The sequence below is a fragment of the Carassius auratus genome, chromosome 40 (assembly GCF_003368295.1).
Source record: "Carassius auratus strain Wakin chromosome 40, ASM336829v1, whole genome shotgun sequence".
Classification (NCBI taxonomy): Eukaryota; Metazoa; Chordata; class Actinopteri; order Cypriniformes; family Cyprinidae; genus Carassius; species Carassius auratus.
In genome coordinates this window covers 8,869,980-9,125,206 of record NC_039282.1, presented here as the reverse complement: position 1 = coordinate 9,125,206, position 255,227 = coordinate 8,869,980, and the positions used below count along the sequence as shown (strand labels likewise).

At 36.5% G+C, this 255,227-nt stretch overlaps 2 protein-coding genes across 2 annotated transcripts; one reads left to right on the top strand and one right to left on the bottom strand.

Moving 5' to 3' along the window:
* Positions 1-30,444: 30,444 nt before the first annotated feature.
* Positions 30,445-179,458, bottom strand: rtn4rl1b (reticulon 4 receptor-like 1b). Its single transcript, XM_026226451.1, has 3 exons — positions 178,609-179,458; positions 32,604-33,055; positions 30,445-32,473 (listed from the first exon to the last, which is right to left on the bottom strand). Exons 1-3 carry the CDS (start codon positions 178,619-178,621, stop codon positions 31,502-31,504), a joined length of 1,437 nt encoding a protein of 478 aa, XP_026082236.1. The 5' UTR covers positions 178,622-179,458; the 3' UTR covers positions 30,445-31,501.
* Positions 179,459-182,523: 3,065 nt separating this feature from the next.
* LOC113058909 (2-(3-amino-3-carboxypropyl)histidine synthase subunit 1-like) lies at positions 182,524-227,871 on the top strand. The gene is made up of 9 exons (XM_026227170.1): positions 182,524-182,533; positions 184,135-184,284; positions 194,034-194,097; positions 217,791-217,905; positions 218,721-218,727; positions 223,089-223,243; positions 223,720-223,738; positions 225,115-225,214; positions 227,799-227,871. Exons 1-9 carry the CDS (start codon positions 182,524-182,526, stop codon positions 227,869-227,871), a joined length of 693 nt encoding a protein of 230 aa, XP_026082955.1.
* The last annotated feature ends 27,356 nt before the right edge of the window (positions 227,872-255,227 follow it).

Below are 255,227 nucleotides of genomic sequence, written 5' to 3'. Positions count from 1 at the left end.
AGACATCAGAGGGTCAGTTAGATGGAAGCATTGAAAATACATTTGTCTAAAAATAACAAAAATGATGACTTTATTCAACATTTGTCTTCTCTTCCGGGTCTGTTGTGAGTGCAACTGCTGTGACGGTTGACATACGACGCAGCTGAAGTGTCATCTTTGTTTTTGACAGACCTGGAAGAGAAGACAATGCTGAATAAAGTTGTTATTTTTGGAGGTCTTACGGGTTTGGAACGACATTGAAGGTGACTCATTAATGACATAATTTTAATATTTGGGTGAAATATCATTTTAAGTAGTACCTTTTTGTTGTAAAATGTTCACTTTAATTAGTAGTTACTATACTGTCATGCCCTTACTATATTGTCATGCCGTGTCCCGACGAGACAAAATTAATAAAACCCATTACCAATTAAGTTTTTTAGCATCCAGTGGGGACATAATCACTGGTGTATCGCGCTGTGTAGACACAAAATAATGTAAAATAAGCACTACTCTACACTGCTCAAAACGCACGTTTAAAACACAAGTGGCAAATTCTCACTTGCTGTGAGTCGGAAGTGCCAGACTGTCCCTGCAAAGTTGGAACTGCCCCACTATATACAAACAGCCTTTGAGCACAGACAGATTGAAGGGCGACTGCAGTTTCGGGCATTTTTAAACCGGGTGTTTTAGGAAGGCATGGCAGAGTCTTAACTTTTATAAAGAATACCTCTTTGGATTTGAGACTTTAGTCTTTGCAACTTTACAGATCTTCTTTATGAACCAAGAGCTTGTAACACTCAAAAGAGAAAGGAAAAACTTAAATCGCATCTATTGACCCCTTTACACTTAAGTGTTCTGCCAGTGTTCAGTACCATGTTTATAATGATTTCTACTACATTTATGATTATTATGATACATTATGATGTATGGGGTTAAATTAGAAAAATAACATTACCAAGTGTTTTTAAATGGATCAAGACTTTATTTAATTAGGATTATAAGGAATATTGAGAAGCCATTCTTCTAGCAGACCATAAAATAAGCTAAAATTTGCATAGGCACTTTCCACTAAAGAAGAGAACCAGGAGATCGGACTCGTAATTGGGCCAACCATTCACCCTACATTGCAAGTCCTGAGTAGTGGTCAAAAAAAAAAAAAAAAAAGTATTTTTCCCTCCCTGCGTACCACTGTTACATCTCAAATGTATCGTTTAAGATGCAGACCATCTATAACACAACTTATAAAGTGTTGCCTTCAGAGTTTGGCCATGCTCTATTAACCTGGACTGTTCTATTTGAAGATTGTGTGTCTTTTTCTCTCCCATTACGTCTAAAAAAAAACCTCAGTTTTTCCTATGATAATAGCATCCTCTGGTGAAATCCCCCAGCAGCAAACACACAACACGACATAAACACCGTTCTTGCACACTACTTGTGCTTTGTTGTACATGAAGGCCAAACAGCCTGTTTTCCTTTTATCCCTTTCTTCTTTCTTTGTCACCCCACCTTTGCACTTTCTTAATTTATTCCTAACGGGCTGCTGTGAATTGTAGTTTTAAGTGGTATTGTTCCTGTTCTCAAGGTCTACTTTTTGATGAATGTTTGTGAGTAAGGCCAGCTAGTATTCGCATAACCATGAGTAGCGATAGTCATGGCGATTCGTGCTCTAAATTTCATATTTGAGCAAAAAAAAAAAAAACCTTGGACTGACTGTGCTTCTATATCATCATTTGCTGATTCGTATGAATGTGCCTTTACCTTTGTGAGGAATAGTGACATAATGAGTGGCATGTATTTTATTTTATATTTTAAATTTTAAGCCTCAGGGCAAGTCCAGGCTTGGGATGGAGGCGGGTGCATGGTGCAAGTCTGTGCCTGTGCAAGTTTGTGCCTCTGGCTATTTTAAGAATGGTCTTAAAATATGGTTACGTTTTTATTTTTTCATGTGTGATATTGACCAAATGTTAGTCAATATTGTGTATATTTAGGTGCTGTGTATTCGGTTAAAATCCAATACTGGTACTAGTAATTATGCTTAAGTGTGTTTTACATTCCAATTTTTAATTAATGAATGAACATTAATTTATAAAAAAAAAAAATGAAATAACAGCAACAACAATAAAAACATTTATAATAAACTCTGCATTATATTAGAACATTTTTGGCTTCTTGTTCACTTTGCATCCCTAACCTTTCTGCACTATAGTGCGTCATTATATTGTTGTTATTTTTAGGTTCTTGTGTGACATCTCATGATGAAGCCAAACCGATAAAAGGGGTTGTCAGCTGCACTTACCAAAATATGAGCATCCTGAAAAGTGTTATAAATCCATTGAAGTGATAACAACTGAGAAGAGAGTGGCAGAGAAGTTTCTGCAGGAGGATTATCTCAGACGCCTTGGAGAGCGATGCACTTTGCTATTATCCAGACTGCGAAAGGGCTCTTGGCAGGCCTCAGAGTGGCAGATAAAGGCAGACGTGTGTGGTAATGAAGATGCCGGTTTGCCTGGTTGGTTCCCTGGAGTTTGTCCTGTGCAGGAGTTACGTTTTGCATTGTGCGGAGGCCTTCTGCCCTGATTAAGACCTCAAACGGTGATTTGGCTGAGGGGAGCGATGAAGATTATCTTGTAGGCTTGCACTGGTCTAGCCCTGTTTGCTGTGACAAGGCTGAGAAGTACAGAAAGTATACAAAGTGCACTCATTCTATCAACTGAAGTTAATGTATACACCTTCCGTTCCAAACGTTGACCTTAACTCTAAAGGATATTGTGAGAATTCAGCTAATGGCTTCTTTTCCACTTGCCTTCTTTTAATGGTGAATTTTGTGGGGGGTGGGTATGGTGGGGGTTCTGTTAAAAAAACTTTATCCCATCCCAGTTTAATGAGCAAACCTGTAAGTAATCCTGAAAGTAAGCCATTCATATGCCAACATACTGAGTTTAAACATCTATTTCAAATTAAAGCCAATTTTTGCATCAGAGTAAAAACATAAAAATGTATTAAACTTTGTGTCCTATAACTGCAACTTTATTTCTGACATTTTTTTTAAGTTTAACTGTGCTTCTCACAATGCAACTTTAAATGTCACAATACATTTATTTCTCACAGTTGTGACTATATCACATAGTGCGTCTGCTTCGTAAAACTGTGACTATTTCATGTAATTATTTTTTATCAATTAATTTACTTAATTTTATGTATTCATTTACTTTATTTTATTTAAAGTTCCCTTTTTAATTTTTAATTTTTTACTCTAGTTAGTCTCCACTAGTGGCTTTTTATTTTATTTATTTATTTATTATTTACTGTAAGGTGAATCCAGCTTCTATAGTTTTCCACTATAGTGGCATTTCTTATTTTTATTTGTAGTAATTAATATTTAATTTTATTTTTCACTCCAAGGCGTTCACTCTAGTGGCATTTGTAAAAATACATTATTTAGTTTTTTTTTTACTCATTTATTTATTTATTTTTAACCCAGATGCTGGGTTCATCCTGTTGGGTCATTTTATTGTTTTTAACCGAGGTGCTGGGTAGTTTTTCTGTAACTCAACTTCTGGGTCATTTTTACTGTCAATATAAATTATGAACCTTCTCACATACCTACCCAGCGCTGGATCAATGTTGGGTAATTAAACTACGGTCATTTGGTCAGCAGCCATTTTGTTCTGTCCTGAGAGGAAACTTTCTGAGAGGAAACTTACTAAATTAAATTAAGGTTGGTATTACCTCGTATTCATGTCAAATTATTACTGTACAAATAGGAAAACATCTGTAGTCTCACATTTTTCTTTTATGTTTAAATGTAAGACGCAGCTAACGCCTGGTTGTAATGCTATCCTTTATGGAAGGTACACCTTTTGCCAAACGAATGCACGACCAGGGCTGAAACATGAAGCGGCATCGCTGTTATATGTAACAAGATTTCCGTGTGCTTCAGGAGGAAATATCCCTAGATCAGCTTCCGCCAGATGTGACGATCATCTGTTCAGCCAAGGTTAGCTGTCTTTTGCGTCCTGAGTTCACCCATACAATGCATTATCTCACCAGATCCCCTTCCACTGCTGCCCACCATGGACTTCATTGAGTTTTTTGCCGATATATCGCTCCCTAAATCTGCAGCTCCTGCCAGTAACAGCTCATCACGGGCCTGCCTGGCTGTGTGTAGTGCCCTGATTGCTGCTGGAGACTCTCACCCATTCTGACTTGTCTGCTTGGGCCTCAAGCACGCAGAAGAGGCTTTTTGGAGAACCTAAAGAATTACAGCCATTGTCTTATGCTGCCTAAAAACTCCTGCAGTGCCATATTCAAGTTGCCATGACTTGCGTCATGGGGGACAAGGTGATGACGACATCTGATGATGGTGCAACATCCCTCAATTGGGCTGACCAGTTCTGATAATGACATGGCCCTTCTCGGGGTCTCAGAGGATGAGGAGGCCTTTCTGCCTCCTGTCGTTCCCCAGGCTAACGCCCCCATGGCCTTACTCTAGTTTGTTCTAGAGCAGCTGCTCGCCTCAACATTGAGTGGCTGGCTTCACAGAGCACCATCAACCAGGAAAGGGAAATTTATGGCGGGAAACTTCTGGGTCCAACTCCTGAAGAAACAACTCTATCCCATCCTTCCAGCATGCGCGAAGCACATGAAACGCAACTGGAGGGTCTTGAGGTGAAAGATATGGCAGCTCTCGGCATGGGTGATCCCCCAGCTATTGAGCCATCAATTACCAGGCACCTTCACTCTGTCCATGGCTGGCTGCTCACTTTCCCGAAGCTGGTCTTGCATAACAAATTGGACCGTTTTTCTGTGTCAGTTCACAAGTCCTCGGCCTTGGCTGTCAGGGCCCTTAATGTTTCCTCCCTTCGCTCTGCTTACCAGGCAGATATTTTGGACGATTTAGGGCAACAGATGGATAAGGGATCCCCCTCACCAACTTTGTGAAAGGAGATCCTCACAGTTAACGACCTCGTCCTCCGTAATGCTTGGCAGGCTGTCTAAGCCTTTGGGTACTCCATGGTGGTTTCTGTGGTGGGAGCAGGAAGATCTCTCCACTCGGTGTTTCAGATAACCAGGTTTATGACAGTAACCTATTGTTTTCTTTCCACAAATTCCCATTGGCTGCTCTTACTGCTCCTGTCACGTCTCACATATTTCACCAGTCCAGAAAAGGTTTTTTTTTTTTTTTTCTTTTTTTTTTTTTAACCCAGCAATTGTTTTAGAGTTAAGTGGAAACTGGCTTCCAAAAATGTGTGCCACTAGTGGCCTAGAAAATGATGCATGTAGTATCATGTGGGTGTTTTGTAAGTGGTTGTTCATTCGATCCTCGCTAGCGTTCGATCCTCGCTGGCTGTGCTGATTTAATCTAGCGGGTGTAGTGTCTCATGTCACAAGTTCAGTGATGCAGGTAGTGATGATTCTTTCCAGCCAATCCGTGATCAGCAGGGCTTACACGTCACATTTTGGTACCGGTATGGCTTACTTGGAACTTCTCTCAAAAGAGACAGAGAAAGCGGGTGGCAGTTAGATTTAACCAGTAGACTTTGTAGCCTTAGCAGGGCTTGAGATGTACATCAACGTGGCCTGCATAGGCAAAACACTCTGGTGTTAGAAAAAGTTAGGTATATTGTCCTGCCCTTTCAATTCGTTTTTAAACATTCAACAGACAGTTATGTGGTTGGCAGGTGCAAGGCAGATACTTTAAATAATTGTTGAGATAAAAGGAAACCAGGTTGTGTGTCCTTCGAAAAAGTGGTCGGGAATGAATTTGCAGATACAAATTACATTTTGACTCCTCTCCTGTTCTCCTCTGTAAGTGGATTAGGCTTTAGATAGTGTTATTTGTTTTCTATTGTCAGACGCCGGATTACTAAGACGTATTCCTTCATGCCAATAAATAATACATTTTGGCAGCAAAAGGGGCGAGTGTTGTCATTTCCCTGCGCAGCATCTATATCCGTCAGACAGGAGCTTTTTTACTCCGAATGTGGATCATACTTTTATATTCAGTCTGTAAATCCTTGTTCACGTGTCAATCCATGAAAACAAATAGAATTTTGGAGAGCCTCCTTCCCATCACGATGACCCTCGTGACAATAATTTAAAATAAATTATCAATTTAATCCATCCTTGCTGAAAAATGAAGATATATACTGTATATTGACCAGATAATAATTCAAGAACAGTCTTCAAGTAGATACTATGATGAAAAATGTTCATTGCATATATATTCATTCATACAGTTTCAGTTTTATTACAATTGTCCCTGACCTCACAGGCAAGATAAGTAACGTAATATAGTGCATTAAAAAAAAAATTAATCATAAATCTATATATATTTAATCACAATATGTTGTAAAAGTCTGTCTTCATTATCATATTTAGGATTATACAATTCAAACAAAAAGGCTTTGAGGACTTAACATATGTTCAGCAGCCTAAAGTCATTGCAGGACTATTAGCATGAATATATCACTGTAATATATGGATGAGCAGACTGCAGTGAGCAGTTTCAAGTGTGCCAATATAATGAATGAATATTTAATATCTGCTAAATGGTTACAGAATTATGTGACAGGACAGAGTGTGAGTTATGAGATGAGTCCAAGACTGATCATTTTTGTTCTGGTTCTCCAGCACTAGAATATGTGACTCAAATTGCAATTCAGTTAACTGAGCTAAATCGCAATGTCCTGAACAGAGATAAATAGACACAGGGAGCAGTTTATAAGATGGAGCCTAATAGAGCCATTATGATGAAACACCATATCTTGCTGTTTATTGTGACTGGAGAATGTTGACTGATCGTCTCAAAAATTAGTTTGTCAAGTGGTTTTGTTTCTTTTCACAAAGCAGATGGAGAGTTTGGGAAGTGAGACTGCAGATGCATAATAAATCATGAAAGGAACATAATAGAAATGCAGAATGTCTCACGTCACCAGCACATCTATTCTCCTTCAAATTTGAATACGCATAGCCCAACTTTTGATAATCTCAAAAATTCCTTTGCTAATTCAACATTTTTCTTCATATATGGAAATATTGTAGATGCTGTGAGTTTAACAGTGCTTTTTTTCATGGATGTTGAATGAAAGGTATCCTTATACAAAATCAACAGTGCTTCTAAAAAGTAAGAAGCAAAGTAAACTAAGGTGCAGGGATCACTGGTCCTGGAATAATAGGGTTTCAAATGCATTCAAAATGCATTTTTAATTTTTTTTTAAGTTTCGGGGTTGAAATTAATTTCTTATTACAATACATTTATTCAGTTTGATATTATTAGTTTCATTTAAACATTTCTTTAATAATGAAACTGTGACAACATTAAAATCTTAGAAAATAGCAATCGAAAAATATAACATAAAACATAACATAACATAACAACATATAATATAACATTTTGGTATTTGTACATGAAGATAGTTGACTTTATATTTTATTAAGGGGGTTGCATTAGTTTATTATATTTGTAGGTCCTTAGAAAAAGTTTGCAAATCCCTGACATAGGATAACATTGACACTACACACTGGCATAGCATGGCAGAATCGCTTAATTGTAGAGGTGTTTTGTTTTCACCAAACACCTTCATTTCTCTCTTTTTGTTTTTTTCTTGACTGTGTTTAACAGTGGTTACACCATCCATAAAAGCTCTTAACATCTATGGACTTCAATAAACAATGCTTCAAAACAGCTCTACAAGCTTCTCTACAGACATTTTGGTTATGTAACAGTCCCCTGCAACAGCAAATACAGTATAATTGCACATCAAAACTGCTCAGGCCTTAAGGAATAGTTCACCCAAAATATGGTTGAAGATTTTTTTTAGCCGCAAATATTCCTTTAAGTTGTGTCCTGGTGGGGGATGAGTCGACTGTGAGTGTGCAGGGTAGTGACAAGCAAAGATGCCTCTGTTCAGATCAATGCAGCCGCATTAGTTTGTCTAGTCTTGAGTACTGAGAATTCTGTCTTTCATTTACTGTATATATAGAGAGGGTTCAAGCAAAAAAAGGAGAAAACTTGCTGGGCGATTTGGTTTGAGGTTTTGTTTCTTTTGCATTTTTTTGATATACTGAAGATATCTGCATTGTCTTCCTGGAGTCATGTAATTCTGTAATAATTTATCTTGCTACATGATGTGGTAGAGTGTTGTAGCTTTTTTTTTTCCTCGAAAGTCTTTCAAAGTATGGTTCTTGAGCTAATAAAGATGGTACAGTCACAAAAGAGCATGCCTGAAGTGAAATTAGTTTTCATTTTCTGTACTTTGTGGACAGTTGTCTAATCTCAGTGTGATAAATTGTTTGATCAGTGCAATTTTTCTGCACTCTTTCCCCCCATCGTTTGTTCAGACCACCTCCTACACTTGAAAGAAATGGGCTCATTTACTCGCTGTCAGTTAAACTGTCTCAAGCTGAGTGGGAGAAATCTGTCTCTGTTAACATGAATGTTGTGTCTTACTGAATGCACACTCAGATAGCTTTACACCAGGTCAATGGGAGAGAATCTGACATATTATTTTAGATCTTAAAAGCAAAGGCAGATTTCAGAGGATCCCTCCAGTCACTCATGAGTTGATAGTGGGCCGGGGAAAAGACAGACAGCTGATGACTGAGTTGAAACGTAGAGTACTGCAATGAAAGAATCCTCTGCAGTGCTGTCAGACATTACCCTTATCTCTTCCATTTCCACTCCATCTGTCAGTGAATGTATGACGAAAGTTCATGATCCTCCTTTGGTCCCACCAAATCATATGTGGAAAAGAAAACATGGCATCAAAATGCACTTTCTATATAAATGTCAATCATCTTGTTGTGAAGAGTTCATAAGTAAATGCTATTCTAGTAAATGCTATCCTAAATCTCTATCCTTTGGTCTTTGATCCCTCTTCTGCTGTTTTCATTGACAGCCAAAGCTGGTTTTATATTAGCATGATGACTGCAAGTGCGATATACAGTAACAAGTAATATTGAGTAAAAGGTAAATAAATATTGAGTAACTTATAGATAGTATTGACAGTTACTTTTGCTCAGCCAAAAAATAAAATAAAAAATCTGATGTTCTGTGTCTTCTGTCATTGTATTTAAATGAATACATTAATTAAATAATTATTTCTCAATTTTGCCTAGCAGAAGAATCTTCCAATTGGTTCACCTGTTATGAATTGCACAAACATGAAAACCACAGGACCATGGAGTCCTGTTTGCCATTTTAGGTTTATTGCCCCAATTAACACTACCTGGGCAAATGTTGTCACCTAATTAATATTTATGAACCAAGCTGATTGTCCATCTTACATCATTTGCCACTGCATACTGTTTAATTTGGAAGTATGTCCATATGTTACACTGGTGTTAAATAGCATTTCATGATGTTTTCGCCATGGCTAGTGCCATATTTTCTCTCAGTTAGGACTCTACAAGGTGAACATTTCATTGCCTAATTAATAATAATTAATAACTATAGCTGATTGCTTTGATTGTAATCCCCCCCCCCCCCCCCCCCCGTTTATCAAATTCTTATAGTTAAATTGGTTGTAAATGTCATTTTGTGATGCTTTTGCCGTATTGAGTACTCAATTTGTCAAAAAAAGTTGTCGCCTAATTAGTATTCATGCCAATATTTTTGCCATATACACTCAGAATGTCAAGTTTCTAGAGTTAAATTGGTTGTAAATGCCATTTCATGATAGTTTTGGCCATGGTTTTCTCCACACTGAGAGACAAAAGGCTGTACCCCAACACATCCAGAAGTCTTTTTAATTAGCAATGTAAAAGCAGTTCGGCAAATTAGTTTAGGTTTGGCAGATACTTTGCTTGTTGTGAAATGTTGTTTACAGATCAGCTTGACTAAGTAAGCTTACTGCCAAATGAGCCAACAGACCCAGTCTGTGGTTCTGAGAGCAGTTGTTGAGCGTGTGTGTTTACTGAGGACGGGGTTTTGTCACAAGCATCAAAGAAGAAAAACCATGGTAATGACTTAGCATAACTTTGAGTGGATATAATCACTGGAAAGCAACCAGAACCTGAAATAACCATTGGAGGAGTTTTACGCTTGACAAAGAGTCCTGTAAAATGGGAAATAAGACACTGAGTAGGCAAGGCCTTCACAGCCAATGGTACCACATCTGTAGTAATACACTCCGATCTTATGCTGAAACATTGTGTCCTAAATTGGCCCACTGTTGACCCTCTGTTTCCTAGTGGGCAACTGATGTTGTTGGCAGACTGCTGTAAGATCAGCAGCACAGTCTGTCCTGCAGTCTGCTCTGGAACGTGATAGGACTACACAGACCTGTCAAGAAAGAGATATGTCTGTTCGGATGCTGCGACCATGTCTTGTTAGCAAAGGTTTGCTGTGAGCTCTGCCATGGTAAGTGATGCTGTGGGCAGTGTGACGAAGGCCCGACTCAAGGCTTCAAAGCCATTCTGAGCAGCAGGCGAGCAGCAAGCCCTGAACTAAATCCATCCTTTCAAGCCCACGGTGTTGGCTTTCTTTCCAGGTCCCATCCTCAGATTCTCTTGTGGCTCAGGGTGGGTCTGGCAGGACATAATGTGACAAACTATCAGCAGCTATCACTGAAACATGAATTACAAAGATAAAGAGAGGTGGGATATGTTAGGCTGTGGGGCAACATCTTTTGCAATTATTTATTACTGTGTTGCCCTTTTCTCTCTATATATACATACACACACACACACACACACACACACACACACACACACATATATATATATATATATATATACAATTATTGTAGTTTGCCTAAACAATTTATAATCAAATGCAACACCATTTGAATTAAGAGGCATTAAGAATTACTCTAATAAAAAATGCAGGTTATTTTAATATTTTTAACATGGTTATATGATGTAAATTTGAAGTCAAAATGGATATATTTATGCAAAGGAAAGATATATTTATTTTTTAATTTTCAATTCTCAAAGTCATTAACTTTGATCTTTAGCTACTGTGATTGTGGGCGACGGTAATCATGGCTAACACATTTGCTCTGCTCCCCACATGACGGGCTTTCCAAAAGAATCTTGATTAAGATTATATTAATTATAAAAATGTTAACCATTATTAAATTAATTATAGGAATTATTTATAAATGATATTTACAAATAATATAAATTATATTGTAATCTTAACATTATACAGATTATGTTTTTATAAATTATATATTTATAAACAAATCCAAATACCAGTTACTCAAAAAAAAGGTTATTTTAAGAACGGATCACTGAAAGGTTAAGGAACCCCAAAATTGAATGAATAAATAAATAAAAAACAATTTCTAGACTGGCACTCATAATCAATACCTACAGAACTCAGTGTGGCACACTTACTGCATTTTATAAATCCCTCCCTATATATATGTATATATTGTTATATTTTAGATAGGCTACAATATCGTCTGATTTGCTCAATTTTGCCAAAAGAAAATATTACCTGTAAAGCCACAGCTGAACTGTTGTGTCTCTTCGAGCAACACAGCGGTGATTTGTTTACAAATGAATCCACATTTTGAATGAAGTGAGCCATTTACTCCATTCCTGAATGAATCAGCAGATTGAACGAATTGAATGAATGAATGACTCAATGATTTATTCATAAAGACATTTAACACCACCTAATGGCAGTTTTAGTTTCTTATTTAGAGTATAATAAAATAAATAAATAAATATACATATAAATAATTCACCCAAAAAGTTACATTCTGTCATCAATTGCTCAACCTCATGTTATTTCAGACCTGTATCACTTACTTACTTTTATGGAAAATCATGAAGAATGTACACATACACAATAGATGTGATCTTCTCAACCGAATTAAGAGAAGATATATAACTACAATTTTCTGGGTCTGTTGTTGGTCCTTTAAAAGCCTTTTTTTTAAGACCAAGGCTAGCAGTCACACATTAGTCATCTGTGTCTGTATGTGGACCCCAGAAAAAGTTAGCTCTATCTCCCACCAGGCACCATGCTCTGCCTAGTGAAGAAAAAGTATCATGTCAGGTGAACAAATGCATTGCTGGCACTCTTTGTTTTGTTTTCCCTGTTTTAAAATATGTTATTTATGTTTTCCTCCATCATTTTCCAAAAATACTACAAACTTTGCACTACCTAGTAACCTTAAAATCACCAAGCAATTATCTTACCGGCAGCAGACATGTTTCACAAAAAAAACTTTCCCCAGTTAAACCACAGTCCTTTCCATCAAATTGCTTCAATCCCAAGTTGATAAACATACAGGCGGTAATAAAGATTACACTCCGACAGAACCGTTTTCGATTACTCTGCATTTGATGGCGTAGATTGAAGTGTTTTCATTACCCGTTTGGAATTTCAAACGTTGCACTAGGGACCTCAGCAGCTTTTTCTTCTTTCTGTGTTCACCCTGCCCACGGCTAGGAATGCTGTGGACTCTAAGATTGGAGCAAGTATTTGACTGACAGCTCAATGAGCACTGCCACCTCTTGCTCCTCCTAGCCAGTTGTTACTGATTCAGCTGGAATTGATTATGGCTTCAGATGGCTTTTCAATGGACTGTGGAAGTAAGACAGTAAGATTGGGAGGAGGTGGTGTGGAATGAAAGCGCTGCTGGACGGAGCAGAGATGGGAGGTTGGTCACAGATAAAAGGACTGTAAGGGGAAGATAGGATTAGGTCAGAAACTGCAAGTAACCGGTTGTTCATGGAAAATCACATGGCCAGTTGTAGCTTAGAGATTCTGCCCTGAGATCAAGGAATTCGCACAGAGTCTGATATGACATCAAATGAATCCCATGACACCACAACCCTTGTTTCCGGCGAAATTGGGTTCCTATATGACCTCATAAGTGTCTGGGATGAAATACAGTTAAAATTCCCTTAGCAGTGAGTAAGACAAGGCCAGGTTACTCCACAATTACAGTCATTCATTCTCGTTGTATAGTTAACCCGGTGTCTGGTCATCGTGAAGTGAATGCCGTATGGCTGGTTTAGCTGATTAGTGTGCTGGCACTGGCTATGTTTATTGGCCTTGTGTCAGGAAGCTACTGCTCTGCTCTGCTGTGTCCAGACTAGTGCTATAAATGCTCCCTCATTAAGCACAGTATTTATGACCACTTAAAAGAGGCTGTGTATTTCTGTTTATTCTGTTTATTGCAATTATCGATCAGTTGATTTAATTTTTTTCTGTGCAGGCAATTGAAAATAAGACTGTGTGTTTTTCTTGAGAGTTGAAGGTTGGGGATGGTTGAAAATTCTGTTATCATTTACTCACCCTTATGCCATTCCATACCTATATGACTTTCTTTTTTTTGAAAAATTTCTCTTTTTTTTCTCTGCCAATGGTAACCAAAACTGCGTCTTTCTAACAATTTTCTAGTCATTTAAACATTAAATATATAGTCAACGCATTAAACTCGAGGACAAACGGTTGGTTCTCTATTTCCTGTACAAAATCATGATGATTGTGTTGAGGTTTTAATGCTGCCCAACTACTGACCAACATAACATAAAGTGAAAATGATGGGAGAAAACCTGGTCCTTAAAGAGTTTACAATAGTTATGTCACATGATTCAGTGTCACATGATCCTTCAGAATAATTTCAATATGCTGATTTAGTGCTTGAGAAAGCTTTATTATTGAAAATATAAATAATATAAATATTTTGTAACAATATAAATGTCTTTAATTGAATGCATTCTTTAAAAATCTTACTGACCTTATTACTGAATTGATTAAATAATGGCATTTTAGGAAATTATGTGTTTTGTTGGCTTAAAACTCCTTTCAAATTCATTACTTCTGCATCCTGTTGACTAAATTAATTCAAATTCATGGTCCCATTTTGTAGAATGATCTATTGCAGATCCAATAATATAGCCAATGTGATAGCAGAACAATGCATTTCTTTTTCTCCGTTGTTAATTCTGTCCCCTGCTGCTGCATGGCGGGCTAATCCTTCTTCATTGTGAAGTGCATGAAACGCCCCTAATACTAGACCTACTTTACAGGAGGTCAAATGCGAAACATCCTCTAGATTTGGATGTAGGACATCTGACTGCCCTCACAGGCACATCCTGTCTGACAGCTGGTGGTATTGTTAAGCTCTCCCACTGTGTGACATTAAACCCTTTCACAGGTATCATCTTAAACTAGTCTTTGGCTTTGTCAGGGTGAAGATGATAATGCTCTTACTGTTTAATGTCAGAATCTGCTCCCCGCTGACACCTTTCTGAGCTCAGCGCTGCTCTCGTTTGGGCTGGATGGCAGTTATGGAATATGGCAGTTCATCAGATTATGTTTTGTCTCTATCTCGTCACAAGGTCTGCACGACCTTCTTGTGTCTGTGCTGATAGGCTCATTAGAGAATCATTGGTTTAGTGAGTGACGTCGACGTGACCTGTCTTCTCGTTGTGTGGCGGGGTCATTACTGTGCCTTGTATATGTCGACCCTCTGTCATGTTTAAAGTGCGCCTTGTTGACACGCTGACAAAATGTTAGGCTAAGTAAAAAGTGGGGAGAGCGGCAGACGTTTTACCTGATCTCTGCTGAAGCACTGGTGATTATTTCTCCAAAATGAGGCGTATCATATGTGCCATTACGTCATGGCTCTCTTGTCTTAGGTGACAAGATCAGATGAGACATGGGAACCTCTCCGTAAACTCTCACAGTCCTAATGCATGAAGACATCACTGACTTATTCAAAGTCTTTCTGCAAAGCATTATTTTTTTAAGTAATTCAGTCATTGTCAGTGCCGCATCTTCCTCTGTAAGTTCCTACAGGTCAGCATCATCTTTAATAATCATCATGGCTGCTCGAGTCTCGTAATAAAGGAGGTGCTGAAAGGAACCTGAATCCCCCTGTCATGTCAGTATAATGGGAGTCATTATGCATGCCCTTATCACTTATTATGCAAATTAGGGTTTTGTGTAATAAATGTTGTGACAGCATTAGAAGAACTTCAAATATTCAAGTTATAAAATTCCTAATGAGATTTTGCAGCGGAGCTCTGTTAAACTAATTGAAAGTATCTGTAACATAAGATCTGGATTCACAGAGAATTTGTCTCTTTTGTATGCTGCTCTTGAAATTAGGGAACAATATCAGATGAGTCTAGTGTCAAAAATGTGGGGTCAAAAATGAATCAAAAATGCCTCTGAAATTGTGGCGGGCTGGTAATGAATTCCTTAGCTTTTTTTTTTGTTTTGTTTTTTTGTTCAAGGAATAGTTCACCCAAAAAATAAAATTGTCATAATTTACTCACCCTCAAGTTGTTCCAAACCTGTACGAGTTTCTTTCTGTTGAACACGCACACACACACATACACACACAAAGACATTTTGAAGAATGTTTGTAACCAAATTGTTGCTGATAGCCATTGACTTCCATAAAATGGAGGGGAAAAAATTACTATGTTACTATAGATTTATGTTAATGAACTGATTACATCTAAGTATTTGACACAAGGATGACACATCTTTCATAGGGTTAGAAAGAAATATGCCCTCAAATATAAGAAAGCCCCTGAAAATCACATCCACGGGGCACATACTGTATCCCCCTGAAAAGTTAATTTCATACTTCAAAAACCATTTTTTGGCAGAGGGAATATCTATCTAGAAATGTTATAAATCAACAACAAAAAAAAAAAAAAAAAAAAGAAGAAGAAGGAAAAAAAAAGTATTGCCTCAGTACGTGTAGTACAAACTGCGAGTTAGACCAAAGGCCTTTGTCAGCAGTTTGCAGTGGCATATTTGTGCACAGCCGTTTCATTGTTTTCATTCTACTGGAAGCTGAGTGTGTTTAACATAATTGAATTGCATTGTGGCACAGTTTCATTAACTATAGAGGTATGCTAGATGTTCACTGAAATATGTCTAATCTCAGTGCTGTCTGATGTCCTGCGTTGACTTTGTCTTTCGTTCTAGTGTGAGCAGTGTAATAAAACGAGACCTTGTCATCTTTTTATATTAGATTGAAATTTGTTGTTGTCAAATATCTAATTCAATATCCTTCGTTTTTTGGACATTGAGCAGTTTATAACACTTTTTATGTTTAAAGCCATTATTTATTGTCAGAACATTTTGTCATGCTTACTATGTAATTAATTTTCCTCAAAGACTATAGAAATCTGCTTTCTGTTGAAAGTTTCTATAGACTGTATAATATAGCCATCATTTAAACACAAGTTTTGGTTGGTTATGCAATATTAACCGGTTATATAAAGTAGTCATTAAATCATTCAAAAAACTGAATCATTCATTCATGAATGAAGCAAGCCCATATGAGTGAATCATTCATTCCATCATTCAATTTGTTTAAAATCTGATTCAGCAATGAACAAGTGACTTGCTGTTTGAATGAGTCATTGAATTATTCACTCAACAAATCTGTTTCAAAACCCTGATTCACTGAGGAACCACAGGCACCAAAACTGAGTACTTTGCAGAAACTCTGCATTTACTCTGTGTGTCCACTGACCCGGAGTGAGCGGGACAGAGTGAGCATTTTCGATTAATTTCTTTGGGAGTTGAGTTCCATGCTGGCTCTGTGGTTTTTGGGATTGACACTGTGAGGTTCAGGTTCTAGGGGAATGTACAGTTAAAACCCAAGGACCATATATGTTGAATAAAGACCAGGAGTCAGACATGCGTTCAATTAAAGAAACATTTACTGAAGAACATGGTTTGCAGTTTCATCAGAAGTCAGCTTCAGTGCTCAACAACATTTATACCCTGACAGAGGATACTAATTGCGTCAATGCAGAAGTCAACAATATTCTGATTGGTTGCAAAACCTAGATAAACTCTCCAAAGACGTATATCTGATACGCTGGACATTGGCAGTTGAACGTTTGTCCTGAGACTGTCTGAGCTAGACAGATACTAACACACATACTCAGAAAACTTAGCAGAACTTCAAGGCCACCTAGCCCTAGCTAGAATTTTATCAGAATGGTTCGTTACACACACAATATGAAGTCATCATCCTAGAAAGTAGAAGTACAGCATAAGGTAGGATTCTTTAATATCTCATAAGCGCACATTCTCAAGGTTCCACATTTCACTCCTGCCGTAACTTGATTAATAGTCAAACAAGAAATAATGTAATAATATAATTAATATCAGTATGAAGGATATGGCAACTCAGCATCCACTCCTCAAGTTAGTGACCTCTGCCTTGAGCTTTTAACAATATGCAGATAATTCTGGAGTTTATGTTGGATTTAGTGTGTATAAAGCATATTGTTAACACATAGGATGTTTTGCACTTGTTATATAAAAATATTAAATATTGCAGTTTGGATGCTTCATTGTGATTATTCCTATTGGGTTTACAAAAGTTTATAAAATTGAAAGCATATTGTTACTTTAGGCATTCAGAAACAAAGCTTGCATCTTTCCAACTGTAATCCAGAGTATCTATGATGATTATATTGGCCATGCACTGAAGAAAACAAAGATTATACGCACTCGCTACAGAGACACCACAAAGCCGAGGCGTTCTAGTAAGTGGCCACTGTAGTGGACATTCACCTTTAGTTCCACAGTGGATTCAGACTGTTTTAGTAAGTGGGGTTAAATGCACAAGTAACTGGCAGTATTGTGTGTAAAATTTAAGTGATTCAATATTAACATTTTAATACACTGAACTTTTATAAAGGCAATATCACAATTTTGCTTGTGATAACAAGCATATCATCTAGCCACATAAAAAAGAATAGTTGATTTTAAATCATTTTAACTATAGTATGCAAAGAGATTGTGTGTGTGTGTGTGTGAGAGAGAGAGAGAGGGAAAGAGAATCATCCTGCATTCATGTGAAGATCGTAGCTTATTCACTGTCTCCTCAAGCAGATCAAAAGGACTCACACCCCACTTTCCTAATTGAACTGGAGCAGCTGTGAGGGACGTATCGAGCAGCGAATGCATCATGGGATCTCCTGGCTGAGCACTTGCCTGTCCTCGACCGTCAGCTTTCTTCTCCTGATCCTTCTCTAGTTGTGAATAAAAGGAATTGCTCTTCAGCCTCCCTGCATTCTTCAGGGGGTTGTTATGTGTGCAAAAGTAAATGGAAGTCTGTTTGATCTGACAAGTCTGATTTTAATTGACTTGGTTTAGGCTAAGGAGGGCAGATTGAGGAGAAGGACACAGTGAGGCACTGGAGAGCTGAGCTGTTTTAATAACTGTCCCTTCATTCACCTCCTCAAGATTTGAATGGAGGATCCACAGTCAGGTTAATGCGATGATGCCGTGAGCCACACAGGAAACGCATCAGAGCAATATGAACTTTGTTTAGTGATCCACAGATGCTTTGGTTGAGTTTAACTATATCCATTTCTTCTGGGCATTTTCTGGCCGACATTTCTAAAGGGAGACCTGTGGCCTAATGGTTAGAGAGTTGGACTTGTAACCCGAAGGTCACAGGAGTGAATGAACAGTGCTCTTCCACCCTCAATACCCTTAGCTGAAGTGTCAAAAAAAATCGCTCATACATTATATGTACGTGTATTTGCATTGCTTTAACCGTTCTCTGTATATCTCACCTTCTCGCACGCCATGATTGGTCGATTATGACCAATGCATGCACGCTATTGGTCAAGCAATCGACAAGGCATTACCTTTAGCAATCAAAACATTTGAAAGATAAAGCCAAACCTTGACATTTTAGGCTGTTTAGAAATATCAGCTGGATTGGTCCTTGGTAACATAATACTAGTTTTGGAAGCACGAGAGTCTCTCTCTTTCTCTTGCTCTCTCTGCATTACATACAAACAAAACTATGCTGAGAAATGTCCTTGGAGGAACGGAGCTCCTATTTTCACCAATAGTTTTTCCATCTGTATTTGGGCTGTGTGTGTGTGAAGAACACTGCAGTGTGCTCCCCAGTGATAGAATGCCACTCACAGGTCTGTGTTCCTCAGTGCTGTCAGCACCATGTGATGTGGGGCTCTGTGTCCCCCGGGCAGACCTTCAGAGTGAGATGCCTCCAGACTTAGTTTTTTACATGTCTATTGGAGCTATCTCTTCATGCCATTTCACCAGATGGGAGTAGTGCTCAAGCGGTTTTATTCCCGGATTAATATTAAGCCGATCTAGACATTCCTTACATCTGTCACACCTCTTGGTTCTCAAGGTCCTCATGTTTTCCCATTCCAAATGAAGTACAAAAAAATGCAAACAAATCTCTCTTTAATGTTTATCCTAGATGGTAAACAGATTACATGGAAAGCAAATGGAGACTGTTATTTAACTTTTCTGTATCTCAAACGTTTTTCTTGATATAAAACCACTAGTAAACGTGACTCCTTTAGAATTTCTGAAGAGATCCCAAGAACTTACACTGTGCTCAGAATTGGTAAGGAATCAATAGTATGAACAAACATTTTTCCTCAGATTCATCCAAGAACAAACTATTTGAGCAAATTAGAATAGGTTCTTATCACATGAGATGTCAACAGTTGTGTAATTTTGTATCTGGTCATTATCAAATATGGCAATAAACCATATGGTTTATCTTGACTCTTCACTCCAAAATGTTTTAAATAGTCAAGTTTATGAAAAATATAAAATGGTTTATATTTATATCGTTTTGCACATTTAAAAAAAGGTGTCTGAAAATACATTGTCCCCTTGGTAACATGGGATTTACCATTTTATTTGATTATTTGTTTATTAAATAATTTTTTTCTCAATGTTAAACTTGAGTCCAGCATCTAACAACTGTGCAAAAAGCAAGTCAAAATATGTAACTTATAATGCAAATAATAAAGAAAAATTGCTTGTCCCCTTTGGCGCTGGCATTATCAGTGTTTAAAACTTCAACTTCCAAGGTCAAAGTTGAGAGTTAGAAGCTGTTCAAATGTGCACATAAAATGACTTTCTTTTCATATGCTCAATTTATTTGTGTAACTGGTGTTACATTGTTTAATGTTCATGTTGGAAATCAAACAAAATTGGCACCATATTAGAAAATGTATTTTTATGAGAATTTATAACAAAGGTTAATACAACCCCTTTCTTCATTTGTGAAATAAATCAAACAAACAACAACAATAATATAAAACAAGTAAACCTATATATATGGCTATGGAACAAACTCAGATCAATAAAATGTTCCTATTTTTATTCTATTGTGTTTATGATCAATGTTTATAAAATTGCATTACATTGGAGAAAAGTGGAGGAAAATTGGGGGTCAGGGAGAAGCTATGCTATGAATTACAGTGATGTTGTATTGTGTCACGTGAGTGGTTTGCCTTTCCAAGCAGAGTTTATATGAATCAGTTTATATGTTTGTTTACATCTGGTTGCTTTATGATAACATTTCTGAAAACGGACAGCTGAGACCATAGATATTTCTGCCGTGAAGAGGGAAGCCATTACTTGAATTACCTTAGTGATATTTAGAAAGCCTTAGTTATTAGAACATTAATATCTAGCAGTTTATAAACAAAAAGCCAATTAAAGTGAGATTGGCAAAAGAAATTCACGAGGGAGGAAAGAAAGCTGCATGATCGAAACATTGATGAGACTGGTAAAATGTTTTCAAGGCCGGGCCGATTGATTGTTTCTCCGCTGGGAATATAACCACAACAACAAAAACAATAGCCAACCTCGGCCAAAACGGGGATATTTTTACTACAACAGCCACAAGGGAGATTGAAATAATTTCCAGACCAACGCACGCTACCTGGAAGGATGGAGATGGTAACTGCATTTTATTGATCTTGTTTGTCAAATTTTGTTGTTTGTGGCATTATTTTTATGATATCTTTTGATTAAGAGCAGTTTTGTAGTGCTTATTTGGGGTCACAGTAATAATTGCTTGAGAGATGAATAGATCCCTTTCCTGTTATCCAGGACTCATTAGGATAGATTGGTATTAACATTATAAATTAAATGTAAATGTCACTGGGACTGTTATTGTTTGTTACTCAATATGGTTGTACTAATATGATACATATGCATTCTGGGTTTTGATCTGATGTTTGAATGTGTGTTTGAATGTTTGAAATTAATAATGAAGAAAAATTCTTTCAAAACCCGTATTACATTTCCTTCCACAAAAGGAGAGAATGCCAGGTGTAAAAGGGATTGACTGCATTTACTTGATCACTGTCATCTACATCTGAAATGAGAGGATATAAACCTCTAATATCATTAGCTTGCATCAATATAAGACAGTTATGCAGTATAGAGTTGTCAGATATCACATCCCTTCCCACCAGGAAATTTTACACAGTGTTTCCCGCTTGCAACATCTCTCAGTATAGGCTCACATTCTCAAAGTGGAACAAATTGGTCCAAATGACACGTTCCGTCATGGGCTTCATGGATGTTTTAAAAAGTAGATCTGCATTCTGTTCAATCACAGATAAACAATTGGAAGAGAAAGGTGCATTTTCACAGTGTGTAAATGGGTCTGTCTCTCTTTTGTAGTATTCTGCTTGTCTCATGACATGTTGTAATTTTGTGTGTACTGAAGAAATGTATTTTGTGTGAGTGGCTCTGCAGGAAATAAGGACTCACCACTCCAATATAAATCATAATGAGCTGCCTTTTTCACTCTTCCAGAATGAATGTTGCACCTGGTTTAAAGACTATAATTTTACTGACTGATACATGCTTACTAGAGCAAAACTGACAAGACTGTTTGAGAGCTTGAGAATGAGTCTAGGCCAGGCAGACATATGTGCTTTAAAAATGTTTCTCTTAATTAGTGTTTTATAATAAAACAGGATATATTATCCCCCCAACCCCCTCCGATGTTCATGAATTACATATCTATATTTATTTATTTATTTATTTATTTGCCATAGCTATATATATATATATATATATATATATATATATATATATATATATATATATATATATATATATATATATATATATATATATATATATATATATATATATATATATTTCCTAATAATTTTGTGTGCTGGTTTATCTTTGCATGTGTTTGGCATCTTGCTAATACAATTGGTGTTTGTTTAAGTATGCAAAATAATGATTATAAATAAAACCCATGCATACATTAATATGTTAGTATGTTCGTTTAATCGTATGTTCGTACAGATAATTATTGGAAACTTAATCTTGCTTCTAAATCAACTTACTTTAATGATGTTTAGATACTTTATATATTAGTTACATTTACTTCTTGCAGTTCAGTTTTGGTTTACTAGTTGTCCTTGAACTTGCCCTCAGTCCATTTATACTTGGCTAGCCTAACTTTTTGTACCTGTCAAACACAGCACTTGTGTTTAGACATGTATGTGCTGGCATGAGTCATCTTATGCCTTGTGGATAGTATGGGCTTGTGTCTGTCTGAGAGAGATGCACAGTCATTTCTGTCAGTGTGAGTTCAGAGAGAGCATGTTGCTCCTGGCAAGAGAGAAAGAGAGAGAGAGAGAGAGGAGAAACCGAGTAAAATAAAAAGACAGAGAAAAAGTTTGAATTCCGTCTCATAAGCAGCGTAGCCTCCCACGGTGCAGAAGAGAAAGGAGGTGGAGAGAGTGACTCTTCCATCTCTCTTTTGCTTTAAAAGTTGATGCGGCACTGTAGTCGAGGAAGAGCTGCAGGGGGAGAGGCAGAGGCAGCTCCGCAGCTGACACCGATCCCCAAAATGACACCGATGTGAGGGAGAAGGCAAATCAAGAGATTATGTTTTATAATGCATTTTGGGGCGAGGAACTGTGTCTAAAGTCTCAGCCTTGATCTCTGCATTGAATCTCAAAGCCTTTGTCATCTGACAAAAGATGCAGTGTTTGTAGCGATTCTCACCAGTCAGGAAAGATATGTGATGACAGACAAGATGAACGTCCTCATGTTAATCAGCCTCATGTTAATCTTAAACCTTTTAATTAAAGGCCAAGCTTCACTGACACATCATATCCTTTTTTTTTCTCTTCTGGCTGCAAGTCTATGGAAGCAAATGCACTGAAAAAAAACCCCTCCAAAATTCAGATGAAAGAAATAAAAATTCTGTCATCAAACAGGTGGTGGTTACCATTGACTTCCATAGTATTTTTTTCCCTACTATGGAAGTCAGTGGCAACCACCAACTGTTTGATTACCAGTAATCTTCAAAATATATTATTTCATGTAACATAAGAAAGCAACTCAAACTGGTTTGGAATGGCATGAGGGTGAGTAAATGATGACAGAAGTTTCATTTTTTGATTAACTATACCTTTAAGACATTTGATGATGCTAGTTTTAATCCAAATACAAAAACAGTGTAAATATTAGTTAAATGTGTAATTTCGACCATTTTCAATCATTTAAAAATCTCTAATATTAGCCAATAACAGATATGGTGCATGCAATAATCATGTCCAAGTAATCAAGTTATGATTTTATTTTTATATTATATTGTAATTTATTTTTGAAATTAATTTGAAATTTGAGTTGATAGCAGTGATATTATCATAACATACTTTTACATGTTGGCAAACGGCACAGTTTCTCAGATTGTTGAGATCTTTTCTGAAACTCCCGAGTAGACAATACCAGAATCTCTTTCTCAGGAGAAAAACAGTAGCAGGAAAATTCCATTTGCTCTCCTTTTAATCCCATTGCTGTGTAGGAGCAATAATGCCACAATCTCATGTGTGATTCTCTTTTCTACGGTTTTGTTTCTCATACCAGGCCTCTGGACAGCAGTGAGGAAGAGAAACACTTGTTTACGAGAGCTTCCGTCTGTCACAGATTCTTCAAAACTCATTAGCGTAAGAGTCCTCAATTCAGTGCACAAGTGCGTCGCCCTCAGTGTGAACCTGCTTCTGTGTGGGATGTCCTCCAGCCTGTGATTAATTTGGCGGTTCATTATTGAGAATGTTTATTTGGCCCTGAGGACACGAGGGACTGAGGATTCAGTGACTCTGTACGGTTGAAACAAGGTGATTAAGCAGATGTTATTGGAGGATTATGATGTTCTCCCGTGTCATTTCTGTATAACAATAGTCAATGCAAATTGAAACAGATTATGGGCTAATATAACTATATAAATGACCGGAGGAAAATGTAGACCCGATGAGACATAATGTGGTAATTTAGACTGAAAGATAAAGGGATTGTTCATTTTTGCATTTTTTTGTTGCTCCAGACCCATGTGCTATTTATTTATTTTTCCTGTGAAAACAGGAAATAAATACTTTATTTTGAATCTACACTACTGTACCAAAAGTTTTGGATCAGTAAGGTTTAAAAAACTACATTGTGGTAAGTAATGACAAGGTATCCCAAAAATTGAGATTCAAGACACTTCCGAAAATTACAAAAATACAGGAGATAAAAATCAAAGGACAAATTGCACATTGGCTACAAGTTCTCCAAAGAGGAAAATAAAACCTTGGGATGTGGTTGGTTTTGCGTTTGGGAGTGTAGTGTGGTGTCAGGCCGGGGTGTGTGTGTGTGTGTGTGTGTGTGAGATTAATTGAAAGGCAGAAAGTGCTGTGTATGTCATTAGTCTCACTGCTCAGGGTCTCGTCTCAGCTTTGAATTTTTTCAGGACTGATGGGGCTACGGGCCGTGCAGTTTGAGCCCAACTTTTATTGGGTTGCCCCAGCTGAAATTGATCCGACCTTTTAATTACAGCCATTGATCAGCCTTTAGCTTGACAGAGACGGTTTCAGCACGCTGCTGCTCTGTGAGTGAGTACAGTTGTCTTTTACCAAACGGTAATAAACAGCTACAGTAAATCACGGTAAAGGTTGTGGATACACCAGACTGCACTTGACCGCTGGCGGCACTTTCTTAAGCGGAGGAGTTTGCAGCTATAACTCTGTCATGACAGGTTAAAAACCAAACCGGTAAAAAACTACTACAAGCTAAATCATCAAGGATTGAATAAGTCTCTTTTTATGCATACTGTATTTTATTCTTGCACTTTTGGCAGGTAAAGTTTGACTTCCAGAGTCAAATAGCGTCATGTTAGCTATAAAGCGCCTGCTGTTTTATATGCAGCTGAGATGAGTGAAGTTCAGCAGGGCCTAATGGGACTTTCAGGCTAAATAAATAAACAGTGGAGTGGAGAGAGGAAGGGCTTACATACAGGAAGATGATATTAGGTTTGTGATTGATTGGGGAAAGAGGGACTTGCATGTGGAGGGAGGGGAGGCAGTGAGAGGCAGGTGCTATGACGTTTGTGTCATTTCGTTTATTCTGTTAATTATCATGTCTCCCTCTCTCTGCATTTCCTGCTGGTTTTCCTCGCTCACTCTTCCTTTGTCTCTTACTCTTTTACTTTTTAATTTTCTAAAGGCTTGCTTTTAATTAAACTCATTCTGCAGTGAAAGGAAGTCAATTAAACCTGTGCATCTCGCTTGCATACTTGATTCCTCACTACAGTCTTTCACCCCTTTTGGTTTCATGTACAGCCTCGCAGTGGCACATTAACTCATAAAGCTTTGTATATATGGCACATTTAAAGGGTTAGTTCACCCCAGAAGGAAAATCACGTCATTAATTACCGAATCTCATGTTGTTTCAAACCCATAAACCTTCGTTCATCTTCGCAACACAAATGAAGATATTTTTTATGAAATCTGAGAGCTATCAGATCCTCCATAGACAGCAACGCAACAAAAATTTTCCCAGGTCCAGAAACGTAGTAAATACATTGGTAAAACAGTCCATGTGACATCAGTGGCTCAACTTAATTTTTTCAATGCTACGAGAATACTTTTTTTGCACAAAGAAAACAAAAATAACAATCTACTCAATCATTCTTCTCCCCTGAGTTACGTCTTCCGCCATTTTAGAGAGTATTACAATGCATATACGTTTTCCCCTAAGCGTAAACAATGCTTATTGCGCAGATTACATTCATGCGTGCACTTTCCCCCCGGACGTAAACAATGCTGATTACGTCAAATACTGTACGTTCTTGGGTTGTCTTCAAAATGGTGGTAGACGTAACTCGGGTGAGTAAATTGTTGAGTAAATTGTTATTTTTGTTTTCTTTGCGCAAAGATTGTGCAAAAATTCTCGTAGCTTTAAAAAATTTAAGTTGAGTCACTGATGTCACATGGACTGTTTAACCGATGTCCTTACTACGTTTCTGGACCTGGGAATATTACAGTTGCTCTCTATGGAGGGTCAGAGAGCTTCACATTTCTTCAAAAATATCTTAACTTGTGTTCTGAAGATGAACGAAGAACATTTTTACATTTAAGGTGCTGTCAGTGTGTCCATATACTGTAGCATGTTTCCAAGTATATCCAAATGTACAAAATGAGTCTTAATGTTGTAAACACCTATGATCAGCAATTGTTTGCAATTTTCTTCTTAGAAATAAAGTTAACAAAAAATCAGTTACAATAAGAATAGCAATATCCATAATAGATTTAAAAAGGGTCAGTTTTGATTTCATTTTACTTTCAAGTGTGGCTTAAGTGTCCAAATACTACTTAGGGCTGCTGATGAGAGCAATGCTGATGAGAGCCATACTGTGTTCAGTACTGTAGTATCATCCACCCCTTCTTTCGTGCCCTCATTATCTCTCTCCCTCAGCTCCGGTGGTCCTCATCAGCTCTCATTTCCCTTGACTGCTGTAACTCTCATACTCCAGTTCTGTCAGTGGCCTGGTGAGCCTCTTCCACTCTTCCCCTCGTTCCACCATCTGTTCTGCATCTGTCTCTTTTATCACCCTTTTCCCCATTGGGTCCTTCCTAACCTCTTTCCCTGGCCCACAGCTCTCCTCTTTGCCTTTAACCCCATTCCCCTCTCTGCCCTTGCTCCCTCTCACATCCTCTTTTCCTTCATTCAGGCTTTTTTTGGGGGGGAACTTGTGAGAGGACTGAACTCAGGCTATTTTTAGAAGCTTTGAAGCAGCTCCTCCAGTGCAAATAAATGGCAGTAAAACAGAGAGCTGGGAATAGAAATACCACAGGTCTTTTTTGTGTTTCTGACTGTGACCCTCATGACTGCCAGGGTTTAGCTGAATCAGTAATGTTCAGCTTTTATTCCTTTAGCAAGTGCTTAAAATATTTAATGTTTTGAATTCAAGCAGGGATTATCATCAAGGCAAAATGCATCTGCATCACATACTTTTGCATAACTACTCTAATGTCAACTTTGTGTGTGTGTGTGTGTCAAAACAAAACATTTTCATAATACATTATTTGCCGCTGTGCCTTTAAGAAGCACCTTCTTTTCATGTGAAATTGTGGGTTTACTGTGTCTTTACCATCTGTCAATAACAACCTTGTTTGCAAAACTTGCATTACAGTAGCTATGTTTAAATGCATCCTAATAATCCATTAGTAATTCGATTCCAACAGATAGCTCAATTTAAACCTTTGTAGGATTAAAAATAATCAGACTGAGTTTGATCCACATTTAATTTCTTTCTGACTGAAATTGGGGGTGCATGTAAGTATGAGCATGTAATTTATATTTTATTGTGAATTTTTATTGCACAGATTTGTGTCACAGCAGTAAACTTGTGATACACATACAAATGGATATTTTCACTGGATTGCAGCTCTAGTTGGACTGATGAGAATCTGTGCATGTAACCATAGCTTCATCATCTTGTGGCGATTGTTGAGATATGATTTGCAGAGCAGCGAGTGTCATGCACATGCAACTTGAAATGGCACAATGTTTGAAAGAGTTAGCCTTATTTAAATTTTATATCATGATTTGTGGAATTTAGGAATAATATTATCTGACTTTCTCTACACTACCTGACCATAACAATGCATATTTTTCACGTCAATCCTTGAACGCACACTTAGAGGGAAAAACAAAGCTTCTTCTGCTGCCCACCAGTTATTTTTCCAGTTTTCTACTAAGTAGTGTGCTAAGACTGTGATATAAAAACATATTGAAATTATTGTTAATGCATACTATATACAGGCAAGCAGCTGTGCCCAGAATATGAACACAATGCTATAAATTGTATGTTAAGCATTTTACCATCAGAAATAAAACGCTTAACATGCAATAGTAGTTTGCGTTCATATGGGCTCATCTGTTCGCCTTGTTTGCCTGTATATAGTATGCATTTTTTAAATATCTCAGTCTTAGTAAGTAAAATGGATCGCAAGTGCCTAGAACTTGCAGTTTGTTCACATATCTTTGTTTTTTTTCTTTTAAGAGGTGATCTAAATATTTATGGCTTTCAAAAAATTGAGAAGCCATGCTGCATTTCTATGGTTGTTTTGCCCTTCAATGGATGAAGTTTAAGCTATAGTAGCTATAGTATCTTCATTGGACATCAAGTAGTGTATTTCAGAAGCTCAAGTATAGTTGTTTGCATACTGTATATTTTGCCTTTTAAATATTGTGTTTTCTTCCGTAGTGCCGGTTTTACTGAATATGACTGAGGCTGCTGTGAAAACCTACTTTATGCACTGGATGTTGTAAATCTACAGGATGGAGGTGAGGATGGGGAACAGAGTAAGAGTAAGAGAGAGGGAGATGGAGGGGTGAAGCGAGCTATTGCACGTCAGAGAGAATGAGCCGAGACCTACCATGTTATCACTTTAGAGATGCTCATCAATTCAAATGTATTTCTGCTTCCGTCCTCTGCCATGCAGAAAACTAACTTTTCCCCTCTTTTCATTGATCAGAATTAAAGAGAGAAAAAAAAGTAATTTACACTCTAACGTGGGAATCGATTTCCATCACGGTGGGTGGATAGGATAGAGGGAGAGGAAATGGGATTTATGCTGTAAAGTCCGATTAAAAATCATTACGATAACCTTGAATATCTCCGGATTTGCAGTGACATTCATAAATATGCAATGCATCAGAGATGATTTATAGAGGGTTAGTTATATGAGTTTTCGCATGTTCCACTGATTAAATAGGCTTCTTCACACTTGAGCCTGTGCAGCACTTGTAAAGTGAAATTGCTTTAATCGGTTTAATTAATAGTGTTTGTGGGTGGTGATGTTCTTGAGCTCTCCATGTAATCAAGCACATATATTAATGTATGATGACTCATGATATTCTGGTTGTGTGTGTGTAAACATGGATACATAGAGGTAAATTCAATTCAGATGCAGAGGAGCTGTGGCGTGTACTCAGAGTGAGATCCAGAGAGACAGATTGAAAGGTACACAGCCAACTTTGATGTTTTGGACAAAACTTGCCGACGTGGTTGAATTGCACTGCAAAAATGTAACTTAATCAGTTTTAATGTCTTATTGTTTTCCAGTAAAAACATCTAAATGTCCTAAAAACAAGATCAATATAATTCAGATTTTAATATATTTTTTTAGAAATTCAATTCAAACTGAACTTTAGAATGGTTTAGTGGTAACAGTAGTTGTTAATTAAGTTAACTTAGTAAAAAAATTAACTTTGATATATTTTCTAAAAATGCCTTTAGTTACAGAATATCTATTTTAATTAGATGTTTTATGTAATAATAATTATTTTAAAAAAAAAGTATGTATCAAATAATCAAATTTTAAATTAATAATTAAAGCAAGGAGAGGTGGAAATGTGTAAATAAGCATCTTCTGTCAGGCTTTATCGACATCTATAAACACACAAGCAAAGTAAATGCAAACAAACACATTTAACATAAGAAGATATAGATTTTAATATCTTTATAAACGTTTTTTCTGTTTTTCTTTTCTTTTTTTTTTCTTTTTTTGAGAACAACTCGTTAAACCATCATATCACTTGGATGGAGATACACAGAAGAGAGAAAGGGATGGGAGGGAGGGATGAGGGGAGACCGGATTGTGCAGTTTAGTCTGAAAATTGGGCCCTTCGGACATAACAAACAAATGTGTAAACAAAAGAAAATCTTGAAAAAAGATCTAATCATAATAATAAAAATAATAATTGCATTCTGAAGAGAGGTTCTTCAGTGATTCAGGAATCCTGTTTTGATTAAAAATGTCATAATGATATCAGTGTCAGTACTGATAAATATTTCCATTGCAGATTGTGATGATCCAGTTCTCTCTCTCTCTCTCTCTTTTTTTTTTTTTTTTTACAAAGTGTGTCTTAGAACAGGAGCAGACTGTAATCCATAGTGTCCCGAGTGTTCATGGGATTGTCCCTCTCCTGGACTCCTATTTGCATTTACAGACACTGTAGAGGAAATCAATCAGGCCCATGACTCCAAAAGGTCTTCTTTTTTTATTTGAAATGTGCTTTTTGTCATCAAGTCTCTTAAAGATACATTTTGTTTTTGTGTGTGTATTTTTCTAATAGTTGTTTTCTTTTCTTCTTGTCTGTCTTGTTAAAACTTGTTGATTTCACACCACTCTAAGAAAGAAAGGTGTCTATGTTTTCAATGGCGGGCTTAAGCTGAAGGTGCTTTTCAAAATATAGTTCACTTCAATTAGACCTGTGTCCCCTCCGGTGTCGGCCCCCGATCAGCAGTCCATTTGTGAGTCACAGCCAAAAAAAAACAAACAACACTGAGGACATGAAACAAACACAACTCTATTTTTTTCACAGCTTTTTTATACTGAACACACACACGCACGCACGCACACACACACACAAACACACACACACACACACACACACACACACACACACACACACACATACACAAATAGTGTTTTTTTGGAAGCAGATGAGGTAAAATGGGTCTCATTTGCTTCTATGAACAATATAGCAGCTAGTTTAACCATTGGCTTTTTTGTGCTGTTATAAAACAATACAATCCAAAAACAAGAATGATTCACCTGAAGTCACTTTTTAGAGGAAGTTATTGAAAGGTGTGAGGGGGAACAAATAAGTAATATAAAAAAAAGAGAAAATAATGTTATATTTAGGCTATAACTTTTCTGAGGTAAGGAGAATGTATCTGCTCATGTTCTGGCTATTCAGTTTAGGAGGACTTTTTATAACACTTTTTCATTTCGTACATTTGTTGATTCACATCACTCTGTGAGGTTAAATAATATCCCCACAGTGAAGAAAGCAAGTCCTACCAGTTGTTGAAACTCCTGAACATAGGAGAATATACACAGATATATTTGTGCATCTATTTGGCAATAATATGATATATTTAACAACGGGCGAAGTACATATACAATTAGGAGCATCCGTTCCATTTGATAGTCTAATGTATGTTTGTTTTGTTGTTAGAAATGTTGAAGAAAAATTAAGCAGTAGGATATGCTTCCTATACACAGTCTCCATTTATGTTGCTAACTTGTGCCTCCTATTACGTGTTCTTTCTACACCTTTATTTGGTCATCTCTGTGCTTTCTTTCATTAAAACTGTTTTACATTTAGAAATTGTAATTGTTCTTTTTTTTAAAAACAGAACAATGAAAAAAATAAAAACAACAACAACAACAACAGTGGCAGTGCAAGCATGTTCGGTTTGCTTCACTATTCTTCTTATTGCCCAACCCAAATTTGGAATTTATATCATCTGGTGTTCAGTTTTCATCAATTTCAGTCTAAATGGCAAAGCTCCTCATAAAATGTAGCACACATTATCATTCACTCACTCACTCACACACACACACACGCACACACACACTTAGTAGGCCTGGGAATGCTGGAGCATTGATGGTCCAGCATCAGAGTTCAGTGCAGAATGAGCACAAGCGGTCCCAGAATACTAGAAAGAAAGAAATGTGTATGATGAGAGTGTCCCCAGTTGGTGGCTTGCTGGACCCCACTAGGGGGATGCACAGAGGTCCGGGGGGTACATTTGTGCTTTCTGCGTGTGTTTGAACCATCAGCAGATGTTTCATCATATTTCCCTGTGAAATCGGGAGAGGAGTACTCCTTATCCGCCATCTCCTTTAAGATGTGGACCTCGTTAGGTCCTTTTCCCTTGCTGCCCCTGACACGCTGTCGTGTGCAGTTCCGAGACCGGCCGGGCCTCTGAGCAGGGACCATTTCCGGAGACCCTCCCGGTCCTGCTTGTACACCATTTATGGCAGGGGGTGGCTGGGGCAGGGGAGAGGGAGGGGAAGGGTATTGTTCATTCAGTTGGGGGTGGTGTGGGTGTGTTTGTGGAGGCTGAGCAGGATGGGGCTCCTGCTTCAGTGAGACTTTCTCTGTTCCTGGCCAAGTCTTAGTCTTACTCTGGTGCAGGGACTCAGATCCGGAACAATTTGGGAAGTCCTCGTTCTTCAGTTGCTTCAGATCTTTGCCTGCCAGTTCTGCCGGTGCCACGCAACCAACTGATGACGTGGACCCCCGAAACTTTTTGAGCCAGTCCCACAGTGATAAAGCCTTACAGTCACACTCCCAAGGGTTGTCATTTAGGCGAAGGTATTCCAGTGCAGGCAGCTTGGTGAGACACTCTCCAGCTAGCTCCGTCAAGGAGTTGTTAAACAAATATAGGGTAGTGAGCCGCTGCAGGTCATGGAATGCCAGGCGGTCCACCCACTTAAGTTGGTTGTGGTGCAGTAGCAGCCGGTCCAAAGCCCCCAGTCCTCTAAACGTATTTTGGTACAGGCTCCACAGACGGTTCCCATGAAGAAACAGGTGGCTCAAGTTGTGTAAGTCCACAAAAAGATCATCCTGCAGATACTCCAAATGGTTGTCCTTTAGACACAGAAATAAAATATTGGTTATATTTATATATTGGTTATATATTTATATACTACTGCAGTAGTACAAGATGCAACCAGTGCCATTTTATTTTGTTACACAAGCAGTTATGTGAGTGTCTCACCTGCAAGTACAGATACTGGAGATTGCGGAGACCCTGGAAGATGTTATTCGGCAATGCACTGAGGCCACAGCGGTATAGATGGAGGGCATGGAGCCGGCCCAGCCCATGAAATGTTTCTGCAGATAGTGAACGTAGGTGGCGATTGTCTCCCAGGTCCAATTCCTCCAGCAAGGTGAACCCTTGGAAAGTAGTTGGTTCGATATATGTGATATTGTTGGAGTAAATCCACAGAGTGACTGTGGTAGGGCTAAAGTGGCCCCGCAGTAGTCGATGGATCTTGTTGTTTTGGAGGAAGATGCGCTCACTGTGTGGAGGAATGCCTTCCGGGACGGACAGGAAGTTGTGGGCTTGGCAGCTGACGGTGCTGGGAGCCATGTAGCAAATGCAGTGACGTGGGCAGGACCAGGAGAGCTCCAGCCCACAGAGTACCAGCAGGAACTCCAGGCCACAGCCTGGAAAGATATGGAGAGAGATAGAGACAGACTTAGTGCTTGCTATGTTAAATCTAAAATTGTATCCAAGTCATAAATTCAGTATTGTAAAGAAATTAGCTGTTTGTTATTCAAGAAAGTTTCTCCATAAATGCCTCCTGAACTGTTAAAACCTGTGAAAGACAAATAAGTTCAAACAAGACAGATGTCATCATCATCGTCATCATGTTGTTGACACAAGCTCAGTGACAGTAGTATCTGCAAGCTGTTGCATCAATCAGTAATGATGTGGAGGCCTCAAGGTAAATTTCACTGATGTGTCCTCTCACGTCTGGCACATTGTTTTCTGTAGATGCTCAGTGCTGTATACTCATGGTGGTAATCAAGACAAGGTTTGCATGTGTTTTGTTCGTCTCCCTCAGGCTCTTTAAAAGGCATAGTACAGCCAAAGATTTTCATGATTTACAAATTCTCATGTTGTTCCAAACCTGTATAATCTGTACAAATTCTTTCAGTGAATGTGGAACATAAAATAAGATATTCTGAAGAATGTTGGTGTCCGAACAAAAATGGGCCATACTGAGTTTCATTGCATGAAAAAAGACATTTAGACATAATTCAGAATATTTGTCTTTTGTTTTCCACAGAAGAAGGGTTTATAAAGACATGTGGTTGACTACACGACAGCATTTTTGTTTTTGGGAAAACTATTTCATTTACTCATGTAACTTTCAATGAAATAAGGATGGCCCAAGGAGACCCCTTTGTAAAGGAAATAAACAGTGACAAGAAAACAGAATCACTTCTGAGCCCTTCAGGGAAGCTGCAAAATCTGGTATTTTATGAGTATTTATTCTGTCCATGTGTGCATAAGTCGGGCTCACCCTGCTTCTGCTGAGACTGATCCCAGGGCCTACCAACAACCTCTTGAGTGCTTCGTTAAACCTGTGTTAAGCCTCTGAGAGGCATAAAATACCCCTGCTGCTTTCTGACATGCTTCCTCTGAGCCATTTTATGTAACTTATCCACAAATTCATCTACACACAGAATGGAACGGAAGGAGAAAATTTTCCACTATTATAAGACTTTTACTTTTATAAGAGTCCCATTTGCTCATGAACGGCGGCTTCCCCCCGCCCTTCTTTTAAAAGAATGCATCATTCATAGCATCATTCCTGTCATTCACTCAAAATTGATTCCCGCTGTCTCTTATCATCCACCATAACCCTTCAAAATAGAGAGGCAAGAATTATGCTTTTACAGTGGATGAGCGGATATTTTTTGGAATTGCTTTCGACTCCAAATGTGTCTAAGCTTTGGCATTCAGATGCAGACTCCGTTGACCTTTAGCAATGATTCCCTGGGTGTCTGATGACAGCGCCTGAGCAGCTTGCCTCACCTGCGCGTGAGCCTCGCGCACAAAGTAGCCATGTAATCCCATTTGTCCTAATGGCATGCCAAAATGAAATATGTCCTCACCAACATACTAAATAAGCAGCCAGAACCCTCTGCAAGCTCCCCCCATTGGCCTTGCACGTGTGTGTTTGATTATTATTATTTAAAAAAATCGTTGTTGTTCTTGTAATGTCGGTCAGCTACTGTAAACGGTAACCAGGGGGCAGAAATACATATTACTCTACCATTGCACATATGCTAATCTGTTTTAGCAAAAACTTGCAGGATATAAGCCTGGATATTGTAAAAACAAAAAAACTAAGAAAAACTGTATTTTAGCAAAGATGGCAAACATTTCAAAACATGACACTCTTTACACAAACTGTCCAATGAGGATGGCAAAGGTCTGGGGTCTTTTCAGGGTTTGGAGCATGAGGGATTACAGCGCCCATACACTATCTCCACTCTAAATCAGACAACAACTGATGATGTCTGGTTCACAAGCCTTAAACAACCTCAGTGCTGTTTGTTGTGAGCTGTGGGTTTGAAAATTATAGCCAAGATGAACAGCTCAAAAGATGAATCGTATTAACTTCCCAAATGTTTAAAAGATCAAAAAAAATGTGATGTCTAGTAATGCAATATTACTTCAGTTGTTATCCAATCAGTACTGGGTATTGTTTTATTCTTTCCCTATGTGTTTTTTTGTGTGATACCTGTCCTTTGAGTAAATAAGCAAGAGTGTGTTGTGTTGCTCATGGAAAGTTAAGCTTCTGGGATTTCAGCCAGATAAATCGGGAAAGACAAGGCAAACAACTCGGCTTTGGCTGGCGAAGCTGCTGAGCCTTTTCCTTTTATTTTCCTTACTCGCTGGCTGTTTACGTCTGTTTGCAAACCTCCTCGCATTAAACTTTGCATATCACATATAATGAAATTCTTCCTCAGCACTTTACATAATAGACTTATTCCTTTGGTGTAGCATTGGCTTTTGTGGAGGCGTATCGCCTAATCACACATACAATGCTTCCCACTGTTTGTCTCCGCTTTTGTCACACTGCAGGTGTAATTATTTTCCTCAAATTCCTGCTTTTTCTTCCATTTTTATATATAAAACTTAAACAGAACTGGGTATCACCTGGTAGATAACCGTACAAGTTGAGATAAGGCTTCTTTTTTTTATCAACCTTTTTTATGGGCCAATTATCACTACTGGCTGCCATCATTTACCATCATGTTGGCTGTTTATTAATACTTATAAAGGTTATATTACTTCTTTATTCTGCAGAACCATATTTTATATCCCACCACATACCTAAACATAACTACCTTACTACCTTGATCCCTATAGTCTAAATTGTTAACAAGAAACTAGTTATCTGTGACCCACAAGCTAATCATGAATGGCACACCCCTTCCCTTTTAGCGTCATACTTTCGAGTTGTTAGATTTCTGAGTGTTTTCTGTCTTAGTGTGTAGGTGTTTTAGTGTGCTAGTATGCAGTCGGTAGGGTGTTTTTAGTGTGCTAATATGCAGTCGTTAGGGTGTTCTGAGTGTTTTTTAAATTTATGACTTTGAAGTTGCTCGGTTTTCTTGGGGGGATTAGTGTCCTACATGCAGTTGTTTGGGAGTTCTGAGTGTTTTAGAATGCTAGTCTGTAGGTGCTAGGCTGTACATATTAGTCTGTAGATGCTACGCTAGAGTGTTTTTCAGCATCTTTGTTGCTAGGTTTGCTGAGTGTGCTTTGTCTTCATAGTGGTTGCATGCTTACTGGCCCTAAACAGCCTACCACTCTTTTATATTCTCATCTCTAGATTTGACTCGGGTCCTTCCTTCAATATAACTTTGAAGGATTATATATATATATATATGTCCTCTTCTATTTTACTGTTTGAATATATTCATCTCCATATCACACCAGCCCTGAGATGCCAGGCATGCATTAGCTTAGTGTTATTTTGGTGAGCCTTTTTTTTTCTTCTTTTCTCCACCTTGCAGTACTAAACTAACTCCAGTGAGATGTGCTGCCTCACACTTGTCACCTCCCTGATCCCGGTTGTCTGTGAGCCCTTTTGGATCCCTTATACACAGCAATTTACACCCTCCTCAACCAGAGGCAAGTTGAGAGAGAGAATAGGAGAGACGGGATATTTTTAGTGCTGTGGAGAATGGCAAAGGGCAATAGCAGGATGAGAGGTAATAATGAGAAGGAGGGATGGCACATGGCTTGAAAGGTTGTCATTTACTGAACACAGAGGATGTGGATGAGTATTGTCATATTTTTATTTTTGCTTGCAATGGGCCTGTGTCACCAAATCTAGTTAATAAGATTGTTTTGGCCACTCCATAGCGCTTCGTTATTCAAAATTACACCAATCCCAGCTCCCGAGACTCGGAGTGGGATTATCACTGTGGAACAATGGATGTCATGTTATTGTGTCTGTCATTTTCCATGGTTTCATGTTATTGTAAGCTGGCAGTGTCACCCAGAACACTTTCTCAGTTTTTTCTCTGATTCTTTCTTTCACTATCTGTCAGTCTTTTCCGAACCCTTCTATAACTGCTAAAAGCTTGTTAAGCCGAAACTGATTAAATGGCCTGCAACCAGGCTCGATGTTTGACCCCATGACCCCACGGTCCCTGTGCCTTTTGATGCCATGGACAATTTAAGTGTGGAAATAAATAAATAAAGGCATAAAACAGAATGGCATTGGCCCCCAGACAGTCAGCGCAAAGTAAGTGCACGGAATATCAATGAAACATAGTTCACACTAAATTCGCCCTCATGAATAACACATGGTTGCTAATAGGAGAGAAATGGTCCGTCTGTTTCCCTGGGTGACTCTGTCCACCATTACACTGGATAAACTCAATTTCCTGTTTCTCTCTAAGGACCCTGATAAGCACTTGGCTGTTTGTTGCCTTGCTCGCACAAGTCCGCAAATGACATGCTTTCACATAATAGGTGTTCATGCTGATGTTCGCATATACACACAATGTTTGACAATCAAGCTAATGGCAAAGCAGTAAAGCTCCGCATTGATTGGTTTGAGCCTGGTTTTCATAGCCAAAGGGAAATCAAGTGAGTTTTTAGTCATTGCAGACATTATTTTTAAGTTAAACTGTGGTTATGGTTTGACAGACATTAGATGAATTAATCATAGACTGGGAGGTTAAAAAATGATCCCATGCTGTTCCTGAACAATACTGTAGCATTGTTTGCTGTGTCACAAGCAAAAGCAACATTAATTACTGCTGACATAATGGGCAATTTCATCTTTGTTCTTCTGACACATTTAGATTTAACCAGGAGTCATCAATAGGGTCTGCCAATTACTGTTATGAAAATATGCATTAAACGCAAGCACACATTTAGAAGTTCAGCTTATTAAACGAATATATAATCTACAAGTATATGACTCATTTATGACGTTTAAAGGCTTTGAAATAATAATTTTAGATGTACAAAGCACATTATGGGAATACATTAATAGCATGTTTCTACAGTTTAAAATTCAACACCCACAGAGGTCTGAAAAAGGTTGAAGGCCGCTGGTCTTTATGTGTCAGGTAATTTGTTAAGGATATAAAGGTCAGGATGAGCTGTTTTAGGGAAAGAAAAGTACCACAATGTCATCATGTGGCAAGGTCGCTTTGGTGGTGTGAAAACCAATTATTGGGAAAGTGAGGCTGATCTCGGCAGACCTTTATCGGAGAAGTGATTGAGGCTTTAGTGTGTGAATAACCAACCACTGTGCATTGAATAATCAGATTTCATTACGATCTACATTAATTTATGTGACATTTGTTTGAAGTGGCTATTAGTTCCGAGCAATGATTAATTGCGCCAATTAGAGTACACATTGACTTTATTATATTTGTGTGATCCACTGCCTTAATGTGACATAGTGGTTCTTTTTCCCCAAAACAGCCCACCCTATGCTTGCTAGTTAGCGCTGAGCTTATGCTAGCTAATGTATCAACTATTTATCTCAATATGAAATGACAAGCTGTTTATTTACTTTTCATCACAGCAGCATGCTAGCCTAAGCTAAATTCCTTCATATGAGAGAGAGCGAGAGAGAGAGAGAGAGAGAGAGAGAGCTGGTTATTATTTATTGAATAAAATGTTGCTGTGTCAACATTCTGTTGTGGTTAATTAATGACAACAATAATGAAGCTGAGATGTCTAATAATTAATAACTGTGTATTTCACTATTTGAGTGTTCTGCTTTTTTTGTCAGTGTCAGTTTTTTTTTGATTGTTCACATTAATACATGGCTGTATTTCCTTCTTATAAATAGATTAAACCCCTCGAAACTAGCTTATGTTGTCCTAACCATGAAGGCATGATGCAATATATGAGAAAATATGACACACACACACAAACACACACACACACACAAACAAACTCTTACGTAAATAAATAAATTAATACATAAATTGTATACTCTAGAGTTAGCCTCAATATAATGTTTTTGAATAAAGTATATTATACTTAAGGTTGAATTGAAATGATCAAAAATAGATCATATTTTGTAAATAAAATATATATATATTACCTTAATTTGTTATTTATATATATATTGTAACACTGTAAATCTTTACTATCACTTTTAATTTAATGGTACCTTGCAGAAGAAGTATTAATAAATAACAATCTTTTGAACAATGAAACTGGGTTTTTGTTCTCAACCATAACCATTAAAAGTCTTTGTGTGCATTTCTATCAGAATAATGGCTTTTAGGATTACAGTTAGTCTATTGTAATTATTAGCAATTAGGTAATTATAGCAATTGTGCCAATGGGAAATAATAATTTGGATGACAAGCTAGGCAAGTGAGTGCATGTGCTGGGGGACAGGAACAATTGTCCCCAAAAGGATAGTAAAACACATAAATCACTTAGACGAGACGAGTTTGTTCATATATGTAGCACATTATACACAGTGGTAATTTAGTGCTTTGCACATAATTAAACAGAGATCAAGTCAGTTTAAAATTAACTTAAAGTACAAACAACATTAATTAAAATAAATGTGTGTGCAGGCTGTTATGGTACAAGTGTTTTTCCGACTATAGCATTCATAAGGTATCACTCACCTTATATTTTTCCTCAGTCAATCACTCCACACTTTGCCTCTTAAGAAAGCAAGTCAGCTATTATACTGTCTTGGCTCTCTTTATTCAAACAGATATTTTAGAGCTAAGGTAAGTCCCTGTTACCATATTAACCATCCTCCACCAGACTGACGAATACGCCAGAGGTGCTGCTGGCTCCGATCATCACCCATGAGGGAAACCCTGTGCTTTGCCAACTGCTGTCTGAGTTAAGTGGACAAGATTGGATTTTTTTCAGTGCTTGCTTTTTACACTTCTGTTGTGTTGTTGCGATAAAAAAATCGGTGCATTCAGCAAGTTAATTAGTTTGAGATGCCAATAGATCTGTCTGAGATTAGAGATAGCCTACTAAATAAATATCTAAGAGCAAAAGAATGACTTAGGATAGATGTATATAAGTCAACATGAAATTTGCATGTTGCTTCCCAATCAAATGACTTTCTTTTTTGACTGTTGTGATGTAGTTCATGCTAGCTATTAGTTAAAAATTGCAATTTAGGCATGTTTTAGGCTAATGCAAATGTATACAAGCTTTTTCATTTGTTTATATTTAAAAGGATAGTACACTTAATAGTTAGTAAATGTCAGAAATATAGTTTCAAACCTGTATCACAATGTTTCTTGTGTACTACAAACAGATCTTAAAAAATAAATAATAATAAAAATATTCTGCACTTAAAATGGAAAAAAAAAAAATGATTAATTTTTTGCCATTATAATGAAATGTTGTACATTCTATTAAATACTTGGTCACACTTTATTTTAGGGTCCAATTCTCACTATTAACAAACCATTAACTATGACTTTTGCCTCAATTAACTTCTTATTTGCTGCTTATTAATAGTTTATAAGGTAGTTGTTAAGTTTAGGGTATTGGGTAGGATTATGGATGTCATGCATTATATGTACTTTATAAGCATTAATAAACAGCCAATATGTTAATAATAGACATGCTAGTTAGCAACTAGTTATTAGTGTGAATTGGACCTAAAGTGTTACCGTTAAAAATAATGCAATAAAATTATTGAAAATAATAGCAAATTATGATTAAGTTTTAATAAAAAAGATTTAAAAAATGGTTTATCAATATGTCACCTATGACTCAGATTACATCACAACCAAACATATGCAAGCACAAACCCAAACACAGAAGGCGGGAGGGGTAGGGAAAAGAAGCAAAGAGAAAAGCTGCTCTGGTGACAGCAGCAGTTTGAATTTGAGGAGCTAAAAATAATTGGTCTAAACAAACAGACGCCATATGGGGCATGTAAATAATAAAGAGAGGGATTTGAGCAGTGCGTGCAGATGAATATACCATGTTGTCAAATGAGGATTTAGGAGGTTACAAAAATGCAGAGGCGGACAGCTGAGGAATCCGCAGATGTTTAATACCTGGATTTCAATTATGGGAATTTAATAGATGTCATGGTGATGTTAATTCTATTTACTTCTATTGAGAGAAGAGGGAGGGTTATTGTTTAATGCTTTGTTTAGTTTACAGGGTCTTGAAGTCATTAGAAAGACAGTGACAGGGGCTCCAAAATATCCCATTGGTCTTGCGCAGCAATCAAACCCTGGACTGCATCGTCATGGCCTAATGGTTAGAGAGTCAGACTCGCAATCGAAGGGTTGTGAGTTCGAGTCTAGGGCTGGCAGGAATTGTAGGTGAGGGGAGTGCATGTTCAGTTCTCTCTCCACCTTCAATACCATGACTTGGGTGCCCTTGAGCAAGGCACCGAACCCCCAACTGCTCCGGGTTTGTGTTCACAGTGTGTGTGTGTGTGTGTGTTCACTGCTCTGTGTGTGTGCACTTCGGATGGGTTAAATGCAGAGCATGTATTCTGAGTATGGGTCACCATACTTGGCTGAATGTCACGTCACTTTCACTTTCACTTTCATCAGAGAGATGCACTGTGAATGATGATTCTGTGATTTGAGAAGCCATCTATCACTGCATTCCCAGTTCGGCCACGTATAAATCAAATTGTTGTCAAACCCATCCAATGTTGTCTGCATGAACTCTGGAGCTGTATAACACAATTAATAGAGCAGTTGTACTGAGACCTTTTTTTTTATAACTATAACTCATGGAGTAAAATCTATGGCCTGTTTTGCATCCAGCACTTGACCTTGCTCAGAATGACAAGCTGTCTTGCATGCTCTTTTGTCCTTTAAGATGCATTCACAGTAAACTATGTTGAAAAGTTGAAAATTGCGATTCAGAGGTTTGTTGGGTGCATCATTTGTTAATGGCTTATATCAGGGTTAAATAGCTACAATTCACTTTTGACATCCAATTCATTACCTCCTTCAGTGTTTAGCGTTATTCAATGGCTGGCGAATACAATGCCTTAGGACATGTATAGAGCACTTTTCATAGAGCTAATTTTCCACTCGTCTCTAATTTAAATTTAAAGCTTGATGTTAGCCATTGATCAGCCTGACACAATCGTCTGTTATTGGCCCTTTCAAGAGTGCTGTGTTTCCGCTGCTGTGTTCCTACTGGTTGAGCGCTGGCAGACACATGTCGTGCCTACCGAATGATCTGTCTGTAAAAGGTTTTTGTGATGAATGATTTACAGCTTAAACACACCTCGCTCAAGGCAAACCAGCACACCCCAATCCTGTTGCAACCGAAGGGGCCAATTTTCCAGCTCACTTCATTTTAGTATTGGCATCCTTCAACACATTTCTGAGACTGCCTTCAAAGAAAATGGGGCTCCTTCACATGTGCATGCACATGCTGCATGCCGTGCAAGCCAACCATTCGCCTGGCCCAGATATGGAGGCAATAAATTATGTAACAGTAGTGGTTTTTACTTTTTTATTTTTTTGGCAAAAATACACACACTGACAGGGATAGTTCAAACAAAAAATATGTTTTTAATTATAAAAAAAATATTTATTTATGTTCACCATGAACGGTGGTTGTATCGTGGTTGAAAATTTAACTGCTGTGAACTTCTCCTTTAAGTGCAAACAATAAGGATCAAGCTACATCAATATGAGCTATAAGGCCCTCCTCTTAAGAGAACTCAAGCAGCAAATTACTAATAAAACAGGATAGCTACACTATCAGCTCATTAGCTCAAGTGTGAAATAGATATCTGTAAGAGCTGCTTTTGGGACCCTCAGAACAGAAGAACAACACCTGACAGCTGGCATGAAGAAAGGAGACCATAGACTTGATGCTCTGACCTCCCCACAGTTACTGCCATTAAAAGGGTTCCTGTTCCCAAAAACCATTGCATTTATGACTCTGTTGAACCTTCTTCCTCTAATGTTCCTAAAACTCTGTGTGTGTGTCCTTGACCAGCGTGAGATTCTTGCCTTTTGCAAGATGTCACTGATGGAACATAATGGACGATAACCCACAATATTTTTATCAACGGTCGTTTTTGTTAACCCTTGTTTTGTGAAAGATGTACATGCAACATTCCTGCATTATATTTATGTGGAACATTAAAAATGGTGAATCTCCCATGATTTTACATGTTGCTGTTTTTTTTCCCCCATTGGTTTATGCAGGGCTTTCTGGAAAGCTATGAGCCTAATTTAATTGTTTATGCACCTGTTTTAAAGGCAGGAACATCCTGATTGTTGTTAAAATTCCACTGTTACAACTTATCCCATCTTGTGCGACAAAATGCCATATTCTTTCTCACTGTGTTCAGTGAACTGTGTACCCCCCCCCCCCCCCCCCCCCCCGGGAAATAATGGTGTAAATGATTCAAGACTTTCATATATGTGCCCATGCACAATTTGGGAAATACATTTTTTTGGAAAATGTGTGACAACTAGCCCCATTCTCTACTGTTGCCGACCCTTAAAATAATTCCATTAAGGCAATATGTTCCTTCTCTCATTCGCTAATGTCTTCAGTCATCAAGCATACATATTAGAGACAGTTGCTCCTCCCAAACACCCACCCTTCCTCACAATCTCTCGCTGTCTCTCTCACACTCTTCTCTTTTGTGTCCTATCTGCTGTATTCCTCCCACTCGGCCGGTGTCACAATCCCAGGGTTGTTTACACTTCCTGCTCTGTTTTTGTTTGGTCGTTTCAGCATGAGCAGTGACATAGAAGGCTCAGCTGGATAAAACACAGTCAGCGTACGGTCCTGATTATGGCAAAGCCAATCTGGACGTTAGAGATAGTACAGCAGCTTACTGGATTCACTGAGTCATACGGAAGCCACATCATGCTCAACACTGACTTCAAAGTTTATTCATTAGGCTAAAAAAAGTCTTCATCATGCTAATTTACTTAAATATTTAAACTTAGAACTAACTTTTTTTTTTTTGTCTGTGAAAAGGGCTCTATGGATTATGGCGCTACATCGTGGGTGGCTCTTGTGAACAACACCACAGATAACCAGAGGAGCAGCATAAATGTTTTTCAGTCCTTTAATAACCCCTGATAGCACAAACACATCTTTATCATCTGGAAGATTTTATAAGCATTTGCTCATCTTCAATAAGATTTCCATTTAGATGTTGTAAAATGCTCTCTAACAGACATCTTTGAGACCTATCTGTGCTATCTCGGAGAAAGAAAGCTATCAATTTGTCATCAACTGATGACAACTGTGACCTGAAAGTCAGCAGATAAAAAAAAAGTAAATTTCAAGTGCTGACTTCATTTTTTATTAATTTCAGCAAAGCTATTTAAGTACATTTGTAGTTAATTTAATTAAATTTAAGATTCAAATAAAATGAGGGAACTAATTAAAAAGTTGTGGGATTTAATTCTTAATTCACAACACCAATATTTAGTTTTCCTCCATGCATGTCATGTGCAGGGCTTTGTAAATTAGCTACTTTCTCATCATTGGTGCTTAAATGACTGCTAATTAAATCATGTACCCTCACTGTGAACAAAATCAACCAATATTTAAATTTCTTAATTGCCCTTGAATGATCAGATGTTTTTGCTGAGTCACTGAGGCATTGCTATATTCTAGAGGAACAATATACCCAGATCTAAATCTGGAATATTATCTATATTTTATGAAGTCATATCAATAAAAAACGCATTACAGACTTAACAGTATGACTTTCTGTAAAGCTGTTTTGCTAAATTTGACTTTAAGGATGACTTTCAGATTTGTTTAAGTTTCTAGAGTGTGTTGCTCTATGGAAATGTAGCTTTTTTAAGTGCGGCAGAGTGGTTACAACATCTATCAGCCACTCAGCTGGGCTTCCATTTTAGGAAAGGTTGTTGAGGGGAAATTATTGGTCTAGGCTTTTAACGGGGGTGAGAAAGAGAGACCATATTACTCCTGTACTGCAGTCCTTACATTGGCTTCCGGTCAAATTCAGGATTTATTTTAAATTCTCCTGTTTGTACATTCTCCTGTTAAAATTCTCACCCCAGTACATCAGTGATCTTATTGTTCCTTACTCTTCTTCTAGAGTACGTAGGTCCTCCGATCAACGGCTTTTAAAGGTCCCACATTGTAATTTAAAATCAAAAGGAGATTGTGCTTTTTCTGTGGTAGGTCCCAAACTCTTGAATAGTCTCCCTTTCCATGTGAGGATGTGCTATATAAAAATAAAATTGCTTGCTTGCAATCACTGTGTGCTAAAGAGTTGATCCCTTAATTTCTACCAGTTAAACATAAATGACAATGGAAAAGTAGAAATGTAACTAGAGGCATCTGTAGTAACACTTCCTCTCCTCTGCAAACTCTTAAGTGAGCCATTATGTCTCATTTGAACCTCATGTTTGTCATATGGTTAGACAGAAGAGGGAGTGAAATAAGGTACTTCAAATCACTCCCAGGCTGCATATGCTGTCCTTTCGGAGCCAAACAAGGTACCTGAACATCAACAAAATGAGCCATACTAAGACCATCTGTTGTGGACGGCTGTCCTTTGGGTGAGGGGAAATCCATATTCCCATTTTATAGCACATTTCCCAAAGAATCGTAATGATTCACTATCCTTGAAGTCTGACCATGAGAGTAAAGGAACACTTTAGTATGAAATGTGACATTTATGAATCAACATATAAAAACTAGAAGGAAAGAGAGAGTGGGTTTACAGTGCCAGTCTTCATTTTTTTCACAACAGGCCGGCTTAGCCCTCTAGAATTACATTTGCCCTGCGAATCTCCCCGTTGGGTTTATTATCGTCACATATTCCTGCCTTGTTCCACTAACTCTGCCTCTATCGGCCACTCAGCTGGGTTTCCATTTTAGGAAAGGTTGTGGAGGGGAAATGATTGGTTTAGGCCTTTTCGCCTCTGGGACTTGGTGTGTAAGGCCTTAATGAAACACTGCAGGCAGCTCCACATCATGCTCTGTGAAGGGACTTTGAGTGGCACCGGTGACAACTGTGGGCTCAGCTGTCTCAGACGTGGTCTGTCAGCAGATGTATGAAGAGAGAAATGGGGAAAGAGAGAGAGAGAGAGAGAGAGAGAGAGAGAGAAGTGGCAAAGGAAACACTCATGGGAGGAAAGGAGTGAAGAAGAAGACAGGAAAATTAAAGCAGGAGAGCTGAGAGAGAGCAAATCTCTCACCATCAGAGAGTTCGGAGAAGACCCCAGAGTCGAGGGGGGGGGGGGGGTGTTCATGCACCAACATTTGAAATAACTGAATGCATTTGCCTGTTATGTTTCCATTTTACAAACCCTCAATGCATGTTCTGATGTTTTGAAGGGGAAGGCATGGCTTTTAAGAGCATCTCGCATGTAATATAACAAGGAAAGTTGTACTTTTTTTTTTTCATTGGATCCTCACACTTAGGTTCGCATGATATCGCAGCACTTCTTAACGAATAGCTTATTTCGTTTCACAAGTTCCACATTGCTACACTCAGCGTTTCTCCACTTCAATTTCTGATTATGTTTTTAAATGATACGACTTCTAGACATCCTGACAACTTCTATTTCCCTGAAGAAAATATAGCGCTTACTATGTAGAAATGTAATGGGTTTTTGTACTGGTATAATATACATTGAGGTTTGGCTGGTTAACATGGTTCAATTAACCCTTGCTGGTAGATGCCTTATCTACACCCTTGTACTGCCAAAAGCATCATTCTCCACTGAAACTCATTTAAAAGGAGCTGTGTATTCAGGTGGAATAAAATATTTTTGCACTGATTTTAATCTAAAAGTGTATATATTTATTTATTATTTCACAATCTAAGTGACGTGTAGCTGTGATATGTAGTCAATGTAGTCATACTCAGAATTTGTGCTTTTACAGTAAAATATTAAAATAAGCAATGCCATTTTTGTAGTGCATATAAAACTGTGATTTATTGTTACATTGTGTAATTTTGTAAAATTAGTAATTCATTTTTTCATAATACTATTTTATTATTTTCATATATGTGATGATGATGATGATGATGATAGATTTATTATATAAATATATTATTTAAATAATTTCAACTCTCATATCTGGGTTTTCTGTGCTAGTTAAGCGAATTGCATTTGGATGAGTGGGAATGATAAAATATAGCTTTTCCCAGTTTGTGACTACTAGGCTTTATTCGTTGATAATACACACCCACAATACACACACCCACACACACACTTCACTCATCTTTTAATGAGACCCTTAACTGCCTGTCACTTCAATTGCAAACACCCTGTCTGCTCCTTCATTCTCTTTTTTTATTAAAGGGCAACAGGGCAAAAAAAAAGGGCTTCAAAAATGTGTAAGACGCCATCCTCCTGAAAAAAAGAGAGAAAGAAAAGGAGAGGCATGTCTCCTGTGTCTACTGTTCTCGATCAATTGTTCATCTCATCTTCGTTCAATACACCCAATGAAAGTGTGGCCTAAACTTTTGAAATAGACTTTAGAAGAAATTGGTCATTGCATATAATTGCTTTGGCTTGTTGTTTTCAGCATGTTCCTTTGATTATCATAAATAAGCTGTTGAGTGATCAAATTAGCCCAGATGAAACAGAATTGTGAAATTTTCACGTTTCAAGGGTAGGGCTGACTCATTGGTGCATTGAGTCCAGACTGTTACACAATCGCAAAAAAAAAAAGAAAAAAGCCTGTCCAGCATCTCCAGCTGCAGGTGGCTTTGCTCCACGTTCCTGACTGTGCATTCAGCTGTTTTCACTTTATAAATGCCAGGCAAGAAAACATATACCAGCTCACTCATACCCTGTGATTGAGAATATGATTATTATTATTTTTTCATAATCCCTCTTTGTGTTCCCCAGTACAGGACTAATCATTCCAGCTTTTCATTTTAGGTGACAAATCTTCCGTTAAGAGAGGCATGCTTCGTCTTCTTTTTTTATCTTCCCCTTTGTTTTTTTTTTGTTTTTTACAAACTTTTAGCTCTCTGGTGGGAAATGACAAAACAAAAATAAGAAGTATATTTTTCACACAGAAATAAGTGAGCCATTGGCCCACTGTCAACGTAATAGAGTTGATGAGGGATATCAGAGAGGTATTTAAAGATAAAACTTATTTCTTCTTTTATGAGGTGTACTTGATGAATAAGACCGTGTGCCTGCAAGCTACTCCAAGGCATTGCTTGAGGTAACAGATTGTGCCTAGGATGTGTATACTGTAGAGTGATGTTTCTCAGGAACTGCCTTTATACAAGACAATAACTGCATTTGTCTGCTGTGAATTCTGGACCCATTATTTTCATATTCCCATAAAGACATGTTGCAGGTTTTGGCAGTCCATAAAATTCATCCTGGCACTGCTCGAAACTCATAAGAACAGCAGAGACTGAGGGCTGTCCTACTCTGCCAGACTCACTTTTTGGAACCGAAATGATAACAACTCGTTATTGAGGAGTGGATAAAATATTGTGCAGATCTCAGTGCTGATTGTTTTCTCGTTTTTGAAGCATCTGACAAAGCTGGGTCGTATGACAACCCTCACACCCACACAATCTCTGGAGTGCTCATTAAGTCTGATATCTGTAAGCATTCACTATTGGCTGTCTGGAACTACGATATGCTGACTGCACGGAAAATTGCGAAAATGACAGTGCAGATGTAGAATTGAGTGCTAAGAAGTGAAGTATAGTAGCACTGGAAATGGCAGTATCAAAATAACTTAAAGAAAGATGTGAAAAAGATTTTTTGACATGCACTACCATTCATTTAAAAAAGCTAAATGTTTTTGAAAGACATCTGTCATGTTCACCAAGGCTGCAGTTATTTGATTAAAAAACAGTAAACATGGTAATATTGGTATATAATATTAATTTGTATTTTTTTTTCTGTTTTCTTTTGTAATATGTTTTAAAATGCAATTTATTTCTCTCATGCCAATCTGAATATTCAGAATTCTTCAGTGACACATGATCCTGCAAAATCATTTTAATATGCTGATTTAGTGCTCAATTAAAATTTTATATTAGCAGTGTTATAAAAAGTTAATAAATTAGATTAGTTGATGATAAGAAAGGTTAAAATAACATTTATTTATTATAAATGCCTTTACTGTTAATTTCTTAAAAAGGTACCATGGAATACCATATAAATAATGTGGTAAATGGTAAATAAATGGTAAATAAAGTTCAGTATTGTGGTATATATTAAAGTACAATTTGTTAGCATTTTCATCTTAAACTATCATGGTCCAGCCATGGTACATTTCTAAAAGGGAAATAAGTGCAGATTGATTTGACCTGAAATTCAGTTATGGTGATAATGGACTTTTGCAGTGCTTAAATATGCAATGTACAAAAACAGAACAAATGCTATGAAATGTAAATGAATTGCACTCACAAACATATTATGTTCGGGGTAAATTAATTTTGCAGTGCTTTGTACACTTGGCATGCCCATCTTTTAAATGAAACCAGTTCTCACAATATCTCTTTCTACAAGTTGCACAGGCTCTTACCATCAGAAAGTAACAAAATCCATAAACCACAAAGGCTCCAGACACTGCAGTACAACAGAATTTTCTGGATTATTCTGAAAGAAGATGCTTGGCTACTGAACTCTGGCCTTGTTGTGGTGGTTAGTAACCAGGTCAGTCAGTTCTTAAAGTTAGCATGAAAAAATTTACCCTATGTGCCTTTAATATACATTTCTGTCCATGATTCATCAGCATAAGTTAAAAAATATATATCTTCTGTGCTAAAAAGCAGAAATAAAATGCTAGTCCACTTTGAATTAAAATCTTTACATCCGTTTGGCTGCATTGTATGGAATCCCTGCTTGTTCCAATCAATTGCTTATGGATAAAACCATGTCACTATATTTCTCTTTTTCATACATTTTTATTCTGAAATGCATCATGGGTTGATTAATTAATGAATAGCAGAAGGCGTGTAATCACATATGCACATGTACGCGTACATTCACACACTATGATTAGGGAAGACTTTTTAAGTTTCCTAAGATATTTCTAAAGAAAATTGGGATCAAATAAAAAAATATAAAAAAAAATCTCTCCAAAGACTAAATATACTGCAGTTCTTAGGTTATAAAACTGAGAATGTATTACACCCCAGTGATCATCAGAAGACACGAAGACCCTTTTCTTGAACTCTTCTAGCTTTGATACTTTGATTCTATTTGAGCAGCATGAGTATTCAAGTTACAGTGCTCTGAAACAAGAACAGATTTACAACTTTAAGGGATAGTTCACCGAAAAATGACTCTGTCATCATTTACTCATCCTCATTTCATTTCAATAGTATAATGTTCTTTCTTCTGTAGACCACAAAGGAGTTAGACAAAATGTGCACATTGCTTTTTTTTTTTTTTACGTATAAAGAAAGTGGTTGATGACCAGCTGCTATGAGTATTAAAAGGGGGCATATTTGTCGTTTATGATTATGAGTCATCATCTCTCATGCAAGAGGTTGATTGACCCCACTGAAAAATATCTGTCACTCTTTAATTATGAGTAATTGCATGTTTTCGTGTATTTTTCCCTTGTTTGCGTATGTTGTGTTTAATTTTGAACTACTGCGTCAAATGATTCCCTGGCTGTGGCACTCATCCCCTGCATGAGAGCCGTAATAATTATGGTGATTTTCATTACTGCTTAAATGCACTGAAATGCGAGGTGAAGTTTAATAGCGCATGTATGAGAGCATATATTTCTAATAACAGCAATGCCACTGACAAGAGAGTGGAGAACCAACAAGCGCCTCATGAATAATGTTTTAATGGCTTGCTGCAGTGTGTGTATGTATGTGTGTGTGTAAGGCCAAATTTCAGATGGAGAAGCCTGTGTGCACAAGATGAGATGTTCCTCCATTCGCCTGTGAATGTATTAGTAACTCATTAACACCAGCGTGCTGCAGTCAATATGCATCAATATTTGTGTCGGCTTGTGTGCACTGGGGTGAAAATTGCATCTCAAAGCAAACAAGATGCAGCCTCTTCAATTCAGACCAGCCCTTTTTACGACTTTTCGGCCTTGTATAAGAGGACAATATGTTCTTGTAGAGTTTGAAGGGGCATAGTACAGTTAGTTTGTACACCATGCACATATCCTTATTTATTTGTGCTGATAGATAAGGTATGATAATGTTGGATGTTCCGGCATCTTTTTTTCCTATGCAAATGTATTCATGATGGCCCAAAGCTGAGCCCCCTCACCAATCCCAAGAAGTCAGAGGTGATAAGGTCATATAAATGGGCTGTGCTGTCAGTTATGCACTCTACCTAATCCCAGACACACACCTGACTGTCTCGGGCCACAGATTGAAGCTGGCCGGTTCTAACAAACTCCAATTATTTGAGTGTAACGAGATCCCGGAGTGCGGCGCTTCACAGGCCCATCATCATTACCGTGGGGGCTGAGTGGCAGCAGAAAGCACCTTGTTCCTCCTGACTGACTGCAGCCGGCGCTGCTTCTGACAGCCGACCACCCTAAACCTCACACACACACACACAGAGTAGCAAAACAAAATGCTTAAAATTCACACTCCATCCCTTTATTTTAGACATTCATGCTAATAGATAACTCAAGCACTCACCACATAATATTTATCTTTTAGAATTTTAAGTATGCACCCTGGACACACACATATATATCACATGCAGTCATATGCATTTGTAGTTAATCTACTTAAGTACTGAATGTTTTTATTATTATTATTATTATTATTATTATTATTAATACTGTAGTCTAATAGTGAATTATTTATTGTATCAATAAATAGAAATAAAACAGAAGATTTTCTTTTGCACATAGGTTTATTGGTTATATACTTCAGTCTAAAATAATTGGTATCAGGTGATAAAATGATGTGTTTTATTTCCATGTTTAGATAAAGGCTAGGTTATTATAATTTTTCTTTTTATATATTTTTCTCATTTATATTGGATGGTAGTGTATTTTTACAATAAAACTTCAAGTTTTCTAATTTCTATATATATATAAAAAAATATTGTAGTTTTAGTATTTTAGTGCTGCTGCAATTAATGTACTTACTATAATCCTTTGGTATTTTCAATCTTAATTCAGACAGGTTTTAAAGATTTCAGGTTTTATAATATAACAAAACAAACAAACAAAAACGAAGCCTAAAAGCATATTTTTTATTTAATTGTATTATTATTATTATTATTATTATTATTATTGTTTTTTTAATGTACTTATTATAATTTTTTTACATTTATTTTATTTTGAAGTCATGAGTGGTTATGAACAAATGAATGTAAAGCATTTGTCTGTGTCTCTTCCACGGCTTGGTACACTTTCAACTTGTTTTTTTTTAGTCTTGAGCAAGAATGTACAACATTCACATTACATGATTTGACTGATTTTTATGAAGAAAGTGCGACAACGCACCGCATTAAAATAAATTATCATTAATGTTTTCTTAACTGCTGGCCAAATAAAAATTAAATCATCTTTGAGAGCAAGGGGGCCCCTGGTGTTTCGGGGTCCCTACGCAGCTTGTGTATTTTGCGTATAGGGAGGATGAGCTCTGGCACATGGCATGATGGGAAACCTTTCAAAAAGAGCTGCAGAGTTGACATGATGCTCAAAGCTGATGAGTAATGTTACTTGTGTGACTTCACAATAGCTTTCACATCCCATTTCACACCATAGATTTTGCTGCTGGCTTTAATGTCTAAAATGGGTTCCTGAAAAACTGCCACATATTGAAGGGGGGTGTGATGTAAGTGAGCACTTGTCCCATCGAGCATTCCTTGGCACCAACTGAGAAACTAAGCTCATAATTTGCACACCTTTCCCAATTTGGTCTTTGTTGCACTCCTCACTCTCTAGCTTAGTTATCATTTCCTCACTTTTCTTGTCTTTTCGTCTCAAAGGTGCACATTTGCCATTTAATACTGTAATTCAGTTATACAGTTAAATGTGCTGTCAGCTCACAGTTTACATTAGGGTTCATTTTACAGTTTAATTACATAAGTATGCAGTAATATACTGTACTTTCAAATGTAATTAGTTTGTGTTTCTTCTTGTAATTAGCAGTGCTTGCTAAGGTGAACATCACTATTATTATAGCTTGAGTTTATGGTTACGAATTTGAATAAACCTCTAACCCTAAATGACATTGTCAGGCAACTCATCCTGCACTTTCTGTGCTACAAAAATGAATCATGCTTTGTGAGATATTACTTTTTTTTTTTTTTTGTCATCAGACCAAACTGTAAAATGTGCAACAAAAATCATATATACTTACATTAGCTATGCTTACATTCACCCAAATAATCTGCTATTAATCAGATTGATGGCAAACTAAACCACTCCAAACACCCTAGCAACCACATATCAATATGCTAAATAACACGCGAAACAAAAATAGTTACTCATAGTTTATTAGTGCGTTAGCATAGTAAGTTTTACTGACAAATAAAAAGAGCTATTGGCTACTGTGCTTTAGTTTAATACTGGAACATTTGAGGAGATTTAAGGCAAAGAGTGTGAAAATGCACCAGAACTAGTATTTCCCTGCGGTCCTGCCGTGTTGAAGAGCATATGTCTGCCACAAAGAGGCACATTCACACCTCCAACTATGAAACACACACTTGCTATCTCTGAATACATTAGCTAATCGCAGCTCACTGTAATGTGCACAAACACCCAAGAGAATCTGTGTTTTTTTCTTCTAGTTTTCTGACAGTGAAACATACCACAGTTATATTAAAAACACAGCAGTGAAAAAAGAAAAAGAAAAGAAGAAAAAATAAATACATCTTAGGGTTTCCTTTAGCAATTGAATCCAGAATAGGGGTCATGGTAGCATTAGCTTTGAAAAACTAATAAAGATAGCACCAAATAAAGATAACGCCACTGAGTGTGAGGCATTGATAAAGTACAAAGTATAACAACAAGCATGCTAATATAATTTCAACCTGTTTGCCCACAGATGAGCCTTCAGCCATGCAAGGCCTCAAGAATAATGATTTTTCAGTTTCTGGCTAGCTGACTTTACAGTTGCATCACTACTGGGTCAGTGCTGTGTTGTCACTAAATCTTTCTTCCATGATATGCATACTTTTTATGCCTTGCAAACATTTGGTTTCTGATGCATATAAAATATGATGATATTTTCCCCATCTTAGGACCAGTGGATATGTCGACAGGGCCAGTACAAATCTGAACTACTGAAGCAGAAAACATCCATTGTTGAAGCCTGCATGCATTGTTATATTTCGGATTGCTCAGTCATTCTCTTTCATGTCCTTTTTCATGCTTATGCTCTGTGTTTTGCTTCCCTGGCCACCGTCTGTGAAAAGAAAGGTTTCACAAATGCATCCCACATCCAAAAAAATCAATATTGTTAGGATCCTCTGATATCCTTCAATGCTGCCACTGTTCTCACCCATGTGTGGCATATCCAGAAAGAGCAGTGAAGCCAAGCTTGCTAATGAGTTTTCTTCTTTATTGCTGAGACACTTCTAGGAGACATACTTTTTGTCCTACTTCACTTCTCCATCCTCCTCCTAATGATTGTCCAAGTGTTTCATGTTGTGAGATGTTTGCAGTAGACCAAGACAGAACTCACACCTCCCGGTGGGGACTCCAAACAACAAGCATATCTAAGCCGTCCTACTGTCACCGATCCAGATCCAAATAAACTATAAAACACATCTGCTTGTGTAAGCCAGCAAACATCAAGCAGCTGACCTACCTAGCGAGATAAACACATGCAGACGGGATGTACATTCTCCGTCATTCTCTACCATTAAACTTCTTATAATAGGCCAGGCTGTAATTTGTTGTCTCATTGTGTTGATGTGTAAGTACTTGTGCGGACTTTTAATGTTCATGTGTATGGTTTTGCTTTGGGTTAAAAAGTCTTTGTTGTGCAAGTCAACTGAGCATTTTTATGCAGATTTAATGTCTTGCGCTCTCGTTTTTACCCCTACCAGGCTGTCATTTGCTTTCCTCCCATTTATCTGAGGCCCACAGCCTCACTTCATCAAGCTATGATTGCTTTTTGATGGCTCTACCGTTTTCCCTTTCTTCTCTTTCTCTCTTGCTGTTCTTCTGTCTCCCATCCCGCAATTCTCAGTCGCAACTACTTCAATAAGACCGCAAATGAAAACAGTGGAGAACAAAAGTGAATAGGAAACAGTTTTGTTCCTATTCAATGGTGAGCCAGAAAGGGACTTCGTTTTTTTATTTTTATTTATCATGTACACAACAAAGATTCATTCTTTGTGCCATGGGCCTTTTCCTCTCCCACCCATTTTCAGAGCAAAAACCACCTGGGGTTTGGTTAAAATGGGTGAAAAACTTGTTATTAATTCACACATTGATTAGGAAGATATACCACAAAGCCTCCCCCTTTATTGTATGAGATGGAGAGTTTCAATTTGAATTTGAATGGAATACTCTTAAGTCATAATGTTCTCAGAGCTTACCGGTTTATCCCTGATCATTTGTTAACAATGCTTCCTGTACTTAAAAGTGGTGAATCACATATCAGTGAATGGCTACTTGATGCTTCTATTTGGGGTTTGTAGACTGTGAAGGCTGAGGGACTGCAGCAGTGCAGTGGTCTGGATGTCTGCAGCATTAGGCTCTGTCTCACACAGCAAAGCTGAGGAGAAAATCCTGGTTTGACAAGCTCTGCCTCGGGCTGTAAATATCTGCTCTTCATGTTCTGGTGTGGAGGGTTGGGGGGGGGGGGCAAACCTTTTCATTGCAGTTCAGAAAAACCAACACTGTCCATCGGTGTCCATCGAACCCATACTGAGATTTATTTTGCTCTGCTCAGCTTTTCTTTCTCAGGCTTTCCTTCTCAAACTTGCCAATGTTTGTATGGCGCAGGATACAGGTTGCATGCATTATATTTTGGACATCTGTCTATAATAAAATGAGTTAATGCTTAATAATTGATTTTATTTCTTTGCGATATGTTTATGTGATGCTATTTTTTAAGTTCTTTTATATGAGGTTGTTCATAACGTGTATTATTGATGTCTTTCCAAGATTGCAACACTAAATTGGACAAATACATGGTAGATTTCAATGAGCATTACTGTATCTTTCAAAGCATTTCCTCTGATGTTTATTTGGTGAACCCTGCTCCCTTCTAAGAAGAGTGCGGAGCTTCAAGAGCTCATGCTCGCGGGCATACCGGTGTTACTGACCTCACATTGCTTCCAAATGCATTTTTTAACTACCACATTACTATTCACGATTATTCTGGTAGCACTTGAAGTCAGCATTAGTGAAAAAAGGCATTGACAATGGTAGCTTAACAACATTAGCTTTAAAGAGAGTCAAGAATCTCTTTTGGAAAACAAAATATGATGCGTGATGCTTACTTTGTCTAGAGCCTGGACATTTGCACACAAAGCATTGGTATCAAACCCTCTTTTCACAAGCAATTTTTGCACAACTCCAGTGTTGAACTGACCCCCGTTTGTGAGGCAGTCAATTCCGGTGTATTCCAGGAATTCCAGGAATTTTTTTGAAAAATAAATGTAACCACCGTTCAAACACCTTATAAAAGTGATTTTTGCATTCTATGGCACCTTTAATGTCTCTCTCTGTCTTTTTGTGTGTGTGTGTGTTTGTGTTTTTTTTTCGTGGAGTGTGTGCATCTGAACACTGTGTCATTTAAATCAACAGGGAGGAAAGAACATCTCTATCCTCTGAATCTTTCTTTAGAAATCCCATATGCATTTGCTATGAAATACAGATATTTGTAAATGGAATGATAAAATGCTGTGCGTTTGCTTGATAGGCCCAGGGCCTGTTTTACAATGCAGTGTGCACAGGACCACAAGGTTGTTTGACTCTGAAAGCTTGAGAGAGAGAGGAAAGGAGGGAGAGGCAGACAAATGAGAAAGAGAAGGAGGTGAAATGCGAATGAGACCCTAAAGGCATCTATTAATGCCTCTTGGATGAACATCTCCACAAGCTGCACTAATTACTGTATAGCTTCTGCTTGCGATCAAGGTCATGGAAAGAAACCAGGAAGAAAACAAAGAAAGCTCTGCTTTTGACTGGCTGAAGGATGAACTGGCATTCAGAGATTGTTTCTTGTTCTCTAACTTACTTTAACTTTTATTATGGTGCTGATACAAATACCACTATAACTACTGCTCATAGTTAGGTTTATTGGTTTGTACAAATCTCTCAAAGCTTGAGCTATGAATATAAATGACATCTTATATTGTAAAATGTCTTAAAGTGTCTCTTTTGGCTTCGGAAACCACCTAGCAACTGCAGAGAATGCCTTAGCAACCACATTTTATTTTTCATTTAATTACTGTAATTCATTTAGTCACCCAACACCCAAAAAGCTTCCTATTATGATTAGCATACTGAGTCTAAACATCAGAATATCATAGAGACTTGTAAGTGGGACTTAAGACTTGAAACTGTTACCGCTAACCTAGCAACATCCAACAACTACATAGCAGATCCCAATCACTCACTTACAGAGTCACATCTACAAGACCAGAATAAAGAGTCTTTGTGGTGGGATCTTTTATCTTGGGTCAGTAGTTTTTACACACCTAGCAGCCACTGAGAACTCCTTAGCAACTGCAGAATGATGCCTTGTGTGTTTGCTAAGTATTTTGGCACCACTCTTTATTTACAAACTGTAAAAAATGTATGTGTGCTCCTCTTGTATGTCGTCCACCTTTATGGTCTCACATCCCAGTTTTTACACTTAGTGGCTCTTGTTTTGACTGATAAATGAATTCAGACTTTAAAAAGAGCTTACCAAGCCTCAAACAAATTAGACAAGGAAAGGGAGCCCAATGTGTTCACAAAGTCTTGCTTGGGCTTTCAGGAATCATGGTATCAGCAATTAGAAGTTTGGTCTGGAAATCAGTATCGTCCAAATCCAATTCCACACTATCCTACTGCCTAGATTAGCAAAGGGGAGTATTTGAGGATGGCTGGAGAGTTCCCCTCTCTGCGTAATTTTTCAGTGTTGCTTTGAAGGAAGAGAGAAAGGGGGAGCTATTCAGGTTGTTTTTGTATAACAGCAGGCTCCTAGTTTGTGACTGCATCTAATCGATATGTTTTTTTTAGGGGGTCGGTCACCAAACACAATGACGAAAGGCTATTAAGCACCTCATGTAAGCACAGAGAAAAGGCTCTAAACATATCCTTGGGCACCACAATGGATGCTCTTTGTCCCCGCCAGATTCAGAGGTAAGGGATAACGAAGGAGGAGAAAATAAAAGGTGCTAGAAAGGAAATTGGGAAAGTGGGAAAATTTGGTCATGACGCACAAATGTTTTGTGATAGTTTGATTAGGTTTGTAAACATTTTGGAAAAGAGCTTTTATTGCAATGTATTCTTCACCATATGCCTTTTATGTGACTGAAATAACTACTGCAAGGCATATATTTGTTGGTCCTGTATGATTCCTGATTGGGATAATGGACACGTAACTTGTTTACAGTTTCTCTTTGTAATCATCAAAGCTATAGGTTACAGTTAATTGACTGACTGTCATTTATTTCACTGGTGTCATCAGTGATTTATTTCTCTCACATGATCAACAAAAATTATAAACTGAAATACATATGCAGCACGTAACCCTTGTTTTTGCTGTAAATTGATACTGAGTGTAGTGGGAGATAAAAGAACCCCCCACCCCTTTCACTCTTTCTCATGGTTTATTAAACACTCACCATGAAAATATGCTTTTCACCTGAGATATCTTCAAAGTATCTTGCCTCTTTGCAGGGCTCCAGACTGCAGCTAAAATGGTAGTACATTGCATAATTATTCATACTCTTAACTGAATATTTAGCTGAAGAACCTTAACAGCCTCAAGTCTTTTTGGGTATAATGCGACAAGCTTTGCACATCAGCATTTGTCAATTATCTGCCATCCTTCTCCTCAACTTTTCACCTCTCATTCTTTGTCAAGTTGATGGAGGGGCAGATGCACATTTTCAGGCTTCTTCATAAATATTTGACTGGGTTCAATCCAAGGCCCCACAGCATAAGGCTGCTACCAGCACACTTGACTTTGGGATGGTACTCTGCAGGTGATGATCAGAGCTGGTTTCCTTCCTTACTTTGATGCTTAGAATTGAGGTTCATGAGATCAGGGAATCTTGTTTCTAAGAGGGTCCTGAGGGTCCTTTTGGTGCTTTTTTTCAAGTAAATAGTAAAGTAACACATTACTTTTTAATTTACAAGAGAATATCTCAGTTACTTTTTTAAATAATAAGGACAGTTACTGTTTTTTCCATTTATTAATTGAAAGCTCTCCTGTCCCATGTTGTGAGAAATCGGTAGTAAGATGTTACATTAGTTCTAGAGTAAATGTGAACATGCATTAGTTTCTCTCTCTCTCTCTCTCTCTCTCTCTCTCTCACACACACACACACACACACACACAAACAGATTGAGTTTTCCTCAAAATTAATAAAAAAATGTAAAGCAATAAATGCAATAATTAAATATGTTAAATTATACAAAAATCCTTTATGTATTTAATGCCATTTTATCAACCTAACCAATTTGCTGCTGAGATTGGATGATCCAATTCAACCATACTAATAAGCAAAAATTACACAAGACAACACAAAACTAACATTTGTTCTTCTTTTTTTTTATTGCTGAGTGTAGAACTTTCTTCTTCTGCATTCTACTGTACAGATGTGAATTTACATTTTCTTCACCCTGAGGCTTTTACGAGCCCTGTTACGATAGGGCTTTTACATTTGCCAAAAATAGAACTTAAGCAAACAAGCAAGCCCAGCCCAGTTTTAAAAACTAATATGAAAGTAACATAGCGCATTACTTTTTAGGAAGTAACGCAATATTGTAATGCATTCATTTGAAAAGTAACATTTGAAGAGTCTTAGTTGTTTCTAACTTCTTCCATTAAGGGTAACACATGCTTCTGTGACCCTTCTGAGCTGTACAGGCAGTTTGACCACAGTGCTCGATTCCGGCTCTGATATGCATTATCAGCTGTTAGACCTTTTATTAAGGCCTGTGTGCCTTTTCAAATCCTGCCCATTCAATTGAATTTGCCATAGGTTAAATTCACTTGAGTTGTAGTAACATCTATAAGCGATATGAATGCTCCTGAGCTAAATTTCAATGGCTCCAGGTAAGGGTATGGACACTTAAAGAAATGTAATCATTTTAGTTTTTTATTTTTAATAAAAAAAATTTTTGCATGACCATAATGGTGTATGGAGTGGAGATTGATGTGGGAAAAAAGTAATTTGAAGCAGTTTAACATAGGGCAGCAACATAACAAAATGTGGAAAAAATTAAGGCATATGAATACTTTCGCCAGGCACTGTAAATTTACATGTTCTAACTTAAAATTTGCATGGAATTTGCCTTTTTTTCTTGCTTGTTTTGTGATCAGCTCTTTTGTTATGTTGATGATGCACATTCAAATTTTAGTGGAAAAAAGCTTTTAAATTCTGCCTAATTCATAATGATATTCAGTCAATGAATATATACTGTTTTGGCGCTCTTTAATGTGGCATGAGCTATCACTTTAGTGCCTCAGTTCAAGCGGCACACAAACCATTCTCTTTACTACTATAATATGAAATAGACATGAATGGACATCAAGAAGTATATTATAAAAGAGCCTACAGTACAACTTACTGAAATGTCTCATGTAATCACTCACTCAATGTGTCAAACTGCGGCAAACATGTAAAGATTGTAAGGATTGTAAACAATGCCAGGTAACAATCATACAGTATACAGTACCCCAGTACAACCATTCTGTGTCCATAAGCTCAGTCAGCAAGAAAAAATAACTATAAAGAGAAGCTTAAGATAAGATTCATCACCTCCCATATAATTTCATGTTACTAATGAAGAAAAACAGGCTGGATGTATGGAAAACATATGAAAACATTTATAACAAGAGTCACCAGACCCGGTCCTGGATTGCTGGGGTCTTGCAGATTTAATCTCCGATCCTAATTAAACACACCTGTACCAGCTAATCAAGGTTTTAGGCATACTAGAAACTTTTTTTTTTCACAAAACGTTTCCTTGTATGTTGTGGGCAACGTGAACTACCGTAGGCTCTCTAACTACTATGCACAGTTTTGATGTGTTTGCCTCCCAAGGAAGAAATTAATAGGGGAGAGCAGGGGCGAAAGTACCATTTTTCAGAAAAACTTCATTTTAAAAGATAATGTTGTATACAGAGATATATTTCTGCTGTGGTCAGTAACTCAGAAGTGTGGTCTAACAACACCAGGTAGTATTTTGTAGAAATGTAGAAAGACTTCAGTATAATTTCACTTTGAACATAAGTTGCACATTGTTACTTTCGACCCCATCGGTTGGGACGAAACTAACACACAGGTGGGTCAAAAGTAACACAACAATGTAAGCTAGATTTTTTTCTGTTAGTCTTATTTTTCTTATTTTTCTTGAGTATACCTGGTTGTGACCTTGTTAATAAATAACTGCAAACATATTTTGTCCTTTATCTTTTCAAAAATTACATTTTCATATTTTCATTTTAAATTTAAGTTCCATCAGATGTCTTAAAACCTGACTGTATTTTTTTATTGTAAATTTCAATGTATTTTTATAAAATAATAAAACAATTCTACAGAATGCACAATATAAAAATTTAATCACATTAGCATAATAAAAAAACTCTAAACATAATGTAACAGTAGGCCTATTTATGTTTCCATCCAGTTGTTTTTATGCATGAATTAAAAATGCGCATTAAAACATCTGGAAACACTGCAAATTCACAGGTGGAGGAGTAAAGGCTAAAATATGGCTAAAACCTAAATATAAATGTGACGTAGCAGCTGCCCAGAGAGAGATGTTCCTCTATGTCCAGAAACACCCTCTCAAAAACATCTGGATAAAACCAGACCTCTGTCTGTCTTTCTGACCCTCACTAAGACATATTCTTTTGGTATAATATGACATAAACATTTGTAAGAAATGATGCAAGACACAGAAATTCAGAATATAGCTTGCACTGGAACAAAATAAATACTTTCTGTGACTTTAGCGGGACAAAAGGAACAACTGTTACTTTCGTCCCGACAGGAACTCCTGACATTTAAACTCGATATAATTTTATATAAAAAAAAATTGAAAATGCAAACTTTAGGATGTGTTAAAGCACTAAATAACCTGTAGATTGATCATTACTTTGACACATGAAACAAGAAAAACAACACGACTAATAAAAAAAATTACCGCTTCAATAATTTACTTTTTGTACTCGAAAACAGTTTTACGGACCTAACTTCAGGAAACGAAGAGGAAATCACATGATATTTCTCAGCTCCGTCAAGGATTGCATGCTGTCATAGCTGGGAATGCAAATGCAGAAAGAGGCTCGGAGAAAATCCCTTTGTTACTTTCGTCCCGTGTTACTTTCGCCCCGGTTCTCCGCTAATACAAAAATGAAATATTAAATTAAATCAAGAGCCAGGTCGCATAAACTGTTAAGACTGCTGTAATACCAGTGTCAGGTACGATTACTCACCTTAATTTCAGTTAATCACAAATTAGCCATGGTTTTGCTATACCAACCGTAGCTTAACCATGCTATTTGTAATAAAATTGTGGTTATACTAATGGTAATCAATCCGCATGACTATACGCAATGCACACATACATGGTATGTGATCTCTGCAATGCCCAGATGTACAAAAAGACAATCCCAGCTCTGATAAACAAGGAGATGTTAGATCCCAGTCTGAATCGATACTTGGAATCACAGATGGGTGTTAAGAAATGTAACTCCAGCATTGTTTAGTACTTTAGTCTGTAGACCTTTTTGTACGTCATTGCACTGTATTCCCTCTGCTGATGGCTACAGGAGCCAGCCGGCTGTCACGTTGATTAATGCAACAATAAAATTTACAGCTAGTGTTTACTTTATTCTCCTCATGTGAGTCTATTTTCAAAGTATTTTCTTCTTTTAAGCGCTACAGTAATTCTGCTGTAATGTTCTATTGTTGTGTTGATATGGGAGAAGTAGTGATTTGTACAAGCTGTTTCCTTTTCCCTCGTCCGTATGCTGGAGGAGCAGAGCTGTCTAGACTCAGCTCTACCACGGTGGGTAGGGACCATGCTGTGCAAAGCTCAGATGGCACAGCTAAGGACCATGTGCTGTGTTCCTCTGCACTGTGAGTCTGACAGCCCTGATGGTGGTGAGATGAGGAGTAAAAATGTGGTTGGAAATTCAAATGCTGCATTTAATTCACTTTTTGCTAAGTAGAATTTGAGATGTCTGAGCTCCTTGTAGTTCATTTTTATTTGATCATTTTTCTTATGTGGGAATGAATTGACCTGTAAATTAAATTAAGTTAGTAGCATTGATTTATCTAGAGCAAATACTGAGATTGAGCATGGATGTCACTTAAATAGAAATATATATATATTGTTGTACCCAGACAGAAAATTGGACAGTAATGTTTTAAAAGCAAATGAATTTGTGCCGAAATATCTGTTAATTTAGATGCATCCTGGAACACCCTTTCCTTTACTAAACTGCTCCTGAAAATCCCTTCAATGATAATTTCCTGGTTCAGGGGTCCAATTTCAAAAACACAGTCACGCTGGTCAAGGATACTCTATGTCACACAAAGACACAGGTTTAACCTATGGCCCTGTAAATGCTGTTATGTAGATGCTCTGCATATTTGTTTCATAATTAATTCTTTGTAATTAACTCTGTGAATTTTGCATTAATTCATTTGAGGTTCAATTTAAAGTGTAAATGAGTTGTAATGTGATGTAGATTCATTTGGTGTACTTTAAAACATAAGGCGCGAGGATGTGTCACTTTAAGGGAAATGACGTGCTGGTTAGTCGCCCGATGGACTGATGATGAGCAGACGCATCACAAGGCTCTGCTGAGTTAAAAGACGTTTAAGTTTAAAATCAGTGCTGTCACAAGCCAAAAGGAAAGTAAAGAAGTTTTTCATAAGCTCAAAGACCTCTTTTCATGACAAGCGGCCAACGAGGTATTTGTTTGTAAAATGTAACAAAGGTGTTCATAATAGCGCTAAGCGCCATTTTGTGTTTGATGTATTTGTACTGTTTCACTTGTATACAGTTCTCACGGCGTTGTGGCGTTAAGACGTAAAAGGCACGAAAGACAAAGAAGACGACGATAAGAATAAACGCCCGTTTTAAAGAACCAACCTGTGTCTGTTGTTGTGGAAAGAGCTACAGGCCCATTTAGCAGACATCTTCTCAAATTAAATTAGTGAACATAGAGTTCTTATGCCTTTATATTTCTCTTTAAAGGTGAAATTGATCTTTTTTTTATCTTAAAATACTTCTATTCTGTTCTATATATAAAATGATGTGCATGCTACGTCCATTAACTCTTTCTGACAGAATATATTTATTCAGAGGTGAAAGTCAAGTCACCATTATTTATAAAGCGCCTTATATAACAATAACAATCTGTACAAGTCTCTGTATTGTATAAAGCATGAATCCCTCACTCTATTTCTCTCCTTTTCCTTTTATCTTCCTCACCTAACCTCTCATTCTAGTGGCACAGAAAAGTCCACTAATCCTGTAACCTCGCGCACTTTCTCTTGTCTTTCGAGTTTGTCCATAATTTTACATTGTCTTTCTCTTTTATCTCTCTCTAGCCCCCTTTATCTTTCCCCGAATCCCCAGCGTGAAGGCTGCCCAGGTGATGAGAGTCTGACACAATAAAAGCTGTTGGCAGTCTGCTCATGCATTTCCCCATCTTCATTGCCATTTTGGAAGGATGCTGGTCTCTCTTCCTTGGTGGGACCTCGGGCTAACAGTTGGTAGAGTGTGAGCGGAGTGAATGCAGTAGTGTTTTCTGGCTTTGAAGGGAACATCTGAGGCACGGCCAGTAAGATCTGACTCACCCTGGCCAGGTTTACATTACAGAGCCTGATACAATCTGTGGCGGCAGAGGAGCACTGTATCCCCCCTACAGACACACTTCATCGATTGCTGTGTCAGGGGCCATATTATACCTTCCCCTCATTGAACTTCCATCGACAGTCCTTTCTCTTGCATAGTTAGTCTACAGGATGACATTTATGCAGTAGCTGCCTGGGCGCACACTGACAGCCCTGTTAATGGCTACATTACAGATGGCATTTACTCCGCCAGCCCATTACCATCAGTACAACACAGCTTGATCACATAAGGGCATAAAAGGAATTGTTGCCATTGTTTTTGGCTGGCGAATTGCCTCTCTGTGGATATTTATGCTCTGATAGCCATCCATTTGTTAAAAGCAAAGGCTTGATACAGCTGTCTTTTTTTGTCCCCCTGTCCATCAGGTTAACTGCAGTGAATTATTTGACAGAGCTCTTAAAAAACTGAAATAATAATCAGGGGCAGAGACACAACTGTTGTGTCCAAAACATGAATATCAGCTAATATTCTCTTAATTAAATCAGCCGGGCAGACGCAGCACAACGCCGCAGCCAATTTTCAGTATTTGGATATGAAAATTTTACATCACTGCATAATATAATGTGCTTGTGGGTGTCATAAGCCAGAAATTATGCTTATGATTAGCTACACAAGACACTTAAATCACATTATCTTTCAGAACAAAAACAGTTAAATATCATAAAGCAGTGTCTGTTCCAAAACCTAACTGCCTTGCTGTCTAGAGTCTACATGCACGTCTATAGATATGCAGCCATGAACTCACATGCCACAAACATGGTACTCTAACATAAATACATCACAAACTAACATTGGGCGAAATACTACATTTTTATTTGTAACTATTTTGACACTCTGTTCTTTTAGTCAGAAGCCATGGTTTATGTAGAAATAATGGGCTTCATTTAGTTTTGAAGAATGAATAGTCCGTGTTCAAACTATGACTTTTTTATTCCAAATTCAAACAATATGTTTTGTTTGTGATAAATATAGTAGTGCAGATATATTAGTGATTATACTAATATATGCATTATTGTATACAAGCATTATTTGATTTGAAATCTAATTCTGTCGAATTATGTCTAGAATTAGTCTCAATACTAAATTGTGTGGGTGTGTCACGCCCCTGGACTCTTTGGCTGCATCCAGAAACTTAGGCAGCTGACTTCTGCCTCACTGCTGTATAAAGCAATGACTTTGCAGGCAGCATTTTTGCACGAAGGGACCTTATGAAACTGGTTTCTGACAGACTCCTGAGGCAACAAAATAGAACGAGTTTTTGTGATAACTAGATGAATATTTAATTGCTATAATTAGGATTTCTCACTAGAGCTAAAATCAAAGTGCAAGTTAGTCAGAAATATACATTAACACACATACTGACCACCAAACGCAACTTTTTAGACGCCATCTACTTTTTTAGCTCAACCTTAATGCAATGGAATGCACAGGATTGTGGGATATTAAAGGCCTTCAAAATTAGATTAGAAGAAGGTACCTCCAGGGACAGGAAGTAAAGCAGAATTTGGATTTGAACGTGCCTTGATGCCTTCCTGCCTTGGAATGCTGCCTCCAAAGGCATCATTTTAGAGTTTTCGGATGCAGCCATTATTTTGTGTTTTCCCTCCATGTGTTCCATGTCCCATGTTTATTGTGTCATTCATAGCACCTGTGTTTTCCAAGTCATCCATGATTGTTTATAAGCCCATGTCCTTTCAGTTCAGTTTTGTCTGAGATTGTATGTCTACCCTTGTGTTTCCTGTGCTCCTGTCTGCCCCGTGTATTCCTGCGGATTATTAAATTAAAAGAAGATTGTTCCGTGCATTCCTTGTTTCCTCAGTCCTCGCTACACATAGTGTGACAGGGTGATAGTCAGTTGAAATAGAAACACTATCATATCATTAGAACTGGCTTTCCATTTTACTGCAGTGCATGAAGCTCAAAATGTGTTTCTGGTTCCGAGTGAATCAAAATGATGGAGCAGAGCATTTTCAATCAATATTTTCCCGTATTGAGTAAAATATAATCAAATTTCTAATAACATTTCTCTTGCCTGCTTTCTTGGTTGAACATTTTCCCTGAGCTCTTTTCAGTACATGCAATTTGACTTAAAGTAGGTATTTTAGAAGGCAGCATAATTCTGCAAACTGCTGTTCGAAACAGCCTTTGCATCAGGGACAAATCTGTGATGATTTAAACTGATGTCTAGTTAAGCATATCGCTATGTTTTGGAACAGAGTTGTTCCAAATGTACACACTCTTGACTATACCTAAAGCATAAAATATCCCCCTTATCATGCCAAGCTAGAAAAATAGTACAGGGGAACTGTAATAGAAGCTTTCAACAGCTGTTATACAGTAGTATGTGATGATCAGACCGTTTCACACTGTGAAAATTACATACACATGCTAACAAAACACTGTGCGCCTAAACACACAGCTGTGACACAAAATAAAGAAACCTTTTCTTTATCGAAATCATTGTTGCTGTAAGCATTATATAGCCACTCAGTTCAGGATGTGCTTTCTATGGCAATTGGATGGCTGAGCCTTTACTGAAAGCAAGAGCTTGTTCCTTGTAAATGTTTAGAAATAGCATCCCCTCCAGTGCTTATCTCTCAGTGGAATGATTTGGTAAAGTATAAACCCACAATCCAGATGGCTGCCGCGGCCTCTTTCAGGATGCATTTGTCATAAGGTAACATTTCTGACACAAGCATCGTGTCTCATGAGGAAGCACCTTGTTTACTGATGAATTCTGCTTGTAGATTTACTTCTGGCTCCAAAGTGGTGGTTTGACTAGCTTTTATAACTGTAGTGTACTGCACCCCGCTGATATTTTAAGAGGGGGGTGCTGCTTAGGCTGATATTGACAGAAGAGTCCTCTGGCTCCGACGTTTCCTCGCAACCGACTGGCATTTTACTTCTGACAATTAGGCATGAAGTCTCAGCATGCAGCATTGTAAACAAATGCAGCATAATGTCAAAAACTGAATCTGTAATAGATAGCCTTACTCCGCTGTTGTTATATTAGTTGGCAGACAGTACAGAAAGAACAGAGTTCACATTCTAAAGTAGACGAATGAGATCGCATTTCATTGCATTGGAGATATAATGGTGTCATCTCAGGTCAATGTTTTTTTCTTTCTGTTGGAGGCCAGGTAATATGTACATGCCAAACAGATATTGACTTAACGTCATCTGGTAGGTTAATTTATTCTTATCAAATCGTGTTTATTGCAAAAAACCAAATCATCAATAATTATTGTGTTTTGTTTTTCATCAAATATGTTCTATTTGAAAGACATGATTGATTTACACAAGATATATATTTTCTTGGGAGGCAACGTTGCAAAAAATGCTATTATATATATATATATATATATATATATATATATATATATATATATATATATATATATACATATATATATATATATATATATATATATATATATACATATATATATATATGTATGTATATATATGTATGTATGTATGTATATGTTGATTTAAATATATTCGCTGTACTGCATTTTAAATGTTTTTTTCTAAACATCATTCATTTTTGTGAATTAATAAATGTAAGTAATTATTTATTTATATGTAAGTAGTTACCTGATACTACATAAATGCCAAATTCCTGAATCGGATGCAGCAATGCTGTGCATGCAACAGAGTTATTAAACTGAAAATATGTAAACTGAAATAAAATGATATATGACTTTATTTCAGATGGATGCTATTGTAACCCATTTAGTTTAACTTAATACTAAAATCATTCTAAAATAACTGAAATAAAAACAATAAAAGTTAAAATAAATAACGAATTAATTATAAATAAAAAAAATCTAAATATTAATAAAAGCTATAATATTATCTCAATGGTACTCAAATAACACTGACATGCAAGTGAACATGCGTTCTTGTCTATTTAAAGTGAATTTGGTTGTGTTTTATGTTTGGTTAATGTGTTTGCATAACTTTAGACTAGTTCTGCCATAATTTTCCAGTAAGAGGTCATAAAAACAAGATAATTGCTTATCCGTATTATTGAATGTTTAATCCACATGTGAGGTTCACTATTTGCACCAAGCTACTTTTCCATACGATCTCAGTATTATGGATTACCATTAAGACACTTTATCTCTCCGTGGGATACAGATCTTGTTAATTCAAGAATATATTCACACTCCACAGGAGAGTTCAATAGTAGGATCAATAGTAGGGGAAAAGTGGGTTAGTGCCAGTACCCCAGCGAGGGGTATGTGGGACCTGCTGACCATAGTTAACACTAAAGCATAGTGGCAGCCATCTGGAAAGGGATGCATGTGACAGGGAAGGGGGCAAATGGGTGGTAGGGAATAGTAAAAGTATTTGTGTTTGTGGAGAGCAAGAAATGATCTATGCTGAGGCAAACATGAGGGATGAAATATGAATTATGAATCTATTGGCTTGCATCCTGCAGCTCTAGCCCAATCTGTTGGATACACACTGCAGCTCTCTGCTCAGCCCTCTTTAATCTCAGAGGTCATTTATCCTTCCTAGACTTGCAAGTATAATGAGCGGGAATAAGAAAAAAAGTAGAGGAGAATGGGTGGTGAATGAAGAGAGATCTAAATGAACACCTCTTGCTAGGCTACAGCTGTGCTATGTTGGCTTTTTACCATGTAAGCTCAAAGGTGAAAAGTCAGAAATATTTGTATTTTTTTCACTCAAGCACAGCTTCATGTAAAATAAATATGTTCCCCTTAAGAAGTATGATCATATTGTATGATTTTGGTGTAAGAGTCTGGCACGGGAAATATAGTTTTCACCCAAGTGTCACAGTTTTAACAACCTTTAAATCATGCACTGCATCTGACCATTTCTGGTTTGGTTTTGGTTTTTGTAAATGATTGGTCAGGTCCATTATCATGTAAAGATTTGAACCCGAATGAAGCATTCAGCATTTTGCAGTAATTTGTACAACATGGTTGGGTTTTATAAAAACTTGTGACCCAAACCTACAGGTGCTTCTCAGTGAATTAGAATGTCGTGAAAAAGTTCATTTCAGTAATTCAACTCAAATTGTGAAACTCGTGTATTAAATAAATTCAATGCACACAGACTGAAGTATTTTAAGTCTTTGGTTCTTTTCATTGTGATGATTTTGACTCAAATTTAATAAAAACCTACCAAATCAACCCTTTATCCCCCCCATTTTTCCTTTTCTATTTAATTTTGTCATTTTGACATGCCTTTGCAAGTTTGATGTTCATCTAAAAATTTGAATTGCCCATCAACAACATTGGACCCCGTTAACTTGAGGGTGTCATCATTCTGATTGACGAATCCGAACAACGTGTTTACATGAATGCTGAATGAAGTGATCGGGTTGATATCAGCATTTATATGTCACACGGTTACGATTGGATTTAATCTTTTGATATGTGGACACTGCATAAATATGCAGAGTTTCCGGCTGTTGTCGCATATTGTTTTAAAAAGCACACATTAAATTAATCTACTTTGGGTTCTAATTAGGTAACGAATGTGGTTTTATTAACAAAGTTCGGGAGAAGCACGATCAGATAATCATCCAATTTGGCACAGGTGCTTCTCGTTTAGCTAATCATCTTAAATAGCACACAAGCGTATATATATTCAGTCTTCCTACCTCCTGTCCCACAACAGTTTTTTCGGCATCCCTCCTCCACCCCAACTCCTCACTTCTAATCTATTTATCCCAATTAGATTTATTCTTTTAAGGTTCTGCCTGGAAATAAAGATACCGTGACACCAAACCCCCTCACAAAAGAAGAAAGACACTGTGTTTACAACTGTGACAACAAGTGCTTATCAAGATCAACTAAATGCTGGATTTAGCCAGACCTTCAGTCTGAAGCTTGCGAGACTAGGTGACGACCAGCACATGAACTGTTGTGCAGGTCTGCTTACTTCATAAAACATTAAAAGTGCCCCTTCCTGTACCCAAAACCAGTCGTCTGTTGATGAGATTCTTAAACAAGGACTGGTGGGACATTGTCCTGCTCCACTTCACAGACGCTGTGTGAAAGGAGAGTTTTATGATGATTAAACACTCATTTATGACAATTTATTCACCAGGAAGAAAAGCTCGTTCCGCGCTTCATATGTCATTACACTACTTTTACGTCACTGCAAATGTGCAGTACTTTCCAGTTTTGGTTTTTAATCCGATCAAATATTTACATGTTCTCTCGCTCGGATTACAAATGGAATAAACCACCCCTTACAATCCGATCAAAATTTTTGTCGGATCTGGCCAATTCAATCCAATTGACCTGTTTACATGTTATCTTTTTATTCGGATTGTGCTTCTAGTCCTATTACAATCGGATTAGTATAGTCCATGCAAATGCAGCTAATGTTCCAAACCTGTTGTTTTGACCATTTCATTATATGACCAACAGTTCAATTAGTTTTATTTCCAGAGAAGAAATTAATAAAATGAGAAATTGAGGTTTGATCTTAAATGGAATATGAATAAAAATACATTAGCTATGTCAAGCCACAAATCTAATTTTTAGTCACCTGTGAACATTCACCAATAAGTAGTGTGTGGTTTCCTGATGGAAGCGTATGGTTTTCATCACAGTATGCATAAATTATGCACGTCCTGATGACGACTGATCTGAGCTGCTGTTTTGTAGCTCTGGTGGTCAATGATATGATTTAATTTATAGATGGAAAGTGTATATTTTATAGCTAACTGAAAATGCAGCAGCATGGCTGAATGATCATGCTTCCAGATGCCACACAAGTGCGTATCTTCACCACTGACAGCATTTAGAAGTACCTCATATGTAACACAGATATAAGTTGGTCCAAACTTAGAAAGTACACAAGCATACAATTTTGTGATCAGATGCCCACTGGCAAGTTGGAAATAAATTATTATGCTATTTGTGGCTGGAGAGTAAACCATAGTCACTGGAGCTTTTTCTGATGATACATAAGTTTGTTCTGAAGTCCATGTGCTTTAATCCCACCAAAGGCCATCACTGACCCTTCCTGTGTCACATGTCTAATAAAGCTTGTTTGGATTGCAGAGCGATGGGATATACCATTAGCTTCTGAGCTCTTGTGATATGTGCCATGTCATTAATGTTCAATCAGGCTCTGGGTAAGTAAGAAAAGGATGAAGCTTCAAAAGAGCTCTTCCCTCAAGTAGATGTGAGAGTGTCATTTGTAATTGGATTTGAGGTTGGGGTGAGGCATGGCCTTGAATATTCCATTGCAGGCTTGTGTGCCTTAATAACTCTTAACTAGAATGTAGTTATAATAGTAGTACCATTAAAGGAATAGTTCTCACACAAATGAACATTCTGTCATCATTTGCTCATCCTTATGTTGTTCCAAACCTGAATGTGAATGATTTTCTCTCTGTTGTTGAACACTGCTTTTTTTAATATGACTACAATCTGTCAAGCTCAGAGAAAAAAATAGCCCTACTAATGGCCACTGACCTGATGAGCAGCAACACACAACCAATTATAGTTTTGAATTTTCAATGAAGCTTAAATTTCCACTTTGTTCATCTTTTCTTTTCTTAGTAAATTTTTCTGTCATTTTATTTAAATTTATTTTTACATTTATGTTGAACTGTAAATGTTAAGTCTTAAACCTTAATAGTTGAACCAACAGTAATGCTAAGCAGATCTCCACACATCAGCTCATTTCCAAAGTCTGCTTTAGGTCTCTGGAGGCATGTAATGCTATCATTGTTTGCATGTTTCTGCAGTGTGTGGTTTCTGAAGCATTTCAGCTGAGGTGGCTGGAAATGTGGCTATGTCAAGTATTCCTGTCCGAGGCAAATTTGCTGATTCAGTCTTCTGCTTGACATGCCGTTGCACTGATATGCTTCACATAACTCAAGTGAACATAACAACTGCAGTTTCTTCTGATATAGTAGATTTGTATAGTAGAGTATAGTAGTTTGTATAGTAGAGATAGATGCTCGGGAGAATGGCAACAGAGATGGAGGAGGAGACACAATGCAACTAGCTTTCAGATGCAGTATCTGTGGATGGCTGAGCATATGAGGTAATGTGTCAAAGATAGGGAGGAGAGACAGAAAGATCACGTTTCTTCGAGTGCAGCTGCTAGTGTAATGAGAGGTGATGAATGCCTCTCTCTAATCACTCGGCTATGTTTCAGAAAAGATGAGGAAAAGCACATTAGAGAGCCGTGGCGTTTTTATTCAGTGGCAGATCTTAATCAAGTCAATGAGGAGCACTTGAAAAAGCGTGTTATCTAAACAACAAGAGGTAAGCAAATAGCTCAAGAGCCTCTGCTTTTTAGAGGCTGCTTTAAAGCTCATGGAGTCAAGAAATCAGAGAACTCATTTGTAACCCTCACTTTCCCAACCTGAATGCTAATGGATGGGGGGAACTCCCAAGGAGTGATTGAGAAGGTGTAAAGAGTGCATTTGGTAGTTAATGTGAGTAAGAGTGAGCGAATGAGGGGACTGGATGGATGAAAGGGTGGGAGGATAAGGGGTAGTTTTCCTATTATGAATCAAAGGAAGACAAGGCATCAATAATATATCTTGTTCGGTTTCAAGGTATAAATTAGTGCTCCCTTAGCATGACTTTAGGTAGTCTTTAGATAATTAAGTTTCACTGAAGAACTTAAGAGTGAGTGTATTATATTATTCTGCTTGATAATGGAGATTTATTACAAGTATTGTTGAATATGAATGATTTACATCTGCTTACCACTTTAAAGATGTGGGTAAACCAATGAAAGATATATCTATCTAACCTTTTGATTCTTTCTGCTGTTTGCTGGTCACTGCAAAGTAAGCTTTCAGTCCAACTTCTCTTAAAAATGCAGAGACAGATCCATACACTGTTCAGCTCTGAACTGGCGAGCAATTCAACTGCAGTGTTAAACAGATTCCCCGCACGTCCTGATTCTGCCGAGTTAGACGCGTTCCTGGGTCAACAAGGGCGGTGCTTAAGGAAAAATTGATCAACCAATCAGATTACTCACGTCACGTGACATGCCGCCAGTTTGAGTTTGAGCGCCACTTTTTGAATTGGGCCATTTGACGTCTCTTTCATTTCAAAAAGGTAAGTGCATGTTATTTAAAATGTGTAATTACAAATGTGTCCATCCCTGCTCAGCATAATGTATTATATTTAAACTGGAAGAATGATTCATAACTAACGCGAACATTAGCTGAACTGCTTATATACGGTGCAAATCGCCGAACCCATTTCCTATCGGACAGAAAGGCGCACACGATCGTTTCGCCCCCGGTCCGGTGTGGTGTTTCCTCCGCGATCGCGTCGTCGGATCCTTTTGTCCGATAATTTAATAGTTTAGCAGATGACTATAGTAATCCTTCTGTAAAAGAGAAGCTAAACACTTTCGCGGATTGATTTGGGACGAATTTCAAGGGGTTTGCCGTCCATCTACAACAGGGAAATACATTGTGTTGACCCAGAGACATCATTAGCTCATCCAATATACAGTGTGACACACATTGATCAATCATTGTATTTAAATAATGATAATAATAATAATACAATATTAAATGCAAAACAAACAGTAATCTATCACTATATTGTAGTAGTAATAATAATAATAATAGTGAAATATCTTGTGTTGATCCAGGGACATCACATTCTTATGTTGACCCAGGGACTTCATTCTTTATAGTTCAACTAATATAAGAAAAACAATAATTAATCACTTTATTTTAATAATAATAACAAAATAATACAATATCTTATATAAGACCAAGAGCAATCTATCTATATATTGCAATAATAATAAAAGATAATAATAATAATAATAGAGATAATAATGATCCAGGGACATCATATTCTTATGTTGACCCAGGGACTTCATTCTTTATAGTTCAACTAATATAAGAAAAACAGTAATTAATCACTTTATGTTAAAATTAATAATAATAATAATAATAATAAAATAATACAATATCTTATATAAGACCAAGAGCTTTCTATCTCTATATTGCAATAATAATAATAAATAATAATAATAATAATAATAAAGATAATAATGACTCAGGGACATCATATTCTTATGTTGACCCAGGGACTTCATTCTTTATAGTTCAACTAATATAAGAAAAACAGTAATTAATCACTTTATGTTAATAATAATAATAATAATAATAATAATAAAATAATACAATATCTTATATAAGACCAAGAGCTTTCTATCTCTATATTGCAATAATAAATAATAATAATAATAATAATAATAATAAATAATAATAATAATAATAATAATAATAATAATAATACAATATCTTATATAAGACCAAGAGTAATCTATCTCTATATTGCAATAATAATAATAATAAATAATAATAATAATAATAAAGATAATAATGACTCAGGGACATCATATTCTTATGTTGACCCAGGGACTTCATTCTTTATAGTTCAACTAATATAAGAAAAACAATAATTAATCACTTTATTTTATTAATAATAATAATAATAATACAATATCTTATATAAGACCAAGAGTAATCTATCTCTATATTGCAATAATAATAATTAATAATAATAATAATGATGATGATGATCCAGGGACTTCATATTCTTATGTTGACCCAGGGACTTCATTCTTTATAGCTCAACTAATATAAGAAAAACAATAATTAATCACTTTATGTTAATAAAATATTAATAATAATAATAATAATACAATATCTTATATAAGACCAAGAGTAATCTATCTCTATATTGCAATAATAATAATTAATAATAATAATAATGATGATGATGATCCAGGGACATCATATTCTTATGTTGACCCAGGGACTTCATTCTTTATAGTTCAACTAATATAAGAAAAACAATAATTAATCACTTTATGTTAAAAAAAATAATAATAATAATAATAATAATAATAATAATAATAATAATAATAATAATAATACAATATCTTATATAAGACCAAGAGTAATCTATCTCTATATTGCAATAATAATAATTAATAATAATAATAATGATGATGATGATGATCCAGGGACATCATATTCTTATGTTGACCCAGGGACTTCATTCTTTATAGTTCAACTAATATAAGAAAAACAATAATTAATCACTTTATGTTAATAATAATAATAATAATAATAATAATACAATATCTTATATAAGACCAAGAGTAATCTATCTCTATATTGCAATAATAATAATTAATAATAATAATAATGATGATGATGATCCAGGGACATCATATTCTTATGTTGACCCAGGGACTTCATTCTTTATAGTTCAACTAATATAAGAAAAACAATAATTAATCACTTTATGTTAATAATAATAATAATAATAATAATAATAATAATAATAATAATAATAATAATACAATATCTTATATAAGACCAAGAATAATCTATCTCTATATTGCAATAATAATAATTAATAATAATAATAATGATGATGATGATCCAGGGACATCATATTCTTATGTTGACCCAGGGACTTCATTCTTTATAGTTCAACTAATATAAGACAAACAATAATTAATCACTTTATGTTAATAATAATAATAATAATAATAATAATAATAATAATAATAATAATACAATATCTTATATAAGACCAAGAGTAATCTATCTCTATATTGCAATAATAATAATTAATAATAATAATAATGATGATGATGATGATCCAGGGACATCATATTCTTATGTTGACCCAGGGACTTCATTCTTTATAGCTCATCTAATATAAGAAAAACAATAATTAATCACTTTATGTTAATAATAATAATAATAATAATAATAATAATAATAATAATACAATATCTTATATAAGACCAAGAGTAATCTATCTCTATATTGCAATAATAATAATTAATAATAATAATAATGATGATGATGATGATCCAGGGACATCATATTCTTATGTTGACCCAGGGACTTCATTCTTTATAGTTCAACTAATATAAGAAAAACAGTAATTAATCACTTTATGTTAATAATACTAATAATAATAATAATAATAATAATAATAATAATAATAATAATAATAATACAATATCTTATATAAGACCAAGAGTGATCTATCTCTATATATTGCAATAATAATAATACTAATAATAATGATAATTAAATATCTTGTGTTGACCCAGGGACTTCATTCTTTATAGCTCATCTAATATATGACAATCATTAATCAATCACTGTAATAATAACAATAATAATAAATATATTTATGTTATGAATGAAATTCAAATATTGTTTAGAGCATTTGCACGCAGTCTAATGTTGGTCTGGGAACATTATGAAGTTTTATTAACTGATAATAATGGTGGTTAAACTATCTTAAGAATATAATAATTGGTGATATTTTTATTATAAATTGTTACTGAGAGCTTCATCATTAGGCAATAACCCTAATGTTAATAAATGTTTTCCTCCTCAGAATGTAAAGGGAAATGGAGGATTGTATTAGGAAAACAGTGTTGCGTGAAGAAAGACAAAGAGGAAAAAACAAAAATATTACAGTTGAGGTGCATGTCCTGAAAAAAGAAGAAAATCATGAAACATTCATTCAAGAAAAACTGAAAACTTTAACAAACTTTAGAAACACAAATTCTGCAAGTCAAAAAGACAAGGATAATGGATACTACATTTTCTACTGTATCCGGTCAGGGAACCCTGTTGATGGAAGTTACAAGATCTCAGGGTGTATGGCTTACACTTCATTTAAGGTTAAAAATGATTGGCTGAGCCACAAAGTCATTGTACAACGCACCAGCAAAGAGCACAATGGGCACAATGCAACTTTTGTAAAAGAAGGACACTTTCAATCAGTGTGTCCAGATTTGGTAATACAAATTGAAGAATGGATTTCATTGGGTGTCAAGCCAGATATCATTCTATTGGAAGCCCACAAATGGTCCAGATCTCGCGGATACACTGACTTGAACAACCGTCAGTACTTTGTCACACCAAAGGACATTGAGAATATACGAACATGCTTGATACGCCGAAGCCATTTGGATAAAGATGATGCTGTTAGTTCAGCCAAATTATTGACCAGTCACCTCAAGGACAGTGTTGCTTTTTTCCAGCCTTTTTCCCATGAGAAGGAACTCATAATTATCCTTCAGACTCCCAACATGAAAGAGAATCTACACAGACATGGAAAGAATGTTATATTTTTGGATGCCACTCATTGCGTCAACCAGTATAATTTTCCACTTTATACACTGGCTATAAGAGATGACTATGGCCATGGAGTTCCAGTCGCTTTCATAGTAACAAGCAATGAGAAAGAGGCAACACTAGAGATAGCTTTACAGCAATTAAGGAGAGTGTGTCCTGCTGCACCAAGGTATGTATATTCTGGCCCCATATACCAGATACTGTTTTCAATTTGAGTATATAATTAAAGTGTAATTTATTCCTCTGATCAAATCTGTATTTTCAGCATCATTCCTCCAGTCTTAAGTGTCACATGATCTTCAAAAATCATGAAAATGTGATGATTTGATGCTCAAGAAACATTTCTGATTATTATAAATGTTGAAAAGTGTTATGTGTATATATATATATATATATATATATATATATATATATATATATATATATATAGAGAGAGAGAGAGAGAGAGAGAGAGAGAGAGATAGATAGATAGATAGATAGATAGATAGATAGATAGATAGATAGATAGATAGATAGATAGATAGATTTTTTTTTCTTTCAGGATTCTTTGATGAATGGAAAGCTCAAAACATCATCATTTATTTGAAATAGTATCTTTTGTAAAAATATAAATTACTTTACTGTCTCTTTTGAGAAATGTAATGCATCCTGAAAAAAAAACAACAACAACAACTTACTGACCCACAACTTTTGCCCAGTAGTGTGTAATGATACAAAAGCTTTCTTTCTGTTTTAGATAAATTATGTTCTTTTTAACTTTCTTTTCATCAAAGTATCCTGAAAGAAAAATTATACACAAATATTTTCAACAGTGATAATAACAATACATGTTTCTTGAGCTGCAAATCATCATATTAGAATGATTTCTGAAGATCCTATGACACTGAAGACTGGAGTAATGATGCTGAAAAATCAGCTTTTATCAGAGGAATAATTTACATTATAAAATATTTTAAAATAGAAAATAATTATTTAAAAATGTTGTACTATTTTACAGTATTACAGTTTTTTTTTTTCATATGTTTTTTTTATCAAATAAATGCAGTCCTGGTCCGGTGAGCATAATAGACTTCTTTTAAAAACATTTAAAAAATTCTTACTGATCCCAAACTTTTCAATAGTAGTGTATGTCTGTTTTCATCCTTTTGGTATATGCTATGTGGTTTCCTCTAGGTGCTTTATGGTGGACAAGGATATGTGTGAAATAAATGCCTTGCGGAAAGTGTTCCCAGAGTCAGATATCTTGCTGTGTTGGTATCATGTTATGCAAGTATGTATATATACAAATAAATATTTTTCTTTATATTAAAAATTTTTTTTATGAAAAATGTATTTGATGTCTCTGTTTTCAGGCTATTGTCCGTTGGCTTTCAAAGACAGACTCTGGAATCAGTGGACCATCAAATACTGATGTCAGAACAGAAATAATTTCCTTTATCAGAAAGATGAAGCTTTGTGCAACAGTGCGTAAATTTAACAATTCAATTTTGCTTCCTTTATTGTACTGTGGTAACACTTTATTTTAGGGTATTTTAACTAGTTGCTTATTAGCATGCATATTACTAGAATATCGGCTGTTTAATAGTACTTATAAAGCACATATTAATGCCTTATTCTGAATGAACTTATTCCACATTCTAAATCCTACCCAGAACCTAAACTGAACAAGGAAATTACTATTAATAAGCAGTAATTTTGGAGTCTATTGAGGGAAAAGTCATTGTTAATATTGAATATGTGTATCTTATACTAAAGTGTTACTTGTACTGTTACTATTTATATAACTATTTTAAAGAAAATATTAAATTAGTTAAATTTAACATTAAATTTATTATTATTTTGTTAATTATAGCTTCAAGATTTTAAGTCAGCTGCTGAGCAATTCCTAAAGAGGTTTGAAGATTTCCCAGCTCTTTGCTCATACTTCAAGGATCACTGGCTGGAAATAGGACACACATGGTCTGACTTTGGACGGTGCTACAATCATGCTGACTCCGATACAAACAATCTTGTTGAAAGGTAATATTTGAAATTAAATGTATGCAACTTCATTATGAGTTAATGCAAATAATGTAAATAGAATCACAAGCATTTGGAATATAATTATATCAAAAATCAAACACAATCATATTAAAATGTGTATTGTTTTTCTTTGCTTGTCTAATTAGATTTTTCCATCGCCTAAAATATCAGTTTTTGGGTGGCATAAGGAACCGTAGACTGGATGATCTTATCAGCATTCTCATCAAGAAGACAGATGGATACTTCCAGGTCATTCATGATTTACAGGCAGTTGGAAGAATGAAAAATGCCTCTTTGAAGTCAGGAGAAATACTAAAGTCAGCCTCTAGATTGGTGGAAAAAGGTTGGCAAGATAGCATTAATCTTATATCCCACGACTCATACCTTTATGAAGTTCCATCAGAACAAACCCCTGGTCTATCCTACAAAGTTTGTCCATCTGAAAGTTTTTGTAGCTGCCCAATAGGACTCAGAGGACATCGCTGTAAACACCTTGTACTTACTGATTTGCTGAGTGAACATGATTCTCAGAAGTTTCCTGCTTTGAATGCTCAAATAGATGCACATGCTAGTGTAATTAAGCAAAAGAAGCTTTACTCCATTCTGTGCTTTGACACAAAAGAGGTAGATGTAAAAAGTCTATGTAATGAGAGAATTTACCACACTTCTGCAACAACATTTCAGTGTACCTGTTGTACATACTCTTACAATGAAAAATGTGCTTGCCTTCTACTGGCATGTGAATTATTTGATGTCATATTAACAAGAGATGTACCTACTTTGTGGCAAGAAGACATGTCAATGCAGTTAAATGTGAACACTGCAGCAAACCACTCTAAAACTGAAGTGCAGAAGTTAAATGAAATACTGGAGACTGTGCAGAAATGGCAGAACATTCCTCAGCACATTAGCCAGCAAATTAAAAACCTGCATGACTCTATAACAAATGCCACCGTGACTGGAATGGAATTTACAGCTGTATCTACAGATTTGACAAGAAAGATAAGACCATTGTTTCCACACAGAGCAAAAAACATGAAACGAAAGTATAGAAAGAATTTCAAAAGACGACTAACTAAATTCAAAGAATAAATGTAGATATGGAAAAAAAAAACATGTAAAATACAAATGTAAAATTAACTTGCTACATGTAAATGTGCACATGAAAAATTAAGTGAAAGAGACTGCTGTTTTTTGCTTTTGTTTATTTTACTATATATTGTTTTAAAACAAATCTGAAAAATAATGCAATCTTTAATTGTAAATAAAGCTAAGTAAATAATGAACATTAACATTACCCTGCTGTCTGAATGCGTTCTCTAACAGTGATATGTTGTATATTTAAATCAAATAACTCAAATAAATCAAATAACTCAAAATAATTGAGATGACAATGTTTGAAACATTCATTTGTTATTGTGTTCACTGGCTCAGTGTACCTCTACTTAAACTGACTGATTAAAAATGAGATGACAACATCTACAACTTGTGGTCCAAATGTATGGGTCAGCAGACTAAAAGGTGATTCCTCTCCCAGTTTTTCCCTCAGCAAGCACTGGAGAGTACAGAGTGTATTCCTGTAAACATAAATGGACAGATTTGTAAGCAAGACTCAAGTAAAAAATAAAATCCAAATGCAGAAAGCAACTTACTTTGCAATGTCTGCCTCAGCAATGGGAACACTTTCAATCATGCTCAGGTTTACATATCTCCCTAGCATGGCTCCCAGCTCCTGGGCTAAATCTGTGGCCTCTCCTTCACTGAGAGCAGAGAAGATACTTGTTTTTGTCTTGGCTTTTATCGGCCGTTGTTCTCTGAGCTCCTGAGGGAGATCCTCTTTACGAACCTTTGGGTAAACCAATATGTTATGGTTTTTGTTCTGTAGAAGTATAGCACATTGCTATAAGGTTTAGAGTATATACAAACCCTAATTAGGCTTCTTAACATGTTGTTTGACATGTTTTCTGCCATGATTCTTCTCTTCAGTTCAGCTTGAGTGACCGTGTACTTTCTTTTGGAGCCTGGCACCGACAGCCTTCCCAGAACTGTATAGTTTCTTCCCTGAGCTGTTTTGTACTCTTCTCTTTCCTTAGGTATGTCTTCTTCCTCTCTACCTTCTAATTTTCTTTTCTTGGCTATGTTTTCCTCATGCTCTCTCTCATCAACCAGTTGCTCCTCTTCACTTTCTCTTTCTTCTGCTTTGTTTTCCTCTGCTTCTCTTCTCTGTGCTGCATAAGCAAAACTTATAGTCAATAACCAGTATTACAGGATGAATGTAGCATAAGTTAAATACATATCATCTGCCATATCAAAACATCAGAAAGTTATGCTTGTGCCCCCTATGCTGTATTTTAAATAACTTCCTAAAATTTAAGACACAGTGGCACACGATGTTAGATATTTTAACTAAATTAATTTCATAAGGATTCTGTAATGTTCATAAACAAATTTAAAATACACCTTCTAAACTACTTTGCATTTTGTCCCTGATCTGTGCACGCCTTGAAAATGCATCGGCCAGTGTAAACCAGGACGTACAGTCAAGCTCATTGATTAGTTCTTTGGGAGGATCCTAGAGGAATGAATTGAAACATAAATCATTTGTTTACTTTTAGTGACATGTAGTGCCAAGATTTTACTTTTTACTTTCAGAACTTACCTTCAGAAAATACTCTGCATAGAGTAATACAAATATGCCGCACTCAGAGGTGTTTCCTTGCTGTTCAGGTACCCTCAATTTCAGGGCTGGCATAGAATCTGCAGAAAATATCCGGGGTGTTTTTCTTGTGTTTTTCCACATTTCTGTTAAGTAACTGAAAGAGAAAAAAAAACTTATGAAATGTGTATCTCTATGACAGCCACATTGTATTGAACTTTTTGTTAAAGCATATCTTGAACCAACCTTCGAATGTTTTGAAACACATCCATGCTGTCACTCACTTGCTCAGACTGGGAGTCTAGCATTAAAATGCAAGGCCTAAATGTAGAACACAACTGATTAAACACAGACAAATTGGTAAAGGACTAAAAATAGCAGCATTATTTCATAGTACGGGTAACAGCACCAAATGTAATTACCCCAATGTAAAATACATATCTACCTCCTTCTTTGCACCAATTTCCGCCCCCTTTTGGTATGTTCCACTTCTTCGTTTCCAGGGAAGCACACAATCATGAGTCTCCAGTGGTTTCTGAAAAACATTAATAGACAATATAAGTAGGATAAGGTTTGACTGACCAGTCAAATTTGAGCTGTGAAATAAGTAATAACAATCAGTAAATAAATAATGATGTGTTCTCACCCAAGAGCATTCTCGACTATCAATAGATAGTCCTTTCGGAAAATGTCCTTGTGTTTTGTCCAGTTGACGACACCTGAAAATCCACTACAATTGCATAGATGGCATGATAAATCATATGGTAAAAGTAATTTTTCAATAATACGATTCAATATATAACCATGACAGTACATGGCTTCTTCAAAGTCCATGTAATGCTAGATACTGTAGCATTATCATCTGCAAAACATACAGAGAGAAACTCGCAGTGTAATTCAAATTAATTTAATTTTTATGAATTTAATGATCTTTCTTAACATATCAGTAACTCCTACCTGTTTTTCAATTTAGTGTAAAAATGCACTGGGTAGATCAAAGTTTTCCGCCTTTTATTACGTCCTAGTTCATCATGAACAGACCTAGAACGATTTAGTAGAAAATTATTGCTAAGAATATTATGATTTGCAGTTTCATGAAGTAAAAATAATTACCTCAATACAATGTCCATGACAATGTCATTCAGCCACATTCCATCGTCCAATGTTGCAAGGGACTCTTTTGTCAATAAAGGCACACCAAAAGACCTCAAAGGAAAAATACAAAAATATATATATATTTTTTTTACAAATGTTACAAAAAGTCAGATTTCTGGTTTATATACAGACAATATTTAAATTGTATTTTAATATTTTTTAATGTTTACCCTTTATCTGTCTCCATAGATAAACGCTATCTGTGCAAAGAAAAAAGTTGATGTTAACATTAAGAAATTTAAATTAGGTTTCATCCAGTGATAATTGTAAAATGAGAAAAAACTTAAACGCCCTAAAACTTTTGAATGCCCCAAGAAATGATGCCCCAGAATAACAAAATAAATAAATTATTATTATTATTAATCATTATTATTTAAATACAGTGATTTATCAATGTTTGTCTTATATTATATTAGCTATAAGTAATTAAACCCCTGGGTCAACACAAGACATTTCATTATTAATATTATCATTATTATGATTATGATTATTATTATTGCAATATAGTGATAGATTACTCTTGGTGTTATATTATATATTGTATAAAAATAATAATAATACTAATACTAATACTAATAATAATAATAATAATAATAATAATAATAATAATAATAATAATAATAATAATAATAATTATTATTATTATTATTAATAAAATAAAGTGATTCATTACTGTTTGTAATATATTAGATGAGCTATAACAAATGAATTCTCTGGGTCAACACAAAATAATTCATTATTATTAATGCAATATAATTATACATTACTCGTGGTCTTACAATAGATATTGTATTATTATTTATTATTATTATTATTATTATTCAAATACAGCGATTAATTACTGTTTGTCATATATTAGATGAGCTAAAAATAATGAGGCCCTGGGTCAACATAAGAATATTTCATTATTATTATAATACTACTATTATTATTATCATCATTATTATTATTATTGCAATATAGAAATAGATTACTCTTGGTCTTATATAAGATATTGTATTATTATTATTATTATTATTATTATTATTATTATTATTATTATTAACATAAAGTGATTAATTATTGTTTGTCTTATATTAGTTGAACTATAAAGAATGAAGTCCCTGGGTCAACATAAGAATATGAAGTCCCTGGATCATCATCATCATTATTATTATTATTATTATTATTTATTATTATTGCAATATAGAGATAGATTACTCTTGGTCTAATATAAGATATTGTATTATTATTATTATTATTATTATTATTATTATTATTATTAAAATAAAGTGATTAATTATTGTTTGTCTTATATTAGTTGAACTATAAAGAATGAAGTCCCTGGGTCAACATAAGAATATGATGTCCCTGGATCATCATCAATATTATTATTATTATTATTATTATTAATTATTTTTATTGCAATATAGAGATAGATTGCTCTTGGTCTTATATAAGATATTGTATTATTATTATTATTATTATTATTATTAACATAAAGTGATTAATTATTGTTTTTCTTATATTAGTTGAGCTATAAAGAATGAAGTCCCTGGGTCAACATAAGAATATGAAGTCCCTGGATCATCATCATTATTATTATTATTATTAATTATTATTATTGCAATATAGAGATAGATTACTCTTGGTCTTATATAAGATATTGTATTATTATTATTATTATTATTATTATTATTAACATAAAGTGATTAATTATTGTTTTTCTTATATTAGTTGAACTATAAAGAATGAAGTCCCTGGGTCAACATAAGAATATGATGTCCCTGGATCATCATCATCATTATTATTATTATTAATTATTATTATTGCAATATAGAGATAGATTACTCTTGGTCTTATATAAGATATTGTATTATTATTATTATTATTATTATTATTATTATTATTATTATTAACATAAAGTGATTAATTATTGTTTTTCTTATATTAGTTGAACTATAAAGAATGAAGTCCCTGGGTCAACATAAGAATATGATGTCCCTGAGTCATTATTATCTTTATTATTATTATTATTATTATTATTTATTATTATTATTATTGCAATATAGAGATAGATTACTCTTGGTCTTATATAAGATATTGTATTATTATTATTATTATTATTATTATTATTAACATAAAGTGATTAATTATTGTTTTTCTTATATTAGTTGAACTATAAAGAATGAAGTCCCTGGGTCAACATAAGAATATGATGTCCCTGGATCATCATCATCATTATTATTATTATTATTAATTATTATTATTGCAATATAGAGATAGATTACTCTTGGTCTTATATAAGATATTGTATTATTATTATTATTATTATTATTATTATTATTATTATTATTAACATAAAGTGATTAATTATTGTTTTTCTTATATTAGTTGAGCTATAAAGAATGAAGTCCCTGGGTCAACATAAGAATATGAAGTCCCTGAGTCATCATCATCATCATCATTATTATTATTATTAATTATTATTATTGCAATATAGAGATAGATTACTCTTGGTCTTATATAAGATATTGTATTATTATTATTATTATTATTATTATTATTATTATTAACATAAAGTGATTAATTATTGTTTTTCTTATATTAGTTGAGCTATAAAGAATGAAGTCCCTGGGTCAACATAAGAATATGATGTCCCTGGATCATCATCATCATTATTATTATTATTAATTATTATTATTGCAATATAGAGATAGATTACTCTTGGTCTTATATAAGATATTGTATTATTATTATTATTATTATTATTATTATTATTATTATTAACATAAAGTGATTAATTACTGTTTTTCTTATATTAGTTGAACTATAAAGAATGAAGTCCCTGGGTCAACATAAGAATATGATGTCCCTGAGTCATTATTATCTTTATTATTATTATTATTATTATTTATTATTATTATTATTGCAATATAGAGATAGATTACTCTTGGTCTTATATAAGATATTGTATTATTATTATTATTATTATTATTAACATAAAGTGATTAATTATTGTTTTTCTTATATTAGTTGAACTATAAAGAATGAAGTCCCTGGGTCAACATAAGAATATGATGTCCCTGGATCATCATCATCATTATTATTATTATTATTTATTATTATTGCAATATAGAGATAGATTACTCTTGGTCTAATATAATATATTGTATTATTATTATTATTATTATTATTAAAATAAAGTGATTAATTATTGTTTTTCTTATATTAGTTGAACTATAAAGAATGAAGTCCCTGGGTCAACATAAGAATATGATGTCCCTGGATCATCATTATTATTATTATAATTATTATTATTATTATTATTATTATTTTTATTATTATTATTATTATTATTATTATTAATAAAATAAAGTGATTAATTACTGTTTTTCTTATATTAGTTGAACTATAAAGAATGAAGTCCCTGGGTCAACATAAGAATATGATGTCCCTGGATCATTATCATTATTATTATTATTATTAATTATTATTATTGCAATATAGAGATAGATTATTCTTGGTCTTATATAAGATACTGTATTATTATTATTATTATTATTATTATTATTATTATTATTATTATTATTATTATTAACATAAAGTGATTAATTATTGTTTTTCTTATATTAGTTGAACTATAAAGAATGAAGTCCCTGGGTCAACATAAGAATATGATGTCCCTGAGTCATCATCATCATTATTATTATTATTATTATTATTTATTATTATTGCAATATAGAGATAGATTACTCTTGGTCTAATATAAGATATTGTATTATTATTATTATTATTATTATTATTAACATAAAGTGATTAATTATTGTTTTTCTTATATTAGTTGAACTATAAAGAATGAAGTCCCTGGGTCAACATAAGAATATGATGTCCCTGGATCATCATCATCATTATTATTATTATTAATTATTATTATTGCAATATAGAGATAGATTACTCTTGGTCTTATATAAGATATTGTATTATTTTGTTATTATTATTAAAATAAAGTGATTAATTATTGTTTTTCTTATATTAGTTGAACTATAAAGAATGAAGTCCCTGGGTCAACATAAGAATGTGATGTCCCTGGATCAACACAAGATATTTCACTATTATTATTATTATTACTACTACAATATAGTGATAGATTACTGTTTGTTTTGCATTTAATATTGTATTATTATTATTATCATTATTTAAATACAATGATTGATCAATGTGTGTCACACTGTATATTGGATGAGCTAATGATGTCTCTGGGTCAACACAATGTATTTCCCTGTTGTAGATGGACGGCAAACCCCTTGAAATTCGTCCCAAATCAATCCGCGAAAGTGTTTAGCTTCTCTTTTACAGAAGGATTACTATAGTCATCTGCTAAACTATTAAATTATCGGACAAAAGGATCCGACGACGCGATCGCGGAGGAAACACCACACCGGACCGGGGGCGAAACGATCGTGTGCGCCTTTCTGTCCGATAGGAAATGGGTTCGGCGATTTGCACCGTATATAAGCAGTTCAGCTAATGTTCGCGTTAGTTATGAATCATTCTTCCAGTTTAAATATAATACATTATGCTGAGCAGGGATGGACACATTTGTAATTACACATTTTAAATAACATGCACTTACCTTTTTGAAATGAAAGAGACGTCAAATGGCCCAATTCAAAAAGTGGCGCTCAAACTCAAACTGGCGGCATGTCACGTGACGTGAGTAATCTGATTGGTTGATCAATTTTTCCTTAAGCACCGCCCTTGTTGACCCAGGAACGCGTCTAACTCGGCAGAATCAGGACGTGCAGATTCCCCATCGAGAGTCTCGACATTATCCTGTCTTTCCATGCTTATGTCTTACATGGACGACCAGCCTTTTTGGGCAACTTGATTTAGTGTCATTGTAAAGCTGCAATATTCTAGATATCACAGATTTGGAATGACCAACTTCTCTTGCAATGGCTGAAAGGGTCATCCCTTTGGCATTCATCTGTACTCCCTCCTTTTGCAGGGTTTCAGAGTGGCCTGCCACCTTGCAATCTTGGTGAAAATTAGAAGAATGCTGCCAGTTACATATGATTTGTTGTATTGTAATGCGTGAGGTGGATCAGACACATGAGTATTTGTTATATTTAAGACACACATCAAGATAAGATGGTTTTACAACTACAAAAGTTTTCACTCTAAATTTTCTTTGAAACAGACAAATGTACCATTGTACCTAATTCTATCTCTCTTTAGATATAACCACTTGAGAAATGTAGGGTCATGTAGGGCCAATTTTCACCATTTCATTATTTTTCCTCTTATAATGTTTTGCTTATGTATTGAAACAAACTCTTTGAAATTAATATTTTAGAATTGCATACTATTGTTGACAGAGGACACAGGTATGCCATGTTTGGTATCTTTCGGCTGCATTTTTAATGGTCCAACGATTCATTTATATTACATGTTGATACCTATGGAAGGTATTAGTGTTATTAATCTTTAATAGTTTCTTCATCAACATCCAATTTAAGACCATATGCAAAACATATGAGGACAAAGGGTTGTAAACTTTCCTTCCTAAGCTACCATTCCTCACTCAAGTCCTGAGGGTGTAACATTGTCACCCTTTATAGATCACTGATCACCAGATCAGAGAAAGGTTTTTCAAGATGCAGAAACGTCAGGGCAAGATGCAGAGCTAAGAGTTCTCAAGAACCCAACCTAAGATGGTGCCAGGCTTTCAGCCTAGTCTTTCCACTTCATGATCCTCTGACTCTTTTTCATCAACCAACTTCAGCAAGGATCATCTTAAGCCTTCAGATTGTATCAGGACTCCCTTTCAGACAGACAAGACATGCACGTATCAAACTTATACTTATTAATTTATACAATAAGTATAAATTGCACCTTTTAACAAAGGTGTGTTTGAACTAAGAGACAGATGTTTCCTTCAGGCCGTAGATCTGCTGAAAATCAAATTATACCTTAGCTTCATGTCTTTATTTCTCTTCTCTTTACTGCTTAAGCTTTAACCCCTCTTCCTATGCCAACTGTGTACGTGAGTGCGTGTGTGCATGTAAGACAAGTTTATGTTTATGTGTTTAACAAAGTCTTACTTGTATCACAGTTGAGGTTGTGCATTGTTTGTTCATAACTGGAGTCCCTAATAATGCATATTTTTTCTACATGCTCTGTATTATACAGTAAGAAAGTTGTTTTACAGGAAAGTACGGAAAGAAAGTACAGGAAAGAAATCGTCAAACGGTTGACACTGAGATGTCAAGTAAATACTTACAGAATTTCTAAATATTTATAATTAATCATAACTAGTTATGATGGATTATTCATATTTCCCTGTTGAGCTGATTAGCTACAATATAATTAAGGAAATTAGGACCAGGTGCCAGATTAACACCAATAACTTGGAGGTATCTGTAAGTGTACTCTAATTTTGATCAGTTCTTTTTCAAATATCTAAATTAAGTTTCTTATACTGTGCTTCAGAATACAATTAATTTATGAAATATGCTTAAAATGCACTTCTACTCCAGTTAGGATAACTTCAAATATGACTGAGCAGTGACCTTGAAATTTAGGAAATTGTAGGTTATTCTCTGATTTGATCTTCAATGTGTGTGTGTGTGTGTGTGTGTGTGTGTTTATTGAATTCAATTCATTTTAAATCTGCATTGGTTGCATTAAAACTAAAATTGCAGTTGCATCCAGTTTGCTGCCTCAATTCAATTTCAGGAATTTCATTTAAAATGAGCTCTCAATTGAATGCCGCAGAACCTTGCTGTACTGACCCAATCACTAGCTTATTTCCATCATACCCTTCTACATCCCAGAGAAAATGTCCAATAATGCTCTAGATTTTGGTAAGAGACAGACAGACAAACCCAGAAGAAGCTGGAAGCGGTGATAATCAATTATGTCAGCCATAAGAGAGAGTGGCGTACTCTCAAACCGAGCACAGCCGTCGCTGCTCTGAGCAGGTTAGCTTTAATCATCCACACACCCTCAGTCCCATTCACCGTCTTGCCACTTTTAGCTGTAGCCCTTAAAGCTTTTGATATGGATACGTCTGCAGCCTTTCTCACTGCTCTTTTTCATTTTGCAGTCTCTGGTTTAAGAATTGATTGCTCTTGCTTTGGCCCCCTGAATTGCTGCCTGTAAAGAGGGCTTCCCACTCATTCAGAAAAAAGCTTGCATCAGATCAAAGAATGGATGGAGCCAACCTAACCCAATGATGGAGGGCATGCTACACTCAGTCCCATCATGTCTGTGATTCACCATGTGCTCGCCACCAGCAGTGATGAACAGGTGGCTGTTGTAAGGCCATGACCCATAACAGTTCTGATGTAAATGAAATACCAAAAGCTGAAACTTCAGATGGTGATTGTTTGCTTGGGCTGTTTGAGAAGAGATTGAGTCAATAACTAGATGCTCATTGGATCTATTTATTTATTAGAAAATATTTTACAAATACAATTGAAATTCAGATGCCAAAGTCTCTAAGTGCAATCTGAAATTTTATTTGAAAATTTGCATTTTTATCAGGCTCCATGTTTAGAAAGATAAAAACATAAAATTATATCATAGAAAGGATCTTAGAATATATCATCTTCAGTCATTCTGTGTCAGTCTGAATACTTTTTAAAGCGAGCAAGCTGTGAACATTCTGAGATGAATGAACACAATATGTCCCTCTCAGTGCTCCCACCCTCCCACCGTCGGCCTGTCTAGACAGCGTACGATTGTAACATTACAAATCAATGATTCACCTAAGGTTCCGCTCACGCAGTGGTAGACACTTATATTCTAAGGAGGCCAGAATGGGTTTGAGCACCAGCTCTCCATCACACAGACCTTGGGTCAGCCGACTCTCTGATCTCTATAACACTAAACTTAACATAAGATTAGCTCTGCGTGGGTGCTCCATTACATCATACGTGCTTTTATCATTCAACGTTGTGCACAGCAACACCCATACCACTGCCCTTCAGAGAAGTGTGTTTGTGGGTGATTTGAAGGTCATTTGAAGAGCAATGCCAGCCTGGAAGAGCAGAAGCTGCCCATGAATTAATGATGGTGTTGCTCTTCTTCATAGTTGTACTCTTCAGAACCCACATGCACACATTCTTTCTCAAACTCACAGTTGCTGATGTTTAACCCATCTTTTTCCAGGACCTGCCAGGATATTCAGTGCAGATGAGGATCATGTGCTGCCCTCCATCCCAACCTCGATACACACACTTCCAATTCTGGCCTTTCCTGCCAGTGTGTTGATATGCAATTAACTTGAGCAAAAATTTAAGTTTAATATTTAATCATTCATGAAAAAATTAAGTTCCAGAAAAGAGGAAGGTGTCTCTTTTCGTATGCACACTCCTCTTGCATGCAAATTCTATCATGCACTTTTTCTTTTGCTTTTTTCCCCCCTTGGGCCTCTTTTTTTCTGCTCTCTCCAGGGTGTTTGTTCGTGTGTGAGAGAGCTAGAGAACGAATTTGTTTCATGTGCATAAAACAGAAGGAGAAACTGTCAGAACATTTACAGCTAATGTAATGGGGGGGGGGGGGACTGTTTGTATAGAACTGTCAATAGAGACTCTGTCTATCCATAAACTGAGCAGTACATTACAAAAAATTCCATTTTGAAACAAGGATAGGAAGATGATATATGTTATAATATTGTCCTTAATTGAAAAAAGTGAGAATTTTTTGACTTGGCGAAGGGAAGAAATTATTTTTTTTTTTGCAAGGGTTTACATTCACTGTGGTTTTAGTGATGGTATCACCATACTATTTCTTGCTAGTGTTTAGTTCCTTCGTGACACGAACTCCAGCAGGGAGGTCCTTCAGGGCCAATGACCTGCCTGTCCTAAGTCAGTATAAAGGAGGAGGGTTGGACGTGGGGCTAGCAACCCCACCCTGTCAAAAAAAACCCTGCTACAAAAAAGTCAGTTACAGAAAAAAAAGAAACTTTGTCGTGGGAGAAGAGGGATCTTCTACTCAAAGACACTTGACACTGAGTGTTGAAACCCGAAAGGAAGCCACAAAGCAAACTTTCCTTCTGTCGACCAGGAAGGCCCAAGCGAACATAGGAATCTGGAATGTGAGGACCACATACGAGGCAGGAAAGACTACGCAAGTAGCACGTGAGATGAGGAAGAAAAGACTGACAGTCTTTATGTTTATGTTGTCCAGTCAGGCACAGAAGGCACTAATTGGTTGGGAGGCACATGGCCAAAGGATCATAACAGCATCCTTAGACACAAAGAAAAAGAAGATAAAATTAAACATTGTTCAGTGCCACGAGCCAACAAATGACGGGGAAGAAGAAGATAAAGATCAATTATATAGAAGGCTCCAGAAAACCATTGAGAGCTACCCAAACAAATATTTCACCATCATCATGGGAGACTTCCATGTTAAAATTCGGCAAGATAACACTGCGTACGAACAAGTCATGGGCACCCACACACTTGGAGAGATGAATGAGAATGGAGAAAGATTTGTGTGCTGTGTGCTCTCAGTAATCTTATCATTGGAGACATCATCTTTCCTCACAAGCAGATTCACCAAAAATACTTGGAGGTCACCTGACAACTTGATGAAGAACCAGATCTACCACCTCTGCATTAGCAAAAAATTCAGAGGATCTCTACAGGATGTGAGAAAAAGAAGAAAAGGAGTGAGAAAAGGAGCAGATGTGGCATCTGACCACCAAATACTTCAGGAACTTGATGAAGAAGAAGACGACAGCATACTCAACAGATGACAGAAAGTTAAAGATGCACTAAGGTCTACATGCCAAGAAGTTTTTGGGCCAAAGAAGAAACAACAGAAGATGACAACAGAAACACTGACCAAGATTGAAGACATATAAAAGAAGAAGGCAGCAGTCAACAACAGTAAAAATAAAGCAGCAAAGGCAAAGGCACAAGAAGAATACACTGAAGCCCACAGAAAAGTTAAAAAGAGCATCAAGAAAGATAAGGAAAACTTTATAAATGCACTGGCAGCTGAAGCAGAACAGGCAGTGTACAACGGTAATTTGAAAAAGTTGTATGACACCACCAAACAACTCTCCAGAAATTGCAATAAGCCAGAAAGACCTGTTAAAGACAACATGGGAACACCATCAACAGTTTAGTACAGCAGATGAACAGATGGGTTCAGAATTTTGAAGAGCTTCTAAACAGATCAGCACCCCCCATTCCCCCTTGACATTGAACCAGCTAATGTGGATCTTCCAATTGATTGCAAGAAACCAACCAGAGACAAGATTAGGAAAGCTATCATCCAGATGAAGAGTGGGAAAGCAGCTGGACCAGACGACATCCCAGCAGAGGCCCTGAAAGCAGACCCGGCAACATCAGTGGAGATGCTATGCACACTCTTTGAAAAGATCTGGGAAGAAGAGCAGAGACTGGTAGACTCTCCGTATTATGGTTGAGCAGTCATTAGAGTGGAAAATCCCGTTGTATTGTTTTATTTTTGTATATAAATTGTATTGATTATGAAAAAGCCTTTGACAGTGTGGACAGAGAGAGCCTCTGGAAGCTCCTACAACACTACAGCACCCCTGAAAAGATTATCAACCTTATCAGGAATTCCTACAACAAGATGCCCTGCAGAGACGTACATGGAGGGCAGCTTACAAATAGTTTCCAGGTGTGAACCGGAGTTAGTCAAGGATTCCTGTTGCTGCCGTTCCTATTCCTCCTTGCCATAGACTAGATTATGAAGAAATCCACTCGGGAGCGCAGAAACGGAATCCAGTGGACCTTGTGGGACCAACTCGATGACCTGGACTTTGCAGACGATATTACACTCCTCTCACACAGTCAACAGCAAATGCAATAGAAAACAAACATGGTTGCAGCCATATTGGCACAGGTTGGACAGCAAAATTCTGAAAATCAACCCCACCAGTACCAAATTAATCACAATGCATGGATGTCCCCTGGAGGAAGTGCAGTCCTTTACCTACCCGGGTTGCATCATTGACCAGCACAGTGGAACAGTTGTGGATGTCAAGGCAAGGATCGGAAAGGCAAGAGCTGCCTTCATCCAACTAAAGGAAATATGGACCTCCAAGAGCTGTCCTTGAACACCAAGATTCAAATATTCAACTCCAATGTGATGTCTTGCTGTATGCAGCAGAAACTTGGAGGATGAATAAAACCACCACCTGTAAAGTACAGACTATCATAAATAGCTGCCTCAGAAGGATTCTCCAAATCCGCTACCCTGACATCAGCAACACCAAGCTTTGGTAAAGAACCAGCCAACTTATTATTGAAGAAGACTTAAGGTAGAGGAGATGGGGTTGGATAGGGCACACATTACACAAACCGCCAGCCATTGTCACCAGACAGGAACCCCCAAGGCAGGTGGAAGAGGGGCCGACTAAGAAATACCTGGCACCGACTTAGAAATACCTGGCAACGCGACCTTGAGCCAGACACCGCAAAGATGGGCTACAGCTGGAACCAGCTAGAAAATAAAGTAGGTGAATATACAGTCTCTCTGTCTTCGTGGAGACAGGCCCAGCGATTGATATGCACTCGGTTTGATAAATGCGAGATAGTAAATAAGCTGAGAGGACAATACGTCCCTAAACACATTCAGCATCTAAAAGAATCAATAGAACGATGCTAAAAAATCACTTCTTGGATGAATAATCTTTCTTTGGTAAACATAACCAGATCATCTATAAACACGAAGGGATAAATGTCAGCAAGTATCACAATCACCTTTTAATATCAAGATGAATCTGTTTATCGATTTGATTTGCATATCCAAAAACACATGAATATTATTCTCTCTAGTTCTGATGAGGGCTGAGAAAGCATGGCTAACCTCACTAGCATGCTGTGATTTTTCCAATTCCGACATTTTCAGTAATTTGATGTCAACATGTTCACTTTGACGCTGATGGACATATTCACTTGCAGACGCAGCTGACTTATCATTTCAGCCAGTTGGGCTTTGTGGGTGAGAAGGAAGGGAGTGTTAGATGACCTTGAGAGCAAAAAAGAAACAGTTTTGCTACTCTGACAACCATCTCAGAGCACACAACCCTGACACCCTCTCCGAGGAGCCTTGTGTCCTTGAAAAAACTTGTCAAATCCTCTAGTGAGAGCGTGAGCTGAGTGCTAGTGAGAAAGGGCCAGTGAACATTTGAAGAAATCCACAGTCCTGGCAGAACTCGGATTAAACCAGACCAGGGAAAGATCCCTGTGAATTGGACAAGACAGACAAAAGAGAGCCATGTACACTCCTGAGGATAAGTGGTTGGCTTCCACGTCTTCCAGCAACTACCGGACTCTTGATTTTTAGAAACCAGCCTTTTACATCCCAGGGGCTCTTTATAGCTGCCCAAATCCTCTGGTTGAACCTAAATCAGTTTATATGGTATATATTGAGTTTATGTAATGATATTTACAAAGGAAGATCAGTAGGCCCCTCTGTTGTTTTGGATCCCACTGACTTTTATTGTATGGATTTACAAATATCTTGTTTTATGCTCCACAGAAGAATGTCAGTCAAAAAGGTCTGGTATGACATGAGGGTCAGTAAAGAAAGACAAAATTAAAATTTTTGCTAAAGGTGATAGGAATAGTGCAAAATGGAACTGTTTCAAAATACTGTCTAGCTGTCTTTGAACATCTAAAAACATTGTTTAGGTTTAGGTGAACCCAAAACTAGTCTAAGGGTGCTTTTACACTTGGTTGACTTGCCTGGTCTGAACCCGAGTTCGGTTGCTCCCCCTCCCCTGTCCCCGCTGGACTGTGTTCATATTATAATATTTGAGTCCGAACCGCGGTTCGCTTGCGTCATCAAGCCAGCAGCTGTTTTACCCCTTTGTTTGGTAACGACAGCGCAGGAGAAGGTGGCAAATGCATAACATTACTCTCTGCACTTTTATGTATTAAGTTTTTGAACTGTTCGTTTTGTTTGTAAAGATTCGGTACATAACGGCCCTTGCATATGTCCTATGAATGTACTGAAAATGCTCTAAAGAACGTTGAAGGCGAACATAAATGAGATGTACAGCTCTCTGCTTGCAGCGCGTCAATCACGCTCATCAGGTAAGTGAGTGAAACACACACACAAACACACATTTTCATCAAATAATTTGTCATTAAAAGGGGTTCACTTCCACGATTTGGTACGATTGCGATCACATAAGCAGCAAACCGTACCAGAGTTCACATGAAGCGTACCCCAGACCTACGTTTTTAATCGGACTCGGGTACGGTTCGCGGGTGCGCATCCGAGTACGGAAGACAGCATTCACATCATCCAAACAAACCAAACTCCGACATCAATCGAACCCGGGTGCGCACCAAATGTGCTAGTGTGAAAGCACCCTAATTCATCCCACGCTTCCATTTAGAGCAGAGGGTCTAAACCTTTTTTACTAAATGACTCTTTGTCTAACACAATTTTTTTATGGCCCCCATTAGGCTTCTTTTGGTACTTCTTTTCAAAATTTAGCCATTTCATTTTTGTAATTCCAAATATTTCAAGAACTGTATGTTCTTTGGTAAAACTGTAGTTACCGAGTTGGTAAATATATTAAAGTCATCATGTGGCCACCTTGGATGATTCCTGAGGACTCCTAGTGGGCCCCGACCCCTGTTTAAGAACCATCCTGTGAGTTAGACCAATTTAGTTGTATAATTTTACACCAAAAAACAAAACAAAAACAATAGTCTACTAGCAGTGCCAAGACCATTGCTTCAATTTTCATTTAGTGTAAATGTTAATAACTGTAATGTTTGTATTGAATAGTGTTTAAAATAAGAAAATTGATATGGCAAACATTCAGAAACCCCCCTTTGGAAAAGCAGCAACAGGTTTACAAAGAGTATTGACACTGTCCAAATGTTTACTTTATCTGTGGTCTGTTGGGAGGAGTCTGTCTTATACAATTACATTTGCCTGCCTTGTGTTTGGTCTCAGTCCTCTTATTGAGTGAATAATTGACCTTAGTGAAGTTAGTTGACCTAACTATACTTGGCTGTGTTATTTATCCCTACCCCTGGTAAAGATAATCAATAAGCAATGTTAATAAGTTGCTCATTGGTGTACTGCAGCAACCTTTTCAATGTATCAAAAGGGAATAGTTCAGGCACAAGGATGTGTCATTAGTGGTGGATGAGGAAATACCGCCTGACAATGTAAAGCGCTTTGAGTGCTTAGAAAAGCACTATATAAATGTAAGAAATTATTATTTTGAGTGTACACATATTCATATGCGCAGTAACATTTTATTCTTGGTGTTTTTGCAGCACTCCACATGAGGACAAAATCTACTTATTTTGTTTAGGTGTTTGCTGACACAGCAGCTTCCAGCCACTAATAGCTCACCTTATCCAAAATGAAATTAAAGCTGAAAGGCCTATGAAGCTCCATGAATCCCGAAAGACACTGTGCTAAAAAAATACAATGTCTTGGAACTGAAAAGCTTTTCTTTGGTAAATCAGTGCTGATTTGTAACACTTGCATGCAAGAACCAGTAGATCCCCATAGTTTCAGGCTAGTTGAGACTTTCAGAATAATGAATGTTTAATGAAGGCCACCTACAGTATTTGTGGTAGACCCTTTACGTGGGCTCTTGCAAATTATTTGGAGTGTTGTTGGGGGGTATAGCGACTGCAGATAGTGACATATGACTTTAGTGATGTACTGATGGTTCATTATGCTAATAAGATTGTAGCTGTGATCTGATTCACAGGATTCCCTGCTTCCTACACACCAAAAAAGGGAATTCAGTTAAAGTTAACTCACCTTGACGAATTAAAAGGATTTTAAATGTTTAAGTGTTTATTATTAGTTAAAGAAAATGATTGGTAAATATATAAATAATGATAAATACCATTCAGAGTGTTGTGGTCAGTAAAATATTTATTTATTTATTTTTTACTTTCATTCAGCGAAGCTGCCACAGCAGTGGCCCCATGCCTGCAACTTCTCCAGGTCATCTGCCATACTCACATTTGTTATGAAATATTAAAGACAGGTTTATCTCTCTCCATCTCTCTTTTTCTCTCTCTCTCTCTGTCTGTCAACCTCTTGCAGAAGCTTATAGCAGTGTGGATTTGTCATCTCAGCAGTTCAAAGCTGAGTCCAGGCAGCCAGCATCCGTCCAACAGAGGAGAGCTGACATATTTAGTGCCACAGATGCAAAAAAAGAGCTTTATTTTGGTAGATTCACAGAGATGAAAGGTATGGAGTGGAAAGAAGAGGAGAAGGGCTGGAGAAAAGGTTAGGGAAAACTTCAGGCTGACCTACTGTACATGCATGACTGTCACAAATAGAAGTAAAATTCAAAAGAGTGAGGTTGCTGTGTGGTAAGTTATTGGAAAGATTGGTGCCAAAACACACCTAAACCATCTCCCACAGACCTGTCACATTGTCATAATTATACACATTATACACATTGTGTTATTCTTTAAATTAAGTAACCAATTACATTACATCATTACTTGCAGGTGTTTAATTCCAAAGTCATACGGCTTACTTTGGACAAGTGTTTGGTCCCCATGAAATGAATTATTCTCATTCTCATTCTTGGAAACACTTTACAATAGGGTTGCATTTGTTAACATTGAGTTAACCCTAAGACTTGTTCTATATACACAAAAGGCCTATTTCTCAAAAGGCTTCTTTGCCAAGATAATCCATACACCTCAGGTGTGGCTAGCAAGACGCTGATTAGAAAGCATTATTATTGCACAGGTGTGCCTTGCGCTGGCCACAATAAAAGGATACTCAAAAATGTGCAGTTTTATAACACAGCTCAGTTCCACAGACGTCGCAAGTTTTGAGGGAGTGTGCAATTGTCATGCTGACTGCAGGAATGTCCACCAGAGCTGTTGCCCGTGAATTGAAAGTTCATTTCTCTACCATAAGCTGTCTCCAAAGGCGTTTCAGAGAATTTGGCCTCACAACCACAGACCACGTGTAACCATGCCAGCCCAGGACCTCCACGTTCAGCATCTTCACCTCCAAGATCATCTGATACCAGCCACCCAGACATCTGCCGCAACAATCGGTTTGCATAACCAAAGAATTTCTGCACAAACTGTCAGAAACCGTCTCAGAGAAGCTCATCTGCATGCTCATCATCCTCATCGGGGTCTCGACCTGACTTCAGTTCATCGTCATTTGTGAACCATATTTGAGAGAAATAGGCATTTTGTGTACATATAAAAAGTCTTTGAGTTCAGCTCATGAAAAATGGGGGCAAAAACCCCATATAAATATGCATTTATAATTTTGTTCAGTTTATATATAGTATTTATTAAACTTAGTTATTTCAGCATTTACTAATATATTATTCAAATCAAAAGTTGCTTCTGTTTTGCCTGAGCAAACATGAACTACTTGTTTGTTGTACTGTACAACAATCATTGCAACATCCATTGCAGACTAATTTACCTCCATAGCATACAGTTTCTTCTTCCCAATCTCCACAATATGAAGTGCTCCTGTCATTATTTCTGATGACTCTTTTTCTACCAGCTCACCTGCTCAGCCCGCTCTAGACACAAGAGAGCCAGGCGGAGTGATGCATTAATGGAGGAAGAGAGAGAGAACAGAGGAAGAGAATGAGGAGAGAAATCTGATCAAATAAGCCAATCATGTGTGGAGCAGTAATGAAGAGCCTTGAGGAGCAGCCTGCGTCCTCTCTCTCCAGATGTATGCAAGATACTTTGTGTTGCGATGAGGAGATGAAGGGAGTTTGTGGAACTTTCCATAATTGCTTCTGATAAGGGTTTAAAGCAAGCACAGTGAGCGCAATGATGGAAGAGAAACTTTTTCACTCACTTGCTCAGTGAACTGAATCCAGGAGGGGAACATTAGAATCTCGTCATCAATGGCTGCTCAATTTACTCAGTCTCCAGACTTCTTTGGGCTCAATTACACTCAATTTTTTTTAAAAAGCACTTCAATTTCTTTGTTAAGTTTTATATCTGTTCGTACCCTCTGGCCTAATAACATTTTCTAAATTAACTTCTGATGGAACTCGTGTATTAAACACAAAGCTTGAGCTGCGTTCCGGAATACAAATCTGTGATTTAAAAAAATGAGCAGCCATGGTCCATATAAACAAACTCACTTTTAGCATTTAATCCTGTCATGTTAATCTGACATGTTCTCTTAACCCTTAACCGCTGGTTTAATCCCGTTTCCGGCTTGGAGTCATTTCATACCTTTACAGTTTGCATGGATTCAGTCATTTTCTCTTGGCTGTGACAAATCCTTGTATTTCCACATAAAAAGGCATTGTTTTTTAGTGTTTTTCTTTTTTCTTTTTATGTGATTTTGGGGTTGCATCCAATATATATATACTAATAAAAATAATTCACTCATTTGCTGAAATCCAAGCATGTTTTACTTTCTTCCTCAAAAAATATATTTTAAAGAATGTACTTGCCTCTATAAACGTGAACATAGATCTGTGCTGTTTAACTCCAAAATAACAATAAAAGTACCACAATGTTATTATAACATGAAAGTGGATCCAGGCTGTCGACCTACCAAATGATGATAAAACAGCGTATACTGTAGATCTATCATAAAAGCGATTCAGATGTCATTTGGGAGCACTTTATGCACAATAGATCAAACTGTAAGCAATTTTTGACTGAAAATCTTGCCCTCCATTCAAATATGGTTCCACTATATTACATAACAACCGGTTTGATGTCAACGAAATGTGACAAATTTTCATTGATAGGCATACAGACTTAAGAGGACTCTGCATAAGTCATCTAAACTACTTTTATGGTACATCTGTGTGCTTTTTTTTTTTTTTTATCATATCGAAACTCAACAGATCCTCATTCACTTACTTATGGAAAAAGAGGTGTCATTCTTCAGCATTTGCCTTTTTTTTTTTTGGTTCACAGTAAGTAAATCATAATGGTTTGGAAATAAATGTCATCATCATTGAAGTAACATTACAGACCTCAAACTTTTGAATGGTAATGCATATTCCCATAATCTGAACTGGTTTATAGATGTGTAGTTCTACCTGCTCTCCGTATTCTTGATATACCTTTGTCTTGGAGCCCTTAAAAATGTTTCAAATAGTCAGTGGCATTGGACTCGTCAAGTGATAGTGTGAAACACCTGAGCCCATGAAGGACATGGTTTATAATGGGGAAAATGGCTGTAAATTGTGCTCTTCCTGTCCCTGACCTCCTTAGCTTTGAACATTTTATCACCTTCTTCTTTTCTTCAAGGCTTTGTTCCATGGTTTTCAGTCGTTATGGAACTCCATACTTCACATCTCTCCCTCAGTTGTATTGTGAATGATGGATAAAGTGAGAGAATGATAAAGACCAGGAAAAGAGGGAGACATGGTACCTTTGGGTACAACTTCAGCATCTCTTGAGTTTGCCCATTGATATTCAGCAGATTCTGTGAGGTTTGTCATATTCTGAAGTCCTTCTTTTCTTTTCTTTTCTTTTCTTTTCTGGGTTTCTTCATTCTTATTTCATTCCTGTTTTTATCAAAGACTTAGTCTTTTTATTATCAGCACTTATATGGGCTTAGAGGATTATGTTGCCCAAAAGGAATTTCCTGGTGTCACTTAAATTTTTCATGCCAATGAAAAACTATATTTATTTTAGCCAAGAGACTAAACAAAACCCAATAATTAAAAAATGTCTACAGAAAAAATTAAATCGCCCAAGAACAAGAAACAGTTGAAATATAAATGGAAACCATTTCAACTCAGTACACATGCCGGTTATCAGGTTGCATGTGTAAAGGTGTTCATTTGTACCTTCTGGCCCTGTATGTGTCTGAGGAGTATGTCTTAGATGCAAAGCAATATTTCACGTTCCCTTATCTGGGAAAGAGAGAACAGGTTTGGTCAAGAGTAGAGCAGAGATGGTACCTACTGCCCAGGAAAGGTGATATTAATCTCTTTCCCCTTCTCGCCGTCTTACATTAAATGCATCCATGCAGAGCCCAGCCCCGCTGAACCTAGTTTTCTGTGGACAGATGAGCCATAAGGTGACCTGGTCCTTCCTTCTTCCACCTCTTCAGTTTTTTTTTCACTGGTTATGTTTTAGCATTAGTTTTTGTCTTTTGTTGTCCCTGAAAGATATTTAGAGCATTGTACATTTTTTGTGGTGTTATTTTTTTACGAAATATTTTAATTAAAGTAATTAGTGTTGCACATATTTAGTCTTGTCATTGACAAAAAAAAAAAAACTTAGTAAATTGTTTTGTCAGTATTTGTTGAGGAGAGTAACACTGCTCTCTTGCTCTCTGTCACTCTCTGATGCGCGTTGTCCTGCCACATGGCATTCAGAGCCTCCCCTCTAATCAGAATCATCAGAATAGTGACTCTGGACTGAATTAAGGCAGACAGATTTCCACACACGGCGTTCATCAGCACTTTTTGGGCCTTTAAACAGCTCACAGACTGTACAGTCACACCCAACTGCTCGCATCCCTCCATCCATCAGACGCGCCCATCTGCCTGCATGATTTAAATTCACACTCTCATTACGCACACTGGGGTGAGGCAGCGCTGGGGAACTGAAGAAAAAAAACACAGCCACCACCTATGCAAACGGGTGAAATTCCTCACTTTAATAGTGTTTTTTTTTTTTTTGGAGCCCAGGGATTTAATTTCCCTTCACTTTTTTATAATTTTTTTTTTTTTTTTACCAACTTAGAAAATTATCCCCTCCTGGCCTGGTATCTCAGAACTGCAGTTTATTCTAATAGAAAAAGATTACATCTTGAATTAAAAAAACTCTCATTCTCGGCTAGTGTCCCAGACAGGAGTGAAGACAATCAAAAGACCCCATATTTCGAACTGCAGTTTTCAATATTCATAGCTCCACATGATTATTAAGACATGCATATAGATGCTCATTCCCACTGCTGCTACAAATATAATTACAATTAGTGCAAGTGTGGTGTTGATTTTATGCAACAATACAGTAAACAAAGGTAATACTGAGTACAAAGGTGATACTGAGTACATGACATTTTACACACAATATTGCTTGTGTGTATCACTTTGTCTGTTTTTTGAGCCACTAAAGAAAATTGTTCACAGCAAAACTGTTGCATGTCTCATAATGTTATTTTATTATTATTAATGTACTATTATATAATCAGTTTTCATTTTAGCTTGAAAAATTGTATTTGCATTTTTTTTTTCATTTTTACAATTTTTTAAAATAGCTATATTGTTTTAATAGTCAACTTTTTATTTTGATAGTTTCTATTTTTAATTGTTTACATTTTAACATTTCCATTTTTTTATTACATTTAATTTTTTACCCTTACACCCTTGCTCTTTCTGTTATACAGTATCTTTATAGTAAGAGTTTAACAATTTTGCTATCATCCAATCACTTGCTTCACTCACAAATAAATGTGTGTGTTTGAACAAATGTGTATTAATCAATGAATGACTTCTTAGGACTGTCAGTTGCCCCCACCAATTGGCTTGCCATTTTACCTTGCAGAAAAATTATATAAAAAAAAACAAAAAAACACTAATGCACAGACAAGTGGAGTGATGTAAACAGTACTATGTCTCAGTGCTATTGGACTGTAGCAGAGCTGCTCAGCCAGTTACATTTTGGACTGTATCTAGACGCTTTAAAATATCTATTTATTACACAGCAGTCTGTGGAGGACTTCTTTGGAGGACACTTTTTTTTGTTCTGAAGCTCTCACTGTTCTAGCACAGCTACTGTAGGCACTTATCTGCTTACCTTGCGGCTGTGAAACAAGGTATTTAACAGGGGAAGGTCATGTGTAAAATAGAGATCCGCCACACTGCGTGACGAACCTCTGATGAGGAAATTCATCCAAACCGTCACCATGTCTGGACGTTTCCATTTCTAGTACCTATTTTCTCTCTCTCTCTCTCTCTCTCTCTCTCTCTCTCTCTCTCTCTTCTCTCAACACAGACCATGTCATTCTAAAAAAGGTGTTCATTAAATTTTTACTATTTTGCATACACTCTGGATCATGGCTGGCTAGTTTGCCAAATCTTATCCAGGAAATCTTCATCTTTTTCTATTTCTATCACTACACATGATGTACTTCTTTGGCTATAATGCATATGTATATATACATACGGCTATAATAAGTGAGGAGGACAAGGTGCATTCACTCGTTTCAATGGTGTCATGTTTCCAGTCTCTGATATTGTTTTCGCTCTGGCAAATGTTTCAAGTTATGAACCAATTACCCGCATGGGTGTCTCTCTTGCATTTTATTGGAATGTAATAGAATGCTGGTCTTCGTATGATGCCATTATTACTGAAATGTGAACGCATGTTAGCAAAAACATGGCCATTTCTTTTACATTTCCAATCTATTACAGCTCACAGGGCCATGAGGCTAAGCAACACACCCCCAGGCCTGCATCAAATCAGACCTCTCCGCTTACTGAATCATGGATACATGGAAAAAAAATAGAGCCATTTGTAAATGTCGTAGGTTGCATGCTGATTCCAGTCTGAGAATGTTATGATTAGAATGACTACCATTCCAAATAAGAATGTACAGCATGATCAAGTTGACAGCCTGATGATGTGACTGTAACACTATAGTAACACTACCATTCCAAAAAATATATATAAATAAATAAAATAAAAATATATATATATAAATAATAATGGTTACAAACCACAATATAAGTTTTTACAAATATTTTAATGTACTCACATTACATTTTTTTTTTTTTTACTTTTGAGAGTGATCGGATATTTTTACTTAGAGAGAAATTATCTCCATGGATCCAGTGTGTTTAGTGCACATGTACTAACTGCTGTTCGCTGACCTGACATTCACCAGGGAAGAATTTAGTAAGTGAATTAAGATGTAGGGCTTCAGATTTAATGAGTTTTATTCCTAAATTAGTATGACTCTGCAGTCAGTGTGTGACGTTAAACACTGCATTAGTGATTCTTTGCCCCAGCAATGTGAAATGTATAAATCTTTCAGATGACAGTTTCAGAGGGTGGCTGGGAGAAAGCTGGCACATCGGTCACGGCAGTGCCACCTCCCCACATCCAGCGCTCTTTCGCTGTAAGAGGGTGGATGGTTAGTTCTCCTTAAAATGCCATGTCAAAACGGGGGCGACAGCTTGTGTGGGATTGCTCCACATCAACAACAACAGCAGCATCATCATTAAGCTGTGTTCCTTTTTTTCAAACACACGCCACATGCTGGGACGAGACCGCTTCTCCCTGCCAGTGAAAGCTCTCAGTACTTTGATCCTCCTCTTCCACTGCGTCACTTAACCAGCTCAAGCTGGCTATCAGGACACCTCCCCAGCCGCTCCACCCATCTCACTCAAGTAGAGGCTTTGGTTTAGGAAGTTTGGAAGCATATTTAGTTTGAATAATTTGGCATGAACCACTTTGTGTTAATATCGATCTGTCATTCTGTTGTTCTGTCTGTTTTCGTCTGTGTGTCAATCTATCTCTCCATCTATTTCTGTCTATCTATCATCTATGTATCTGTACTTCTATCTATCATCCAATATCGTTTTGTATATAAATCCATCTCTCTATATGTCTATCATTCAAGTCTTACATTCAAGTTTAAGTTACAGCCATGTTTGATATCTCAATTATATTCCAATCCTATAGTTTCAGATAGAAACATTCTCAATTAAATATTGAATGGAGCACAATACTGGTTCAGGAAATACCAATCCACTGATTAATCACTGTGGGCAGATGAATGCTCTTCACAGAATGCAAACCCAAAGAAAATGCTAGGAATAAGATAATGAACTGGGTGCAAAAAAAAAAAAAAAAAAAAAAAAAAAAAAACAACCTCAGTATGTTTTAAAACTATATAAATCTCATGGCCTTAGGAGGACTTCCATTATTTCGGTGTCCTCCATCCCTTCATTCCTATGATAATTTTGCTGTGAGACCCATCTGCTGTTATGAATCTATTTATCAATAACCATCTTTTCCTGGCATGGAGTCACGGGATCCTAATTTGCCTCTGAATGGTCTCAGTGTGGAGAATCCTTTGACGTGCTCTGCATGAAATTCAAATGCACCCATTACCTAACTATTATGTGCTTCCCAAAGTTGAATTACAGAGTGGAAACATGGCAGATACCCAGAATGCTGTACGGTAAAATCAACGGTCAGAATGTATTGGTCCAAAAATGCGGTCATACATTATTTTTGATCATTTCATTTAGTGTCCAATTTGCCCAAAACTGTTATTTCAAACAAAAGCTTCTAAATAACATACCTTTGACTGAGTGCCTTCCGCATATTTATCTAACAAAGCACTATCCAGACATAAATCGCAGTGGTAATCACAGTGAATGAGACCTCATCAACCAGATATATAATCCCACAGTATTCAGGGTTGATCGTTTGGATGAGAAACTGCAATTAAGGTTAAAAGTTCTGGGTAGAGGAAGCCCTGTAATTAGCGGTTTGCATTAGCGGTGCACGTAATAGTAGGCGGTGTTAATGGTCTCTTGTTTTTTTGCCAAGGTTATCGTCCTGAGCAAAATGTTTCAGAGCATTGGGGAGAAATCTGATTCCTGCTTTAGAATTGAATTGCTTTTTATGGGTGACAGTGGAGGTTGAAATGAACACAACATGCAACAAGCCGAGAAAATGAGTTTGAAATTCTCCAGCAGCACAAAATGGCTAAAATGAAGTGAGACAACATCAATTAATGTGAGAGGGAGAGGGCCAGGAGAAAAGGAGGATGGGAAGGGGATGTGGGCAGCAAGGGAGGGAAAAGATCAAGAACCGATGTGGCAACAAAATTGATTTTACTGATTTCAGAGATGGAGCAACTTGCAAAATAAAATATGAACATTTACTCACTGCTTGCCTAAGGAGGTCAGTTTAAGATATCAACAACCTGAATCATTTATACACATTATACGTGATGAGCTCTACCTGCAAAAGGAACTTTCTGTATTTTGTTTAAGTGCTAACACACTGACATGCACAAACAAGCTTCAAATGCTGCATCGGCTCATGAATATTTCATATCTCCAAACAAAAGCATTCAAATAGCTCTACATGCCATAGGTTGGATCCCTGACATATTTATTGCTAAAATATACCTTGGATGCACCGTTTTGGATTAAGATGTCTGCCAACTGCAAAGCCTTGGATGTGTTTGAAAGAGCAATAATGGATTCATTAATGTCGTCGTCTTTCTTTGTAATTCCATTCTCTCTTGATTCTCTGCATGCATGGCTGTCAGTCGGTGGCATGGCCGAGTCAAGCATCCTACTAAGGACTGATTTAATTTTTCATATTAAGCCTGACTGATCACAGCGAGTCACATCTCTGCTCTTCATGAGACAGAGGAGGAACAGCCGGCAGCTCTGGCCGCGGCTTTCATCCAGCCCCGTCATACACCAGATTTCATTATGAATGTACCGAGCGAGCCAGGGAGCCTGCTTACGGAGATTTTAAAGAAAGGGTGGGAGAAAGTGTGTGCGCTGAAGATCAGCAGCATAGGGAGACCCTTTTGGGAACATGTTCTGAATGGGGTGTAAGGTACTTCTTTGAATTTGAGTATGTGTAGTATGGGAGGGTCCTTAGTTTGTAAGGAAGGGTGAATGTTCAGTGCCGGTCGGTGGATGTGGAACTATCAGAGAGTGTAACATGTTGTATGTTGGTGTTGTGTGATGAAGAGTGCGTGGTGAGCTCTGCGGTAGAATCCCCTGTAGCAGTATGTGGTAGATCAAAGAGATTTCCGTTAGCCTCTGTCCACAAGCTCGCGCTCCTCTCGTCTCTCAGTGTGTACTCAAACAGACAAGCCCTATAAAAAACAGACCTGGATTTGATGAAACTTTGCTCAATTATTGATCAGCCTGCACAATAACGGGCACAAGAGAGAGAGCGAGAGATGATAAAATAGAAGATAGCAAGAGAGCTGTTGTTTTTGAGCATGTAAGAAAATCTCTGTTTGGTTGATGATCTGGCTGAAATTTGATTCATTGTTCAATGAAAACTTGCTTGATAGCTGCAGTCACCATTTACATTCATTTTATTTAAAATAGCAGCTTAGACATTATGCTAAACATCCACTTCTGTGTTCAACAGAAAGGAAAGTCATACTGCAACAGCATGAAGGTGTGTTAATGACCATTGTAATTTACCTCATGTGCTCTGCAGTTCATTGCATTGCGGTAGGAGAAACATCTTACTTGTGCTTTTTCTTTCTTATACAAACTCAAACGTACATAGGTATAAATAGTTTTTGAATCATTATACAGAAAAACATGAGTCAATAGTGTATATGTAAAATAGTAGAAAACAGTATCGTGTACACACCTCTCCATAAATATTCAATTTGAACTCAAATGCATCTCTTATTTTATGTGTCATCATGCGCTGATGTTTTCTCAGTAGGCACATTGTTAGTGAACATATATTTATATGTATAGACATTTCCAGAACAATTAATTCAGAAAGCCATTTGAAATTAAAGGGCTATTAATGAATCAATTAGCAAAATCTGCTTGTGATACAGCTGATAGAATGAAATAAGTGAGAGAGAGAGAAAGAAAAGAGGAGGAGAGAACCAAGGGTAGGAATGGTGATAAGGGAGAAAGCCCTCTCGTTTTCTTTCTCATTGCCTCGCATTAATTAGACAGGCAAGTGTGATCTGAATACTGACTGGAGGAAGAAAGAAAGCAGTCTTAGAGAAACAGAGATGGAGAGGAGGGGTTACAATCTACCTGAACAGAAACTACAACATTCAGGAAGTTAAACAGCCAGACAGATAAAAGTGTGGTAACATTCAGAATGAAATACTGTATGTTTTTTTTTTTTTAATAACCAAAGATAAAACAAAATGTACATCCTGCTACAAATGGGGTCTCAAACATTTTCAGTATGTAACTGGCAGTACACTGTACACAGCTTACTATTAATTTTTTTATATATATTGCTAAGTATTAAGTGTCAAATATTAATTTCGCTGGATAGATACATTTATGATACATTTACAATGTTAGTCTAGAAACGATAGGACAATCTGACTGTAATATTTCATGCATACCAAGAGTTGCTGATTTTGTATAGTATGCATAATTTATAGCATAGTGGTAATAGTATGCAACACAAAAGGTGGTAGTATGCAATGCCCAAGAAATATACTAAGAAAGTCTATACTATCTGGACAATATTAGCCATTAGAATGCAATGATAATCAGTTCTTAATCACCTGTGCTGTAAATGTAATTTGGCTAATCACAAGTTTACATGTGAATAGCTGTCAATGGAGAAAGATACTTTTCCCCCTCTCAAAGTGTGTAGCTACAGCATCTGCCAGCAGGTGCTAACCGGCCAACTAACCCCCTGGACTATACTACATAATGGAAAAAAAGAAGAATATTGGCAGGGAGACAAGAAAACAGAAAGAGAAATTGGAAGAGCAATAATGAACAGCAACAGTGAGGAGGCCGAGAGTAACAGAGAGGTAGAACATCTGACAGCTGCACATGGCAACATGCAGGAGAGAAAAAGAGGGACAGGTGATTGTGAGCATCACTTGACAAAACCCTGCTAGGCTGTTTATAATGTGCTGGAGACTAAATGGTTGATGTCTCAGTATGTGAGTGGAAAATTTTGAAGGAGAGCCACTGCTGGCTAGTTGGAGGTCTTCTGTCTGCTTAGCAATGGCAGGAGCTGTTTCATGCTGCCTTAATCACACACTCTCCCTACTCACAGAGTCACCCACCATGACGCCAACTCTAATTTCGAAATCAAAGCAGCTGGCCTGAGGCAACAAAGAATTCTGGAGTATTTTTCCTGTTAATCTGGAACTATTAGAATGGTAATAGTTGGGCTTTTTTTTCAATTTCAGGGTACAGACCAGTAACAATATGGATCTATTGACTTTTTATCTCTGTGAGTCTTTATCTGTAGTTTATAGGTATTGTGTTATGGCCGGATTATGTTTGTCTTTGTGTTTCTGTTGTTTCAGATATAGCTACATAGGAATAGGTGGTATAACATCATGGTATGAGTACACACACACACACACACACACACACACACACACACATGAATCACTGAATCATTCATTCAATCAGTTTATTCCAAAAATACAGATTCTTTCAAGTGATGATTCAATTACTTTATTCCACTCATAATTCAAATGATTCATTCAAAAGACTGATTTATACCTTAACAAGATGTGGTTGTATGTGTCATTAATTCAATCACTGATCAACTGATTTGTTCAAAATTGTTTTTATTTACTCAATTTAAGATTGGAACCATAGATGGCAATAAAAAATACACTAAAGTAAAGTGAAGTGACATACAGCCAAGTATGGTGATCCATACTCAGAATTCATGCTCTGCATTTAACACATCCAAAGCGCACGCACATAACACATGCGCACACACCATGAACACACACTCGGAGCAGTGGGCAGTCATTTATGTTGCAGTTAGGGGTGCAGTGCCTTGCTCAAGGGCACCCCAGTCATGGTATTGCCAGCCTGAGACTCAAACCCACAACCTGTTAGGAATCAAACTCTCTAACCACTAGGCCACGACTTCCTCAACCACGATTCTAGTTAAGATTCTACAATCTAAACTAGAATAGATTTAGTGGGTTGGACTTCTTGTTATTTCTTTGGTTTGTGATCAAAAAAGAAGGTGCGAGAAGGTGCAAAAAAACAAAAAAAAAAGAAAAGAAAAAGATAAAAATTATAATATTATACTAAGAAAAAGAATAATGATAAAAGTATGCTGTATAGATAAGGAAAATGTAATCTGTTATAAAACGCTTCTCTCTTTGCAAACAAAAGAACGTCTCACTATCTTTTTATCTCACCTGACCTTATCTTTGGAGGTTTGTCGCAACTTTGGGATTCAGACTGCGGCCTGTTTTGAATAGAAGGATCCTCATGTCTCACAGGCTCAGTGTTAGCAATGCAAGTGGCAGAAATTTGTAGAAAGAGATGAAAGATTCATCAGGCACAGATGGAAGTGGGAAAAAAACGGCCAAACTTCTAAATTAGATATCTCATACATTTCATCATTTATTGAAATCTGAATTAAGGTGAATGACTTTCCCATGTGCATCGCACATGAAAGTCAGAGGCAGAGTTAACGTTTATTTCTTCTGAATGTAGCAATGACCCATTTCCCTCAGTGTACCTGTTCAATGGCACCTTTTCAATGAGAAAAGCGATCAATTATTCAGCACTGTCAGAACAGAAAGGGATAGTGGAATGGGTTTTCAAATGAGTCATAATTACTGTGGTTGTATTTTTCACCTAAAACTACCAATGTGCTAATCTTTCTTGAACATTACAGAGCTTAAAGAAATCTTTTAAGACCCTTCTGAGTTTAAGTTCACATTATGATGTTTCTTTAGAACCAAGATATTACTGAGTCATCCAATCTGTTGTTCATCTGGTGCAGCACAAAATTATTTAATTTGCCTCATTATTGTTCAGTGATTCAATAGTTTGTTTTATTGATATATTTTTGTCCCTGCAAAGCCATTCGATTTTTCCACACAGAGAAGTCGAATCTGACAAAAATGTCTGTATTGCCTGGTGTTTTAATAATCACAAATCTGAATTCAATTAGCTTCTGATTAGATTTGTTAGAAAGTAATGTTTAATCACTCTGAACTGTAGGATCATTTGGAAGTAGTTTGTTTTATAATTGACATTAGGGCTGTGATGTTGAACTTCTGGTGATGTATCTAATCTGATGTGTGCTATATTACATATGTGTTCATGCAGTTTTTTTATTTGCATGACTTGTAAATTGTTCAGCTACATTGCTCTGTTAACCAAGATTCAGTGGTAACATATTTTCCCTAGCCTTACTTTCCTTTCAGGGGCAAACAATCTGATTTGCTGAGAACTATGAGCTTTGCTAGAGAGAAAAAAATGTATATTGCTATAAATACATGGTATAATGTGCCTTTTGACTTCATAGAACATTCATAGGCACGCACAGGAAGTCATATTCAAGTGGGTATATATCCTGCTGGATGAAAGTATTTTCTATATCCATAACTCACTATAAAATGCTTTATTTATCATTTACCACCATCATTAGATAATATTATAAAATACCAGGAATACAATGGTCTGCATCTATGTATATATGGTGTAATCCATAATGACATCCAAGCAAAATCAATACTCCACATTTTCCACATTATAGACCTTTTGGAAAGCTCATCATACTGGCATGATACTGTTATGCTAGGATATAATCCAACTGCTACTGATTCTTGTGATTAAATATCCTTTTCGCCTGGCTTTCACAACAGCTTTGGTGTTGTCTCAGGATGGAATTGGAGATCAGAGGAGCGAAACCTCAATAATAGATCTCATCCATTTACAGCAAGTGATCGCAATTTTATTATTGTATCCAGGGTAAATACAGTATGTGCTAACTGACCTTAAACCCTAGTTTCTTTGCACCGAGGCGAAGCAATGCATGGTTCCAGGGGCGATTCTAGGATTTTCATTTATACCCAAAGAGGGTATAATATATGTATATATATATATATATATATATATATATATATATATATATATATATATATATATATATATATATATATATATAGCTAAATTGATATACCGAAAAGAGCAGTATTCCACTGTACTGCATAGATAAGTATAACATATAACTAAATAACCCAAATACAAGTCTTCATGATCTCCCCCTCTCTCTCTCTCTCTCACACACACACACACACACACACACACACACACACACACACACACCCACGTATAGGCGTAAACCTGTTTACTGTACACAGACAAAATTTTACTGTTTGCGATTCTAGTACAAACCTTTTTCCTTAGCTCAAGTACGCAAACCTCTTTGCCACATGCACTGGAAAATGTATTACACGGAAAGTTACATATACATTTTTAAAGTATGCGTTCATATGTGCTTCATTTTCACTGAAGGAAACACCTGTGTGAATAGGCTATAGACCTCCTAAAAATGACGCCCATGCATGCATCAAAAACAGAAAATATTCTTAAATCATCACCTATTAGAGCTCAAATGAATGTTCATTTAGTTAACAGGCTATGCAATGATATGGTTACATTTATATTGCAGGTGAAATCTATTTTGATTTAATACAGCCTTTCTCAATGAGAAAATCAATTAATACATAAATAAGAGAGAAATGTATATCTTAAGGCAGCTGGATAAATTCATATTTTTAAGTTCTCTAAAATATTATCAAAATTGAGGCTATCATTAGTTTGCTTATATTTGAATTGGTCTCTAATTTCTAAAATGTCTTGTCCAGCCAGTAAATCCCATTCAGCAAATTTTCAATTAAAATAGGCAAATTTTGACCATCATAATTGTATTTATAATATTGACATATTCATTGTAATAATGCACATAGATATCAACAGTATATGATAAGTTATTAATGGGATAGTTCATCCAAAAAGTATAATTAACATTAAAGTATCATCAGTAGCTCACAATACTATTCACAATAATTCACTTTCTGTTGGTATTGTATCTACCTATTACTATTACCATTGTTATTTTTATAAATTATAATACTACTGGTACTAATGGAAATATTATTATTATTTTAGTCTATACCTGTATAAATTAATGACTCAAACAAAATGCAAAATGCATTTTGTTACAGTAAAAGTTTAGTTTTATATTTTTAACAGTAGTTCTTTGTTTCTATTGTGAGAAAGCAAAAGCATCAAAATAAATACAGAACAAATTACAGAAAAACTGTCCATTTGTGTTCCATAGTGTTTCATGTTTGTTGTTTTTTACAGAGTAATAAAGTAATAACTCTGAAGGGGCAGAGGGCAAGATTATGGGTAATATGTGTATCTGGTAAAATCTGTTGTAGCTGCGACCTTTGGCACTGGAGGGCACTATGAGAGTCTTTGCAGTGGCATTTTTATTGATTCAAGTGACCTTTGTAATAAATAACAATGCCTGCCATGATCCACTGTAGCCCACTGTTTAACTACAGTGCTCGTACAGTGAGAGCATTGTCCGTGAAAAAGACCAAATTTATCTAATGAGCTCTCAAGTTTGAGAAGTGCGGACACGCAGCCCACAGCAAACATAACAAGGACAGGGGAGCATGCGTTGACCACATTAAATAAACAGGCACATACAATCACTACATAAAACAGACAAATAAACTGGCTGTAAAGAAGAATACCAAGTTGCTTATCATTAAGGTTTAAGGAAATTGTGTGTGTGTGTGTTTAGACAGGATACATTGAACGGATAATATATAAAACAGAAAAGGGTTATTTAAAATTTTATTAATATTTCTCAATATTACTATGTTTATTTGATCAAATTAGGGTTGTAATGATTCACTCATTTTCTGGATGCATTGATTACAAGCCCTGATGATGCAATGCATTGATCCTGGATTTTTGAATCGTGAACTGGTGATTTCGGACAGTCATCAATTTAAAAGGCTAACGATCAAATGAATCTCGATTTCTATAGCAATTAAATGCTTTCAAAATATGTGCATATTAAATTACTACAAACACAAATTAATGGAGACCTTGAACAGTGTTTGTGCCCTCACTAATCGTCTGTGACTGTCACAGAATTGCGCTTAAGCTTTGTTTTGGATTTCTGTAGTTTTTCAGTGGCTCTCAGTCATGCCGACTACATTACCTGAGCAGTCGATGTAAGTGTCTAAGGAATACGCACAGTTCCATTGTGTGCTAACAATGTTGTTGAACCAATGTATGAAGGAAACTGTTAAAATAATCACGGTATTAACAACAACCTTGGAATAACATTTATGAATGATGCAGTGCTAATTGACATATCATTTATTACATTACAGAAACTATAAAGTATATTTTCTACCTAATCCTGTGCAGAAAATTTAATTAATTGTTTGTAGTATAAATAAATAACATTTATGAATGATGCAGTGCTAATTGACATATCATTTATCATATCATTTATTACATTACAGAAACTATATAGTATATTTTCTACCTAATTCTGTGCAGAAACTGTAATAATCGTTTGTAGTATATTAAACAATCATAAAAATGCCATTATTAATATATATATGTATATATATTACAAATGATTGATTATTGTCCAGCAGTGTATTTGTTTTCTTATAGCAAATTCAAAGTAAGAGATAAGAAAATAATTATTTGTAAAAATATATATATAATAAATAAATAATAAAAATAAATAAATAATACATAGTACAAACATAGGCCCACATAAAATTATTGTATTTGACATTTCTATCACTTCTGAAATGATGCATCAAGTTCATTTTCTCCTGAAGCTCTGGGACTCTGGATTCCTTCCACTTTTTTTGTGCTGCATGTGACAGCAGCCAGAGCAGAGGTGCTTTATTAAAACCCTCCATTGTTTTAACTCATCCATCTGTTATCAATTAATTATCATCCATTTTGCTTTAGGACCGAGAGAAAATGAGATCAGGCTATGGTGGAGAGAGAGCCCTGGGGAATGCAGCAGTCAGACAGTTTGAGAAGTGAGACTGGAAGGAACAGAATGAATTTAATAAGTGGAGTGTGTATGGCTGACTGTATGTGGAGGATCAAACAGTGCACCTGGCAAGAAGGCAAACCTGCATGTGTGTTTTTGACTTCTGTGTGTTGAGAGGACATTGGGATTGGGCTGAAAATCATCTATTGGCGTCGTGATAACACACGGTACACTTACCACTCACCAATAAAGAGAACAGAACTCCAAGTGCACTGGGGGCCAATAGGAGGGCAATAAAGACTAACATGCTTTGCGCCAACTGCTTGTGAGTCATATGCCAGACAGAGAAGCCTGGAGGGAACAAGAGGGAGCAGAGCGAAGTGACAGTGAAGAAAAGCACAACTCAGGCAGAGTGAGCCGGGTACTTGAGAGCAGGGCCGATTTAAATAACAAAGGCTTTGATGAGATAGGCAATACTTTGCTCTTGGCCCTATCAGTCTTGTTGAAAGTATAAAAAGATTCTGAGTCATTTAAGCAAAAAAAAAAAATAATAATAATAAATAAATAAATAATAATTTTTCAGTGTTTTAGTTTTATAAGCATCAGAAAGATCAGTGTTTGCCTGTGATGAAATACAATTATAAAGTGTATTTAAAGTGTGCAAGTTTAAAAGTGTAAAAATGAAATTAAGTGTATAGGTCTATAAGGTTTTCAAATGTTTTAGTAATTATAAAAGTTTTATTATAATAACTGTCACAAAATGCTAATGGACAGAGAGGTTAGTTAGATATATCTTTTAATTAAATAACTGTGCTGAGGGCCCAAAACTAACTTTGTCACTTTGCACCCCAAATAATTTTACGTTGAATTGCATTTTACATTTTAATAATTTATGGGTTGGTAAGATTTGTTAAAATGTTTTAAAATAAATCTCTTATGCCCTCTATTTACCTGATTACACATATAGTAATAAAAAAGCAATATAACCAAATATTGGTACAATTTGAAGTAACTGTTTTATTATTTTAATATACGTTAAAATTGTATTAATTCCTGTGAAGGTACAGCTGAATTATCGGCAGTCATCATTGCTCCAGTGTATTTAGTGTCACATGATCCTTCAGAAATCATTCTAATATGCTGATGGTGCTCAAGAAACATTTCTTATTATTATTATCAGTGTTATTTGTATCATCTTTTTTCCTGGATATTTTGATGAATTTATTTGAAATAGAAATATTTTGTAAAAATATGAATATTTTTACTTTCACTTTTGATCAGTTGTGTCCTTGCAGAATAAAAATACAAAGAATCTTACTGACCCCATACTTTTGAAAAGTAATTTTAATGATGAATATACCAATTTCTAAATTAAAATGCATTTAGATATTTTTGTGAGAAATTAATAGAAAAAATGTCAGGGTGGTGTAAAACATCAAATATGTTTAAACATTTTTGAAAATTGTGGTAAATATTTTCAAGGTGCAATGCAAAGATGGACTTTTGAAATTTGGCACTTAAAAAAAAAATAAAAATAAAAAATGATTTAGACCCGTAGTCTATTGACTTGATCTAAGGCTTGTCCTTCAAACACTCAGAAACTTTTTGTTGTTAAAATATCTCTGTCAGGAAAAATGTTACTTCTTATTTTATGTTTTAATCATGTTTTATATTTTTCCCTAAATCCAAAATTTAGTGGAAATGTCCCAAAAAGTTATGAAAAATCTATGAAAGCTGATAAATACAATCATTACAACTTCCAATAACTTTTTTTTTCACTAGATTTTTTCTTTGCATTATCCTCATCCTTATTTGTAACTGACTGATAATTGTGTTGATTTTTAGGGATATCCGGGTAACATGAGGACACTCTCTCGACCTTTCATGCAATGCTGTGCCCCTGAATGACTGCATCAAAGCAAACGAGGCAGAAGAAATGCCTCTATTGACAGCCCCTGCTCAGAAGGCCATGCAACAGTTGGTCAATGAACTGTGCTTAGCACACTGACCTTGACATCTAATAGACAGATTCCCTGAAGGGATTAACCCCATTTTGACCCTACTGGAAATCTCCATAGTAATATCTGTAGTGACAAGCCTAAAGGTAGTGGAGCAGTAGGGATGATCTACACAGTAGCTCATAGTGCAGGTACAGGCACGGCAACTGAAAAACGCAGCGCATTGTGCAGCGCATATGTATGTGTCTTTGAAGATAAATGCATAGGCACCTATTTCTCTTTAGAAAAAGGAATACAATTTTAAAAGAAATGAAAACATTGGCATGCAAACAACTACAGAGTTTTCACATCCTTTCTGTTATTAATAAAATGTAAGAATTGTATAACACACACAATACTGTTCGAATCAGTAAATTGTTTAAATATATATATATATATATATATTTATTTATACAAGATTTGGTAGCACTTTATTTTACAGTCCTGTACCTCGTGTACATACTATGTACTTATTATAGTAATTACAATAACTATGTAATAACTAGGTACTAACCCTGAACCTATCCCTAAACCTAACCCTACCCCATGTAGTTACCTTGTATTACCAGAACTTTCTTAGATAAATACACTGTAAGTACACTATAAGTACATGTTAGTACATGTACTGTAAAATAAATTGCAACCCAAGATTTAATAATTTTATTCAGCAATGATGTGTTAATTTGTATATTTTTACCTCTTAATACTTTCTATTAATCAAAAATGATGTTTTCAACATTGATAATAAGAAATGTTCCTTTAACACCATATCAAGCATATTAGAATAATTTCTGAAGGATCATGTGACAATAATATTTTAGAACTGTGTATTACACCACATTAACGCTTTGGATTAGGGGTCTAAAATAGCACACCGGATCTGAATGTTCTGTCATTTTATGTTGTCCTTCTCCTAGAAGTGCCTGGAGGATGAGGGAGTAGATACATGGAAAAAGTATTTAAGCGTGACAGAGCACTGGGAATTGCTTAAAACTGCAAAAATACTGCACTCAGAAGCCCTTTTGCTCAGCACCTCTGAGTGTGTGTGTGTGTGTGTGTGTGTGTGTGCCTTGGTTGACCTGAGATGAATCCATAAATATATTTAACCATGTTTAAAAATTGCACATTTACATATAGACACTGTGCTTCCTTGAAGGAATGCTGCTGCATGCAAACTTATGCAAACTTATTATCCCTTAATTATAGGGTGCGCTATGCGGCTAAGGAACTGGTTCAAGGGGTGTCGACAGCCATATGTGGCAAATTTGTAAAGTGCTACAGGGCTGATTTAGATGCTAATAGTAAATAGCCTGGCAGCTGTACACCTGAAGAAGAACCCAAAATGCTGCATTTTTTCCATCTGTAAACGTCTTTTTCTCTCTTTTTCATTTTTTCCACTCTTTTTCTCTGACTGTTTTTGCTCCATCATCCCATTCCCAGCAAATGAAATTTCAAATAGACAATTCAAATGCACACTGTCCCTCTGTGATTGCCTCTCTGATACGCTTCTTTTTCAATCCTGATCTCTATCAACATGTCTGCCTCTCCTTGTCGCTCCCATTCTCCAGTTTTCCCACTCTAACCACTGTGTCTAATGGAAAACCAGATTTTCAGGCTCAATCTCAGATTTTTCAGTGTCTTGTACAATTAAAGCAACACAGGCTCATTGGAAAAACATGCCTCTACATACATTTTTGCAAAACTCCAAAAACATAACCTTCAGTGAAGTTTATCAATTAATAAAGACAGTGATGTAAAGTTTCATGCTAATATGTCATGACCTCAAAACTTATTAACTATAATGCATAATTTGTAAACTTATTACATGCTGACATTTGCATCACACAACCAGCCCATATGTATGGCTTTTCTGTTGTAGTAAACTTGCTTGGTAGCACACCTGGTGCAGCGCTGCACTTTTGATGCAGAGTGCCTTGGTATGAAAGTCCAATGAAACATGAATCTTGAAAAAATAGCTCAAACACTTGCAAAAACAAGCTAAAATGGCATGGTTTCTTCAGAAAATGCTGTTTTATCTAACTTTTGCTTTTGTTAACAGTGTCGTTGGGGTATTTTGGTATGTTGTTTTCAAGCTTGTTCTACCACTACTATTACTATCTTGTACCCTGCAATCATTTGCTCAAAACACTCCACTTACAGTTCATTCTGAAAATGCTGTGATAAATATAACAACCAAAATTGGCACATTCAGGATAAACTATTTTGGATAAAATCGATCATGGTTATAGTGCCTGGAAATTTCACTTTGAAAGAGTCACAACATTTTGTGCAATTTCGTTTAAATATTGCAAGCAGGCCAGTTTTTCCAAACCTGTGTTGAATTTAAATGTACATGACCTTATCTTGCCATAGATTGATCTTGTACCTGTTCAGTCCCTCTAGCACTCCTATTCCCCATCCAATGATCTGCCATCCTCTTCGTTTTCCTATCAACAGCATTAACCTTTACACAAAAAGACCAGTACAGCTTGAGGCGTCTTTGAAATCCTAAGCCCCTAAAAAAATGCTTCTAGGAAGCTTCCAATGGCCTCTTTTGCCCCGTCACACAACAAGTCCATTAGAGGCCAGGGATGATGGGAAAAGCGATCTCTTCTCTGGATGAACCTATCTCCCTAGGGCTCCTTTAAAAGAACTTTACACCCCTTCACACACTGGTGAGCGCACCGAGTGTGCTTATTTGTGTGGGGGCGAGAGTTTATGATCATTACATAGTGTATGGCATGTGGGCCTTTTAGCGGCGATCCCAGTTAGGAGGGAATACCGTGCCATTTATCTCACTTAGCCGGGACGTGTGATGCGAGTCCAGCTGTGCCCTCTCTGTGCATCCGACAACGCCGTTGAAACCATGCACGAGACAACACACAATCTCTGCAGAGGTTGTCTGGCTAACATCATTTCAACATACTTGGAGCTTTTGTTGTACATATTAGCCAGTTTCACTGATGCCAGGCTGCACAGTCTTGCTGTTAAAGCAGCCTCTAAATATAGAAGTGGAAGTGAAGCAAAGCCACCAGTCAGAGGGGTAGGAGGGCTGGACTGAGTCCAGCGTTAAAGCAATGGAAGACTCTTAGCCTCACTAATGCCTGCTCCCTTTAGAATGTCTGTACAGACCTAATACCGCCTACAATTAGTCTGTAGCCTGAAGACCAGTCAGCACTCAGCACAAGGCCACTGTTTTCAGAAATGACGAGGGAAAGTAACATTAGTGTGAATATGAGCAAGTGATGCACCCAGAGCCAATGACTCAGGTCGGACAAAACATAGAATAGTATTCAAGATCCAGCATGATTTTATGAGTTTCAGAGTCAACCCTTGAAGTCTGCTTTGTTTTATAACCAAATGTAATATATTTCTATATCTTCTGCTTCTTCCATTATGAGACAAATTCAATATACACTGCCCTTTAAAACATTGGAAACGCCCTAGGCAATGTGAGGTTTTGGACAATATCTGGGAAAATAAATATTTATTTTTATGGTCATTGTTGAAAACAGTTGAGCTGCTTGATGTTTTTGTGGAAGTGGTGATACTCTTTTTTTAAGAATCTTAGATGAACAGTATCTGAAACAAATCTTTTGAAGCATTATGAATGTCTTTCTTTCATTTTTGATAAGTTCAATGCATTCATTAAATAGGTTTTCTCTTCTTTGTTGTGATGTATTAATGTGTGTTCTATCAAAATAAAAACTGTGAATTACAAAAAAAAGTTCAATGCATCCTTGCTGAATAAAATAAATTTATTTAATACAATCAAAAAAAAAAAAAAAAAAAATTTATATATATATATATATACCCCAATATTTTGAACAGTAATGTATATTTAAATGTTTGGACACTATTGTAATCCAGAATCTTAAATATATGAAAATGACGGTTCATGTCTCATAATTATTTTCTTGTCTGGAATGTGTCATTTTGGAATTCACCATTCGGTATTAAACTCTATTCTATATTGAGCCTACAGAGGTAGCTTAATGGGAGTCTTAAGAGTCTTTACCTCTTAAGATACCTTGTTTTTTCAATTCAAGTCAGCATCTAATTTTTCCTTAACAGGCAAAAACAGAATGAACTGCAAGCTCAAATGGAAAAACTAAATCCAAGGTGGCAGACAATATTAGAGACATTTTCAATTATTTCATTCAATATTAAAAAGTTTTTTTTTTTTTTTTGAGCTTTTGCCGGTGTTGGACATTCCAATTCAGTCATTTAGGAGTTTCCATGATGTTTATGGTAGGCCACAAAGCAGCTCTCTAGGTTTCAGAACACAGCTAATGAGTGTAACCCACCAACAGTCCAGTAGTCAGTTGAACAGCAGTGACTGAAAGTAGACTACACATGCTACTATTCTCAGCGTGTGTCTGACAGTGTTAAGGAGGCTGTTCCCATGTGCTCTACTGCTGGCCCTGCAGCTGTCTGCTGCTGGACTCCTCATTACCTCCCTTTATTATCAGCAAGATTGAACCTCCAAAATCCGCTCTCTAGATAACTCAGTAAACAAATAAAGAGAGAAGCACACTACAGCTCTCAGCTACCAAGCATTAGACAGGTGGCACGCTGCACTCTATCTGTTGATCTGTCTGTGTCTTCATGGCTTTAGCCACTGTTGTCTTGCTCACTTTCTCTCCCTCTATTCCGCCAACCTTGAAACCAGCTCCCGCCATAATTTTTCTGCACTTATCTTCTGCTTTCAGGCAGACAGAGGCGACAGGGTGTCACAACACATATGGTTCTTTCTACCCAGTATCTCACTATCTCAGGTGTGCATACACTGGCTAGCATATACATCAATGAGTTATTGAGCATATGAGGATGCAGACTGTAGATGATCTACCTGACCCTATGTTTTTCAGCTTTAATTTTTTCTTTTCTTTTTTATTATCTCTGTGCTAAAGGGATAGTTCAGAAATAATCTGACTAGTTAATTACACTGATGTCGATTCACAACTATATGACTTACTCTCTTCTGTGTACAAAAGAACACGAAAGAAGACAAAAAAGTTTAGTCCACAGTTAAAAGTCAGTGGACTCCATTGCTTTTCATTGTATTGAAAAACAAAACAAACAAAAAATGTATATTTTATAATATTATTTTATTTATTTATTTTATGAGAAAGAAGGAAATGCAGGTTTGGAACAACAAGAGGGTGGGTAAATGACAGATTTTTCAGCCAAAATAATAAATCCGTCAACAAAGAGATTTCAAAGGATTTAATTTGGAGAGCAAAATTTGGAGAGTCATCCATCAAGATGAGTGGCTAGGAGATAAAAGTATGTTGATGATGTTGCCGGTGGAACGTAGCCAGACAGGATCAGTGCCAGCCTGCCCTTCGAGAGAAGAGTCATGTTTTGAGCTGAAACATGAACACAGGCCAAAACTGTTCACAAGCTGCACTTCTGGAAGAGATTGTTCATGTGAAGAACACCTTTGATGCACGCTGCGTCCTCATTTACTTACAATATTTCCTCTCATCACTGTCATATAAGTACATATTTGGCATGCACAGTGGTTGATAATGAGCACATCTGGATCCATATTACATTCTCTACTCATTAGGAGTACTTTACACCAAGCTCAAACAGCACTTGCGTATGAAGTGTATGGGTCTGTTGTTTGTTTTTGAAAGTAATCTCTTATGCCTACCAAGGCCACATTTAATCAATTAAAACATAATGAAAACAGTAATATTGTGGGATATTACAATTGAATATTTTAATGTAATTTGATGGCAAAGCTGAAATTTCCTCAGCCATTACTCCAAACTTCAGTGTCACATGATCCTTCAGAAATCATTCAAATTCAGGTACTTAAGAAACACTTCCTATTATTATTAAAGTTGAAAACAGTTGTGCTGCTTAATTATAATTATTATTATTATTATTAGATTTTCATGCTTTTTCTACATTTCCAGAATGTTAAAAATAAATGAATTCATTTAAAATATACAATTTATTGTAACAATGTAAACGTATTTACTGTCACACAATTTACTGCGTCCTTGCTGAATAAAAATATTACAAAGAATGTTTATGAAAGTATAGTAATAATAACTTTGTGTACTTTTATTGTTTAGATTATTTATCATTATTAATAACAACAACTACTACTTTTATCACTCATTCTTACATATTTCATATTCTATAAGTAGCAGTGTATTATGTAAAATAATGTGCAGTCAGCCTGATATTATCTTAAAATCCTATTGTGTTGGGGTCCTGATAATCCACTTGGGTTTATTTTGCAATAATGACTGTATATTATCCTTTTCAGAATTGTTATCAGTATCTTCAAAGCTGTATCTTCATCTCTTTTTTGTGCCTGAAAGACTCTCTGTAGGTCAGGCTCTTGTGTAGTTGTTGCAGATGTCAAGCTTAAGCAGCACAGGTGTATGAATCTGCTTCATTGACTGGGACTGCTTGGCATTGTGTTTATTTGTACTTTCTCAAGGGCATTTTCATACAATTGTTGTTGTAGTAGAGTGTTGGATACCAGTATAGTCTGTAATTGGTGTGAAAGCAATAAGATATAATTTGCGTAAGTGAACCACGGTTGATGACATATCATTTATTATTAATTAATATTAATTGCTGTTTGTCTCTGCAGAAATTGCTTTGAGTGGGCAGTGGATTCAATTGCTGGTTTATGCATGCTTTTGTAGTAAAATGAAAGTGAACAATAAAGCCATTTTAAAGCTGCAGTAAGATATATTTTGTAAAAATATATTTTTTACATATTTGTTAAACCTGTCATTATGTCCTGACAGTAGAATATGAGACAGATAATCTGTGAAAAAAATCAAATCCTCCCAGTGGTCCTATTACCATTTGCAGTTACGGACCGCTCCCGGTAAGAAACAACCAATCAGAGCTGCGGTCCGTAACTTTGTTTGTGTTCAAAATGTAGAAAAATTTATATAATAAGCGAGTACACCATGAATCCATTTTCCAAACCGTGTTTTTAGCTTGTCCTGAATCACTAGGGTGCACCTATAATAAGTGTTTATATTCATACTATTTTAGATTGCTTCGGGGATACCGCGGCGGAGTAACCCAGTACCTTTGTGATTCTTCATAGACATAAACAGAGAGAGAATTAGTTCCGGCTACAATGTTCTTCCGCAAGACGCAAGTAGTTCTGTTTATTAACCGCTAGAGCTTCAAAAGTTACCAACTGCAGCTTTAAGGAATTCAATATATATCTTGATATTTACTAAATCACTTTGAAACTGTTCATTTAAGCCAATTTTTTGGTCAAGTAAACTAATGTTTTTATTATTAATAAAAAACAAATAATGACGAACTTCCATGGACATTTCTGAGTAATTAATGAAAAATTAATAAATCGATCAGAGTCAATTGTAAGAAATGAACTTAATTTACACTGTTTTTATTATTGGTGAGATCATTAAAATGCAATATTTAAGATGTATTTTGCCCAGCCATAGTGAGTAACACTTTCAGTTTTATTTCAGAGTTGTAGAAATCAGCAAAAAGCAGCAGCCATTAGTACACACGGTGGTACTTACAGATGATGCAAATGTACAATGGATTGAATCCAAACAATGCATTGTAATAAGTGAACTGTGGGGGTGAAATTGAATTCAGGTTCGGATCAAGCAATCAAACCAAGTGTGAAAACTGCCTAAAAGCCTATGATTCTCTCTGCTTTAGGGTCAACGGCGAATGCTGCTTTGGTTAAAACTGATTAATCACAGTCAGCACCCACCTGCTATTGCCATGCTTGACATTTCAGAAAGTGCTGCCCTCCACCACAATGTAATTCATGATGAATGGCAAACTAAAATACTCAATGACATATTGATTTTTACTCTCTTTTGTTCAAATTTTTCTCCTCTTATCTTGCAACAATCATTTTGCCATAATGGAAATGATGCAAAGCATTGACGCAATTACAATTTATTAGTTCAAATTTCTTAAGCGGTATGCTGGAGACTATAATCAGTGTTTTTGAGTTGATCTGAACATTAGACCTTTGCTGAATGCTAAAACATCTGACCATTAGCGAGTGCTCAAATGCTAGACCACTAGTGACCACTAAAATGCCAGACTTGTGATGAGTACTAAAATGCTAGAACATTAGACTACTGCTGAGCAATAAAACATCAGACCTCTAGTAGGTACTAAAATATTAGAGCTCTAATGAACTCTGAAACATTAGACCTCTAGCAAGCACTAAAACAGTAAACCACTAGTGTGCATTGCAACATCAAACTCTAGTGAGCTGTAATGCATGCAGCTACTTTAAAAGCACTGACCATTGGTGGGTGTTACTGACCATTGGTAGCTGTATAGGACATCTGGGCCTCCTGTGTTTGTGTACAGTACCTATGTGCTGGGAACAACATGTCCTTATTTCCCTGAAGGAGACAGGGAATGTAGGCTGCGTAACCCCTAAGCTCAAGGGCTCATTGATTGATTGTTTGTGGTGGGGCATGACCCTTAACAAGGGCAAGAGGACTTTCCAGCACACGTGTTCACAACCCAACAGGAATTTCTGAATACACACATAGCACATACAGTCCTGTCAAGCTTTTTGGTGAATCCCTGGTGAATTGTGGCTTTGACTTTGAGAATACAATCACATCTTGTTCATCTGAGCAGGAGAAACGAGGCTTGAAAAGAAGGGAAAATGTGTGTAGATAAAGTCTGGTGACGACACGCAACATGGGATGAGCGAGCTATCCTTGAGCTTTTATGAATATTTATTTGATGGCAATGCCGATGGCAATGTTAAAGGACAAAAATTCACACTTTGACAGAATATCATGTCATCAGCGTGATTTCTTTAAGTCTGTTACAGTATATTTATTGCAGATTTTTGGAATACTGTATGTAACTGCAACGAGTAATAAAACATTTTATATAATTACTACTAAACTGTATAACCGAAAATTCTTCAAAATTTTGCTCATATTATCAGTGTTGTCAAGTTTACGGTTTTATGTTTATTAGTATAATAAATTATTACTACAGTACTACTACACATAATAATAATAATAATAAAAGACTAAAAATGTATACACTTTTGGGGTTCTGTAAAATTATTTTTTTAAGTTTTTTTTTTTTTATCTCTTAAAGGCCACATTTATTTAATTTAAAACTCAATAAAAACGGTAATATTGTGAAATATTACCTTTTAATATATTTGAATGTAATTGTGTCCTGTTTTAAATTTATATGTTCTGTTACTTAAGAAACACTTCCTATTAATATTAAAGTTGAAAACAGTTGCAGCTTAACATTTTTCTGGCAATGTTCATGCATTTTCTAGAATTTCAGAATGTTCAGAAGGAATGTTCAAAACAACAGACTTTATTTCAAATTGTTACAATGTAAAAGTATTTACTGTCACTCAATTTACTGCATCCTTGCTTGTTTATAAATAATAGTAATAATAACTTGATTATTTTTATCATTATTAATAATAGCAACTACTACTTTGAGCACTAATTCTTACATATTTCATATTCTGTACGTAGCAGTGTATCAGGTAACATAATGTGCAGTCAGCCGGATATTATATACAAATAAACCCTATTGTGTTGGGGTCCTGATAAACCACTTGGGTTTATTTTGCTATAATGACTGTACATTATGTATTTTAGGGTCTCTTAATTAGTTGCTTAGTTTTACTAGTATTACTAGAATATTAGCCATTTATTTGTACAAATTAAGTAGATATTAATGCCTTATTCTACATAACCTTTTTCTACATCCCTAATCCTACTAAATAACTAAATTTAACAGCTACCTTACTAACTATAAATATGCAGCAAATTAGGAATTTATTGAGGGGAAAGTCATAGTTAATAGTTAATAAATGTTTCCCTATACTAAAGTATGACCATTATCCCTTAAATCATAATGTTTATCAAAATGTGTCTTCAACGCTGCATCTTCATCTCTTGTTTGTGCCTGAAAGACTCTCTGTAGGTCAGGCTCGTGTGTAGTTGTTGCACATGTCCCATGAACATTGCTGTTTCCTGGTTACTTCCTAATCAGTCTAAAGCAGGGAGCGAAGTGCTTTGCATCACTATCACGCATGGACCACCAAATGAATACACACATGCACACTCTTCAGGTGGAAGGGGAGGGCAAGTGCAGTAAGGGACGAAAGGAGACATTGGAGGATCAGACAGTCACCAAGCAGCTGTTAGACTCTGCCAGCCTGCAGCCTGTTATTTATTGCAGGGTTGGCTGGGAGCTCAGCATGGTGTCTGCAAACTGGGTCAACCTCTCTCTCTCTTCCTCTCTATCCTCCTCTGCCTCATCTCTTTCTCACTCTCGTCTACACATTTAGTCTCATTTTGCATAACGCCTCTGTTTCTATTCTAGTTCTTCGCCTGTTGTTGATAATCAATATATATTTCTGTTTCATTTATGCATATTTCTACCTTGATTTTTCTTGGCTTCGTGCAAATCTGCCTCAAAGCAAGCATCTTTACGAAAGCATGGATCCAGCCCATTGATAAGTCCATTTACTCCATCTCTTTACCCTCACCAAAGCAAAAATTAATTAATATAAATGTAGCCAGAGAAAAGTTGCAACTAATAAACAGCATACTCGGCCTACGGTAGCCCAGACACCGTGTGTTCTTCATTAGAATCACATTTAGCATTAAGCGGTTTTCTTCTCTAGGCTCCCTGGATGGCGCTCAAAGGGAGTGGTCATGCGTCACGAGAACCAATGTGGCTAGAAAGCATCAAAGTGTGCTTTGTCCCTGAACCTTTGAGAGCACTTGCTGCTCTGGCACATCTCTGATTTCCACAGCTGACTAGTCTGTGCTAAGTCCAGCTCGGATTCTAAATGAGGCAGCACAACCATCCTCAAACCTCTAACTCTAATCGTTGTCCTATAGACCCTTTCAACCCTCTCTGCTGCCCCACGATTGCTTTAGGAATATTTTGAAGTCAATACAAATTATGGTCAATTGACAACATTTACGGTATAAAGTTGATTATCACAAAACATTGATTGACACTAACACTATGTCACTAACAATCACAATGAAAAGAATCCAATTTTTTAAAGGCAGAAATGTGAAATAATTTTATATAAAAGCACTTACATTACTTCTTCTATTATTTGACCTTAAATTAAGTTGTTCTCGTCTTTTTATGGTCATTTTAAGGGTTACATTGTCATGGCAACAGAGTTGTTAATCTGCATATAGCTTTACACAGAAAAGGTTTGAAAGCATTTTTTTCACACTAAAATTGTTAACACATACATTGTTCACATCTTGGGGCTTAACTACTGAAACAATAGGTTCACTGTTTATAAATTGGCTCTATTCATGTCCATTGCAAGTGTCTCACTGTAGGTGAGCCCAGAGGGGAAATAAAAAAAAAAACTTTTTTTTTTTTTTTTTGCTTTAAAGAAAAGGAGGGACACACAATTCTTAAGCTTCTCATGCATTTTGATTAAGATTTTGTCCTTCATGCTATTCAGAACACTTTCCTTTTTGGTTGAACCATCCATTCAAGAGTCTATAGGGTTGTTAAAAAGACAGCCTTTATATCTCAGAACATGGATTATAGTGATATTTGTCTGTTAGTAGAAACATGTTATGTTTGGCATTTAAATTACTTAGGGCTGCATTATTAATCGAATGCGATTGTCATGGACATCTTGTTAGTAAAGCCGGTTCTGTAATCTGCTGATAAATCATCAATGTAAATCATCATCATTGCTTTCAGATGGAGCAGCATTTACTACACAAAGCCGTAGTTCACTGACAAGCTACGCTAAAAACTATGGCTCTGTGTAGTAAATGCTGCACCATCTGAAAGCATGTAAAAAAAAATCAACTTTTAATAACATATTTTTACTCCAAACTCACTTCACAACGTCAGTTGAGTGTTTGGGGGCTTCACATTACAATTTTAATGATAAGAACTCAAATAAACTATATATTGTCATAGTCCTGTTTATTATTAGCCACACTGAATCTATGAAAGCAGTTAAAGCTTCTGTTTATCCTGCTACCGCTATAGGCATTTCTTGTGCGAAGCGTATTATATCTTCACTGAAAGATATGCATGACAATCGCAGCTTCTGTCGAATCGTGATTTCGATTCCATTTCGATTAATTGTGCAGCCCTACTTGCCACTGACAGCACCTTCAAGCACTTTTTCCTGTCTGAGATTCAGTTCTACAAAACGTGTTTTATTACATCTTGTTAACATTGCAGAATTCACAAAGTTGCATGCAGGGACTCTCCCACTGCATCTCTACACACATATACATGTACACTCACACAATTACACTGCCTCCATCTGTTACTCAGACACTTTTGTACTAGGAGTCAGCGAACGAGAGAAGTGAAAGTGAACTGCACAGCTGGAGACTTTCTCTATGGGGGACTGCTTCCAATTAATGTGGGTCCTCCATGCTCTGAGAAGCTGTGGTGTACATAGACAAAGCGCCCTGTTTGTAATCTGGCCTGGTGTCTGGTGGCCAGACCACTCTCATCAATCCTGCTTGCAGCAGGTGGCCAGGGAGCACATGGAGAGCCAGGCACGTGCAGGGTCATCCCATCAGTACACTCTACTTTCTAGTCCTGCCCCACAAGACTCTCCCAACATCCTTGTTTTATTCCTAAATGCCAGCAGTCTTCTAGCTCTCTCCTCTACCAGAATCCTGACCTTTAAAAGCGCTCTAAGACAGATACTAAACTTACACAGTACAATAACTACCGTTTGGTCCAGAAATAATGGTTTTAGACATGCTGCACCCAGCAAATACTATTTTGTATTATCTGAATGTCTAACTGTTGCATTTACTGCAACTGCCACTGTGAATTTTGGTCAGTTTGACTGCTCAGGTATTGGAGAACTTAAGGCGAGACAGCAGGTGATGGAATGAATTCTGTCTGCTCAACTGTTTGCACAAATTGTACTTGTATGTTATGGGGCAGTATCCTCAAAAGGACATCTTTGTACCTTATTTACCTTTTAAAAGGTTTATAGTAGTAACAGTGCCGACTATGTAACTTGTCTACTCCTAAAGGTGCATATTAGTACACTGTAAAAAAATTATGGAAAGGTTTCGTAAACTGGAAAATATGTAGTTACTTTTTTACAATGTATTTTAGAGTGGTGTTCTAATATGCACCTTTTAGGATAGGACAAGGTACAAAGCTGTCACTTTAAGGGCACTGCCCCAGTGACAAGGTGCTGTTCACTTTTTGTCTGACAGTGTAGCGTCTTGCACCATTCCGCATGTTTTAGGACTGCCTCTCAAGTTAAAAATAGTTCAGCTTTTAAAGACCCCTGGATTTTGTTGCGCTCCACTCCATCAGTTGAGTTATGCTGAAATATTTTTTGCACGTAAAAACACTTGTGTGTCTCCAAAGAGAGTGTTGAGTGCTGTCTCTGCCCCAGACCAAAAGTAGCTAAGTACAGTCATTTGTGTGCTACAAATAACCTGAGTTTATTATTATTAATATTATTATTATTGAATTTTCTTAGATTTTTTCCAAATATGTGTATAGGTCAGCCATAACTTCCTGTCAGAGAACAAATAGTTGTTTACACATTTGATTTAATACTACCATTTGCAACTGTATCTCTCAGCACAAGTTTTATTGTGCATTTGTTGCTTTGGATGTGCCACTTAAACTTTACAGGCACAGGCACTAGCTTTTGTCTGCCGTGAATGTATTGCAAAAGATGCAAAGAATTTGCTTTGCGAAGGCTATTTATTCTGACACAACCAGTTATGAGGTACGCATTATATAATGAGTGTCACCACTGTGGATAGCACAGTTCCAGTTTTAACCAATCAGACAGCAAAGTACTGCCCGAATATAAAAATAACCGTAGCCCATTATAAAATTAAAAATGAAATGTTTCTAATTGACAAAATCACACAATTAGTGTATTTTCCTTGACTAATTATTGCTGTCACTTCCCTGCTGCTACACTGACAGTACAAACCTGTTTTACTGTGCTACACCAAGAACCATAAGCATAACATTTTATGTCTGGATCTATTTTTATCTCACCAGTCCCTATGGTCTCCTTTCATGTACCCAGTCGAGGAGATCAAGGCAAGATTGCGAGATATGTAATTTGGGTGAGTCCTATATAGATACAGAAAGCCGAGAAATATAGTGAGAGGGTTCAGTGATGAGAAGTGGACATTGGCTCCTTCCCTATTCAACTAGCTGTATAAATCTTCCCTCAGCTTATCTTCATCAAACTCCTCTCTGACATTTACTCACTGTATGGCTGTGGCCCACTCTAATAGCTTTAAAGAAAGTGCTTGTCCATCTGTCATTTTTTCATCTCTCTCCACTCCCTCGAGGGTCCTGCAAATATTTCTCCTATTTTTTTCCCTCTCTTCCATTTATTTGACTCTCTCATTCCATCTCGAAAAGTTCCACAATGCCTCGCCTCCATGAGCACAACCCCCTGTATTTCCCTCATGTTCATAATGATAATGGAGACAAAATCTTCAATTTATTAAACATTACGTAACTCCCCCCAAAAACATCTTCTTACACACTCTTTTAACTCCATAAATACCCTTGCAAGCTTGCACTCCTTTCTCCTAATTTGATCTTCAATAATGACAAGGATAAATCGGACTCATTTTCATCCTTCTTTCATAAAGAAAATTGATTGTTTTGTCCCCTCACCATTATAGGGACATAGCTCATATATTATTCATAACCGCGGCCCTTGAGTTAGATTAAATATGCGAAGTGAGTTTTGCTGGTGAGTCTGCATCTGTTTGTCACTTAGATTGCAGTGTGTACATTAAATAACATGAATCTAGATGATTTTTTATTCATGCGTTCATGGAGGAGATGCGTGTGCTAGTTATGTCTGCAGGTGTGAGCGTGCACATTTGTGCGAGCTGTCAGCCTTTGTGAATTGCATCCCTGGATTACATGTAGACGGCTGTTGAGTTGGCAGCCATTTCGATAATGCAAGCAACTTTGTATGCCCACTAAGTTGATCACATTATGTCTGACTGGGTTACCCCAATGCCTAGTTTTATTGCCACTGACAGTGACAGGTACTGTTGGAGGAATTGTGTCAAAGTGAGTGAGAGCCCGCTTATCAACATCCCCATCAGTGGTGCAGCTCAAAAGCATCTTGCAGCCACCACAGTATGACAGGCTACTGTGATTCAGCTTGGTTGAAGCCCCCTAACAGCCAAAGTTCCACTTTCATCTGTGTCAGCTCCATGGACAGTTCTCTGCATAGTTCAGGCAGAAGCATGACTGTCAAGAACTTACAGAAACTGGCAAAATCAACTCGATAGCAGCATGCATTTGATCTCCATCTTATGAAGTTCTGTTTACGCCATTGCAATCGACTCTAATGGTGGTTGGGTAATCCGCAGGCTGATGGGAAGGAAATGCGTTAAGGCTGCTGTTTTTCTCTCTCTGATCCCGCCTTAGTCTAAACAAACAGTCTTGAAGCCATTACAAATGTCAGGCGAACCACAACAGCCAAATGTTTCTGCACCATGACACATAGCCATTTATGTCTGTAATGCTGGATGCTTTGCTCCTATAACCCATCCTGTCACATTTCCAGTTATATTATCTCCATTCTGGAGTCGGTGGCTACAGTACAATCCCCAGCTCCCTATAGAGCAGCTCAGAGAGACATTTTATAGCCTGCCTCAGAAATATATATTTTCCTTCAATGGTTTTTCTTCATACCATTGATGGCACTGTGACAGCTGCTGTACTTTACAGTCTGTATGTTTCTTTCTTATACACACACACACACACACATATATATATATATATATATATACATCCTGCTATGAACAACATGTTACACTTTGATGGGGCGGAGCTTACATTCTCTTGGCATTCGTGCAGGTGTGAAAAAGTATTTTACATGAATAACAGTGGAGCAATTATAGCACTGGTGATGTCAGTTGCACACAGTTGCATATTAAGAGCGAAGTTTTCCTGCTCATTTAAATGTGAGAGAGACCAGCAGGAGATACAAGCTCATATTTTAGTTAATGATCAGAGATTAGAATGTGTGTTAGCATACAGAGAAACAACAGGAGTGCAGGAAATGGCAAAGAGAGAGAGAGAGAGAGAGAGCTGATCTGAGAGCAGAGCATCCATGCAGATATTAAAAAAGATGATAAAGTGCTTCAGGGAGTCATAGGAGCCCTTTTCCAAAACCTAGTGAGATGTCATCTTGTCTGCTTCCTACATAGGCAGCTGCCTTCAAACTGCACAGCAACTGCATGAGTGACCAATTTAGAACATTCTACATGGGCAATGTGCTCACTATGGGAGATTATACTTGTAATTTTAATTGAGCTAAGGTTAGCATGTTGCTAAAATGACTATACTCTGAAAAGCATAACATTTGCATAATATACACAAATGTTTTGCATAATCCATTTTACTTACAATTTATAGATTATTCTTGGTACTTTCCCCACCATCTTGATTTTTTTCTTTTTTCACTGAACTTATTGCAGTGCATTCTCAGATGCTGCTCTAAAATTTGGCCTTAACGAGGCAGCACAGATTAAAATTCCAACCTTTTGGAACATCTTACTCATAGAGAGTGAAATGATGCCTTAAAATGCTGCTCACTAGGTTCTGGAACAAAGCAAGGGTGATACTGTGACAGATAATCTGACAGTGTGTTAATCTGGTGTTTTGCAAATGCTTTGCAAAGCTAATTCATCAACAAGCATCTTGATTAGTGCTGTGGATTAATCAGGTATGATAATTTAGGGCTAAGAGAAAGAAACGCACACAATCACAGATTTAGTAGACCACCAGAATGCAGATCACTTTGTTGTTGTTGTTTTCTAGTGTCAGGTGAGAACGGCTGTTAGCATGCAATTCACGAGTTCACACATTCATATAATCCTTAAAATAGATGAAGGTAAACATATTTGGCTTACCGTCTGTGATGAAGGGCTTGAGAGTCAACTCAAGCTCTAAATCCCCTCCAGACTATTTAATTAAGTTAATATCATATCAAATATAAAGTGGGCTCCAAAATTCTGAGACGGCATAGAAAATCTGTGATTGAAAATCTCATTTAAACCTAGAAGTAAACAAAGTTTTAAGGACTGAGAAGGATTTAAAAACAAAGAAACATTGTAAGAAACTATTATGGAAAAACTTGGGACGATTGGTCTTGTGGAGCCCACTGTATAAAACAAATGAATAGAAATAGATTAAATAATGGAGGATACCATAACTGGAGTGAGGTAAGCAGCAGTTTATGTTCCCTTGTATTGTGTTTGACAGGATTAGATGAGCATGCTTCTCCTGAACTTCTTTTTAGAGTTTCGTTAAGACAAATATAGTTGTTAGTATCAGTGGGTTAGTCAGAATATATTCAGAGATGTTCACATTAGTAGTTTAGTTGTTAGTAGCAGTTTAGCTGTTAGTTGTTAGTATTCAGTACAGTGAATTTAGTTAGTAGTAGTAGTTTCCATTAAATAGCGTGAGTTATTTAGAAGCTAGCAAGCACTTTGAAGTTCAAGCATTAGAGAGGATGCAGCATTGAAAGGGATTAGATTTGTGCCTGAACATAACTAAAGTATTAAACAAACAAATACATTTTTAGAGAATTAAAACTCTCAATTATAACTTCCACATGCTTTGGAAGTGTAAATGAAAACTCTGAAATCAGGAAACCTGTTAATTATTTATTTTTTTTCGGTTTAGATTTGACTTTTGAGTTTTTTTTTTTTTTTTTTTGTGTGTGTTTTTATTCTTTCTCAATTTATAACCCTTAAGTCAACACACAATACTAGATGTACCAGTACTTCAGTACCAAGTCAGTATTAACATACAAATTTAATGTTTAAGCAAAGAATAAATCAACAAATCTAATCCCATAGCACTGAAGTCTCATACTGCAGTTAGTGGTTAAATTGAAATGAGATGGATATTAGTAGCTATTGTTACAAGACATATCAGGTTAAATCAGATGAAAGAGCAGCAGGATTGGCAGAGCAAAGACAGTGGACAGCACAGAGCAGAGAGCATGTAGGCTATATAAAGAGACTAGAGGGTGTTTGAGGTGAAAGTAGTGAGATAGTAGTGACAGCCTCTCATTGCCCACCATGCCATACTCTCTGCCTCAGAGCAGATCGGTCTCTCCCCTGTAGCCTGCAGTGGTGGACAGGTGACAGGTGCATAAACACACACACACACACACACACACACACACACCATTCATCACCACAAAGCTGATATATATTTCTCTTACCAACATATACAAGCATGAAGAAAGTCAATCACAAAAAGACAGAAAGCAAAGATGTGCCCATTCATAGAAGACAACATGAGGACAAATTGTTTTTTGTAGTTGTTTTATGTTTTAAACATTGGGGAAAATGCCTTAGAAAATTAGGTTAAAAAAAAAACTATTAATAAATTAGTCTGCCATTTTCATTTATGGAAACCTGTTTCTGAGTAAAAAGTTATTGTGAATTTATTTCTTATAATTGTTTTATGTCTAACTATATGACTTTCTTGCAATGTCTTTTGACTTTCTCACTGTCTTACTTTGTTTTTCTTACCCTTGCTTTAAATTATTTCTCTTAATTGTGGTTTTATATGATGCAATTTGACTTGAATTCATTCAATATAGCATATCTCACAATGTGACTGCATTTCTCACTTTTGCAACTTTATTGCTCATAATTGTGGGTTTATATCATGGAATCTGACTTCAAATATTATAGTATGACATTATGTTTCACAGTCTGACTGTATTTTCCAATTTTGTTAATTTATTTCTCATAACTGTGGATTTATATCTCACAACATGACTTTATATCCCGCAATGTGACTTTACATCCATCCATGTGGCTATTTCTTATATTACAATAAACTTCACAATTATCTTTTTATTTATAATCAGAAAAAGGCTTCCATATGTATGTGTAGGCTACCACTTTATGGGCAAAGAAGAAGGGGAGAGACTGAAAGTAAAGTACATTCCAGCCCTGACATGATTGCTGTGGACAGCACTCTCTTTGAGACCAGGAAATCTAAGGTTAATTGGAGAAGTTCTCACCTCCTGTTTTCTCCGCTTCTCTATCACTCTTTCTATCCCTCTCTTTCTCATGCTGCTGAGCCATGCATCTTGCTTTCACAGCAGGCTTAACATGCACTTAAAGGGGTCACATGATGCAATTTAAATTTGTCAATTTTTCAATATTTCAAATATAAAGTCTCAAATACAAAGCAATTCTTCATAAAAGTTAAGCATCAACCATGCCTACCTAAAACGGCTCTTTCTAACATGACCCCACATGTCTACGTCATGATGTGAGAAGATGTGCATATCACCGCCCAAATGTTCATGCTAAGAAAGAAGGTGTAACTTTTATTCTTGATGTTGCCATCTCGCCCATGTTGTGGAGACACTGTGTGTTTCGTTGTGAAAGAAAAAATATATTGTTTGGAGTAATGAGCTTTCATTACTCCAGAGATGTAAGAGGAAGAATAATAGAGCTCTTTAGCTCTTAGATTTCTAAAGCTGATTCTATCATCAAAAGAGAGGCTTTATATGCTATAATACGATTTATGATTAAGTAAATAATGTTGAAAAATAACCACTTTTATTAGATTATTGTAGTTTTTTCCCCCCTTACTATTACTTACTATTCCATGCAAGGATATTCACCTTCTTCTCCTTCAACCACTGTGTGGTCAGTTTTGTTGTGTGCTTTGAGTCATTGTCAGGTTAAAAGGTAAACCCTTCTTCCCATTGACAACTTTCTGGCAGAGGGCAGCAGATTTTCCTCAAGAATTTGACAGTATTTTGCTCCATCACTTTTTCTTTCTACCCTGACAAGTGCTTCGATCCCTGCTGCAGAGAAACACTCCAATAACAGGATATTACCACATCCATGCTGTGAACTGTATTAGATTACCACCAGACATATAATTTGGTGTTGAAGCCAAATAATTACATTTTAGTCTCATCTACATCAGAATCTTCAAGTTGTGGTTTGATAAAGCTCAGTTTTTTTGTTGGTGTTATATCTTTCACTTAAATTTTACAAGTTGCACTAAGTAAATTAAATCATTTTAGGCTGCAAAGCAACAAAATGTGATTATTTTAAAGGGGGTAATTATTTTCTATACCCACTATATATTTATAAAATAATTTTAATGCACTGATTTATGTGCTGTATAAGCCTTACGTTCTATGTGTCTTGTGAAAACATAGTAGGGTTAATCTTGGCAGATGTGGGCTGCAGCAGGGGCACAGGTGCAGGGTTGTTTTAATGAGGTGGAGGAAGCTGTGTGGATTGAAGATCTCACATTTGTTTCCACTGCACCCTGATTGGTCATTTAGTGGTCATTTTGCCAGTGACACCCACCCCCTCGCCTTGATTGGCACTGATAATTTCTCCCTGTGATGAATATTTACATTGGTGGATGTCTGAAATATAGGAGCAGAGTTGCAATTGGCAGCATTATACAGAGAGGCAGGAAAGAGAGAGAGAAGTTGGCTGCTGTAAGTCACGCCAACACTGTCACAGCACATTGACCATCACTGTTTAAATGCATTCACCCCTTGCACCTTAAATCGCTCGAGTCGGCTTTGCTGACCCCCTGTGCCTGGCCCTCTGAACGTGAGGAGAGTAATTACTGTTGTCTAAGTGGTAATAGAAAATCTGTCACACTTACATGGTCTGCACATAAACTCACATGCACTGAATCACTCTGCTGCAATCGGGAGACCGTAATCAGTTTGGAATTACCATTATGTACGCTCTGCACATGAGTGGGGCCTGCTGTGCACCTGTGATATGGATTTCGGTTAACAGCAATGTCCTTAAAAACAGTGATGTTCTGGTTCTTAGCTCTGTTTGCCTTGTTTTATTCCCTCAGTGAGCAGATTGTGCCACCATCCAATCACATCCTCCCAGTGACAAGCAAAGGCTCTGTAGTGGGCTTCAAAGTACTAGTGAAAACTGCATGCAATATTTTTTTCTCTCCTTTTTGAAATGCTTCCTGTTTGGCATGGCCAACGTGCCTAGGCTGCAAAACAAATTGACTAAACCCTGGACTTGTTGCATCATGCGTGCCTGAGTGTGTAGAAAGATTTGTCTATTCTGTCTGTGAATGTAGATGACACTGATTCCTGGGCCTGTAACACTGCATCTTGCTACCTGTTTTTGTTTTTGTGTTTGTTCCACATCTAATTAGTTAATTAATGTCAGTCAGTACATCCCTAACCTGCCGAGCCATGCATCTCTGGTTAATTACCATAAGTGATTTCAAGAATGTGAAAGTTTTATGTAGCTGTAACTCTAAAAACAATTAAAAATAATTTACTTTGGTGATGTTACATGAATGGGTGACAGCATCAATTCAACAATTAGCATATGAACCTGTGTTTAGGGTGGGGGTTATAGGCTTTGGGGTTTTAGAGGTGGATGATTCACTACTAATATATAGTGCCTTGCACACGCATTGTCCTCAGATGTGAATGAGAACACCTTACTAATACAGAAGTGTCAGTGTTTCATAACCTTTAAATCAGTGGCACCGCAACACTGTTACTCAATCTACAGGGAGCAACATAAAGTTGGTTTGTAGTCCAATTCCCAGAATGAATTACTTTGATTATTCATGATAGTCAATTATAATCAGTTAATCATGAATATAAGAGCATCAAGAGTATAGTCCAAAAATCTTTGAACAAATGAATCATGAACCAGTTCTTTTTACTGAACCATTAACATACAGCATAGTCAGTGTTGCTTTGGTAAACTAATAACTACTGAATCAAGACCATAAGCACAACAAAATAGTAAAACAAAACTGAAATGAGTGTTGCTCAGTCAGTTGTTTTAAAGTGCCCCTACTATGCAATTTTTAAGGGCCCTAAACTTGTTTGGAAGTCTCCTACAGTAGGCTTACATGTACACAAGATCAAAAGACACTTTCTTTTTCTTGGAAAAAATAAATAATTTCCCAATGATTCTCAAACGATTCCTTCAAAGCAGTTCTAAGATTCAGTCTTTCCAAGCCCCTCCTTTCCATAAGCCAACACTGCTCTGATTGGTCAGATGGCCCAGTCTGTTGTCATTGGTCTATCGTGTACAGTGTGTGTTGGAACCGATACGCCCATCACAATAGTTCCTTATTTCGAACACTTAATAAAAAAAATATAAACATCTGCTATTTAGAATTTTTCCGGGATGTGATCCAGTGAAGCCAGCTGCTCCAAATAAACCTGGTTTTTATGTGTAAGGCCAAATTGCATGTGGACTAGGAGAGGCGGAGACAGGCAAATTGCCAGAGACAGGCGCGCACAGAGCTAGTGCTGTCACTTTTGTGAAAAAAATCATTTTCGATTTTTAAGACATAAGTGTTCATTGAATCGATTGTAAAATAGATTTTCCATGTCTAAGAAAAAAAAAACGTCAAATAACGGATGAACGTAAAGAGAGCGCTGGAAACGCACAAGTCAGCAATATTTCTTATTTATTGGCATGAAGTTTCGTGAAGAATAACAAACGGCAACAGGAGTGCAACATTCTCGAAAAAATATATATGCAGAGGGGACGGCTGCCATAACACAAGAAAAACATCACTGCAGGCTTCAACCCGGCTGCATTTATGATTTAGGCAATTCAAAAATCTCCAAGATTATTTTTGATAATGATTCAATCAATTTAAAAAAACTGTTCAAAAAATGAAACTTTAAATGGACTTGAGAACAGGCCATGTGTGTTTTTTTATTGAACATAACCGACACTAGGCAGGCATATTGTAATGCGCAAAAAGGCCCAAAATAAGGCCATTACAAATTTATTGGAAAGGAAAACAAGTCGATCAACATTTTTGTGTCTTTACATTGACTAACACTGAAATCATTCGCGCCAGATGAAGAGGTCGCTTTTGCCGTCACTGGGTCTTACAGGAGCTTAAAATTGCTGGTATTTTCTGTCTAGCTCTTTAGGATTTCTTTTTCTGTTTGTTTGTGAGTTTTGTTACATCTATTTTTTTTAATTGTTGAATTATTTTAAAATTAATAGTGTACATATTTGGTTAAAATCGATTCCCTATTTTCATTTTCGAAAACTTTTTTGGTTGGTCCGATCGATTGTGCAATCGATTTTCGAACTAAAAGTGACAGCCCTACTCAGAGTTGTCATATATCACAACTTTTCAGTGTTTTCAACCACATACGGTTTATTTTAGTTTTCAAACAAATATCACATAAGTACTAAAAAACAATACATTTAGACTTTGTTACATACACACTGATGTCTATGGAAGAGGTAATAATAATCCTTTCCATTATATTTCGACACGTTATATTCATATCAGATACACATTGTGTAAGTAACTTCAGGGTTTACATATTCTATTCCCAGTTCACCAGCCACTTACTTTTAAGTATTTCGGGAGAAGTGGATGAATTCACGTTGTAAACATAGAGGTTGTAAATCCAACAGATCCGATTCTTTGAACTGCGTCTGCGGCACAAACGGCGGTGCCCATCGCGCATACAGCTCAACTAACACGATCGTTATAAAGGTGTTTAAACAACAACATACTTCCACTTGCATGTATTTGACAATCGGAATTTCAGATATTTCATGCCATAATGCTACCCCCCCTCACACAATATAGTTCCCACTTCCCTAGTGTGTGTGCGCTGGCTTTAGCGTTGCAGTCAAGTGCACTCGTAAAACTGATGTTTGTTGTGACAGCCAGAGTTGTATGCAGGGCGAGCGCGGAGAAGGGAAATCTATATTGTCTATATCGTTGCTTTTTCGATATTAATATCTTGAAAGTGCATATCTAGATATAGATACAATAACGATATATCGTTCAGCCCTAATGTGGACATCTAGGAAAATAAATCTGTAAATTTAAGATCAAACTTTTAGAAGAGACACCTTTATGGCTTAATAGCCACATTTTCAGGCAAAGCAATATTCACACTATAATTTTGCATTTTATTCCCCTCCATCAGCACCAGAAAGCCATACACCTCTGCCTCCAACTGGAAGACATTAGAAGAGATCCTTCGAAAGGGTTGCGGTTTAAAATAACTCTCTGGCAGTTCCATCTCTGATGTTGTGCTGACAGACAGTCACCTGTGTCTGCCCGGGCTTATCTTCACAATGAATGGAGATGGTAGGAGATCAGAGCCAATGGTGGAATATCAACAGCAGCCAGTCTGCACTGCCAGCGCTGTTAATCTGCTAAAGGTCAGACAAAGCCTTCAGGCTGATCACACTGAGAGTGGCTGGCTCTCTGATCAGCTTCACCACCAGAGAGAGAGACCACACGCTTATGATGACTATCGGACCCCAGAGGCTCCCTATTGTGTTTAGGGCCTTCAGTTCAACCTACACTTACAGGTACTGTGGGCTACAATCTTGCTGAGGCTGGACGAGGGTCATGAGGGAGTCCTAAGGACAGAAAGGTTAGATACACTGTGGGTGGTGAATTCACTAAATGAATCATGCCCTCTGATGCCTGCCTGAAGTGTCAGGTGTTTTAGCAAAAGTAATCATGTAAATAAGTATCCTTTTGTAGGTTTTTGAATAAAACAATGCAAACGTTGCTGTTTAGTGAATCATCATACGTGTTTGTGTGCACATACACACACACAAAAAAAAAAAAACTATTGAAATAATCTTGCTGCTTTTATGAAGTGGACCTATAGTCTGATTCCCAGAATGAATGACTCTTTGATTATTCTTCGATCAAGACCATAAGCGAGATGAGTGTAGACTGACCAGTATCTGAATGAATAAATCACATGAACCAGTTATTTTTTTAGTAAATGACAAACACAAGCAAATACTCGCAACACAATAAAATGCAAAAACACACAGCAAATGGTCACAACAAAACCAAATAAAGAAACCCACTGCAAATCCTCATAAAACATACAAATAAAGAAATGCTATGCAAATGCTCACAACACAAACAGACGTCAGTATTTGCAGCGTGTTTTTGCAGTGCTTGTGTTGTCAAATTGATGAAGATGTTTTCTTAATTTGCAGGTGTTTTTTCATTTGCAGCGCGTTGAGCTCTCTTGGCCACCGTAGTTTCAGCAGAAGAAATCATGTAGATAAGTGTCTAATTTGGAAGTTTGTGTATAAAATGCTATAAAAGTTGCTGTTTAGTGAATTACCACATGTGTTTATGTGCACACAAAACCATGTGTTTGTTTTGAAATAACCTTGCTGCTGTAACCCCAGGTACAGATGGCCTGTGTGTACCCCAGTGCCCACGGTTCAGGGACACACACAGTTTTGAAAGGCAGAGATAATACTGATGCCACCTTAGCCAGCATGACAAACCGCTACACACACATCCATAACAAATACAAATACAAATACAAATACAATATCCCTGAAATATATCTCAGAGACCTTTCTGCATGGAAAAATACACTCTGTGCCAATCTCAAGGGCAAAACAGAGCTCTGGGATATTGGCGTCTGGAATTAATCTGAAATTGTATCTGTGTACTTTGTATCTGTATCATTGCCTCGGGTACTTTTAGTTTACATGACCAAAAGAGCCATACATGTAGAATCTAAGACAAAAATAAACACAGCTCACCCAGAAATGAACATTTGCACCAAACATTGATCAATGTTAGCATTCATAGACAATCTCAAATATGGCATGATATTTGGTCATGCAACATCCAAGAACTAATAAGGTTTGACATTAGTTGACATTTGTGTTGCCATATTTGATGTAGTCTGTGTATGCATGTTGTGTTGATCAGTTTATTAGATAATGGCTACAAATTACTCTGTAATTACCTAGACCACACTCTCATATAAATATGCACACACTTTTACACACAAGTGGCAAGGCACTATTTTAAAGTTGATCTCTTTAATTTCTAAAAGTGATGTCAATAATCATATTCCAAAACGGAAATATACATTTTTTGAATGCATTGTAATAGCATAGTTCATATAATAATTTCTCTAGAATAAGAAACGAGAGAGGGCTCATATTATTGCGCTGTTGTGTTGACTTGATGCATTTCAAATTGTGTGTGATAAACACAGCCACTGAAATCAACCCTCCCACACACACACGGTCTGCCTAACAGCATTTACCGTCTATCACAGCAGCATACACTGAAACAGCACTAAAATAAAAACAAGTTTTCAGATGAGCACACTTAGCTGCCAAGTGTACAGGCCCTTGAGCTCCGGCTAATGCAACACAAATGTAAACCTCTCTCTGAAACTGAAACAATGACATATAAATAACTTGATTTCGATGAATAGAAAAAAAAGAAAAAAAGAAAAGGACAGAATCCTGCAGAGTACTCAAACTCTATCCTATGCAATTATCTCAATGTATGTGCCGAATCTATTAAGCCCGATCAGACAGAACTTGTTTTTTGCAGTGAGAAGCATCATTTTTTTAAATGGTTTTCTATTGTCAGTGAGCACTTTAGATGCCTGATGCACCTCACATTTTTGTAGCAGCGCTCTTGAGATCAGAAAAGTTCCCAATGTCATGAGGTTGAGTTTTTTTTTTTTTTTTTTTTTTTTTTTGTCCAACTGCAGGAATGGGAAGGAGGGCCTTCCATTGTGGTGACACGTTTCTCTAATGATGGAGGAGAAACGTGTGGTGGCTGTTGCAGGTTACACAGAATTCCGTTTTTTTTTAGTTTCTGCTTATATTACTTAACAGCAAACCAAAGATTTTACAGCACTCATACTATAATCGTTGATTAGACTGACAGAACAGCTAATTTGGTGATTGTCTAGCCAAAATAAATCAGCAAAAAAAAAAAAAAAATGTGCCTCACATTTTAAAACCGAAAAAAAAAAATGTATGTCTGATTGAGAAATAGTTAATTAATTATTTAAAAGATCTACACCTTGACTATATTTTACACACATATATTTGAATCATTGTCATCTTAGTATTTATTTATTATTATTTTTTTTATATTTTATTTGATTTTTCAGTTTTCATTATAATGATATTTTTAACTTTAGATCAATTGTATTTTATTTTTGTATTTGTTTTCACTTAATAATTTTAGTTTTTCAAATTAAACTTATTTATGTTACTTGTAACATTTCTAATGTTTTATTTAATATTTTTATATATTTTTTATTTCAGATTTATTTTAAAGGAGCTATGTGGAGGTTTTTACTTAAAAAAGTCTTTAAGATAAAGTTTTCATTTGTACATGTATGAGCCAACCATGATGTAAAAAAAAAAAGAATGACACCTCGACTGTCCACCACGGTTGCCTCTATCAGCCTGTAGGCTCAATTGTTTGTGGAGGAGTCGGGCCCGAATTGGCGCGAAAATTCACTAAATGTGACGTCATGCACGTTCTCGTCTACTTGGGCTTACAACCGTACGGCACGTCAGCCATTATAGTAAAGCAGCGGCAATAGTGTTTTCAGATGGACTCTGAGGATGGAAAGAAGCGACCAGTCTCCGGCAGCACAATTCAGAAACCCTGGTTGATGTGGTCGCGCTCGTACGAGCGTGCGAGCGTGCAAACTCTCACTGAGAACGAGCATGAGACTGGCAGCAGTTCCTCTAACGGTTAGAAATTTTAGAACCTATGCAATGCTCCATTAACTAACAAAATTAAAAAAAGTGAAAAAGTTTTCAGTGAGGTCCAGTTTTGTTTTGAAATTCATTATATGGACAGAAACAGAGTATTTAAAAAGAAATAAGAAAATCATTCAATGCAATAATGTTCATTTTTGGGTGAACTATCCCTTTAAAGGGTAAGCGACTTTGCAACTGTAGCTTCCCTCACAGCGGACGAGACACACAAGGATAAGATTTTCATGTCAACATAAGGGCCAAATGCTGAATGTGGCTTTTGTTTTCCAACAGAATCTAAACCCACAATAAAGATAAAAAAGACTATTAGACGAATTTGTTCTGCTTGTCAGCTTACATTCATGAATCCTCCGCCCGCTTTCATGAGCATGACAACCCCGTCACCCCTTTGATGTGTGTGTGCAGAGCAGTCAGGGTGATGATGGAGAGGAGATCAGTTCAAACCATCCCAGCACTGCCACTGTTATTAATAGTCTCCAAGATGACATTCAGCCAAACAAAGGGCACGTGGAGAATAGACTGCTGATGGAATGGATATAGAAACGAGCTGGTGTCACTTGCCTTTGTGTTCGTGTTTGAACAAGGTTTGTGCATGTGTGTTGCATGTTAATTCATTCCAAAGTAAAGTGATTCTCATTGTCTTTGAAGATGTCAGGAGGAGATGAAAGAGATCTCTCATGTTCCCTCTCTTTCATTCTCTTTTTCTTTCTCTTTCTTTTTGCACATATCCCAACATTGACATGTGTTGGCTGCAGCTCTGAGTACTTTATTGAGGATTTTGCATAATTGTCTGTGTGCACTCACTTTGGCCAGGTTTAGGGATGTACAAAAGCACTTAATTATTTACAAATCGTAAAAAAAATAAAAAATAAAAATAATTGTAGTCATTGTTTTTGTCTTTTAACACAAATCAATGGAGTTGTGTAAGTGTTTGTGTTTGTTCCCTGCATTTCGAAGATGCTTGTTTTACAAACAAGGCCCAGTTTGACAACGGATTTGCGTATCGTTTATTTCTTAAGGATGATGCAATCCCAACGAAAAAGGGTCACGATCGTGTGTTGGAACCGCAAGGGGGTGAGTAAAACTGCTTCAAATATCTCTGCCTCCTTGTTAGTGCATCCACCTCCCATGCCGGAGACCCGGGTTCGAGCCCCGCTCGGAGCGAGTCGTTGCTGCTGCTGCTCTCGTTCAGTTTCAGCCTCGGGATCTGATTCTGGATCATAAATAAACGGCTGAATCTGACTGTTAGTCATGGTTTGTTTTGGATGTTTTTTTTCCTCACGGTAATGTCACAGCTTCCAAACGCTTTCAACGCAAAAGCCTACTGGCGCTCGTGATTCTTTAGCTCCGCCCACACGTCACGCCTCCAGTCGGTCGTGTTTTTCCGGGAAAAATCGGTACAGACTATCTTTCTCTTATGAATATAATAAAACTAAAGACTTTTTGGAGTTATGAAGGATATAGTACTACTCTACAGGTACTCAAGATTTACAGGATATTGAGTGAAAACGAGCATTTCACCCCCCCAACCCCCCCCCCCCCCCCCCCCCCCCCCCTCTGATTCTGTTTTAGATTCTGAGTGCATTAATATTCAGCTGTGTTTTTAACAGTATGTTAAAATGTCTGCTGTCGATAAAATAAAAAAACATTAGGACTATGTGCAAGGACAAGGTTGAACAAATTTTTATCTTCATATGCTATCTTAAAGCAATAGTTCACAAAAAATATATTGGTATTAAAATTATTATTGGCTGTTATTCACCCTTTGTTTTCCACAGTAGTCATAAATTATTGTAATTTTAATTTCTCTGGGTCAACTTCTCCTTTAAAAATCCAATGTTTCTCCCAGTTATCTTAGCAAGTAACACACAAACACCATTCTTATGTTGTATTAGCCACAATTAGAACATTCACCCATGCCACTTTGGATTTATGCCGACTTCTCAGCACATACTGTAAACAGAGGAGGAAGAAATTAGAATAGGCCTGTTCTTCACCTAAAATTGTGCCTTGAGTGTTGACTGTTGTGTGTGCTTTGTCACTTTCTTTCCTGCACAATCTCTCTCGGGGGCGAAATCTTAATGGGGAGAAAAAGACGGTTTTGGCATGCTGTGCTACACTAATGCTGGGCCAGACATTTGAATTCAGAAGTGGTGCCAGTCAGAATGGTGCAATGGAGAGTAACAGATAGAATCAGATTTAAGCCTCTCATCCACTTGCCCAACAAACGGCTGTGCCATACCACATTCTAGTCTGCCATAGTACAATTGGCCTGCTCGAGTAATGCAGATTCTCATTACCGAGTTACTTTAAGGAGAGGCAGACTAGACGCATTACACAGGCAAAGCCTTCGCTTTTTGGAGAGTGTTTAATTCTCCTTTTGCACAAGTGCTGGTCAATACTCTAGTATCAGTTCCTTCATTTCTCCCTCACTACCTTTTTTAGCTTACCAATTGGAAAATCAGGAATATCATGTGACAAAATCAGCTTCAACAATACTATAGCTAACAGATACAGGCTAACAATTTCTCTGTTTTCTCCTCTGTTCTAATTCCTCTGTTCACATCATTAGGCCAATTGTGATAAGAGAGTTGGACTTGTAACCCAAAGGTTGCGGACTTGATTGTATGCACTTGGATGGGTTAGACCACAAATTCCGGGTCTATCATATGGGTCACCATACTTGGCCACACGTCACTTCACTCACTCACTCACTCACTCACTCACTCACTCACTCACTCACTCACTCACTCACTCACTCACTCACTCACGCACTCACTCACTCACTCACTCAGATCACTCACTCACTTCACTCACTCACTCACATCACTCACTCATCTCTATGGGTTCTCAAGTCATCAAGAAGACAGCGGGATGTCTTCGAGTCCATCAAGACTGAGTTTAATTCGACAATCTGCTTTCTCACTCTGAAAAGGCATTCATTAAAGTCCTTGTCATGCTCACCATGCTTCAATGAGGATTACGGATGCCGTGATGAGAGACACAGTAGCAGTGGTCATGTTCGTTTTGTCTCTTAATAAGCTCTGAAAATTAAACCCTGCACAAAAGTTGTGCTGCACCACAATACTTAGATAAGAACCAAAAGGGACTGCCTTGGGCTTCCCGGGGTCATTTAATGGCCATACTGGTTGAACAAATGACAAGGAAAAAGTGTATAACACACCATAATGGGCTCTTGCTTCTAAAATGACTTCTTTGACTTCTAACTTCTGGTTTGCTGATTCAGAGGCTCTGCTTATTCTCTAGCTCCTACCCGGTGCTTAAATAATTTATTATGCAACTTACAGAATATGGCTACTCTCTGCATTTGAAACATCCTGGTGTTCCAGTGCAGGGTTCATAATGCAGATCCAACAGGAAGACAATTAGAACCAAAAGGCTTCATAGCAGAGGAGAGCTAGCTAGCTAGCATTAATCATCATATTGCATTTCAGGCATTTCAGCTCACATTCCCAGACCAATGAGTAGAAAGAAATGCCCAGGGAAATCAGGTGCTGAATACAAAACAGCTTTAGATAACCCTGCTAGACAATACAGCTTACACTGGCAGAGGTATTTTGGAACATGGTAGCTTGGACAGCAACAAACAGGCTAGCATCTGGTCATTCACTCTGGTCAGGCTGGTTTTTGGAGATGGTCGACGAGCTAATGACCAGCTTGGACCAGCTAATGAACAGCTTTGAACAGCTAGAAATGAACTACTAAGTTCTAAAACACTGCTAAAAGCTTAAGATGGATTTTTTCAACAGAAGAGCGCATCTGTCTTTCTGTTTATCATATGCATGTATTTCTGTCTGTCTTTCTGTCTATTATATGTGTCTGTCTGTCTGTTCATTTATTAGATGTGTCTGTCTGTCTGTCTGCCAATTATCAATTATACTATGCATCTATCTGTCTATCAATCTATCTGCCTATCTGTCTATCTGTCTGTCTGTCTGTCTGTCAGTCTGTCTGTCTGTCAGGCGATCAAAGCTATATGATTTTTTTTATTATTATTCTACTCCATTTTATATTCATTGCAGTATTGCCATTCAAAATCAGGATTTAAAGGCATTCTTAGTTCAGTTCTAAAATGCACACAACCCTGAAATAGAGGGCCAGATGCTGACAGTACACCTGTGGTGGTTTCATTCAGCATCGCACCTGAAACAGGATCACGGATTCACATCTAGCTCTCCCAGGGCCTGGTGGTATGGCAAAAATTGTGTTGTTGTGGTTTAGCAGGCCTAGCGGCAAGCTCTGTAAGCGGAGGCTGCAACAGCTACTATGGTTTTTTTGGAGCGGTGGTCCTGTCCCCCGAGGCAGTGTGGTGTGAACAGCAAACACAGTGTTAATTGAGAGGAAACTCACATAGCTGCTGCTCAGCAGGTGTGATGGTGAGAAGAGCTATTGGAAGACGGAAGATCTTGTATTTCAGATCTCAGGTTTGTTTATAAAGTCTTAAAATGGAGACAGCCAAGGAGTGTGGGGAAAAATACATCTCTTTTTTGATATTTTGGCAATGTTGAACTGGACTCCAAACCAATTTTTTGTTTGTTTACAGAGACTATGTCAGAAATACATTAGAGGTTTGTATAAGATCGCAATATATTTTCTATGTGTTATCTTTTGAACAGCTTCCAGTACAATAAGGAAAAAACAAGTATTGCAGTGGTTCTTATTGTAGACAAATTGCTTCCTAAAACAATTTTGTACCGACTTCCCATTGACCCTACAAGATGCATCTTTGTCCAACTACAAAAATTTGATTGAACGCATAACTGCATTTCACAAATTCCTCTAAAAGCTCAGGCCTTAAAATTATTGTGCTCCAACATTAATCCACTATTAAATTAACTAGTAAATATGATCAAAGCCTATTAAATCAATTTCCAAACTCAGTGTGCACAAATGTAGTTTCAACAAGCCACTCGCTTCTGTAATAAGGTCGACGTATCTCCGTGTGAAATCAGATAATTACTACAGAATGGCATGGTGTCGCTTTAATTAAAGCACAGTGAGAAAACACCCCAGCTGATGGAGGGGGGCGGCTGCAGAGGTCAGATTGTGCACCCTTAGCAGTTAAACTTGTGTCTTACCCCACACTGCTCACAGCGAAGGTGATATTATCAGCAATTTAATTGGAATATAGTTTTGATCTCCGTGGAGGATTAATTCGGGCATGCATTACAGCTTGTCAAACAATGGGCTATTTTCAATTAATGCAAAATTAGTCTTTGATGCTGCGACCACGTGTTTTAGCAACATGAGCGTGGCATTTTTCTGATGTCCTGTTTCTAGTGTGCACTAGAAGAAGGGTAGTAATTATTCAACTACAGCAGTTCCCGACAGAGAGGGAGCGGAAAGTATGACTGCGTGATGCTGTTCTGAAGTGCTAAGTTTATGGCAGTAGATAACACTGCGACAGCTACATTATTTAGCATCGCAGGGGGGAAATGATCACATTAAAAGCGCATTGCTCAAGGAGCCTCGATCCATTGAGCATTATGTGAATGAAAATCAGCCATGTGGCCCTCAATTATTAAATGTGTTGTAATAAAATGTTAAAATAAATCTGGTGTCGGATTGCTGCGCCATGATAATGTTTTTGTCTCAGGAATGCTCAGCGACTCTATAAATGCGATTCTTCTAGGAGCTACTGGGAGTTAAAAAAGTAAATGGTTGTGCTGGATAATAAGAGAAGATGACCTTGGACTCTGGTAGGAACTGAGCTGGTCCTGCTGGGTCCTCAAAGGAGAGCAAAAGGGGACGAGGTAGAAGCAAATACTGCACAATCTTTTCCCCACTGAACTGAAAAAGTAATTCTGTTGGCTAAAAGAACTTACTTGGTACTCTAATTGGTGGCTGATAGAAATCCTACAAATGGTATGTACAAATTAATGTTTTAAATTAGATTACACATCAAATGACATGACGTATTCTCAGATTGGCCTACTAACAAGCCAGTTACAAACCAACACATGAGCACCAAATCAGCATACTGATTTCTGAAGTATCATGTAATACTGAAGACAGGTTTTACCAACACAGGAATAAATACAATTCTATAATACATTAAAATAGAAAAACGTTTTACATTGTAATATCGTTTTACAATATTATTGATTTTATAGTTTTTTTTTTCTTTATCAAATACAGATATATAGAGATCTTTATTGATTTTTTTATACAGTACTAATAGTTTCATGAAACAGTGATTGAATCGAAAGAACAATGCTAGTACAAGATATTGGAATAACATTACTTTTGGAATAACATTACTTAACAAGCAGCAGAGGTGGCTACCATGTGCTGTATAAAGGGGGTAGAATCTTGCTCATCACTGTTGAACATCTTACTTTCTGTTTTATACAGTTCAAAAATGTTGCGTTCCTCAGCACCAAGCCGTGTTGTAAAAAGACCACAGGCTGCCCCATTAGAGCTGCCTCTGGTTGTGGGTGTGGATTTAGCAGTGCACCAATCTAAATCAACCTTGGCCACTTTTACAAAAAAAGATAGCACTGTAACTCTGTTTAAACCTGTAGACAGATCAAATGTGCATACAAATCTGCATTATCAAAGCTGTTATTGCCATAAACGAAGTTATTGGCTCATTTGATACACCCCAGATTAAACCTCATCTCCATTAGCATAGCCAAAGAAATGTAATTCCCTATCAGAAAAAAAAAAAACAAAGAAAAAAAAATATCCATGCCTGAACATTTGCATTCAGTGAAAGACTGTTTCAGCAAGTGATTAGTTTGTAATTGCCTATGCTAAGAGGTTATCGTGCCGGAGCAGGCATTGTATAGTACACTCTGGTACAAATAATGAAGGGGTTTACTTAAATTACACACTGAGGCCGAAAAAAGAGGCACTCTGGATGGAGTTTATCGGTGCCCTGGGATCACCCCACTGTCTGTGGCATGTGGTGGCTAAGCTTACGTTTGTGATTCAGTAATTTGGGGAAAGGATCAAGTACTCTGAGTGCCTGAATGTTGCAGCTTAAAATTAATTGGGTTTCTTCTTGTCTATTTCCCCTCCCCACCAACATCTTTAGAATTTTGCTATAGAGACAGAGAGAGAGAGAGACAGGAGGGGTCTGATGGTGTAATTTTTCTTCTACTTATAGAGTCACAGGTGAGGAGGGGAATGCTGGGTAGAATAATGATGCCCAATGGGCTGAGGGAAAATGCAGAGGATAATTTCTTGCAGTGTTTTATTACAGAAATGGATCTGGGGTTACAGTGTTCTGCACAGTGATATAAATGTAAAATCGAGTGAGGGAGAGAGCAGGAAATGTTACCTATTATTTAGCCTATCTTTGTTTGGTGACATATGTAAAGATAATGTACAATCAGCTATTCACTCCAACAAAATTAACTGAGCCAGACTAATTTGACTCTGACACCAGTCCGTAAAGGGGCATTATGGCTGGTCATTTGATAAATAAATATTAAATAGATGTTTGTGTTGTGATAAATAAATTTATATATATATATATATATATATATATATATATATATATATATATATATATATATATATATATATAAGAAAAATGTTCATTAAATAAGGGCCTGATTAAAGATACATATCAGTGTCTTAAATAAATTAGGTGTTTATTATTTACAAATAAAAAAGTTCTTAAAGGGGACATTCACCCAAAAATGAAAACTGTCATCGTTTACTCAACATCATGTCGTTCTAAAACTGTATACATTTCTGTCTTCTATGGAACATAATTTCAGAAATTCACGAAATTTTGGTCAATACAGTAGAAATCAAGGGTAACCAAAAGGGTTTGGAACATTCTACAAAATCGTATTTTGTTTTCACCAGAAGATAGTCGTTTGGAACGCCATGAGGGTGAGGAAATTATGACATAATTTATTAGCAGTAGGCTAACTGTCCAGCAGTCTGGATCAAATTAGGCCAAATTTTAACCCCAGTCCAGCCCCCACCCCTTAACGTTATTTAACATTTTACAATCGCAACTCATAACCCCCATCTTTTTAACAATATGCAATACAAAATTTAGGTCTCTTTTGGTTTGTTTGTTTTGTTTTTTGAAAGAAATGTATTCTTTTTTTTCAACAAGAGAAAATATTGGTAAAAAAAAATATTTTTAAATGATTCTTCAAAGAATCAAAGAAAGGGAAAAAAAGCAGCAGCACAACTGTGTGTGTGTGTGTGTGTGTGCGCGTGTGTTTAAGGAAGTGCGTTATTACGAGGGACTTGAAGTTAATATGTGTGTCAGCCTGGGGGTTGTCTGCTACAAGACACAGAGCTCTCAGTCGTTGATCAGGTGGGCTGGGAGATTAACACAAGAACACTTGCTTGATTAAATGCCAGCAGCACCTCATTTTCCCTCTGTCTTTCTGTTTCAGTCTTTTACATGCACACATTTTCACTTCATCCCTGTGATTCACATCCTGTCAAACACAGATTTTGGGTTACCTTCCCACGCATATCTCTCCAGTGTTTTGACACCGTTATGAGGTAAACACAAGAAATAATATCAAACAAATGTCATAAAAAGTGGCGCTCATGATTTCTAATCCGCCCGTTGAATAATAGTTATTAAAAGTGAGGTTTTGTGGGTCAAGAGGTGCAACCATTGTTCTGTACTTTGTCTGTTGATTGCTGCTGATTACTGAATTAATAGCTGTTGCCAATCAAAGGGTATGGTAAGGGTCTCGTCCCAGGACACCCTGGTGTGACTGGAGGAGCAGCTTCATAGTCATCAGAAATGAAAGGGTATGTTGGGAAAATTGCCTTTGGTAAATGAGACAAATCATTATTAATACCCTCCGAGTATTAAAGAAACGGATGAAAAGAACCCTGCGCATAATAACAAATGTCTTGGCTTATTAGAAGTGCATGTTTTGATTACGTGTGATTGGATTCTTTCTTTGCTCCTGTACTTCTCCGTCATTTTATTTTGTACTCTCTCTCACGGTTCTGTCCTGCCTCACTCCTTTCACATTCCGCCCACATACTCACTTTTTACGGGAAAATCTTCCACCAGTGTGCATGTGTGTGTATTTATGCGATTGTTGGTGTGTGTATGTTCTTCGTGTGGACTTTTTCATCATCACCGTGGCTTCATATTGCCTGTTTTTATCAGTACTGTGGGCAGCTGCACATCCTCTCGCCACTGTGCACTTCAAAAAATCCATTAAGGCGGATCAGGAAGCAGAGGTCCTTGCATTCAGGCCTGGTGCTCAGGAGCTTACAGTGGGGAGGGAATGAGATTTTTATGCATACTGTAACCCTGGCAGCTTTCCAGAGCCATGCACTGGACAAACTATGGCCTCACATGTGAAGTTCTAGGAGCTTTTTCATTCGATGACAGTGCGTGTGTGTAGTTGCACGTAATGGCAAAATGTGTGTTTGAGACACTTCACCCCCTTCCTCTTTTCAGTACTGTCACGTAGCAGATGATCAAGGAAGCGAGAGGATCACAAAGAGAGAGAGGGAATGTTTGAAGATTTCCACATAGACCTGATTAGACAACATAATCGCACACTCCAGCTGCATGTCTCACTTCTGGAATATGTAACATCCATCCTCTGTTTTTCCTTAAATATACCAAGCTGAGGCGGTTCACAGTCTGGCTGCATCATTCAGATAAATTAAACAATCGATTTGAATCTGATTCACAAACTTGAATTCTGTTTGATTATGATTTTTATAATTTTGTTTCAGTTACAGTATACAGTATATTGTGCTTATATATGTATGGAACGCATGGGTGTTGTAAGTTATACAGGGAAGTGTTTTACACTGATTTAGTAACTGTTTTTAAGATATTCATTGAAATCTCTTAAAAGTCAATAATTTTCAGGAAATGAACAACCCTCTATGTACGATTTACTAAAAATAGATGCTATGAAAGAGTCATTTTGTTGAAAATCTATGCTGGTCACACTGCGTTTTTGATTCACTTAAAAGAACAGTTCAAATGATTCATTTGCTCATGACTCATTTGACTACACTTATCACAGTGAATGTTTTGATTCACTAAAATGAACTGATTCATAAGTGTCATTTGTTTGTGAATCAAACTGCACTGCTCACACTGTATTTTCTGATTCACTAAAAAGTATGTGTTCAAAGGAGTCATTTGTTTGTGAATTTGATTTACACTAGAAGTGTTGTATGTTCCTTGATTTATTAAAAAATGCTTCTGATTCACTTAAAAGAACCAGTTCAAATGAGTTATTTGTTCATAAATCAGACTACAGTGGTTGTGCTGCATGTTTTTATTCCACTACGAAGAACTGCTGTTCATAAGCATTATTAATTTGTGAATCAGACTAAACTGACCGTGCTGCATGCTTTTGACTCACTAAAGAGAATGAGCTCAAAATATATATTTAATCATAAATCTGACTAAACCTTCACTGTTTTTTTTTTTTTTTTTTTTTTTTGCATTCAGCCTGTGAGTACAACTGCGATGTTGTTTTATTGCATTGCAATTCAGTCTGTAAATGCACATGCAAAACTCAGAACTGTTGCAGCAAACACCAATACAGGAAACCTTTTAACCCTCTGAGGTCTAAGGGTATTTTTGGGGTCTGGAGAAGTTTTGTCATATCCTGACATTTGTGCTTTTTTCAGTTGCTTATAAACATCTAAATGGCTAAAGTCTAATCTCACTGTAATCAGCACAAACTGGGCTATAATATATGAGAGCAGCATGTATGTAAATGATCGTGTTTTTGAGAAAACAATGTTTATGCGTGGCTAAGGCAAAACAAAAAATTTTCAATAACTTAAATAAGGCCATAAAACACATACTGAACATTGGTTCCCGTGACTTTTACGAAACTGGATCTTGTAGCCTAGTTATTTTCTTTCTATATGATGTGAAAAAAATCTTGTTTACTTACTCACAGAAAACACATTCACCATTCAAATTGTCTGTGGTTCTACCTTTCACTCTTCTGTCAGTCATTCCCTGTAACCTCTGATACTGTCATTGTCATTTGAGTGGCAAAGTGACCCTTAAAAAAGATAAACATTGGTTGGTATCTTTCTGGCTCGTGAGATTAGGGGTCATATGTTGAATGTATGTTGACATACCATCACACACACACACACACACACACCATGGATGTCCTCTTGTTTCCCTCACACTGAGGCAGGGATGACACGGACTTGGCAGACCAATTGTGCCATCTGCTCTTTCAGTTAGGTTCTCCCCTCTTTGTATTTATATGCTCTCTCTCTCTCTCTCACTCTCTCTCAATCTCTCTCTCTCTCTCTTTCTCTCTTATTGTGTTCTTGTTCCTCTTGGGTGAGCCAGATATCCACACAGGCATCAAGTGATGTCTACAACAAGGAGAAAATGCTTCTGGCCTTGTCATCCAGAGTCTAACCTCTTTAATAGAGAAATTAGACTTTTGCTTTTTCTCACATCATTCTGTCTGAGACAGAACTATGGATAGGAAATTTGCTAGTGCTCTGTCCCAATCATGGTCACGACCTCGGAAACAGAGAGCAACATACGCAGTGACCTCATCTGAGTTATCGCTCCACCTAGGGTCATTTGTATCAGATTAGCTTTGGAGTAAAAGACATCCTTCTTCAAAGCCCTTGATGGCTCATTTTCAGCACATTGTCCTGTGTGTCGCTGGTTAAGATGACTGTTCAATTGTTTATTGTCATAGAAAGCATCCTGTATCTGTTTAGCACATTGCCAGGAGTTGTATTTAATAACAGATGGCAACGTGTATTGTTGTCAAAAAACAATCTTAATGTGGTTCCACCATCAAGCAACAACATGTAGCACAACAGACCAGCCATTGCGCACATACATCTTCAGCAAATGTTGTTTAGCTACACCTGAGAATAAAACGCATCGCTTCATATACATAAGCAGCTGTCTTCCAAGGCAGTATCCTAGCTGTAATGGAAACTTGTACATGATTGATTTGGGATGAGCTACACTCAGTTTGTTTCAATAGAGGTGAAGGGAGAGGAGCAACACAATTCTTCAATAAAGTGTTGTGATTATTAAGTTAATAATCACAACACTTTATTGAAGAATTGTGTTGCTCCTTAAAAAAATCAGTTATTGAAATAAAGCTAAAATACAATCTAAATATTAGATGGAAAAAGTACTAAAATGACTAAAACTAGAAATGTGGTTTTATTAACAAAGTTCGGGAGAAGCACGATCAGATAATCATCCAATTTAGCACAGGTGCATCTCGTTTAGCTAATCATCTTAAATAGCACGCAAGCATATATATATATATCCAGTCTTCCTACCTCCTGTCCCACGACAGTTTTTTGGCAACCCTCCTCCACCCCAACTCCTCACTTCTAATCTATTTATCCCAAATTAGGGATAGGGGGAGTTATTTGGGTTCGGGCTATGCTCCGGGCCCGGACCCCTCCCCCAGGACAGCACGCCAAAATATGCCTACTATTTGCCTTCAGATTAGATGTAAGGGTGAACTCGTGAACTGAAATAAAAGTAAATTAAAGCAAAAAATACAAATATTTTAAAGATTTTGCAAATAGCGAAATCAGTAAAAATAAAACTAAATTGTACAATCGTAAAAACAGAAAATCTAAAAATAAAACCTAATTCAAAATATTGTTCAAAACTATAGACGTTATAAAGCCCCGCCCCTTTTCAGCACTGTGTTCGCTGTCCTCAATCTCCCGGATTGTATTTACACAGCATGAAGATAAGACCTTATAGATTCATGAATGAACCACTCATTTTAAAATCTCCCTTTAAAATTTCTTATGACATCCCCTTGAAACATAATAATGCTAACTTTCATTAACTCTACTGTAAGTAAATCTAGTTCACCAGCTAATTACTCTTCTACAGTGATGCTATAGAGTTACTACAGGATAGTTCACCTACATTTTTAAATTCTACCATCATTTACTCACTCATGTTGTTACAAACCTTCCAAAACTGTTTTTTACCCTATACAATGAAATTCAGTGGGGTCCAAAACAATATGTCCTCTTGTGTTTCACAAAAGTCATACAGGTTTCGAACGACATCAGTAAAATCATTTTCATTTTATCTTTAATGTCTTAAGTGGGTGAAAAGGTAAATGCCTTTATCCATTGTTTACAGATGCCACTTTCTTTGATATTATGTATCTAATGGCATTCAGGGATTTTTGTCTGAGTGTCTTAAGTGGGGCCACTGTCGGCATACACATACACACAGTGAGCGGTTTTGATTCATTATATGGGCTGAGTCAGGCCATCAACAGATTAATGGTAGTGTGGTGCTGACACGTTTCCCCTGCTGCTTCAAGGATATTGCCACACACACTGGCACGGCATGCATGAGGGCGCCAGCCCCTTTCCATAAGCACCAACACTTCATCATGGCATCTGCGTGTCTCTTTCTCTCACCCATTTCACTATTAATCAGCACTACAGGGTCCTGGATGTGTTCACGCGTGCTGTTTGCTGTCCCTAAAGGGTCAGTTGTCTTTGTATAACCTTCAGTTTTGTGAGGCAAGATCCCATTGTTAAAGAAGGACCCTGTGCGCTGCTTTGAATCTGAGAAGTGTTTGTTCACTCTCCTTTCTTTTATGTCTCCTGCTATATCCCTCTTTTTTTCTTTCTTGGTGACATTTGCTATTTTTAAATGTGTGTCTTCGGGAGAACAAAGTTAGTGGTAAGAAGCAGCGGCAAGGAGGGCTGCATTTGGTGATTTTGAAATGGGGCCAAGTTGGGTAAACAAGCAGGACCGTACAAACATTAGCACTGTTCCATAACCAAGTAAGCTTCCTTTGTAGGAAGTATTTTTAGGTGTTAAGGCAATAGTAAGAGGCACGCTACCAGTGCTATTCCAGGTAAGCAAATTATTGTTTTATACAGTGTCCTAAAGTACCTTAAGGGAAAACCCAGAATTTATTGTAATGAGCTCAGTGAAAACATAAATCCAGAAATGGTCCAGAATGCGGGAAAAATGTGAACTGTTAAAAAACTAGTTCACCTATAAATGAAAATATTGTCATGATTTACTAATTTGCATTTCGTTCCATGCCTGAATCACTTACTTTCTTCAGTGGAACTCAAAAGAAGATGTTTTGAAGAATGTTTTAAATATTTTTGTCTATATAGTGATGGGTTTGAAGCAATTTGATCCCCAGTTACTTTTCATTGTTTAAAAAAATCATGCAGAGACATTTTTTATTATATTTTTTGTTCAACAGAAAAAAGGTCATACAGGTTTGAAATGACATGAGATTAAGTAATTACATAGAATTTCTATTGTTACCCAATTTTGACTGTTAAATACTTCTAATGCAACAATAGACATACAAGACATATAAAGGTGCTACCTAGCATGCTAATGTATCGTGTAAGGTATTTTGGGAGAACTGAATAATGTATTTCACATCCCGTCTTATTAATCTTTTCTCCCAGGAAACATCAAAGAGGCTTTTCAGCTCATGTAAGATCTTTGTCAAAGCAGGATCAGACGAAAGAGTTTTTGTTCTGTGATATTTTACTATTGTATGTATGACCATGACGACAGTAAAGTCATTGTAGTTCAGTGATTTATTTCAATGCTATTGCCATACTGCCCCAAGATAAACTTTAATTAACTTTAAGATTGAACTTTACTCTCGCTCACACACTCAAAATAAATAACGGTCTTCCAGAGTCTTTTGACATCTTGGATATTTGCTAGTTGTTGTCAGACAAATGTTTGGACTGTTATGTGTATGGCTCTGTGACTGTAAAAAAGGGGGAAAAAGCAGTGTATATTACAGCAGGACATTCTCCCTTGCTCTCTCTCTTTAAATCACACTGACCACAGATCAGGTTGATGCAAAGTTTTTACTCGTCGATACCCCTACGTGCACATCCCTCAACTACAGGTTGATGTATTATGATATTTCTCACACTAACTCTAAGTCAGTTTACTTGGCAGACATGTTGGAAACATAAGTCAACATAAAAGTGACTTCTTTAATAAAATCACACTAAAGAGCTGTGAAGCTAATGACCAAATGATGCCTTAACCAATAAGTCGATTTACTTTTTTAAAGGAAGACAAGATGTCAATTCTTAAAGCTGCATTTCCAATTGAATTTTGGACACTATGTGTGACTCTGTACTGACTACCAAGCCCTCAAAACTCTCCCTTGCAGGGATGAATAAAGTCCACCACTGTCCAACTACACTAGAATCACTGAGCAGCACTGAATGAATGCTGAATGGAAGCACACAGGGTTTTTTTTTTTCACCGAAAAGAAGAGTAAAGTCTTGTTTTGTTCAATGCCTCTTTTTATCGAGTGCAGATGGTGTCTGAATGGATTGTCTTGATTAGTAAATGGAGACAGTGATGGGTGATAGTTCCAAGAAAGTGAAGGCTGGCCTATGATAGGGAGTTTATATTGACTAAGCAAAGCAAGATCATTGATCTTAATTCCTCAGATAGCGCTCAGTTTTTTCAATGCAAATGAGAGACTGCACAACGCATAAGTGCAGGGCTCAACAATAAGGAAAACCTGTATAGTTGAAGTCAATGGGGTTTAAAAAAACATTTAACCCCACTTACTTTCATTGTATGAAATAAATACAAATATCTTCTGTGTTCAACAGAATAAAAGAAAGTCATACAGGTTTAGAACAACATGAGGGTTCATCAATAATGACAGAGTTTTATGATTTGTTGAGAAAATATAACTTTTTTAATGATACATGTATTAAAGACATGTACTATACTTTGGATTAACAAAGAAATTTATATATATATATATATATATATATATATATATATATATATATATATATATATATATATATATATATATATATATATATATATATATATATATATATATATATATATATTTTTTTTTTTTTTTGATCACTGAAATGGGATCTCCAATCATTATTCATTAAATCAACCCATGCTCTCTTTACTTATATTTTTAAAAATCCTTTTTTTAAGGACAAACTGTGTCACTGTCATGTGAAATCATCAGTTGACCTGAGAATATTCCACGCTGCCTCTGTCCCCTCTAGAACTCCTACAGGTATGTGACATATCACTGCCTCATGTTCATGCAATAGAAAGAGCCTTGGGCCATGTTGGAGAAATATCAGGAAACGCTACTGCCACCGGTTTTCTCATAAAACAACACTGCTGCTCACATCATGCCTTTTTTCCTTCCCCATTATGTGACAGATGCGTTTAATTTGATCAGTAAATGCAATTCTGCATCTGCTTGCCAAACAAGTTGCTTTGAGTTCATGATGTACCGTATTGTACAAGCATCTGTGAGTAACAACATTCTGTTATCTATGTTTAACGCTAGCCATCGTAATGTCTACAGGGATCTTGTCTTATTCCCTTCACTGACTTGAATACAGCATAAGCATGGAGAGCATCACTGTGCTTACAGCTTTGATCAATGCATGTTGCATTCTGCATCAGTTCGGGGAAGATCACAAGGCCAGGGGTCTCAAACTCAAATTACCTGGGGCCACCAGCCAGGTGGTATTGTCTGGGGGCCAGCTGAGCAGTTGCAACAAATACAAATGTTTTTACAACCCAAAATGTTATGTAAATACAGATATTTGCACAGCTTTAACGAACTATTGCACATGCGATAATGAGCTGATAAATCATGACAAATGATAGAAGAAATGGATGAAAATAGTGATTAATTTGCAAATGAGGCATCACTAGTTATGTTTCAAAGAGTTTATAGAAAGAAAAAACACAACTTGATTATTTAAATGTTTTCAGAAAAAATGATTATCCAGTCTGTAATTATCAGTATGTGGTAATCGTCATTCACATATATAGATTTACCAATACTTTTTTACTGGGACACCGGTATTTAAAATGGGTCTAGTAATGCCTCTGTCATCAACTAGGCTGCAAATGTGTGTAGCAAGGAGGGAAAGCAAGGAATGTGTAAGGCTATTTTCTATTCTTTTTTCATTGAAAGTCTGGGAAGGAGTTTTACATCCCCAGGGACAATACTTAAGAATCCTGTGCCATTTTCGAAGCAGTTCTCAATGCATTCTGGGAATGAAAAGATCTCTCTATTTTTTACTTTATTTATTTATTTGTTTGTTTTATTTATTTATTTCTCACCATAGGCTGACCTGAATGTAGATGTAGAGAAATAGCTCAGCACACAGGCAGGGGGTAGACATCAAGGGTACATATTTGGAGGGAAAACGCCTACCCCATTCGACAGGTAGCAATTCTCTGAAAAAGAGGGCTGATTCGTGACTAAACAGGGTGCAGAAAGCTGAGGAGCTGAGGAACGAAAAACAAGCACTGCGACTGTGCTGCTAAGAGAAGTAGCCCTAGATTCACAATCATTCAGTGAATCAAAATGCTTTTTAATAATTCAGCATGAAGAGAAGAGAGAAGAGAGAGAATCCTGCAGCAAGCCAACAGGCTGTGGCAAAAGCACAGACTGAAAAACACAGCCATGAAAAAACTCAACATGCTTATGAAGGCCATATTTTCATCACAAGTCATAACTCGATGTCTTCATAAAGGCAAATTATAAAACTTCAAGATATAAATATAACAGTTTCTCACCCAAATTCAAACCAAAAAAAGGGGCAAATTCACTGAACAAATGCTGTACTTGTCTGTGATATTTTATTGCCAAGTGGCAAAACATTTAATATGTTTACAATATGAGTTGAGATATCTTTAAATTAATGAATTTGTTAAATGTAGACTATAAATTAGGAATGAATTCAGGTAAAGTGAAATACTTTTGCCAGTGAGATGACTGGGGAATATATTAACTTGAATATACCCCCATGTATTTTGCAATATCAAACAATTGATTGACATAGTCTAGCATTCTTTTCTTTTCTTTTTTTTTCATTATTTTAAAGAGTCTATTTAGGTGCAGTAGTGGAGCGACACTGTAAAGTATGGCAGATTTTAATAATCTGCAGCATGTACATTTTGCACCGTTTATGACATTTATTAGGCATATTTGCACCTTTAGATTATTTGCATAATAAATTTAATGAATTGGATGCTAAAACATTGAAGACTACATGTGCAAATAAACGGCAAAATTGATTTTTATTGAATTCCCTCCTTAAAGTCTTTTGGGCTTTGGAGAGCTCATTTTAGCTTTTCATCTGTGACTGTTATTTTTTCCCCCCTCATTCTGAAGGAAGTCTAACGTTAATTGAATTTTATCATAAATGGAACAATCTGTCTTGTGTTGCTGTTCAAGCTCCCTTGTCTCTGGTCTATACTTCACATCCCCTCTGGTTACCATTTTTTAATGCTCTTGCACTTGGCAACAAGGTGAAAAACACTCTCCAATTAGCCCAAGCCCCTGTGATTATCCTGCTAACAATTCCCTTTTCTATCAGTTATTTATTTTGAGGCCTTGCACGCACACTCACTTAGCGCACATACACGCAAAATCTCCCTGCCGGAGGCCTTGAAACAGAGAAAGTAGCTAAGCTGATAATGGCACTGTCCATGTTTTCATTGTATCTCTCTCTTCATGTCAGCTCATTATGAGAGATCCACATGTAAATACATGGGTCAAGGGACAGAAGTTTCCTTTTCATTTTCTGCCATTTTCAGTGCGAAGCAGCTGGCATCCTTTTCCATGTTGCCAGACTGCTATGTGTTCGCTTGCATGAGTGGGTTGTTTATCACCTCTGCATGTTCACAGAGGTTAGCATTCACCTACTGCGCTTTAGAGTGTGTGCGCATGGGTATGTGTGTGGGAGGTCTTCCCCGAAGGTTTACAAGCACGTGGGTTGGATGTTTTGTGGGGGTGATTCTGTAGTATCATAATCTGTGTTTTTATGTTTGTGTTTTTGCTGTAAATAGTGAAAATGAGCAATTGTTTCCTTCCTTGTAAGGAAATGCATTTTGGCTCTACATCCTAACTGATACCACTGGAATGGGATTACAGAGAAGTCACGTTTGTGTCTGTGATGGCCGTAGGCTCTATAAACAGAAAAATGTGTGGCTTTTGCATTTCTTCCAATCAGTATGCTTTGAGGCATCTCTGGCAGTTGCGCAGGACTTTATTTGTCCAAACAGTGGAAGACGGGCAAGAAATTATACCTCTATTTCACCTCTAAAAATGACTTATAGATGCAACCTAATGCAACTGTATGAATTCAGTCATATTATATATGTATATATAGACAGAGGTCAGGCCACATTTGTCCAGTTCAGTCCACCAGAGACATGGTCCTCCACCATCCAGACACTGGCTCTGCATCAGCGGTCCATGAAGACATAGGGCTAATGACAGCAGGATGCAGGAACAGCCCCTCACTGGAGCCAGAGAGAGCCTGTTAGTCATGGATAATGAATGATATTACTCTTTCAGGGTTGGGGCTTTTGTCTCATTACTTCTGAAGGCATAAGGGACTCCAGTATTATTGACACTACTATAAAGACTTTAGGCCTGATGGACCATACTGTCCATCTGCTATTATCCCAATCCTGAGCTGGGTCTAGAGGCATCAAGATTGGAATTAATGGACAGTTCTTCAGTTAGATTGATGTTTCTGTACTCCACTGATTAATGCATAAATCGCATCTCTCTGCTCCCTTTTTATTCTGTTTCAGGCCATTTATCATTTTGAATTGCAATGTGTTTATTTGGTGATTGTGCAATTGTGTTTCTTGGTGGAGACATGCTGGCAATCATTTATGAAGATAACACAGAATTTCACACCTTCGGGCACATTCAGACAATAATTAGCTATCTGCAGTGACAGATGTTTTACACCACCGTGCGTTTTTGGACAGTTTGACATAAACCTTAGTGACGTTTATGTGTGTGTAACTACTTACCACACACTATTTTACTCAAAGGAGAAGGTGACCTTTTTAGGAGTAATATAATTTTACTTTATTAATATAACTTTTTGACATTTGTTTGGATGGTGTTTTCTGATTTCATCAGAACAAATAGAGAGCCATGGGGGGGGGGGGGGGTAAATTGTGTGTCTGAGAGTCTACTGGAAATAGCATTGCCTTTGTCAGATTCATGACAACTGTAACCATCACTCAGCAAAACATTAAAAACAATGAGTTCCAGCAGTTTAACACACACTAATAAAGTGACAAGTGATGATGTTTCTCCTTTATTAGATACATCCCTGCTGTGAGCTATTTCATAGAGCTATATATTCGTGCCCAAAGTCCCCACCAAGTGTGACACACACATCCCTAAAAACTAAAAATTGTAGCTTGCTCCCTAGTGGCGGGCTTCAATATAAGTCATAAACCCCGCCCTATCCATGTAAATGAATGGGATGCGAGCCAAACTAAAAATCAAATCACACTTCAAATGTACTTTACCCGAAGATAGTTTCTATCATTTTACGTTGATGAATGTTCAAATGTTCGTTTTTCTAGTAAGTTCGTTTTTAGTTTTGATGCTATAAAAAAGTGGTGTGGTGTCATGATTGTGTGCTTGTGATTGGGTCTGCAGGAATCTGGGCAGGACATTGATACTGCTGCTCCACCTCACGATCACTACAGCATAGACTCGGGCTACAAATGATGTTGTCAACACAAGGTGACAGCGGCGATATTTCAGACATTTTGGCTTTTGGCTTTGTAAGGAAGTAGAGACGTGTCATTCCATCTTTCTAATTCCGTTTTCTTTTTTCTTTTTCTTTTTACAGTTTATGGTCCCCAGAGTGAAGTCTACAAGGATCATTCTCAAACAAAAGTTAACTTCTCAAACCTATGTGTAACCTTAAAACAAGCTAATGAGCAAAGGCTAAAGGGAGATTTTCACAAACAAGGCTTTCTAAAGCTTGCTGTCACAGTGTGACATTTCGAAACAATTTACATTTTAATGCAATGGCATCTCTTAAAGTCTTTGAAAGCCTGTTTATGTAGGCAGCTGGATGGAACCCAATAAAAACTGCCAAAATGTCCGTTAATGGATATCGAATGATGGTGAGCCGCATATGATGGGGTAGGTTAAAGCATTTGTTTACATTAAACGCTCGCACCTGTCCAAGTGGCAGTTTCTCAGAGCATCAGCAGTCTGCTGTGTCTGCTTTGTTATTCTGGCATGTTCTACAGAGGAAGGAGCCTGTGGATGGACTTGTTCTAGCGAAGCCACACACAAGCAGCAAATGCACCTGCTTCAGCGCAGCTGTGTCTGCATAAAGCAAGCTGCCTTGCCAATCAGCAACATAATTGCGGTGGAGTTTTGAGGCTTTGTGGACCACAGCCTTCTACAGGGGTTTTGTCTTGATTGTTATTGTGTTTGCACTGTAAGAAACAGCAAAATGAATAATGGTTGTTCATGTACCATTTTAGTTGTATGGTTATATAATTTTTTTTAAATACTTGTATAATACTTACTACTTGTTTTACAATGTCCAAATAAAATAAACACACCCATAATTTTTGCATGTTCTCTTAGAGGGATCATATGATATTTGCGTAATGCCGTCTTAACCGTCTGTGGCTTGTGTACTGCAAACACATACGAGCTTCATCACTGTGTATGTCACACCAAATCTGTTCCCTTTTGGGCTTGAACTGATGGTAAAACTAAGGACATTATTAACTGTCTTTACATTTATTTTGAAAGAAGAAGCTCGCAATTATGGAAAGGGGCATTACATTTCCGATGTGTGCTTGCGGTATTCGGCCAATCAGAGCAGACTGCGCTTGTCGGAAGGAGGGACTTTGTAGAAAACGATGTGTTTGAGAGAGGCAGGGCATAGAGGACCTACAATACTGTACAGTATTTTAAAAATGTGTTTTTTGAACATTAAAGCATGTCAACATTTTCTGTTACACCAAATACAAAATAATGATCTTTAAAAAAGCATCATATGACCCCTTTAAGGTTCATATTACTTGTAATGTTTTTAAAGGGTTCATCGGGTGCAACATGTACTTTTACAAGTTGTTTGAACTGAAATGTGTGTTGACACAACCACCCTGTAATCATAAAAATATACCCAGTGTTTTTTTTTTTATCAACTAAAATCTCCGATGCCTGTCTTGTGACGTCACACCGACAGGCCCCTCCCATTATAGTTTGACTGACAGTAGCATTTCAGCACAGACTGGACTGGTGTCTTACCTTAGACCCGCCCTGAGTGAGCTTTCATCAGTCCACCATTGTTTCAATGCTAGACCAGTTGTAGACAACAATGTCTCCAAAGCGATTAAGGTTTTCTGTTGTTGGATGTAACAATGAACATAGCAGTCATCATTTACTCCAGAAATCTGAGCAGCTGAAGATGCAGTAGATTACATTTGTTTCTGAGGGAAATGCACCCCGATCTAACTAAATTCATCTGTTTTCATGCAAATCATTCGTGATCCAGCTTCACCAACAGAAGAAGTGAGTATAAGGTTTTTTAATGAATCTTTGCAAATTGCCTTTCTTAATAATGTGCTAATTAGCAAGTTTCACAATGAATTCGGCTAAAGTTAACAGGCTCTCTGAGAGCGGCTTGGAAGAGAGGGCGGGGTCAGCAGAGCTCATTAACATTTAAAGGAGAATGTTTCAAATCGGCTTGCTCTGAAAAGAGCTATTTTGACAGTAAAAAAAAAGGTGTTGTTTTACACTACCATTTTCATTAAGACCTTAAAGAATCATATCAACATGTGGAAAATGGGCATCTGAAGACCCCTTTAAAAAACTGGATGTTTGAACGTTCAGAAGTAACGGTTTCATGAGAATGTTAGTAAAAAATTCTTGGATTTTCTTTTTTTGTTGTTGTTGTTGTTGTTTTTTTCAAGGTTCAAAATGTCCTTGAAATAGTGTCACAGCAATTAAATATTTCTTGGTTGAATACTACTTCCTGTGACTACCAGCACCATGCTAACTGTAAACTGTTGAAAATGTTGAAAAATGTTGAAAAATAAAATAAAAGATTATTTGAACTGTGAAGGTCTTATTGCATCCTTGTTCCATTTGTGTGTAAAAGCTTAAATGGCCCCTTTTGATGACCCTGTGAATAATGTATAGTATAGTTTCAGAGTAAGCACAAGGTAGTTCTTCTTTTACTAAAGCACTGCACATCTCTCTTGAACGCCACAGGCAGAGAGCAATAGAAGAGAAGCTTAAATAATGAAATTGTTAAAGAGAAAAATGTGACCTGGAAAGGACTGGAGGATAGAAAATACAGCTTTTATTCTCAAAAAAAAAAAAAAATGCTCAATTCATTGAAGTTCAGGACTAACCCACAGTTGACTTGGCAGACATCTTGAAAACTATTACACAGACACACATACATCATTTATAAGTTTGGGCTTTTCAGCAGCCATTACTCCAGTCGTCATTGTCACATTATCCTTCAGAAAGCATTCTAATATGCTGAAACATTTCTGTCCATGTTGAAAACTGGTGAAAAGTTGTGCTGTTTAATATTTTTGTTGCAACCATGATTTGTTTTTCAAGATTCTTTAATGGACAGACAGTTTAAAGAATTTTTTTTTACTTTTGTAACATATTTTCACCTTTGACCAGTTTTAGTGCAGTATTATTAGAAGACATCCATGATTTTGACCGCATTGACAGTAAATAGAGCCTTAACTGCCCCTCTGCCCTTCCTTAATCAGCCTCTACATACTGTAATCAGAACTTCCTCTCCACTTCTTTCCACTAGTTTGATTTTTACAGCAGTTTGCCTTTAAATCTCCATTGAAGGAAGATCATCCAGTGAATCTCATAATTTCTTTGTGCCATGCACATTTAAAGAAGGCTCTCAAAGGCTTGAATTAAGCAAAGTAAAATGCAAATATAATCAAAGTGGCTGAAATCAAGTTCCAGTTCCCTTAGTAGCGTGAGGTCTTGATGTTTAGCCCACAGATGGGAACAAAGGCATCAGTGAATATGACATTCCTATTGGCCGACTGAGGTTGGTTGCTGGGCTTCTAAGAAAACTGTGAGAGGCTGCTAACCTCCTGATCTATCATGGGAGAGAGCAACGTGACAAAGAAAACCAGTTCTCTCCATTAATATCCTTAAATAAGTTAATATCTGTCCTTGTAGCTGCATCCTACACCTCATTTTCATTTCTCTTTTCATTAAATTTACATTTTACATTCTCCTTGTCTCCTCTATAAAATATGTCAGTCCACTACAAAATATGCATCTCTGTGGCATCTCTCTTTTGTTGCATTGTTTTTCTTTCATTGCATTACAACACTCTTTTTCTCTTGCTCTGGTGAGGTGGTTTTGGGAGTATGTGGTTTAAATGAATAGACAAGATGGGGGATGAAATTCATTGGGTGAATATGGAAGTGTAAATGCAATGCTTGGCACAAAGCGTTCACTTGCTCTTCTGTTGTTTTTACTAGATGAATTACTGACATGGCTGTGCTACAAGAGACAAGGGCAAATCTGCTAATCCAATGGCTCTCCCAGAGGTTGTCTTGACACTAAAAGCTTCAATCGCACTTCCTAAAATAGAATTTAAAGACATCAGAATCATGAAAGTAAGTAAAAAAAAAAAAGCTTCATGACTGGACAGACCAATTACAGCTGTAATCTAGGTCATGTCTTTTTATAGTGTTTAATAATCGAGTCTCAGCTTGTAACACATGCAGCCTAGTCTCTAAATTAAATTATTGCAGTATATAAAATAAAATGAATTAAAATAATATATGAATTAAAATAACACATGTATATATATTCTATATATATTCTTATAGTATTATTACTATTATTATATATATATTATTATTATTATTATATTATTATTATTTTATTTTATTTTTTATTTTTTTAAGAAAATAACCATTGTTTTTGAGTGTTGTTTTGTTGCTAGGATGTTCTGATGGAATTGTATTTTTGTTTTTGTTTTACATTTCTATGTGGTTGTTTACTGGCCCATGACAAAAGAGACCATCCACAAGTTTCTATGAGTTTTGTGCTCACCAAATATGGATGACAATTAAGGTGGGCCTCTTGTAGCAGAGGGAGCATTGCATTCCCATAGCAACGTGTGCACTGAATGTCTCCCACTCTAGCTGATTGGCCTCCAGTATCAATAAGAAAGCTGATTACATGTCTGTATATCATTTTCAGTCTACTCCATATCCAGGTAAAGAAACATTGTATGCATGTTTGTGTTTCATTTTAATGTTTGTTTTTGTTTTTTCTGAGAACAATGCTGTTTGAGATGAAAAGATGAGATGTGGATTTACATCCTTGTTAGAAGCTGACATTGCTGAATTTTGAGTCAATTGTAAATCAGATCATCATTTCTTTGTTGTTGTTTGAATTGTATGCTGACATATCTCTACATGGGGCCTTCAAACTGTTATTGAGAGCCTAATTCAAAGTCAGACCTTGACATCATGCACCCTTTTCAGGCCAGGGTTGTGCATTCAGAATTTAATTAAGAATGCCTTTCAAATTAGCAAAGGAACCAAACAGGATACAGAAATTGAATACAAATTGAAATCTTAAGTACAACATAGATTTGAAACACAAGTGTGTGCAGCATCTGTATGTGTAAAGGGCACCGAGGTTTCCAGGGGGTTTGGTTCTGAGTGACAATATTTGCCAAACTCAGTATGTGATTTGTGAGATTAAATCTATGGTTTATTTGCACAGGAAGCAGTTTAACATTTCATGACCTGCCTAATGTCAAAACAGTAAAATATAAGACACACAAGCATACAAAGACTTGTGAAGACAATCATTGAGTGGATGTTTGCAGCAGTACCTTTGTTGAAGTAAATATTTTAGTGTTTTCTGTTTTTTGGTAGCATAGTGTGTCAAGCCCTTGTAAAAACCTGTGATAACATTGAGTAGAAACCCAAAGAATTTTATTTCTCAAATATTGTTCTTTCTTATCTCCAGAAGACTTGAAATCTAACTGAGGACTTAGGTGCAGATGTTTCACCCAAAAAACATTCAAACCGTTGACATGCAGTAAGAGTAAAGAACTATAAATGAAAATGTAGATTGCATAGCTCTAATTATGGTCCTGGAAGATTTTCATTAGAAATCTTTTGAATTAATTTTAAAATACATCATGTTTTATTGCAGATATTAATTTAAAGAGTATCCAAACACAACTTCAATATTGTCATATGTTCACAATTTTGCCTTGTGTTTGGACACTTTTATTGTAATTTTGTCTCCTGAGTTTCCTGTGCCAGTTTGTAGTCATTCTGTAGTTTCTTTTCTGATTGGTTACCATTAATTGTGTCTCCAGGTGTCCTTCATTTCCTTGTTATCCCTCGTGTATTTAAGCCCTGCTTTACCAATGTTTCACTGTGGTTTGTTCTGAGTTCCTGTTTCCCCGATTTTATGTTCTTGTTTAGTTTATCTTTTAAATAGCTGCTTTTAGACCTTGCCTCTCATCACAGATATTTTGTTTAAATCTTTTCTAAACTTCTAGTAAAATGGTCCTTTTACGACTTGAAGGTCTCCATTCTCCAAAACAATATTGAAAGAACTCTTAATTGTCTTAATTTAATTACTTTTAAGTCATTCTGCATTCTGTAAAAAAAATTACAAAAACAGTTACTGAGACGGTACCCATTCAAAGGGTACTGTACTAATATGTACAATTTAGCTACTAATAAAGAGTACTGCCCCAGTGACAGATTTCATACTTTTTTTTTCTGAGTGTATGACTCACTTGGAAGTTTTCTGATATCCCCTGGTGGGCCCTCCAATTTATATTTCATCTAATTTCTGTCTAGAAGAAATTCCAGGCAAAAAAAAAAAAAAAAAAAAATAGAGAGAAAGATTCTAAATGGACTTCTGCTTTTTCTTTCATACAGCTATTTTCCTTCATGTTTAAAGTTAAACACATATATGGCCATATTAGCTTTTAATTGGAGATAAACAGGCTCATTCTGCCCCAGGGGGACAGTGTGCCAGACACCCCACTGTAGAGTTATTGATAAAATATCTTGGAGGAATGCTGATCTTTGAATTGGCTTCAATCATACGATGAAGATCCTGCAGGCAAGAAAAGGCCTTTTCACAGAGGAATTGTCTCTTATTTGGTGCTTTTTCTCAGTGCCTCAATCTCTAATTCAGTCTGAGTTGAGAGTAAAATGTGAAAAGAAGGCCTAGCAATGACTGAGATTCCTTCTATGGGCTCAAACCAAAATTATGTGATCGTGTTTGTCTCAACATAACGAGTAACTATTATCCCATTCACATCTCCAGTTTCTATGTTATTCCCCATCACTAGATCCTAGAAGAAAGTGCTGATAGAAGTAGAGACCCAAGAGGGAAGCAGTCAGTGAGAAAAAGTAAAGGAGGAGAACAAGAGAGAGCCTAAAAATTACTCTGCATGATTATGGTCAGATCATAGTTTCTGGTTATTATAAGCTCCATGCTGAGAGTTTTATAATTAAACAAACCCATAAAGGAGACTTCAATCAGAGGCAAAGATTTTACCCAAATGGACTTGACTTTTTCCATAATCTGCATTAAGTGCAGCAAGAACATAAAACCTCAATTATGGATCATGAGAAAATGAACAAATTCTCAAGGTCACTTTAAGAGCATGGTTATATTAAAAAGAGTGAGCATGATTTAGTAGTGTAGCTGTGTGCGAGTTTATCCTTGCATATACATTGATTTATGCAGTGTACCATATGTCTTTGCATGGCTGCTTCAGTTTGTGCATGCTCTCTTTGGAATTTACGTGTCTCCCCGATGATTATCCAGTTCCTTAGCCAGCGCCATCCACATGTCATGTGTTAGTAGTGCAATGTGACAGATGCCAGCCAAAGCCTGCAGGGAGGACAGCATCCCTATTTTAGCACTCACTGGTCATGGCGCTATGGGAATGAAAGCATCTCTCGGGTGTTTCTGTCAGTAGAGTGTTAGAAGGCATGGGATGACTGTCAACACTGCAATATCCTTTCAGGGCATCATTAACTTTTTTTGAAGGGACACCAGTGGTAATTCTGGCTTACTTACTGCCCTAGTCCAGATAAACCATGACCAAAGAAACAATTTAAAGTACCTGTAGTAGCTGGTTAAAAAAAATAAAAAGAATGGAAAAAAAATAAATAAAAACAGGACTATTGTGAACTATATTATAGCAGTTTAAAATATTTTCTGTTTTTAATATATATATAAAAAAAAAGTATATATCTTGTTATGGCCACCTGCATTTTCAGTAGGCTTTACTACAGTCCTCAGTATCACACAATCCTTTAGAAATGTTTTTTTTTTTTTTTTTTCTAATGAAGAGTGTTTATTTAAAATAGAAATCTTTTTCACTGCCTCATTTTTATCAATTTGAATTTTCCCTGCCCAATAAAAGTATTAATTTCTTTATTTTTTAATGCATTAATTTATTAACAATAATTAATATTTTATTAATTGATTTCTTTTTCTTTTTTTATCTAACCCTAACCCTAACCCTAACCTAACCCTTTCTTTATACTCTACTCATCTCTTAAAATCAACGGACCTTAGGTTGACATTGACCTTTCCAACGCAATTAGACACTTAATCAGAAATTAATTATTAATATTAACACAACCAACAGGGCTTAGGGTTGTTTGTCTCTCTTACCTCATTATCATCCACTAATGACCAAGCCAGCATCTCATTTCCACTCCAAAGACAGAGGAGAGATATTTGTGCTGAGATTTCAGGTGTGAGTAAAGGGCATTTAGAGAAGCCCCATGCTACGCTGGAGACTTCCTCCCTTCTGGACACCACAGCAGCCAGAAAATGTGTATTTAATCAAAGCTTGTGTATGAATTATGAGTTAATGAGAACATTGTTGCAAGATAAAATAGCAGCTACAAGCATCAGGTATGCAAACTCATTCCATCCATTCCAAACCATTACAATGTACAGCCAACAGTCTGATGCCAGTGGAAGTTAGCCTTATGGAGAAGAAAAACAAAACATTTGTCTAGGCGGAGGCAAAACATGCAAATAATATATGAATAAAACATCCCTGTCCAAACCAAGTGCAACCTGTGCCTGCTTTTGAAATTGTCAAAAAGTACATGAAGATAAGGACATAAGTATGACTCTCATTAAAATACCACTTCTTGTGCTACTAATTACTTATAATTACAGAAAGCTGGAATGATAAGAATTTATCTCCCATGGGACAGGACAGGATGACGATGTTTTTTGCTGGGCCTCTATGCTCATCCTTTTGTCATTCAGTGAGTATCCTTCAGGAAATGAGCTTTTTGGCATGCAGAGAGATCTTAGGCATGTTTCATAACTGTATGGTAATTGAAGTCCAGTGATGTGATCAGAGTCTCTGCATTACTTGAAATTACTGAATTACACTGAGGTCAAAAAATGTCTTCTACTTAAGTTGAGTTCTCAAAATGCAAGTTTGATCAAACAGTACCTTATTTATATATTACCTAGAAGAAGAAAAAAAACAGTTCATTAAAGTGTACAAAACAATCAGACTAGCAACAAGACAAACTTAGAGTAATAATACTTAAACTTTCTGAGGAAATTTTCACTGCATTTAATAAGTGAGAGACAAGAGGGCAACAGTTGTTTGTTTGAAATAAGAGAGAAAATCTGCTATCTTATAAGAGAGGCATGAACATGTCCCCTGTTTCAATGTATCCAATATGTGGATAGGAAATATCAGATCGTTAAATGACAAATCAAATAATCAGAATCAAGTATTCCAAAAGGTCTTGTGATAGAGTGCAACAGTGTCCGCCCACTTTTTCAGCAGCCTCGGTTCATTGATTTTTCCCATAGAGTTTTAAAAAAAGTCTTACTTATAAGTTATAAGCCAACAGCTGCAAGGTGAATCACAACCACAACATTACAACCTTTAATTACAAGCAAAAATGTACTTGAAAATCTGACAGAAAGACTATACAAGACTGTGTACTTCCATTGACTGTTTGAAAATGACATTTAAAAAGTCATTTGCAGTGCTTCTTGGGAGTGGGCGAGATTGTTCGAGATTCTCTGATTGGTTGAGACTTTACTGCATAATCATGGGCAATGTAGTTTTTCACTAGGAATTCAGCTGTTAAACATGATTATTTTAAAAATAATTTGAAGTCATGGAGACAAACTTAAGCATATAACATCAATTAACAACCATGCCTTTAAAGGTTTAGAAATTACAGTTAAAAATCCATTTCCCTGTGGAGAAAAAGAATGGGCTTTACTTCCGGAACCCAATGGTCACTGTTATAACATGAGAAAATGACGCTCAACACTGATTGTTGTTAACATATAAGTGGTGACTTTTTCAATGTTAAAATATTTATTCCTATCCAAGTTCATTTTGACAATTATAACTTATAAGTATGCTATAATAAACGCCAGCGGTGTGCATCTTTGGACAGTCCATGTTTGGCCAAACAAAGGTGTGTCTTTCAGAGACCTGTTTGAAAACAATCAATATGTTTGGTGCTGGAAATTACACTACCAGGTTATTTTAAATAATAAGGGTTACCCTGTATCCCAGTAACAGTACTGAACAGGTGCAGGCTGGATGGATTGTCTCTAGTTACTCTGTATTTCAGTCTGGTGGTGTTTGTGGTGATGAGTGAAGGTCTCAGAAATGGGGAATATGAGCAGCTGTGCAGGAGAGTGCTGTCAGGCCACAGGTGTTCCTTCTTTTGCTTACCAACTGCCGCTCTCCTTTCCCATCCATCTGCCCATAACAACGCTGTCTAGGATCACGTTTGAATACCTACTTTCTCCACTCACAGCTGGGTAATCATAGCTAATCTACGAAAAAAGTTATTTCTTTCATTTCATTGCAGAGGTTTTGCAGGGAAAATCTTCCTGGTTTGATTGCAGGTGTGGGATGTGTCTGGTTTTTTGTTTGTCTTGAGCAGAAACGAGCTGAATCCACCAGAGCACAGAAGATATTTGTCACCGGATGTAGATTTCTGGGCCTGAAATGTTTCGATGCTGAATTTTAGAATGAGGGCATTCTCTGATAACTCTGATAATAATGTCATAGTGCATATAATCTGATTCAGTATTTTTCACTCTTATCTATTTATGAGTCATAGACACAACAGAAAGCTGCAGAATTTTTCATAATTTCTGATGCACTTTGAAGTGAAAGGCCAATTATTATCCAAAAGAGCAAAGAAACCTCATTAACCTATCTGACTTTTAAAAACAAAACAAATTTTCTTCATAATTCTAAAATTAAACACAGTTGATGGCATTTTGGCCAGACCAGACTTTTGTATGGTAGTTTGTATATATAACAACTCTGCAAACTTATAAAAGAAATGAATGGAGTTAATACGAGACCAAATATCTCCAAAAAGTTACTGCAAAACTACACTATAATGGTGTACGCTGAGGTAAATGAAAATCAGACCCAAATCAGTTCAAACCCAACCCATTTTTCTCATATCTGCACCAAAGGCTCCTCACAGGCATTTTAAGGGGTCTTTATTGTGCTGTGAGAGGCTTGATGGGTTTGTTTTGTTCCTACACCAAGTCTATTGAAATAAAAATTGTCTCTGCATTAAGCTTTGGGCCTCCTCCGAGGAAATTCGGTTTCCAGACTGACTCACTATATGGTTATGCAGTAGGCAACCTGAGAGCTTGAGCATCTGTGATAGTGTCATGCAAAAGGTCTAGAAACGATTAAATGTGCAGTAAATGAGGCAAGGCAAATGTCCTAGTAAACGCTGGGCTGTTAGATCATATTTATGATCTGTTTAACCACGTATGATTTGATCTAGTGCAGTGGTTGTCAATTCTGATCCTGGCACTGCACATTTTAGATGTCTCCCTTATCTGACACACCCTGTTCAGGACCTGGAGCCTCTACTAATGAGCTGATGGTGTGTTAAATAAGGTTTGACTGCTTTGGTACTCAAGGACCCGGACTGACCACCGATCTAGGGAACACAAACTGACCAGACTTTGCAATAATCTGCAGGTCATTCAAGTGTCTCCCACTGTCAGCTTCAGCACTAACCAGTTAATCTGTCGACTTACCATTCACTCCTTACACTTCATCGTTTGATCATAAACATTGTCCATAAATAAATGTGACAGACTGGAAGAGCCAAAACGGTTCAAGCCACCAAGAGAAATATGTTAGAGCCAGGAAGACAGCACAATGCTTTCTGATGAAAAACTGGCCATGAACTGCAGTGCGGCACCCACCACTAGCATCTTAAGAAAATATTTCATGATATGATGATGAATATTTTAAACACATCTGCTTTACGCTGAGCTTACCCGGGGGCAGACACACAAGATTCTGGGAAAATGATCATGGATGAGAGCTGTAACAACTTAACAGCCTGCTACATAAACTTTCAACACCTACTGAAACAAGCATCTTTGTTTTTATGTATTTATATAAAACCTGTCATTTTCCATTTCAAACTGTTTTTTTTTTTTCTAAATAAATAATTAAATATAAAAATAACAATTCAATTTTTGCAAATACTGCAACCTTAAATGACCATTTTCAATGAAGAACATCTCAAATAGAAACAAATAAAATAAAAAATAAATGCGTTTTTTATATTTATTGTTTATATAAAAAAAACTGGCATGCAGTGATTCCACACGAGAATATATTTTTCTCATTATTATTATTATTATTATTATTATTATTATTATTATTACAAGCAATATTTGAGTATAAATATTATTTTAACTTCTGCCTATTTATAAACAGCAGGAATAAAAGTTGTAAATTGCACTTACCCCGTTTAAACATGTTGGATATTGTTAATTCTCTGTCTGTCCACTCAGGTTCATTTATTCTTGTATTCCAGACTTCACACTGTCAGTATGATGCCAGGCGATCTATCAAATTCTGTCTGATTTAATCAGAATACATAAATGTATGTAGATGAATGTCAATTTGGCTAATTTATTGCAGTACCGTTGTCCATTTCATCCTGTGTGGTCCAGAGCAAATATGTCACTAGATGCAACTGAGAGCTGTCCGAAAGGAGCGGAACACATTCTGCAGTATTAATTGTTATCCAGTGAATAGATTAAGCAGGGGCACCTGGTGATGTAGTTCAGCGGTATTGTAGTATGTTATCCAGAAAAGCTCTAAAAGCTCTTATTGCCAGCAACTGACGCGTTTGAGAATCGGTTATCCCTCTAAGACACAGATTGTTGAGGAAAATCAGCAGATGGTCCTCGATCCGAGCCGCGGGAACTCTTGTGTCGGTGTCTCGCGCACTCTTCAGAGAGACTATACGCCGAACTATGGGGAGGTGTCCCGCTGCCTCCATACAAAATCTCCAACAATCCACCTTCTTGAAAGCATTTTTTCCAGATATTTCGGGTCTCGGGAAACGGACAAATCACACATATGAGCGATACACCTTTACATATTGCGCGCGGTGAGTGAGTGGCGGAATGGACAGAGGATGCGCTCCAGCTGAGAGATGCGCGTGCCTGTGATGCCTTTGAGCTGTTGGGGCTCTCGATCCACTTATGGGCTGTTGTTTTTCCTGTCTCCCTCCCCAAAATAATCTGACATTACCATGTGTTGGTTTAGTGGTTGATATATTCTTGGTATGTGGAGCTCGACTCTTTCTCTCTCTCTCTCTCTCTCTCTCTCTCTCTCTCTCTCTCTCTCTCTCTCTGTGTGTGTGTGTGTGTGTGTGTGTGTGTGTGTGTGTGTGTGTGTGTGTGTGTGTGGTTCTTGCTTGTTTCCCTCTCTCTAGGCTTGAATAAAACCTTGCTTGATTTGGTGTTAATGCTACTACTACTACTACTAATATATATATATTATAGTATACTAATATATACTTCTCCAATCGGCTGATCATTCAGTATCCCACTCTGTTTTGACAAACTCTTCAATCTCTGAGGATATTCTAACTTTTATGATTAAAGCACTATTACCTATTTACAATCTGTCAATATTATGGTACCCGTCAAATTATAATTCCTATTGTCTGTTGCCCACATCTTAAATTGATGCTATTGTTACAAAGGACTGTATGTGTCCAGACAAGGATTGCCTGGTGGATCTGATTGTAAAGGACTTGAATACAATACATAAAGACCAGCATACTACTGTTGAATTGAACTGGTTTTATCATAACACATCTGACAGTGACTATTTCACATACATTCCTGACATTGTGATTGAAAATAAGGCTTTGAACTCTGTATTTGTCTTTGAGGTTGGCTGTTGTTTTGATCTGTATTTGGATATCTGCTATCTTTCCAAAATGCTAAAATATAAGCCATTGGTTGAAGCTTTCCATCAACTTGACTATCATTGTAAGTTAATTACCCTGGTATTTGGAAGTTTAGGTCATGTGCATAAAAATGTGATTAAAGTACTGCAGTTGAGTGGATTGCAAAGAAAGGCAGCAAAAAATAAATAAATTAGAAAAAAAAAACGTGCTAAAAAAAAATGTATCCATTATAGTGAGTATGCAAATATGGAAATGAAGATGTCTTGTCTATCCTTGAGCGTTGAATGTTATAAATATAAGAACTTGTGGAAGTATGTTAGCCATGTGTACCTGTCATCTTGTAAACTGATTTCCTCAAAGCATTTTTGTCTTGTCTTGTCTTGTGGATTCAAATAAAAGAAAATTGTGTCATGCTTTTTTTCCCTACTGTCTCTAGGCTGGCAGACCTTGAATACAACCTTTCTTGATTTGCTGTTAATAATAAATAAAAAAATAAATGGAAAAAAAAAAATAATAATAATAGGTAAATTAGTTCAATTTAGGAGGAGGAGCTAAAGCTACACGAATTGTGGGGAGGGGGGATATAGAAAAACGTATTAAGGATGAAAAATGCAAGTACCTTCTTCTTTCTTTCTTTTACCTCTAGCTTTTACTTGCATCTGAGACACAGAAACACTTCCACTGATTCATTCACTGTGAAGGAGACTGGTGACTCAAGTTATAGCACTTCTTTCTCCATTCACAGGCAGATACACACCAGGCGATAGAGCACAGATGGAGATGAGGAGTCATGAAAGTGGCTTTATACATTTGATTAATGAGGAGACTGCAGGCTGTGAGAATGACAACAGCATCTAAGCACCAACCCTGTTCATGTTGAGAAAGCTTGATTTCTTTGATGCTGTAGATTGACATTTTTCTTAGTTAAAAAAAGACCTGTTAGTAAATGAATAAATAAATACCATTTTTGAAAATGTAGATTAAATATGGATAAAGGCTAATGCAGGGATTCCTAACCAGGTAGGCTGAAAAAAGGTATAAAAGCTGTCGTTAGGGTGGTACCTTTTCAAAATTTATTTCTTAAGGGTGCATATTAGTACCTTAAATGTATTATGTATTATTTATGTATGTTATGGGTACATATGACTATTAGTATGGTACATATCAATATTAAAAAAAATACAAAAAAGAAAAGCTATTTTCCAAATAATGTCTTAATTCAATCATTTAAAGTCATTTTCTTAATTTGGGAAACAAGAGTTAAACTTTTTCCCAGACAACATAAATGTTGTTTGATGTAAATATATACATGCTTTTTTATTATAAGAAGAACAAATTTGCTTCTTGGGTCACTGGCATCAAATATTTGAACTTCCCATGTGTTTATGGATGGTATCGACACTTGATTTGCAACTCTGTGTTTAATGAGTAATGCCTGTTTCACTCCACGTGCACTTGTTTGGGGAAAGATGGCGGCTCCCATTGGGAGATTGAAGTGATCACTGAGAAAAAAAAAAAAAAAACCTAAAGGCGAGTAGGTATTATTAGTTTGATTTTTTTAATACTTAATCGTGTTTGCAATGTCACTTTTAGATTTTTTGTCTGTTGGTGTTTGATAGAATTAGTAATGCCGTGTGTCTAAACAAGATGTCCAGGACCTCCAGCAGAAATATAGGTCCACAACATAAAAAATACAGCAGTATATTTCATTGTACACATGGGGTATTTTTTTTATTCCTGTTTTCACCTAACCCATTTTGAGAGTTTGCTGCTAAAAAGCACCTATTCTGATTAGTAAAATGGGGTAGGGCTGCACGATAAATCTAAATCACGTTAAGACAGAAACCGCTATTGTTATGCATATCTTTCAATGAAGCATGGTTCTGTGATTAGCAGTAAATCTAGCCAGAGGGTAGCTGGATGAACAGAAGATTTAACCTGCTTTTATTGATTCAACGTGACGAATAAACACATGATTACGACAATATTTGGTTTATCTGAGTTATTATTATTATAATTTTCATTAAAATAATGTATATTTATGATGCAATGCCTTTATCACTGGTCAGAATACTATGAAATATGTTGCGTGCCTTATTCTGTGTATGAAAGCCACATCATTTCACAGAAGGATTTATTTGAAACACTCGACTGACATTATAAAGTGCGTTTGGAGTAAAAACATGTTACTAAATGTGTTATTTTAACGTGATTTCCCATGGAGCAACATTTACTATGCTGAGCCATAGTTCACTGAGAAGCTATGCAGACAGCTGTTATTATTGCAAATTATTTCTTAGATTTCATAATTGCGCAATAATATCGTCTGCGATTTTTATGTATTTTAGTTTTTATTTTAAAGTATGTGATGATGATTTTCTGCTTATTATAGAACCGGCTTTACTAACAAATTGCGCATGACAATGGCATTCGATTAATCTTGCAGCCTAACATGGGGCAAGGTTGTGTAAACATTAAATAAAAATAGGGGAATTTTTTAATTTACCCTAAAGTGAACCGGGAGCCAATGAAGAGCTCACAAACAAGGGGTGGCGGATCATATTTCCAACCTACCTTAAGAAATTTGACTCCAGCATTTTGGACCAATTGTAAGCGAGCAACCTGGGACTTTGAGATGCCGCAGTACAAAGAATTACAATAGTCAAATCCAGAGGGTATAGACATGTGAACAGCTATCTCAAGAGATTTTTTAGCCAGAAAATGTTTTATTTTAGAAAGTAAGCGGAGTTGAAAAAAGCTGGAGGCAACAACAGAGAAAACATCTTTTTCTAAAGTGAGCCAACTGTCAAAAAGAACACCAAGGTTCCGAAAACACTTTGATTCAAAGACTGACAGGCTTTCCAGGGTAGAGTTGTTAAACTCGAAATTGTCAGATGGGCCAAAGACAATAACCTTAGTCTTTGAGTCATTTAAGGTAAAAAAAGTTACTAGCCAACCAGATCTATACCTCATCAAGACTAGCAAATAAAGATTGTATAGCTGAAGGGTCAGTTATTTTAATAGGCAGATAGATCTGGGTGTCTGCATAAAGTGGAAAGATACGCCATGCTTTCTCAGAATCAAACCTAAAGGAAGCATGTAGCGAGAGTAAAGCAAAGTTGCTAGAACCTGAACCACCATTGGTCTCTTGGTGGCCACCCTGACCAGTCTCCTCCTTGCATAGTCATTGAGTTTTTGGGGCTAGCTTACTCTAAGTAAATTTACAAATGCCATACATTTTATGTTTCTTAATTATTGATTTAGTAGTGCTCCCAGAAATATTCAGTGAGTTGTAAATATTCAATCTATCTCATCTTTTGCTTTTCAGTTACCTTTTCTTGGACCAGTGGTGTTTTTATGTTTATCAGTGGAAAAAAGACTACTGTCATTAAGAAGTTTCTTATGCTTACCAAGGTTGCATTTATTTGATACAAAAAAAACAAAAAACAAAAACAGTAAAACGGTAATACTGCAAAATTATTATAACAGTTTGAAATAACTATTTTGTATTTAAGTATTTTGTATTTTATTCCTGTGATGGCAAGGCTGAATTGTCAGCATACTCCAGTCGTCAGTGTCAAAAGATCCATCAGAAATCATTTGAAAGAAGACTGGAGTAAAGGGTGCTGAGAATTTTCATAAACAATAAACATCTTAATTATTCCAAAGTTTTGACTGGTAGTGTAGGAATATAGCCATTCTCTAAACTGTAGCCATGACTTACATTACAGATGGCCTGTCTGTCATAGACTTCAAAAATAAATGGACGCCTCTGACAGACTCATTCTGCTGATGACTGACCTCCCAGCTCAGCGGCTGTCCTGACGACGAACTGATTGATTTGTGTGATGATTAATTTTGGAAGCAAGAAACGACAGGATGGGCTATCCTTGTCTTATTATATAGGCTGTAGCCCAGTCAATTTCTCATAAAAATTCGATTTTAGAGGAACTCGCTAGTGCAATTGGTAATGCACATTCTGTATTGCACAGTGGTGTCTTTAGCAATACTTACAGCTAACTTAAATTAAGGGAATTAACTCTCTTATTGTCTTTTTATGTAGTGCAAGGTCCGAGGAGAGTGGCCAATCAGATTCCTGACGAGATCCTCAACAATCCAGAGCTCAACAAGGCCATTAAGGCTTTGCCAGCTAACTACAGTTTTGAGATCCACAAAACAATCTGGAGGGTGCGTCAAGCCAAAGCCAAGAGAGGTGAGCACATAAAAAAAAAAAAAAATTAATAACATGGTTAACCTACAGTGCTTTGTCATGCATTTAAGGTTATATTGAGCATTTTAGTTTAGAAATACATTGTCCACTATGTGTGTGTATCTACTTCAAAACACTGGGACAACACTGCTATATATTGTAGGAAGCTTGAGTGCTGCAAAATGGTCATATGTTGTATTTTTTGTTATTAGGCTTACAGTTTCAGTTCCAGAACATTAGTCATTCTGATTGTCTGTCTATAGAGAATTAACTTGCCTGAAAGTTAATCTCTGTTTGCAGGATAAGGCAGTAGCATTAGATAGGCTGCATTATATAGATTAATGTTCTTCGCTATTGTGTTATTTTAGTTATATGGACGGAGTCAAGCACACTGAAAAGCAAAATTGCCTTGGAGGTTTCCAAAGGCATAAATTTAAGATGTGGTCTTTTTGCTGTTCTCTGGAACAAAGTGGAAGCTTCAAAATTACTGCAGAGGGCCGCTTTAAATCAGCTGGGAAAATTGGTCAAGTTCATGATGACATTTAGAGGCATAATTACCTCATTTTTTCAGGACTTTGCTTCAGCAAGATGTGGATGATATGGTCATTAGCTTATTAACCATCAGCTGATGCTGCTGAATAACAAGGACATGTTTGACACGTCAGAATGACTTTTATTCATCAGATCACAGCAGCTTGAAATATTATCTTGCCATTTGATTTGTATTCAGATTTTGGTAACACTTTACAATAAGTTAAAATTTGTTAATGCATTCATTATGCATTAAGTGCATTACGTAATTTACTGTGGGTAATGTTAATTTCTAAATATTATAATCCTTTTTTTTATTTTTAAGCAGTATAACTATAAATAAATGTATTATGAATGAACATTAATTAACTGAATAATAATATACTGATAAATAAACATTAACCATTAAAAATTTGATTGAAATTGATTGATTGAAACTTATTGTAAAGTGTTACCTTCATTTCTAACGTAAGTCTTGAAGTCTTAATTTTACTCTTTCTTGGAGAAATATGTTTTTTGTATCTGTCTTCAATGGTCAAACTGAAGTACTGTGGGCTGTTTTGCATCAAAATGTTATATCCTCTGTAGTGACTTCCATAACTGTTTTTTGCAAAGATCCTGTCAGATTGGTGTGAAAATATTCCCCGTGAGAAACAACACTTATGCCTTGTTTTAAAACTGCTCTAATGAGATGTCATACATTATCTTAGTGAGATTTTAGCAATTATAAGTGGTCAAGATTTTCCCATGGTTGCCCCACTTTATCTCACTAATAGCATCTTAAAATAGAATATCCACTTTTATAGAAAAACAAAAGACATCTTATTCTAATGTACATGCTTTACCTCCTTATGCTAACCTCAGAGAATTGCATCATGGCATAAAAAGCTTGCTAATCCTATTATTCGTGCTGTATCATTTGTCGTAATGCAAATTTAATTCTCATTTAGTTTTTGAAGTGTCCAATCAAGAGCTATTCATCTCGGTGTTGATTATAAATTGACTCAGCTTGAAGGCCTTTACATGAATGCTATGGCTTGGACTTGAGGTCTTGATCCAGCAACCCTTTGGCTGTTTATTTGGGTTTTTTCATCGTAACCATTGGGATGTGGTGTTCTAAAACAGGCCAGTAGTGCAGTTGTATTAACACCTAAAGTTTGGTTTCAATAAATGCCATTGACGTGTGACCTTTTGGGCTTCAAATTGCGATTTGTCTCTTTAAATCTCACCCGACCTACTTCATATCCCCTTACTTTGGTCATGCGTCAGTAACTGATGGCAATTTGTCCCATTGCCCTGTTGAAGCATGTCCTCCATCATTCTAGTGCAGGTGTCAAAGAGCCTTCAAGATGGGCCATTACACAGTGAGATGAAGGAAGAAAATGAAGGAAAACCAAAGAGGTTGCTTTCAGTATATTTAGATACATTTTCACTTTAAGGAATCTCTCTGTAGAGTTAAAACCTACAGTGATGACCAATCTTTAATCACAAAAAGTCCAAATAATGCACTGCAGCCACAGAAATGTGCAATTTCAAGCCTCTATTGATGTGAATGACAACAGACAAGTGTTTGATGTGCTGAATGTGTTAGCAGGTGGCTACTTTCATGGGGATTGGACAGAATGCTACAGTCTGCTGGGCTCTTTGTTGTAGAGGGTTTTCAGTTTAAAAGCCCCCTCTATTTCTGGACTCAATGGGCAAAGATCATTTTGACCAGATTCTCCTTTCCTCTTTTTTTCTACCTTACTTTTCATGTTTTCCACTATTATCTTTCCTCAAATATCCGTAATGAAGCATTCGCTCTAAATCTTATAAGTTTGTCATGCCTCAATATTCATATTGGTGTTGTGATTATTTTAAAGGGGATTGATTCTTTTTTTATACCCACTGTATAATATTTATTTTTAAAAAGCTTTAATGATCATATGCATTTGTGTCTTCCAACATTTGGTTTAGTGTGATGCATTGACCAAATTATGAAGTAATGATTTGCACTATACCATAGGACACTGTATATATATATTCATTGATTGTAAAACCCTTTATTGTTGAGAGCTACAGAGGCTTTTCTATTTCACTCATACAGTATGTAGCCCATTTGATGTATTTATAGGCTAAATTGCATTCGTAATTATGACCTGTGCCTGGTCACTGTGTATTCTGTTGTATTAGATCTGTATCAAATATTCTTGTAGTGTGGCATCAGGACAAACTTCATCTACTTTCATTTCCTGCTATGACAAGGTGAACTTTGTATATGGATATGTAACAAGGAAGCTTGTGTAACAGATTATTTCAAATGTAATGTGTTATGCTATAATGTTCTCTTGACTTGAGTGAGTCACACCTGATATATTGACAAGCTTTCCACACTTGGAATATAACATTGTTTTGTTGCACATGATGTAGTCATTGCCCTAGAGACCAGCACTTTTCAGAGATGCATTTCCTGTCTGTAATGAGAGGTGCCTTGCAACCTAATCTGGTTGTGTGTCAATTTTGAGAATAAATCATTGATTCATTCATGGGGCATTACTAGACATAAACGACATCGTGAGAGTAGTCCACAAATATCATGATTTGTCTGTTAATTAAAAGATACCATTAAATTATAATATAAATATTTTAAAAAACGGATGTCGCACAGCTCATTATTTTGCTGAAGGTCTTGAGTTTAAATATGTAATTTTTTTTTAATAGACCAGAATTGCTACTTTATATCGGAGGATAAATATTAAAAGCCAAAGTACATTTTAGTCTGATTAGATTGGAGACTTTACAGCTTATGTCAGGATCCAATTCTGGTCCTTACCAGTGGTTAAAATGAATTTGCAAGAAATGTTATATGGATTGCAGTTTGATTTAGGGCTGTAATTGACTTATATTGCATGTTTATTTGGTTTTATTTTTTAATTTTTTCAGTTTTAACTTGTGCGTTAATACTTTAAATAACAGGATTGTTACTGTTAATATATACTTTAATAATCATTTACAAAACCATGTGATATGCTGTATGTAACATATGTTTATCTTACAGCTTTTTATTACTAATGTTACGATTATAACAAGAATTAATATTGATAAATCACATAAAAAAGTCATTATTGTAAAATATTTTATAGATTCAGTATAATACTTTAAGCTTATATACTTTGATACTTTTTTACCAAAAAGACCAGTTACCAGTTATAATTTTCAGATTTCTCTTTCAAATAAATGCTGTTCTTTTGAACTGTTTTTTTTTTTTTTTTCAATCAAAGAATCCTTTTAAAAAAGTTAACATTGATAATTACAATAAATGTTTCTTGAGACCCGACTCAGTGTATTACAATGATTTCTAAAGGTCAATCACAGGAATAAATTACATTTTAAGAGATATTCAAATAGAAAAGTTATTTTAAATAACTTTTATGTTATTTTAATAAAATAATTGCAGTCTTACTGAGCAAAAGAGTCTTCTTTCACAAAATCCCAGACTTTTGAGCAGTAGAGCTAAAGAACACAGAGCTACAGCCCCCTTCTGTCCAGGTCCTGGTTCATTCTTGTCTCTCCCTTCACCTTATTGTTCCTTTCTGTCTCAGTAGGCTTCATCAGAGCTGCACAAATATCTGTTTCTATGTTCATTTCACATAATGAGGATGCATTGGTTGCCTGACTGGTTATTTGTGAGTTTTTCTGGCCTAAGGATGCCGATGATGAATGCAGACAATAATAGAGATGACTTACCTCCCAGATTAATTCATTCTTGTGGTTGAATAATTAGTCTACTGTGTCTTGAAATAAATGAGATCATAACCCAAACTCTATCTGCAGGTCTGCCAGTTTGTATTTACTTGTAAACTGATGGAAGTACAGAAATAAGCGCATATGTGATGTTTGTTCAGTGCTAAACGTTTCTCTAGAACCATCTATAAATTCTGTATTTGGCCAAGGTACAAGGGACTGCACTGTATCGCAAAAATAGGCCATGGCTAACAGTTTTTTTTTACCTGTTAGCCAGCACCCCCCATTATGGGACTCACAGCTGAAAGTGATCTACCTAACTTAAAATTATAACAGTTCCTTACTTCAGTGTGTTACAAACATAATTTTGGTGTCTTTGGAAAGAAAACCCTTTGGGCTTTACTTTTTATCAACCAGATTTGATAATGCTCGAAACATGAAAAGTTATAGACACCTGAAGTGCCTTTTATTTATTTATTTTTTATATTTTTTTTTTACCACACTTAAAATCATAAAATCGTACATAAAATCAGCCCTGGAGCAATCTAGAGAAGTAATGGGTTGAAAATCACATGTCTCATGAGTTTCTATTTCAAATCTGAATAAGATATCATGAAAAATCAAACTCCTGCAAATATTTTTGTAAATATAACTGTATTGAAGGCTTCTACAAACTATTTAGTCATCAAATATACCACTGCATAGTTTTTTTTCTTCAATTATAAAACACTAGACAGAAACTTAGACATCATATAAGTGATTTATTTGAGCACTAGAAAGATACAATAAGAATAGTTTGAGTAAGAAAAATAATAATAATAAAAATAAAAAAAAGATTTAACTTTGTTTGCCCATTCCAGAAAATCCTGAGATTGCTAGAAATAAAGCATTTACAATGAATTACAATGCAAATAAGTGCTGATGGCCACTTATACAGATGGTAATAACACAAATGCACCATAAATTAAATAATACACTCTCTCTATTCATATAGACTTGCTCACTTTGATAGCCGTGATTATACAGTAATAGCGAGCTGATTTGCGCTTAAACATGTGGTAATCATGCAGATACATTCACATTCAACATAAAACATACTCCCACATAAATAAAAACTGTAAAAAAATAAAACAAACCATTTTCATTGTTCATGTTTTGATGTGTACTGTTTACACAAATGTAGCAAATACAGTCTTTATAAGTTTTTGATTGAAAAATAGATCTGTCATCGATGCTTGAGGCTTAGATCTTTATAATGATATATAGTTTGTCAAGATTAAAATTGTCCCATTTCATTTAATCTATTTGTAAACATGCGAGTTGAGGGTTGTTGAGGACGCAGGCGTCGGGGTGCAGGTTGACAGGTTTTTTAAGCTAAAGTGTGTGGTTTTTTTTGTGTGCCAAAAATAAATAGGCTTTCAAATAGGTTTCCTAGAACACTCCCCCTTTTTGTCATTGGTTAGCAGAATATGTAGTCCCACCCCCAACTTTGTCGCATCATATCTGTTACTGTTATAATGTGTTTAAAGAGAACTTAAAATGAAAATGTTATTGTTAATCACTTACCCAATCACTAATACACTCACTTATAAAGAAGTTATTTTTGTTTTATTCACATACAAAAAGTATTGTTGTCACTTCATAATGTTACGGTTTAACCACTGATGGCAGATGGACTATTCTGACGATGTCTTTCATACTTTTCTGGACCTTGACATTGTATTATACTCGGCAGTCTATGGGATAGTCAAAAGCCTCCTGGTTTTCATCCAAAATATATTAAATTGTGTTCTGAAGACAAACAAAGCTTTTACAGGTTTGGAACAAAATTCGGTTAGGAATTGATGACAAAATATTCATTTTGGGGTGGAGTATCCCTTTAAATGCTATGTTGTCTAATCGTAATTTATAATAATTTACCTAATTATATAACACCTCATCCTCATCCCATCTGTTTAGCTTTTATTGTTGCAGCCGTGCTCTTTCAGTCATTCAGATAGTTTGATAAAGACCAACACTTTGTTTGTCAGTCCTTGTGGTGTAGCAACAGGTGTAACTCAACACACTAGGCACATTTATCTGTGTGTGCGTTTGTCCACTCCATGTCAGTCGAGGGTTCTGGCATTTTAGCATTTTCTTGAGCTTCTATGACATTTCTGGATGTGTGGTGTACAAATGTGTGCTCACTTAGTGCTGGGCTGGTGCCGGGCCTCCTTGGCGAGAAACAGCTCGTCAGCGGCTGATTGAGGATGGATGGATGGATGGAGAGATTTGTCAGGCATGGCTTTACTGAGCTGAATAACCTTTTACCTATAATAAACTCGCCCTTTCCCAGGTAATGACCTGTCTGTGTCTGTCCGGACTGAAGGAGGCCAGTCTTTTAACCTTTCATCAGAGTGTTACTCAGCCCAGCTGTATTCCCCCTTCTTCCTTTCATCCATCACTCATCCTGGCCTTCTTTAGCTCGTCTGCTCTCAGAACAAATTGCTTATCTCCTTTTTTTTTCTCCATCTCATTTATTGCTCATTTCTTCCCAGCTGAGCCATATTCATATAATTTCACAATTTCTTAAAAGAGAGTGTGAATTCTAAGTAGGGCACATCCTGAGCTCACAAGTTGCCTCAAGAGAGAATAGAAAAAAATATATATTTTTTTTTTTTCGGTCCCAAGTTCCCAACATGTTGAGGCTTGCCCTGCAAATGTTGTTGTACTTGTCTCTCAACCCCCCCCCCAAAAATATGAAATGATAATGATATAAAATATTTTTTTACTTTGTGTCAGAATTTTCATATTATATATTTTTTCTTGTATTATTTAATAGATTTTTCATTTCAGCTTAAAATATATATGTATATACATTTTTTTTACAGAACTTTATGCAAAAAAAATATTGCAATAATAGCTGAAAGCTGTATATTCCTGTAAATCCATGTCATGTAACATAACATAAATTCATAAACACTGTTTTGCTGAAAAATTTACGCGTGATTCAAAACACTTATTACAACACATAAATTACTTCAAAGTATTTTAACTGATGCTCAGAAGACTATCACAGTAATTTTTACAAATTGCACTGCACTACCTGTGTTATATGTAGTTAATCAGATGTATAACCTTACTTTGACAGTATATTTAAGCAAGCAGAACTTGATGAACAAAAATGCTCAGTACCTCACAAATGTAAGAACGCATCACTGGTCAAATGTGTCTGAAACTGGCCAGAAGCTCTAAAGATGGAGGAAATGCCATGTTTAGATGAAATGGATATGGATGTAATTGATTATACTGCAGTGATCCAGCATATTTTAATAATTCATACAGCAGATTGTAGGCCACATGTATTTCAGTACTAATGAGGTGAGGCCAGAAATTTGGTATTTGTCATGTTAAATGGTACAAATACTCAAATATTAGCTTGATTTAAAATATCTTATAATTAGTGTAACAGAGTCAGAAGTTGAAAGCATCGGTTGATTAAAAAAATTAGATGAGACGTTGCTAGTCTTTTTGATGGACTAGAAATTGTGTTATGTTTCATGCTCGTTTATTGACTGATGAAAAGCCTCCTAGCTGGATAGGTCACACTTGTATGACATCATTATTACCTGATAGGCATGTAAAATGGTGATAATTGGAAATTTCACTGTCCCTTTTTTTCCTTTGAACAATTGTTAGGCTGTATAATACATGTAACAGATCCAATTTTAGGTCATCTGTCTGTTTCCAAGACAACAGCGCAGCATATCTAAGCATGATGTTGGTGTAAAATGAGGGAGAAGAAAAAATAATCACATTCTTTAGACATTTCTAATGTTATTAAGTTCATCAACCACATAATTTAAAGAGTTTGAATGATTTAAATATAATCATAAGCACAAAAAGCATGATTTCATTAGACTGGTACAGTATCGGCTTATGGGTTGTTATTCTATTCTCTGAAAATAATAGCTTAGCATCATACCAAAAAAGTTAAATTATCCTAAATAATATACAAACTATCTGACAATATGTTGTTATTTAGAATAGAATATCTCTTTTTAGCAGCCTGTTTGGCTATTTTTTAAAATATCAAATATCCAGGTAAAGTTAATTTGTCATTTTCTTAGAAAAGTGTTTTTATTCAAGATAAGATAAATATCTCTAGGAATGAGCATATGTAGTTAACTGCTTTGCATGTTATTAGTAATATGTAGTCTTTTATTGAATAACTATCATTTAATTGAATTTAGCAGTGCAGATATGGTTGTATGGCTGTGTCTAAAGGTCAGTGGTCTTAATAAGGGGTAACGTATTGATTTTTCTTGGATTAAGACATTGTTAGGGAATCAACATCCATGGTAAACCACGCTTTCACGTGGTCCATGCACCTATTATCATCTCTCTGTTGTTCTATGCACATTCATTTCACACTGATTTAATGCACTCCTCCTTCACAGCATTTAACTGCACATGCATTTCCACCTTGAGAGACGCCTTTTTGTTTTGCCCTGTTCGAGCTCTCTCGGAAAAAAAATGACAAGCAAGTTATGGCAGCGGTAAATTTTTTTAGATTGTCTAAAACTTTGCCATCTTAGCATTTATGCTTCATTCCAACTTTGCCAGCTGATAAGAGTGATTTCCTTATGTTCAACAGTTTTTCCACAGAGACAATGGAGATTTTTGGGCTTGTGTTCAACCTCGGTAACCTGACCTATGCATTTTCAATGCAGTTTTTTGGGCTGAATTTCATTTTTGTAACTGGTGGCTCATAATGAAGCATGACATTTGTGTTTTGGCATTGTGAAGATGTGAGACAGAGGCCAATAGCATGTCTCACACCAAATGCATTAGAGTTGGCAACCGCTTTCTAAAGTTTTGTCCTGTGGTTTCCTAAAATAATTAGCTGCTATAGTAGTACTCGGTTGTTTCTGTAATATAGCTGAGTACAAGGTAAAGTTCTGCAAATTTATCTAAAAAAGTATTTTAATTGGTTAAAGCCCTCCTATTTGATGAGCAAATTAACTTGCCTATTGTTTAAAGGAAGACATCTTTAAATTAAATGTTTGTATTTAATTATTTATAAAAAAAAAAAGTATTAATTAATTTAATCCATACAGACATTTTCTTTCTTTATATTCTGAGTCCCATGTAAATATGTTTTTTAAAGCTATGCATTTTTTGTTTTGTTTTTGGAATTATTTAAAAAAAAAAAAAAAAAATGGTTAACTGTATAACATTTCTTAATTGTTTCATAGTAGGCCAACATTTGTTAAATCTTTGTGGGATAATGGATTTAAAAGCAGTTTTCTCATTTAGTACCTATAAATCTGGATTTCTGCATTTTTTGTTTGTTTATTTTTTATTTTATAGGCTTTATTTAATTTTGATACATCTCTAGTTTATATTTTGCACATCAGACTGCCTGCATCACCAGACTAATATATAGGAGGCCAGAGCAGCTATCATTCATATTGTATTATATTGCACTGACTGGACTCTCTGTCTTTGACCTGCAGTGGCCTTGCAGTTGCCTGAGGGTCTGCCGATGTTTGCATGTGTGATCTCTGATATCATTGAGAGGTAGGTACCGCACACACTCGTGCAGCACTCCTCAGGACTGTGGTCCAGCCTGGGTGGATGTCCTTGGTTAACCAGGAAGAGCATTTGAGCCTGCAGAAGACCTCTGTGCATATTAAAATATTCTCTGCTTATCATCACTCCCTGCTGTAGCTATATTTGGGGCTCAGCAGAAAACTAGACACAACTGCAGACAGAAGCTAGCTATCACAGTCTCGCTAACGGCATGAAGTGGACAAAACCGTTGTTCTTCTCAATTACATCATTATCTCCACAGAGCACGCAGTGTACGAAAGTACAAATTATGCTCCAGTGTAGGTAAAGAACAAGTCTGGCCACACCTCCCACTTCGATCGAGTGTAATGCTAATGCTAATGAACACTAGGAGCTCTGCTTAATCACAAACAATGTGCTGTGACAACCAAAAGATGTTTATGGTCGCAGGGCACGTGGCGTCCACAGGTGTAAAAGTAAATCGGACATTTCCACTTCTCTAAAGCAAAGTTAAGATTGATGTCTAGATTTCAAGTGAATATTGACATAGATTTGGTCTGTTTCTTACACAAAGCTAGTAAGCTACTTCAGAACATGAGTCATAATGGCCATTTTTATGATACTTTTATGGTCCCGTTGCATCTTTATTAAAGCTTGAAAAGAACTGTTCCATTAAGAGCCTTTCCTCCTTTTATACTAAACACTGCATTTCTCTTCCACCATCTCCTGGGATGAATGTTCCACCTGTTTCTTTAAAGTATGTTCCCATTTTCCTCCGAATAAGCAGAGTCCTCTTCCGGATGTCTGCTCAATACTAATGAGGGACATTCTCAGCCGTGGAGAGATGGGTGAGTGTTTCCATTGAGGGATATGTTTAGCCTCGGGAACCGCACTCAAAGTGTCACATTCCCAGAGGATTAATCTGTATTATGAATACATTATGGGACTGTAATGGCTCCATCCCACTCAGGGCGGCTGGTTTGATTTGGAGGTGAGCATAGAGTCAGTGAGTTTTAGCAAACGGCTTTGGATATTTTGATTGGGTCCTGTGAAAGTCTTGCTGTTTGATGACTCTCCTGGTTAACACCACAAATCCCTCCGTTTGATGTAGTTCTGCTGTCATCTACATCCTGTATTCATCAATACATTGTTCTTCTGGCAACATGTTCAGTGTTAATCTTGATGAAAATAATAATTAACAAGGGTTTCTTCAAAGATAATGATGGCAAGATTTCATTTTTATTTAAAACGTACTGTAAAAAAAACAGTACGTTTTTAGTCTTTAGTGTCACTCGATGCCCTTAAATGCTGTTTTGCTGCTTAAGAATCTTATTATAATCAAGGTTGATGACATGGTGAAATATTGACTATATTAAAAAGGCATTTTATAAAAAAAAAAAAAAAAAAAAAATTCAGTCAAGAATGAACAATGACCTTTCCTGATCTCTTTTTTTCCTATTAATCTTTCCACCTTTTCTATTTCGTATATTCTTCAACATATTGTTAATCAGTACAATGGTATTCCCATAAATATAGTGTCAGATAAACTTTAGTAATATCATGGTGCAAGGGGTTTGTCCCCTCTCTCACTGTCTCTGTGTCCTCTTAAATGTGAGAGAAGTGCTTTGAGTGTGTGCCATATAATGTGTACTTTACCCTCCTTATCAGATGTCCAGATAGTGCTCTCTGCTAAAGAGCTGCCTCTTTTTCATCATAGCAGGGCTTAGCATCACAAATGTCCAGACGCTCAGTAATCCAATGAAACCAGTCAGTGTTTAATGAGAGCAATTAATGTCCATTAATTAACTTTGCGAAAGCCCCCGTCCCCTCCTAACATCCGCCACAGCTTTCCATCCCTCTTCTGCATGTTCCCGCAACCACATCTTTGGATTTTTGCCAGCAGGATTTCTTCGATCTGCAGTTTCTCTGAGGGCCTTTAGCTTGGCTTGCATAGAGCATTTATTCCTCGTTGGTATTTGGGGCACCAGCTGTTTAGGCGTAAAGCACACAAATGCTCATCATTAGACTTTGGGGCTGTTCTGTATGTTGCTTAATGATGGGATGAAAAATTAGGTTAATATTTATTAATCATTATACATTTTTCAGGCTTCTTTGTTGAATACAAAAGTTGTAATCTGTATTCCCCGGGATCATGTTGGCCTAAACAAATCAAACAGTGCCAGATGTTTTTTTGTGTATATTGTGACTCCAGATTATATTTGTTCAGGGTCATGCTGAACGGGAAAGGATTTCTTGTTACATGACATCAAAGAGAGCAAAAGTGCACAACTCCCAAACATGAGACAAAACAAAGATCATATTAGACTGAGACTAAGAAACAGTCTACTAGAACAGTCTTCATAGGACTGAGAAGCACACTAGAGATTGGAGACTGCACAGGATGTGACCGTCATGTGATCTATGATAGACTGAGCTCCATGTCAGTATGCGGAAAAGAGGTTGTATAAATCGTCAGAATATAAGCTGATTAAACATGATGAGGTTTTAAGCTCTAATGAGAGGAAGCTGCTATGTATTACAGAAAAAGCTGCAGTTTATTCACACACAGAGGCACAATCTCACAGTCAGCCCCACTTCCACAATTTCTATCCAGATTTGACACGCACTAAATTTTGGTATTCTCACACAGTGTCCTTGCATTTCCTCAAATGCAGCTAAAAACACCTACACAAGGTAAAGGTGCATATACCTTCTTAGAGGTTGACTCCCACACACTTCGTGCTATAATTGATTTAGTCTACAGTAAAACAATCCGCGTAACTGTGCCACAACAGTTGGGTAGCAATTGATGAGCCAAAACTTGCTTTTTGTTTGACATGCATTTGTTTGATTTAGTTCTAATCTCCAAGTAGTCACTACATAGGGCAAACTGTCTCCATAGAATATGGTGTTAACAGAAAATGGTGTTAAATAAAAAATCACTAAGCACTATAGTAGCGAGTTTAGAAGAACATATTTTTCTGGTGTTCAACTTGATTGAGTTTCTTGAGTTCTTGCTTGTTAAGAGACACTGCAACAAACCTTGAGAGCTGAGCATACGTCAGTCTGACTTTGATGCACCGACAGCCGATTCGAAAAGCGTGAAAGGATCTCATGTGAACCCCACTGAACATGTTCGCTGCACTGGGCCAAGACTCCTGCAGTTTTTGTCATGTTTGAGGCCCATAAGGAGTGTGGAAATACCTCCTGTGCTGTCTGTCACTAAGTGTTATGTTCTTGATAATGCCACCTTCACAGCTTAGACATCTCAGAATAGCAACAGGCTTTTCATTGAGTTCTCTGTTTAAAGGTCTAGGCTTTTTATTGTATTGATCGTAGCTCATAATGTTTCATAAAAATGCTGGGATATTGTCGCAATTGTAGCCATGCAAGGTCATGTCTGCCAGCCAATTGGGGCTGGCGTAATGGAATTGCGGAATATGCGGAAGGGGCGTATCCCATAGTGAGACACTGAAACGTAAGCTTGAATTTTACAGTACTTTTTGTAGCTTGAGAGCTGAGATCAACATCTTTGGTATTCACCTAAATATATCTTATTGTGCTCTATGAAAGACCAAAAAAGTTTGGATTAATGTGAGGGTGAAGACATATTTTAGAGTGAACTCTTCCTTTTAAAAGTCTGTGAATCATTCCCATCAACACAGTATGCTCCTGCGGCCAGTCATCGTGAATGGAGACAGATAACTCCTCGCACTCCTTATCCAACAATGTTATGATTTTCACTCCACCGTTAGAGCCTCCTGTCTAATGCCTGGCCCAATTTTCACTTTCTTTGATTCATATCTCCAGGCTGCGGCCCACGGCCCCTGTAGGGGAAATGTCAAAGTTAGTGTATAGCAAAGATCCTGGCATGGGGCCGACAATCCCCATTGCCGACTCACACTGCACAGCTGAGATGTAGGTGGCAGGAGCAGAGCTATGATTTTGTGTGTGTGTGTGTGTGTATTTGTGAGTCCCAGCTGTCTGTCTTCCTCAGTTCTTATATAAGGAGCTCGTACTGGGAGGAGAGATCACCAGGCCCGCAGCCACTGGAAGAACAAGCCAATTCTCTCTGTCCCTTTTCTCGCTTTCATTCGCAGTGTCTTTCTTGCTCGGTCTGTGTCGATGACTAATGAGCTGCCGTGCCATTCTGTGTAATGAGTTACCTGCCTACACACCCAGTGTGTTGCCTTGTCTCATTGGCATGAAGTGCTGCGGGGGAAAGGGTGAAGAAAATAGAGAGGGATATGGAGTGGATGGACGACTAGTTGAGTAGTTGATGTTGAGGAGTTCTCAGGGCTCAGTGTGAGAGAGTTTCAGGCCATCTAGATGTTATTTTTTAGGTTTAATGTTTTAGCTGTAGTGCTTTAAAGGAGATTAATTCAGAACAGCAACTTCTCTGAGAGCCTGCTGTGTTCGAACTATAAAAATGGCTTGTGTAACAATTTTACTGCCTTGAACCGTTCAATTCGAGATTGACAGACTGGGTAGCGTGTTCTTGTTTTTATATTAAATCTGAAACCATTTTATTTGGTAAAAGTCCATCAGTTAGACCCATTCAAGGGATGCACTTTATTTTGTATGTGATTGTATTTATTTATTTGTTACCCTTAATGGACAGATTCCTTAAGGGCAGCTTACATTTTGTTGCTTTTAATCCATGTCTGTTAGCATTGAGGTCAACAATAATGTTCCTTTAAAAGTTGGCTGACCAAAAAAACACATTACATTCTGACTAAATGGACCGAAAATATTGACAACTCCCACTTTGCTTATTTTATGAACTGAAACCCAAACATAAAATTGTATTACTCAAAATATCAAACTAATTGGCATTTATTTCAGAGAAATAACACAACATGTGACAAAATTAGGCTTCAAATAATAAAATATTAACAGTAATGTGTTTTCTTATACATTTCTTAACATTTCAGGTTGTATAAATTAACATTAGTGTGTTATGAACATATATTAACAAAATATAGTATATTAATAACTAATATATATTTATAATTATTAACATAAAAAATACTTAAATAAATTTATATATATATATATATATATATATATATATATATATATATATATATATATATATATATATATATATATATATATTATCTGTATTACATTATCATTAAAAAGGTTGGGGTCAGTAAGTGTTTGTTTTTTTTTGTTGTTGTTTTTTTTTAATGAATTTCAGCCCTTCAATTCATCTAGGATCCAAAGTAAATTGATCAAAACTGATATATTAAAGGCATTTATGAAGTTACAACAAATTTCTTTCAAATAAATGCTGTTGTTTTGAGCTTCTATTCATCAAACAATCCTGTCAGTTTCCATGAAATATAAAGTTAGGCACAATTGTTGCCAAATGTCGTCAACGTTCATAAAAATAAGACTTGCTTCTTTTAGAGACTAGTTTAAAAAAAACATGGTGATACTGAGCCCAAGCCTTTGAACCATAGTGTATGGAAACTAACCTATACTAATATTTAAAATTAAGCCAAAGTATTTAGATTCTCTAGGTTGTCAGACTTAAAGGTGAAAAGTTATTGTGAAAAATGGTTAAGAAAAGTGTTAGTTTTGACATAAGCTCTAGAATAATTTGTTTGCAAATGCTACTTGGTTTGATTTTTTGTATCAAATGCAATGACATTTAGAGATTTGTGACCAAAATTGTCCAGAAAATTTTTGGGGGCCACTTAATTTGTAGATAAGAAGGAACACACTAAGAATTCGAGGCTACCAGCTCTTTTTGTTGTTGTTTAATAGCTTTAAAATCATATGTAGAATTTCTTTCAGCCATTTTAGAAATGAGTTTAAACCAGATGGCCAGCAGTCATCTGCTTTCAGTTTTGATTTGAAGGATGTGTGATTTCTCGAAGACCTTTCGTCCGAGATTCTCTGCAGTCACAGTCACTTTTACAGATGGCCATAACAGCGCTTACAGATGTTAGCGGGGAAGCTGTCATGTCATTTTCGGCTGAAAGATTTTTCTCTGTAAACTTTCCTCAATTCCTTTTGCTGTCCACTCTGTTGGGTCTATGAAAGGAGGCCATAGCAGGTGGGCAAATTGTTTTATACACTTTTTTTCGAGTACCTGGAATGGAGCCTTTTAGATCCATGCTGTGAATATCACGCTGAGGTCCAAAGAGGAGAACCTGCACCTGCAGCTTGCACCTGAACATCACGTTACCTCCAGCAAGTCCCAGGGAAGCTCTGTCTACTGAAGTGTACATATTCTAAATAAAGCCTCAAGTGGGACGGCATCTGACTGCGATCACAGTTCTGTCAAAGAAACTCAGGATCTGTCATAATAAAGATAAAAAAACTGGACTGCACTGACTAAGTGTTGGTAGCAATCAGGTATAAGTCACCAGAATCGATATAGGTTGAAGAAAAACAGCTAAAATAATAAGGCCAGAAACCTGGAGAAAAAGTTTGATTTGATCAGTCTTGTCAATATGGCAAATTGCACCTCGTTGGGTTCCAGAGCCATTGTGACGGTTTGTTAGGAATTTCATAAGCTGTTTGCTTGACATGAATCCAGGAGAGAGACTGACTCTATGCGAAGTTTGTCAACACATAGGTCTTGTTATTTAGTGTGTGTGAGAATTTACGTGCTTATGAAATATAAAGGTGCTGTGTAGTCTTCAGACCTAGCTATTTAGATATGGAGAACGCCTCACTGGCATGGTCCTCGGTGTGGGGTTTTATTATTTATGAATCTTGTTCCCTTGCACAGCAGTGTTGCAGAGTATGGTTGCAGATTTAGTCCAATTTGTGTTGCTTAACATATTGTATATGTATAATTTGCAGGGAGAAAAGAAACGCCTGTTGAAAACTTTGGGATCAGTAAGCATTAATATACAGTATATATGTGTGTGTGTGCGTGTGTGTGTGTGTGTGTTTAAGTGTGCATTAAAACTGATTAGTCAATTGGGACATTCTGAGGTATGATATCTAGAAGCTGACCCATATGGTTTTTTTGGGGGTGGGCGATACCGATATTAGGGAGTAAAAAAAGACAGATACCAATATATTGTGACAGGTTCATACAGGTTGATGATATTGGCTAAACAATATATCGGTCGGACTCTAATGTTGTCCCTCGATAACAACCAGTAAAAGCTGATAAACAGGCTCATCCAGGTAACTGCAGCTGGCGCTGTACTGGCAGAAACTGTTTTTTCTTTGTGAAAACTTTGCATTTGTTAAGTGTGGCGAGTGGGGCGGGGCCGAGAGGCGTGGGAACGAGGAGTGAGGCCAGGTGTAGTGATTGGAGATGAGCTACACCTGAGCCCCACCGCTATATCGAGTCCCACGTAGGAGATGGAAGGATATAAAACTGGAGCGACGACCGTGAAGGACGAGAGAGGACCAGGCCTGGGACATTATTTTATGTTTTGGCTTTTATTTGTGCGCACCAGTCGTCCGTGAGGGGCTGGTGCGCCGTTTTGTATTTATTTATGAATTATTAAAATGCTTTTTGATTGTGCGCCGGTTCCCGCCTCCTTCTTCCCGATGAATATGGAGATTTGTTTGTTACATTAAGCTAATAAAATAATAAAACTTGATAAAAAATTGTGTACAATTATTTAATTATTTCATCCTGTTATTGCGGACTTACTCTCTTGTTTCTTACAAACACAGCTGCTGCCATTTTGCTATGATTGTTTTGTACGCTATAATGGATTGTAAAATAACTAACAAACTGGTAAGATTTTAAAATATTTTGGTCTTAAATCTTTTATCGCCCCATTATTATTTATGTGGTAAAATGTTGAGACTGCACCATATCCCTTACATGTCTGTCTAGTTTGAACTTGCCGCTTACTTATGGGATGAAATTAGACTACAATGTACCAACGAATATATGCACAATTATCCATGAACTTGAAACATTTTGCAAATGTATCTTACTATCCACAACCAAATGTCTGTCAACTTGTGTCTGTGAAATTCAGAGATGTATAGTAACGAAGTAGAACTACTTCACTACTGTACTTAAGTACTAAATGGCGGTATCTGTACTTTACTAGAGTATTATTATTTTCCCCTACTTTCACTTTTACTTCAGTACATATTTTCGATGAGTTTAATACTTTTACTCCGTTATTTTTGTTATGTGCTGCATCGTTACTCGTTACCCACATTACCACTGCCAGAACTGTAGATGGCAGGTTTGATGAAGCTGGCACATCATTGAGTGAATCAAGCGATTAAGAAGACTGCGCGTGCTGACTGAACTGCTGTGAAGAGAGATATGAACACCGAGCCGAGCCAGATAATGACTCGTTCACGAGTCAAGAACCGGTTGCATCGGTTTCCGTATCACCAGTAGTTCTTTATGACAGTTCAATTCAATAAACCGGTTGAAGAAAACAGTTCACCGGTTCTTTTGCGCTCGACGTAATGACGTCATTGGCAATGATTGCAAGCCTTCGGTTTACCTGGGCTCATAACATTAGCACAGAATCAGTTCAGAATCAATCACCAAAAGAATCAGTCGGTTTGCTTCACGCTGAATCACACATGCGCAGTATCATCAACTCGGTTCTCGAATCTGACACGAATTCGTAAACGGTTCTTGACTCGTGAACGAGTCAGTCTGTTGTTCATTATCTGGCTCGGCTCGGCGTTCATCTTCAGTTCTCTCTTCACATCAGTTCAGTCAGTGTACTGTTTGAGTAAATGAATTACTCCGGGATATTGGCCTGTTTGAACTCAGAGGCAGTGTCAGCCACATTAAAAAGGTTAACAGCTTAAGTCACTTGTGGATTAATGCGTATTGGAGACGCGAACTGTTTAAAACGATTCAGTTCGATTTGGTGAACTGTTTCAAAAAGATCCGGTTACATCTAATGATTCGTTCACGAACCGAATATCACAAACTGCTTTGTTTTGAACTGTCTAACAACAGACACGGAAGAGAAGACAATGCTGAATAAAGTCGTAGTTTTTGCTATTTTTTATATTTAACTAACCATCTTATGTCACATGGACTACTTTGAAGATGTTTTTCTTACCTTTCTGGACATGGACAGTATACCGTACACACAGCTTCAATCGAGGGACTGAGAGCTCTCAGACTAAATCTAAAATATCTTAAACTGTGTTCCAAAAATAAACGGAGGTCTCACATGTTTGAAACAACATGAGGGTAAGTTATTAATGACATAATTTTGCAAATTGGGCGAAATAACCCTTTAATCTGTTTTTTGTTTACAAAAAGTTACAGTCAAAGGAATTGTGATTGTCCTTTAGGTTAATCATTTGAAATAGTAAAAACTATATGTTCAAACTTTTGACTACTTTCTTTAATAACTACATAACACAATACTTGTACTTTTACTTTCAGTACTTGAGTAGTAAATTTTAAAATAGACTACTTGCAATACTTAAGTACAAAAAATGTTGAATACTTTAGTACTTCTACTTAAGTGTGGTGCTTTTAGAGCACTTCAACTTCTACTCAAGTCACTTTTTTGATAGAGCACTTGTACTTTTACTCAAGTATGGGTCTCTAGTACTTTATACATCTCTGGTGAAATTCAGAATTTAGCATGAATGTGCTAGCGTGCCTACGTCAGACTTCGTACTCCCGCTCAATTTCAGTTCGCGTCTGTACTCAGTCTGAGATAGCAAACCATCTCCAGTTTTCCTCTGAAGCAAAGTGAAGTAGCAGATTTTGATATTACCAGGCTATGAATGTGCTGCGTTTTGTACAAATATAAACATGTTTGTGAAAACAGATGTTTTCTTTTGCATTAGTGTATCAGAATTTGTGCATGAATCAAAAAAGGTGTGCATTTGTTGATCGAATGGCAAGTATGCATTCATTGACAATTTTCTGAGTCAATTCTATTTGATTCAGTTGGATTTTGAGACTATTTTATTATTTTGTTTTCGGCATTTCACAACCCACACACAAACAACTACCAATTAATAACACCCCAAATTTACTGTAACTGTAACTCACTCTGGTAGTGGGGTCATCTGTAACAACAGCACTCTTCGTAATTTACACAGTTAAGGAATAATATGCAGATTTAAATTTTTTACTTTCGTTTATAACAGATAAATGTGGAAAAAATGGTAATATAGATTTGAGTTAAAAATAAATGAGATGCAGATGGCAAAGCAAAAAGTGTTCCAACCATCCTAGTGTTTTTTTTTTTTTTACGTAGTTTTTCAGAGTACAAAATTGTTTCATGAAACCGCGTGGGCTCTTGGATCACCTTCTCTCCTCAAGGTTACAGTCTACTTAAACTTTCTTGCTAATCACATTCAATTTAATTGAGGAACAAATATCCAGACAAGTATATAACTATAATTTTCTTTACTGTTTGAGCCTTTGCAAATCAATTTGCATATTTTCCTCATCCACTTACCACCATGATCTCTGTGCCTGTGGTGCTTAACAACAAATGTCCTCATATTCACTTTCATGCTAATGATGTGAAATTATTTAGCAGGGCTTTAAAAGCAAAGTTGAGTGTTGATTTGCTTTGTTATAGAAAGAGACTTAACTTGGTTTCCTTGTGCTGTCCTCAGAAAACCCTACTCCACGTTAGCCTCACAGACTCGCTGGAGGTAATAGAGGTGCAGAGCTCACGAGACACCTCAAATCAAAGAACCGTGAGGAAACTCTCTGAGACTGAAGGGGGTGAGAAGGTGCCTCCGGTTTGGAATTGGATGTGTGGGCCAGTCGCTTCTATGCCCTTTAGCACTTACAGTCAGTCACTCTCTTGCTGACAAAGACAGACATTTTCTGAGTGAACATATATAAGGAAGCAAGATTTAAGACCTATTTACACCTTTACATTTTTATATGAGCCATAATCACACTAGACTTTAAGCACATGAAATTTCAGTGGTTGTAATATGATTTCTCCCTGTGTGTGTGTGTGTGTGTGTGTGTGTGTTTAACATTATTTGAACACATAATATATTTCAAAATGTTAAAATATGCAATCTACTCCACATTACTGCAGTGTGCAGTAATCTTGTATTGATCATGTCTGCATGTGATATGAATTCATAAGACAGAATGAGATGGTTAGAGAGAACTATCCTGTCACATGAATGGATGTCGATGGAACAAAAGTGTAATGTGACCACCTGTTCAATGAAAATGTAATTGTATTCTTACATTTTTGTAGTTATTTTTAAATCAAGATTTGTTCACAAGAGCCTTTAAAGTGTAAAAAATAGGGGGGAAATGTGTATTTAATGATGCTTGGGGGAGCACAGAGTACGAAGTAGTGACAAAATTAGAGGAATTTGTGAAAGATGTGGTAAAAGAGGGAACGAGAAGAAAGGAGCAAAATTATTTTACAGAACAGAGGAGTAAATGTGAATAGAAAGATAAATAGATTTCTTTGATCAGAATGACACGACTGACATACTAAGTGAAATGAAATGTAGATAAAGACAGTAATTTACTTCCACTGTGATAGAGCTTTGAAATCAGGTGGCTTAATGAATGAACTTGTACCTCATTATTTCTTTGATATCTCTGTATACAAGACTTCTCTGTAAAATCTTAAATCTTAAGCTATGCATTGTCATATCTATGTAATAAACACTCAAATGTGCATGGGGAAAAACAGTCTGAATGTACAAGTGCATTATATAAAGGGATGGCCATATCATTCCGAACCTGTGTGACCTGTATGATATGTCAATGGGGTCCAGTGTTACCACTCTTCAATATATAATCTTTTGTGTTCCACAGAGGAAAGAAAATCACACAGCTTTGGAACAACATGAAGGTGAACGAATTGCCAGTCGTGCAAACCTACCCTCAAATCTCACGGCTGACCTTTCAAGCTTTCCACCCACCACTGGACATATATTATCCCTTTCTTGCCTTTATGTCCAGCCACGATAAACCCCTCTCAGATAAACCCTGAAAATTCAGTTTACCTCATTTATAGTTCATCCTTCTATTCCCAAAAGAGCATTATAGATGCATATATGACCAGTTTGAGTTATCTTAGCTTGTGTGGGTGTACGTGTGAGAACCCCTATTTGCATGATGGCAAACCCTTTGGAGGAGCAACGGCTGAATGATCTTGTTTTTCAGTGGGTTACGGGATTATCCAACAGCATTAGAGAAAACATCTGTTTGCATGTTCTGGAAACAGGTTCTGTTTACTTTACTTGCGGCGCGACTCATTGCTCAACCAATCATTAGCAGAGACGCTGGTGCTACAGATGCTCTTTCATCTCTGTTTGTATAAGGTGTGTGGGTACGGAGACCTTTTGGTCTATCAGGACAGGGAGACTGCTTTTATACAAAAAAGGAAAAAAAATCCTCAGAGGCCGAAGTGGAGGATGTTTGATCTTCACAGTGTCGTACCCCCCTACTGGTTCTCTTTGTGCTGTTGTTGAAGCAAGGTTTTTTCCACAATTTTTTTGATAAGGTACTTTTTGTACTCTGTGTGTGAAAAGTATGGTTGGACTAACACGCATTTTGGTTGCATATAAAATCAGATTCTTAAATTGTAATCAAATTAATCTGACACCTTTGTTATTTGAGGAAGGCTTGAAAATGAAGACAAGACATTTATAAAGTGACTTTGTAAATACATTTATTGATGTATATATACAGCAGATTTTTGTCTTTTGTGTCTCAGTATTAACACTGTAGTACCCCATTATTAAGATTCCATAAGTTCCATTTAAAAAGTTTTAGTTCTCATAATATTTTTTATAGTTTACTATGAAAAAGTAAATTCTAATTTTATATATATATATTATTATATATATATAATTAGCATTTACTTTTTTTATCAATACAGAACTATAAATAAACAGCATTTGCTAATTTAAATAATTAATACCTTTTGCTGTTTAATTACTAAGGATATAGTGTGCAGGCTTTTAGTTTGGGGTCATTATGTATTTTTACCCAAAATAATAATTTTATTAAGCAAGAATTACATTACAACTTTTACCTTGTTGCCAAAAAAAATCTCAAATGAATGTTTTTCTTTTGAACTTTCTACTCCTCAAACAAACCTGAAAAAAATGTATCAGTTTCCACAAAAATATTCACCAGCAAAACTGTTTTCAACATTGATAATCATAAATAATAACATGTTTATTGAGCAACAAAACAGCATATTCATTTAAATTCTGAAGAAGGTTTTGTGACACTGAGGACTAAAGCAATGGCTGCTGAAAGTTCAGGTTTGCCATCACAGGAATAAATAACATTAAAAAAAACTAATATTCGGTATATTCAAATAAAACAGTTATTTTTAATTGTAATATTTTATAATATATTTCTATTATACTATATTTTTCATCAACTAAATGCAGCCTCGGTGAGTATAGTATCTTAACTACAAACTTTTGCACAGGAATATGCATAAATATAAAGATAACACTTTGTTTTCTTTTTATGTGCAAAATCATGGAACACTGATCTCTGCTATAAATAAATAATATAATGATTTTCCATTCTTAATGAAGATGTTTTTCATAATGTCTTCTTATTAATGTTTGGACAAAATAAACCAGCATTTCATACTTGTTGAGCATCAATGATAATTAATTCTGTCATGCAAAGTGCGCATATGACGTTTCTTAGTCATCCCTTCTGGATGTAATTTATAAATAAATTATAGAATGAGGCATAATGATTAAAATGTCACACATTGAGTTACTATGTTAAAGTCGATGAAAGAAACTACGGTTAAAATCAAACTGTACTGAACAGCAGCACATCGCCATTTAAATCAGTAAGAAAAAATGTGCAAAATGATGTACCGTGGTAAGTCTTGATTTGTTAATATAGAAAACCTTTACAGCATACAGCTCGTCTCCTTAACTCTGTCTTTCTCTATTTTCCCACTGCTGCTTTCATCTTATTCTTTTTGCTCCCTCACTAGATCATTCCTGTCTTCCTATCTCTCTAACTCAATTCGTTTAAAGAGGAAATAATGAGGCAGACCCTCTGTAGAGTTGCTCAGATATCAAGGGAAGAGCCTCTCCATCTTGGAGGTAATCTCTCCTCTCCCCGTGTACTCACGCCAGGCGCATCTGCCAGCAAGAGGAGGGATGAGGCCACGTGCCACACAGCCAAATGAAATATGAGGCATGAGCAGGTGCGGCATATAAATATTTCACAACCCTAACCTGATTTGTACTAGCACTGAGCCGGACTTGTGTGAGTGAGCATGAGCATTCAGGGATTTTACTGAAAGTGTTTTTTTGTTGTATGCATAAAGTGTGTGTTTGTATACCTTTAAGGCAAAGGGTTTACAGAATATTTTCAGCATTCAGCTAATTTTTTAAGACATTGCGGGGTAATTCAAAATACTTACTGTCATATACTCACAGTTAAGGATGCTAATAGGGATTAGAAGTGAGGAGAAAATAAAGTTTTAAAGCACGTCCGCCAAAACAGGGAGAGAGACATGTGGTGAAGTTTCTGGTCAGAGAAATAAGAGATTCCTGATGGAGCACAGTGGAATAATTCATGGGATATTGCTCATTAAATCAGGTGACCAGATCAGTGTCTGTTGTCGTTTTTACACACACAGAATTAAAAAAAATGCAAGAGCCCACAAGACTGCTGAGTGAAACCAGTGGTATTATAGTTGAATTAAAATGAAAACCAAATAATAATAAAAAATAATAAAAAGAATGTGATATGAAAAAAATGAGCCCTGTCAACACTATCAAAATCATTATCATAATTACATGTAGTACATATCTGTGGAACAAGTTGGTTACAGAAATATATATATTTTTTAATTAATAACTACTTGAGTAGAAAACAGGATGACTTTGAATAGCAAGGATGTATAGTTGTGTTAGGATGAGGTAAGCATGTCTTGCATTTGTATTCCTGGTTTGAGAGTGACTTCCTGCTTAAAGAGGAAGTTATGGACATAAAAAAATAAATAAAATGCCACTCCAAAATGTGCAGTTTTACTGTATTGGGGGGTCCAGAGGGTTCCAAAGGGGTCCGAAAACCAGTCAGTATCTGATGTGACCACCATTTGCCTCAGTGCAACACATCTCCTTCACATAGAGTTGATCAAGTTGTTGATTGTGGCCTGTGGAATGTTGGTCCACTCCTCTTCAATGGCTGTGTGAAGCTGGATATTGGCAGGAACTGGAAAACGCATATAAAACGTATATGCCGATCCAGAGCATCCCAAACATGCAATGGGTGACATGTCTGGTCGGTATGCTGCTCATGCAGTTTTCAGCTTCCAAGAATTGTGTACAGATCTTTGCAAAATGGGGGTGTGCATTATCATGCTGCAACATTAGGTGATGGTTGTGGATGAATGGCACAACAATGGGCCTCAGGATCTCGTCAGAGTATCTCTGTGCATTCAAAATGCCATCTATATAATGCACCTGTGTTCGTTGTCCATAACATACACCTGCCCATACCATAACCCCACCGCCTCCATGGGCCACTCGATCCACAACAGAATCCAAATCTGAGCATTTGTCCACACAAGTGGGTTACGATGATGAATTGTACCGCCAAATTCTCTGAAACGCCTTTGGAGACGGCTTATGGTATACAAATCAAAATTCAGTTCATGGGCAACAGCTCTGGTGGACATTCCTGCAGTCAGCATGACAATTACACGCTCCCTCAAAACTTGCGACATCTGTGGCATTGTGCTATGTGATGAAACTGCACATTCTAGCATAACCTTTTATTGTGGCCAGCCTAAGGCACACCTGTGCAATAATAATGCTGTCTAATCAGCATCTTGATATGCCATAACTTTGAGGTGGATGGAATTAGACAGAATTATGAATATTATTTGAGAGAAATCAGCCTTTTGTGTACATAGAAAAAGTATTAGATCTTTGAGTTCAGCTCAAAAGAGCTCCAAAAATTATTTGCTCACCCTAATGTTGTTTCCGACTTTGATTTTCATTATTTGGAAAAGAGTGTCGAGGTTATTCTTGATTAATTATTTCCTGTTTTGTTCTGTGGAAGAATTAATATCTTACAGATTTGAAATTATAGTAAATGATGACAGATTTTTCATATTTCTATTAAGAGATTGTTCATTGAACTGCATGTGTGTGTTAATGGCTGTTTAGGTAGTCCATATATCTGTCTCGTCTGTTGCATGTGAATGTGTGCTTTCGTGTGTGTGTGTGTGTGTGCTTGTGTGTGTGTGTGTGTGTGTTTGTGTGTGTGTGTGAGACAGAATGTCGTGACAGCTCTTCACGTACAGATGCACCAGAGCACTTCTATTCTACTCTGCTCACCTGCCTCTCTCTTACTGCTCTCATGGGATGATGCATCACTTTTTACTGTCTCTGAGAAAGCAAGAGAGAAACAGAGTGCTCAAATATCTGATCCGTGTCATAGACCTGGCTGGAATCCTGTAGTGGTAACATGAGGAAGCTGTGCTCGCATTATTAACAGGTTTGGGGTAAAAAGTAAAAATAAACAAACATTCAAACATGATTAATACAAAAATACACAGCAACAAAATATTGTTTTACTGCCCCCAGGTGATATGAATGTACACTGCCTTGACTGGATAAACTCAGATTAAAAAGTCTGGGATCATGTCTGATTAAAAAAAAAAAAAAAAAAGGTCAGAGTTCTGGACTAGTTGTTAACGCAAATACAGTGAGCCAAAGTGCTACATGCTTGCTTATGATGAACTGTTGCTGTGCAGTTGCTAGGACAATACTAGATATTTACTAAGGATCTCTGGATTGTTGCTAAATGGTTACCTACAGACGCAAGTCAAAAGAATGAAGTCTTTATTTTAAGCATTAGATGAATCTGATCACTCCATCAGTGCAAGTCTATGAAATAGAATTGTGATTTGAGGTATTATTTATTTTATAAGTTATTGTTTTATTAGACATATTGCATACAGTGAGTAATAGAAATGTTTTCATTAGCACTGCCTCAAGCAATATTTTATTACAATTTATATATATATATATATATAAGATATAAATCTTTTAGGATTATTATTACTATTATAAGCTGAATATTTCTAGTATCACTCAAACAGTTCACAAATATCAAAGGAAACTCTCTTTGGATTTCACAGGTAAACAAACAAATTATTGGACTCTCAACAAAAGAAATCTTAAATAATTGCTCAGACGAGGTTCATTTCAGGTCATGCCTCAATATCAGGAGTGTGTGTGGGAAATCTGAGGGTGTTGTGGGACAGACATCCTGGCATCCTGAATAGAGCGTTTCTCTCTCCTCTCTACTGGGCTGATTTCTGTCCTGAAGTGGACTAACAAGGTTATAGATGGTGTCGCACAGCCAATGCTGCATCCCCTCCAGACACTGAGACCTGCTCACAAGTAGAAAACCACGAAGCATTTTTGAGGCCAGCTTTTCATCAAATGAGCGAAACCCATACACACTCGTCTCATACAACCTTGCACATCATCACAGCCACTGAGCTAGTCTGAGAGATAACCTCAATCCACAGAGGCACACAGTTGGACAATTCGAATATTTTTGTATTTCATAAACACTTTGACACAGGTATCATGGCAAAAAGGAGAAATGGGCACAGAAGCTTTACTAATAAGGACTTCAGTGGCTTTGCAGACTGGATTTAGGACTTTTTTTCTGTTGTGTAGGTTGAGAATGTACAGGTAATGTGATTTGTGTGGGCTAGTGTGGTTTGTGCTCTGTTAAGTGGATCAGGAGTAGTTTGTAAACTGTAGGGAAACAGGGCTGGCATGTGGAAAGTCCGAAGGGACGGCTTTTCTGCGACAGGCCCTCATTGCTGATCTAATATTAGTCTTTGTGTTAACTGAGCTCAGTGAAGAGAGAGGCTAAACACACACACTCCCTCAATCAGATTTATTGAAACCGGGCAGAGGGTACAGCATTGAATTACTCAGAGGCCTGTGTCCTGGGCTGTCATCCACAACCCGACACAACAAAAGGTCTTCATTCTTATTGTGTGTATTTGAAAATGTGCACAGTGGCCCCAAAAATATTTGAACACTTAAAAAAAATCTATAAATGTCATTGCATTAGATGCTTGACCTTTTATTTATTTATTTATTTCTACTAACTTCAATTTTCAGAGCCATTTTTGTCGTTTAACCAACTGGTGTCAAGGTGATTATTAGTAGATGTGTTTAGTCAGTTGCCCTCAAGTTCGCACAGGTATTTTTGTTTTGGTTTTGATTGGATTTGTGGTTTGCTTTATGTTGTGTTACTAAAGATTATAATACTATATGCATGCATCTACTGTATTCTATTTGGGATGGGATAGGATCGTTTTTTAGTTATTGTAGGTAGCCTATTTTTATTTATTTATTTATTTATTTATTTATTTATTTATTTTAGATCTATTGGAATATGAAGGGCTTTTTGTTGGAGATGTTAAATATTATCAAAATTTTATTACATTTGACAGTGATATAAATAAGAGCGAAGCAGTTCCATGGTTCTAGAATGGAAATGGAACTGTTTCAAAAGTTTTCCTTCAAATCAAAGAAAAGCAGCTGTTCTTGAAAATGGCTCTACTCTATCTCAATACCACTTCCACATCATGTCAATAATGTACTGTATGTGGCCCATTGTGCACAAAAAGCAATAATCAATATTTGAGCTTTGCATGTTTAATAATCTGGGATTTAGATCTTTAATCTTTAATGTCCAAGTTATAAAATCATGATTTGGCTCTATTTCACAAGTCTTCTGAAATATCTTTTTATAATGATAATTATCACTTCTCTAACTCTGCTTGGCTGTTCTATTCCAGACAATTAGCAGTCATAAAAAAGGCACTATTTATTTGAAATCATTTGCTTTTGAAGGCTTTGATTAAGTGGCCAAAGAGAAAGATGTTCACAAACAGGAGTGCTTTGAGGCAGCAGCCCCTCGCTCACGCTGAGCTTTGATGAAAGTCCTGTCAAAGCCAAGTAAAGATTTCACCTCTGAGAGACAGGAGGAATAGCTTGAAACGAATGGATCCGCTTCCAGACACAGCACACCCCTAATGTTCATTAACTGAGAAAGTGAGAGACATGCAGAGATGCTGACCCGTCCTGCAGAAGCATGACTCCGTCTCATTTCTCTGAAAGAGGTAGAGAGACATGACAGAGAGACACATTAACTGTCTGTGGAGTTCATGAGAATTCGTCAGAGAGAGACACTAAACCATCCAACAACCATTACATTGACAGGGAGTGCCAGGCCTTGGCTGAGCTTAGTGAGGTCCAAAGGTCTGAAACCATGTTGAAAATATAGAATTTAAACCTCAAAATAAACAGAATATGATCTGCTCTGTGTGAGTGTGACTTTGTTTTCTGCGAGCTGGCTGTTACAGAGACACTGATTAACAATCCCTGTTATTGAGATCACAGACATTTCTACATCTTAATTGCATCTTAATGACATTTCAGCTCAGATGCTGTAGCTGGAGCCAGATAGCATGACAGAGAGAGAGAGACAGAGAGAGGTGGATTTGATTTCAGTAGGAGAAGAGCAGAGTTACAGTAACAAGCATACCAGGCCATGTGACATTGACTCTTCTATCCTGCGGTCAGCATTTCGAGGGGCGTGTGAAGCGCTAATCACGACTAAAACCCCTCATCTTACTCGCTCTGAGCCTCAGTCCCAGCGGGAGCACGAACTTGATCCACACTCCTGCTCTATAATTACAGCACCATTCCCAGGTAGCGAGCACTATCTCTCTCACACATAAGCTCCGGTAATCTGACGCTCAGAGTTTATTTTAATGTATTTCAGTTTTTCATCCGCAAGCCCTTCTAGTTGGTGTTAATCGGATATACTGCGCAAATAAGGAAACCTGACAATGAGGTTGTGCAGGTGTTTTGTAACCGCAGGCTGGGGTAGTCATCGTTACAGGCGACAGATTTGCAGCCACTTCATATTTGTATCCTGCTTATAGATCTTGTGTGTAAGGCCTTGAATTTGAGTAGAGATGGCAAACAGGATTCAAAATTGTAATTAAAATTTGTATTTAAGTATTTTTTTTTTGTGCCTAATGTGTAAACCATCCCTTTCAATTTTGTATTTCATGGAACTTGGGGGATTTGTCATAATGCACCATCCTCTCAACTTCCACAATCAATGTCTGCTCATCTATGTTTGATGCTTAACATGAGGAGTGGGATTTTGGGTACAGCGGGTTTTCAGTGTGGGTGGTGCTTCCCTGTACAGTGATACAGTTTGGTGTTTTGTTAAGTGATGCAATGACATTCATACATTTTTAAGTGTGACTTGAGTTACTTTTGGGACCACAGCACTGTACATGTATTGTTTTGAACCATCTTATTTGTGTGTGTCTTATTATTTTGGGCCGGTGATGATGCCACCCACTCATGAATATGCCTGCGCAAATGTGTAGCAGATGAGCAGAAAGAGAGGGACCTTGATGAGAGAAAGGATGAGCGAATCAAATCTACCACGGCAAATATTTATTTACCAGATGATCTCTCCTCATTCATCTCCCTCTTCTTTACAAGCACTGCTGCCTGCCATGTGTCCTTCACATGAGAATAACTGTGTGTGGGGAGAGAGGGTGTGTTTGAGGGCACTGGGTTACAGAAGTATGCAAGTTTTATGAAGAGGGCGATGTGTGTGTATGTTTGTCTATGTGTGTGTGAGACACAGAAAGCCAATGTGAAATTCAAGAAAACATGTCCAGATTTATAAAAACTTTTTTTTAAATTATTGAACTAATTGTTTTATGTCAGTTAATCAAATCGATTGCATATACACCGTATGTGTGTGTTTGTGTGTGTTAAATTGACAGCCTTCATTTTTTTTTTTTTTATCAGGCCATTCATTCATTTTTTGCATTGATTTTAGTTTCATGACAATTAAACACTTAAGCACTTAAGTTATTTTCAAACGTTCTCAATACCATGTTCTCATTAGTAAAGCCGATATATCGGTATCAGCGAATATGCCACCGATATGAACATTTTTTTTTACAGAACATATAATAAAAATATAATAACATATTATATAACATATATAATATTATATAATATAGGGAGTTACGGTTGGTTAAATTTGTGGTCCGGTTAGATTTGTTAGAGGTGGTTAGATTTGTCTCATTTTAAATGAATAATAAATAATAAATAACTGAGACAGGTGATTGTCTTCAGAAATATTTTTTGTTATACTGGTTGAAAGTCTCATCACATCCCAATAGGAATCATTAAGTTAAGTGGTTTAAATGTATTTATCTGTATTAATATTGTCTTTGGAAGGCGTAGAACCAAGAAATGTACATTCAATCAAAACGCTTGGTCCGAGCTTTAAATTGCTTTCCTACCTATTTGTCAATGTATCTGCATGCCTCAGCGCACCCTGTTCACGCAGACAGAACATGTCATTAGCACGTTCACACATGCTGTGCGGACAGAGCTAGAATGTTAGATGAACATCAACCACCCGGTCCTCCTTCCTGGTATTGTAGTACTGTTAAAGTTTTCTCGCTGGTTAATGACACATGATGGAGCCCAGCGGATCCTAGTTCCAGCGCACAAGCACATATTTTGCATAATATAAATGTGTGTTAAAACTAACCCTGCATAACTTCACACTTCTAATCACACTTCACATTTCTCTAGTAAGTTTTGTCTGTGTATGAAGACAGTAGCACAACTATACTATAATATAAACAAGGAATATCGACTGATATATCGGTATCTACCTTTTTTTTACTCCCTAATATCGGTATTGGTATCGGCCCCCAAAAACCCATATCGGTTACTACTCATTAACATCCAGACATTTAACTATTACTTCATTATTATTATTATTATTATTATTATTATTATGTAATCTCCATTATTTTCAAAGGTGATTCTCATTTGATTCTTGTATTTTAGTTTAACATATTACGGTAAAAAAACAAAAAGGCTAGGACCCAGACAGGAAGTAGAAAAAGAAATCACAAACAGAGCAATCAGTTCAGACTGTACTACTGTATGTGTCATGAGGTTGTACTAGCCACTTCCAACAGTTCATTCTGAACGTGAGGTTAGAACAGGTTTCAAACTCAATTCCTGGAGGGCCGGAGCCCTACAGAGTTTAGATTCAACCCTAATTAAACACACCTGTTCCAACTAATCAAGTCTTTCAGGCTATTTGAAAACTACATGCTGTGTGAGATTGGAACAAAACTCTGCAAGGCTTCGGCCCTCCAGGAATTGAATTTGACACCCCTGGGTTAGAAGGTGAATCAGTTGGAGGGGTTTAGAAGTGCGTGCGTGTGTGTGTGTGTGTGTGTGTGTGTGTGTGTGTGTGTGTGTGTGTGTGTGTGTGTAAAACCAAAGAAAATCTGTCTGTGTTCTATTAATAATACCTGTCCTAAATATGTCTGCTTCCAGACAGCCAGCTTCCCATACAACAGCCTCTGCTCTCTTTTTCCTCCTTTCTTCTCCTCGCATATTCATTCTCTCTCATTTTTTCTCACTCATAATTTATGTGCTTCAGTCTCATGTTTATCCTGCATTTAAATGTCACACAGAGGAGAGGCGGCAGCAGTGCGCCAGTCAATAGATGTGCTAACACTTAACGACCCCTGCCGAAGCAAACAAAAACAGATCGTTGGTTCTTCAAACAGCTCCTTAGAGATCCACCTCACTGGAATGCTTGTCATTGTCCTGTGAAGTGAAGGGAGGAAGCCAAGGAAAATTTGTAGCTGCATCTCTGAAGAGTGTACTGTACTGGAGATGGTGACTCAGTCTTCCCTTGCATAGTAAAAAGTCATTTAGCAGACTTAATTCTTACATTCAGAGTCTACTGCTTATCCACATTTGCTAATGACAGGTGAATTAATAAATATGTATCTCTTACTGGCCATGAGGTTTTTTAAGAATGCAGGTCAGTATGAGAATTTTGGGTCACTGGCTCTTTTGGGTTATTGATGTATCTCATAATTTTTGGATCATGTATGTGCATTTCATTTTTATGCTGATTTAAACATTTTCTTGGCACTTGCTTGTGAAAACTGTTTAAACTTGTCAGGTAGGCAAAATGTCAAAATCTTTTTGTCAAAGTTGCTAAAAAGTTAGAATACAAAGAAATCATTAAACCTCTGTTTTACTGTATGGCATGATTTTACAGCAAACATGTTTATTTATTGGTTTTCAAGTGAGACTTTTTTAATTTATTTACATATTTAAATTATGAATGTATTACTTTGTTGAATAAATTATCAAACAATTTGTGCAAAAAATGTATAACATTTTTAATTTAAAAAATATTAAATAATACATGTAAAAACTATATATTTAAAAATTATTCATTTTGTTTTTTATTTATTTTTTTCAGTAAAAATGTTGGCAGGTGAAGTAGAGATTGTGATTACCACTGGGATGAACCTACAGTTGAAGTTTTCGAAAACAATTTTTTCGTAAGACAGTATGCATACATAGCTATAAACCTTAACGTGGAACTTTAACGTTTACCATCAGTGAACGTTTATGTTAATAATTGTCCGATGCTTATTCTGGATGTTTTTCCAGACTGCACAAGGGCATGAGTTTACGGCTAGCGGGAGCCCACTTAACTGGAGACATGGGTGTCTGAGTGATATTTCCGCTTTAGAGTGATTGATCTGCCAACTGTGTGGACTCTTTATTTACAGCCTAATTGATCTGAATTGCAATTGGGTGGTGATCAAGGTCATTGATTGGTTGATTGTGTTGTTTGTCAGATTCACAGAGGCGGACACACTAGTGATGGGAGATGTGACATACGGGGACTGCTGCATGGATGACTTCACTGCCCGCACTTTAGGAGCCGACTTCATGGTGCAGACTTTATGGGCTGTCTCACAGTTGTCTTACTGAGTTGAATACACACAAAATGTGAATTAGAGGGAGAGTTAACCTAAATGGAACATTCTGATATAATTTGTTCACCCCCATGTCATTCCAAACCTGTATGACTTATTTTTTTATGTGGAATGCAAACATTTTGATAAAACATTTGGTGTGGTTAGAGAGTGGATGGGTTAAATGCAGAGCACGAATTCTGAGTATAACATTACTCACACTAAACATGAAATAAATATCAATTAAAGCTATACATTAACACAACATCTAATCACAAAAGCACAAAACAAAATTACTAAAACTTCAAATGAACACTGAAAATACAACAAATAAAAGCTAATTTAAAATATAAAAAAATACTAAAATGGTAAATAAATAATAATAAAATAACAAAAGGGTTGTGTGAAATTCTCCTTTTGTTTTCCACAGAAGAAAGTAAGTCAGACAGGTTTGGATTCTTCAGAGCTGTGTATGATAACTTTTCCTTTAACATATTTATAGACTGCATACCCACAAATTAATTTTCATAAAGAAAGACATCTCATCTATCATCTTTCTATGTCCCTGCAGTTTCTCTTCTTTCTCAGTCAGCATTTTACAGGGTCTTTCTTTTTTTTTCTTTTTTTGTTTAAAGTTTATTTAACAGGGACCATACAAGCAAACATAGTTACAATACAAAGCCTGTAACTGATGTGCAGCATATAGATATTATAGCTATTGCTAATTTTCAACTCTTGTTTGACAGGCAACTGCGAGTTTGAAAAAATAATTGAGAACGAGGCCAAGAAATCTCTGTGGGAGTTTCTAAGTGCAAAGGTTGGAGACAGTCGGCCATTGTAAGATGAAGTTATGATGTTTAGATTTACTCTTGAAGTGCTTTACAAAGCTGCTCTCAATAGCTCAGTATGGTAGCCAGTCATGTGTAAGGGATAGTAGATGTTTTGAATGACCCTGCCTGCACGTGTGCTCAGCAGATCAATAGAGAACATGCATTAACAGTGTCCTGGACGTGCCAGCCTAGAGGAAGCTACTCTTTTACCCCTCACTGCCCGTCAGCAGCACAGCATACAGTAGAGGAAATGCTAAATCAATAGGGCCAATATATCTCCAGCAGAACAATCACACCTCTTCCAAATACCAGAGCTGGCAAAGGGAATATTAATCCTGCATCTGAGGTCTGAAGCCTCCTGTGAATCTCAACATGCACATTTATATGCAGACAAACATAGATCTTCTGGAAATGTGCGTTTGTCAGTGTAAGCTACAGTATGAATAGAAATTAAAATAGTGTAACTGCTTTAATTGCTGTACACACTGTATGTAAGTGTTTATATATCCAGGAGTGAAATACACCTGACAAAATCTCCCAAAACCTCCTTTTGGGAAAGTCCTCATGTGTAGGACATAGACGTATAATTATTTATTTGGTTAGGAATTCCTTAACCTATCACATCTTTTCACTCTGCTTGTTTGTTTGGCTTTTTTATATTCCTTTTCCACAATATCCTGGAGACCAACAATATTCAAGCCTTAAAGCTAAACTTTAGCGGCAGTACTGAAAGCAAGTGCAAAAAGCTTTAATATTTTTGTATGGTGACTTATGGTGGCTGATGAAACAGCAAAAAGGTGCTTATATTTTATCGCCTTAAGAAAACAATAGACAATGGAAGGAGACGAGGGGATGGAGAATCCATGACTCTTATTGACAACAGCTGTAATTGCAGTGAGTAAGTGCTCGCAGTCTGCCGTGCTAATTGGATAAGAGAAATTGATCAATTCCACTTATCTTCAACCCAACCAGCCCCTCCACATCTTTTTCTTTTGTTTTCTAGCACCTGCAGAAAGAGGTTATTGCCTCATGTGTGTATGAAAATAGCCCTGCATGTATGTGCATTCTGACAGTGACCCACTTGAATGTAAAACTTTGCCAGAAAAAAAAAACTTTATTGCCGCAGTCAGTAAAATCTCTCTCCCAGAAGCCCCTCTTTCTCTCTTTCCCCTAGGTCATGTATATCACTTCCTCTAGTAACAGAGCGTAAATGTTGCCCATGACATCTATTCAGTAGCTCTGTTCTAAAACCTTGTTAGCTGCCTTGCTGCTTGTTGCCTTTTAAGGGATCATCCTTACCGCTATGGAAACTTTTAGTTGATTGATTTGGAACTCAAAGAGGCAGCTTGACATGCAGTTTAATAGAGCTGTGATGTTAGCATGTCGCTAAGCTAACAGCACAGTACTCTAAAAGCATAATAAGCATGTTTGTGTAAAATAATGCTTTTATTTAAACTTTTAACAATACCTTTCAGCACTGAATGATTTTTTTTTTCTCTCACCTTGCCCATGTTGAGATCTTCAAAACCATGTTCAAAAATGATAAACTGTTTTAGTTACAGCTGACTTCCATCATATGGTAAAAAAAAATAATCTTAGGTCTTAGGTAACATTTACTTCCTTTCTTCCTACTTGCCTCACTGTCTTGCCGTCTGTTCTTACATAGCCAAATGGGCTCCATGTTTAAAACACTCCCTAAAGGTGGCATTTGCCTAATAGCAGTGAAATGGGCTTTAAAGAGAATGCTACAAGAAGAGCAGCAATTATGACCATCAGCAGCAAATGATAATGTAGATGAGAGAAGACTGAAGCCCGCCATCCTCTTTCAGCTCCGCTGTCTTTTAAATGGGGTGTGAAATGAATGGCATTAATAGCAATTGTAGGATTTTGTCCTTTCTTGAGTTATTGTCATCAGTTTCCTGAGATTTCAAGAAATGTATTTACTTTGTTGTGAGTTTGCAGTTCATGAAAATGAACTTATCATGATAATACCAACATAGTGGATGTAATATGTGCGGGTTGTACTCATTCTACATATATCAATACTTGTAGACAGGACATCGTTAGACCTATTTTAGGGGGGCTGAAGCCACCCCAAGGTGTTCCTAAGTCCCCCTAAATGATAATAAGAACAACAGTCAATAACAATTCAATTTAAATTAAAATAATGCATTTAGCAGACGCTTTTATCAATTTACATTACATTTACATTTATTCATTTAGCAGACGCTTTTATCCAAAGCGACTTATAGATAAAGACAGTGAAAGCAATTAAAAACAACAAAAAGAGCAATGATATATAAGTGCTATAACAAGTCTGTTAGGTTAACACAGTACACGTAGCATGGGAATTTTAAATAATATAATAAATAAAAAGAAAACAGATAGAATAAAAAAAAGAATAGAGCAAGCTAGTTAGAGGTCTTTACACATACACACACATATATAATTGCATAATAAATGAAAAGAAAAATAGAATACAAAAAGATTAGAAAGGTAGTTAGGTATTTTTTAAGAATAGAATTAGAATATTGAGTGTTAAAGTTAAAGGGTCAAATAAAGGTGGAAGAGATGTGTTTTAAGATGATTCTTGAAGATGGCTAAGGACTCAGCTGCTCGGATTGAGTTGGGGAGGTCATTCCACCATGAGGGAACATTTAATTTAAATTAAATTTTATCCAAAGCAACTTACGCCCGTTTCACACATACTCCATCTGCAGTGCGTATGCGTTGCATATTTTTTTCCGCACCCATGTTAACGGATTCCAGCGTTCATACTGCATGCGGTTGAAGTCTGTCAGTGCGTTCCAGGAGCAGTCCGTCTGCAGCAGTGCAGCGATCGTTTACGTACCGAGTCTATTTTTGCTGTGCTGCATGAATCAAAGTTAAAAATACTAATTAAAGCCTACTGTGTTTCACACGCAACACATGGGTTTTGGCCACATTTAAAACAAGAAAAAGAGCAACTTTAGATAAACAAGACAACATTATATATGCACTTTTATAGAGGCAGAAAAACAAAGTTATTTAAGACCCGTTGGATTGCGTGTAATAAAGATTTAAATGCAAAAGGCACGAGAGTCAACTTTTTCTGTCAGTGGTGAGTTTTAATTTTGAATGTTTGTGATATCCTAACAAGAAAAGTAGGCTAATGTTGTGTTTAAATTTGTGTCGCAGCTTGTTTCAGCAACTTATTATAAAAACATAGCAGTCAAATGCACGAGTAATACGTTGTTTATATTTGAATTTAAATATGTCTATGAAAGATTGTTACTGTAGCTACTGTGATGAAAGAGTATTACAATGCTTTTTTTCTTTTTTTTTTTTTTACATGATTTGATATCAAAATGTTTTGTTTTGTGGCTTAAACAGCGCGGATCAGTGGCGGACTGCAAACGCGTCCTGTGTAAACAACCTGGTCTCACAGAATTCCGTGAAATGTCCACGGGCCCTGTAAAAGCACAATGAGTCCGTGCTGCTTCAGCACCATATACGTAACGCACTCGGACTGCATACGCACTGCAGACAGATTATATGTGAAACTGGCATCACAGAGCATTTTTTTGTCCCTGTTAAAAAATGACGCGCAGCATTCTGTAAATGCATGAATAACGATCTCCAAATCACTAAAGCTCAGAATATTTTTCAGCTTCCGATGTCCCCTAAGCTGCAGAAAACTGGCTCTAACTACAGAGTTGATTTGTTTATCAAATTTTAACTCAGGATCAAGAGTAACTCCTAGATTTTTTATTTTATCATGAATACTATCTTGAAGGGGGCCTAGGGTAGAACTTATATTATTTAAAAGGTAACATCAGTCTTCTTCTGATTTAATTGAAGGAAATTATTGTCCATCCAACCCTTAATGTCCTCTAAACAAGCTAGCAGAGAGAAAACTGAATCAGTTCCTGATTTTAATGGAAAATAGAGCTGAGTATCATCGGCGTAAATATGATATAAACTTTATGGGACTCAAAAATGAAACGAAGAGGGAGTAAGTATAAGGAAAATAAGATTGGACCCAGAATTAAGCCCTGGTGATGGGAACTGAGCTTGATGATAATTCTCCAATTTCCACCAAAAAAATCCTGTTTGCGGAGATATGATGCAAACCAATCTAGTGCACCATCATGAATGCCAGCTTCAAGGTCCAATCTCTTTAATAAGATATGATGATCACAGTATCAAAAGCCGCACTTAAGTCCAATAATAGAAGAATAGTACAGTTTCCAGAGTCTGCAGAAAGTAAGAGGTCATTTACTACCCCTCTGAAGTGCAGATTCAGTTTCAGAAAGAATCGTTTGAACGTGTGTTGAGTGAAATATGCTAATGTTGTTTGTGTCTTCAGTCCCCATAGACTCAACTGAGGCCATCAAGATGCTGTATGTGTTTGTGGACATCCAGATTGACACTGGCCACTTCCTGGACACACTCAGGTTCAACTTTCCCCCTGGCCACTCGCTCGCCCTCGTCAGCACCATCCAGTTTGTGGCTGCTTTACAGGTAACCTTTGACCCACTACTTCTTACTCAATGATAACTATTCCTTGCGGTTAAATAAGTGCTCTGATTCGCTTACTGTCTCTCTCTCTTTCTTACCTTCCTGCTTCAAGGTCTCTTGAAAGCACATAAGACTGCCTGTGTGTGTGTGTGTGTGTGTGTGTGTGTGTGTGTGTGTGTGTGTGTGTGTGTGTGTGTGTGTGTGTGTGTGTGTGTGTGTGTGTGTGTGTGTGTGTGTGTTTGTTCCTATAATAATGTGTGTTTATGTATGTGGGTGTGAAATGCAGTTAAAGTTATTTTGAACTGCACAAGAGGAGGAATTATTAGAAGTCATGTTGCACTCCACCTTACATAAGTGTGAGATTTTCTTCCCTTGCTTTTTTTTCTGTTTCACTCTCTCCTCCTCGCTGTCATTTTCACCCTCCTGCCTAAAAATTATATTTCTGGAAATGGCACGGCCTGTGTGTCGTGTGTGTGTAGGCCCATTCCCGTGCTCTGGGTGGGTGCTGGGAGTCAGAGGAGTGTGAATGCACATGTTTTATATGTTTTTGTTATTTTATCTTCTTGTCAAAATCTTAACCGTAATGTCTCCACCCCCATCGCATTACTGCAGCTTTCTTGCCTAAATTTATTTGGCACAATTTCTTTGCTTCCATGTCGTTGGAAAGGAAAGCCTGTAGGTGTTGGGAGATGTGCTGGATGACTATGACTGTTTCTCTGATTGTATCTGTCTCTCTTTTCTTCCACTGAAAAGTTGTCGTTGCACGTTCCATATTCAGCGCTCAGCCAGAGCTGCAAGTTACTCTCAGAACCTAACTGTATTACTTCACAAACAAACTGCCTTTATTTACAAATCTAATGAGTTTAAGAGCATATTTTAACACTAAGAGTTTGATTCAGCAGTATTACTGCATCAGGAGCGTTTAGGAGTTTATTTAGGTGTATAGTAAATAAAATCCATAGCAACTGGTTCACATACTGTTTAAGATAGTGTTCAAAATGTTCATTGAGGTCAATTTTTTTTTTGTTTTTTTAAAGAAAAAAATAATTTATATTATAAAAATTATATGGAAGTATGCATTCATCAGTTGTGACAGTGAAGTCATTTGTTTCAAATTAAATAAATACATTTTTTTTTAACTTTCTATTCAAAGGATCCTGAAAAAATATATCACAGTTTCCATGAAATTGCCCCTCCACACATTTTTCCATTTCCTTTATATGATGCAGTGATAAAACACACCAGTTTTCCCAGATTACCGAACTGTCTCTTTCAAGGCCCTCCATTACAAATATTGCATTTAAAGCAGAGACATTAAACTCTCAGAGGTTTCCCGGCTCAGCTTTTAACAGTATAACAGTATAACAGCCACAGAGAAAGCGGCCGACACTGAGGTACCAACACCTCATAATCTGGCTTCACTGAGACCAAAGGGGCACTTCCCGGTCAGCGAGCACCTGTCCATCAAAAGCTCACTATCCAATCAGAGTAGATCACTTTTAACCCCGCCCCCAAGAGAAGTTTGTGTAAAAACACCAAACGAAAAACTGCGAAGCAAATGCTAAATCTGTGGCAATGCATTCAGAATCCATGCTTAGCGAAAACAAATCTTTGAAAAACATTAACAAAGAAGGAAATATATTTGAAGAGCCTGTTAAATTTGTGTGACTGAGTTCATTTTTTTTTTTTTTCATTGTGTTTTTCTTCTTTTGGAATGGCATATAGTTTCTGAAAAAGTTACGTTCAGTATTATAAAGTTATGTTCATTATTAATGAACCAAATGTAATTCCATAGAGCCAGTGCCTAATCTGGAACCATGCCACATGTTTTCACCTTTCTTAAAAAGGTGGTTCTGGGCTTTTTGGTGGGAAAGTTGCTCCTTTGGTGTTGGTACCCCAGTGTCGGCCACTTTCTCCTGGGGAGATCCTCGGATGCACATCGCCTCGTCTGGAGAAACACATCAGTGCCATCATGCAAGGAAAACAGACCCGCCTCACATTTTTACCTGCAGAATATTGTTTCTCTCTGAAATGTCACATTGCGTAAGTGAAATGCATTACGAATGCAGTTTCAAGATGACTTTAATGAGAAGCGTGTCAAGTGCTGTTGTAACACAGAGACGAGACATTAGGCAGCAGGTGTATGTGTGTGTGATCTATTATTCTCTGTATCACACAGCAGCCGTGAGCAGCAAGCTCTGCTCCTGAGAGATAGACGGAAACCTTTTGTCTGTGTGTACACAGAGAGGGTGTGTGTGTGTGTGTTTGAGTTTTCTGCCTCTTAATCCATCGTGCAGAGTCTGTGATGAATGTTAGTCCGTGTGTGTGTGTGAGTGGAATTGATGGGTGTTTATATTCATTTTCACCTCTTCAGCACGATGTCTGTCAGCATTAGACATACACAAGTGGTCATGTCACTGACCGCCAAAATGACACCGCTATTATGCAAATAGCGTTTATCATAGATCATTTACTTTTTGCCCTCACCCTCAGCTATCATATTAAAAACTTTCTCTGACAGCCGACAGTGTAGTAATGTGATGTTATATTGCAAAGCCGAATCGCCACCGTATAATTAACAGCTAATTAAGCTTATACAGGCCCTGACTTTCTCATAAGATGTAATATGTTGGCTGGGGGTCTGAATAAAGTCCCACGGAGAAGATGATTGCAGCTTTGTGCTGAAAAATTACCCAGGTTCATGGCTGATCGGCACCTTCATAAAGTCTCTTTTGAGTTGGGAGGACCGTAAAGCACTCTGTATTTAATAAAATTTGATGAACGCCACTGGTCTTTACGCAGACCTCTGGTTTTCACTTGGGATTTTTTCTGAAGCAAGAGGGAGCTCCGTCTCATTGCCGAAGGCATAATGAACTGAACTGAGGGTGAATGGGTCGGTGCTGTGAAAAGCAGTTTTAAGAACTGCAAATTGGGCCATTTCTAATATTGTATTCTCAATAGTGCCATCTCTACCAAATGCATCAATCTGTGGCTGTTTAAGTTATACTGTTAAAAGCTGAGCCGGGAAACCTCTGAGAGTTTAATGTCTCTGCTTTAAATGCAATATTTGTAATAGAGGGCCTTGAAAGAGACAGTTCAGTAATCCGGGAAAATTGGTGTGTTTTATTACTGCAACATATAAAGGAAATGGGAAAATGTGTGGAGGGGCAATTTTTTGGTGAATGACTTAGACAACAGCTAAAAAAAGGCTGTGTTTGAGGTGGTACACTATAAGGAGGTAGGAAGGCATTCGTTTTTGGAGGCGACATTGATATGTAGTTTACTGTAGTATCCCATAATAATGTGCCTTTAACTCTGTGATTGGTGGTAGGTTGGAAGTTTAATTTTGTCTTGGGAACCCTGATGATTTTAACTGTGTAAAAGATAATTTTGAGAAGTGTGATTTCCTGACCTAGAAAGAAGAATGGAATTTTCTTTCATGAATATGATTTTGTTCTAGTTATGTCAAGCTCTAATACATTTATTGTACAGAAATTAGTATTTGAAAAAAAAAAAAAAATTCAGGTTGATACAGATAAGATGATATTTATTTTGATTTGAATGCTGATAACCAATAATAGACTCAGAACAGAAAATCCTGTTTTGTCTGAGTATGTTAAAAATAATAATAATTTAAAAAATCTATCTTTTTTAAATACTGCAGGTAAATTTAGGCATCTTTAAAATGTACACAATGAAAAAAAAAAATTATGAGATTTGCAAAAGATTACATTTAACAGTTTTGAAGACAGCAAAGATGAAATAAATGTAAAAATTGAAAATTTGCTTGAAGGATTAAATAAAACAATAATATTTGAACACTGACTGATAACTAATATGGTACTAATATATTGTGCATCAATACTCTGTTTTCTTAGCAGGTATATGGTAGCAAAACTTTTTATTTTTTTTTCTAACACCGATATGTTTGAGGGACAAGGAGAATGAACGATGAAGAGCCTTTTTCTGTCACTGTGTGTGTGTGTGTGTGTGTGTGTGTGTGTGTGTGTGTGTGCGAGAGTGAAGGATGGCTGGTTTAGCCTTTGCTCCGTTGGGCCCAGGGGGATCCCACCCACATTATGTTCTGTAGTGTTTCATAAACGTGTCTTAATTAGCCTTTCTAATTGTGGCTGCATCCCCAGGGCATCCATCAGGATTGCCAGGTTAATCTATACTCCCATTAACTATGGCAGGTCTTCTCCTGTCGGCACGGCAGAGGATAATCGGTGTGTTGAGTTCTGTTTGCGTGCTGTCCGCGTCATGACCTAATCATTTTATGCAGGTTTATTTGTGGAGTAGCTAGATTGTAGCCCATCAGCCTCTGTGTCTATGACTCTCTTTCCGGCTATTTAAAGTTCCCGTGACTTTAGAGTGAGTAGTTCTTGCCCTGATTGCTTGCTGAATGTTAGAACCGTTCTGATCCGGTTTACAAGTCCTCTAGGCCAAGACCCATTGGCCTTTATATTTTCTTACACAAATCCCAGAGTTAGCAGAATTTTATTCATTCTGCCCACTCAGACTGTCTTTCTCTCTGATAAAGTTGTGTTTCTGTCTGTAGATATCTTGGGGATGGAAGGTTTCATTTGGAATCCATCATGATTGCCAACCCAGATATACATGCCTACAGGTAAATCAATGTACAGTTGTATTCTTTTTGCTAAATCATGCATTTTTATTGCTATCCTCAACATTTTAGTCCTCAACCTTTTTATAAACATGCAATATCCAAAGCCAGTTGACCAGATTTAGCCAGTTTGGTAATAGCTCCTTCCTCTTGGCCCTGTTTTAAAAACTAAAACCCATTAAATAACATAAAATAATATATCTAACACCTGGCGCATTGATTGATTGAATTATGAGCTGGGAATAATGAGTGCAAAGCTTTGCATGACATGGCATCTTGGCTAAGATGATGTCCACGATTCTGCCTGTTTTATTGCGTTATCACAAATGAAACAATTAAAACGGTTGCATTTTAAACACAACTACACAATACGCTTACAAATCTTTAATAAAAGATTTTTCCAAATAAAGGGCGTAGATGTCAGTTTGCTTAGACCCAACATCCCTGATCACCACAGGTGTTAAGCGATTGTTTTGAGAGGGGCAGGTCATCGCCTTTCTTCTTCTTCTACTTCTTCTTCAAATCTTCCTTTCTTTGTTTTCTGCCCCTTTTAATCTGTTCATTTGTTTGTATTTGAATTGGACTTTGTTTAGGCAGATTTTTCCCCTTTTCTCATCTCATCTTTTTTTAATTGGTATGCATAGAGAAGACGAGTGAGATGAATTCAGCACCTAGACAAACAGACAGTGGATGGTGATTCTGGGCGAGATAAATGACTATTAATACCTATTTAAATTAATGTATTTTTTTCTTTTTTTCTTATTAAACCAATAGAACATTATAATGTGGTATTATGAGTATTAAAACAAGCATTTATTCAAGAAAACGTCTCCGGGTCTATGTTACACATTTCTGCATGTTCTAGATTTGTCATATTCAACTTACTGGCTTAACATTGAAGAACAATTGTAACCTGTTTCAAGGTTGGCTAAGCCAGCTAATTTAATACACTTTGGTTGGAGGAGAAGAGTAGATTCTAGTTCCAACCAACTTCCCTTCTTCTTTTTTTTATGACTGTGCTTTGAAGCTGACTGTTCACCTGAACACCTCCTCACTGATGTCTGGAGGTTTTTGCTGGTAATATTTGTGGTCCACTGGGTTTCACACTTCAAAGTGTGTGGGGAGAGTTTGGTAATGCATCACTTTATCCTGAAGTGAGCAAGAATTGTGTTAATATTCACTTTCCTCCAGCCTATCATTGGGGAATTAATAATTAGCATTGATGGTTAATGAACAAATGAAAAGTGCATTAGAATGTGTTTATTTACAAACACTTGCACTTGATTCATGATGCAGCAGGGACCTCCCATGGCTTCTGTTGTTCTTAAATTACAGTTGAAATGTCATTTCTGTGCCACTAGCATTGCTGGTAGTGGGGTATGTTTTAACACTCTTGTTACTTGACAGTAATTTTCACAATTTAGCAGCAAGTTGTAGATTTCCTATGAAGGTAAAATAATACCAAAAGAGATCTGTGAAATTGTGAATTATCACCACAAAATTATGTGATATATATATATACTTATTTTTTCACGCTTACTTGACACTTGTTTTTCCACTTAAATATGGACAAAAATATTGCAACACATCCATATTAAGTGTTAAAATTTTTCTTATTCATTTCTTATGAGTATTCTGTCGTGTCCCCATCTCTAGTTCACCTGTGACATTATCATAAGTAGGAATTGAAAATATCTTTGTGCAAGACAGCGAATATTATCAATATCATTTTTAGTTGAGTGTCAGATAAGACAGATCTTCTAAACAAGACAACAATGCTCTTTACAGGCTTAGGCTAAAATTGAGCTGGGTCATGATCAGATGATATGGGCTATGGGAAATGTTCAGTCATAAATCACTGTAAAGAGTCCTACTCTACTTGATATATCACAGACATCTATTTTGTATTGACTGGGAAGACATTTTTAGAAAGCTTTTGCAATAGACAGGTTCAATTTGTGATGCATCAATATTAGAATTCTGGCCGATACTGATAAGCCCATTTTTATGTTCCTGTTATGGGCGGTAACCAGTTAAAGGGCTCATAAAATTATGTACTTTTTTTTTTTAATTACAAATATTTAAAATAAGTCTAAATAAATTTAAAATGAATTTATCAAAAAAAGAATAATAATTGATCTTTCTGAGTGCTACTAGTGAATATTCAACACAGCATTATGATGTACAGTTTGAGAAAAGGATATACATTTTTAAGTCTGCTAAAGATTACATTTAACAGGGTTAATTATTAGTGCATAAAATATTAACTTTATGTGATGGCAGAGATAATCTACTGTAAATGTATAAATAGAGGAAATGAGCATGAGTGATGAAATATACAATGCAATGTTATGTGATAAAGATAAATGAAAAATGTACTTAATACTGGTATAATAAACCAAAATATTGTGCATCCCTATTCTAATTAATTTCACAGATGTTCACTGGGGTTCAGGTCTTTGCACAGACCAGTTAAGTTCTTCCACCTCAGGCTTATTAGATTGGGGAATTTTTGGCGAAACTAATAAATCAAGGCAACAACAAAGCCTTACGTCATTAATGAAGAAAATAGAGCTAAACTGGCCATTATGTTAGAAACCCAGAGCTGATGGTGGTTTACTAAAGCTCTGAAAAACGTGAGGGTTTGCACAAGCCGTTTACACCGGTTCAGCATCAGTGATCTTGAGAAGATTTCTCATTAGGCGATAGGAAGTGGTTTTCTTGTTGTTCAGTAAATTTGGAAAATCCTTGGTGTAATGATTTTCTGTTCTCTTTCCTCCTACACTGTCAGATCTGTTTGATGTGGGCTGTTCTTGGTGACCTTGAGCCCTGTTCATGAAATTTTGTTGTCTTTATGTAAATGTGTAACATTCAGTATTCAACTCCTCTCTTTTTCTTTCCTCTCTCTCTCTCTCTCTTTCTCTAGCACTTAGAGTCTCGGTTGGAGTCGTTGGGCCGTTCATTCACGCGTGTGCTCCTGTCTGAGACCTTCCCCAGCAAGCTGGAGCTCCTGGCAGACGTGGATGCTTGAGTCTCTCCTCCATCTACATGCACAATCACGCTCTCCATTTCACAAAAAGAAACATCAACTCCTGTGCATCTTATGAAGGTGCAGATTAGTCTGAGTCTCAGTACACCCTGAGGACAAGGCAAGGTTCGACAGAAATATCACTGACTGTGATGAATGTGTCAGACGGGATCACAGGTTTTGTTAGTGAGCAGCTCCTCTGTGGCCTGTGTCTTATTGCTGTGGTGGGCTTTGAGATTAGTGAAGTTCAGTTGAACAAACGAGTTTTGCATGGGCTTTCTGTTTCAGACAAAAAGCAGTAGGTCATTTTTGTTGATATTTCACATGCCAGTGCGATTGAGGTTTCCCATGATGATGCAAATATCAGGGGATTTTAAAATGGTATTTTTGAGGCTTGGAAAAGTAATGGAAATCTTAATTGTTACATGTAAATATAACTCTTATATTTATATTACGTATTAACATTTTATTTATGTGATAAATTATTAATATTGCATGTTTAAACATAAATATATATTTTTTTAAAAATGTAATATTATCTAAATTATATTTTGCATAACAAAAGAAGATATTTTGAACATGTGTTTCTGAGCATTAGGGTCCAATGCTGTTTTGGACCCCATTCACTTTTATGATATGAAAAGAAACACATTTTCCAGAATATCTTGTTTTGTGTTGCACAGAATAAAGAAATACTCAATCCATTCAATTTAATTATTTAAAATATTATTTGTAAAACTTAAACTTATTGCTTAAAAAAAAATTACTTGTAAATATTAATATTATTGTAAAATTATATTTTGTACATATTTCAATATAAAAAGGAGCTCTGTGTAAAAAAAAACACAGTAGGTTTGATACTATAAAAACTTAATTATTATTATTATTATTATTTGTTTTATTATTATTTTTTGTTTTGTTTTGTTTTTGGGGTGGGGGATTATGTTTGGTCATTGTAGGGGAGAGCAGGGGCGAAAGTACCATTTTTCAGAAAAACTTCATTTTAAAAGATAATGTTGTATACAGAGATATATTTCTGCTGTGGTCAGTAACTCAAAAGTGTGGTCTAACAACACCAGGTGGTATTTTGTAGAAATGTAGAAAGACTTCAGTATAATTTCACTTTGAACATAAGTTGAACATTGTTACTTTCGACCCCATCGGTTGGGACGAAACTAACACACAGGTGGGTCAAAAGTAACACAACAATATAAGCTAGATTTTTTTCTGTTAGTCTTATTTTTCTTGAGTATACCTGATTGTGAACTTGTTAATAAATAACTGCAAACATATTTTGTCCTTTATCTTTTCAAAAAAATTATTAAATTACATTTTCATATTTTCATTTTAAATTTAAGTTTAAGTTTCATCAGATGTCTTAAAACCTGACTGTATTTTTTTTTTATTGGAAATTTCAATGTATTTTTATATAATAATAAAAAAAATTCTACAGAATGCACAATATAAAAATGTAATCACATTAGCATAATAAAAAAACTCTAAACATAATGTAACAGTAGGCCTATTTATGTTTCCATCCAGTTGTTTTTATGCATGAATTAAAAATGTGCATTAAAACATCTGGAAACACTGCAAATTCACAGGTGGAGGTGTAAAGGCTAAAATATGGCTAAAACCTAAATATAAATGTGACGTAGCAGCCCAGAGAGAGATGTTCCTCTATGTCCAGAAACACCCTCTCAAAAACATCTGGATAAAACCAGACCTCCGTCTGTCTTTCTGACCCTCACTAAGACATATTCTTTTAATATGACATAAACATTTGTAAGAAATGATGCAAGACACAGAAATTCACAATATAGCTTGCACTGGAACAAAATAATTACTTTCTGTGACTTTATCGGGACAAAAGTAACAACTGTTACTTTCGTCCTGACAGGAACTCCTGACATTTAAACTCGATTTAATTTTATATTAAAAAAAAAATAGAAAATGCAAACTTAAGATGTGTTAAAGCACTAAATAACTTGTAGATTGATCATTACTTTGACACATGAAACAAGAAAAACAACACGACTAATAACAAAAAAATTACCGCTTCAATAATTAACTTTTTGTACTCGAAAACAGTTTTACGGACCTAACTTCGGGAAACGATGAGGAAATCGCGTGATATTTCTCAGCTCCGTCAAGGATTGCATGCTGAACATGCTGTCATAGCTGGGAATGCAAATGCAGAAAGAGGCTCGGAGAAAATCGCTTTGTTACTTTCGTCCCGTGTTACTTTCCCCCCGGTTCTCCCCTACTGATGCCGGAATGGCTGGTGCACTGAAAAATATTTGCTGTTTCCACTTCCACAACTGATAGTAAATCTCAGAAGTTGACAAATAACATGAAATATTATTTTTTTTCTTGTTAAAGGTACTTGAGTAATCTTTACTGACATTATCTACATCTTCATTCTTCATCTGCATCAATCATTTTGAAAAAACATTGTTTCATAACATTGCTAGAAATTGCATGTTTTTCTCTTTTTCTAAGTGTTGTGAAGTTTTAACAGTCCAGTTTTCTATTTGAGCTCTGTTGAACAGGGAACATGTCTGTACTGACTCTTATTTCGAGGGACCCCTGCATTGTACACATTCCCCCACTGCCTGCCCTCTGCATCTAGGGATGGGAGAGGGGCAAAACGGCCCTTCAAAAATTAAGGAGTGGGTGAACGAGGCACAGAAAGGTCTGGTAGAAAATGAGGAGGAGTTGGAGGAAAAGAGCACAAGAGAAAGAAAATCAACCGCCCCCATCAGTCGTGCCGCTCTCTCTCCAGGTGAGTGATGCTGCATATGTAAGACCAGAGGACAGATACACCTCTATCTCTCCTCCTCTCATTTCCTCCATTAATGTCAGTCACTTGTGCTGTGGATTGGTGTCATCTAGGCAGAAACATGAGATCTGAGCAGAGAAAGAGCGTAATGTAAGCGTTGATTAATGCTGCACTGATGATGTATATGACGTCCTGGCAAAGATAAGATAAGGTACGAAGCTGCAATCTGCCAGCAGTCGTCACTATAATGGGAAGGTTAATCGAAATGTTGAGCAATGAATTACCAGTCCAGACAGGAGTGGACATGAGTATGATGTCCGTTAGGGATGCACAACTAATTAACAAATTAATTAAATCGCACACATGTATTTTGTGTGCAATGGCAAAACTTAAAAATCTATAGTAATCACAGTCGTTCCTAATGAGTGAGGTTTATGTTTGAAAATGAGAGCTAAAACTTTAGAAACAAGGTGATAATTGTCGTCTATAGTTTGTTATTGTTTTAGATTCACTTTATTCCGTCTGCTTGCTTGTAGAAAAATGCTCCCATTATTATCAACAAAGCATTGACTAGATAGTATTGTTGATTACAATGAGATGGAAGCATAAAAAAAGAACAGAAAATAAGCATTTTAATGTCAATTCTGTTCATTGGAATTAATAATTACAGATAAAATTTCAAGGGAAATAATTGACAGTTATGATTGTTGTCAGGTTGTCCAACCTTAGTACTTCAATTGGATGTTTTCTAGCATGGAGAAGGCCTTTTGCACTGGTGTCAGGCCTGGAAATGTGGAGGCTAAACCAGCAGACCTCAGCACTTGAAAATACTATTCAACTTTAATACTGTAAGGTGTTTGTGGATCCTCGGGCTGGTGTGAAGTGTTTGATGTCTGCAAGGAGGGTCATTCCTGTTATGCGGTGCCTTTTGAACTGTGCAACTTTTTTAAAATGAATTTGTTGTAATATATGTAGGTGGCTAGACCAGATATTCAGAAATACAGTATGCTCTTGGAAAGTTTCTACAATTAAAATAATTATTAATTAACTATTTGCACAAAGCCAATACATTTAACAAGATTCTTGGCATGATGATAAAAAAAAAATAATAATAATAAATAAGAGATATAAAATGGGATATTGTGTTTGGATTTTCAAATCTAATTTAATCCTGTGATGCAAAGCTGAATTTTCAGCTGCCATTACTCCAGACTTCTTGTGTTACATGATCCTTTAGAAATCATTCTAATATGCTGAATTCGTTTTTTGTGGAAACCATGATTTCAATAGATTCAATAGAACATTTATTTGAAATAGAAATCTTTTGTAACATACAATTTTTTTGTTGGAATTTTTGTCTTCAATTTATTGCATCCTTGTTGAATAAAAGTAGTCTCTTTCAAAAACAAATAAATAAAATACGGGCTCCAAACTTTTGAATGGTGGTCTATGTGTAGGGGGCATGAAAATGTACTGGACAAAAGTATTGACTGAGGAGCCTGAAACTGTGGTTCAGCAGAGATGCTAGAAAGAAATATGAGGAGAAAGACCTGAACTCTTCCACTCGACACTCTAAATTCAAAGCAGCATCTTGAATCGAACATTTTGTTTGAAAGCATGCAACCTGGGCAAGCAGAGATGTACATCCAGGGCTGTCACTCCAGACAGGCCAAGACTGCATTGGATGTTTGATCTTACCAGTGGTGCAAAACAGCACATATACTGTACACTTTCTGTGAGCATGGATTTCAGATTTACTCTGGAACTGTGAGGGCTTGTGCGAAACAGCCCACACTGAACAATAATGTTTCCAAACACACACACAGATCCGAGGACTCATCAAATTTACATATTGCACATCACATTATGTAACCAAACCTATAAATGGTGATTCTAAATATATCTAAACTTTGAATGTTACACACAAGCTGCTAACAGTATGCATGTTAACAAAATGCTAATAAGTGACGTGACATTCAGCCAAGTATGGTGACCCATACTCAGAACCCATCCAAAGTGCACACACACAGAGCAGTGAACACACACACACACCCTGTGAACACAGACCCGGAGCAGTGGGCAGCCACTTACGCTGCAACGCCCCGGGAGCAGTTGGGAGTTCAATGCCTTCCTCAAGGGCACCTAAGTTGTGGTATTGCCTGCCCGAGATTCAAACCCACAACCCTAGGGTTAGGAGTCAAACTCTCTAAACAGTAGGCCACAACTTCCCCTAAAAACAGTAATATACAAAATAATGTTGCAGTGTGACAGGGATTTGTTCAGATTTTACAAACAGCAACATTGTAGGGTCAAATGGAGTAGTGTTTTGCACAACACACCAGAATGGCACTCAATACTTAGTTGGGGCTTCTTTTGCTTGAATAACTGCAGCAATGATGTGTGGCATGGAGTCGATCAGTCTGTGGCACTGCTAAGGTGTTATGAGAGCCCGGGTTGCTCTGATAGTAGCCTTCAGCTCTTCTGCATTCTTAGGTCTGGCATATCGCATATTCCTCTTCACAATTCCCCATAGATTTTTCTATGGGGTTAAGGTCAGGCAAGTTTGCTGGCCAATTAAGAACAGGGATACCATAGTCCTTAAACCAGGTACTGGTAGCTTTGGCACTGTGTGGAGGTGCCAAGTCTTGTTGAAAAATGAAATCTTCATCTCCATAAAGTTGGTCAGCAGCAGGAAGCATGAAGTGCTCTAAAACTTCTTGGTTTACAGCTGCATTGACCTTGGACCTCAGAAAACACAGTGGACCAACACCAGCAGATGACATGGCACGGCAAACCATCACTTACTGTAGAAACTTTACACTGGTCCTCAAGCAACATAGATTGTGTGCATCTCCTCTCTTCCTCCAGACTCTGGGACCCTGATTTCCAAAGGAAATGCTTAATTTACTTTCATCTGAGAACATAACTTTGGACCACACAGCAGCAGTCCAGTCCTTTTTAAAGCGAGATACTTTTGACGCTGTCTGCTGTTCAAGAGTGGCTTGACACAAGGAATGCAAACGCTAAAACCCATGTCTTGCATAAGTCTGTGTGTAGTGGTTCTTGAATCTCTGACTCCAGCTGCAGTCCACTCTTTGTGAATCTCCCCCACATTTTTGAATGGGTTTTGTTTCACAATCCTCTCCAGGGTGCGGTTATCCATATTGCTTGTACACTTTTTTTCTACCACATCTTTTCCTTCCTTTCGCCTCTCTATCAATGTGCTTGGACACAGAGATTTTCCTTAGTTGTCAGTTATAATCATCAAAATTATAAGAAATAAACATTTGAAATACATCAGTCTGTGTGTAATGAATTAATATAATATACAAGTTGAATGGAATTAGTGAAATAAACTTTTTGATGATATTCTAATTACATGACAGCTAAAGCTAGCTACTTCCAGCTTAAGTTAGCAAAAACCAGCCAACCAGTTAAGGCTGATTTTATTTATTTATTTATTTATTTTTCAACAGGGAAGGGCAAAATCTTTTATTACAATCAAAGATTTCGTTTATCATTATTGTGCCTACTTAAGACAAGATTTTGCAGTTAGTATAATGAAAGTTTAAAGACTATTAGCCAACCCGGGTCTCCTTGCTCACACATCTAAAGCAAATCGAGACGGTTTTCTTTGGAAAAGCTGCAGAATGTTTCTTTCCAGCATTCACTGGTGCATATACATGCCCTTTATTGTAAGCCTAATGTAATTACACATCTCTGTCAGCTTTAAGCAATGTTTGGAGGCACTGGTGCCTATTTCCCTGTGGATCGGAAAGGTTAATTGTTCTATTGTATGCTGCAGGTCAAGTGGCTAATTAAAATCCATTATTTCTACACTAAGAGAGGAGAGCCGTCTGGGGCTGCTGCTCCCACCAGCATGAGAAAAAAAAAACCTGCAGTCATCACATACCTCCCGTTACTCTTCCTCTTTCAATTAGACTCTTTGATGTGAATTTTGGCCCCCCCACCTTCAGGCAACGGTTAAGAGGATCAGCAGGATCATGCCCTCATCAGGTCTACCTTCAAATGCTGATGGTGCCATTTCAGCGAAAGCAAAACAGGCATCATTATACGTCTTTGACCTCTCCTCTTCTCCGCGAAGCAGAAGTGGATTGGGAGAATGGGCTTGATACGGCCAGACGGAGGAGTATGTCTCTGCCCGTATGGCTCCCTGCAGTGAGGGCTGTCTCAGACAAGGGGACAGATGCTGGCTCTGATAAGCCTGTAAATTGAATTTGGTGGCGTGCTGTGGATCCCGATGCAGCATCAGCCCTCTTGCATATTTGAAATCTGATGCTGTTACAGATACTAAGTTCATATCTGCATTTACCACCCATTCCTTATTTCTCTCTCACTCTGTCTCTGTGTGTGTCAGGAACTAGACTTCTGAGGAAGACTCCTGTTGCCTTCAGCTCTCTGCCTTTGCTTTCTATAGAATTGTGTTTTGAATGATCTTTGCTTAGTATATCTCTAAAACTAGACACAAATCCTGACAGGATGTTAACTTACAGTGTTGCCAAAGGAGATCTGTATTACCTAGAGGAGGCTGTTAATAAAACCTATCTATTGTTCTATCATTCTATCATTCATAAAGTGGAGAGAAAAAAAGCTGGTCTTTAGAAAATTGTATTCGTCCACATGCATCTTCTTATCGCTAGGAAATCCGTGGAGTCTTACATTGGTTCTTTTGTTGCTGTCTGACCGAAAATTGCAACCAAACACCACACAATGTGGTATCATACCAGTATTCTATTTTCTGAGTTGTGTATTCTGAGTTGTGTCGTGGTAAAAAGTGCCAGTAGCTCACTAAGTGGAACCATGTGACGTCATCAACGCAAAGTATACTGTGCATATAAAATAATGGCACCTCCCATAGTTTAAAACGATTTTGATTTTTTAAATAACATCTTTCATGTGTTTTCTACTTCATATTTCAATAAGAGACATAATTTATGTTATATTAAGCTATACATGTCTCAATTCCCGGGGATCCCTTTAAGATTTTAAAATTATGAAGACTTTCTCAAGACAGAATCAAAGTTTGTCTTGACAAACGTAACCTATTCAGGTATAATGAAGAACTACAAAGTAAATTTTGTTCTGTCCGATTCCATAGCTGTTTTAAATCTCTGTCAATGGAAAAAAAAAAAAAGTTGCTTTTTGCATCCAGATGGTTTAGTTACAGCATCTTCCAGCAGGCATTACATGGTCATAACCAGCAAGACTTTGACCCATCAGTGTTCCCACATAAATGCACACAGTTAATAAGTCTAGTGTCTAGTGTCAGATAGCCCTTTTATGCATGGATCTGTGTGCACTGCCAAACATCATGTCAAAGGCTGTGGTTGGTCTTTCAAATATCCATCAAACAGCTTCATCCTTTGGGTGGTTTTCATCCCGAGTGAGACACAATATGGGTGATCAAACGTCTGGCCCTGTGAAACTAGCCAAATGCCCACACACAGTAGTCAAATAAGGCAGCTGTTGCATGAGTCTGTGGCCAATTAAAAAAAAATTGTCTGTTGTTTAATTTCTACTGTTTTTTGTATTTATTTTTCTTGATCCAGGGAAAGGGTTACATTAATGTACTGTCAATCATTCATTTGCCTTAGGGGTGTGTGGATCATTTGGTAACAGGCATAATGTAACATTATGTAACTTCATGGAGCAAACAAGGATTAAGAGTCACTCTCAAGGCTGAGATACGAGGGGTCATGAGGACCAGTTGCATTTGCAAACGACAGGAATTCAAACCGGCAGCACTATGATTTGCATTATGGATTACTATTCACATTCTTAAACCAGTTATAAGGATTCCAAGTAAAGCTACAGTCAGACCTGCCAGACAATCAAGATAGAATTTGCAATATCTTCAACCTCTATAAGAGATAGCTACAAGAGCCCTGTTTACAACTGGTAAAATGTCAACGAAACAGGGATGTAACGATTCGCTCAACTCATGATGCGATATGATGCACGATACTGATTTAATGATAAAACTTTCTCACAAGTTTATTTTATTTTTTTTAACAAAATGAAAATTAAGACAAATTATAAATGAGAAGATGTCCTTTTATTATTCCTTGGACAAAATGCTGAACATTTTTTTGTGGAATAGAATAGTCAGGGATCTCAAGATGGAAAGAAAATGCCATCTATAAAATTGTGTTTGTTTCACATGCTTTGTGTTTCCTTGTATACACGGACACACCCACACAGACACACAGATTTTTTTCGTATATATACTTTATACTTTATAAACTCTTATTTTCCATCATTTTACCCTAACCCTACCCCACACACAAAACTCCATTTTTACTATATCATATATAAATATATAAGAAATATGTATATTAGATTTATCTTGCCATTTTTATAGCAAAAGTGCATCATTTGTTAAAGCCCACTTATAATATGTTCATGTTGTCTTGTCAGTTTCCCAACTGTGGAGTTTAGCTGCAGGTATGCGGAGCCCAGTGAATGTTCTCTTACTTAACATTAGGCATCTGAATACCCACTATTCCAGCTCTAGTGCTTCTGTATTCATAACACACATTCGAAAAAGACAAATGCAGTTTCTCTAGACACTCTCTCGCACTGCTTGCCAACGATCACTCATACTGTTCCTCATGTGACTTTCTGAGCCCTCCCTCACCTCTCGTGTCACTGGTATTCTTCTCTCTCTCTCTCTCTCTCTCTCTCTCTCTCTCTCTCTCTCTCTCTCTCTCTCTCTCTCAGTCTGGCTGATATGTAGGGTAGCTCCGTGGAGACTCGGGAATTGCAGTGCAGTTGTTTTGCTCACCTAACCTTACTTATCGCTGCTTCTTTCTTACCTTGGCCCTCTTTCCTTCTTCCTCCTCCTCTCCCCACTCTTTATTTTATTTGTCTCCACGTCATCTAAATAATGATGCTTTGCAGGGAAGCTTTAGGCCAGTGCAGATTTACTCTCATATTTACAGGAGAGAGCATCAGCACTGCACATCAATGCAGTTCATATTCACATTTACATTCACCCTGCGAACCAAGCTGTGCTCTGCTTCCTCAAGTGTGTGTGTGTGTGTGTGTGTGTGTGTGGCTTGCTTTCCCTTCACACAATTTAAATAGTAATATATCAATTTTTTTCATTGTTATTGTTAACCAGGATTATTTTTTCAGTTTTATCTTTGTTTTGTTTTTTAGATATTTTAGTTCATCAAGAGTATCTAAATAATAGTGAGAAATGTTGACTAGGCAACTAGATGAAAAAAAAGTTTGATATCTTATTTTTATTTTATTTAGTGATAATATGTTGTATGATTTTAACAAACAAAATAACCCTGTTGTTAACTAATGATATTAAAAATCATTGCTAATCAGTAATTGAAATAACTCTGAAATAGAATAAAATATGAATAATTAGATTAAAAACTTAAATTAATAAAAATAAGACTAATTCAAATATTAATTTATTTACATTATATATATATATGTATAATATATGTATTTATGTTGTTTAAAAGTTTATGAAAAATATTAATTACTATAAAAGTATATAAAAATAATAAAATAACACTGATTTGATTTCATTTTTAAATATTCACAGATTGGTTTTATTTTTTAGTTTGTTTTATGTTAATATAGACTAATTTGTATTGAAAAACCTTATTTAGCACATCCTTAATTAATGGTGCTTTCACACTAGCACTTTTGGTGCGCACCCGGGTTTGATTGATGTCAGAGTTCAGTTCGCTGCTGGCTTGATGACGCAAGCGAACTGTGGCTCGGACCTACGTAAAATAAAATGAACACGGTGCAACAGGGGGCAGGGGGGAGCAATCAAACTCAGTCTCGAACAAGGCAAGCGAACCAAGTGTGAAAGCACCCTAATGGTGCGTGGAGCATCTCTGAAATCGGCGAAACACATTTTTAAATAGGCGCTGTCTTTATAAATAAACCGCATATTTGTGTTTAAAACAACTACATTCTCACCTGAAATACTTTTAAAACAGTAATATTTAGAAAATTTCTCAACCAATCAGAAGCCACTCCCATGAAGAGAATTTGTGTCTGTTTTGAAGTGAATTTTAATGCGCGAATGAAGCGAATAAACTCAAAATGTTCAAGTGTCCAACTACGCACGAACAGCATGATTTATTCACGCAAGTTGCGTCTGGTGTGAACGCATGGTAAGAAAGTGACCTGACATACAGCCAAGTATGGTGACCCATGCTCAGAATTCGTGCTCTGCATTTAACCCATCCAAAGTGCACACACAAAGCAGTGAACACACACAAACCATGAACACACACCCAGAGCAGTGGGCAGCCATTTATGCTGCTGCGCCCGGGGAGCAGTTGGGGGTTCGGTGCCTTGCTCAAGGGCACCTAAGTTGTGGTATTGCCGACCCGAGATTCGAAACCACAACCCTATTGTTAGGAGAGTTACAAAATGCAGATTCCAGTGAACATAAAATAGTAATTTCATTTATTTAAATGCCTTATTATCAGTGCACGTTATTCCAAAGAAAAACAATTATATTCACACTTTTCCTTTATTCGGCTTTTATTTGTCTGATGTCATAGTTAAAAACCTTGTCCTCAACCAATCACAGTGATCTGTTTTTAGTTTTCACAAATTTCCCCATTGATACTTTATATTAACACACCTTCTCTGTTTTGTTCTCACTCTGATATAATCACATATCTCAATAAAGTAAACTGCTTTGCAAACGTTTGAATTTTCAATGATTCATTTCATTTTAATAGGTCTTTCACTTTGCTCATCTTCCTTTATAGGTGGATGCAGATCGCTTGTCCTCACCTCTCCATCGACTGGAGAACGGCTTTCTCCAAACCCTTGCTGTCTCCATACAAGTCTTGCACACATGCACACAGCACAGTCCTCCATCTACGTTACTTTGCTATAAAAGCGTAGACAAAAATTCCCATACAGATCTTATGAATCCCCTTGTCCCTTAAGACATGCAACACAGCTGTTCTTTCACTGCAGGTGTTCACCTCTGTCATGTCAGTCCACATGCTTCTGGTGATGTTTGTCATGAGTGTTTCTGGGCATGTCTGAGTGCCTTTGGGTCATAAAGGCTATGTATGCATTTGTTTGAACAGTGTGTGTATGTATTTTCAGTAAAAAAACAAACATCTAAGCACACACCTTAGTGCTACTGAAGGAACAGGGTTTGTTTACCCAGCATCTCTACTCCTCAGAGACAGACGGGATGAGTCGGCCAGCTCATGGTGGAACAGTAGCTCCTCCCAATGGCCAACTAACTGCAGCGCCTCTCCAAACTCCATATCTTTCTCTCTCTCTCATCGCCAGAAGCAAGTGCACATCTCGATTCATGTCATGCCAAAACAGGACTTAGCCAGAATCCCACACCAAGCATTTTTCCTGGGATAAGTGTCTTGGTTAAATCCCTATTCCCTATTCCCAGATGCAAAACAACCTCATTAGGATTCCTGTTACTGTTCTTAAGCTTAGTCTATCGGGAATATATACTATTGGTCGACTGATATTGGATTTTCTGTCTGAAATCAAAATCTATACTGATTTCTAGAGATGAGAATGTCTGATAGCTGATATAATCCTTATTTGTGTGTGATTTTGAAAGAAATCAACACTTTTATCTACCAAGGATTCTTGAATTATAATAATAATAATATTATATATTATAATATATTATTTAATAATGTAAAAAATTACAAATGTAATTAAAACATAATTTTTCATAATGTACTTTACATGTGATTTAAAAATATATATATATTTTATTTATGCAAAAAATATTATACAGTATAGTATATTTAATAAATTATAAAACGAGTTATAAATAATACAAATATTTATAATATTAAATAAATATATAAATATATTTAATAAATGTATTTTTGATAAATACATTCAATTGTAAATTGAAATAACAGTAATGTTTTGCTATATATTTATCGATCAATATTTGCCTTGAATTTATAAATGTGTATAAATGACAGTATATTGCATCAAAAATAATATTTTTAAAAAAGTACTGTATTCTTCAAACTTTCTTTGTCAGTAAATTCTCAGCTTGCAGGAATGGTAGTTTTGTGTGATTGAATTACTGTCTGATCAAACAATTATCCAAAACATCTTACAGGGATCATATGATGCTTTTTTAAAGAACATTATTTTGTGTATTTGTAGTAACAGAATATGTTGACATGCTTTAATTTTCTAAAAACTAATTTTTTTTTTCAAATACTGTACAATATTGTAGGTCCTCTATGCCGTGCCTCTTTCAAACGCATAATTGTCTACAAAGTCTCTCCTTCCGATAAACGCAGTCTGCTCTGATTGGCCAACCCAGTGCATTGTGATTGGCCAAACACTGCAAGCACTCATCGGAAATGTATCACCCCTTTCCATAATCGCTAGCTTCATCTTTCAAAGTAAATGTAAAGACAGTTAATAATGTCCTACCATCAGTTCAAGCCAGAAAGGGAACAGAGTCGTGTGACAGACACAGTGATGAAGCTTGTATGTGTTTGCAGTACATAAGACACGTACAGTTAAGACCACTTACTCCACTTTGTGATCCTGTCTCTCTCTCTCTCGCTCTCTCTCTGACTCTCTGTATCTCTGTCAGAATTACCCAGAATTACCCATCCATAATAATAGTTCACAAATAATTTTCACAACATCTCAAACTTAGATTCACACATCCATCATAATAGTTTGCCATGTGTTCTTTAGCCCATCTACCATTTTCTGCTTATTTGCCAGTGTCAGATGTGACTTGTTCTTTGAAACTCTGCCTAAATGCCAGAAGCTGGTGTTTAGTGTATACTGTTGAATGAAGCTGCCAGCTGAGACTCTACTTGAGGCTCTGATGTGCTTGTCGTCTTGTTGTTGTGCATCTGAGCCATTCTCTTCTCTCATAATTTTTCTGGTTTGATCCAGTTTGCTGTCTTTTTTCAAGACAGTAGAGCATGAAATAGTATTCATCTCTAAAAAGAACAACAGACTGATGAGTTTTCTAAAATCTGTTTGTGTTTGGTCAGTTTTAAAACCAAAATGTGAAATTGTACAGTGACTTGAAAGAAATGAGGCTTTCCACACTTCATTAAGCAGGGCAACCATTTTCAACTTTTATTAAAATGTTTCTTGAGTACCAATCAGCACATTTGAAGGATTTTCTTAGTAGACTGCAGTAATAGCTGTAAAAAAAAAAAGGGGGGGGGGGCTTATATATTTAAATATATTAACATACAGTATAAATATATATTTGTTTATGTTATGTAATAAATGTAAGAATTCAAACCGTAATAATTTATAACATTGCTATTCAGTATATTTGATATTTTTAATTGTTTTATAATGTATTTTATTATTTGTTAATTTACTTTTTAAAAGTTTGTGTTCAGTAAGATTATTTTTTAAAATAAATTAATACTTTGATTCAGCAAGGGCACATTAAATATATCAAGCAAATCAGCAAATTAGGATAATGTGACAATGAAGACTGGAATAATGGCAGCTGAAAATCTGGCTTTACCATCACAGGTGTAAAATACATTTAAAAATATATTCCAATAGAACACAGTTATTTGAAATCATAAAAATGTCTCACAATATTACTCTAATAAATGTAAGCAAATAAATGCAGCCTTGATGAGCTTAAAAGACTAGTTTCAAAAACACTGAACAGTCAAACTTTGAAATGTGTACAATGTGTAATTTTGAGAAAGAAATTTTATGCTGTGCTTGCTGAAAATTGACTATGTGCACTATCCCATGACAGTGCTGTTGAAACGGCCGTGTAAGGAACTTCTGTTAATCGGCAAAGCAGGCATGGTTATCTGTCGACACCTTTCCAAATAAGTGAATATCAGCCTATTAATCATCCTGCCCGATATATCGGTCTACAGTGACAATGTACCCACTGTACCAGGAGAAGCTCATTTATGTTGAGTTTTTTTTATGGCATCATATCTCTCAGTGAATAATGATAATGCTCAGCAGAGCCATATTGAAGCACTACATAATAATATGGGGCTCTCATATTCTACGCATCACCATAATCCATTTTCATTGCCGCTTGGCCCACGCTGGAGCTCAACGCATTTGGTATTGGAGGAAAGCGTAGAGGAAATATGGCTTATGAGAATACATTAGAATGCAGCAATAACACACTAATGTTTTGTGGAGGCCCAGCCCATAATAAAAGGAGAAACAGTGTTCCTGCCCAGCCAGTTTGCTTAAACATGGAGTTCATAGTTAAAGTCTTCTCAGAAATGGCCACTTTAATGCACCTCCGCTTTGTGTTTGCTCTTTCTGTGGAGTGAAGAAATGAGAGGACATAAAGGATTGTGAAAGTGAAGTATGGAGAAAGAGAGAGAAGACAGTCATTTTCAGTGTGTCTCATTATTTATATTTATAGTCAACGTGACACACTTGCCTCTCATGTTGGTGGAGGGATTAGCAGGTAGCTGATGCACAGCTCTGATGAAAAGTCAGTGAAAGAGAGATGGATGAACCATGGTTAATAAGAACAGGATGGATGGAAGAACAGAGAATGAAAGACTGGTGTTGACAGCACATACAAAGCAAATAAAACGCTCATCCAAGATCTTTTGATCTCATAAAAATGCATTAAAAGATCCATTAATTGACTAATCATACAGAAATTGTAAGAAAATGTATTTAATATTATTGAAATTATTAAATATTTGTTTATATATCATTTACAGTGACATTTTTTTTATTTATTGTATTGTTGTTTTATTATTTTGTAATTTGTATTAATATAATGTAATTTAATAATTTATAACCAAAAATTTTTTTTTTTATTTGTTCTTGAGGTTTTGGTCCATACATTATTATTATATTGTTTATAGTATATGTGGAGATATTTATACTGGTAAATGAAATGTTGCACACACCTCAGAGAAGACGTATGAGAGGAAGGCTTGGTTGATGAGCTCACTGGAGGTACGCTGAAGTCACACGGAGGAGAGGAGAATCTCACTGGAGAAGAGGGAAGTCAAGGGGTAAGTTACTATGACAGAGGATATTCCGCTGCGTATAGCCACGAGATTGGACAAAGTGCAAGACAACCCTGCACAGATTAACAAAAAAAAAAAAACATCAAGGGACCAGTGGACGGAGTTTATTTTTAAAGAGCATCGACGGAGTTGTGCAAGTGTTTTTGTTTGTTCCCTGCATTTCGAAGATGCTTGTTTTACAAACAAGGCCCAGTTTGACGCAGGATTTGCATATCGTTTATTTCTTAAGGATAATGCAGTCCCAACGAAAAAGGGTCACGATCGTGTGTTGGAACCGCAGGCAGTGAGTAAAACTGCTTCAAATATCTCTGTGTTGTTAACTTAGCTATCGGCGCGTAAGCACATCAAGTAAACCTTGTACACCTTGTACAAGACGACATAAAGTGGAACTTAGTCATTTTCCAAAACCGCTAAGTGTAACGCTAGTGGCTGTAGCCATTTAGCCTCCTTTTTAGAGGAGACCTGGGTTCGAGCCCCGCTCGGAGCGAGTGCGAGGACCTGATTCTGGTTCATAAATAAATGGCTGAATCTGACTGTTAGCCATGGTTTGTTTTGGATGATGTTTTTTTTTTTCCTCAGGGTAATGTCACAGCTTCCACCCGCTCTCAACGCAAAAGCCTACTGGCGCTCGTGATTCTTTAGCTCCGCCCACACATCACGCCTCCAGCCGGTCGTGTTTTTCCGAAAAAAATCGGCACAGACTATTTTTCTCTTATAAATATAATAAAACTAAAGACTTTTTGGAGATATGAAGGATGCAGTACTACTCTATAGGTACTCAAGATTAACAGGAGATTGAGTGAAAATAAGCATTTCACCCCCCCTTTAAATATGGTGGTTGATGGGTGAGTGAATTGTGAACATGTGCCGGTGATCAATACTCAGGTGAGGGAGTGCGCTTTGATTGGCTGGGTGAAGAGCCTGACCGATATGTGACAATTATATTATAATAATTATATTATTAATTATATTTCTTTTAATATGCTATTATATTTTTTTATACATTTGTGATTCTGCTTTTTTTTGTTTTCTATACAAAATAAATCATGACATAATGTATTTATTTTTTGGCCTCTACTTTTTTTTTAATTTTGAATTATTGTTATACAATTAAAAAACATCCTCTCTTTTCCTAGCTTTATAATGGCAGTAAATTTAATTTAGAAGTTTTGAAGCCCAAAAAAGTGTTTACATGCGTCATAAAAAGTGCTCCACACTGCTCTGTGGGAATATACTAGTCTCATGAGAAACACGTTTGTTTATAGCATTTTTAAATATAACTCTGATTGTATTCCTCTATAAGAAGAAAGTCATGTGCACCTAGGATGGCTCGCGAGTGAGTAATTCATAGGATAATTTTCATTTTGGGGTAAACTATCCCTTTAATAATAAAGTGTTAGAAAATCCGTCCAGCCTTTGGTCATGACTCTGACACTTTTGTTCTGAAATCTCTCTTTAGAATGTTTTTTTTATTATTATTTAATAAAATAGCCATGTATTGTTAATAAGAGTCTATATTATTAAATAGATAGCCTGCTATATTTCAGAAGCCTCGATTTTCACTGAAAAACATTTAGACAAGAACTGCTCGACTGTCTCTTTTCCAGTCAATAAAAGCAAGTGACTGTAGTATTAGGCTTTGAAGGGTATTTAAAAGAGATTTATGAAGAAGCGTTTGTTTGTGAGGTATTGTAGTATTGTCAGCAGAGAGAGACAGTCCTTCACCAGAGGCGGGGGCGTTTGTCATTTCTCCCATGGTATTAGAGTCGTACATTACAACGTGTCTCAGTTGTGAAGTGGGTATATGTGCCCACGGGCGGAGACGAACACAGCTCATTGATTATTCATATAAGCAGCTCAGTCTGACGGGTGAGATCCTGCCGGAGTTTATGTAATGTAGCCACATGCACAAGGAATTCCTGCATTTCTCTGGAGGCCCACTAATATATTCGTCTGCATTTCTCTGTGCATGGAACAGCATGGATCTCACCTCGACTCAGAGGCTCCACTCTGTGCATCTCACCAGTGAGGAAGATCTTTGTGCATCTGTAATACATAGAGCCATCCGGGAGATCATATGCAGTATGAGAGTCAGGTGACTTCCCTCTTAGACATGAAATCCGTGTTGGACCAGAGCTCCCCTGATATCCGATTGTGCTCATAGTTGATGTGTGTATCGACCCGTCAGCTGCTGGAAGCCCTGTCATGTTGTTTTCGCAAGACTCTGTCTGTTTCTCTGGCTTGCAGCTACAGGGTTTAATGCTGCAGTGTGATGTCTTTAATTAAAAAGTAATCCCTCTCTCATTCAGGCAGCAGTAGCTCTGCTGCAGGTGGCAGGAGGTGTATCCTATGGACTTCTATTCCAATCAGAGCCTTGGGGCCTGGACTCCTAATCACCCAGACAACCAACCGAAAAGACCCATGCAGATGTGTGTATGTTGAGATTATTGAAATAAGAAGTGTAATATATGCAGATTCACCAGCACGTAGATTAAAATTACGTATACTTTCTGTAGTGCCGATTTAATGTGGTTGGAGATGCATAGAGTTAACTAGTATTAAAAAATATTATAATAATCATCTTTATTTGCATAGTTGCATCTACATGCTGTATGTTCGAGTTTAATAAATAATCCCTGACATTGACTTCTGCTGAAATGAAAATTAAATCACAGTGCCACCTAGTGATGAAGTGCTAACAGAGAATCTGGGCATCTGTTCTCGCACTAAAACACATCACATCAAATGTGAACGTGTACTCGTTTGGTACATTCAGTGTTGTTTGGTGTTCTTAGTTTTAAGGTCTGTAGGGCTCATCAGTGAGTAGCAGCAGCATGTGTGAAATATTTCTTCAAATATTGAAGGGTAAGTGTAAATAGAACTTATTCAGCATCACAAAACAATGTTATTAACAATAATAAATCACATTTCAATTGATTTTTAAATAATATTAAGGAACTATTCATTTATTTTATTTTAGAGTACTGTTCTAAAGTTTACAAACATACCTGTATATATATATATTTTTTTTTTTTTTTTTTTTTTTTTTTTTGTAACAAATGGTAGTTTTATTGACCCTGGATCAAAAAAAACTGTTTTGCACTAGGGTATATTTGTAGCAATAGCCAAAAATACATTGTATGGGTCAAAATTATTGATATTCTTTTATGCCAAAAATCATTAGGTTATTAAGTAAAGATCATGCTCAATGAAGATATGTTGTAAATTTCTTACTGTAGATATATTAAACCTTAATTTTTGATTATTAATATGCATTGCTAAGAACTACATTTGGACAACTTAAAAGGCAATTTTCTTGATTTGCACCATCAGATTCCAGATATTCAAATAGACAAGTATTGTCCTAACAAACCATACAACAATGGAAAGCTTCTTTAGTCAGCTTCCAGATTATGTACTAATCTCAATTTCGAAAAATTGACCTGTAAGACCTGTATTTTGTGGTCCAGGGTCACATTTATAAAATATGAGTGTGAGTGTGTTTTAAACCTGCCATAATTAGTGACAGATAAATTAACGATGACATTTATTTGACGAAGCTTTGAACATCTGTGCAAAAATAACCACAAACTCATCTTTGATGTTGTTTCTCCTCATTACCCAGAATCAGCTTAGCATTTCTAGATCATAGTTTTAGACACAAAGGAGAAAAAGAAAAAAAAAAGCTGCTCTTAGTGTGTGATTGATTAGTTGTGTAAAGTGCATCACTACAAGAGAAACAAGAAACTGTGAGTTTTTAAATCTGGGCACTGGGCAATGATCTTCAGGTTTGTAATTTGCTTGTGTTCACAGTAATCTCTTTGTCTTCTCACAGAAGGCAGGTTCAGATGCCGGTCAGCAGGTGAGGAGCTGTGGCTGTGAGCAGAGCGACTCCTATGGCTGCCAGATGAAATAAATGAGGCCCTGAGCTCGGCCAATCACAGATCATTGTGGACATCTTCAGAAGACATTTGAGCCAATCAGATCTCACTGTAGACATATTTGCCCAACACACTTCATGTGTGAGAGAGATGCAAAAATATGCAAGGGCGAGAGAAAGAACAAGTCTATGCATCAGAGGAAGACAAAAATATGAGGAAGTATGTATGTGTGTGTGTGTCTGTTTTGTGCGCTGGCATGTCACTGGTGTGTGTGAGACGGAGATAATCCGTTGAAAAAGAGCTGACCCTGAATGCACAATGTTTCGTCTTGCAGCGTGTGGGTGGCTTTAGTTAAACATAATTATCTTGTCCCTCACTTAGAAAGGAGCTGCCAGCCACTTTGCATAAGTGACCTTCATCCTTTCAAAATTACAGCAGGAAAGGAAAGCATGTTCAGAATTATTCTTCTGCAAAGAAAGATAATACTCATTCCTAATTTCAACTCTGACTTTTTTATTTCCCTTTATGCTTGGATGAGTTCTCCAACAGGAAGGAGCCCTTTGAATGTTTGTACAGTATGTGTTTTAGTTACGCGCAAAAAAAAAAATCAAAATAAATTACACATGGAATGATTTACTCTTCTTTTTTTCCCCAGTCAACATGTGTTCCTTTAAATTTGCACATATGTATTATTATTATTATTATTCCAACATTTATGGGATAATAATGATTTGGAATATATGTATATATATATATATATATATATATATATATATATATATATATATATATATATATATATATATTCACTCTTGCTATATTTGCTTATTTTTAGTAGTAGCATTAAATAATACAGTTCTGCAGTTATCAGTGACATTTTTGCTGAGTTTGCAGACAGGCCTGGTCATACTTTATTGTATCAGTTTATAGATTTTATTTGCATTTTATTTGATAACTTGTGTATTAAATAAGCATATCAGTATTTCTTCAGGTAAGGTATTCCTATTTATCAGTGTCCACTAGGTGATGCTGTCTGACTGATCAATCAGAGAGTGTTACCTGATAGCTCTGCCAATGCTGTTTGTTGTTGGTGAGTTTTTGCTTTGTTTTGCATGGCAGTGAATAAGAACCCAGTGTGATTTAGTTGCTGGTCTGGTGTGATGAAGTTGTCTCTCCTTGACACACACACACATGGTAATATCATGCTACTTGGGATGCGCCAATATGGACATTTAAGCCAATACACTAACTACATAAAGGCATTTAGTTTCTACATTCTTAATTATATTTTCCAATATTTTATAATAAACCAAGTTAATAGTATTAATAACTAAGTTATACATTCTCTCGCTATACATTCTTTCCCTATATATATATATATATATATATATATATATATATATATATATATATATATATATATATATATATAATTAATGTAGAAACTAATAATAGGTTAATATTGGAATAATAGGCTATAGTTATTTGATTGGCTTAACTGTTTTTTAATATATTTAGAAAACAACATGTAAATATATACATTTGTATTATTAGTATAGCAGTAATGGTAATAGTAATAGTAGTTTATTTAAATGATAAATATAAGAAAATATTACAAACTCTGAACATTTTATTAAAATCAAGTATTTAATTATTTTAATTAGTATATTCAATTGATACTATATTAAAAACATTGGCAGATTTTACTTAACAGACTGATAACACTGAAATGTCAGAATAGCAATGTAACCACCTCATCAGTATTTTAAATATTCCTAGTAATCAGCTCTAGCTCTGAGACAGGAATATGTCACACTGTTGATTGTTCTTTGCCAACAGAGTGACTGTAAGTGTAGCAATGGAAAAATTATGTTTTTTATAAAAGCTGTGACTCATATAAAATAAGTTTTTTTTCAGCCTATTAAAACCCATATATCTTGGCAGTGTTTTTTATTGTGCAGTGTGTGTGTTTGAGTGCATCTGTATCTGAGCTTTTGTCTCTGTTCTGATCGGATTCGAGCGGGAGCGGGCCGCTTTCATCAAGTGCCTGGAAAAGTGTTTATCTTCCGGCTACAGGAAACACTGAGTCACCTCTGTCTCATGTTTCTGAGCTTTATTTTCTTGCACACTTCCATTTTCTCAATTTCCCTCTTTGGTATACCAATCAATGTCCTAATTGTATACTCATCTTCACACATTTCACCCACCGACAAACAAAGACAAAGTGGATCTATTGACTGGGCTCTAACCATCTCTATCAGACGTGATGCAGTGACAACAAGGAACAGAAGCAATTGGGTTTATTTTTGTGTGCTCAGTAGGTGCCCCTAGACACACTCCTTACCTGCCGGCCACCTGACCACAGACCCGCTGAACATCAGCTCCACTCCATATTCACTGCAGATTAGCCCAATTCATCTCATTTCATCTGCACTCCAGACTCATTAGATTATCCGTTAAACCATTAAGACCACTTTCCTGGAACCAGATGAAGCCATGTCCTTGGCAATAAAGGATTCCAATGGGAATCGTTATTTGCAGTGTTATTTAATCAGAAGGAAGACTTGATTTGCATCTTACATGTGTAAGTATACCCCAACCAGTAAATACATAAAATCTCAGCGAAAGATGTTATTGTATATCTGAATGTAAGACATGCTAATTTTATGTCTTCACTGCTGTTATACGTATATATCATAAAAGCAGCTGGTATACTGCAAAAAAAAAATCTGTTTGTTACATTTTTACTGCACAAACCCCTTTTTTCATTCCTTTAACTTTATAAATGATGTGGTTTATCTTAGTGTACGTTCAATACATGTTTATTAGCCATTATTCAGTGAAATGTCAGTCTTGATTATCTTTAGTTCATCATTTTACAACAGGTATTTTAAGGTTGGAGATGTAGTTGCTGTAGGTTGGTATATAAAATCTATAGGCCTTATTTTGTTATAGGGCTATGTAAAGTGATGAACAGCAAAATACAAAGTGCTGTAATTTCTGAAACTTTGTTTTCTTATTTTCTAAAGGGAAAGCAAATTATACCTGTTCTAGCAAGAGGACTAAAATTGACCAAAATGACAGTGGAGTGAAATAAAATGTGAGATTGGATTTTGTTAGCGGAACCCTCGGGTTCTAGTTTCAGAAAAACTAATCAGCTGATGTGAATCATATAGAACAGAAATGAAGGAAGTTGGATATGTACAAAAAAGAAGATGGATGAAAATTAACTGTGAAAGTCAGGGAGAAATATCAAGTGTTGAAAGGAGATGAGTAATTATGTGTGGGAAGTCAGTCTGTCCTGTATGACAAGGCCAAAAACACCTCTACACAATCCTACATTACTACAATTGAGTTTTAGCACCGCTGGCTTTTTCTTTCCTCTAGCATCTTTCTTTGCATTATTACCGGCTATGCGTCGTTGTTGGAGATACCAACTTGGAAAATTGTGTATTTCTATTAACAGTCCTTGCTGGAGCTCTTTGGTTTTAAGGACAGTCCAATTAGAGCATCCCTGTTTGGTCGTGATTTGGCTGTTTTCTCTCAGAAATACTTTGAAAATCTGTTCGTCGACACGTGATGATGACAGGTGTATACAGACAGAATACATGACCTTAATTCTGGCTCACTTAAGTAGAAAACGCCTGTGAGAAAGTTGCAAATGCACTTTGTATAATTTTATATAAAATATATATTTAAAATCTATAATAATTTTAATTATATCAACTAATCTGAGAAAATAGAACCACATCTAATTCTACTTAAATTAATTGTTCCTCCAAGGGCATAGAATAAGTAAATTTAGTAATGTCAAACCATATTCATTAATTTTTAATTCACTGCCTTTGCTGGGTCTATAATATATTAATGAAAAGCCTATGGCCGTTCACTCCAGACTTAATAAGCAGATTTACAGAAACGCACTATTTCTTACTGACTTTAGTTAAATGACTTAAGTTAACAGAGAATACATATCAAAACCAATTACAATGATGTAGTTAAATGAAAAACAGTGAAATTAATTAGACCAAAATGCTTCTTTTTTTGTTTTACTGAAAAGCTATTTAATGTTTTAAGATGATTCATATTTATTCATAAAACACATTTAAAAACAACTCTAATGTGAATTTGTGTTTGTGTTGTGTGTGTGCTTGTATACATGGTTCAAAACAATTGTGCTCTCATAAGCCAAATGATTTAAAAACATACTAAACAGTCTTCAGTTTTGTTTATCTCTATATGCAGGCTATGTTTAGGGGATAGAACATTTGATTAGCTCAATATAATTTTTTTTTTTTTTTAAGTACGTCTACGGAGAGTCACAGTAAATAGCGTATGATTGTGTGTGTGTGTGTGTGTGTGAGAGAGAGAGAGAGAGAGAGAGAGAGAGACTCATTATTATTTATATACCACTTACCTAATTACTTAATCTGTCATTAACAAAAGAGAGATTATTTTATGAAAATACTTTATTTATTATAACCATGTATTTTATACATTGTACTATAGTTATTACAAAAACATATGACTCAATTGCATTGCATTACAAATATTATATACATTGTTCATATGAAAAAAAGAATAGACAATAAATATTCAGATAACGTGGTTATGAACAATATTAATATAATA

Excerpts from the sequence above, each read along its gene's own strand:
- LOC113058909 (XM_026227170.1), top strand. Across the intron at positions 184,285-194,033 it reads TCAAGCCAAAGCCAAGAGAG|TGGCCTTGCAGTTGCCTGAG; the intron begins GTGAGCACATAA and ends TTTGACCTGCAG. Across the intron at positions 194,098-217,790 it reads ATCTCTGATATCATTGAGAG|ATTCACAGAGGCGGACACAC; the intron begins GTAGGTACCGCA and ends GTTGTTTGTCAG.
- rtn4rl1b (XM_026226451.1), bottom strand. Across the intron at positions 32,474-32,603 it reads TCCAGTATCTGTACTTGCAG|GACAACCATTTGGAGTATCT; the intron begins GTGAGACACTCA and ends CTGTGTCTAAAG.